Below are 288,358 nucleotides of genomic sequence, written 5' to 3'. Positions count from 1 at the left end.
CACGTTAGAGCAACAGGGTCACGTGCCGCTTTGACTCCAGGCTTGGTAGGAACGGAAAGGTTATTAAGCCTGAGATGGGTCCACATCAGACTGCTAAAAAAAGCCAGTGGTGTAGTTCAGTGTGTATGGTACAGAACGATAGCTTAATTGCAAAAATCTTATTTCTTTGCTTGAGTATATTAAGACATTTTTTAGGAGAAACATGTATTTGTGCCCAGAGTTAACTGGGTTTTCCATTGCCACATAATAAAATTCTTGCCCTTGAGAAATGCAAAGTTTACAGTTACATTAAGGCACTAATTTGGGTTAATAAATTAATAGGAATATTGCTGTGATCCTATCACTGAATGAAGTGAATCAGGAAAAGCAAAAGACACATGAGATACGGTTCCAGCACTAAAGAGCTTAGATTCTTGTGCAAATAGTGAGCATAGTTAAACAATATTCATGAAATAAAGACCAATTTTGAAGAAGACTAAAATTTTCTAGTTTTTTTCAGTTGAGAAAATGGAAAACTAACTGTAAGACCTGGAAGTATAATTGAGACTCACACATGTTTAAAGTAAAATCCATTGTTTCTGAATTTTTAAGGGTGCGCTTCATGAGCTGACAATTTGTGGGAAAAAATGAATATGTAAGAGGAAAATGAGAGATTTAGAAAAACATGTGCAGTAAGTGCTTCTTGGTTGGTGCTAAGCTGCCCTAAGGTTCTTGGATCTGTAACTTTTAGCTTTAGGATAAGTACAATTCTAGAATTGTACTGTTTCATCAAACTCTGGAGATTAATGTTTCACCAATTACATATCTAAATCACTTTAGATCTGAGTAAGTTGCCTGCTTTTGGTATTTTGTAAATACGACTTCCAGCATTCAGTAAAAAGCAAAAAATTATGGACCATGTCATAGGCCCAGACACTTCAGTGAGTTAAAAGTCAAAGACCATTATTAATAGCTGGCTTCATTTTTTTTGCAAGCAGTGAAAGCAACTCTGGCTAATTTAAGAAGAAATAGATTTATCTGAAAGGATATAGGGTGAATAAACACCAGAGCCTCCGAAAGGAATCAAACAGGGGCGGCTCAAAGGACCTACGTGACTGGCCTTTCAGGGTCTGCCCTGGAATGAGTGTGCCTAAACTGTGGTCTTTCTTCCTTCACTGCCCACAGAGAGGGTTGGATTGGCCTTTTGTTCTATAACCACCCCTAGGCCAGGAGAGGGTGAAGAGTATTAAAGGATGTTTTTACTAAGACTGAAGTAGAGATAGACAGTGGGTCCCCAAAGGAAACAGAGTTATTGTTGCAAAAGAAAAGGGAAGAGATACCATGTGGGCGGAAGCAACAGATATTTTCTACAGATGGTGATGTAGTTATTAATAGTGGAAGTGAAGAAACAATTTGGATGCAGGAATCCTCTTCCTCTCACTCTTGCCTTGCAGTTGGTGAGTTCACAGAATGACGGGGTGCGGCTTGCATGGTTATGCCACATATTACCTGTAGGATTCATTGAACAGTGTATTTGATGTAGCCACCAAATACTAGCAAGTGCCATAGAGAAGAATAATATTATGGTTCCCAACCCTTCAGTGTGGCCAGGAAAAACAAAAGATACACATAAAAAGGAAAAAAATAAAAGGCAGCATAAGAAATTTTCCAGATCCAGACAAATGAGCTTCCCCCCAAAAAACTTAAGATATGAGAAAAACAACAACAAAAAAGAAATATTCCAAATGAACATTGTGGGCAGTGTGTTTTATAGGAGTTTAAAGTGGGAGGAAAACACTTAGCAGGACAGAGTTCATGGGGAACGTAAGTCTTGGTTGGGACCTCGAAAGTTGAGTAGAATTCTGAGGAAGGTGAGAGAGGGTATTCGTGGGGCACTATAGAAAGCTCATGTAGGCTAGAAAAGAAGGTGCATGAAAGTGATGCAGTGGGAGATAAAAAGAAGTAGATTACTGCCTTATAGGCAAGGTTTCCATGGTAGCTTGGTTAAATTTTCCAGGGGTCAAGTGTTGCAGTAGCTGGGCGGTCTTTCATTCATTCAACACACATACTGAGCACCTGCTTTGTATCAGGTGTTAAATGTACAAAGAAAATAATAGAGTCCCTGTGTTTGTGAAGCACACTTTACTCTGACGATTTCAATTCTATGTGCTTAGTATTATAAGTTATAGAGATGCGTGAAATTTCAGTAGGGACTTCTGTTCCCAGCCAAGGTGAGATAACCAGGACTAGACATACCATTCTGCCTGAAACAACCAAAAAACTAGATACAATCTATGATAACGCTTTTTATGAGACTGGACATCAGGCCGTGAAGTGCAATGATCTCAGAGATAGGAAACAAACGTCGCAAGCCCTTTCGTCACCCCGGCTGCCACTTGGGGTGAGATCACAGGCTGTAATGAGGAAGGGGGAACCCAGGCAGCGTCCCGCAGGCTCTGAGTTGAGGAGATGGAGCTGAGGGTCTGGGAGACCAGAGCAAGCAGAGTTCACGGGACAGAGTGCCCAGGGAGGAGGGAGAGCTCTGCAGAGAGTCCCCGTAGGTGTTCAGAAGAGTCCTGATCAGGGAAGGAGGAAAGTCCTGGAGGCCTCAAAAAGAACCACGCAGAAGGATTAGAAGGAACAGTCCCTCCGTGCAGGGCCAGGAATAGTGCCTGTTCCCGTGTGGAAACCTCATGATTCATAGGGTATCTAGGTAGAGTTCTCAGAAGGGTGCTGCCGCAGTAGTGGGGGAATAATTAGCTCTAGACCAAACACGGTCATGGCCCCACGTAATGTCTGAAAGCTAAGACCAAAAAGATCAGACTATTTCCAAGAAACTTAATTGCATTCCACAACAAAGCTCAAGAATACAATATAGTCCAACACCGAAAGAGATAATTTGCAATGTCTGTCATCCAATCAAAAATTACCAGGCATGCAGATTAAAAAAAAAAAAAGAAAAAGAAGAAGAAAGTAAAAAGAAAGGACAGAAAGAAAGACACACAAAAATGGGTGAGACGATGGAATGTTCATTTGCTTTGCTATAGTAAGGTTTTTACTGTCTGCCTCCCATAACATCATGTTGTGTACCTAAATATCCACAATAAACTTTATTTAAAAAAGGAACTGCAACTCTAATTATTTCTCAAATATAATTAATATTAAATACATTTTACCTGGTGGTCTAGGGGTTAGATTAAAAAATAAATAAGTCAGTATCTAAGCTTTGAGGGCTTGAAGAAAATGGTTTACTTAAATCTCATTATATATTACTTTATGAGATGTAGAAATAATTGACTTAAGATTTCCTCTACCCATTTTTTTAAATTTTTTTTTATTTCAGCATATTATGGGGGTACAAAAGTTTAGGTTATGTATATGTCTTATTTAGGTTATGTATATTGCCCCATGGCCTCCTACTCCCCCCACCCATTTTAAAACCTACTTTCAGCCGGGCGCGGTGGCTCACACCTGTAATCCTAGCACTCTGGGAGGCCGAGGCGGGTGGATCGCTCGAGGTCAGGAGTTCGAGACCAGCCTGAGCAAGAGCGAGACCCCGTCTCTACTAAAAATAGAAAGAAATTATATGGACAACTAAAATATATATATAGAAAAAATTAGCCGGGCATGGTGGCGCATGCCTGTAGTCCCAGCTACTCGGGAGGCTGAGGCAGGAGGATCGCTTAAGCCCAGGAGTTTGAGGTTGCTGTGAGCTAGACTGACGCCACGGCACTCACTCTAGCCCGGGCAACAGAGTGAGACTCTGTCTCAAAAAAAAAAAAAAAAAAAAACCTACTTTCACCAAGTTTGTATACTAGTTATCTGCAGAGGATACTTTTTGAAAATTGGCTTTGAGTAGCACCTCTAAGTTGTGTAATGATTTTAAAAGCTTTCTAGTTTAGATTTGTGTTGGAAATATAATCCAGAAAGTGGTGATTGTGTCTTGCTTCCATTTCCCTGTGCCCCAGGGTTCCTTGGACCTCACCCAGAGTGTTGAGGACGACGCCCTGCTGGAAGCCCAGCTCCTCCCTCATCACTCCCTGCAAGCCCATTTTAGCCCCGGCTTCCACCCTCTTCCTACTGTCGTCACAGCAAACCTGCTCCTGCTTATACATGTAAGTTGTCCGGGCTGAGAAAGGGATCCATCCAGAGGTGATGTCTGTAAAAAATATACAAGCTCTTCAGAGGGCAATTGGGCTATAGCTATTAACATTTAAAATGTACATACTATTTTACTTACGTCTCTACATCAAAGAACTTATTGTAGATGTATTTGAACGCGTGTAGGAATATTGTTGATAGCAGCAATGTCACCTGTCACAGCAAGAAACTACAAGCCCAGCCTGAGCAAGAGCAAGACCTTGTCTCGACTAAAAAAATAGAAAGAAATTAGCTGAACAACTAAAAATATATAGAAAAAATTAGCTGGGCATGGTGGTGCATGCCTGTAGTCCCAGCTACTCGGGAGGCTGAGGCAGGAGGATCGATTGAGCCCAGGAGTGTGAGGTTGCTGTGAGCGAGGCTGACGCCACGGCACTCTAGCCCAGGTGATACAGTGAGACTCTGTCTCAAAAAAAAAAAAAAAAAAAACAACAACAACAAAGGAACTGCGAGCTCCCAGCCATGCAGAGGCACTTTACCTGTCCTGTCCACGTAGAGCAACACGGCACAGCTGTCAGAAATGAAATAGGGTGGGTGCGTGTATATTAGCATGGAATAGCCTTCATCCTTACATTGTGGAGTGGAAAAAATCAGGTTTATAACATTGTGTACAGAATGTTCCAATTTGCAGTTACAAAACCTGAGTGCAGAGGACTGGTGTGTACATGTATTTCTGTGTGTAACAGAGTTTGGGCAACATTTGCAGACCCTGTTACACTAGTTGCCTCTGAGGTGGGGACTGAGGGCCTTGGTAGAAGTGACACTAATATATTTTACTGTTTACTTTTTGTACCATTTGATATATTTTTTTTTTTTTTTTTGAGACAGAGTCTCACTCTGTTGCCCGGGCTAGAGTGCCGTGGCGTCAGCCTCGCTCACAGCAACCTCCAACTCCTGGGCTCAAGCCATCCTCCTGCCTCAGCCTCCCGTGTAGCTGGGACTACAGGCATGCGCCACCATGCCCAGCTAATTTTTTCTATATATATATTTTTTAGCTGTCCATATAATTTCTTCCTATTTTTAGTAGAGACGGGTCTCACTCTTGCTCAGGCTGGTCTTGAACTCCTGAGCTCAAACGATCTGCCCGCCTCGGCCTCCCAGAGTGCTAGGATTACAGGCGTGAGCCACGGCGCCCGGCCCATATATCACTTTTTAAAAACCTTTTTATATTAAATTGCAAGCTGGGCATAGTGGTGGTGTATGCCTGTAGTCCCAGGTACTGGGGAGAGTTTGAGCCAGGAGGCTGAGGCAGGAGGATCACTTGAGCCCAGGAGTTGAGTCCAGCCTGGGCAACATAGCAAGACCCTGTCTCTAAAACAAAAAATACTATATTAAATTGCATGCTTTTGATACTGTGGGATTGATTGCCCTAATTTTAGGTCTAAGAAAATCGTGTTAAAGAACAAGAAAAACTAATATATTTATATGCTACGCTATATAAAATGGATCAGTTGAGTTCAATGTACACTGTATTACAGCACAGAGAATATGTTGACTTTTCAACTTTTTGCTTTGTGGGGATAAGAATCTTGAGTTGCCATAGTGTTGTGGAATTTTAAATTTAGGTTTGTGTATTTGTTATGTAGTTAAAGTTAAATATTGTGATATCGGTGTTTGGAGATAGGGAAAGGCTTATTTGATTTGGTTGAAGTGATAAGGTAAAACAGTGAAATTTTTTAGATTTTTTTTTTTTTAAATGGGAAGTTTTTGTGTGGTTAAAGAATAAGCGTGGAGAATTTTAGGGAATTGAAGAGGGAAGTGTGTGGTTTTTTTTGTTGTTGTTGTTGTTTGGTTTTTTTTTTTTGAGACAGAGTCTCACTCTGTTGCCCAGGCTAGAGTGCAGTGGCGTCATCACTGCTCACAGCAACCTCAGACTCCTGGGCTCAAGCGATCCTCCTGCCTCAGCCTCCCAGGTAGCTGGGACTACAGGCATGTGCCACCAAACCCAGCTAATTTCTTCTATTTTTAGTTGTTTGGCTAATTTCTTTCTATTTATAGTAGAGATGGGGTCTCGCTCTTGCTCAGGCTGGTCTCAAACTCCTGAGCTCAAGCAATCCTCCCACCTCGGCCTCCCAGAGTGCTGGCATTATAGTCGTGACAGCTTGATTTTTTAAATTATGGAATCCTACTTCCTTATCGTAACAAGTAAAACATTACGAAAGTAAACAAAGGTCAAGTTATAATCTTCCTTTTCTCTCCTTCAGCCTTCTCCGAGTTAATAAATGGGTCGGTTTCTTCTGTCTCCTTTAGTGCCTTTTGTTAAGCTCATACAGTGTATACAAAGAGATCAGCACACGTGTGAAGGGATTTTCCCCATTTCTGTAAAACCGTGTGTTTATTGCTGTACAGCAGTGTTTCTCGAACTGCAGCGTGCATCAGATTGCCCCCAGCAGTTTCCGTACCAAGGCTTATAAGAGTTATTTAAAACTCATTTATAAAAGTAGAATAGTGAGAGCCACAGGTGTAAGAGAGTGTGCTGCGACAGTGATTATTGATTCCGAAGTCCAAATAGTGAATGTTAATCCTGCTGCTTTCCTTTTCACCAGGTTGTGTTTGTGATTTTAGCATTTTTAACGGGTGTGCTTTGTTCTTACCCTAATCCAAATGAGGACAAGTGCCCGGGAAACTACACCAACCCGTTGAAAGTTCAGACAGTCATGATCCTTGGAAAAGTTGTTTTGTGGCTTCTCCATGTGCTGCTCGAGCGCTACATCCAGTATCACCACAGCAAGGTCAGAAACCGCGGCTACGGCTCGATCTACCGATCGACCAGGCATCTGAAGAGGCTGGCGCTGATGACACACTCCACTGGTGAGTCCCGTCTTCGCTCCGTGTCTTGGTGGCTTGTTTGAGTGACAAAAATGGTGGTGGAAAGCATGTGTGCAGTTAGATTTTATGATCAAATATGTTCTCTCATTTTTGTAAGTGATGTGTATTGTAGCCACTAAAATTTGTGTCACCTTAATGTCTTAAAGCTTTTTTTTTTAATAACATGTACAGCCTTAATTTTCATTTGAAATCTATATCTGTTATGAACATGGTGTGCTTGTACCCCTGTGTGAAATGTAGTTTGCTCCTCTTTTGGTATCAGCTGGTTTATTCATCCCCAGGAGAGAGAAATACTGTTGCCATTGGATATTTTTGAGGATAGCAAGAGGGAATTTTTGGTTTTTTTTATTTTTAAAGCTCAGTGCTTTGCTTTTCTTTTTTTTTTTTTTTTTTTTCTTTTGCCCGCTTCTCCATGGGTTGGAAGTGCTTTCCTTGTAGTAGGAGATTGTGAGGGTAAATTCCTAAGAAAGAGGGACTGTTTTATAATGAGACACATTATCCAGAACAGAAAACTTGAAAAACACACAGGTCCTAATTTACGAAGGCAGGATCTCAGAAGGCCCACGCAGGACCTAGAACGCATGAGGGACCGGGCGCGGTGGTTCATGCTTGTAATCCTAGCACTTGGGGGGCCCAGGCGGGAGGATCGCTTGAGGCCAGGAGTTCAAGAATGCATAAATGCGTGCCTGCTTTTCTTTTTTGTTGCAGACATTTTTTTTTTTTTTTTTTTTTTTTTTTTTTTGTTGAGACAGAGTCTCACTTTGTTGCCCAGGCTAGAGTGAGTGCCGTGGCGTCAGCTTAGCTCACAGCAACCTCAGACTCCTTGGCTTAAGCGATCCTACTGCCTCAGCCTCCCGAGTAGCTGGGACTACAGGCATGCGCCACTATGCCCGGCTAATTTTTTCTATATAGATTTTTAGTTGTCCATATAATGTTTTTCTATTTTTAGTAGAGACGGGGTCTCGCTCAGGCTGGTCTCGAACTCCTGACCTTGAGCAATCCACCCGCCTCGGCCTCCCAGAGTGCTGGGATTACAGGCGTGAGCCACCGCGCCCGGCCTTGTTGCAGACATTTTAAAGGCTTCACGGAATTTAATTGAAATTCTTTAGGTAAAGTTGGCACTAAGTTATAAATAATTTAGTGTCAAAGATTCTGCTTTTGGCCGGACACAGTGGCTCACGCCTGTAATCCTAGCCTCTGGGAGGCCAAGGTGGGAAGATCGCTCAAGGTCAGGAGTTCGAGAGCAGCCTGAGCAAGAGCGAGACCCTGTCTCTACTAAAAATAGAAAGAAATTATATGGAAAACTAAAAATATATACAGAAAAAATTAGCCGGGCATGGTGGCGCATGCCTGTAGTCCCAGCTACTCGGGAGGCCGAGGCAGGAGGATCGCTTAAGCCCAGGAGTCTGAGGTTGCTGTGAGCGAGACTGACACCATGGCACTCACTGTAGCCTGGGCAACAGAGCAAGATCTGTCTCAAAAAAAAAAAAAAGAAAGAAAACATTTACATGCTTCACGTCTCTTCTCCTTCCTTAGTTCCAAATGCATTTTCATCATTTCTGTTTACTTTTTTTGTCCCTTTTATTATTTTTTTTTTAGGAGCTACAAGCAGAGAATATACATTTTGAACCCTACCAAATAGTATTAGTTACATATCACATTACATATTTGGGTTTTTTCCCCATCAAAATGAAAACTTGGCCCTTCACTGTAAACAGTAATTTTCGACCTGCCGGATGGGTCCAGTCCACAGGGCTCCTCTCTGGGGCTGTCGCCGCTCCCCGCACTCGGGGGAGCACTTGTGTGTCTTCACTGGTGTGTCATACAGGGTATTCCAAAGGGTACAGAGGGACAGGCCCATGAAGAGGTGCGTAGGGCCACACCCAGAAGGGTCCCCAGTGGAGGAGGAGGAGCTGTCCACAAGGAGTCGGGGGACTCCACCCTCCTGGCAGCCTGAAAGCTCATCAAATCTCTTTAAATTCTAGCCCCCTCTCTCCCTTGAGTTAGTGGGTGGGGCTGAAATTTCCAGCCTCCTAATCTCCTGGTGATTTTGGTGACCAGCCCCATCCTGAGGCTGTGTGGGGGGCCCCCGCCTAAGTCACCTGATTGGCATGAACTTGGTGTGGTGGGAAGGTTTGTTATGGATGACAACAGGCACTCTGTCACTTACAAAATTCCAAGGATTTTAGGAGCTCGGTAAATTTCTGAAAAACAATTTTTTTTTTTAAGAGACACAGTCTTGCTCTGTCACCCAGGTTGGAGTGCAGTGGTGTGATCATAGCTCATGCAGCCTCAAAATCCTGTGCTCAAGCAACCCTCCCACCTCAGCCTCCTAAGTAGATGAGACTACAAGACACACACCACCCCGCCTGACTAATTGCTTTGTTTTTTTGTAGAGATGGGGTCTTGCTATGTTACCCAGGCTGGTCTCAAACTCCTGGCCTCAAGCGATCCTCCCACCTTGACCTCCTAAAGTGTTGGGATCACAGGTGTGAGCCACCACACGGGGCCAGAAACCAAATAGTGTATCTGTTGGGACTCAGAACTCAGAAGCATGGCGCTTTGGCATGCGGAACACCTTTGACGGAAAGACTGTGAGGGCCTCAGAGCCAAGGTCTCTCTGACCTTCTCCTGCTTCCCTGTTTTTCTTTCCCCCACAGTGTCACAGGAACCAGAATTCCTCTTCCCAAAAGTGGGTCATAGAAAGTAGAACTCCTCGTCTCTGGCCGAGCGTTGCTCCCACCTATGATACTAGCACTGGAACTCTGTCCCAGGGCAACCCTTAAAGCCCAGAAAGGTCACTTTCTCTCTTCTCCCGTGAAGACCCTCACTCCAGAGGGGTCCTGCCCCATACGGGGTAGGTTGGAGGGGGATGCTACACAGAGACTAAGAAGACTCCACACAGACAGGCCTTACTGGGTTTCCCCCTCAGTCTCTTAGATCATACACTTTTGTCCAGTCCCATTTCGACTCAGCTGTCCATGCTTCCTTGAACCTAAGTGTAAAAATAGAAGGTTTTGGCCGGGCGCGGTGGCTCACGCCTGTAATCCTAGCACTCTGGGAGGCCGAGGCAGGAGGATCGCTCGAGGTCAGGAGCTTGAGACCAGCCTGAGCAAGAGCGAGACCCCGTCTCTACTAAAAATAGAAACAAATTATCTGGCCAACTAATATATATAGAAAAAATTAGCCGGGCATGGTGGCGCATGCCTGTAGTCCCAGCTACTCGGGAGGCTGAGGCAGGAGGATCGCTTGAGCCCAGGAGTTTGAGGTTGCTGTGAGCTAGGCTGACGCCACGGCACTCACTCTAGCCCGGGCAGCAGAGCGAGACTCTGTCTCAAAAAAAAAAAAAAAAAAAAAAATAGAAGGTTTTCCCGAGGTCTTGGGTCTGTCAGAATCCCGGGTTTTGGCACCAAAGGTGTCGGGGCGGAGTCTGCCCTCGGTTCTTGGTGTGCTCGTGGCCAGAGAATGACCAGGCCCACCAAAGTGTCAAGTCCAGACTGTTATCTCGGTCCTCTGACTCCTTTCTTGGAAAAATCACCGGCAAGGCCAAGACGATGGCGTCACCTCAGGCAGGGGCAGTTTCACGCGAGCAGCTCTTCACTGCAGAACAACACGGGTCGTCTCCTCGAGTGCAGAGAGACAGACCCTCCCACTGACGGACCCACGCGCGTCCTCCTGCCTTCTCCGATTGTTTCCTGTCGTTAGCCCAGTCTGGAGCAGGGCTCCTGGGAAGTGTCGGGTGTTCTCAGATGATCAACAGGTGCCCGCAAAACTCCATGTGCACGTGTTTGTACGAGCTCCCTCTACGAAAGCCCACCTGGCAGGGGAGGTAAACTGCAGTGCAGATTCAACCTAATGGTGCATTAATTACCCTTAGGTTACTCTAGGTCACTTTCTAAATCTTACAGTACCTGGCTGGGAAATTCCTAGATTGATAAGGCATCCCTTCCTTCCCCGGGTGTGGCAGCTGAGTGGGATAGGATTAAGGGTGGGGCGGCGCAAAAGCAAAACCGGAGTGCCCGCCCTTACCCTTCTTCCCGGGTGGGGCAGTTGCTTGAGACAGCACCAGAGCAGGGAGCCCTTGTCCCAGGAAGAGCCAGAGATCCTAACTATCTACCTAACAGTTCTCCCATGTCCTGTAAAATTTGGACGAAATAAACTTGTTATGCTTTTCTCTTGTTAACCTGTATGTTGTTCTAGGAGTGTCCGCCGTGCCCCGAGGATGGGGAGGAAAGGCACCACACCCCTTCCGTCCCTGCGTAACAAACACGCTGCTGTCACTCTCACCACTCGGGAAGTCACAGGGGTTGGGAGCTCCGTGTGAGGAACCAGAGGCCACATAACATATTGCGCAAAGGCCACGGATGTGTTTCTCACTGCACCCCGTGTTCTGTGTTTCTCCCCCGCAGGCAACGCCGCGCTTCTGCTCGTGCTGTGCCTGCAGCACTCCTTTCCCGGGCCCAGCAGGGTGTACCTCGACCTCATCTTGGCCATCCTGGCCCTGGAACTCATCTGTTCCCTCACCTGTCTGCTCATGTACACAGGTGAGAATTACAACTAAGCTGTTCTTACAAAAACCTTTAACCGCTTCCTTTCCTCCCAGTTTGAAGCATGACCCCATTATCTGAGTGACCAGGAAGTTTTTCCATGTACCTGAGAACATACTTAGCACCTGTATCTCTCACTACTGGCCACACCAGACTTCCTGAATTTCAAGCCAGCAGGAAGGATGCGTCCACTGCCAGTGAGTCACTCTTCTAAGAGAGAGTCATCGATAAATTTTTGTCAATTAAAATGAATCTTTTTCATTAAAACACAAACTTGTACTTCCCCAAAGTCGACAGAAATGCAAGTTTGGCATTTAAGATTAGAAATAAAGAAATACAAAATACATAAATAAGAAACTAAATTATAGATGCAAAACTGCATTTAGACCAAACTTGCTTTGGGGTAAACCATTTAAGAATACACTTTTTTCCAAGTTTAGTCTGTCTCTCTCTGAAAACCCTCAGTGGTAAAATTAAGTAGGTTTCCGGTATGTTAACATGAAAAGTAGTATGAAAGGATACTTTAACAGGAAAAAATTCTAAAAAAAACCCTGGAGAAATCTAGATTTCATTCCTGCTGCAGTATTAACATGTAGTAAAATCTGTCCATAACAGCATCTAACTTGGTGGCATGAAGCTTTTAGTTGCTTTGTGACAGTAACTACATCCATGTTGAAAGATTCATTTTTCTGGTTATCAAGGAGGAAGTCAAGTGGGCCTTAGCTCTTGTTTTGTTTTACTGATATTCTGTGGGTCTCCTTAAGGCCAAGAAAAGGGCATTTATAGTATGAATGGAAAGATGAAATGATGAGTCTGTAAATGTGAATGATGTCACATGCTTAATTAATTTGTAAGTTTGTATTTATCAGCTAACAATTAGCCAAATTAGGTACAGGATTGCAAAAAAGAAAGATGCATACTGCCAAATTTACTTTATAGAACAGAATGAGACTTTGGTTTTATTTATTTATTTTGTTATTTCAAAATATCAAGGGGGTACAAGTGTTTTTGTTACATGGATACCTTGTATAATGCCCATATATGCCTATCATTTAGTTCCCAATTATTAGTGGGTATGTGTGACATTTGTTTTTCTATTCCTGAGGTACTTCACTTAGGATAATGGTCTCCAGTTCCATACAAGTTGCTTCAAAAGACATTATTTCATTCCTTTTTATGGCTAAATAGTACTTCATGGTATACATACACCACTTTTTTTTTTTTTTTTTTTTTTGAGACAGAGTCTCACTCTGTTACCCGGGCTACAGTGCCGTGGCGTCAGCCTCGCTCACAGCAACCTCACACTCCTGGGCTCAAGCCATCCTCCTGTCTCAGCCTCCCGAGTAGCTGGGACTACAGGCATGTGCCACCATGCCCGGCTAATTTTTTATCTATATATATTTTTTTAGCTGTCCAGATCATTTCTTTCTATTTTTAGTAGAGACGGGGTCTCGCTCTTGCTCAGGCTGGTCTTGAACTCCTGACCTCGAGCGATCCTCCCGCCTTGGCCTCCCAGAGTGCTAGGATGACAGGCGTGAGCCACCGCGCCCGGCCTATCTTCTGAGTCTAAGTGACGGACGTGTGCCAGGTTTCTTTGTTTATTAGAAGACCATCATGTGGAAGATGCTTCTTAGGGAAATACGATGGGACGTGTACAGCGGGTGTCACATTCGCTGGCAGCCCTGGCCGTGACACTCAGCACAGCTGGGCACCCCTGCTCTGAAGTGATGCTGCAGATGGGTGCACAGCTCTTGGGATAAGCTGAAGCCATTCCCTGAATCGCACGCTTTGTTTTCAGACTCATTTTCAGGCGTGGAGAGGATTGTGGATGTATACTTTAAATGAGTGAATTGCATGATATGTGAATTATATCTCGATAAAGTTGTTATAAAAAAGGAAAGGTTTTGGCCGGGCGCGGTGGCTCACGCCTGTAATCCTAGCACTCTGGGAGGCTGAGATGGGTGGATCGCTCGAGGTCAGGAGTTCGAGACCAGCCTGAGCAAGAGTGAGACCCCGTCTCTACTAAAAATAGAAAGAAATTATCTGGCCAACTAAAATATATATAGAAAAAAAATTAGCCGGGCATGGTGGTGCATGCCTGTAGTCCCAGCTACTTGGGAGGCTGAGGCAGGAGGATCGCTTAAGCCCAGGAGTGTGAGGTTGCTGTGAGCGAGGTTGACACCACGGCACTCACTCTAGCCCAGGCAACAAAGCAAGACTCTGTCTCAAAAAAAAAAAAAAAAAGAAAAAGAAAAGGAAAGGAAAGATTTTTTAAATATCATATGTGGAGCTTTTAAAAATTTGTTGCCTGGGCCTAACCTGCCTCCCCTGCCCCAACCCACACGCTGGATACTCTGATTCATTCTGAGTTCCACGTAGGCAGGTGACAGGCCAGGTTGGCAGTCACTGTCTTCACTGAGCCCTGGCCCACTCCATGCTGTTTCCCCCTCTTTTCACCGTCTCTGGTGGACACTGCTCATGCCAGCCAGGTCCCAGAGTCACTATTCAGATGGGGCAGAGCCCCGCACGTAGCCGTCATCCAGAGCTGCGGAGTTCTGTGTCGTCAGGCCTGGAAGTTGGGAACAGCTTTCCTTATCTCTGCTTGTCCCTACCTCTGTGGACTGACTTGTCCCCACCTGTGTTCGCCTGCAAGGGCTGCCGTGAAAGAAGGTTGCAGACTAGGCGGCTTGAACAACAGAAATTCGTTGCCTCACTTTTCGGGGCCGGAAGTCCACGTCAGGGTGTTGGCAGGTTTCCTTTCTCCCGAGGCCTCTCTCCGTGACTTGCGGACAAGGCCTTCCTCTGTGCACGGGCATTCCTGGTGTCCCTTCCTCTTCTCATAAGGACCCCAGTCCTGTCGGATCGGGGACCGACCCTGAGGACCTCATTTAACCTCAATTTCCCCTTCAAAGGCACTGTCACGTTAAGGGTTAGCGCTTCCACGCACGGATTTTGGGGGAATGCAGTTCAGTCTGTCACACCCCTCATCCTAAAGGACTGCCAGGTTCCCGGTGGCCGCCCCCTTGCCAGATTCTCTGGCTCCCTGCGGGCCTCGTGCTTTTTGCCCCCGCCTGTTCCCGCTCCCTTGTGGCAGCTCTGCCCCTCCTTAGGGTCGCGGGCTTCAGCGTGGTCAGCGGCCCGCATCCCTCCCGCATCCCTCCCAGCCGGCTGCTTCCTCACCGTCTGCGTACCGACGGGCACCCCCGGTGAGCAGAGCTGCCCCACCCCGTGCGCCCCCTGCGCCGTCCGCACCCCCGGAGCCCAGCTCGCTTCCGTAAGTCGGAGCCCTGGAACCGGCGTCGTCCTGGGTCGTCCTTCCACCGCGCTCCGCAAGGCCTGGGCGGGACGGGGGATGAGCCAGTCCCCGGTTCTGCTTCGTTTACCCGTTTCTCAAATCTGCCTCTTGCTCTGTCCCTGCCGTCGCCTCGGGCAGGTGCTCAGCGTCCCCTTCCTGTGTGGCCGAGTCCAGGGGCCGCGTTACAGGTTCCGTCTGTGCTGACCCTGCGCCCCGACCCCCCGGCCGCGGGGCTGGCCCGTCGGTGGTCGGGAGGGACCGGGCGCAGAGCAGGTGAGCGCGGCGGGGGCTCCCCTGTGCGCGCAGCGACCCCACCGTGCGTGCGCGCGCCCGCCTCACCCCCGCCGCCCCTGGGAAACCTGTCTTCCGGGAAACCAGGCCTGGTGCCGAGAAGGTCGGGCCGCTGCTCTAATTCCTGTTCCTCGCTCCCGCCCACGTGACCGCGTTCCCAGTTCACGCCTGTCGTCAGCGCCGTGACCGGCCCCGCCAGCCTGCTCCTCGGGGCTGCCGGCCAGGTGCTCCCCGGACGACACCTGGACGTCTGGCGGGACACCCCCGCCGCGCCGGCGCGGTTCCCCGCCCACCTCTCCGGCCTCCCCTCGTGTGCACGCGCACCCCCCCCACCGTGTGCACGCGCACCCCCCACCGCGTGCGCTCCCCCCACCGTGTGCACGCGCACCCCCCACCGCGTGCGCTCCCCCCACCGTGTGCACGCGCACCCCCCACCGCGTGCGCTCCCCCCACCGTGTGCACGCGCACCCCCCACCGCGTGCGCCCCCCCCACCGTGTGCACGCGCACCCCCCACCGCGTGCGCACCCCCCACCGCGTGCACCCCCCCACCGTGCGTGCGCCCCCCCACCGTGTGCACCCCCCACCGCGTGCACGCGCACCCCCCACCGCGTGCGCCCCCCCACCGCGTGCGCCCCCCCACCGCGTGCGCCCCCCCACCGTGTGCACGCGCACCCCCACCGCGTGCGCCCCCCCACCGCGTGCACCCCCCCCACCGTGCGTGCGCCCCCCCACCGTGTGCACCCCCCGCCACGTGCACGCGCACCCCCCACCGCGTGCGCACCCCCACCGTGTGCACCCCCCCACCGTGCGTGCGCCCCCCCACCGTGTGCACCCCCCACCGCGTGCACGCGCTTTCTCAGGAGCGTGGCCTGTGTCCGGGCTCTTCCCACCCCTGAAACCCCCTCCGCCCTCCTGCTCCGTGTGGTTAGGCTCCACCCTCCTCCCCGCGGGGACTCGCCTGCGGGCCTGGGGTCTGCTTGTCCCCTGCGGGCTTGGGGTCTGCTTTCCGGGCTGCCGCAGCTTCCCATGCAAGCCTCTGTCTAAGGCACTTTCGTGCTGCCTTGCAATGTGGACACCCACGTTTTGCCGTGGACCGAGTGGGCCGGCGTGGGGTCCGAGGTCCTGCCTCCTGGGTTCGGTGCCTGGCGCTTGCCTGACTTCCCTGGACTTCCCTCTGCTCGTCGGTGGGGTGAGAGAGTGCCCGCCTCGCGGGGGTCTGAGAGCGAACGGGGCTCCCCTGTGCACGCTCCAGCTGGGCCATGTGCTGTCGGGGCGCGATGCGAGTAGCTATTGTCATCATCAGTGCTGACGTGGTGCATACGTTCCAGGGCTCGGTACAGGCCACACACAGCAGCCATTGAAATAGCTTCAGTACGTTAATAAGTATAGCTAATTAGTATGATTTGAATAAGTAGACATGTTTTCAGAATTGGATCTTACTGATCATGACTTTATTATTTTAGTGAAAATCCGAAAATTTAACAAAGCCAAACCACAGCCTGATATACTTGAAGAAGAAAAAATCTGTGCCTACCCCAGCAATATTACCTCGGAGACTGGATTCAGGTAAAGTTCAGGTGGGGAGTAAAATACTTAAGTTTTTTCCCCTAGAAGGCTAAAAAACATTTTAGTGCTTGGAGTTTATGACTGTTCATCTATGCTTTTATAATTATGTTTGATTTGTTGACTTCCTTTCAGCTGTGGTGAAACCAAGTCTAAATCATCATACATAAATTTACTAAATCGTTCACATGTTTGATGCAAAATACTTAATGAGAAACTTAAGTTCAAGATTCTGGGCCGGGCGCGGTGGCTCACGCCTGTAATCCTAGCACTCTGGGAGGCAGAGGTGGGCGGATCGTTTGAGCTCAGGAGTTCGAGACCAGCCTGAGCAAGAGCGAGACCCCATCTCTACTAAAAAAAAATAGAAAGAAATTATATGGACAGCTAAAAATATATATAGAAAAAATTAGCCGGGCATGGTGGCGCATGCCTGTAGTCCCAACTACTCGGGAGGCTGAGACAGGAGGATCTCTTGAGCTCAGGAGTTTGAGGTTGCTGTGAGCTAGGCTGACGCCATGGCACTCACTCTAGCCTGGGCAACAGAGTGAGATTCTGTCTCAAAAAAAAAAAAAAAAAAGATTCTGCATCTTGGGATGGTTATCTTGGGCCCAAAGTGTGATCTGATGATGTTTTTTTATTTTTTATTTTATTTTTTTGAGATGGGGTCTCCCTCTGTTGCCCAGACTGGACTGCAGTGGTGTGATCGTAACTCGTGATAACCCTGAACTTCTGGGCTCAAGTAATCCTCCTGCCCCAGCCTCCCAAATGGCTGCGACTAAAGGTGCACACCACCGCTAGTTTGTTTATTTTGTAGAGATAGGGTATCACCATGGCTGGTCTCGAACTCCTGGCTTCAAGCAGTCTTCCTGCCTTTGCCTCTCAGAATGCTGGATTACAGGTGTGAGCCACCACGCCTGGCTTGGATGAGTGATTTCTCAAAACGTGTGGGTTAAGGAGCGTTAAATAACACTGCAAGGCGGAACAGGCTACGTTTAGAGAACACGGGATTTATCTAGACTAACATAGGCAGGAAGAAGAAAGAAAAAAAAATAGAGAACGCGGGAAATAAGGCCAAGGAGGTAGCCGCTGGAACTCGGAAACACATAGGATGCCCTTGAGAGTGACGTGGGGCAGGGAACAAGGACATTACTTGGAAGTCAGTGCATAGAAGAGTTGAGTCTCCTCAGAGCATACACCTCCTCAGGTCCCCCAAGGTAACCTGAAAACCGCTGGGCACGGCTGTGTGCACCTGTAGTCCCAGCTTCTCGGAGACGTGAGGTGGGAATATGGATCACTGGTGCCTAGGAATTTGAGTCCAGCCTGGACCACATAGTGAGATCTCATCTATAATTAAAATATATATATATGTGTATGTATGTATATGACCTGAAGACCTTTATACAATAAACAGTATTTTTTCAGTGAGTAGCCCAGCTCAGGGAAAAAAAAGAGTAGAGAATCTCCGGGTACTTTACACATATTAAACATTTTTTACACGTTTGTTATATATTAACATGTGAAGACCAAAGAATTTAGGTGAGTTATTAAGGTCACATAGCCTGTGAGTGGAAAAGTTAGGATTGGAATTCAAATAGTCCTTTTCTGTAGCCCATGCCTGTGACCACATTATTTATAAGCATAACTATTTGTAATTATTTGTAACTATTTGTAATTATTTATAAGCATAAATCTTTTTTGTTCACATGGGATCATTCCATGCACAGTATTCGTCACCCTGAATATTTCACTTACCATCTCTTGAAATGTTTCATTTAAACACATATATAATGTGAGCAGAACACATCCGTTAATATTTTATTACTTGAATAGGCAATTTTTAGTCACAACATTAAAATTTATTTAGTACATTTTTGTCATTATTAGAATTGTCATCATCACTGTTCTTAGTTACTAATAAATTAGTGGAAGGAATATTCTGGTTTCTCTTCAGATCATATAAATTGTTTGCCTTTTAAGTTAAAAAGGAAAGGCTAGCAGGATGGTGGCCATGAAAGTCGGAATCCACCGAGGAGTGTGTAACAACTCACCTGCCTAATCAACTAGCCAAAAAGGAAAAAAAAGTAGATTTAAAAAAAAAAAGGAAAGGCTGGGTGCAGTGGCTCATGCCATTAATCCCAGCACTTTGGGTGGCCAAGATGAGAGGATTGTTCAAGACCAGCCTGGGCATTAAGTGAGACTCTCATCTCTACGAAAAGTAGAAAAATTAGCCGGGCATAGTGGCACATGCCTGTAGTCCCAGCTACTTGGGAGACTGAGGCAGGAGGATCACCTGAGCTTAAGAGTCTGAGGTTACAGTGAGCTGTGATTGGGCCACTGCACTCTAGCCTGGGCAACAGAGTGAGACCCTGTCTCAAAAAACAAAAAAGAAAAAAAATAATTTAGTAGAAGGAAATTAAAAACACTTTATAGCTATTATTTGGAGCAGGGAGACCAAAGTGAGCCGGGGCCAGATGAGGGGACTCATGCCTTTAATCCTAGCACTTTGGGAGGCCAAGGTAGGAGCATTGCTTGAGGCCAGGAGTTCAAGACCAGCCTGGCCAACATAGCCAGATCCCATCTCTACAAAAAATAAAAAAGCTGGGCATGGTGGTGAGCCTGTAGTCCCAGCTACTTGTGAGGCTGAGGCAGAAGGATCACTTAAACCTAGGAGTTCAAGGTTGCAGTGAGCTTTGATCACACCACTGCACTCCAGCCCTGGCAACAGAGTAAGACCCTGTCTCAAAAAAAAAAAGGCTAGGTGAGTGATGTAGAAAGGAGTTAGATTTGTTTTTTTATTTTATTTTAGACTCTACTATTTTTATTTGTATCAAATGCAAAAAGAAAAAAAATGCCATATATTTAAAAAAATGTTTCTCATGGTCAGAGTTGTCTATTTAATGCTTGGTCATTACTTGATTATTGAACGAGTTTTTATTTCAAGAGTGGAGGTTACTATAAGGATACATGAAAACAAAATCTCGTTTGGGAGTATTGCCCTGGCTATGATGTCGAGGAGAGGTAACAGGTACAGTATGCTGTACTGAAAACCGGTGGAGACCTGCCTGCACGGAGACCGGTGAGTGTTGGTGAGTATGTGTGACCCGTTTATACTTTGGTGTCTGCAGGACTCTCTCACGGCTGGAAGAAATCGTTGAAAAGCAAGCAGACATGATAGCGTATCTGAAACGACACAATGCCCTGCTGAGTAAGCGGTTGTTGGCGCTCACTTCCTCGGACCGGGGCTGCCCGCCAAGTAAAACGTGAGAGGCTCGCGTAGCCGAGGCTGCAGGGGACTCCAGTCCCTTGGACCGACTGACGACCTGACAAGCGGCCACAGCAAGTTGTAGCCTTGCTGAATAACATTTTATAATTTTCGTTGGAAACCTGACTTTGGTTCTCCCCTGTTTAATATATAGGGCTCGCGGGTCATTTGAAACGTGCTTTGTAGAAGCCTTGGCAACTCGAGAAGAATGTTTTGTACCTTTTGAAGTTATTTAACTGCTTGGTTTATCTTAGATAAACTATATAGTTTAAGTATGTCCATGACACATGACGTTTAAAACCCTGTAATAATTTGGCTATTTATAGAAGAAGTCAGACAAGACAGTCTATTTTAAACAGGGTTTTAATCAAGTAAGTTCTTCCACTTTCAAGCTAATGAGAGAAGTGATTATTCCTTGTGGTGGGTGTTTTTTCCTGCATTGCCTTATGTATTCCATACACTCATGTGGTGTTGGGTCACTTTATTTTTGCCCTTCTTTAAGAAGTTGACATACAATTCAGTATTGACTATACCTTCATTGGATCAGTGAGTTCACTTATAGAAAAGAAATCTTCTGTGGTTTTAAATTAGTCTAAAAAGAAGAAAAGAATCCTTTTCTACTCTTGGGTTATACTTAAAAATTATGATGGGAATAAAATGTCATATCAGTTTATTTACAGGTATTAGACTTACCTAATTCTCAAGATAAAAATGAAGTATTTTCATGAGCACTGGCATTGTTTATCCGTCTTTTCACAGTACGCCCCTTTGAGTTAACCATGTTCCTGGTCAGCACTGTTGCCTCAGGAAGACTTCTGGATGAAGGCTGAATATGAGGGGAGCGGCTATTTGTGATTGTGTAGGCTGTTAATATATTTTGGTCATTAGCTGAATATCCAATATTTGATTTGAAAAGCTATATACAACTTCCACTGAAGGGTTTCAAGCAAGGAAGTGACAATGTCAGTTTTAGTTTTAGGTGGATCAGATTATAATTCAGCACGGAGGAAATACGGGTGGCAGAAGGCTATGGCGCTGAACCAGGGCAGGTAGAGTAACATTATAAATGTATATGTGTATATGTATATAGACAGAGAAGTATATGTATCTGTATGTGTTCCAAATGACAATAGCATCATGACATATTATAAAATTAAAAGTTCATTATTTTTTAATGGCAATATTGAAAAATGCAAATAAAATATCGGAATGTATTGGAGATAACTGACATAGGCAAGGGATGTATTCATTTGGTCACATCCACAGTTGGCTGTGGAGGCAAGTGGCTGTGCCTTCTAAAGGTTTCCCGCCAAAGGAAAACTGAAGACTTTGCCTTCAGCAGTTTTACTTTTCAAAAGGAAAACAGCAGAGCGAGATGATTAACGCTTATTTTTTTTAATTCAGTTTGGATCTGCAGTCACTTTCTGAGATGGTTGGGACGAACTTTGGTTTACAGAGAAAGGAATAGAGAGTTAGGATGCCCAGGTTCTGATATAATATCTGTGTAATCACCGACATTTTTCTAAATGCAATAATGAACATTTCAAACAAATGAAAATGAAGCTAAATATCAGAACTAGCAAAACAGAAAAATGAACAAAACAAATGTTAAGTGTTCGCTTCACTTGGCTGGCGCTATGCCAGCACTGTGGACACAAAGATGGAAGACGGCTGCAGCTCACACTCTAGGAGGGAGAGGAAGAGGCTTGCTGGGCTCCGTGCTGAACGCAGTAACGGTGGTAAGCCCGAGGCACTGCCCTCCTTGGCAGAGGCTTCTCTGGGGTCGGGGTTTGGGTAGAGGGTTTAGGAATTCCAGGCAAAATAATGAGTCAAGAAGCAAGGCAAACAACTACAAAATATCACAAGCACCACATACAGCTTGAACCAAAAGCGTGAGGCAGGATGTGGGTGGAGGTGGACGGGGCCAGACAGGAGAGGCCTCCATGCTGGGCTGCGGAGCCCGCACCTGACCTTGCTGGTGGGTCCACTGAAGGGTTTGCAGCAAGTGACACCGTCAGCTGTGGTACAGGAGGATCAGATTAGGAAACATGGCAGAAAGATGCGGCTGCGAACTGGGGCGGTATGGTAACATTTTATTATACAAGTATGTATGTGTTATGTGAGTGTGTGTACAGACATAGTTGTATATGTGTGTGTGCTCCAAATCACAATAGCATCTTGACTTCTTATAAAATTAAAAGCTCATTATTTTTACATGGTAATATTGAAAAATATAAAGCAAAACAATTATTTGAAATTCCACCACAAAGGAATTGTGCTAGTTTATACTGCTCGTTGTCCCGTACGCTTACCAGTTTTGGGCGTTATCCTATTTAATCCTAGCCCTTCTGATATGTCACTGTTTCAAATTGCATTTCTTTGGATACTAACGAGGTTGAGTGGTTTTTCCCATATCCTTTGGCCTTTTATAAATCTTTTGTGACATGTGTATTCAAGTCCTTTGCTTGTTATTCTCCTGGGATACTGTTTTCCTTAAATACAACCTTCCTGTATATATTAAAGGTAGTCCTCAGTGTGCGTTTGTTAGAAACCTGCCCTAGTTTGTCTTGGGATCTTTTGCCATTTGCTATTTAAACCCTGCAGGCTGGGCTCTCCCTCCTGCAGCACCCAGAGCCCCGCGGGGCTGCCGCTCACCATGCTAGGGCCCCCAGGGGCTGGGGTGAACGTGAATATACCCGGGCTTCTGCCATGGCCCTTTATCTTCTTCCGGGAATTCAATCCAAAGCCTTATTTGAGTCAAGAAAATTCTTTCTCCTTTTTTATTTTCCCCGAATTTCCTCAGCTCAGCACTACTGACTTCTGGGTTGAATGGTTCTGTGCGTCGGGGTCTGTCCTGTGCCTGGCAGGATGTTGGCAGCATCCCGGTTGCTAAGGTGCCCATAGCGCCCCCCACTGTGACAACCAGAAATGTCTCCCCACCCATATGCACTGCACTTAATTTTACTTAACACTTGATATTTAGTTGAGAGCAGATTATGTGCCAGAGGGTGTTTCAGGTGCTGTGCTTACAGGGGTCAATAGACAGGAAAGGTTCCTGTGCTCATGAAATCTACATTTTAATGGTGGTGGGTGGGGGTGGGGTGGGGTGGAGGGAGGATGGCGGGAGCCCAATAGGCCAATAAGCCAGCTGTTGGGTTTGGTAAGTGCAGTTATTCTTCCCTCTAAATTGGACCCTATGGGACACTCTTACGTTAATACAGCTTATACCTTCTGTAACCATTCAGAAAATCAAATGGCAAATGGAATGAATTCATGTCCTCCTTTCCCCATCCTTTTTACAGAAAAAGCTAGAAAGGCACGTCCTTTAGCAAGTCTGTCCATTTCAGATAATTTAGTGGTCTCACTGCCTGATCAGAAGTGCTTTTATAAATCTTGAATACAAAATTCTCATCCAATAGGCATTTGTTTTTTGTTTTGTTTTTTTTTTTTTAGACAGGGTCCCACTCTGTCACCCAAGCTGGAGTGCAGTGGCGTCGTCATAGCTCACTGCAGCCTCCAACTCCTGGGCTCAAGCATCCTCCTGCCTCAGCCTCCTGAGTGGCTGGGACTACAGACGTGTGCCACCACACCTGGCTAATTTTTCTATTTTTTGAAGAGATAGTGCTGGCTCTTGCTCAAGCTGGGATAGGCTCTTGAATTCTTGAGGAAACAAACTGTGAATATTTGACAATCACAAACTTAAAATCTCAAAACATTCCCTAGGTTTCCTAAGGAAAAGTTTTTGTTTCATTTGTAAACCAAGGAAGCCTGTCTCTATTTTTTTTCTTCCCTCCTCTCTATCCAGTCTAGCTTTTCACCTTGTTACTCTGCTGAAAATGTTCTTGTCAAGGTTACCTATAACCTCCTTCCATATTGTTTAAATAGGGCCCTGGAAACTCTGCTCCCCGAGTCCTCACCCCACCTGCCCCACCCCCAGATCCTGTTTCTCTGCGGCAGTCACATTGTGGCTTGTGGGTTGCCGAGCACACTCGCACCTCAGGACCTTTGCACGTGCTGTTCCCACTGCCTGGAAGGACCAACTCCCTGTATCCTGTATCCCTTTCAAGCCTTCGTTCAACTGCCCCTTTCTCAGTGAGCCGCGCCCTGACCACGGTTCCCAGCTGCAGCCCTCCCCACACTCAGCCTTCCATCTCCCTGTTCTTGTTTTCTGTTGTGCTTGCCCTTCCCACACTGTGGTAGTTCCCTGTTAGCCATGGTTTGGCTTTCAATTACCTGGAGTCAACTGTGGACCAAAAGTATTAAATGGAAAATTCTAGAAATAAGCAATTCATAAGTTTAAAATTGCATTCCGTTCTGAGTAGCACGATGAAATCTCGAGCCTTCCCACACTGTCCACCCTGGACGTGAATGGTCCCTCTGTCCGGCGTACCCCCCACTGCTGGTGGTCCCCGCCCCATGGTCACTGAGCGGCCCTTTGGGTTCTCAGATCGACTTTCTCAGCTTCGCGGCGCTTGTGTTCCAGCGACCCCTATTTCACTCAGTAATGGCCCCAGGCACAACGGCAGTGTGCTGGTGATTCATACACACCACAGAGAAGCTGTGAAATGCGTGCTTTAAGTGGAAAGGCCACAGTTCTTGACTTAAGGAAAGAAAAAAAATGCTATGCTGAGGTTGCTAAGAACCTAGAGCACAATAACATATTTTGTGAGAGAGAGAGAGAGGCAGAGACCACATTCCGTAACTTTTATCACAGTATATTGTTATATTTTTCTATTTTATTATTATTGTTATTAGTAACTCTTACTGTGCCTAATATGTACGTATAGGAAAAAAACATAGTGTACGTAGAGTTCCTTACTATATGAGGGTTCAGGCGTCCACTGGGGGTTTGGAACGAATCCTTGCCCATCATGGGGGCTACTGTGTGTAATCTACCTACTGACCTTGTCTCTCTCCCCTGACTAGGATGCAGGCTCCGTCTTTGCTCGTTACTGTAGCCCCGTACCCGGAACAGTGCCTGGCACAAGGGTGCACTCAAACATTTGTTCATGAATTAATGTAACTAACTTCAGTGATTTCACCGCTGAATCTCGTAGAAAAGTGGCTCTCGCATAAGCTCAAAGGTCGTCTGTGTCCTCCAGCCCTAACCTGGGCTCAGTTTTCACTGCCTCTTTAGGAAATCCTGAACTGAGAGATTATTTTAAAGGTCTCTTTTAGAAGTTCACCTCTAGGACACAATAAAAAATAACAATATCAGAAAGAGTTAAAAGACTGATAGTTTTTATAAGACAAAAAGAGGTAAGACTGATACTTTTTATAACCAGTGGTATTTACTATGATCCTGAAGTGCTCATCAATACACTTGGGTAAAGGGGAAGATTTAATACTATGTGTATGGGACGGTTTTATATCTAGAAAAGTTAAGAATTAACTGTTAAACTATTAGAAAGCAAGAGTGGCAAACTAAAACATCCAGGTCAGGCCGGGCGCGGTGGCTCACGCCTGTTATCCTAGCACTCTGGGAGGCCGAGGTGGGCGGATCGTTTGAGCTCAGGAGTTCGAGACCAGCCTGAGCAAGAGCGAGACCCCATCTCTACTAAAAATAGAAAGAAATTATATGGACAGCTAAAAAATATATAGAGAAAAAATTAGCTGGGCATGGTGATGCATGCCTGTAGTCCCAGCTACTCGGTAGGCTGAGACAGAAGGATCGCTTGAGCTCAGGAGTTTGAGGTTGCTGTGAGCTAGGCTGACGCCACGGCACTCACTCTAGCCTGGGCAACAGAGTGAGACTCTGTCTCAAAAAAAAAAAAAAAAAAAACATCCAGGTCAGCAGCTTTCTTACCATCAAGAACGAGTTTTAAATACAGTGGGAAAAGGTACCATTGATGATCATGTACAAAAACGTATTCAGGAATATTTTTTAGCCTTTTAGAGCTCTGCTATTGTTAATAATCCGATCCCGTATTAATAAATCTTGAAGATGTTTCTGTGATTCTAGGGGAACTAGAATATGTTCGGACAGAAAGTTTAGGTGGGACACAATGGGTCACACCTGTGATCCCCACAATTTGGGAGGCTGCGGTGGGAGAATGGCTTGAGTTCAAGACCAGCCTGGACAACACAGGGAGACCCCATCTCTATGAAAAACGAAAAATTTAAAAATAAATAGAAATTTCAAATTGGGGGAAATATAAGTTGGTCAATAAAAGTTAAATTCTGCATATCACCCTCGATAATCATATCAATTTCAGATATAGCAAAGATTTAAAAGTTTAAAAATGAGACAGGCGCGGTGGCTCACGCCTGTCATCCCAGCACTGTGGGAGGCCGAGGCGGGAGGATCGCTCGAGGTCAGGAGTTCGAGACCAGCCTGAGCAAGAGCGAGACCCCGTCTCTACTAAAATAGAAAGAATTAGCCGAGCGGGTGACGGAGGGGAGGCGGGAAACAGCGGAGCGGGTCGAGGTTCCGCGATGGCGGGGAGCTCCGGGCCGGCTGTGCGCGCTGCTCCCGCGCGAGGCGAAGCCGACGGGGCGACCGGCGCGGCAGGAGCGCTGCGGGCCCCCGGGCGGCGTTCCGGGCCCACGGCGTGTCCGGGTGCGGGGCCGGCAGGCGAGGCGGGCGCGGGAGAGACGCGGCGGGGACGCTGGTGGCGCCGCGCGGGGAGCTCCGCCCCGGCCCTGCGTGGCCCGGGCGCGAACTGCGTGTGTCCCGGGTGCCGACCCCGCAGCCGACCCCCACGCGGTGTTTCCGCCGTGCCGGCGCCGGAGCACGGTCGCGGTTCACCTCCCGGGAGCGAGACGGGGAACGGAGCGGGGGCGGAGAATCGTCCCCGTCGCCCAACAACTTTGCCCCGCGACAACTCTATCCGACCGTCCTGTAACGGGCCACCATGGAGGGCAGTCAGGGAAAGTGGTCGGGACCACGGGCCGCGGGGCCGCGCTGCCCGGACTCGGGTCCCCACGCCGCGACTCACTGCGGCCTTGGGGCCCTCGTGGAAGCTGCCTGGGCCTCGGCTCGGCATTCAGTGCCCCCGTCACCCGGCCCCATCCCCCCGGAAAGCTCCAGATTCTCGCCCTGCGTGGGCTAGACGTTCCCGATCGTTCCTGCCGACCTTTCTCCCCGGCTGCTTTGCTGTTTCTTTGGGTTCTGACCACGGGAGGCGCATCCTGGGGAGTAAGGAGCTGTGGGTCTCGTCCTGCCGCTGCCGCGCAAACGCGCCCTGGACAAGAGACGTTTTGTTCACGGGACAGAAATTCATCGTCAGGGTTACGACGCCGGGGGACGGCTACGGCTCGGCCCCCACGGAGCTGGCGCGGTGGCGAGCGGGGCGGCACGGCCGCAGCCCGGTCTGGAGCCCCGTGGAGCTGAGCCCCGTCCCGAGGCAGCGACCTGGGGGCGCGGGGCGCTCCGTGGCACCGGGCGCGGACCAGTTTGCTGTGGCAGAGCCCCCGAGGGGAGGTGGCTTGGCATTGCTGGTGCAGAAAATGAGGGTGACCACACTGGCCCAGGTGGGCGGGGTCGGAGGACAAAAGGCTTTCTATGTTGTCCTGAGATGTTGACATTTACCCTGTAAGCAGTGGAAAGGCTGAAGACTTTTAAGTGAACACTGATTGGTGTGTTGGATCGTTTTGGCCACAGCGTGGAGGACGGGTTAGAAAGGGGCCAGAGCTGAGGTGTCGCACCAGTGAAGACCAGTCAGGTGTGGCGCGGTGGCTCACGCCTGTCACCCCAACACTCTGGGAGGCCAGATGAGAGGGTCGCTTGAGTCAGGAGTTCCAGACCAGCCTGAGCAAGAGTGAGACCCCGTCGCTACTAAAAATAGAAAGAAATCATCTGGCCAACTAAAATATATATAGAAAAACTTAGCCGGGCATGGTGGCACATGCCTGTCGTCCCAGCTGCTCGGGAGGCTGAGGCAGGAGGATCGCTTGAGCCCAGCAGTTTGAGGTTGCTGTGAGCGAGGCTGACGCCACGGCACTCACTCTAGCCTGGGCAACAAAGCGAGACTCTGTCCCAAAAAAAAAAAGCAAAACTTGTCAGAGATAGTTATAGGTGGCTTCATAGTTAACAATGGTCTCAGTTGCTTTTCAATTTAAAGTGATTATTTGAATCCTGTTATTCAAGGCTAAAACACCTAGCTCTCTTATTCTTGAATTCAATTTAGAATAGTTTTAGCATTTAGAGTGGTGTAAAAAGTTCTAAGCTACTGCATACATTTTATGATTTGGATCACTGGGTTTTTTTTAAGCGCCATTAAATATTCTAATACTTTTAGTTTTGTAATTTAGATTGTGAAAGGAATAATGGATGCTAAGTATCACATCTGTTTATTGGGAAGGGAACTTTGTTATGAACAACCAGGAATCTTTTATATTGGAGCACAGGTTTTTAAAAAACCATAATTTAAAAACCATTTACCCTTGAAGAGTAAAATGTGAGTGTTTACCAGGGACATTTCTAAGAATAGAATAACTTAGGCTGGGTGTGCTGGCTCACGCCTGTATTCCTAGTACTCTGGGAGGCCCAGGCGGGCAGATCTCTTGAGCTCAGGAGTTTGAGATCAGCCTTAGCAAGAGGGAGACCGTGTGTCTACTAAAAATAGAAAAAATTAGCTGAGCATGGTGGCGCACACCTGTAGTCCCAGCTACTCGGGAGGCTGATGGAGGATTGCTCGAGCCCAGGAGTCTGAGGTTGCAGTGAGCTGTGATGACGCCACTGCACTCTAGCCGGGGTGACAGAGCGAGACTCAGTCTCAAAAACAAAACAAAACAAAACAAATTTCTGCTTGGAAATGTTGAAACGGTGAAAGAAAAAATTGGAGGGATTAGATTTACAGATTTATTAATACACTGTCATAGGCACCTTCCATTAAAAACAACAACAACTAGTAAAATGGTTCAGCCTCGGGGGACTTTCATTCACAATCTGCTCCTGTACAAACCCTGAGAGGCTTTGAATCAGGCCCTACCCGGAAGTAAGGCCGAAGAGGTCCACTGAAGCTGTCACTGAACGTACAGATGCGAGATTTCTCCGCCATGTCATAGAACGAGATCTCACCCAGCTCGTAGTCCAGGAAGACGCCAATGACTCTGTCCTTCACGTCTAGCAGAGGGGCTGGGGCAGCTCCGGGGGCGTCGTAGCCGCTGTCCTGCAGCCGGAGGGCCCAGCACCCCTGCCAGGGCGATGGCGGCCTCCTGGCCTTTGTGGGCAGAGAGTCCTTGCACACCCCAAGGGCCCATTCGGACTTGTCTCCCACCTCCACTTCCCAGAAGTGCCTGCCAGAGTGAAAATACGGAAAACCGAGGACAACTGGTCTGCCTATAAATCTTCTTGGAAGAGCACGCACCTTCTGTTTTCTCTTTGTAAATCTCACGCATTTTTTATCCTCAGAGACCATCAGGTTAGGGTGTGCCGTTTCAGGGTCTAGCATCACATCTACTCTGAATCTCCTTACGATTCTCTGAAGGGCCGAGTACTGGGGAGGAAAACTGCAGCCTTCTCTCCTTAAATGAATTGAGAAGATGGATGGGCTAGCCTCATTTTCAGACCTGTAGAAAACTTTAATTTGTGATAGCATTTCCACTTCAGACAGCCCACTGAGCTCTACGACCCTACGTAGTTGACTTTTGAGTGTGGAAAGGTAGTTTGAAAATGCTGCTATGTTGGCGCTGAGTTTCTGTTCGACTTCCTTCTCTTCCTCATCTAACCTGGCGAGCACTGCGTGTTCCTCGCGGTCTAAAAACTGGTTCAGCTGCTCAAATTCAGAGGCTAATTCTTGCCTCTGGTTTTCCACCTTCTCTCTCAGTTCTAAGGGTTTTTTGCTTTGAGTGCTTATTAATCTTTGAAGGTCTGCCAGTCGCTTCTTCAGGGCCTCCACGTAACCGCGGAGCCTCTTCCTGTGATGAGAGGCAGCCTCCTCCACGGGCCTCACGTGGTGGCCCTGGTGCTCCGGGGCCTGCGTGCACAGGGGACACAGCGTCTCCAGGTCCTCCTCACAGAAGGCACTCAGGCCCTGGCTGTGCTTGTCGCACAGGGCCGTCTCTTCCTGCCCCTTTTTGTTGCCCCTGGGGCCGTGCAGCAGCCTGGCGATTTCCACCATCCTGCCCAGCTGGCCGTTGCTGCGGAAGTGACCCTCCTCGCAGCGGTGGCGGCAGACGGGACAAGGGAAGCTGTCCTGCAGGTCCGCCCAGGACTGCTGCACGCAGGAGCGGCAGAAGTTGTGCCCGCACTCGATGGTGACCGGGTCCCTCAGGTAGTCCAGACAGATGGGGCACTTGGCTTCCGCTTGGAGCCCTGCCACGGCTGCGGCCACCGCGGCCATCGCGCCCGCGTGGAGGTGGCGCTGGGTGCGCTGTCCTCGGGCGCCCGCGGCTCTCACGTCCTCCCTGGAGACGGCGATCTCGCTGGGGTCCCCCTGCTTTCTCCCGGGGGTGGCAGCTCTGCAGTCCTGGGTCCTCGGCCCGTAATTCCGGCTGCCGCGGGGCGGCCACCTGCCTGCCGCCCTGGCTGCTCGGCGGCCACGGGTGGGAAGATACTTCTTTCCCTTAAAACAGCAAACCAGACAAAGTCCTGCGTTTATTCCAGGAGGTCCTGCCCTCTGCCGCATCCCGGTTACCCGCGGGTTGCCCTCCCCTCCCCCGCTCTTCCCCTCCCATCGTCCCGGGCTTCTTTTCTCCTGCGCTCTGGCCACCCACCCGCCTGGCACCAGGACCCCCGCATGCCGCCACCTGCCACCTGCCGGTCCCCGCAGCCGGGCCCTGGGAGTGGCAGGGGCTCTGAGGCATGTCTGCCCCGTCACTGTCTCCCTAACTTGGAGAAGTTTACTTCACGTCCTGAATTCTTGCCATCAGGTAAATAAGGATAATAATCTCCCTTTAAACTTTGGTTTTGTGAGACTATAGAGGAACTTAAGGAAAGCCCTCCTCAGTTTGGGGCCTTAAAATAAGCTATGTCTTTTCTTTCTTTCTTTTTTTTGACACAGAGTCTGACTCTGTTGCCTGGGCTAGAGCGCCCTGGCATCAGCCTCGCTCACAGCAACCTCAGACTCCTGGGCTCAAGCGATCCTCCTGCCTCAGCCTCCCGAGTAGCTGGGACTACAGGCATGCACCACCATGCCCGGCTAATGTTTTTCTATATACTTTTAGCTGTCCAGCTAATTTCTTTCTATTTTTAATAGAGATGGGGTCTCGCTCTTGCTCAGGCTGGTCTCAAACTCCTGAGCTCAAACAATCCGCCCACCTCGGCCTCCCAGGGTGCTTGGATTACAGGCATGAGCCACCGCACCTGGCCAATTTCTGATGGCTCAGAATTCACATTTTCCGAATTTAGTTTGCTTTTTTCAGCCTTGCTCCTCTACATAGCTGAATATGCCACAGAAGACCAATCTATTTGTGAAAAGAAACTCAGGAGGTAACATTTAGAACATAGGAGCTGAATATAAATGGGTCAGGGCGCAGGGCGCGGTGGCTCATGGCTATAATCTCAGCACTTTGGGAGGCCAAGGTGGGAGGATTGCTTGAGGCCAGGAGTTTGAGGGCAGCCTGGACAACATGGCCAAACCCTGTCTTTACAAAATATTTAAAAATTAGCTGGGTGTGGTGGTTCGTGCCTGTAGTCCTAACTTCTCTGGAGGCTAAATAAAGCAGGAGGTTTGCTTAAGCCCAGAAGTTTGAGGCTGCAGTGAGCTATGATTGTGCTACTACATTTCAGCCTGGGCGACAGAGTGAGACCCTTCTCAAAAATAAATAAATTAGGTCTCCCCACTCCCTGGTGTCCAAAATTCTCTTCACCCCACCAAAAAATAAACATAATAAAAAATAAATAAATAAATAACTTGGAAATTATTTTCGGCATTTACTATTAAAATATCCTTATCTCTAAACAAATACCTACAAGATAGGAAAGTAAAATAAAGAGACAAAAACTGAACATACTGCCAATGGAGATAAAGGGGTATAGAAGAAACAGTTATGGGAAGGCACAGACTTTGTTAATGATCTAAGAATTACAAACTGAAAAATTAGTTTCCTCTTTTATGCCTATCCACAATACCTTGTTTTGGGTGCTAAAGAGGGAGACATGTGAAGTCGATACCTTTTTTTAAAGAAAGCAATAATGAAATAGCCATTAAAAATTGAAAAGTCTTTGATTTGCCCTTGTAATTCCACAATACTAATCCTATAAAAACACATGTAACTTGAGCAAATATTTAAAAATATGCACAGAGATGTTCTCTTCAGCCCTAGTTTGAACTTCAAAAAAGTGGAAACAGCCTGAGCAACACAGCAAGACCTTGTCTCTACAAAAAAACTTAGTTAGCCCAGCGTGGTGGCGCACCTGTAGTCTCAGCTACCCCGGAGGCTGACGCAGGAGGGTTGTGGGAGCCCAGGAGTTCCCGGTTGTCCTGAGCTATGATGAGGCCACTGCACTGCAGCCTGGGGGACAGAGTGAGACCCCGACTCTAAAGCAAACACACAAAACACAACAAAAGCAACGATTTATGGGGCACAGTGCTTGTGTATTCCTTTGGCCCCAGTGGGTCTCCACGCCATGACCTGAAGCCTCTGCAAAGCCTGGTCCTGCCACCAGTTTCCTTCCTCAGCCGTCTCCGCTCCTCTCAGATCTCCCACTCGCTGTGCCCTCATCATCCGACTGCAAGGTTCAGTTTCAGATACTTCTCCTTTGGTTTTTTGTTTGTTTGTTTGTTTGTTTTGTTTTGTTTTGGAGACAGAGTCTCCCTCTGTCACCCCGGGCTAGAGTGCCGTGGCGTCAGCCTAGCTCACAGCAACCTCAGACTCCTGGGCTCAAGCGATCCTCCTGCCTCAGCCTCCTGAGTAGCTGGGACTACAGGCCTGCGCCACTGTGCCTGGCTACGTTTTCTATTTTTAGTAGAGACGGGGGTCTCACTCTTGCTCAGGCTGGTCTCGAACTCCTGAGCTCTATCAATCCTCCCGCCTCGGCCTCCCAGAGTGCTGGGATCACAGGCGTCAGCCACCGCGCCTGGCCTCTCCTTTGTAAAATGTAATTATCTTTGAGGTCCACGGCTGTCTTCCTCACTAACTACCAAAGCGGCAGGACTGTATCCTCCTTCTTACAGCTGGGTCCCTAAGGAGCGTGCCCAGGGCCCGGGACCTAACGGGCAGTCCCTACACACCGTTAAGCCCCTGGTGCTGCCTTACAAACTGCCTGGCTTTGGGTCAGCTCCCCTGAGCACGCTCACTGCTCAGCTAGGCAAGATGAAACCCGTGAAGGGCCTGAGGACCAGGGACATTAGAGCCCCTATCAGGGCTCCGGTCCTTCCCCTCTGCCCACCTCCTCACCAAGCTGTGCCCTCACTGCCACATTCTGCCACATTCTGCCATGTGATGCCAAACAGGGCTACTGGTCACCTCCTCTCCTGACTCCTTGGGACAGGGTGGGGTCTAGCTTTATGTATTTTTAGCAAGCATGGAGGTGACTTAGGACAAGACTACTAGAGAAACCAGGAACCATAATAAATAAACAGCCTATGTTTTAAAATAAGCTGATGCTGAGTTTGGGTTCCCTGGCGAGGTGCACGGGAGGCCCCAGGCCTCATTGTGCCCCGGCCTCCCGCACCCCCAGGGTCCTGCCCCCCGCATACCTGGAGCAGGGGTTGTCTGCAGCCACCGCGGTCCTTGGTGCAGGCAGCCACACGCTGGGCCCTGGCTGTGGGGAAGGCGGCTCCACCTGGGAGTGGGAGGGGCGGGGAAGGGGGGAAGGTCGTCTCCTGTAAGTACTCAGGTGTCCTTGGCCTTCACCTGAGAACTTCGGATTTTTTTTTTTTTTTTTTTTAACAATGGAGAAGGGCAGGTTCTGCAGTAACTTGCATTTTTTAGATGAGCGAACTGAGGAACAGAAAAGTTGAAAAAGAGGAAAGGAGGTTGTAAGGTTTTTTGGATTGGCTGGCACCAGAGAAAGAAGGAGAGCAGAGTTGAAAGGGATAAGTAAAGAGGCTTTATTGGAGCCCTCCCGAGTGAGGGTAGCGGGTCCCAAGAGAGGGGGGCCCGGGCGAGGTTCCCAGGTCCTGGAGGAGAGAGAGAGAGATCCGAGAAGTCACCCCGCCCAGAAGTCTGAGTGGGTTTACATATGTTTTTTTAGGGCCAGGGGTGGGGGTTTCTTTGGCGAAAGATTTATGGCGGGGAGAGCAAGGGATTTTCCGTTGCAGTTTTAGGGCAGGTGTGGAGAAATAGGAGGGGCTGGTGGCATGGGTGGACTCCAGGAGCCGTGAGGGACTCCAGGAGCACCATCCAGGTGTGGTTATCCTTTTAGCTCAGCTGGGCCTTGTTCTCAGCAGGTCTGTGGGCTTTTTCTTTTTTTCCATTAGGGAGGGGAGGGTTGCCGGCCCCCAGCCTTACAGAGATTCCCGCCTGGTGGGAGGCCCTCCCTGCGGGACGAGCGAGCCCTGTGCGCTGAGCACTGGCCCTCACATGCGCCGAGTTCACAAGGATATGTCTGAAAAATAATCTGCCATTTCTGTCTGCTATATATAAAAAATAATTCTAAAGTGATTTTTATTCTTTTTTATTTATCTTTTTAGAGACAGCCTCTGTCCCTCACGCTGGAGTGCAGTGATGAGGTCGTAGCTCACTATAATCTGAACGCCTGGTCCAGGCTCGGACTCGGGCTTGGCCTCCCAAAGTGCTGGGATTACAGGCCTGAGCCACCGACCCAACCCTAAAGTGACATTTAAGTCGGAATATTGATAACACTGGATGTTGGTTGCAGAAAGATTAATTATCCTATTCTCTCTACTTTGTATAAGTTTTAAAATTTCCATAATAACATTTTAGAAAGAGCTGGGACTACAGGCCCACACCACGGCACCCAGCTAATTTTGCTTTTGGTTTTTGTAGAGATGGGGCCTGGCTGTGTTGTTCACGCTGGTCTCAAAGCCTGGCTCCAAGCTATCCTCCGTAAGTGTCGGGATTACAGGAGTGAGCCTCTGCGCCTGTCCCCTTCTTAGCGCCATTTAGGACACCTTTAAAATCATGGTTCCAAACTTTTCTCCAGCCTGGCTTCTTTTTGCAACGCAGCCGTCTCTGCCTGAGGCCCTGCTCGCAGGCCTGGAGGCATCTCCTCCCGCAGGGATCTTGGCTGCTCCTCAGCTCTCAGGGCCGGGACCCTGCCCTCCCCCAGTCTTCCCCGTCAGTCAGCGGAACGCCCTTCCTTTATATCGAAGGCACAAAGCCAGGAGGCACCTCTGGTTTCCTTCCTTCTTTTTCTTTTCTTTTCTTTTTTTTTTTTTTTTTGGAGACAGGGTCTTCCTCTGTCGTCCTGGGTAGACTGCAGTGGTGTCATCAAAGCTCACTGCAGCCTCCCACTTCTGGTCTCGAGGGATCCTCTTGCCGCAGTCTCCCAAGTCGTTGGGACCACAGTGTGTGCCAACCACGCCTGGCTAATTTTTAATTTTTTTGTAGAGATGGGTCTTGCTGTGCTGCCCAGGCTGGTCTCAAACTCCTGGCCTCAAGCAAGCCTCCCGTCTTCCACCTCAATCTCTCATGGCTGTGTCACTGCAAGTCCTGGTGCCCTCCCCCCACCTGTGTCCCTGGCTTCTGATACACCCTCCCTGGGACACCTGGGGACCCCTCCCCTGGGCTTCCTGTCTCCGGCCTACCCCCCTCACCCCCCACCGCTCAGAATCACAGTGTTGCCATGTGGGACGTCACTTTGGGGAGTGTGTCTGGCTTCACGTGGTTCCTGTGAAGGCAGAAGACACAGGAGAACAGATCCGCAGGAAGCAACGAGTCCCGAGGGGCAGCCAGGGGAGGGCAGCAGGCAGAGGCTGGTCAGGGCCCTGCCCTGAGGGGCCCAGACAACTGTAGAGCTGCAGAGAGTGGCCGGAGCAGCTTCAGTGGAGCGGTCGGGCTGCAGCCAGGATGCCTCTGCTGGAAGATACGACACGGAAACACTGATAATAATTCTTTTTCTTTTTTTTTTGAGATAGGGTCTCGCTGTGTCACCCTGGGTAGAGTGCTGTGGCGTCAGCCTAGCTCACAGCAACCTCAAACTCCTGGGCTCAAGTGATCCTCCTGCCTCAGCCTCCCGAGTGGCTGGGACTACAGGCATGTGCCACCATGCCCGGCTAATTTTTCTCTTTTTAGTAAAGACGGGATCTTGCTCTTGCTCAGGCTAGTCTTGAACTCTGACCTCAAGCAATCCTCCCGCCTTGACCTCCCAGAGTGCTGTTGCCCTACTAATTATAATTCTTAAAAGTCAGTAGCCCAGAGCATGAAATCAAAGTGTACGAATAGATGTTTGGGATAATTTGCATCTCTGAGGGTGGGTAATCCCTTCTCAATTCTGCCCCCTCCCTGCCAGGGCTGATTCCATCAGTCTTGGCCCCACCCAAGGTTAAAGGAAATAATCAAAGCTGCGGGGATTATTTCCCCTGATGGGGTTTCAATGACAAACTGGGCGAGGCTTCTGTTTTCAGTTTTCTCTAAACTATAATAATGTTTTAATATAGTATATTTTAAAATTGTAATATTTTCTGGGAAAAGAACAAATAAATGTAGAGGAAGGGCAAGCACTGGCCATCAGAGAACCACAGAGGGATGTATTCTGGCTGTCTGGTCACAGGGCACAGACTCCCTGGTGTCACCCACCCCAGGACTTACACCGCCATGGATGTGTGGATGATTCACAGACCTACTAACATTTTTCCCTGATTCTCAATGATTTCAGTCATGCTCTGCCATTTGTGAGCTCATCAGCCCATGACAAATAATTTATAACTTAAGTCTTGTTTTTCTAATCTGTAATATGAGGACATGTGTAAATACATGATCACTTTTATCCCAAGAATTACTTACTAGTATTTACAAAACAATACATGAATATGTAGGTCTTGTTTGGATCCTGAATTAAACAAACCAACCCTGAAAAATAGAAACTACTAGACTGCCTGGGAATTTTGAAAACAGAAGGGATATTTGATGACAAGCAAATTGCATTTAATTTTTAAGAGTGATTATGGTATTACTGCTCTTTTAAAAAAGACTCCTTGTCCTTTATATGTTGCAATACCTGCCAGGTGTGGGGACCAGATGTCGGGGCCTGTTCCCTGGTTCTGGGTCCCCGGTACTGAAGATTGGCTGCTGGTACCGAGTCGGTGGAGCACGTGAGCAGACCCAGCAGACGCGAGCAGGCACGTGCCAAAGTTCATGAAAGCCCAGCACATTCCAGAGAAGGAATGGGCCAACCCCACCCCTAGCGCTGAGTTTGACAAGATTTTCCCCTTTATGCTGATTCCCTAATTTTATGTTAAGTGAGGGGTGGGACATCCATGGTTTTTCTTGGAAAAAGGTGGAGAATTCCTGGAATGGCGAATCCTCCCCTTGTCTATCCTTGTAAGGCAATTTCCGGGGGTTGCCATGGTATTGGTAGACTGTCATGGCGCTGGTGGGTGTGATTTTTTACTCTGTTAATGACGGTAGCTCGGGCCGGGCATGGTGGCTCACGCCTGTAATCCTAGCACTCTGGGAGGCCGAGGCGGGTGGATCGCTTGAGCTCAGGAGTTCAAGACCAGCCTGAGCAAGAGCGAGACCCCGTCTCTACTAAAAATAGAAAGAAATTATATGGACAACTAAAATATATATATACAAAAAATTAGCCGGGCATGGTGGCGCATGCCTGTAGTCCCAGCTACTCGGGAGGCTGAGGCAGTAGGATCGCTTGAGCTCAGGAGTTTGAGGTTGCTGTGAGCTAGGCTGACGCCACGGCACTCACTCTAGCCCGGGCAACAGAGTGAGACTCTGTCTCAAAAAAAAAAAAAAAAAAAAAAAAAAAAAAAATGACGGTAGCTCATTTAGAGACTCTGTCACCTTACTTGTACACATGCTCCAAAGACCCTCATTGTGGCCTTGGTCCTATCTCCACTTTGTGGCCTTTCTACGTCTTTCTGGTTGGTCCTCGGAGACCCCTTTGTTCCCCTATTGTGGACTAAGCATCTCCTGGCGGCATCTGTTTCTCAGTGGAAACCCCCTAGACAAAGCGTCACCCTCGTCCTTGTCCCAACCTAACACACCTTTGGATGAAATGACATGATGTCTTCAAATGATACGATTAGCTTCCAAATAGAGCAAGTGAAGGAGGTCGGGACCAACTGGGCAGATGGAGCCAGACCGGCCACACGTTGATGGCTGTTGAAAATGACTGATCCCTCCGTGGGATCTTTGTTACTCTTTTCACTTGCGCAGATATGTTTGAAATTTCTCATGATTCGAAAAAGGCAAGTCCAGGAAAAAATAAGAATACATAGAAAATGCTTCAGAAATACACAGAAATGGTCTGGAATTACTATCTGTATCATTGTTACACGAACATCATAGTGTGAAAGTACCTAAACACACAAAATACGAAATCATAATTCCATCGCCCCCACAGGGCCTGCCCTCTGTATCCACGGTTCCGCATCTGTGGGTCCCACCAACCAAGGATGGGCCGTTCTCCATCTCCACAGGGGACCCGTGGGTGGGAGGACGACGGGGTCTAAGGACTCGGTCTCCGTAAGGGTCCCAGAACCAATCCCTGGAGGATACTCAGGGATAACTGCAATCACATTCCGAAGTGTGCATATCGAGACATTTTTTTCTACGTGGTGAGAATGGCAAAAACCCTCTGAAGGAACACTGCATTCAAACCCCTGCACTGGAGACTTGGCCAAACTGTCACATGGCTTCTAGCAGCCAAAGACCTTGTCCCTGGGACCACCCAGCCCCGTTTGGCATTTCTGTCTGAAAAAGCTCAAGACTATCATAAAAGGTCAGGGTTTGTTCCTGCCAACATCTGACCATAGGCCTCGGGCCCCGCGTCTTAGAGCATGTACTTAAGATAGTTTACAATCATACCTCCTTGTAAATGTATCTATGTATCCCCTACAACCCAGGAGTATAGGAGAAGGAAGTGCCTTTTCAAGAACCTGAAAGCCATTCCTTTGAAACGTAATTGTCAGGAAGGACCAGGCCTCCGTCTCCCAGGCTCTGTGGGAGGAGAGAACCCCGACTTCCATCGCTGGCTGCCCCCAGACACAGGTGGCCTCATCGCCTGCACACTGACCCACCACCTGCGACTTGTCACTTCCCAGATTCACATGAGCCCCCAGCTCATTGTCCCTCTAGGCTCCCTCATTTTGCCTCTAAAACGCCCGGTCACCTCTGTGCAAATTGGAATCATACTCTGCTTTCCCTACTGTCAGCAGGTACTGAATAACGTGTTTTCACACCTTAGCTCATGACTGGAGGTGTTTATCTTTGACAGTGGTGACGTCTGTATTTAGAATAGCATGATTGGCTATTATATTGCACATATTTGTTCCTCTAATATACTGAATAACGTGTTTTCACACCTTAGCTCATGACTGGAGGTGTTTATCTTTGACAGTGGTGACGTCTGTATTTAGAATAGCATGATTGGCTATTATATTGCACATATTTGTCCCTCTAATTTGTTCTTTTCTATTCTACAATCTTTATTTTTGTGAAATGGATTTATCTTAATGTTATAAAAGCCAATGCAAGGCCGGGTGCGGTGGCTCACGCCTGTAACCCTAGCACTCTGGGAGGCTGAGGTGGGCAGATTGTTTGAGCTCAGGAGTTCGAGACCACCCTGAGCAAGAGCGAGACCCCATTGTTATAGCCTAAGATGCGAGAAATGACCACCTAAAGACCGAATTGAGCCAAATTAGGAGTCTTTATTAGCTGGCCAGCGACCACCCCTTGTTCTGGGAAAGTCCAGAGACAGAGAATGGCCTGATCTTAAAGTGGGCAGGGGTTATATACCTTCACCATTAACAATACTAACAATACACATACAGCTCAGAACATGTTGATTATAATAATTCATAAGCAAGCAAACTTACAGAAGCAGATAGCAACCATTAAATCAAGGAACATTTCTTTGGGGAACATCCAAGGAACATTTTTTTAAGGGACTGCCAAGCGTAATACAATGTAACTATACACACCTAATGATTTTAAATAATCACTTACAAGTTAATCACTGTATAAATTTTTTTCTGTTATTCATGTATTCTTTTTTTAACTTCACACAACAGTGAGTCCGTACACAAGATGGCTGCACTAGCCTGCATACAAGATGGCTTCACTGTGGCTCACAGAGCTATCGTGATTACTGTGCCTCATCACATTCCCCACTGGTTTTCACGTGAAATCAAATCTTTGATTTATTTCCACACATATGGTGATAATGGGCTTGTAATATCATGAGCTTAACAATTTGTATTTTTTTTTTTTTTCATATGTGCACCAACAGGTAATTTAGAACACACGGACCCACTCACAGGGTTAGGGAAAACAAAGCTAAAGGTCCTGCTAAGGACAATAAGAGAGTCACAAATATGTTGACAGTGAGTTTGGAGGATAAGTTTGACAGCTCGAACTCTTTGTGTAGTAAAACAGACTCCTGGGTCCCGATAGCCCCCTGCTGTGGAAGACAGCCGGAAGCCCCGAGTTTTTCCTGAGGCCCAATCCTGAGTTTGCCAATGGGTGATTGTGATAGACACGGGATTATATGAATTTAAAGTGTCACATCCGGGCTGCTTACGCACCAGTTGGATGTCTGGGTCTTTATTTCCCCAAGAGGCCAGTGTCTGACAACCCCACTTGGCACCATAGTAATGGCCTCTGCTTGGCAACGTGGGGGCCCAGTGGAGGGGCAAGCATAATATTGGAGGCTTTGGATTGCCCGCCCCATCTGTAAAGAGTTACACCCAAACAGCCGACAAAGGTCAAAATGAAGAACTGGCTGTGATGTGGTAGAATCATGAGTCACCATAGTTCCATCAACCGTTCGGGTGAGCACCCAGGTATAGTTTAGAGGTTGGTGTGGTGATCCCACAGTCCCATGAATCACAAAGAACCAATAGATGTATGAGATAGTCTTATCTTTAGAGGATCTCCGGATGGCTGGATGCTCCATGTCTCAGGCTGCTGCTCTGGTGAGGCCTTCTTGACTTGGGAATGATGAATCCAATGACGCTTGCTGGCGACTTTAACAGCTGTGGGTGTAGAAAGGATTACTGGCAGTGGTCCGGTCCACCTTGCTTCCAAGGTCGCTGGTTGTAATTTCTTGATCCACACAAGGTCCCTGGGCTGCACCTGGAATATAGTTTGCTTAGGAGGAAGGTTAGAAGGCCCGGGGTGGGCTGCCTTTATCATTTTGTGGTTGTGTTTCATGCTTGACTGGAGAGCCTGTAGGGATTTAAGAAGTACCGAGTCCCCTAGTTCTGCGACTTGTTCCTCCCCTAATTTGGGGATGAGAGGGGAAGGCCGGTCAAGCATGATTTCATAGGGTGTCAGTCCTTTTACATAAGGGGTACATCTAGATCTTAGTAGGGCAAAAGGAAGGAGGCTCACCCAGTTTTCGCCAGTCTCTAACCTTAGTTTACTTAGTGTTTCCTTTAAAGTCCTATTCATTCTTTTTATCTGTCCTGAACTCTGAGGCCTATAGACACAATGTAATTTTTAATTAATTTTTAGCATCTGGGCCAACAATTGAGTTGTTCTGGCAATAAATGCAGGGCCACTGTCGGGCCCCAATGCTAATGGGAGGCCAAATGTGGGGACAATTTCAGTCACTAACTTTTTCACAACTATTTGTGCTGTCTCTGACTTGGTAGGAAAAGCTTTTGTTCATCCAGAAAAAGTGTTGATGAACACAAGCAAATATCGGTATCCATAGTTACCTGGTTTCTCTTTAGTGAAGTCCATTTTCTATTGTTCTCCTGGGGCTTGGCCCCGTAACCTCGTTCCTAGGGGAAGATTAATGCCGTTACCCGGATTTACCTGCGCACAGGTGGGGCATCTTGTCGTTACTTGCCGAACCATCTGATGAAGCTGGGGGATATAGTAGTCCTGAAGAAGCTCAGTCAGTTTCCTGCGTCCAAGGTGAGTGCTTTGATGAATCTGTTTAATTAAGTTTCGCCCCAGGCTCTCAGGGACCAAGACCCTGTTATCTGGGAGAATTTCCCAGCCTGTTGCATCAGTTTTAGTCTTTAGAGCTTTTTCAATTTTAACTTCTTTTTCCGTGTAGCTTGGAGAACGTGGTAAGAGCCATTCTGGCAAGACAGGGAGAATCTGGAGGGGCCCCACTGGTTTTTGTGCGACCTCTTTGGCTGTTGTGTCAGCAAAAGCATTTCCCCGTGCCACTGGGGAATCAGTGGTTTGATGTCCCTTACAATGAATAATAGCTACCTTTTTTGGTAACCAGATGGCTTTTAGTTGGGCCAATATTTCAAGTTTATTTTTTATCTCCTTGCCTTCTGAGTTTAAGAGGCCGCATTCTCGATAGAGTGCTCCATGCACGTGAGCAGTAGCAAAGGCATATCTACTATCTGCGTAGATATTAACAGTCTTCTCCTTTCCCCACCTCAGGGCTTGGGTTAAAGCTGTAAGTTCTGCTCTCTGGACTGAAGTCCCATGTCCCAAAGCTTGTGCCCAGATAACCCGGTCAGCAGTGACCACAGCTGTCCTTGCATACCCGACTCCTTCAGACACGTAGCTGCTTCCATCCGTGTTTAATTTTTCATCAGGGTCTGGCCAAGGCTGATCAGTGAGATCTGCTCTCAGATTGGCCAGTGACTCTGATATCTCATGGCAGTTATGCAGTGGCTCGGCCGGTTCATCGTCCGGCAGTAGAGTGGCAGGGTTAAGAGCAGTTGTCTTCAGGAAGTGAATCCTGGGGGAAACCTAGCAACAGCACTTGGTTATACGTGAGTTGGAAAGCCATTCTTCTTCAGGTGGGCTTTTTAGAGCCTCTACTGAGTGAGGGGTTATAATACACAAGTCCTGCCCCAAAGTGAGCTTAGAGGCTTCTTTTGCCAGGACGGGTGTTGCAGCAATAGCCCACAAGCAGTCTGGCCAGCCAGATACTACAGGTCTAAACTGTTAGACAAGTATGTAACTGGTCTGTTTTCTTCTGGGCAATTTTATTAACTCAGACAGCACTTTTTAATCTCTCTATTTTCTGTAGCTTTCTCTAATATCAGGGGCCGACGAAGTGGGAAAAGTCATACTAATGGCACGTCTATTTTCTGGTGCCTCTGGGTCTATGGGACTATACAGGCGGTAAGCTTTAAAAAGGCGTTCTAGAACACCGCCAGAGACTCCTTAGGTCTCTGTATGATTTTGCTTATCATAGACATGGGAATTTCCAATTAGGGTTACTAACCAGCCTTCCCTGTGATTGAAATACAATTTATAAGCACTGTATATGCTCATGTATTTTATGTGCTGCATATGGCATAATATATTTTATCATAAAGTAAGCATGAAAACATGGAGAACAAAGAAAATAAAAACTTGGGACAATTATTAATAATGGGAAACCAAAGTTGTGCAAAGAATAGAAAAGTAATCAAGGCATTTCACGTGACTCAGATTTGAATAGTGTTGAAATACAAATATAATGGCAATAGTGACATTGTTATTTATTTATTTATTTGAGACAGAGTCTCTCTCTGTTGCACGGGGCTAGAGTGAGTGCCGTGGCGTCAGCCTAGCTCACAGCAACCTCAACCTCCTGGGCTCAAGCGATCCTCCTGCCTCAGCCTCCCGAGTAGCTGGGACTACAGGCCTGTGCCACCATGCCCGGTTAATTTTTTTCTATGTATACATTTTTTAGTTGTCCGGCTCATTTCTTTCTATTTTTAGTAGAGACGGGCCTCGCTCTTGCTCAGGCTGGTCTCGAACTCCTGAGCTGGAGCGTTCCTCCCGCCTCGGCCTCCCCGAGTGTTAGGATTACCCGCGTGAGCCACCGCGCCGGGCCTGGGCAAAGCTTTAACCCAGCCTGCAATCAGCATGGCCCGGCGGCAAGGAGCTCAGGGGACTACAAACTCCGACAAGACAAGTCACTGTGACGCAGACGATGAGGGGAAGCCCACACGGCCGGGACCTTCCACCTCCGCCCGGGTCTCAGCACCGCCACGCCCCAGGGCCACTGAGCATGCGCAGGCCCGGCCCGCCCACCATCGCGCAGGCGCTGTGGGCACCACGGACGCTGGAAGGGCGCGTGAGGAGAGCCGGTCCCGTCGGGCGCGCGCGTGTTCTGTGAGTCCACCGCGGCCTCCGGCGGCACCGCGGTCCGCTTTGCCCGGTAAGCGGGGGAGGGTCCCCGAGGGCCTGCTGGGCGGCTTCGCGGGGCAGGGGCTTCCTGAACATCGGCCCAAACTCGGGGTTGCGGCCTGGCCACGTGGGCCCCGCAGGCTCTGTGGGGCCTCTTTCCTAGCCCTAACCCCAACCCCAGCGTTCACTTCGGGAGGATCCCTTGAGCCCAGGCCTTCGAGACCAGCCTGGACAACATAGCCAGACCCCGTCTCTACAAATAAAACATCTTAAAAACTGGCCAGGCATGGTTGTACACGCCTTGTCCCGCTACTCGGGAGGCCGAGGCGGGAGGATCGATTGAGCCCAGGCGTTGGAGGCTGCAGCGAGCTGTGATTGCACCACTGCACTCCAGCCTGGGAGACAGACAGAGACCCTCTAAAAAAGAAAAAAGAGAAAGAGGAAAAGTCCAGGAGCCGGGCCTCTGGAACGTGTGCCGCCATACTGAACTCTGAAGAACAGCCCGACCTCAGCGCCAGTTCAGGCCGTAGCACGGGATCTCCGGAGAGTTCCGGCGGCCTGCTAGGAGGGGCTCTGCCGGCCCCACGTGCGAGCACCTCCCTGGAGGCTTTAAGCTCCCTTTCGTGCTCAGAAGGATCTTGCAGGTGGGAAATGACCATATACTTAAGGTTTACGGATGAGACAGTTCGGGCTCAGTTATGTAAAGTATCATCTACAGCAGTGGTCCCCAACCTTTTTGACACCAGGGACCGTTTTCCTGGAAGTCAATTTTTCGAGGCCCGGAGAGGTAGGGGATGGTTTAAGGACGATTGGAGTGCATTACATTTATTATGCACTTTATTTCTCCTACTACTACATTGTAATATAATAGTTATCCAACTCACCATAGGTTGGGGACCCCTCATCTAATGTAGTAGAGGGGGCCAGGCCTGGTAACTCAAGCCTTCAATTCCAGCACTTGGGAGGCTGAGGCTGGAGGATCACGTGAGGCCAGGAAGTGTAGACCAGCCTGACCAACACAGTAAGACAAATTAGCCATGGGTCGTGGTTCGAGTTTGCAGAGGCTGAGCCAGAAGGATCTTTTATCTTTTTATTTTTATTTATTTATTTATTTATTTTGAGACAGAGTCTCGCTCTGTGTCCCAGGCTAGAGTGCCGTGACATCAGCCTCACTCACAGCAACCTCAGAGTCCTGGGCTCAAGCGATCTTCCTGCCTCAGCCTCCCGAGTAGCTGAGACTACAGGCATGCGCCACCATGCCCGGCTAATTTTTTCTATATATGTTTAGTTGTCTAGATAAGTTCTTTCTATTTTTAGTAGAGACGTGGGTCTCGCTCCTGCTCAGGCTGGTCTCGAACTCCTGACCTGGAGCGATCCTCCTGCCTCAGCCTCCCGGAGTGCTAGGATTACAGGTGTGAGCCACTGCGCCCGGCCCAGAAGGATCTGGACTCCATGAGTTGGGGGTTATTGAGAGCTGTGATTGGGCCAGCGCTCTCCAGCCTGAGCAACAGAGGGAGACCCTGTCAATAAATAAATAAATAAATAAATAAAATCATACAAGTGAATGTTGAGAGCAGGGAATCTTTATCATTGGCCTAATATTTATTGAACTCACACTAGCCTATACTATGCAGCGGCAGTAGGTGTGAACTAAAAATCTAAGGCCTACAGCCCCCACCCCACCAGCTGACTGAATGGACCCCCTCGTGGCCAGAAGAATATCCTAAAACTAAATTGCCTGCCAGGAGAAGGGAGGTCAGACAGGCCTTATCATGCCCCCTCCCTTCTTGGGGGCATCCTTTGTAGCCCGTTAACAGGCCTAAGGGTGTGCAAGACACACCTGCAGGTTTTTTTTTTTTTTCCGGTGATATAGGTAATACAATTTTGAGAAAAATAGGAAAGAATTCAGACCATGAACCTTACACTCCAGTGCCTTTAACCAAAGGCTGACAAAATAAATGTAAAATGGCAACTGTGATCTTTGTGGCATGATAAGTGCAACCAGGAAAAGAGAGTACAGTCAAGATGTTGGTTAGTTAGTAATTCTTAGTAAGAAAACGTTACTGCAAAGTTGGAAGCTAGAAGGTAATAGGATTCGATTTGTGTTTGAAAAGCCATAGAATTATGGAATTGATTAAGGGGATGGGTGTGTGAAAGATAAACAATGCCAGACACTCGGTAAAGTGATAAGGGCAGATTTTAATTAGTAATATACTGTTGCGATAGGGAAGTAAATCCAGTGAGAAGGGAACTCAACTCTGCTTTGCACAGAGGTGACTGGGTGTTTTAAAAGGGAGAATGAGGGCACAGCCGGAGTGAGTGGGAGCTCAGTAGAGTCAGGGAAGGGGAAAATTGCAAAAAATGGGAACGGGTTGGTTCTCCCATGAAAGACATTTGGGTTTGCTCACTGGCCTTTTTGAAATTAGGCTCCTGCCCTCCCACAGAGCTGGGAGACAGGGCCCGTCTTCGGATGTGGGCTGGAATAAACAGTAAATTCTTGTGGCAGGCTTGAGTTTTCTCAGGTAGGCACTTCAGGGGCGGCTGATGTCATCCTAGGGATGCAGGCTTGAGCTGATAGAAGCTACGTTACTACTTTGTTCAAGTCTTTATAGAACAAGGTTGGGTGTGGACGGAAAAATCCACACTCTGAAATATTTGAAAGAGGTTTATTCTGAGCCACATTTGAGGACCGTGGCCTGGAGCCACTCCCAGGAAGCCTTGAGCAAGTGGACTCGCTGTGGTTGGGTTACAGTTTGGTTTTATACATTTCAGAGAGACAGGGGTAGCAGGTAAAGTCATAAATCAATACGTGGGAGGCATACATTGGTTTGGCCCCAAAAGGTGGGCCATCTCCAAGCTGGGGCTTGCAGGTTATAGGTGGGTTTAAAGATTCTTTGGCTGACAATTGGCTGAGAGAGTTAGGCTTTATCTAAAAGGCCAGAAAGGAAATGCTTAATTTGAGATACAGGTGTGAGCACTCTGGGAGGTCGGGACAGGAGAGTCTTTCAAGCTAAGATAAGGATCTGCTGGGCTGCTTGAGTTAAGATTGGGGGGGGGGGGGCTTTCTATCTTTTAGGTGCTGCTAATGCTATGCCAGAATCAGGTTGGGAAGTAAAACACACTATATTTGGTTAACAAAACCTGCCCGCTGGGATTTTACCATTTGATTCATCTGGCCACCTTAGGAAGGAATTTTGAGCAAAAGAAAAGATCAGAGTTCAGTCCTCATGGGCCTAGTTGAGAAGAGGATTCAGAAGAGCCTGGCTCAAGTTTAGTAAAGAAGAAAATCATTATCAAGAGCAAGAAGATAGTTAAAATAGTGGGCTGATCTTTGTAGCTTGAACTAGGAAAAGGGCTTATGAAGCTGTTCTTTCACTTCATGGCCCAATGGCCTGAGCTTGGAAGGTGGGTGAGGGGAAGTTAGAGTATCTGAGGAAGGGAGGACACGTTAGGTACCAGCATCTGTGCAGAAATGCACCCCCATCTTTTATTTTAAATGAAATAACCCGGCTTTTTTTTTTTTTTTTTTTTAGACTAGTCAAGTGCAGTAAACCCGGTTTTTTTAAACACCAATATAGTTGTTCCTTCTGGTTTCAAGAATTCCTGCCTTTTCCATGGTGACAGTCTTCCCGTGAGAAAAAAAGAAAAGAAAAAAGAATTCCTGTCATATTTTGCAAGGTATTGGCTGTACTGCTTTGTTCAAAATTTGTAAAACTTTTCTTCATATTTAACCAGCCCAGAAGCATCCATTAGCTATCTATTTTAGAAGAAGGATTAGGAGCCCATGCCATGACGTTGTTACTTATGAGAAGTTCAATTGAAAGGTGGGAAGAGTTGAAGGACGCGTTATCATTTATTTTATATAATTGCTTATTATTGAAACAATTTTTTTTTTTTTTTTTTTTTTTTTTTTGAGACAGAGTCTCACTCTGTTGCCCAGGCTAGAGTGAGTGAGGTGGCGTCAGCCTAGCTCACAGCAACCTCAAACTCCTGGGCTGAAGCGATCCTCCTGCCTCAGCCTCCCGAGTAGCTGGGACTATAGGCATGCGCCACCATGCCCGGCTAATTTTTTCTATATATATATTTTAGCTGTCCATATAATTTCTTTCTATTTTTAGTAGAGATGGGGTCTCGCTCTTGCTCAGGCTGGTCTCGAACTCCTGAGCTCAAACGATCCGCCCACCTCGGCCTCCCAGAGAGCTAGGATTACAGGCATGAGCCACCGCGCCCGGCCTGAAAGATACAATTTTTAACTGTAATAAGACCTTACTATCTCTTCAAAATTGGAATGTACATGACTTTTTTTCTGCCCAACTACTGCCATGAGCAGTTAACACCTTTTCTGATCATTAAAGAGTTAGGAGCAATGAGAGATGCAGTGGGTTTTACTCTGAAATAGTACTGTAATGTATACTACAGTGCAACAGCCCACGACAGAATGCAAATACAGGCAGTTGGGCTAGATTTATTTATTTATTTTTGAGACAGAGTCTCACTCTGTTGCCCGGGCTAGAGTGAGTGCCGTGGCGTCAGCCTCGCTCACAGCAACCTCAAACTCTTGGGCTCAGGTGATCCTCCTGCCTCAGCCTCCCGAGTAGCTGGGACTACAGGCATGTGCCACCACACCCGGCTAATTTTATATATATATATATATATATTTTTTTTTTTTTTTTTAGTTGTCCATATAATTTCTTTCTATTTTTAGTAGAGATGGGGGTCTGGTTCTTGCTCAGGCTGGTCTCGAACTCCTGAGCTCAAACGATCCACCCGCCTCGGCCTCCCAGAGTGCTGGGATTACAGACGTGAGCCACCGAGACTGGCCTGGGCTAGATTTCTAAGTGCTCTTTTTTTTCACTTGGAAATTATATAACAATAAACTGTGTTGGGGGCCCCAAGACCACCCCCAGGTGTGGTGATTTGCTAAAGTAAACAGGATTCAGCATAAAGTGTTACTTTTGGTTATGATTCATTATAGTGAAAGCAAAGCAAAATCAGCAAAGAGGTGAAGTCTGGAGGAAAGCAAGCTAAGCTTCCAGAAGTCCTCTCAGTGAAGTCACTCAGGACTTGCTTAATTGCTCCAGTGACAAGTTGTGATAACAGGAGTGAAATGCTGCCTGACTGCAAAGCTCATGCTGCCCAAGGTTTTCGCTGGGAGCAGGTCATGCAGGCTTCTCTCCCTAATTTATATCAAAATACCAGATTCTCAGAAGGAAAGCAGCTGTTCATACATAAACCTCATTGTTTGTACAGACACTGTAGGTGCAGTCAGACATTCTTATGGGGGAGTGGCAGGACCCTTTTCCTCCTAAATTCCCGATAATCTCCGGGGATGAAAGCTGCCCGACAACAGTCAGTACTCACCTGGGAAGCAGCCTGCAGGGCGCAGTGTCAGGCTGCCAGCTCTTCTGCACGACGCCCTGCTGAGCGCCTGTTCTGGGTCAGGCACTGTAGCATCCTCACACATTTTCTCACTGAATACTGTTAACGTTCTGAAATGGAAACTAAAGCATGGAGGATTTAAGCTAGTCGGGTGCTGATACGCAGCTCGGAAAGTGTTGGTGTTGCAGTGAAACACCCATTTATTAGAGACTGCCACCTAATAATTTGGGTGCTGTCTGTGTACATCGTCATGTATGGCGGAAAACGTACAAAAATCTTAATTTTCCCCTTGTTAGATTATTTGGACATATTAACAAATGTGGAATATCCATTAATATGAGTTGAACAGAACACTTTATGAAGCACTTTAGATTTTGGAGGCTACAAACTATGTTTTCTAAATACCAAGAAAGGATAGGGTGCTTAAGAACATAGTAGCATACTAGTAGTTATACCAGTTAGTATGAGGACTTTGGATAAGCCCATCAAACTTTTGTAAATTGAAATGCCACCTTATAATTGAAGCTAATAGTGTCAAATTATCAGGGCTTGGGGTTTTGCTCTATTTGCAAGCTCATAAATTAGCCTATTAATATCTCATGGATGTTACCAGGAGATACAACACTCTTGGGTCCCACAGAACCGTGTTACTCCTGGCACTGCCAGCAGCCTGAGCGTCGCGTTGGCGCCGTTTCCCTCTGCGTTCCGGGCCCCACAGGTGATGTGGACAGACCAGACCGTATTAGCTGCTGTGCACATGGGGGTTTGCATCACAGCCAGGGAACCCTGAGCTTGGCCATCCATTTTCTCAGCAAGCCTTTTCTTTGTCCCACAGTGACACCTTACCTCCTCTTTCAAGGACACTTGATGCAAACACAGCTGTGAGAAATATCCTGGGTAGAGAGTAGTCAGAGGGCCTTGAATTTTTGGCATATCCGGGAGACCAAACAGGGATGCTCAGGGCAGGTGGCTGGTTGTGTCACAGAGTTGGAAGGGTTTAAGGAGATCAGTGCTGGGCGCAGTGGCTCAGCCTGTAATCCCAGCACTCTGGGAGGCCGAGGCGGGAGGATCGCTTGAGCTCAGGAGTTTGAGACCAGCCTGAGCAAGACCCCGTCTCTACTAAAAACAGAAAAAATTAGCCAGATGTGTGGTGTGTGCCTACAGTCTCAGCTTCTCTGGAGGCTTGGGTGGGCCCAGGATTTTGAGGTCGCAGTGACCTACGATGACGCCACTGCACTCTAGTCTCGGGGACAGGGAGACTCTGTCTCAGAAAAAAAGATGGAGGTCATTGACTGTACGGAAGACGTTTAAAACTGTGCAAAGTTTTGTCAGGACCCTAAGCTTGATACTCTATGTTCTGCCAAAGTGTTGGATTGAAATGGGTGAGGAGTTATGTTAAAAAGTGTGACAGCTACACATAACCTGTTTCATCAGTTCTAAAGTGAATGGTTTTATTCACATTTGAATAATTCTGAAATAAAGAGGTAACTTCCTCTGGGTCAAAGACAAAGTCATCATCACATGTGAAAATCACGCCAGTTCTGTTACCTTTAAGGATTGTGTTCTGTGAAAGGTGAGCAGCAGAAGCAGGTGCAGGAATGTGCCTATTAGGGTTGGGGAGAGGGGAGAATGCTGCGGTGATGGTTGAGTGATCACACGTATGAGGAACTAACTCCAGCTGGCTGGAAAGTAGTCATGAAAGGGGATATGGAAAAGATGCCAGTAGTTTTACAACTTTTTATTTTGAAATTTCCCACACCTACAATGATACTGAAAGAATAGTGTCTATACCCCTTTACTCTTGGCTAGAATCCCCAGTTGTTAACATCTGGGCTGACCCACTGTCTCTGTTTTCTCACTGTGTGTGTGCATTTCTGTATGTGGATGTATAATGTGTAAAATTATATACTTTTTATTTTGAACAGTTTAAAAATAAATTACAAACACATCCTGTCATTTCTCTGTTAAAAAGCTTGTATCTCTTCAGAACATGGACAGTTTGCTTGTCCATTATAAATCTTTATTATACCCAGTTTGTACTAATACACTATAATTATCTAATATAAGTCCATGTCTAAACATTTCTAGTGGTGTCCACAGTGTCCTTAATAACTTCGTCTTTCTAGGCCAGAGGATTTCAAATATCACACATTGCCTTTGGCTTTCCTTTCTTTCTTTCTTTTTTTCTGAGACAGAGTCTCACTCTGTCACCCAGGCTAGAGTGCCGTGGCGTCAGCCTAGCTCACAGCAACCTCAGACTCCTGGCCTCAAGTGATCCTCCTGCCTCAGCCTCCCGAGTAGCTGGGACTACAACATGCGCCACCATGCCCGGCTAATTTTTCCTATATATATTTTTAGTTGTCCAGATAGTTTCTTTCTATTTTTAGTAGAGATGGGGTCTCACTCTTGCTCAGGCTGGTCTTGAACTCTTGTCCTCGAGCGATCCTCCCACCTTGGCCTCCCAGAGTGCTAGGATTACAGGCGTGAGCCACCGCACCCAGCCTCCTTTCTCTTTAATCTCTTGATTTTGAATAGTCTCCCACCTAAATTTTATCTGCTATAACTGACATTTATTCTGTTTGTATTCTTCTAAGGTTTTATTCATTCATGTATCCATCTATTCATTATTCACTTATTTTAAAGTCTTCATTGATTTTCTGCTACTTCTCAATGGATAAGGCAGACTAAGTGTCTACTTCTAGTCTACCTCATTCACCAGTTAAAGCCAAAAGAGAACCCAGAAAACAAAAGAAATACGTGAAGAAGCCATTTCAGATTACGATTGAGTTCTATGAGTGTAAGTAGAGAGATGGGATGTGAGAGACAGGGGTGAGGGGGAGGCCGCCAAGTTGGTGAGCAGAAGATGGGATTTGTGACGTGACCTGAAGGAAAAGAGGTATTTGCAAAGGTCGTGACCCCTTCACCAGTACATAATTCAACATGTGTTTCCTAAGAAGAAGGACGTTTTCTTATGCAGCTATGGTACAATTAGTGAAATTTAGGAAGCTTAACTTTGATGTATCACTGTCATCTAATAGTCCGTATTCAAATTTTTCCCACTATCCTATATTAATCCACTTTATTGCAACTTTTCTCCCTGGTCTAGAATCCAAGCTAAGATTATGTATTATTCTTGTTACTTTAATTTAGAACAAATTGGCTACTTTTCAGTGCTGTTTTTATTGGTGCAGTCTGATGCCATTATGATGTTAGTTCTGGTATGATTTGGGTGTTCATGATTGCTGCCTATGAGTAGAAGGAGGTAAAATATTTATATTTTCTACAAACGTTTTCCACAGATGGTGATGAATTTCTTCCCATTGCAGGTCATCGCGTTGTCTCCTCATTGGTGAAGGTGGTGTTCTCTGGATCTCCACATTGTAAAGGTACTTGGTTTTTTTCTCTTATTTTATTTATTTATTTATTTATTTTTGAGACAGAGTCTCACTCTGTTGCCAGGGCTAGAGCGCCATGGCGTCAGCCTCACTCACATCAACCTCAAACTCCTGGGCTCGAGCGATCCTCCTGCCTCAGCCTCCCAAGTAGCTGGGACTACAGGCATGTACCACCATGCCTGGCTAATTTTTTCTATATATATATATTTTAGTTGTCCATATAATTTCTTTCTATTTTTTTTTTTTTTTTTGGAGACAGAGTCTCGCTTTGTTGCCCAGGCTAGAGTGAGTGCCGTGGCGTCAGCCTAGCTCACAGCAACCTCAAACTCCTGGACTTAAGCGATCCTCCTGCCTCAGCCTCCCAAGTAGCTGGGACTACAGGCATGCGCCACCATGCCTGGCTAATTTTTTGTATATATATATATTTTAGTTGTCCATATAATTTCTTTCTATTTTTAGTAGAGACGGGGTCTCGCTCTTGCTCAGGCTGGTCTTGAACTCCTGACCTTGAGCGATCCACCCGCCTCGGCCTCCCAGAGTGCTAGGATGACAGGCGTGAGCCACCGCGCCCAGCCCCATGTTTTTTTTCTCTTTATAACTAAAATATCATCCTAGGGTGATGTTTTGAGACTATGTGAATAGCTTATTGCCCCATAAAATTTTACCCAGTAGGTTTTATAGTTATTGATGCTCTTGCCCAAACCATTTATTATAGCATGATTTCAAATCCAATAGTTTTTGAAATTAAAAATCGTTTCTCACCCACAGGAATGATTGTTCCATTAGACCTGTGACTGGCTTCTCTCTTTTTTTCTGGGACAGAGTCTCACTCCGTACCCCTGACTAGAGTGCCATGGCATCAGCCTAGCTCACAGCAACCTCAGACTCCTGGGCTCAAGCGATCCTCCTGCCTCAGCTTCTGAGTAGCTGGGACTACAGGATGCCTGGCTAATCATTCTATTTTTAGTAGAGACTGGGTCTCACTCTTTCTCTGGCTGGTCTTGAACTCCTAAACTCCAGTGATCCTCCTGCCTCAGCCTCCCGAGGAGCTCAGACTACAGGTGCCCACCACCACGCCCAGCTAATTTTTCTATTTTTAGTAGAGATGGTGTCTTGCTCTTGCTCAGGCTGATCTCAAACTCCTGAGCTCAAGTGATCCTCCCTCCTCAGCCTCCCAGAGTGCTAGGATTACAGGCGTGAGCCACCGCGCCTGGCCTGTGGCTAGTTTCTTAAAGAAAGTTGTTAAACCTAGATTCAGATGGGCTAATCTCATAGAGCTACAGGCTTTGACTCGTTATTGTCCTCCAGGCTAAGGGGCAGGGGACTGAAGAAGACGCCAGTGAGTGCCCTCAGCGTGCCAGGACAGCGCAACCCCAACCTGGCTGCTCTGCGAGGTCCAGGATGGGTGTCCACGTCTCACTGGGTCTGAGCTCTGGGAGGCAGGCCTTGCCACAGGAAGCTGACCTCACCCGCTGCTTTTGTTCACAGCTCAATGGAGCTTGTGACAGCCCTGGTGGACCTCCAGGAGGAATCCAGCTGTCCCATCTGCCTGGAGTACTTGAAAGACCCGGTGACCATCAGCTGTGGGCACAACTTCTGTCACTCCTGCCTCAGTGTATCCTGGAAGGATCTAGATGATACCTTTCCCTGTCCTGTCTGCCGTTTTTGCTTTCCGTACGGGAACTTCAGGAGGAACCCTCAGCTCCGTAACTTGACTGAAATCGCTAAGCTGCTGCAGGTCAGAAGGAGCAAGAGGAAGAGGCAGAAAGAGAAGGCTGTGTGTGAAAGGCACGGGCAGGTTCTGACCCTGTTCTGTCTGAAGGACCTGGAGATGTTGTGTACGCAGTGCAGCTTCTCCCCCGAGCACCAGAAGCACTACATCAGCCCCCTTGACAAAGCCGCCTCTCACCACCGAGAAACTCTGGAGCGCAGCGTCGAGCCCTTGAAGAACAATATAGAACGAGTTGAAAAAGTGATAGCTCTGCAGGGCAGCAAGTCAGTGGAGCTTAAAAAGCAGGTAGAATATAGGAGAGAAGAAATCAGTTCTGAATTTGAGGAAATTAGACTGTTTTTACAGAAGGAGCAAGAGACTATTCTTAGGGAGATACAAGATGAAGAGACAGACATTTTAACAAAACTAAATGAAAACCTTGTAACGTTTTCAGATGATGTTTCCACATTAAAACACCTTCTGAGGGAGATAGAGGGCACGTGTGTGCAGTCAGACATGGAATTACTGGCCTGTGTTAAGAGCATCCACCGCAGGTATCAAAACCTAAAATACCCTGAAACCTTTTCATTTAGTTTAACAAATTACGGTTTCAGACTTCCTCCCCAGTATTCCGGCTTGCACAGAATCATCAAGGCCTTCCAAGTAGATGTGATTCTGGATGTGGACACGGCCCATCTTCAGCTGATTGTCTCTGAGGACAGACGAGCCGTGCGGTACGGAAGAACAAAGCAAAAAGGTGGCTGTCACGCAAGGAGGTTCGAGCTTTGCCCTGCTGTCCTGGGCTGTCAGAGGTTCAGTTCTGGCAGACACTACTGGGAGGTGGACGTGGGAAGGAAGCCCAAGTGGATCCTGGGCGTGTGCCAGGACGGGGTTGCCCGCAGCTGGCAGGATCAGCCGTCGGTGCTGGGCGGGTTCTGGGCCGTCGGGCGGTACATGCGTGGCGGCTATGTTGCCTCGGGCCCCTCGAGAGCCCACCTGCTGCCGGCAGTGAGGCCCAGTAAGGTTGGCATTTTTCTGGACTGTGAGTTGGGTGAGGTCTCCTTTTATAATATGAATGATGGGTCTGTTCTCTATACTTTTAATGATTGCTTCACAGAAGCTGTTTGGCCTTATTTCTATACTGGAACAGATTCAGAACCTCTTAAAATCTGTTCAGTATCAGATTCTGAAAGATAAAGAACCTGGTAGATGAACCTGTTTCAGTTTTTATTGGAACTTGGCCAGTGGTTTAAGTTTTACCACTGAAAACCAGAATAGATTTTTCTGCTTCATTGTTAGCAACTGTCAAACATGCTTCTCGTACCACTTTCATAGATCTGAATGTCAACTGTCAAGCGCTTTGCATTTTAAGATAAAATATTTGCTGAGAATTATATTACTTCACATGTCCAATGAAATTGTAAAATTTCCAATAAATTGTTTCCTTTAGTTAGGTCAGTCCCCTAAAGCTGTGCAGACTGTGGTTTAAGTGGCATGTTTACCACGTACTTGCCTTTCTGTGTAGTGGATTCTTCTATTTACCTCCGTATTTCTCATTATCAAATTTTCCGTTCTTTATTGTATCACTTGACACAGTTGACTTGTTTTTGTGGCCAATGAGGATTTCACTTTATTTAAATCTTTTCCCTATATACACTTACAAATACACAATGCATAGGTAATGTGTAACATTTTTCTTTCTTTCTTTTTTTTTTTTTTTGAGACAGAGTCTTGCTCTGTCACCCGGCCTAGAGTGCCGTGGCGTCAGCCTCGCTCACAGCAACCTATGACTCCTGGGCTCAAGCAATCCTCCTGCCTCAGCCTCCCGAGTAGCTGGAACTACAGGTGTGCGCCACCATGCCCGGCTAATTTTTTTCTATATATTTTTAGCTGTCCAGATCATTTCTTTCTGGTTTTAGTAGAGACGAGGGTCTCACTCTTGCTCAGGCTGGTCTCGAACTCCTGACCTCGAGCGATCCTCCTGCCTCAGCCTCAGCCTCCCAGAGTGCTAGGATTACAGGCATGAGCCACCGTGCCCGGCCTGTCTAACATTTTTCTTTCTTCCCTTCTGCCTGTCATTCTGCACATCACAGAATCTGGGCCCGAACAGCAGTCAGCCTTCCAGTGAGCACCTTTCTGGGAATTGACCTCTGCTCTTGGACTCTCTTGGTTTAATCCTATATTTTCCTATTTTTTTTAATCTGTTCATTTTGGGGTGTCATCACCCCAATTGTTGTAGCTTTGTAAAGTTTGCAAGACTTAGCAAGTTTGGAAATAATTTTATTCTGCCCATATTTAGATGACAAACCAAGAAAACATTTCTACATTGGAAATCACTTTAATTTTCAAGACTTTTTTTCTTGAGATGGAATTTAGCTCTGTTGCCCGGGCTAGAGCGCTGTGGCATCAGCCTGGCTCACAGCAACCTCAGACTCCTGGGCTCAAGTGATTCTCCTGCCTCAACCTCCCAGAGTGCTAGGATTACAGGCATGAGCCACTGCGCCCGGCCGAGACATGATGTTTTTGATAAATCTGATAATAGTCTGATTTTTGATGCTTTGGATACCACTGTTTTTTGTAATCCTTTAAGATCTTTTGTATCCCTAGTGTTTTGAACTTTATTTTACTGAGTAATCAGATATAGATTATGTCTTATCCAAAATACTTGGAACCAGAAGTGTTTGAGCTTTCAGATTTTTTCAGATTCTGCAATATTTGCATATGCATAATGAGATATTGTGGGGAGGAGTCCCAAGTCTAAACATGAAATTCATTTATATTTCATATACCTTATGACACAAAGGCTGAAGATAGTTTTATACAATATTTTTAATTTTGTGCCTGAAACAATGTATGTACATTGAACCATCAAAAAGCAAGGGAATTAGATGTGGCATTTTCCACTTGTCATTTTGGCGCTCCAAATGTTTCAGATTTCATTTCAGGTTTCATATTTTTGCATAATAGCTCAACCTGTGCCTTCAATCTGGAATTGTGCAAGGTGAGCAAAACAAAGCTTTCTATCCTCTCCCTTCTGTTTCCTAGAAGGGAGAACGTATTCCACAAAGTGATAACTAATGGCTACAGTGTGTTAGGTGCTGTGGTGACAGGGGACATTAGGTCGGTGTCACGCATGTGGGGGTGCTGTGGGTGGGCAGGGTAGGCATCGTGGGGGATGTGGAACCTGAGCAGACGCTGGAGGTGAGGGGTGGGCTTGCAGGGAGCCGGGTGGGGCCGAGGATGGGGGCGTTTCAAAGGGAACGGCCAGACCCGGTCTGCGGGAAAGCGGTTGCCAAGCTGCCACGGCGCCGAGGCTGGTGACTGGAGTAGAGCCAGCGAAGGGAAAGAATGAAAATAATTGTGGAAATTACTTATTTTACCTAACAGGCAAATTTCATTTTGTTTTAAATAAAAGAATTAGAATTCTTTATACACAACTGTCTCATCCCTCCATCCTCCAAAGAAAATATAAGCAAAAAACAAACTCATGATATGACAAAAATAAGGCAACGTTACCTGGATATAAAATTGGAAATAGATAAAGAATGCATCCAACAATGTGCCTCTCACCAGCTGTGTTTTTGGAACAGCATGAATTGTGCAGTTTGTCACAAAGTGCGTGGTGAACAGACGTCGTGTGGCATGGTGTCTCTGACTCCCAAAGGCCATGCAATGGAAGGGTCACACCGGCCAGAGGCAGGTGCAAAGCGGGGGAAGACAAGATATTTCCATGTGATTAAAGCTTTCTAAAGCCCCACCCTGAATATGGTATCACCGTTTCAGAAAAGAAACCCCCACCCTCCATCCTTCGTCCATTCACCTGGCAAGACCACCTGGGATGTGAGGCTACAGAGTCCGTTCCAACCCTCGACCCAGCACAGGAAAGCTCGTAGGTACTCACCCTGCACACTGGGCACTGCCAGGGACTACTGCCGTCTCTAAGCCTGAACTCATCAGACACTTGGAATGATACACACGAAAACACAGGTCACATATCAACACCTCTCCAGGCAAATGGCATTCAAAACAATACCAGTCATGATTTTCTATTTCCCTGTCCTACAAAGAAATGCAAAATAATTTTGTACGGCATTTTGACAGTATCTGCAATGACTAAGAACAAAATTGAAACTCAAGTCCCCAAGTTAGGCATTCTAAACAATTTCAGACATTTACTGTGGTAAAACAAGAGGGAAAATAACCTAAAAATTTACTTCTTTAAATTTTAAAATCTTTCCTGAACATATTAATATTCAGAAATAAAGTGATCTGAGAGCAAAACCAATCCACAATGAATTAAGTCCAAAGCCAATCCCAGTTCTAACATTATCTTTCATTTTTAAATATAATCTAAGGAATAATTTGTTTAGTAAACTGAGTATCCCAAACCAACCTACAGCTTAGCATTCCAAGTAAACAAACCTTTCTTTTGTTCTGCGCTTTTTTTTTTTTTTTTTTTGAGACAGAGTCTCACTCTGTTGCCCGGGCTAGAGTGCCGTGGCGTCAGCCTAGCTCACAGCAACCTCAAACTCCTGGGCTCAAGCGATCCTCCTGCCTCAGCCTCCCAAGGAGCTGGGACTATAGGCATGCGCCACCATGCCCAGCTACTTTTTTCTATATATATTTTTAGTTGTCCATATAATTTCTTTCTGTTTTTAGTAGAGATGGGGTCTCGCTCTTGCTCAGGCTGGTCTCAAACTCCTGAGCTCAAATGATCCACCCGCCTCGGCCTCCCAGAATGCTAGGATGACAAGCGTGAGCCACCACGCCCAGCCGAGATTTCTTATTCTTATGCTTTGTTTTGTTTTTTTATGGGGACAAAACCATTTCTGATTCTAGAGAAGTAGTTTTTCATACAGAGTAATATAATGAATAACATATAAATTGAGATAGAAATTATAGATTAGAAAAGCAAATAACTATATATTTTTTCTCTCTCTAGCAGCCAGAATAAAGATAAATGAAGAACTCAAAAGTAATAAAAACGAGACTTCTCCTAAGAAAATAGAACAGGTACAGTAATTGAGTTTTTTAATTACAATAAAACGCATAAAATTTTCTTGGCAAAAAGGAAGGAAATGATGAAAATAGAGGAGTCATGTGAAATAAAAATCATGACTTGATAGTTAAACCCATCGCGACCGTAAATACCCTTCACTTATTGGTGTGGCTCACCTCCTCAGTGTTACCTGCCGACCTGCACCCAAAACAGCAAGCTGTCCCGTGGAAAGGATATGGAAGTAGCCATGGTCCAAGCAAGAAACCAATCCAGAAACCCCAGAAATTCTATCTTCACCTAAGGCGAGTGAGTAAAACTAGGGAGAGTGAGTGTTGTATTAACTCAGAACTACAGAGGAAACTTCTGCTCTTTAAGCTCAACTAGGCAGTTAGATTTTTTTTTTAATTCCCATCTTGGCAATGACATAAATAGCCACAAACAGCTTCTGAACTGTTCTTGCTTGCCTGCTATATTTGCATTTTGGTCACTTGCTCTAGTTGAAGACACGCTACTGACACTAGTCTTCTGTGACTCCCTAGTCCACCCAATACACGTTCATTGAAGAAATGCGCAACGATTCTTCTGTATCATGCGTATTCTGGCATATACACATTATCTCTGTTCTGAGCTTCCTGTGTCTAACTTTGTATAAAGGAAAGGACTCTTAGGGAGAAAACAAAAAATGGAAAATTATTTGTAGGGTAGTTATGATTCTAAGAACTGATTTGGTAAAAAGGAAAATAAAAATTAGAGGAATTCTTCCATATTTGATAGAATTTCCACAAGTAAAAAAATCTGATAAAAATGCGTTTATGTTTATTTAGAGAAAAATACTATTTTTGAAATACTATATACCTGTAATAATCAAGCTAATGAGACGAAAGGAGATAGCCTAAGTATTCCATCTCTATAACAAATAAAAAAAGGGAAAGATTTTATTGAAACATGCTAGAGCAAATAGGAAATATATATATAATTTTTATTCATGGCAGAAGTTAAGATGACAGTATAATCAAGTCATGACTTGAAGAGAGGCTAAAAGATATAAGAGGAAGATTGTACTATTTGCTATTAATATTTAGTAGACTGATGAAAAACAATGTGGTAATTATTTTTAAATTTTGAAATTATGATTAAATATTTTTTGATTGAGTTCTGTTTATATCACCCAAACTGGGAAAATGAACCATACGCTCCCAAATTCATTTTACTTAGCATTAATTTAAGATTAAGCAATCAAGGAGTTAGATATTTGTTACATACAAATGTATATTTTGTTCTTTCTGCAACTCTGCAAATATTTTTAGTAGTTTTTAGATAATGACATTGTCATTATTAGAGGGTTCACAAACTCTTGGTACCAAAAGGAGTCTTAGGCATCTGCTAGTCTAGCAGTTCTCAAACTTGATGGTCTCAAGATATCTTTGCCCTTTATAAATTGAGGCCCCCAAAATGCTTTATTATATCAATATTTACCATATTAGAAATTTTAAACTTAGAAATTTAAAAATTATATATTGATTAATTCATTTTAAGATAATAAACCCATTGCATGTTAAATAATGTTTATGGAAAATAACTATTTTCAAAAAAAACTTAGTGAGAAGAGTGGCATTGGTTTACATTTTTGCAGATCTCTTCAATATCTGCTGGCTTAATAGAAGTCAGCTAAATTCTCGTATCTCCTTCATTTAATCTAGTGCAATATGTTTTTAGGTTGAAGTATATGAAAATTCAGCCTCATACAGATGTGTAGTTGGAAAAGGGTAGAAATATGTAATAGCTTTTGAGATAACTGTGAACATTCTTTGGTACTACACTTCAACATGTGGTCATTTCTTCAAGGTTAGTTGTAATGTAGAACTCTGTCGTATGTTAGAGCAATGGATTTTTTTCTGGCCCCTGGATTCATACAGACCACCTCCTGCTCATCCCCTCTGGTCTCCCTGAATCCCTTGTTCCTTGTCTAGCCCTGTTTCCAGCCTTAGATACGCGTCTCAACGCAGTTTGTGTCCCTCCAGTGGGTAAGGAGGCCCATTTTTTCTGCTTTCTCTTCCCTGCCAAGCCCCTTCCCAGGTGTCAGAAGGTGAGGCTTTGCTCTCCCACATCCTTTTCCATGTCAAGTAATGGCAGTTCCCTCCTTTGAATGCTCAGACCAAAAACCTTGGTACTTTCTAGATTGCTTTCCTCTCACAATGAGATTAATCTGTCAGCAAATCCTATTGGTTTAACCCTCAAAATATATCCAGAATTTGACCAGTTCTCAACCTCCACTTTGTTATCTCCTAGTCCAAGCCACTATCATTTTTCTCTGGACTGTTACAACAGCCTCCTAAGGGGCCTCCCTGCCTCCACCCTCACTCCCTACAGCCTGTTCTCAACACTTTTAAAGACAGAGTGAGCCTTTAAAAAAAGGCATATCTGCCTGGGCATGGTGGCTCACACCTGTAATCCTAGCACTTTGGGAGGCCAAGGCAGGAGGATCCCTTGAAGCGAGGAGTTCAAGATCCGCCTGAACAACACAAAGAGACCCCTGTCTGGAAAAAAATTTTTTAAATTAGCTGGTTATGATGGCACACACCTGTAGTCCTAGCTACTCAGGAGGCTGAGGCAGGAAGATTGCTTAAGCCCAGGAGCTTGAGGTTGCTGTGAGCTATGATTGTGCCACTGCACTCTAGCCTGGGCAAGAGAGCAAGACCCTGTCTCTTAAAGAAAGGCGTTTCCTGGCCGGGCGAGGTGGCTCACGCCTGTAATCCTAGCACTCTGGGAGGCCGAGGCGGGTGGATCGCTTGAGGTCAGGAGGTGGGGACCAGCCTGAGCAAGAGCGAGACCCCATCTCTACTAAAAATAGAAAGAAATTATATGGAAAACTAAAAATCTATATAGAAAAAATTAGCCGGGCATAGTGGCGCGTGCCTGTCGTCCCAGCTACTCGGGAGGCTGAAACAGGAGGATCGCTTAAGCCAAGGAGTCTGAGGTTGCTGTGAGCTAAACTGACGCCACGGTACTCACTCTAGCCTGGGCAACAAAGTGAGACTCTGTCTCAACAAAAAAAAAAAAAAGAAAGGCATTTCCCTTTACTCCTCTACTCACAACCCCCATGGCTTCTCATCCTATTCAAAGAAAAATCTAAAGGGCCCACCGTGGTCTACAAGGTTATGTGTCATCTGACTCCTGTTACCGCCCCCACGTGAACCATATCCCCCTTAACTCTTCCAGTCTCAGTGCTGCCTTTGAACCTCCTTGAACTTTCCAAGAGCTTTCCTGTCTCAGAGTCTTTAGGCAGTTGTCTCTCCATGGGATGTTCTCTCACATGCCCGCAAGCAGACCAGTGGATTTTCATCAACATTTCCCTTTGAATGGATTTTTCACCCATGCATGATTTTGTAACACCATGCACTGATGATTTAGAAAATACAGGTTTACTAAGTAATACAGAAATGTTGACATAGTTCATTATATAATATTTTTAAATTACATCTATTAATATCAATATCCATCTTATCAGAAAAGTATTGCAAGGCTATATTAAGCTCACCGTGATGGATACAAACTCTCCAGAATTAATGGTTTTTGCTTGAAATCTTCAATCTTATCATTGTCAGCAAATACTGTCAGTTGTTTTCATTGAAACAACACACTCTACTTTTTCAAGAAAATGTCTGCCAAGTAGCTAAGTCTGAATAATCTTGGTTTGTCAGTGGTTCTTTCCAGTAAACATGGTATTTCCATGGAGAAAGCTCTACCTACCTGCTCACAACTCAAACAATGCAGAAGGCTATAATGTTAGGAAAATAATTTTGACCTCACAGATTCCTGAGAGGGTCTCAAGGTCCCTCAGGGGTCCACAGCATTTGATTAGGTCTGAAACTCAGAGTAGGAGATTAACCCAAGGCCACACACTTAATGACAGAGACAGAGTTGGAATTCAAGTGTTCTGACTCCTAAACCAATATTCTTTCTGGTGTTCAGAACATCTAGCTCTATAAAAGAAAGATTCACCCCTGCCACCAAAAATGTACATTTTAAACACATTTTAAAATACAAATTGTAACCAAAAAATACTGTAAATCTGTTTTGGAACAAAATATGGAATGGAGAGATAAAAGTTAAAACTATACGCATGTCTAAGCTTTCTGTACCACTTGGAATGGTCATAAAAAGTTAAAAGTCGTTCGCCCTTATCCTCGGGGTGTATGTTCTCAGGCTCTGGTGGATGCCGGAAAACACTGGTAGTGCCGAGCCCTACAGATACTGTTTTTCCTGTACATCCGCACCTATGGTAAAGTTTAATTCATAAATTAAGCACAATACTCTTGTGCTTTGAGGCCATTATTAAGTAAAATAAGAGTTGCTTGAACATAAACCTCTGCAACACAGCAACAATTGATCTGGTAACTGAGACAGCTCCGAAGCGACTAAGGGGTCGGCAGCGTGCGCAGCGTGGACGCCCCAGACAAACCGTGATTCACATCCCAGGCAAGACGGAATGAGACGGCGCGAGTGTGTTACGCTATTCGGAATGGCACGCAATCGCAAACTTATAAATTGTTTATTGTTGGAATTTTCCATTTAATATTTTTGGACTGCAGTTGACCATGGATAACTGAAACCGTGGATAAGGGGGAACTGCTATGTTACCTAAAAATAAATTATAGTGAAACTATAGTTTTCAAAAACAGTACATTCATATGAATACACAAAGGATTTATTCTATTTTTTTGGTTTTCCTAACAGCTAATGAAAGTAGGTTCCGATGTTGAATTGTTGCTCAGAACATCTGTTATACAAGGTATTCACACCAACCACAATACACTGCGTAAGTAAAACTAAAGAAAAATGTTTTCTGACTGCCATGTGTTTTAAAATAGTGAACAATTACAGCAGTTTTAATGCTGGGTAATAAAACAGCTTCATTCTGCCAGACATCATGGTATATATTGTATATATTTATAAGACAACAGTTTATAATGCTGATTTATGAAACTCAGTTTTACCAGATTTTTCTAAATCAATTAACTTATTTTTTTCTTTTTTTAAATCTTAACCCCTGGTTATATTGCAAAACTGCAGTTATGAAGATGGTACAACTATGTATTTTTCTCATGTTAATTTGTGGTTCTAAATATTTCTGGCATCATTTATCACCCACCCAGACTGTCTATTTGTTTACCTTTTATTCTATAATTAGTTAATTCAGGAGATTTTGGATTTCAGGAAATGGAAATACAGTTAACAATCCTTCGTTATGCATCCAGACTCCTGGAGGGGCTTCAGCAGAATCTCCTTTCACATTGTATTTTGTTTTTATTCCGCAAAGTATCTTTGGGCACAACAACAAAAGACGACGTTTGCTAGGCCAGGCACAGTGGCTCATCCTGTAATCCTAGCGCTCCAAGTGGCTGAGGCGGGAGGTTCACTTGAGCTCAGGAGTTTAAGACCAACCTGAGCAAGAGGGAGACCCCATCTCTCCTGAAAATAAAAAAATCACCCGGGCATGGTGGTACAGGCCTGTAGTCCCAGCTACTCGGGAAGCTCAGGCAGGCTGAGGCAGGAGCATCACTGAGCCCAGGAGTTTGAGATTGCTGCTCTGCACTCTAGCTCAGGCGACAGAGCAGGACCTTGTCTCAGGAAAAAAAAAGAAAAAAAAAAAGATAACATTCAAACTGTCGAAAGGTCAGGGTTAGGGAGATGAGCAGAATGTAGAGGCTGTTACCAAAGGATGACAGTCGTCACGGTTAAAAACTGTTTCAAGATGTTTGCTGTGGCTACTTGCACATGGAAATTACTGGAAACATATTCCACACGACACCTTTCTGGCCTACATAAGCATCTAGTGGGTGTTTCTTCCAAGAAAGCCGTTGTTTTTCTGTTAAAAGGGAGTGGGCTGAGCTGGCACTCTCATTGTGCGCTTTTCCCTCCTCTCTCCTTTCTGCCTGGAGTGCGGGTGTGATGTACAGCAGCAGTGAAGATGAAACCACACACAGGAGGGTAGCAGAACAGGAAGAAAGAAGAGCCTGGGTCCTTAGTGATACTAAGGGCTTGTACTAGCTCAAGACTGCCTTAATCTGTATTTCTTAATATGTGAGGCCGGGCGCGGTGGCTCACGCCTGTAATCCTAGCACTCTGGGAGGCCGAGGTGGGCGGATCGTTTGAGCTCAGGAGTTCGAGACCAGCCTGAGCAAGAGCGAGACCCCATCTCTACTAAAAATAGAAAGAAATTATATAGACAGCTAAAAATATATATAGAAAAAATTAGCCGGGCATGGTGGTGCATGCCTGTAGTCCCAGCTACTCGGGAGGCTGAGACAGGAGGATCGCTTGAGCTCAGGAGTTTGAGGTTACTGTGAGCTAGACTAACGCCACGGCACTCACTCTAGCCTGGGCAACAGAGTGAGACTCTGTCTCAAAAAAAAAAAAAAAAAAATGTGAGAAATTTAAATTCCTTACTTATTTAAGCCATTCTTTGTTTGGCTTTCGGTTATTCAGAGCTGAACAAATTCTAAAATAATATAGGTAGATTTGGCCATTTATTCTTCCATTCTCCCATAAAAGTAGTGTATCATTTTTGTATCACATTCTATTATGCTATAATTTGATGTTTGTGTGTCTTTTCCATTGGATTACGAATTACTTGAAGCTGAAGAGACTGTTATATATTCACCTTTGTATCTTCACTTTTTGATGTAATATCTGGTATAAAATAGGCACATATGTTTGATAAGTGAAATTATTGCTATTGTTCATAAGTTAAAACCTACATTATAATTTATTCTCTGATGAAACATCCAAAGATTTGGTAAAAGCAAGTGAAATATAAACAATGGTTAAATAATATTTATTTAACTGGTTTTCATTTAGGTAAGCTAGATTTACCCTCTGGCTAACAGCATTTTTTTAGTCAGACCAGTTCTTTTTTTAAGTGAAAATTTCAGTTTTCTTTTTGGGTTAAATTTGTTTTAGTGATATCTTTTTTTAAAAAAACTTTTTTTAAGAAGTAATTCAGATTTACAGACAAGGTACAAAAGTTGAAGGGTATGAAAATTTCCTTTACCCGTATTCTACAAATGCTAAGATTTTACCACATTTGCTGTATCATCATTCCCTCATTTTTTTCCTGAACTCTGAACGCAAGTTGCAGATATAATACCTCTTTATCCCAAAATGAGCATTTTAAAAATTATGATAGTCCGTTTGGGTTTAGATCTTCTGGAGAAATACTTTCAGGTATATTTCTTTAAAAATACTTCAGTGTGTATTGCATAAATATCCAAGGACATTCCCTAATGTAACCACAGTATAATTATCAAAACCAAGACATGAACATTAGTGTAATTCTGTCATTTAAATCTTCCCATTTGTCCTAACAATGCCCTTTATGGCAGAAGAATAAAAACTTTCCCTCTGGTGCAGTACCCTCCCAGGGCTCACACGTTGCTGCCGTCCTCACGTCTCTTTAGTCCTCCTTAATCTGGAGCAGCCCCTCAGTCTGTCTCTGTCTTTCAGGACCATCACATTTTGAAGAATATAGGCAGGTTATTTTATAGAATGTTGTGTAAGCATTTTTTCATCCTGATAGCTCATCTGGATTCAGCTTTTCTGGAAAAAAGAGGCAGAAATTATGCATCCCCTCAAAAATTTGTATCTTAAGAGCTTCATCTTTTTTTCCTCTTTTTTAAAATTTTTAATAATTATGAGTACATAATGGTTGTATACCTTTATAGGGTACATGTGATGTTTTGATACAAGCATACAATGTGAATTGATGAAATCAGAGTAATAGGGGCATTTATCATTTCTTTGTGCTAGGAACATTCCACTCCTACTCTTAGTTATTTTAAAGTATACCCTGATTGTTGATTATAGTTACTTCGCTGTGCCATCAATATTGTTCATTCTGTCTAACTAACTATATTTTTGTACCCATTAACCATCCTAACTTTATCTCCCCCTCCCTCTACCCTTCCCAGTCCCTGGTAACCATCATTCTATTTTCTGTCCCCATGAGATCAATTGTTTTTAATAATTAGCTCCCACATATGAGTGAGAACATGCAAGATTTGTCTTTCTGTGCTTGGCTATTTCACCTAACATCATGCTCTCCGGTTCCGTCCGTGTTGTTTCAAATGGCAGGATTTCATTCTCTCTGTGGCTGTGTGCTATTCCATTATGTGTATACACCACAATTTCTTTGTCCACACACCCACTGCTAGATACTGAAGCTGAGTCCAGCCTTGGCTGTGGTGAGCAGTGCTGCAGTGCACATGGCTGTGTGCTATTCCATTATGTGTGCACACCACAATTTCTTTGTCCACACACCCACTGACAGATACTGAAGCTGAGTCCAGTCTTGGCTGTGGTGAGCAGTGCTGCAGTGCACATGGCTGTGTGCTATTCCATTATGTGTGCACACCACAATTTCTTTGTCCACACACCCACTGCTAGATGCTGAAGCTGAGTCCAGTCTTGGCTGTGGTGAGCAGTGCTGCAGTGCACATGGCTGTGTGCTATTCCATTATGTGTGCACACCACAATTTCTTTGTCCACACACCCACTGACAGATACTGAAGCTGAGTCCAGTCTTGGCTGTGGTGAGCAGTGCTGCAGTGCACATGGCTGTGTGCTATTCCATTATGTGTGTACACCGCAATTTCTTTGTCCACACACCCACTGACAGATACTGACGCTGAGTGCAGCCTTGGCTGTGGTGAGCAGCGCTGCAGTGCACATGGCAGTGTGCTATTCCATTATGTGTACACACCACAATTTCTTTGTCCACACACCCACTGACAGATACTGAAGCTGAGTCCAGCCTTGGCTGTGGTGAGCAGTGCTGCAGTGCACATGGCAGTGTGCTATTCCATTATGTGTACACACCACAATTTCTTTGTCCACACACCCACTGACAGATACTGAAGCTGAGTCCAGCCTTGGCTGTGGTGAGCAGCGCTGCAGTGCACATGGCTGTGCAGGGGCCTTTCTGATGCACTGAACTCCCCTGCTCTGGACCCACCCCAGCAGTGGGATTGCTGGTAGTGTGCTAGTTCTAGTTTAGTTTTTTGAGGAACCTCCATACTGTTCTCCGTAGTGGTTGCACTAATATACATTCCCACCAACAAAGTATCGGAGTTCTTTCTCCACGTTCTTGCCAGTTATTGCCTGTCTTTTTGATAAAAGCCATTTTAACTAAGGTGAGATGATATCTTGTAGTTTTGATTTACATTTCTCTGATGACTAATGATGTTGAGCATTTTTTCATATACCTGTTGGCCATTTGTATGTCTTCTTTTTAGAAATGTCTATTCAGATACTTTGCCCATTTTTTAATCAGATTTTTTATTTTTTTCCTGTCACTTGACAGTTGTTGGAGCTCCTTTTATAGTCTAGTTATTAATCTCTTGTCAGATGGGTAGTTTGCAAATATTTTCTCCCATTCTCTGGGTTATCTCTTCACTTCATTGACTATTTCCTTTGCTGTGCAGAAGCTTTTTAGTTTGATGTGATCCCATTTGTCCAATTTTGCTTTGGTTGCCTGTGCTTTGGGGGGTATTACTCAAGAAGTCTTTGCCCAGACCAATGTCCTGAAGCATTTCCCCAATGTTTTCTTTTGCAGTTTCATAGTTTCAGGTCTTAGATGTAAGTCTTTAATACGTTTAGATGGAATTGTTGTGTATGGCGAGAGATACGGGTCTAGTTTCATTCTTCCGCATATGGATCTCCGGTTTTCTCAGCATCATTTATTGAAGAGACTGTCCTTTCCCTACTGCATGTTCTTGGCACTTTTGTCAAGGATTAGTTCGCTATAGATGTGTGGATTTATTTCTGGGTTCTCTATTCTGTTTTATTGGTATGTGTGTCTGTTTTTATGCCAGTGCCATGCTGTTCTGGTTACTGCAAAGAGCTTTATCTTAGCTCCAGCAGTTGTGTTACCTGGGACTCAACAGTTTTTTCTTGTTGCTTAACGATGTTTCTCAGTGGGGCACTATTGGCATTTTGGATAGCACAGTTCTTCGCGGTGTCAAACGGTCCTACACATGCAGGAGGTTTGGCATCCCTGGCTCCTGCCCACTGAATTCCAGCAGCATTCTCCATGTGGTATGACAAGCCAAACGTCTTTGGTTAAGAACCATTATTCTATAAAGCAGCAGTCTCCAATCTTTCTGGAACCAGGGACTGGTTTCCTGGAAGACAATTTTTCCACGGTGGCGGGGGGCGGGGGGGGGGGGGCGGTAGCGTGCAGGGATGACAAGTGAGGGAGAGCGGTTATAAAAAAGCTTCCCGCCCTGCTCACCTCCCGCCCCACCTCCTGCCATGTGGCCAGGTTTGCTACCAGTCCGCAGCCTGGGGTTGGGGACCACGGCTATACAATTTGGGATCTTTAAATTAGGAGAGCATTCTTGCTTTTTCTATAATAGATTGCATAAACAAACTTTCCCATCATTTTAATTATCAGTATTTGGTAATTAGATGTCCAATAATGTAAGTTTTAGCTGAATTCTGTTCAGTTATTTAATTCGTTATATTTAATAAATAAATGATAAAGAGTTGAGTTGATCAGATGTGTTTTTATATAATAGGAAATGGGAATCCAGTCGTTTCCATTTAGAATCAAAGACTCTACTTTAGATGTCAACTGAAATAAAATATCCCTGGGAGATTCACCTTAAAACTAGATATTTTACTGTTACAAGTTTTAGAGGGAAATGAGTGTGCTTGCATTTAATCTTAATTTTAATGATATTATTTTCTCTTATTGTTTTTCTTTTAGAGTTGGTTCCTAGGAAAGACCTTCTTATAGAAAATGTGCCATATTTTGATGCACCAACTCAGAAGCAGTGAATTTTCTGTGATAAAACAAGTCTTTGTACTTTTTAACTTTAAAATATATAACTCTGGCAAAAGGTCATGGAAATGTAGACATTTTTTCTCTGAACTGGCGTGTTGAAAATGAATGAATTAGAGAATAGCTTCATATATAAATTTCACGGTAAAAGGACATTGCTGACAAGTGTAGAACATAGTTAAGTATTTCTAAAGGAAAATAGATAAGAAGACATTTCCTTTTCATTGAAAATCAAACTTTATAAAGTAAAATAAATGCTTAGAGAAATACATTCACTTCTCTTTGACCTTAATTAATATTTGGTCTTACAATAACTATGTGAGAATACAGTGTTTTGACAAGTTGGTGAGTTTTTCTCTCATGTGAAATGCAATTATTACATTTAAATTATTAGATAAAATTGATATTTAGTCCCTAAAATATTCAACTGGTCAAAAAATCAGTGTGTACCAGTTCACCACAGAAGATAGCCTTTGTTTCCTAAAGCATTGGAATTATTTCTGTAGCTAACAAATAATTGTACAGTTTCTTTTTAAAGATAGAATCTCTGTGTTCTTACAAAGATTTTTTTATCAGTCTTCTGAAAATAGAGGAATAAAATATCAAATCACCTAGGGTCACTATGGAATAAAGAAATCCCAATGTTTTTAGGAAATAGTGGCCCTTGATCAAAGTATATAATATGACCTTACTAGAATTAGCTGTATTTAGACTAAGTTAGATTTTATTGTGAAAATGTAATTTAGGACTCCATTCTCTTTGTTTTAATCAATGAAACGTACGTGGCTTCTCTTCTTCCACATGTCCCGCCCCTGATGAGATGGGCAGAAAGGGCTTGGCGTTCTACCATCTAATTCTAGGAACTATAAAATCGTATTTAATATTCTTCTTGTTTCTTTTTTATTTGTTGTCAAAGCATACTGGTATATCCTTGCTGGGTATGATATATCATGTTTGGAAGTAATTTAATTTTAGATCAAAAACTTATCAGAATTATTGATACATTAAACTACAGTCTCCCCTTAATGCCTCCTAATAATTTTGAGGAGCTCAGTGTTCTGTGTAATGAATGTATGTCAAAAGATTCACTACATAATTTTTCATCTCTTAGTTATATTTCCTTTTTTTTTTTTTTGAGACAGAGTCTCACTTTGTTGCCCGGGCTAGAGTGAGTGCCGTGGCGTCAGCCTAGCTCACAGCAACCTCAAACTCCTGGGCTTAAGCGATCCTCCTGCCTCAGCCTCCCGAGTAGCTGGGACTACAGGCACGCGCCACCATGCCCGGCTAATTTTTTCTATATATATTTTAGTTGGCCAGATAATTTCTGTTTTTAGTAGAGACAGGGGTCACCTGGTTTTAATATCTTTTTAATCCGTCATCAGGAGGAATTGCAGACAGGTGCTACGTTCCCATTCCGTGCATATGCAAACAGGACTTCAACAAGAACAGGACCAGCCGTTACCAATTTGGCAAGAGCACCGCAAATTTGCGTTCCAAGTAGGTTGTCTATCAAAGTCAGTCAGTCTGTATCTGACATCTAACGGGAGGAGATCCCGTACACCTGTGGTTTAAGGAAGTGTCAGCAGTAAGTATACTTTTATGATGCTTACATATTTTCCCTCTTGTCCTTTCTCCCAGGAGTTTGGAAGGAAGACCTTGAGGCTAAAATGTCTTGCGCTCGTTATCAGTGGGCATATGTACTTATACTTAGTTTCAGTCACCAGCAGTGAAGTGAGGTCTGAAAATAGGCGAGTACAGTACAGTAAGTTATTCTGAGAGAGAGAGAGACCACATTCACATAACTTTTGTTATAGTATTTTGTTATAATTCTTCCATTTTATTATTGTTGTAAATCTCTTATTGTGCCTAATCTATGAATTAAACTTTATCATAAACATGTATGTGTAGGAAAAAACCATAGTATAAGTAAGGTTTGATAGTATCCTGGTTTCAGGCATCCACAGGGAGCTTTGGAACCCCCACAGGTTAAGGGGGGGACCACTATACCTGAACTTTACCATCCAAGGTGGGAAACTGGGATGAAGTTGGTGGAAGAGGAAAAATGAGCCGTGTAATTAATTGCCCAGGGTTAGGCATTTTCCCCAAATATGTAGAACTCAAATGTTTGGCACTCAGGATAGGCACTCAGAAATAGTTGATGAATTAATGAGTGAGGTGAATCACAATTTTTTGTTTGTTCATTTGTATTTTGATATTAAGGTTGTACTCTGTCACCAAGGCTGGAGCGCAGTGGTGTAATCATAGCTCACGGCAGCCTCAAACTCCTGGCTCAAGTGATCCTCCTGCTTCAGCCTCCCAAGTAGCTGGGTCTACAGGCATGTGGCACCACACTCAGATGATTTTTTTCTTTTTTTAAGGCAGGGTCTCACTCTTTTGCCCAGGCTAGAGTGCAGTGGCATCATCATAGTTTACTACAACCTCGGACTACTGGGCTCAAGTGATCCTCCTGCCTCAGCTTCCTGAGTAGCTGGGACTACATGTGCCCTCCACCATGCCTGGCTAATGTTTTTTATTTTTTATAGAGATGGGGTCTCGCTCTTGCTCAGGCTGGTCTTGAACTCCTGAGCTTAAGTGGCCCTTCCTCCTCAGCCTCCCAGAGTGGTGGGATTACAGGCATGAGCCACTGCTCCCAGCCTAATTTTTTCTTATCTTTTGTAGAGACAGGGTCTTGTTATGTTGCCCAGGCTGGTCTTGAACTCCTGGCCTCAAGTGATCTTCCCACCTCAGCCTCCCAAAGCACTGGCATTACAGGTGTGAGCCACCACACCTGGCCCATCATGATTTTTTTTGTAATATCAATAAAAATCAAGTGGAAATAAGATAAAAATGCAGCAATAGAAACTATTAAGTGAAAAGGAACGTAAAACTACATATGATTTCTATTTTGTTAAATATTAGCAGGAAAATATCATGGAAGAAAATGTTTAAAATGCATATTTTGGGGTTAAGTATCTTCTTTTTAAAAATCATTGTTCATAGTCAGGAAAATGTATTAAAAATACTGGCCTAAGGGACGGGTTGTTTGTTGCAGCTACTTTTTCACTCCTGAGCTCAGTAGCAAAGGAATGAATGATTGGTCTGAGCACACAGTGTTTAGAGAGAAGGGGAGAGGCCAAAATCTGGAGGAGAAAATGGACTCCTCAGCCGAGTTCCTCCCCATATTTATTTCCAAGGACACGTGCAAAGGGTCAGGCCGCTTGTTAATTTTGTTTAACAACTTCCATACAGGTCAGCTGTTTTCGGTGGACCTTTGCACTCTGCAAACAAGCAGCTTCGGGCAGGCGTTTTCAGCTGACCCTTCATTCACCTGCTCACGCTCTGTCCATCCGTCCATCCTCCTAGGCCCAGCCCCCACAGTTGTTATCCATGTTTGGAACTACATACCACGTAGCTATACTGAATTTTAAATAATATATGGTTTTCAGAAAATTACCAGTAAACTTAAGTTGTGTAAAATCTTATTTTCCACAGATTGTTACCGTTAGTGCATAGCAAGATTTGTGGCTACAATCTATATGTAGCTCACATCCCAGGATTTATGAGAAAGCCAAAAAATATAACTATTGGGCATTTGAAGCTAATAAAAATAAATGTAAAATATACGTGGGGACTCTTCACGGAAGCAGCGCATTTGCAGATGTGCTACTTATCAATCAGAGTAAACTCTAACCCATGTAAAGGGAGTTTAAGTGGTGACCACCTTGCACTCACTGTGCTGTGAGGACAGCAAGGTAGTGAGGCCTGCGGTGGACACTCATTCTGTAAAGCAGATAAAAAGCAGACGGATGACTAGGAGGCTGTCCTAATATATATCTCAGAATTAATGTGTTTCTCGCAATTCATATCCATTCCAACAAAAACAAAGCCTTTCAGTGCTAACCTCAGTAGATCCAGAATCTAATCAGTTCCTACCTCCTCTGCTGCAGTCGCTGTGGTCCTGGCCATCACTGTCTCTTGCCTAGGTTATTACACCAGCCTCCTGACTGGTTAGATAGCCACGTGACTCTCTTCCTCCTTCAGTTTGTTCAAGTCTCGCCTTATCAGAGAAGTGTTCCTTGACTCTCTTATTTGAAGTGCAAACCTGGCTGGGCATAGTGGCTCATGCCTGTACTCCCAGCACTTTGGAAGGCCAAGGTGGGAGGATCACTTGAGACCAAGAGATTCGAGACCAGCCTGGGCAACAAAGCGAGACCCATCTCTGCAAAAAATTAGCTAGGTGTGGTGGCCTGCACCTGTAGTCCCAGCTACTTGGGAGGCTGAGCCAGGAGGATTGCTTGAGCCCAGGAGTTTGAGGTTACAATGAGCTATGAGGACGCCACTGCATTCTAGCCGGGCAACAGAGTGAGACCCTGTCTCAAATAAATAAACAAGAAAAAGTGAAAACCTCTTCTCCTTACACATAAAAATACGTACCCATGTAAATTGGTATTTCCTTCTCCTTTCAATGCTTTATTTATTTATTGTTTTAGGGTTTTTGTTTTTGTGGCAGTTTTGAACTCCTGGGCTTAGGTGAACTTCCCACCTCAGCCTCCCTAGTAGCCGGGACTACAGGCACATGCCACCTTGCCCAGCCCAATGGTTGCCTGTCACCATTTCTCTTTGTTCAAAGAAAGTTTGATAGGAATTTTTACAGGATATATCTTTAGCCTTTTCAGTTCTTTCTGTGGTTGATTCTGTGTTCACCTGTTTCTGAGTCTTGTTAAAAATTTGTTTTCCTAGAAAATTGCCTATTTTTTGTTAAGTTTTCAAGTTATCCATCAGGGGTGTATATGACAATAGTTTTTAAAAGTACTTCTTTATCCCTTGTTAAAATACTCCTTTTCTCATTACTAATTTCTGTTTTAGGCTTCTCTTAGATATGTCTGGTGTTTATCTAGTTCTATTAGTCTTTTAAAAGAATAGTTCTTGATTTTAGGTACCATTTTTACTGTTTTTAAATTGGTCACATCTGTTTTTGTCTTAACTAATGGTATTCTCAACTTTTTGGTTTATTTTTAGTTCTTTTCTATTTTCTTGAGTTGATGGCTTAATTCCAGTTTTATTTAATAAGAAGCCTCTAAATCTATGGCTTCTTTTGGTGATAACTTTGACCATGTCCCATAGGTTTTGGTAGTCTTTGTTCTTATTGTCATTAATTTTTTTCAATTATCAAAATCCACACTGCTGATGCAGTACCAAAGTCAGGATTCAAAGCTAGATGGGCTGTCTGCATGGAATGAGATCTTCTGCTTTATAATGTCTTCTCATAGTATTATAGAACAGAGTGAACTTAAATGATTTTTTTCAGGATTGTGTATTGAAATAGTTCATTGAGACTTAAAGTCAACTTTTTTTCCCAAACTCACCAGGAACCTTTCTAATAACTGATCACCAGACTTCCATTGAAGACACCTCAGCTTTCTGGAACTATGGACAGTAAAGATAAGTAGGATTGAGAGGCTCAAAATGATGTGAGTTGGCTGGACATCTTTCCTGGTGGTCTCCTTTGGGACTATTCAGGTGTCCCTTGGAGTGTCTTGGTTTTCCTTTTAGTGACTAGCTTGGGCTTTCTCATCTAAATAGCTTTATTGAGGTATGTTTTACTCATTTCAGTGATTTTTTTTTTAGTAACTTTATCAAGTGGTACAACCATCACATAAACCATAAATCAGTTTTAGAACATTTATATCACCCAAATAAGATCCCTCATGCCCATTTATAGTTAATTTCTCTACCACCCCCCTGCTCCTCCATCCCAGGCAGCCACTAATCTACTTTCTCTACAAATTTGCTTTCTCTGGACATTTTATTTAAATGGAATCATACAGTATGTAACCTCTTTTGTCTGGCTTCTTTCATTCAACATAATGTTTTTGAGATTAATATATGAGGTAATGTTTCAGTAGTTTGTTCCTTTTTATTGCTGAAAAATACTCCACTGTATGGATATATCATGTCATTGGCTTTTTTTTTTTTTTTTTTTTTTGAGACAGAGTCTCACTCTGTTGCCCAGGCTAGAGTGAGTGCCGTGGCATCAGCCTAGCTCACAGCAACCTCAAACTCCTGAGCTCGAGCGATCCTCCTGTCTCAGCCTCCCGAGTAGCTGGGACTACAGGCATGCACCACCATGCCCGGCTAATTTTTTCTATATATATTTTTAGCTGTCCATATAATTTCTTTCTATTTTTAGTAGAGATGGGGTCTCGCTCTTGCTCAGGCTGGTCTCGAACTCCTGAGCTCAAACGATCCGCCCACCTCGGCCTCCCAGAGTGCTAGGATTACAGGCGTGAGCCACCGCGCCCGGCCAGTCATTGGCTTTTAATAATTGTATAATTTGTTTTGAAAATATTTTTCATCTAGGTTTGCCATAAATAGGGTCACATTATAGTCTAAGATTCTGGAGTTTTTTTTTGTTTGTTTGTTTTTGACTTTTCTTGGTGACCTAACACATTGGTGGTTTCTTAGATGTTCCTTAGAAATTTTAAAAGAATGCCTTTGTTCTCTATGTCACTGTCAGTTCATGCTTTTTTAAAAAGTTACTCATATGTTCTACCAGTTTTATTATTTATTAGCCCTCTGCTACTAGAATCTTTGACTATAACTGCTGCTTTTTCCCATTCTTCTTGTATTTCTAATAGTTTTTTAAAAATATAATGTCCATTATAATAATAGTTCAATATTTATACCTTTTCTAGACTATATATCCTTGAGTGACGCAGGCCACTGCAGTGGTGGGGACAGCTTCTGGTAAAGGCCACCACAGGAATGGAGGAAACTTCCAAAAAGGTGAGGGTCCAGGCCAGCTGCCTTTATTCTGGGTGGGAAGGGGTGATGAAGGTAATTGTGTCAAACAGTTCCCCCTCCAATGGTGGTAGTTTTTAAGCCTTTCTCCCATGAGGTAGTAAGATTCAGTGTGTTTTTAACTGGGCAAATTCACTGAGGTGATTTTTGGTGGATATGGGCAGTCTAGACAAGACCTTTCAGGGAAATGGAAGATTTAGGGAGGGGAAGGGGAGCAGGAAGCAGGGTTTCTGTCCAGCCAGGCTTTCCAGAACTGTTGACAGGTACAGTTCCATTTGAGTAATAGGTGGAAAGTGGGCAGGTTGACTTCTGCCTAACAAGTTATATGTGTTCTTTTTCTTCCCATAAATCCAAAATTTCTTTTTGTTAATGGTAGAAAGAAAATAAGAAATGGCAGGAACATAAAAAGCAAGTGACCAAAGTTTATGTGCCCATAAATACATGTGGCTTAAACTTTTTTTTTTTTTTTTTGAGATGGTGTCTGGCTCTGTCACCCAGGCTGGAGTACAGTGGTGTGATCATAGCTCACTGCAGCTCAAGGGATCCTCCCGCCTTGGTATCTTGAGTAGTTGGGAGTGTAGGCACACACCACTATGCCTGGCTTGTGGTTTAAACTATTTAGAGAGATTCTAGGTCAAAACAAAAATCCCATCCTATATTGTTCATGAGACACATTTATAACAGAAAAGAAAGGTTTAAAATAAAAGGGTAGACAAGTTAAGAAATGAACTTAAAAAAAAATGAACTTAATGCTTAATCTTAAGTATTAATATAGTATAATTGATGCAAAATCATTATAAGAAGATAAAGAGGGCCATTTAAAAGTGATAAAGTGGCCGGGCGCGGTGGCTCACGCCTGTAATCCTAGCACTCTGGGAGGCCGAGGTGGGTGGATCGTTTGAGCTCAGGAGTTCGAGACCAGCCTGAGCAAGAGTGAGACCCCATCTCTACTAAAAATAGAAAGAAATTATATGGACAGCTAAAAATATATATAGAAAAAATTAGCCGGGCATGGTGGCGCATGCCTGTAGTCCCAGCTACTTGGGAGGCTGAGACAGGAGGATCGCTTGAGCTCAGGAGTTTGAGGTTGCTGTGAGCGAGGCTGACGCCACGGCACTCACTCTAGCCTGGGCAACAGAGTGAGACTCTGTCTCAAAAAAAAAAAAAAAAAGTGATAAAGTATTAGACAATGAATATATTACACAATGAAGACATCAGCCATGAACCCTAATGGAACAAACAGTGTACTTTCTATTCATACATTAAATGTTGGAATTAAGGAAAGGTTGCTAGAGATTGGACATGATAATGGTTCTCTCTCTTTCCCAGTAAATATCATTAGGATTTTTCATCCGATTCAAAATGTTTCCCAAAAAAATGAGTTTAAAAAATTTAATTTGGGGGAGAGACTATAAAATAAATAAAACAAAAAAGGAAGAAGCTTAACCTACCAGATATAAAAATATCCTATGATGTTATAACAATTAAAACAATATAATGCTATTACACAAAAGATAATTAATGAAACAGAATAAGTAGAAATAGACTCTTAGAAAATTATGAAACAAAAACAGATTGCAGGATATGATAAAGATGTTGTTTCAACTCAGAAGGAAAACAATGGATTATTTAGCAAATGGTGTTAGGACAATTGACTATCCATTTTGGAAGGAAATTAAGTTAGATTGCTACCTTATGCTAGAGAGAAAAATAAATTCTACATAATGTAGAAAGGCTAAGTGTTAAACATACAGAACCACATAGAATTAGAATAAATTATAGGAGAATTTGTTTATAATTATTTGGTAGGGAAGGCCAGACACAAAACCCAGAAGTCACAAAAGAAAAGGCCAAGTCATTTAACTAAATAATCTCAAAGACTTTGGTATAAAAAAGTGCTATAAAAAGTTTAAGCCAGGTGCTATGGCACTTGCCTTGTAGGGCTATCTGAGGCAAGACGATAGCTTAAGCTGAAGAGTTCAAGTCCAACCTGAGCAACATAGCAAGACCTTGTCTCTTAAAAAAAAAAAGTAAAAAATAATAAACTAGGAAAATTCACTATATTATACATTAAAAAAAAAAGAATTAGTATTTAGAATGTATAAAGAACTCCTAAACAGATCTCTTATCTCCAACCCCATATTTATAGCAGCTTACTGGACATTTACATCTGGGTGTTCTATCACTGACCTCAAAGTTCACTTGTCTGGAATTGAACTCATTATCTTCCCCCTCCTCCTCACTTTTCCTCTTTACCCTCTAAATCTGTTCTTCATAAAGTCTCTATCTCTTTAGCAATGAGTATTCCCATTGAACTATAGTACCAAGTTGCAAACCATAGTATTATCTGGGAATGATTAAGCAGGTAGCGGCCAATTGGTGAGTCATGAAATCAGTTTAGCTGATTGTGATCTGTTTTTTTTTTTTTTAATGAAATGAAATAAAATAGAAAATAACAGAACACATCGGAAATGGAGTAATTACTGTTTTGTAAAATTTTCCTTTTACTTAGATACACATATATTGTCATATGTGTGTACTGGGTCATGATATAAAATGTGTTTCAAATTATGATCTTAGTCAAAAAAATATTTGAAAACTACTGATATCTCTCTTCCTCTCACTGCCAATTCAATCAGTCACCAAGACTTGGTCAGTTGTGGAACTTTTATAGCAGTGTGTTTTTCAGCCTCACTTCTGCACTCTTTTGCTCTACCTGCCTTTACTCTCCTCCTGCAAGCCCTCATTCTTCCTGTTGCTAGTATCCCAATTCCAGTCACATGATTACCCATTGAAGGAGCTGTTGGTGGTCTTCCATTGCCTTAGAGTAAGAGCCCCTGCTCCTTAGCACATCATAAAAGGCTTCTTTCAGTTCACAGGTCTTGTCACTCCCATCAAGCTCTGTCACTCCAGACAAGCTAACTTAGAATTTCCTTTCACACGGCTAACTGTACTTGCTGTTGGATCTGCCTAAAAGGATTTTGTCTGTTTTGTTTCAAAACATTGTTTAAATAGAAAGTTTCTGTGAAATCTACTTCTTTCTTCTCAAGCATTTATCTGCTCTGTCAGCACTTTTATCTTTAGTACCTTTTTGTGTGCTTATTTGTGACTCTGACAAAATCCACAAGCATTTGAGGGCAGCACTCATGTTTTCTTTTTCTTTGTTTTTACAATGCCTAGGGCTGGCACTAGGAGCACTCAAAGATTTATTAAATAATTTTATAAGAAAAAAGTTTCTTATTAGACCTGCCTACAAACAGAGTCAACTCCTATAAATAGTCAACTCCTTGCCATTGAAAATTCAAGCAGAATCTTGGCTACTATCTTAGTCTTCTCAGGCAACCATAACAAAATACCATAGACTGAGTGGCTAAAACAACAGAAGTTCATTTTCTCATAGTTCTGGAGGCTGGAAGTCTGAGATCAAGGTGCCCCCGTGGTCAGGTTCTGGTGAGAGATCTCTTCCCGGCTTGGAGATGGCGCCTTCTTGCTGTGTCCTCACGTAAGAGGGGAAGGAAGCTCTCTCCTGTCCCGTACAAGGGTGCTAATAATCATCTAAACGTAATTACGTCCCAAAGGCCCCAGCTCCAAATACCATCACATTGTGGGTCAGGGCTTCAATATATGAAGCTGAGAATTGGGAGGGGGGGCAGAGTTCAGTCCGTAACAGCTACTATAAGGGATATTTGTCATGGATAACATACAACGTATTTGTGTACTGGGAAAAGCCCAGATGGTATCTAAGGTTTTTTAGTGTTTAAGTTACATAATGTTGCTGCTGTTAACATTTTATCCCTTTTTTTAAAATCAGATAAACCTTCTAAAACCAAGAAAGAAAATTTGTTATCTTCCAATGGTTGTAATGAAGTCAAATTGACTTTTCCTGATTATGACTGGGATTCCTTGGCACTAGAGCAAAGAGCTAATGACAAAGAAATCAGCAACATCGACAAAATAGATTTATTGGAGCCATCTTTTTCAGTGAGTCAAGATACTAACAGAGAGAGTACTCAGTCTCAGTCAAGTGAGTCTGAAGACAGTACTGACTATGCTTCCTTAAATGAAACATACTGTATTATTCAGAGTCAAAACTAAAGCATGAAAGTCTTATTCTTTTAAGTTCACAATTAGATCCTGAAATGCAGAAAAGAAAGGAACTGTTTTTTGATATTTTGGAACATCAAGGTAGTAAGACTGTTGACTTGGAAAGAATGTACAAGATTTCAGATGGTGAATATAAAGAAACTGCTGAAGATATGCAAAAGCATGATACAGATGAAGACTCACAGCAGGAATATCACAGTGCAGAAGAACAAGAATATATAAGTAACCATTTATCTTTTGATCATACAAAAACATTAAGTATATCTAATCTGAGAGTTGTTGAATTAAGAAATTCAGGTTATGAATTTAAACAAACGTGCTAGCAATCTAGAAGTTAACCATGTTAAATTGGAAAGTGATTCTATCTTTTCTTTAGGTTCACTTGATGTTTATGGAGAAGATTTACCTCATGTCTCCAAATTTCAGAATTCTGTCATGTTAAGAGACTATTATGAAAAGTGTAAGGAACAAGAGACTAATTTAATGTACCAGACAGTATTTGATGACAGTATATAACAAGCAGTTCTCTTGGAAACCAGGAATCTCAATCTAAGAGTGGTTTCTTGAACCCTCAAAAGGCATTAAAAACTAAAATTTATACTGAAAAAATGAAATCTCTAATAACTGAAAGTACAGATTTTTGTGGCAATACAATTGTTGAGAACACAATATTACAGCACCTTAAAAATTCTAGCACATTACCACAAGACAGCGCTTTGAAGACATTACCACAACCCTGTAAAGATGGTCAAACTTCCTGGACCTCTGATTTTGATGATTCAGTAATTTCTGCCTGTGAATATTCACATTATAAAAGCCTACAAAACACCCCTGACCCAGCCTTAGATTTTTCTAGTACACTACCAAGGGTGACAGTCAGAGATATTCAGGTAATAGAAGAAGGTAGCTCCCTAAAAGTTGCCAGTAGCAGTGCCACAAATAAAACATATCTTCACAATATGGAGGGGATGAATCCTAAATCAGTGACACATGCAGCAGGTTGCACAGTCACGATTAATCAGACTGTGGATGTTAGCACTGATTTTAGGGCTTGTTTCACAACCAGCAGGGCAGCAGGTGCAAGATCTTCTGTAGCATCTGCATCAAGCAACACAGAGGTTACAATGATGAATAAAAAACGGCCTGGCGCATGGCAAAGAGAGTAACAAAGAAGTGTGGCTTGTAATACAGAGTGGTCATACAGTCAAGATTGTGTAGATCCTCAGATAGCTGTGATAAAAGATCAGGAACATCTCCCTCAGTTGACAGTTTAAAACCTAATGGAAATTTTCTAAGGTAAAATCATACATGATTAATAACAAAGTTTTATTTGACTTTATAAAGAGACAGTATATGCTAGCAAATGTTTTTGGTTCATTGATTATATTGAGGCTTTTGTGAGAAAATGCTAGAAGAGGGAAAGGGTACATAGATTGTTACCAGCTCTATGCTCCCATGGCTGCTACTGCCACAAAGTGCATTAGAAGTTGAATTTTGCATTTTATTAATACTAGTTTGGAACTCCAGATAGACCATGTGTTATTTATCATATATTTATAATTTAATTTAAAAGCCTGTTTTCAGGATTCCTTGGAATTAAGAAAAACATCTGATATCACAGACTTAAACATCCTGAGAGGTACGTCAGATATATGAGCTTGCAGAGACATGTCAGGGGAAATCCAAATAGTATTTGTTTTCTGTGTAGCGTATGTAACCATACAGAATAATAGCCAAAAGGGACCCTAAGAAATCATCTGCTTTGGCCATTTGCCTTCAAACAAATAAATAAAACAATACAGAATATTAAAGCTCTTCATTTATTGAGATTTCAGTCTCAGTTTCATCAGAAACTCCTGGCATCTTACCTGTTCAACCCAAACTCATACTGATTTAATTTTCAATTTTCTTTCATTTTATTCCCCTATAGAAAAGAGCAAAAAATGTTTTTTGAAAATGTCATAAATTTAAAGAAGTAGCTACTCTCACTGGTGCATTTTAATCTTGATTTAAATTTATTATATAATTTGCTTTGCATTTATTAAGATACCCTTATAATTCAGAGCACAATGAAGAATGAGGAAGTGGGAAGGTAGAGAAACAGGGAGGTGTCTAAGAAGCCAAATTAGTTATAATATTCTGAGGTCATTTACGTTTTCCTTCCATCATTCATTCTTCTGATGAGTTTATTCTGGCATCTCAACTCTAGAAGCAGAAGTATTGAGAACAGCTGAAAGTGGCAATTGGAAAGAAGGGAAGACTTCCAATAACATTAATACTCAAAAAGATGTAGTGACTTCGGGCTTTTCAATGGATATGTTGTAATAAAACAGCAAAATATTTGCTTATGTTAAGGAAAATGTAAATTATTTTCTGTTAAAAAGATAATATATTTAAGAACAATTTCCATCCAAAGTGCTTACAACTTAAAAAAATCTTGGCCAAAGTTTGATGTAGGTTGAAAAATACATTGATGATGGATAAAGTTATTACCTTAGATTGGAATCCTTTTTTGGTAAAAGAAAGTATGAATTTAAGAAGTTTACTTCCTTGACTTCTAGAAAGAATATATTTAGTCATAATTCTTGATGTCCTTGTTTTCTGAAGCTGTTATGTGTTCCCACAGCCTCTCTATCCTGAGTAGAATCCATTTAAACTTGACAGAGAAATGCAAGAAATTTAAAATGTTTCTAGAAGCCTGTCATTGCTGTAGAAAAATGTTTGGAATGTTTACCAAATCTTTTTTTTTATTTTAAAAGGAATTTCAACTTTTTAAAGAGATGGAGAATTTGCCATCAGTGTGCTGTCAGAAAGTAATGCAGAGAGCCACGAAAGCAGAGCTGCAACTTTTAAATGTTCACTGTCAGACGTGTCATCGTCATTGTCGTGATATTTACAAACTTGTAATGGAAAATAGGGAGGGATTAAATAGGTGTTTATTGATTTTAAATCTGCATTTTTTAAGAAATGTATCACTACCTTTAAGTTTATTCTGGAAATTTTCTTTAATTTTCATTTGTGAAGGGCAGAATGAGGGGTAGATTGTAACTGGGCTTCTTAGCTGGCCTCGGGGTAACGGACTTTTCCTAGAAAAGGTAATATATTTGAACTTTCTGTAACATCCAAGTAAGAATGAAGTCAGGGGGGGTTTGCATGACATTCTACCACATTCTCTCTGCTTTATCCATTGAGAGATGTTTGTGCTGCCCTTAGAAAAGCACATTAATTGTGGTTCACTTTCTTTTACTCACCATTTAAAAGAAAAAAAAATAAGATCTAGAGAGTTAGCACTAAGCGTGTACTATATTAATATTAGCGTTCAATGGACGACTTAGGCTGAAATAATTTCGTTTTGTGGACTTACATTTTGAACAGGAATTTACAAAGTAACTCTGCTAAGAAGGAATTAGGGTCGGCACTGCTGTGTTTTTGGGAGACGTAGACGTGTGAGTTTGAAAGAAAAACCACGCGCGGGCGCAGCACTGGGAGAGCTGCCCCCCGTCAGTGGGATCAAGGTCGCCATCCGCCTGCTCTGCTTTCGCTTCCCGGGTATGTGTGTGTGTTTTAGGAGTAAAAACTTTACTTCATTTAGACAGAAAACATTTTAAACAGAGATTTTTCTTTTCTGTCTTTACAGCTGATGAAAGAAGAATCACATGTGTGAGTTGATTTCATCTAATTTAGAACTCATTACATCTTTAAAATCACTTAATCCAGTTAACTTTAAATTTTCTGTTTTGGTCCCTATTGAAAATATTGGTGGATTCTTTAATGAAGTCTTTATTATCTTTTTTACTGATATGTAATATTTGTACATATTTATAGGGTACATGCAATATTTTGTTACATGCATGGGATGTGTAATAATCAAGTTCAGGGTATTTAGGACATCCATCACTTCATATATTTAATATTATTTCTGTGTTGGGAACATTTCAAGTCCTGTCTTCTAGCTATTTTGAAATATAAAATATATTGTTAACTATAGTCTGCTATCAAATATTAGATCTTATTCCTTCTGAAGTGTTTATCTATTTAGCTTTTCAGGAGCAGATTCTGAACTAGATGATCAAAGTGCTGAGGATGTTGATGTTTCTTTGAACCTAAAAAAGACACTCTCTGAAGTAAGATTTTTTACAAAGTTCATCTGTATAAATCTTTGATTTTATGGCTTAAGTAAACTATAAATTTCAGGGACTCCAACATCCTTCTTTTCACTCAACTAGCTTACTTATATGCTTACTTCATAGCTTACTTTAATTAGGAGGAACATAATGGTGTATTTAAGCTTAATCAAACAAATCAGCAATGTATGTTGAGTAGGGTAAGCATATAGTTTATCACCAGATCAGTAGACTTCTGAGGATGAAAAAGAGTAATAGTAATGTTAATCATTCACCACAGCAGTAGGTATAAATCTGGACTGTCCCAGGCAGGTCCATGATATATGGCCACCATCATGTCGCATGAGTGCAGTTAAAACTAATATCTTGCACCTTCATGTCATGAGGTAGAATAAAGTAATGTTCTATTTGTTTTAGGCAGGGCAAAGTTTTAATTTCTCCTTTGTTGAAATGTTCCCTAAATCCCTGGGGGGACTGGCCTACAGACCAGGGCTTAACTCTGCGATATCCCAGGTTCCCTAAATCCCTGCATGGGACTGGCCTACAGACCAGGCTCATCTGTGGGACGTCCCAGATTCCCTAACTACCTGGGGAGGACAGGCCTATAAACCATGGCTCATCTGTGGGATGTCCCAGGTTCCCTAAATCCCAGGGGGGACTGGTCTACACACCAGGGCTCATCTGTGGGATGTCCCAGGTTCCCTATATCACACAGGGAGACTGGCCTACAGACCGAGGTTCAACTGTGGGAAGTCCCAGGTTCCCTAAATCCCAGGGGGGACTGGTCTACACACCAGGGCTCATCTGTGGGATGTCCCAGGTTCCCTATATCACACAGGGAGACTGGCCTACAGACCGAGGTTCAACTGTGGGAAGTCCCAGGTTCCCTAAATCCCAGGGGGGACTGGTCTACACACCAGGGCTCATCTGTGGGATGTCCCAGGTTCCCTATATCACACAGGGAGACTGGCCTACAGACCAAGGTTCAACTGTGGGATGTCCCAGGTTCCCTAAATCCCAGGGGGCACTGGTCTACACACCAGGGCTCATTTGTGGGATGTGCGAGATTCCCTAAATCCTTGAGGGGACTGGCCTACAGACCAGGGCTCATCTGTGGGCTGTGCCAGGTTCCTTAAATCCCTTGGAGGAGTGGCCTACACACAACAGATCATCTTCGGGCTCTCCCAGGAGTCCCAATGGGATGGCCGCTGTGACAGCCTCTTAGGTTACCTTAATGCATGTCTTTCTTTATTTTCTGTAAGAGATCAGGAACTCACTGGGCAGGGCATCTAAGAAGGCTTTTTCTCCCTGGCTCCTGCACATCCCACGGTGGGGACAGGACTAAGTGATGAGCAGAGGGCCGCTGGAATTCCTGGGCTGACCTGGAAGGGAGGAGCAGCCGTTACCCGTCTCTTCCTTGTTATCAGGTGTGGAGCCTGTGTGTGATGGCCGGAGCCCCTGCTGCTGCTGTGGGCCAGGAGGCGGTTCCAGCGGGAGCTGTGGGAGGCAGGAAGAAGGCGGCAGGACACCAGGGTTGGCTCTCCCTGCCCACACAGTGCGCCTCAGTCATTTCTGGACACGTCCAGGCTGCTGTCTCCCACCCTGAAGTCCCACTCCTCTGAGCTCCCCTGAGCTCGCCCGTCAATCATGTGGGTACATCTACCCTATGTGCTGTACTGAGGGAGGTGAGTTGCGTTAAAAACCTCAAAAACTGTAGGTAAAAGGGCTCCTCTCCTGTTTTGTATCCAAGCGTCTTCCCCAGACTTCACTGAATTCAGAAGAGCAACCTGCAGGCAGCCCCAGGCCCCTCCCCACCTCACACAGTCCTGTGTCGCTGCAGGGGCCCTGGGCAAGGGAGCTGCTGGGATGTGCAAGGGGTGTGCACCCCACTGGCTGAGAGTGGGGCTCCCCGCCTCCTGGTCACTCCCGCCGGGCCACGCCCGCTCCCTACCGCTTCCCCACCTTCTGTAACCCCCACCTCGGTCCCTCCCTAGAGCTCCTCCCCACCCCACACACCTGCTCCCGCCCACCCCCCTCCCTACCGCTTCCCCACCTCCTGTAACCCCCACCTCGGTCCCTCCCTAGAGCTCCTCCCCACCCCACACACCTGGTCCCGCCACCCCCTCCCTACCGCTTCCCCACCTTCCGTAACCCCCACCTCGGTCCCTCCCTAGAGCTCCTCCCCACCCCACACACCTGGTCCCGCCCACCCCCTCCCTACCGCTTCCCCACCTTCCGTAACCCCCACCTCGGACCCTCCCTAGAGCTCCTCCCCACCCCACACACCTGGTCCCGCCACCCCCTCCCTACCGCTTCCCCACCTTCCGTAACCCCCACCTCGGTCCCTCCCTAGAGCTCCTCCCCACCCCACACACCTGGTCCCGCCACCCCCTCCCTACCGCTTCCCCACCTTCTGTAACCCCCACCTCGGTCCCTCCCTAGAGCTCCTCCCCACCCCACACACCTGGTCCCGCCACCCCCCTCCCTACCGCTTCCCCACCTTCTGTAACCCCCACCTCAGTCCCTCCCTAGAGCTCCTCCCTGCCCCACACACCTGGTCCCGCCACCCCCTCCCTACCGCTTCCCCACCTTCCGTAACCCCCACCTCGGTCCCTCCCTAGAGCTCCTCCCCACCCCACACACCTGGTCCCGCCACCCCCCTCCCTACCGCTTCCCCACCTCCCGGAACCCCCACCTCCAGCTCTCCCTACAGCTGCCCCCCACCCTGCCCACCTGGTTCCCCGGGCCCCTACCCAGTCACTCCCTGCTGGCCACCTCTGCCCCGCGCAGCCACCTCCTCCGGGACCCCTTGCCGCCCCCTCCCTTCCTACCGATCTCAGGAAATCCGGGTCGCCTTGGCCCCGCGCAGTCACTCCCTCCCCGCCACCCCCCCAGCCCTCCTTACCGTCCCGCCCTCATCGCTGCCGGCCGCCCCGCTGGTCCCCTTTCGGCCCTCCGTTCTTTCCGTGCATCCTCGACCCTCGGCTGCAGCGCCCGCCGCACGTCCGCCGTCCGGCTCTCCCTCATCCCTCGGCGGTTTCTGTCCATCCTCGGCCCTCTCCGTCGTGACTCGGTCCTCCCTGAGGCCTTTCGGCTCTCTTCGCGAAACCTCTTCGGCCCTTCCCGTGGTCCCCCGGCCTTTGTCGCCAACTGTCGGCTCTTTCTGTCACCCGCAGGGTGCACAGTCCCGACCCTGGGACTTGTGCAGGCTCTGCGGTTTCTTGGCGGTCTTGGCGGCAATGGGACCTTCTGGAAGAGTCTTCCTGTTGTCCAGACTGCGGGGGGGTTTGCGTCTAGATCCAGGTGCTCCTCGCACAAAGATCCAATGATTGATAGGAGGGTTGCCAAGGAGGGAAGGAATTTTTAATTGCAGAGACCTGGAGAAAAGCAGCTGCTCAAATCCGTCTCCGGCTAGCGGAGCTCTCGGGCTCTCAGGGAGGGGGGCTCTCAGGGAGGGGCCGCGAGCCCGCGGCGGTGGGAGGGGGGTCGGCGGGGCGAGTCCCGGCAGGTTGGGGTGAGGGTGGCGAGTCCCGGGGCAGGTGGAGGTGGGGGTGGCGAGTCCCGGGGCAGGTGGGGGTGGAGGACGGTGAGCCCCGGGGCCGGTGGGGGTGGGGGTGGCGAGTCCCGGGGCAGGTGGGGGTGGGGGTGGCGAGTCCCGGGGCAGGTGGGGGTGAGGGTGGCGAGTCCCGGGGCAGGTGGAGGTGAGGGTGGCGAGTCCCGGGGCAGGTGGGGGTGGAGGACGGTGAGCCCCGGGGCCGGTGGGGGTGGGGGTGGCGAGTCCCGGGGCAGGTGGGGGTGGGGGTGGCGAGTCCCGGGGCAGGTGGGGGTGGGGGTGGCGAGTCCCGGGGCAGGTGGGGGTGGGGGGGTCGGTGAGTCCCGGGGCAGGTGGGGATGGGGGACGGGGAGCCCCGGGGCGACGGAGGTGGGGGGATGGCGAGCCCCGGGGCAGGAACTCTGACGCCTGCAGTCCCAGTTACCCGGAGGCTGAGGCGGGAGGATCGCTGGAGCCCAGGACTTCTGGGCTCTGGTGCCCTGTGCCCATCAGGTGTGCGCACTAAGTTCGGCATCAACATGGTGACCTCTCTGGAGCGGGGGACCAGGTTGGCTAAGGAGGAGTGAATCTGCTCAGGTCGGAAACGGAGCAGGTCAAAACTCCCTGGCTGGTCAGAATCTCAAATCCTTTGTCTTGCAAAAAATCTGTCTTTTCTGGGAAACTCCAAAGGTCCAAGAGTCAGTTAAGGGAGAGGATTACATTAGGGTCACCAAAATTTTTTCGGGGAGGGGCACACAGGTGTGATTTTACTGTTGGTGTCTCTGTCAACTAAACTAAAATCTTAAGTCCCCCTCCCCCACCTGCTGACCGAATGGACCCCTCCTGGCCAAGTGGATGCCCTAAAACACTCTGTGCAGAACCACCGTTGTTTTCCTGGGCCATATTTAGTCCAGAATCCTATTTCTCGGCCCACACAGCCTAGCTGGCTTCTCTGGAATCTTCTGGGCATTGGAAGTGATGAAAACTAGATGGAAGAGAGAAAGGAGATTTTATGTCTTGTTTTCCCCTGGAGCAGTAGGTGCCAGGGGACCCTGGGGTCTGAAGCCACCCTCAGAGGCCTGGCGGGCAGCTCAGAGCCCACCTGTGAGCAGGGGTCCGCGCCAGCTGAGACTCTGCCCTGTGTCCGGAGCCCCCACTCCTGTTGGGAGCTGGGTTCTTGTGCAGATGGGGGGCAGATGGAGGGACCTCCCGGCAGGTGGGGCCTTTTCCCCTTTGTTTCCTCACTGCAGTGTGTGTGGGGGGGGCTGTCACCCTCCCTGGAAACTACACCCCCCCCATTGTCATGTGGGGGCTGAGCCTAGAGACTGGCTGCCCCCCAGGTGGATGGGACGTGGGGACATCTGCATGGGACATGCACACCGGGGGTGTGACGGTGGGGTCCCACCCGGGCACTCACCCCCTCCTGGGAGGATCTCTGTGCCCCCTCCCCGCCCACTCCATGGTCAGCCTGTCGCCATTGGCAGTTTTTAGGGGCCAGAGACCTCTGCTGGGGGGCTATGGCCCCCACCCGCAGGGAGCCACTCCTGTGGTGGGTGGGGGTGGAGCTGCCCAGTGCTAAGTCCCTGGGGGCTTTTGGGGGCACCTGTGGCAGCATGAGCCCACCTCCAGCCCCCAGCCCAGAAGGACCCTCAGCCCCCAAGAGCCTCTGCTGCTTCAGGGGCTCGTCCCAACAGGCCTGGGTGACCTGAGGAGCTGGGCCCAGCATACGCTGTTGGGCTGATGGGCGCGTGTGCACCCCGGATGCAGGCATGGGGCCAGCGGGGCCATCATGGGTGGGTGCAGATGTCCAGTTGGAGCAGTGATGACCAGCGGGGGGCTGCCCAGGGCCAAGGGCGGGGGTGGATGGGCTGCAGTCAGGGAGGGCTTCCCGGAGGCGGTGTCCAAAGTGCCCTGTGAAGGTTGTGCTGAGGAAGGGCCTTACTAAGCCCCAGGGGCACAGGCACATGGGACAGCCCAAGATGTGGTCCTCCGGCCAGAACAATGAGAAATGAGGCTACGGGCACCTCCCTGGGATCAGGCAGGGCCTTGGGGAGAAAGCAGAAGAGGCGGTGCAGGCCCTCTGGGTAGGGCCTGGGGATTCCAGGTGCCCCTGGAGGAACAGCTTCCCTTTGCCCTGGGCCAGGGCTGCCCTACAAGCCCAGGGCCGCAGGGAAGCCGCAGCCCCCAGTCCTGGGCTAGTGGGGCCTCCCAGCTTGGCTCAGCACTAGAAGGGCCCATTTGCCAGTCTGTCTCCCCCCAGGGCTCTGATGGCAGCACTGGGTCCCAACTCGCTCCATGCCACCTGGCCCGGGACTCAGTGGCTGGGGGCCAGTCAGTGGGTGACAGGACAGAGCCCGTCCTGGGACAGCACTGACTGTCAGATGTTCTGGGGGCTGGACTTGCTTGGTGTGGGGGCACTGTCTGGCCACCTGTCCTGGCTGGACATCATGCTGTGGGGACACTGGAATGTGCTCCTGTTTCCACCTTGGTCAGGCCCACTGCCTGGGACCTCCCCCCGTGAGCCCTGTCTGCAGCCACAGAGCCTGAAGGATCAGTGTGACCCCGAGCTTCCGGCCAAGGCACCCCAGGCTCAGGAGGGGGTTTCTGAGAGGGCTGATAACTATTTTCATCACTGTCCCCAGTGCAGGCCCGTCCCCTGCGTCCTTCTGCCCCTGGCAAGCAAACCCACAGATGCTCCTGTGGGGCACCTTTGTCTTGCGTCACCTGCTGTGGCCCTCCCAATGGGCAGGGGCACCCTGACACCCTGGGTCCCCACAGGTTTTCCACGTGGCCTATGTGCTCATCAAGTTTGCCAACTCCCCCCCCCCCCCCCCCCCCCCCGGCCAGACCTCTGGGTGCTGGAGCAGTCCAGGGACTTCGGCCACACCTACCAGCCGTGGCAGTTCCTTGCCTGTGAGTCTTGGGAGCTGTGGGGCCTGGGGGGTGTCCCCAGCGGGGCTGCTGTGACCATGGCTTCTTGAGGTCTGGGTCACCAGCCCAGCCCTCATGCCCAACCTCTGTGCGGGTCAGGATCGTCTGTCTGAGGACCGGGAGGGAAAGGGGAATTCATCAGGTCACCCCTGACTTCCGGCACAGCTGGGCCCAGGGGCTGGTGGTGGCAGGAATCTCGGTGCCATCTCCTGGCTCCGTCTGGGCTGGCTTCATGTTTGACAGCTCCCTGTGGTGGTGACACAGGGCCCTGGCGGCTCCCAGCTGGCTTCCTACCAGCTCAGATGCATCAGGAGAGCCGAGTCCTGGCACTCACGGTGCCCGTCCAGCATGGCCAGTGGGGCGGGAGCGCCTCCCTCAGCAGGGTTCAGTGACCTCTGCCCCAAGTCCTGCTGGCGGGTGGAGCCTTGGCTGGGTGACCTTTCGAGGGCGCAGCTTTCCCACCTCAAGATGAGGTGGCCGGGCTCGGGCTCAGATGACCCGTCCCAGAGGCAGCCTTCCAGGTGGTCAGGCTCGGGGATGTCAGGGGGCCCAGGGGCCCCGCCTCTGGGCCTGCGGGCTTTTCTGGTGGCCTCAGCCGTCCCTGTCCGCCCTTTCCTGCGGCCTCCAAGAGGGACTGCCTGGAGCGATCTGGGCCGCGGACGCTGGAGCGCAACACGCGGGATGACGACGCCATCTGCCCCACTGAGCACTCGCGCTCGCGCCTCGGAGAACGGCGAGGTGGGCCGGGGACAGCGTGGTGGCCGTTCTGCCGGTCTGCTCCTGGCGGCCACCCTGGCCTCGCCGTCCACGCCGTCTGCAGACCGTGGTGTCCCTGGGGAACGGGCGCCCGGGGGCCATGACCTGCTCCCACCCGCGGCTGCGCAGCTTCACCAAAGCCACCAACGTCCGCCTGCGTTTCCTGCGCACCAACACGCTGCGGGGTCACCTCGCCGGCAGGGCGGTGTTATTGCGGCATCAGGGACGTCGGCGTCGGCGGCCGCTGCGTCTGCCACGGCCACGCGGATGACTGCGATGCCAGGGACCCCTCGGACCCTCGCAGGAGAGGCCGTTTCAGCCGAGGCCCCTTTTACACGAGGCTCCGTTCTGATGAGACCCTTAAAGGTGACCCCCCCCCCCAGGTGAGACCCCTCTTAGGTGGGGCCATTTCAGCACAGGCTGCTCCCAGGGGCCGCCCCGTTTTTCTGAAAGACACCGGACAGTGAGCCCATCTGACTTTCCATTTCCAGATCCTGGCTCCCAAGAGGCTGAACTGGGAGTCTCACTGGTTCTCCGGCAAGGCCAGGAGGGCTCCCTGGCGCCGCCGTCCCGCCCGGATGAGCAGCGAGGGCTGCAGTGCCGGCGCGGGCCACCAGAGGGCGCAGCGCCCTTCATGTCCCGCGGCGGCTTTGCCCGCGGCGTGAGAGGACGCGGTGCCGCCACGTTAGCGTCGCCCCGCAGGCGCCGCCTCCATGCCGCCCGCCGGCCTGGCCTCAGACCCGAAGCGACCGCGACCTCCTCGTCCGCCCTCAGACGCGAGGCCCCGAGGGTGAGTGCGACCTTCCCGTCCGAGCCCCGCGGGCACCGCCTTCCCGTCCGCAGCCGCCTGCTGAGGGGCGGCCGGTCCCCAGAGACCCGGGAGGGGCTCCGTGGGGACATGTGGAAACGGGGCACCCGCACTCTCCACCACACCAGGGTCCCCCACGCCCAGGACGCGGTGGCCACGGGGGTGACGTCCACGCGGTGGCCTCTCCACCCCAATGGGGTAGCGGCCTCTGAGCTGGACGTGGGTCTGGCTCAGCCTCGGTGAGGGAGGTCGCTGTCCTCTCTGTGTCACCGGCCGGGTGTTCAGGTGGTTGCTCATGAACGCAGTTTCCTTACAGCAATTCCGTCCTTCCAGGGAACGTGGCGTCGCCGCACAAGGTCCTCTGTGTCCCGCATTCAGAGTCCCCGGCGTCCTTGCCGTGTGAGGTCTGCGACGTCACGGTGAGCCCTCCCGTGTGTGTCACCGTGTGTTTCGCAGCAGCCACACGCTCCCAGGTCGTCACCGTTAACACCTTTGTCCCCGACCGTCCCACCCCCCAGGCCCGCTTCTCCGCCTTCCCCAACTGGGGGAAAATGTGTCTTTCCCTTCGGTTCCAGTTTTCTTTTCCCGGAACCGTTTCTGAGACTGTCCCTCAGTTTCCCGCCTTGGCAGATCTAAAGGGCAGAGCTGACTCCACGGCGGGTGTGGGCGGTGCCTCCTCCTGAATGCACAGGCCTGGCCAGGCTTGCAGACCCCGCGGTCCTGCCTGCCACTCTCTCCCGTGGGGTCCCCCCCAGCTGCCCGCGGACCCCGCGGTCCTGCCTGCCGCCCTCTCCCGTGGGGTCCCCCCCAGCTGCCCGCGGACCCCGCGGTCCTGCCCGCCGCCCTCTCCCGTGGGGTCCACCCCAGCTGCCCGAGGACCCCGCGGTCCTGCCTGCCGCCCTCTCCCGTGGGGTCCCCCCCAGCTGCCCTCAGACCCCGCGGCCCTGCCTGTCGCCCTCTCCCGTGGGGTCCCCCCCAGCTGCCCTCAGACCCCGCGGCCCTGCCTGTCGCCCTCTCCCGTGGGGTCCCCCCAGCTGCCCGCGAACCCCGCGGCCCTGCCTGTCGCCCTCTCCCGTGGGGTCCCCCCCAGCTGCCCACGGACCCCGCGCGTCCTGCCTGCCGCCCTCTCCCGTGGGGTCCCCCCAGCTGCCCGCGGACCCCGCGGTCCTGCCTGCCGCCCTCTCCCGTGGGGTCCCCCCCAGCTGCCCGCGGACCCCGCGCGTCCTGCCTGCCGCCCTCTCCCGTGGGGTCCCCCCCAGCTGCCCGCGGACCCCGCGGTCCTGCCTGCCGCCCTCTCCCGTGGGGTCCCCCCCAGCTGCCCGCGGACCCCGCGGTCCTGCCTGTCGCCCTCTCCCGTGGGGTCCCCCCCCAGCTGCCCTCAGACCCCGCGGCCCTGCCTGCCGCCCTCTCCCGTGGGGTCCCCCCAGCTGCCCTCAGACCCCGCGGCCCTGCCTGTCGCCCTCTCCCGTGGGGTCCACCCCAGCTGCCCACGGACCCCGCGCGTCCTGCCTGCCGCCCTCTCCCGTGGGGTCCCCCCCCAGCTGCCCTCAGACCCCGCGGCCCTGCCTGCCGCCCTCTCCCGTGGGGTCCCCCCAGCTGCCCTCAGACCCCGCGGCCCTGCCTGTCGCCCTCTCCCGTGGGGTCCCCCCCAGCTGCCCACGGACCCCGCGCGTCCTGCCTGCCGCCCTCTCCCGTGGGGTCCCCCCCCAGCTGCCCTCAGACCCCGCGGTTCTGCCTGCCGCCCTCTCCCGTGGGCTCCACCCCAGCTGCCCGCGGTCTACTCTGCTGTCATTGTCAGCTGCACAGCAGGCTGTTGGTGTCTCGGGGCTTTTATTCGGGCTCCGTCAACCTGTCCACACAGTGGACACCCTTGCAGCTTTTCTAAGGCTCTGCCCAGCTGGATACTTAAAGTCACAGCAGTTTGTCATATCTAACGGTGGAAAAAGTCGATGATGTGATTTTTCAAAAGACAAAGAATTTCTTTTTTTTTTTTTTTTTTTTGAGACAGAGTCTCACTCTGTTGCCCAGGCTAGAGTGAGTGCCGTGGCGTCAGCCTAGCTCACAGCAACCTCAAACTCCTGAGCTCAAGCGATCCTCCTGCCTCAGCCTCCCGAGTAGCTGGGACTACAGGCATGCGCCACCAAGCCCGGCTAATTTTTTCTATATATATTTTTAGCTGTCCATATAATTTCTTTCTATTTTTTTTTTTTAGTAGAGGTGGGGTCTCGCTCTTGCTCAGGCTGGTCTCGAACTCCTGAGCTCAAACGATCCGCCCACCTCGGCCTCCCAGAGTGCTAGGATTACAGGCGTGAGCCACCGCGCCCGGCCTGAATTTCTTTTTTTTTCTTTCTTTCTTTTGAGACAGAGTCTCGCTGTGTTGCCCGGGCTGGAGTGCCATTGCATCAGCCTAACTCACGGCAACCTCAAACTCCTGGGCTCAAGCCGTCCTCCTGCCTCAGCCTCCCGAGTAGCTGGGACTACAGGCATGCGCCACCATACCCGGCTAATTTTTTCTATATATTTTTGTTGTCCAGCTAGTCTCTTTCTATTTTTAGTAGAGATGGGGTCTCGCTCTTGCTCAGGCTGGTCTTGAACTCCGGAGCTCAAACAATCCACCCACCTCGGCCTCCCAGAGTGCAGGATTACAGGCGTGAGCCACCGCGCCCGGCCCCCCCCAAATTATTATCTAATATATCATGTGCAAGAATCACCTTCAATTTATACATAAACCAAGGAAATAGTAGCTAAACACAGAGTTCATATTTGGGATAATTAGTAAAGAAAAATTAAATCTCACTGCCAAATGAATGGCAAATGGCTCAATTGATCATGGAAATTTCATGAGAATTTACTGAACCACATGTTACCTTACTGTGATTCTCTAGCCATGTGTGTGCACACCAGTTGCAAGGTATCTCAGGTTTGCCCACTGATGTTTACATCACCAATCGATATAGTTAAGTGATAAAGTCCTAGTCCATATTATGACAACGTATATAAATATCTGAAAGCACCTTTTAAAATTTCACCGTTTTTACCACTTGTGAATATATAATTCAATGGAGTGTCGGACATTGTCCATGTTGTGCAACCATCTATTTATTAATAGTTCCAGATGTTTTTCTTCTTCCTCTGAAGGAAACTCGAAGCCCGTTACGAAGTCACTTTCGTTTCCCGGTCCCCCAAGTCCCCGGCAAGCACTAATCTGTATTTCACCGCTGTGGATTTGCCTGCTCTGGACATTTCATACAAATGGACTCATATATGTGGCCTTTGGTGCCTGGTTTCTTTCACTTAGGACGTTTTCAAGGTTCATCCGTGTTGTGATATACATCAGTACTTCATTCCTTTTTTTTCCTGTATGATTCAATACACACAGCATTCACCGTTCCTATGTGCCCACTGCAGTGGCTTGAACCACGTGCACATCGCTGTGTGACCATCACCACCATCCGTCTCCAGAATTGCTTTCATCTTCCCCAAGTGGAACCTGTACTCGTTAAACACCCACTTCGTATTTTCTCTTCCCCCAGCCCCTGGAAACTACTCCAGCTACCTCATAAGTAGAGCACACTCTATTTGTCGTTGTGTGCCTGGGTTGTTTATCTTAGCACGATGTTGTTACGTATGTCAGAATTTCCACACTTTTAAGGCTGAATTGTAGTTCACTGTGTGGATGGCCCACGTTTTATATATCTGCTCATCTGTCAGTGGACACTTGTGTTGCTTCCACCTTTTGGTACCGTGAATAATGCTGCTCTGTCCTCATGGGGCCTCCTCCTGGGGTGTCTGTTATAAGGACACCTGTCACTGGATTTAGGGGCCCCCATCTCAAGATCCTTAACTTAATTACTTCTACAAAGACCCTATTTTAAAATAAGTTCCTATTCTGAGGTTCCTGGTGGACGCGAATTTGGGGGGCGCTATCACACCAGCTCTACCAGTGGCACGAGCAGTTGCTGGGGGTGTTCACCGGAGGGCCAGGTCCCCAATTGCCCTGCTCAGCTCCCTGCCCAGGGTCCCTGTGCACAGCTGGGAGCTCAGAGGTCCCCGCAGGAGGCCGGCTCTCGAGGGTGCCCATTCCCCTGCCCTCTGCTCACACCTGAGCTGGCTGGGCCGTGCCCACTCCCTGCCTGTCAGGTTCTGGACTCTGCGGCTGGCCTTGCCCCTCCTGAGAGAGACAGAGACAAGAGAGTGAGGGAGACAGAGACACAGATAGACAGAGGGCAGGGGAGACAAAGAGGCGGAGATGGACACACACGCAGAGGAGGAAGGGGGTAAGTAGGAGGTGTGGCCACCTGGGTGGCACAGTGACACCACATGACATCTTGGGAGTGCCACCTGCCCTGGAGCTCCATGGATGGAACTGACTCGGTTTTACCAAAGGATGGTCACGGAGCCCCGCTGTCCTCCCCAACCATGTGAACCTGGTAGAAAGTCCCAGAGCCTTCCTGAACCAGTGGGATCTACACAGCCAGGTGTGGGGCAGGCCCTGGTGGGACCAAGCCTCCCAGGGAAGCCCAGAGAGGGGAGCTGGGGGACCTGTGTCCACACCTGTCCTACCCCTCCGCCCTCTGCAGCAGTGTGTGGGGGGCAGCTCTCCCTCCTGGAAGCCTCTCTGGCTGACCAGGCCCTGGGCTACTGCTTTGAGCCAGGAGGGTGTCAGGACGCTGACTTGGCAGCGGGGTGGGGTGTGGCTTTGGGATGCAGGAGTCTCGGGGACACAGGGCTCCTGGGCAGCTCCCTGTGCCCAATCCACAGGTATGGGACTGTGCAGGGGCTAAGGGGCTTCTGCTCACCCCCCGGGCCCTGCAGGCCTCTCTCTGTCCCTCCTGCATGGTCTGACTCCCCCCTCAGCGTTCACCCTCCTCCCCGACCGGGGGCTCCGGGGTTTGGAGTTTCATTCCAGGTGGCCTGGGGCTGCTGGCAGTGGGCGGTCGGTCATGCTCGGCCACAGCAACGCCTGGACGTCTGTTCAGCCTCTCCCTGGAGAGGCAGCACCATTCACACCCTCCCCCTCCGCAGAGTCAAGGCAGGACCAGCCCCGTCGGACACCACCCGGCCCACAGCACACCTGGACCCTGGCCCTGGGGTTTGGCTGCCCGCAGCCTCGGGCCTGCTGAGCCCCTCCCGGGGACCTGGCCCAGGGCAGGCTCTGTCCTCAAGCGGCAGTGCCAGGGCCCTCTCACTGGAGCCACGTGGGGCTCGAGCAGCTGGATGCCAGAACAGGGGCCTCTCGACCTGATTCCTGTTTTGGTCACAGAACCACCCAGCTCAGCGCCTCGCCTGCCTGGTCCCAGCCCTGCCTGTGTTCCTGGGCCTCCCCAACGTGCCCCATCATTTTGTTTGGAGTAGGCAGCTGCTGGGGGTCGGGGGGCTGAGGCAATATGGCAGTGATCAACAGCTCCTGCTTGTGAGCACCTTGCGAAGCACCTCAAAATCCACCAGGGACACAAAAGCCAAACTCAGGAGATGCTCGAGACACATGTGGGGGCCTCTGACCCTGGCAGGCGGGGACTTAGTGGGAATTGGCTGGCCGCAGGGCAGACAGCTGACCCTCGACATCAGAAGGCTCTGAGTACATGCAGTAGGCTCACAGCAGGCCAACAGCCCCCTACGTGCCGGGGCTGCGAGCTGGCCCAACGCCTGCCAGTCTCAGGATGCCCAGGCCTCTGGGAAGGACGAGGTAGATAGGTAGCTTCTGAGAGGAAGCTACCTATGCTAGAGCGCCGGCCTGGCCAAACAGGGTCCTGGCGGGAAGCAGCAGAGGTGTTGGGGAGCAAGGGGAAGTGGCCCCTGGGACGTTCCAAAGTCCAGCCAAGGACACCGGAAGGAGGCAGTGGGGAGCTGTGTGGGTTGCAGGCAGGGGCGCAACGTGGCAGAGGAAGCTGGCACAGCTGGCAGCTTTCAAGCTAGATCGCAAAAGGCCACCAGCAGCGGTCGCAGTGGGGACTCAGGGTCCCTGGTCTTGAGCAAGGATTCTCAGCTGGGGTGCGGTGGCTCCCCAGTGTCCCAGGCGGCCAGAGGATGGGCCCTTTGATGCTCGGGAGCTGGGCAGCCTCTGCCGGGCACCGCGACCATGCAGCCCACTGTGGAGCGAGAGAGGTCCGTGCCCTCGGGGCTCCAGTAGCTCCTGTGGGGCCCGGGCAAGGATGTGCTGCAGCCTGAGCAGGTCTGGGGAGGGTGCAGGGCGGGGCTGGGCGAGCCCGCAGGTATGGACAGCTGGGGGAAAGTCTGTGGGACCCACGCGTGCCGGGAACAGAAGTTCTCTAAAAAGGAGTCTGGAGGAAAGAGACTCATTCCAGAGACCCCGCCTTCCATGTGATAGAGTGGCCGTTCCAGAGAGCACAGGGAAGGCTCAGGTCACACAGCGGAAGTTCCCGCCCAGGCTCCAGTCAGGTTCATTATACAAATGAGGGATTCACTGGCTTGGTCTGATTGGTCAGTGCGGCTGAGTCCTGATAGGTCAATACAGATGAGTCTGATTGTTCAATGCAGCTGAATCTGATTGGTCACTGTGGCTTATATCTAATTGCTCAATGCAGCTGAGTCTGATTGGTCACTGTGGCTTACTTCTAATTGCTCAATGCAGCTGAGTCTGATTGTTCAATGCAGCTGAGTCTGATTGGTTAGTGTGGCTGAGTCCTCATTGGTCAATGAGCTGAGACGGATTGGACAGTGAGGCTGAATCCTGATTGGCCAGTGCAGCTGAGTTTGATTGGTCAGTGAGGCTGAGTCCTGGTTGGTCAGTGCGGCTGAGTCTGATTGGACAATTTGGCGTAGTCCTGATTGGTCAACTTGGCTGAGTCTGCTCCGTCAATGTGGCTGCGTCTGATTGGTCAGTGTGGCTGAGTCCAGATTAGTCAGTGTGGCTGAATCTGATTGGTCACTGTGGCGGAGTCCTGATTAGTGAGTGTGGCTGAATCTGATTGGTCAGTGTGGCTGAGTCCTGATTAGTGAGTGTGGCTGAATCTGATTGGTCAGTGTGGCTGAGTCCTGATTAGTGAGTGGGGCTGAATCTGATTGGTCAGTGTGGCTGAGTCCTGATTGGTCAACGTGGCTGTGTCTGACTGCTCAATGTTGCTGAATCTGATTGGTCGGTGTAGCTCAGTTCTGACTAGTCAGTGTGGCTGAATTTGATTGGTCAGTGTGGCTGAATCTGATTGGTCAGTGCGGCTGAGTTATGATTGGTCGACGTGGCTGAGTCTGATTGCTCAATGCGGCTGAGTCTGATTAGTCAGTGTGGCTGAATCTGATTGGTCAGTGTGGCTCAGTCCTGACTAGTCAGTGTGGCTGAATCTGACTGGTCATTGCGGCTGAGTCCTGATTGGCCAACGCGGCTGAGTCTGATTGCTCAATGCGGCTGAGTCTGATTAGTCAGTGTGGCTGAATCTGATTGGTCAGTGTGGCTCAGTCCTGACTAGTCAGTGTGGTTGAATCTGATTTGTCAGTGCGGCTGAATCTGATTGGTCAGTGTGGCTGAGTTCTGATTGGTCAACATGGCTGAGTCCGATTAGTCAATGTGGCGGAATCTGATTGGTCAGTGTGGCTCCGTCCTGACTAGTCAGTGTGGTTGAATCTCATTGGTCAGTGCGGCTGAGTCCTGATTGGTCAACGCGGCTGAGTCTCATTGCTCAATGCGGCTGAGTCTGATTAGTGTGCCTGAATCTGATTGGTACGGGTGGCTCAGTCCTGACTAGTGAGTGTGGCTTAATCTGATTGGTCAGTGTGGCTGAATCTGATTGGTCAGTGCGGCTGAGTCCTGATTGGTCAATGTGGATGAGTCTGAGTGCTGAATGAGGCTGAGTCTTATTGGTCAGTGAGGCGACGTCCTGATTGGTCAGTGTAGCTGAATGTGATTGGTCAGTGCAGCTGATTCCTCATTCGTCAGTGTAGCTGAGTCGGATTGGACAAGCTGGATGAGTCCTGATTGGTCAATTTGGATGAGTCTGCTTCGTCACTGTGGCTGCGTCTGATTGGTCAGTGCTGCTGAGTTCTGATTGGTCAGTGTGGCTGAGTATGATTGCACAATTTGGCTGAGTTGTGATTGGTCAAATTGGCTGAGTCAGCTTCGTAAGTGTGGCTGCGTCTGATTGGTCAGTGTAGCTCAGTCCAGATTAGTCAGTGTGGCTGAATCTGATTGGTCAGTGCTGCTGAGTCCTGATTGGCCAATGTGGATGAGGCTGATTGCTCAATGCAGCTGAGTCTGATTGGTCAGTGTGGCTGAATGTGATTGGATAGTGTGACTGAGTCCTTGTTAGTCAGTGCGGCTGAGTATGATTGGGCAATTTGGCTGAATTCTGATTGGTTAATTTGGCTGCGTCTGTTTTGAAAGTGTGGCTACGTCTGATTTGTCAGTGTGGCTGAGTCCTGACCAGTCAGTGTAGCGGAATCTGATTGGTCAGTACTGCTGAGTCCTGATTGGTCAACGTGGCTGAGTCTGATTGGTCAATTGGTCTGAGTCTTATTGGTCATTGAGGCTGTGACCTGATTGGTCAGTGTGGCTGATTCCTCTTTGGTAAGTGTAGCTGAGTCCGATTGGACAATCTGGCTGAATCCTGATTGGTCAATTTAGCTGAGTCTGCTTCGTCAATGTGGCTGCGTCTGATTGGTCAGTGATGCTGAATATTGATTGGTCAATGTGGCTGAATCCCTGATAAACCAGTGTGGCTGTGTCTGATTGGTCAGTGCGACTGAGTCCTGATTGGCTAATGTGGTTGAATCTGATTGCTCAATGTGGTGGAATCTGATTGGTCAGTGAAGCTGAGTCCTGATTGGTCAGTGTGGCTGAATGTGATTGGTCAGTGCGGCTGAGTCCTCATTGGTCAGTGTAGCTGGGTCTGATTGGACACTTTGGCTGAGTTGTGATTGGTCAATTTGGCTGAGTCTGCTTCCTAAGTGTGGCTGCGTCTCATACGTCAGTGCGGCTGAGTCCTGATTGCTCAATGTGGCTCAATCTGATTGGTCAGTGTGGCTGAGTCCTCATTAGTCAGTGTGGCTGAATCTGATTGGTCAGTGCCGCGGAGTTCTGATAGGTCAACGCCACTGAGTCTGATTGCTTAGTGCGACTCTGTCCTGATTGGTCAGTGTGGCTTAATGTCATTGGTCAGTGTGGCTGCGTCTGATTGGACAACTTGGCTGATTCCTGATTGGTCAATTTGGCAGAGTCTGATTCATCAGTGTGGCTGCATCTGTTTGGTCACTGAGGCTGAATCCTGATTGGTCAATTTGACTGAATCTGATTGGTCAGTGGACTGAGTCCTGATTGGTCAATGTGGCAGAATCTGATTGGTCAGTGTGGCTGAGTCCTAATTAGTCAGTGTGGCTGACTCTGATTGGTCAGTGTGGCTGAGTCCTCATGAGTCAGTGTGGCTGAATCTGATTGGACAATGCGTCTGAGTCCTGATTGGTCAACGTGGCTGTGTCTGGTTGCTCAATGCGGTGGAGTCTGATTGGACGGTGAGGTTGAGTCTGATTGGTCTGTGAAGCTGAGTCCTGATCAGTCAGTGAGGCTGAGTCTGATTGGTCAATGCAGCTGAGTCTGATTGGTCAGTGCAGCTGAGCTCCAGACGTGCTAAAGCTTATCCCAGGCTCAGGTTTCTGGGGAACTCCAGGGCGGTGGGGCGCGGCGCGGGCGGGGCCTCCAGTCAGCAAACGGCCTCGGGGCTCCATGTTAAAATCACACCCTGCGGCTGCTCGGGATCCGTCTTGAAGGATGGGCTTTCAGGTACACATTTGTCTGCATTCTGCCTCTGAGCCGGATCCGTCCGGGGCAGCGGCTGCAGCCAGCCCGGTCCCCCTATTCCACGCGGGCCCCCAGCGGCAGCGCAGGGCCCGGCCAGCGCCACGAGCCCTGTGCCTGGGAAACGCCCAAGCGCCTGTGAAATACGGATCGGTTCTGGGTCGTGTCGGCTGCGGGTCCGGCTGCGGAGAGTCCCCCGGCGCGGTCCGGGGCCTCCCGCGGACGCCTGTGAGAACGGCTGACGCAGGGTGGGGAGGACGCCGAGCCCAGCCCGGATGCGAGGAGGCTCATTAGGGCCCGAGGGGTGGGGCACGGACGGGATCTGGAAACAGCTGAGAACGGGAAATTGAGTCCAGTCCGTTGGGCGGAGACGGGAGACTTTCTGAAGACGCGTCTGTCAGAGCGTCGCCGCCACAAGAGCTTAGGTTTGTCACGTGACCCAGGTGCGGCGGGAGTGTGGGCAGCGGCAGCGACGCCACCTGGCGGCGGGGCTGGTCTACCGCAGGCAGCGGCTGGGCTGCGACGACCCGCGAGGGCGTCTGGGGACCGCCGCTGTGCCCTGGTGGCTGCAGCAGCTCTGTTCACGGCATGGGAAAGGTTTCTGACCACACGGTCATCCCAAGCAGAACCTCGTCCAACGCGGGACCGCAGAAACCTTCCCCATCTCGCTCCTTCACTGGGGTCGACTCCTGGGGTGAATCGCGTCCTCGGGAGTGTACACAACTGTCATCTTCACAACCTGAGGGTTTTCCTCGGTGTTGGATTGTGCCCAGACTCCCACTTAGCTCTTATGGAGCAGGGTGGGTAGTGGTGGCGAGGCTAACTGACTGGATGGGAATTTGGGTAAAAGCCATTGAGTGGCAAAGTCTCCTGGTGAAAATAACTCAAGCATTATTTCCCCTAGTTGGGAGAAGGAGGTATGGGCCTGGTAGGTTTTTAAGAAGTCCCTATCCAGGAGATGTATGGGGGCTGACGGGACAAGCAAAAGGCCAGGGCTGTCACGAGGGGTCCTAGTTGGAGGATAGGTAGAGATTTAGGAACTGTCATAGATTTGTTGGCCACTCCAACCATCTAGATGAACTCAGAACCCGAGGGAGGGCACAGAGACAGTGTGCCAGGGCTAAGGATAGACAGCGTAGCCCCAGTGTCACCCACATCTCCAATCTTAATATCTAACTCCTCTCCAATCTTAATATTTAAATCTCTTAGTTGGTTAATCTGGATAGGGGTCGTGTTCCATGAATGGCCCTGGAGTATCCCTGCTTTGCTGCTGGGAGAGGTCCCGGGGACTTTAGCAGGATTTAATTGTAGCCAAATATTGGAGGAAATCAGGGGATTTAGGATCCATTCCAGGCCACAGGTAGATAACAAGGACTCGAACACAGTGCACAGGGCTTCAATCTACTAGCAGGTGTGCTTTAGTTTTCCTTAGAAGCATGATTTTCTCTGTCCACGTGATCATATAGGAATCTCAGATTTTAGAACTTCTTGAACCATGCTTGGCTAATTTTTTTTTTTAACTTTTTGTAAAGATGGGATCTCACTGTTGCAAAGGCTAGTCTTGAACTCCCACCTGGGCTTCCCAAAGTGCTGAGATTACAGGTGTGAGCCACTGAATGCGGGAAATCAACAACTTTTTAATTAATGCCTTAGTGTTCTAGCTGAGAAATCTTTGCCCACCCCAAAATCATAAGTATATTCTCCTATGTTTTCAGAAATGTGATAGGTTTGTTTTTCACATTTAGAAACATGACTCATCTTGGTTTTATTATTGGGTGTGGTATGAGATACAGGTCTAGGCATTCATTTTCCTCTAGAAAAAAAAAAAACTACATTGTAAAATCTAGGTGTACGAGTACCATTTATTGAATATACCTTATGCTTTCTTTTCCACATTGACTTGAAATAGTGACCGTCTCAAAGACAAAGTGACCATACATATGTTGCTCTCTTTCTGGACTCATAATTTGTTCCATTAATCTTTTAATCTGACATACTATACTGTCAATAGCTATAGCTTTACAATTCTTGAAATACATGTCATCTAACTTCTAGATTGTTTTCATTATTGTAGGTTCATTGCATTTCCGTATTAACTTGCAATAAATTTGTCAACTTCTAAAAAAATTCTTCTGCAATTTTGATTCTAACTGTGTTGAATCTACAGCTCCATTTGCGGAGAACAGATCTCAGCAACGTTAAGTCTCTTGGTCTGTGAACATGGTATAGCTCTTCATTTATTTTAGTTCCTCCTTAATTTCAACAATGTTTTATAATTTTTAATATAGAAGTCTTGCACATATTTTATTACCTTTAATCACCAAATATTTTATGTTTTTATAAATGGTAGGTATTATTTTACATTTTCCTTTTACAATTGTTGCTAGAATGTAGAAATATAGTTGATTTTTTTGTATATTGACCTTTTTATCCTTCATCCTTACTAAATTGACTTATTCGTTCCAATAGTTTCTTTGTATGTCTCCGATTTTTCTCTGTACATTATAATGTGACCTGTGAATAAAGGCAGTTTTACCTCTTTTCCATTGTTGCACTGGCCAGGACCTCTGATATAATAAATATAAGGGGTAAGAGAACAAATTTATTGTTTTTGACAGAAATTATTCAGTATTTCAGTACCCAGTGTGATGTTGGCTATAGGTTTGGGGGTTTTTCTTGTAGATAGCCATCATTAGATTGAGGAAGCTTCCTACTATTCATGATTTGCTGAGAGCTTTTTGTCATGAATTGGTTTTGAGTTTTAACAAATGTTATCAAAATTCTTTTTCTCCATCTGTTGAAATGATCATGTGATTTTTTTCTCCATTATTCTTTTACTGTCGTGAATAACATCAATTGATTTACAAATTTTGGACTGCCCTCATCTTCCTGGGGTAAACTCCACTTGATCTGGACGTACTAGCCTTTTTTTGCTTTGTAAAAAAATTAGCATATTATAGTCTGTGTATAAAAGGTATTGCTTTTTTTTTTTTTTTTTTTTTTGAGTGTTCTTTTCAGGTTTTGGTATTAACATTATGCTGACCCTGTGAAACAAACATACTGAGAAGTCTTCCCTCTTCCTCACTTCACTAATGGAGTTAGTTAAGATTGAATTCCTGCTTTATTTCTACATTAATTGGTAGATGGAATTCAATGAAACCATCTATGCCTGCCATTTTCCTTGAGGGGGAAATTTTTAATTACAGATTTAATTTCCTTAAGAGACAGGACTGTTCATATGATTTATTTCTTCTTGTATCCATTTTGGAAGGTTGTGGTTTTCAATGAACTTATGTCCATCTGAGTTATAGAATTTATCAGATGAAGTTGTTTATTATACCCCTTATTTTAATGTCTATATGTTCTGTAGTAATGTTCCCTTTATTGTTCATGACATTCATAATTTGTGTTTTCTCTTTTTCTTAGATAAGTTTTGTGAAGTGTTTATAAATTTTATTAATCGTTTTAAAGAAACAACTTTTGGTTTTGTTTATTTTCATCTATTCATATACTTTTGTGTACTTCTCCTTTTTCTATTCCCATCCTACTTTTCTGGGCTTAATTTTTCTGCTTTTTCTAGTTTCTTAAGATAGAACCTAAGATCATTGATTTTTAAACCTTTCTTCTTTTCTAATATAAGCATTTAAAGCTATAAACCCTCTAAGCACTGTTTTAGCTGCAGTCTACAAATTTTGATATATAGTATTTTCATAATCATTTAGTTCAAAATAATTTCTTTCATTGTGATAATTCTTTCACCCATGGATTATCTATAAGTGTGTTGCTTAATTTCCAAATATTAGGGAAGTTATTATCTTTTTTATTCTTAATTATACTGTAGTTAGAGCACATACTCTCAAGCATAGTGAGGCTTCTGTCCATGATAGAGCAACACACCAGACAACAGGCAGTATAGGACCGTGATCTCTGAGAGAAAGGAAACATCCACCGTTAGCCCTGTGGCAGTGTGGCTTCCTGCTGGGAAGCACCCTGCAGACCGTGGAGCAAGGACAGACTTCGAGCAAAGCAGAGGTCTCCCTGAGTAAGGCAGAGATTGGAGTTCATAGAAGATAAGGCAGTTAGAAATTGTAGGGCGGTGTTCCTGAGAGAAGGGAATTATGTAGAAAAAGAGCTCCAGAAATCTGCAGGGAGACCCCCTTGATCCTTGACAGATACTAATGTGTGTATTTGTAGGTAAAACTCCATGAAGGTATTCTATGCTTTAACCTTAAAATAATGTACATTTCTTCTGCTCAGAGCGCTCTGCCCAGAAGTAGTCACCCGGCAAGGAGTTTTGAAAGTGTGGCGGGGACTATGAGGAGCAAACAAAATGTTTTGAGTCCCACCGTTGCTGCCGTAATGTCTACTTTTTAATATTTCTCAATTTTGTAAGGTTGTTAAATCATTTTCATAAATTCTCTAAAATGCCCATTTCTGTTTATAAGTGAACTTAATATTCTAAAAACAGATCATTTAAATAGTTAATCTTTAAATCAAGAGATTTTACTTGTGTCACATAGGAACTGTATTTAAATTTTCAAAAGTAAGGATAATGGCAAGTTAAGTCATTAGACCTCCTACCCATTGAAGACAATTAAAAAACCTAGAAAAAATATTTTTAAAATCTTCCTAAAAGCATCTAAGAACTGGCCAGATAAGGAGAAATTGCCAGGCCACAACCTGGGAAAGAATGGGAACCCCGAGAAGTAAGCCTAGCATTAGGAACAATTTTGCCTTGAAAAGCATAGCCTAACAGAGAGTAGGCTATGCTTTTGACAGCCTTCTGACAATAAAAGGACAAAAATCAGAGTCCTTGGTCTGTCAAAGGTGGGAGCCAGGTAAGGTACCCCTTCCAATGTGCTTATGAGGATGGGATTCCAAAGGGCTGTGCCCTAGAATTAAAGTAAACCAGCCCTTCCTCAGACTCTAGTTATCTGAGTAGCCTAGAGAAATCTCAAATTTTGGTCAGAATAAAGGGATTCTACATAACTAGTTCCCTGTGCCACCTGGCAGTAGCAAACAAAATTTCTCTCTGAGGAAAAGTGACATCATCCTTGGGTTCAAATTATTTATGTGCACAACTTATCAAATACAGTGTCTAGCACTTAATCAAAACGTAACCAGGAACCCAAAACGACATCATGAGCCAGAAAACAATAGACAATACAAACAGATCCACAGGGATTCCACTTACTGGAATTATGAAATACAGGCTGTAAAACAACTATATTTACTATCTTTTAGGAGAGAACAGCTAACGTTAAAAAATTTACCACAAACTAGGCCGGGCGCGGTGGCTCACGCCTGTAATCCTAGCACTCTGGGAGGCCGAGGCGGGTGGATCGCTCAAGGTCAGGAGTTCGAGACCAGCCTGAGCAAGAGCGAGACCCCGTCTCTACTAAAAATAGAAAGAAATTATATGGACAACTAAAAATATATATAGAAAAATTAGCCGGGCATAGTGGCACATGCCTGTAGTCCCAGCTACTCGGGAGGCTGAGGCAGTGGGATCGCTTAAGCCCAGGAGTCTGAGGTTGCTGTGAGCTAAGCTGACGCCACGGCACTCACTCTAGCCTGGGCAACAAAGTGAGACTCTGTCTCAAAAAAAAAAAAAAAAAAAAAAAAAAAAAAAATTTACCACAAACTAGACAACATTAAAAATGGCATAACAGACTTGGAAAAAACTGGGTAAAATTCTAGAATGGAAAAATTCAGGTAAACAAACTTAGCAACTTAATAGATGGATTCCACATCAGAATTAGTTAGAACTGTAGAAAGAATTTGTGAAATGGAAGGTAGGTTATAAGAAACTGTCCAGACTGAAGCATGGGGGAGACAAAAGGATGGAAAAATACAGAAGCAAAGAGATGTGATGGATATTGAAAAGATCTAACACCGGTTTAACTGAAGTCCCATGAAGGAAATTACTTCTAAAAATCCTCAGTATTTTATAAACATGTTCCATGTCAGTAAATAAAGATCTATCTCTTTTGTTTATATAAGCTGCATGATAGGTATTCCATTATACTTAAAAGGGTTGGGAAAATTTAAATTCTCATGATGTATGAATGTCCATTTCATCACCCTTAATAATACAACATAAGATCAGTCTTTGCCAATTTGATAAGTAAAAATCCATCCATTTTAATTTTGATTTTTGATAGTAATGTGTTTATACATCTTTTAAAAATATATTTGAGCTTACGAGTCTTAGAAGTTGTCCAAACACAGCTTTTATATATTTTTGGCATATTACTAGTTTGCAGGAACACTTTATGCATTAAGTCTATTACCTCCTTGTTTGAAATAATTTTCCTTAGTTTAGCATTTTGTTTAATTTTATTCTTGGTTCTAATTGTTTCAAAGAAATTTTTAAATTGTTCTTGAACTCCCTTTCACACCTCCTTATTTCTTTGTTTCCCTTTACAGCAAAAAAATTTGAATGGGTTGTGTGCACTGTCTCCAGTTCTTGTGAATCTCCTCCCAACAGGCGTTCATCCCCATCATTTGACCAAGTCAGTTTCTGTGGGTTATAAATGACTCCTGTGCTGCCAAAATCCGTGACGAGTTCCAGTCTTCATCTTGCCCCGCAATCACCATCCCCGCCTCCTTTGCACACCCTCTCCTGTTGTCCTCCACTGTTCCATGTCTGCATCTACTGGTTTTCCCTGCTACACGTATTCTTCCTTCTCAGTCTCCTTTGTTAGTTCCTTTTCATCCCTTCAACCTTTTCCGACTTTGGAGTGCCTCAGTGCTTAATCCTCGAGTCTCTTCTGTCTTTCTGCAGTCAGGAGGCAATTATATTCAATTCATAGATTTAAATCTCCATTCTAATGAATCCCAAATTTACATCACTAACTAGGTCAGTGTTATCTAGTGGAAATATAATATAAGCAATATATATGACTTTATATTTTCTAGTACCCACATCAAAAAAGGTTAAAAGATATGGGTAGAATTAATTTTAATATGTTCTGTTTAATCCAGTATATCAAATATTATTTCAACATGTAATGAAATAAAAATGAGATTTTATATTTTTTGTCATATTAAGTCTTTGAAATCTGGTGTGTGTTTTACATTTACAGCACATCTCAATTCAGATTAGCCACATTTCAAGTGCTTAATAGCCACATGTGGCTACCGGACAGTGCAGCTCTTGTTAACTTCACTGATTTTCAGACCTCTGTCTCTCCATTTGAATGTCTAATATGTATCTCAGTATTAATGTGTTTCTCGGAATTCATATCTATACCAACAGAAACAAATCCTGTAAGTTCTAACCTCAATAGATCCAGAATCTAATCAGTTCCTACCTCCTCTGCTGCAGTCGCTGTGGTCCTGGCCATCACTGTCTCTTGCCTAGGTTATTACACTAGCCTCCTGACTGGTTAGAGAGCCACGTGACTCTCTTTCTCCTTCAGTTTGTTCAAGTCTGACCTTATCAGAGAAGTGTTCCTTGACTACCTTGTTTAAAGTGCAAACCTTGCTGGGCACAGTGGCTCATGCCTGTAATTCCAGCACTTTGGAAGGCCAAGGTGGGAGGATCACTTGAGACCAAGAGATTCGAGACCAGCCTGGGCAACAAAGCGAGACCCATCTCTGCAAAAAATTAGCTAGGTGTGGTGATGTGTGCCTGTAGTCCTAGCTACTTGGGAGGCTGAGCCAGGAGGATTGCTTGAGTCGAGGAGTTTGAGGTTACAATGAGCTATGATGACGCCACTGCATTCTAGCCGAGGCAACAGAGTGAGACCCTGTCTCAAATAAATAAATAAGAAAAAGTGAAAACCTCTTCTCCTTACACATATAAATATGTACCCATGTAAATTGGTATTTCTTTCTCCCTTCAATGCTTTATTTATTTATTGTTTTAGGGTTTTTGTTTTTGTGGCAGTTTCGAACTCCTGGGCTCAAGTGATCTTCCCACCTCAGCCTCCCTGGTAGCTGGGACTACAGGCACATGCCACCCTGCCCAGTTTAGCTTTTAAGGTTGCCTGTCACGATTTCTCTTTGTTCAAAGAAAGTTTGATAGGACTTTTTACAGGATATATCTTTAGCCTTTTCAGTTCTCTCTGTGGTTGATTCTGTGTTCACCTGTTTCTGAGTCTTTTTAAAAATTTGTTTTCCTGAGCAACAAAGAAGTGTGGCTTGTAATACAGAGTGGTCATAGGGTCAAGATTGTGTAGATACTCAGGCGGCTGTGATAGAAGGATCAGGAAAATCTCCCTCAGTTGACAGTTTAAAACCTAATGGAAATTTTCTAAATAAGGTAAAATCAATATGATTAATAACAAAATTTTATTTGACTTTATAAAGAGACAGTACACGCTAGCAAATGTTTTTGGTTCATTGATTATATTGAGGCTTTTGTGAGAAAATGCTAGAAGAGGGAAAAGGGTATATAGATTGTTACCAGCTCTATCCTCTCATGGCTGCTATTGCCACAAAGTGCATTAGAAGTTGAATTTTACATTTTATTAATACTAGTTTGGAACTCCAGATAGACCATGTGTTATTTATCATATATTTATAATTTAATTTAAAATCATGTTTTCAGGATTCCCTGGAATTAAGAAAAACATCTGATATCACAGACTTAAAGAAACATCCTGAGAGGCACGTCAGATGTACGAGCTTGCAGATACCTGTCGGGGAAAATTGAAATAGTATTTGTTTTCTGTGTAGCATATGTAACCATACAGAATTATAGCTAAAAGGGACCTTAAGACATCATCTGTTTTAGCCATTTGCCTTCAAACAAATACATAAAATAATATAGAATATTAAAGCTCTTCATTTATTGAGATTTCAGTCTCGGTTTCATCAGAATCTCCTGGCATCTTACCTGTTCAACCCAAACTCATACTGATTTAATTTTCCATTTTCTTTCATTTTATTCCCCTATAGACAAAAGCAAAAAATGTTTTTTGAAAATGTCATAAATTTGAAGAAGTAGCTACTTTCACTGGTGCATTTTAATCTTGATTTTAATTTATTATATAATTTGCTTTGCATTTATTAAGATACCCTTATAATTCGGAGCACAACGAAGAATGAGGAAGTGGGAAGGTAGAGAAACAGGGAGGTGTCTAAGAAGCCAAATTAGTTATAATGTTCTGAGGTCATTTACGTTTTCCTTCCATCATTCTTTCTTCTGATGAGTTTATTCTGGCATCTCAACTCCAGAAGCAGAAGTATTGAGAACAGCTGAAAGTGGCAATTGGAAAGAAGGGAAGACTTCCAATAACATTAATACTCAAAAAGATGTAGTGACTTGGGGCTTTTCAATGGATATGTTGTAATAAAACAGCAAAATATTTGCTTATGTTAAGGAAAATGTAAATTATTTTCTGTTAAAAAGATAATATGTTTAAGAACAATTTCCATGCAAAGTGCTTACAACTTAAAAAAATCTTGGCCAAAGTTTGATGTAGGTTGAAAAATACATTGATGATGGATAAAGTTATTACCTTAGATTAGAATCCTTTTTTGGTAAAAGAAAGTATGAATTTGAGAATTGTTTACTTCCTTGACTTCTAGAAAGAATATATTTAGTCATAATTCTTGATGTCCTTGTTTTCTGAAGCTGTTATGTGTTCCCACAGCCTCTCTATCCTGAGTAGAATCCATTTAAACTTGACAGAGAAACGCAAGAAATTTAAAATGTTTCTAGAGGCCTGTCATTGCTATAGAAAAATGTTTGGAATCTTAACCTAATCCTTTTTTTTATTTTAAAGGGAATTTCAACTTTTTAAAGAGATGGAGAATTTGCCATCAGTGTGCTGTCAGAAAGTAATGCAGAGAGCCACGAAAGCAGAGCTGCACCTTTTAAATGTTCACTGTCAGACGTGTCATCGTCATTGTTGTGATATTTACAAACTTGTAATGGAAAATGGGGAGGGATTAAATAGGTGTTTATTGATTTTAAATCTGCATTTTTTAAGAAATGTGTCACTACCTTTAAGTTTATTCTGGAAATTTTTCTTAATTTTCATTTGTGAAGGGCAGAATGAGGGGTAGATTGTAACTGGGCTTCTTAGCTGGCCTAGGGGTAATGGACTTTTCCTAGAAAAAGTAATATGTTTGAACTTTATATAAAGTCCAAGTAAGAATGAAGTCGGGGGGTTTGCATGACATTCTACCACATTCTCTCTGGTTTATCCATTGAGAGATGTTTGTGCTGCCCTTAGAAAAGCACATTAATTGTGGTTCACTTTCTTTTACTCACCATTTAAAAGAAAAAAATTTAAGATCTAGAGAGTTAGAACTAAGCGTATACTATATTAATATTAGCGTTCAATAGACGACTTAGGCTGAAATAATTTCGTTTTGTGAACTTACATTTTGAACAGGAATTTACAAAGTAACTCTGCTAAGGAGGAATTAGGGTCGGCACTGCTGTCTTTTTTGGGAGACGTAGACGTGTGAGTTTGAAAGAAAAACCACGCGCGGGCGCAGCACTGGGAGAGCCGCCCCCCCGTCAGTGGGATCAAGGTCGCCATCCGCCTGCTCTGCTTTCGCTTCCCGGGTATGTGTGTGTGTTTTAGGAGTAAAAACTTCATTTAGACAGAAAACATTTTAAACAGATTTTTCTTTTCTGTCTTTACAGCTGATGAAAGAAGAATCACACGTGTGAGTTGATTTCATCTAATTTAGAACTCATTACATCTTTAAAATCACTTAATCCAGTTAACTTTTTTTTTTTTTTTTTTTTGAGACAGAGTCTCACTCTGTTGCCCAGGCTAGAGTGAGTGCCGTGGCGTCAGCCTAGCTCACAGCAACCTCAAACTCCTGAGCTCAAGCTATCCTCCTGTCTCAGCCTCCCGAGTAGCTGGGACTACAGGCATGCACCACCATGCCCGGCTAATTTTTTCTATATATATTTTTAGCTGTCCATATAATTTCTTTCTATTTTTAGTAGAGATGGGGTCTCGCTCTTGCTCAGGCTGGTCTGGAACTCCTGAGCTCAAACGATCCACCCACCTCGGCCTCCCAGAGTGCTAGGATTACAGGCGTGAGCCACCGCGCCCGGCCCAGTTAACTTTAAATTTTCTGTTTTGGTCCCTGTTGAAAACATTGGTGGATTCTTTAATGAAGTGTTTATTATCTTTTTTACTGATATGTAATATTTGTACATATTTATAGGGTACATGTAATATTTTGTTACATGCATGGGATGTGTAATAATCAAGTTCAGGGTATTTAGGACATCCATCACTTCATATATTTAATATTTATTATTTCTGTGTTGGGAACATTTCAAGTCCTGTCTTCTAGCTATTTTGAAATATAAAATATATTGTTAACTATAGTCTGCTATCAAACATTAGATCTTATTCTTTCTGAAGTGTTTATCTATTTAGCTTTTCAGGAGCAGATTCTGAACTAGATGATCAAAGTGCTCAGGATGTTGATATTTCTTTGAACCTAAAAAAGACACTCTCTGAAGTAAGATTTTTACAAAGTTCATCTGTATAAATCTTTAATTTTTTGGCTTCAGTAAATTATAATTTTCAGAGACTCCGACATCCTTCTTTTCACTCAACTAGCTTACTTTATATGCTTACTTTATAGCTTACTTTAGTTAGAAGGAACATAATGGTGTATTTAAGCCTATTCAAACAAATCAGCAATATGTGTTGAGTAGAGTAAGCATATAGTTTATCACCAGATCAGTAGACTTCTGAGGATGAAAGAGAGTAATAGTAATGTTAATCATTCACCACAGCAGTAGGTATAAATCTGGACTGTCCCAGGCAGATCCATGATATATGGCCACCATCATGTCGCGTGAGTGCAGTTAAAACTAATATCTTGCGCCTTCATGTCATGAGGTAGAATAAAGTAATGTTCTATTTGTTTTAGGCAGGGCAAAGTTTTAATTTCTCCTTTGTTGAAATGTTCCCTAAATCCCTGGGGGGACTGGCCTACAGACCAGGGCTTAACTCTGGGATATCCCAGGTTCCCTAAATCCCTGCATGGGACTGGCCTACAGACCAGGCTCATCTGTGGGACGTTCCAGATTCCCTAAATATCTGGGGAGGACAGGCCTATAAACCAGGCGTCATCTGTGGGATGTCCCAGGTTCCCTAAATCACAGGGGGGGACTGGCCTACAGACCAAGGCTCAACTGTGGGACGTCCCAGGTTCCCTAAATCCCAGAGGGGACTGGCCTACACACCAGGGCTCATCTGTGAGATGTTCCAGGTTCCCTAAATCCCTGCAAGCGACTGGCCTACAGATCAGGGCTCTTGTGTGGGATGTCCTAGGTCCCCTAAATCCCTCGGGGGACTGGACTGCAGACCAGGGTTCATCTGTGGGCTGTCCCAGGTTCCCTAAATCCCTGGGGGCGACTGGTTTACAGACCGGGGCTCATCTCCAGGCTGTCCCAAGTTCCCTAAATCACCTGGAGGGGGGACTGGCCTACAGACCAGGGCTCGTGTGTGGGATGTCCCAGGTTGCCTAAATTCCTGGCGGGGGTGGGGGCTGGCCTACAGACCACAGATCATTTGGGGACTCTTCCAGGAGTACAAATGGGTGGGCGACTGTGACAGCCACTTAGGTTACCTTAATGCATGTCTTTCTTTATTTTCTGTAAGAGATCAGGAACTCGCTGGGCAGGGCATCTAAGAAGGCATTTTCTCCCTGGCTCCTGCACATCCCAGGGTGGGGACCGGACTAAGTGATGAGCAGAGGGCCGCTGGAATTCCTGGGCTGACCTGGAAGGGAGGAGCAGCCGTTACCCGTCTCTTCCTTGTTATCAGGTGTGGAGCCTGTGTGTGATGGCCGGAGCCCCTGCTGCTGCAGTGGGCCAGGAGGCTTTTCCAGCGGGAGCTGTGGGAGACAGGAGGAAGGCGGCAGGACACCGGGGTTGGCTCTCCCTGCCCACACAGTGCGCCTCAGTCATTTCTGGACACGTCCAGGCTGCTGTCTCCCACCCTGAAGTCTCACTCCTCTGAGCTCGTTCGTCGGGAATGTGGCTACATCTACCCTATGTGCTGTAGGGAGGGAGGTGAGTTGTTCAAAACCTCAAAAACTGTAGGTAAAAAGGCTCCTCATCTGTTTTCTGTCAAAGTGTCTTCCCCAAACTTCACTTGAATTCAGAAGAGCAACCTGCAGGCAGCCCTAGGCCCCTCCCAAAGTCACACAGTCCTGGGTAGCTGCGGGAGCCCCGGGCAAGGGAGCTGCCGGGAGTTTGCAAACTGTGGGCACCCCGCTGGCTGAGAGTGGGGCTGTCTGCCTCCTGGTCACTCCCTCCGGGCCACCCCCTTCCCTATGGCTTCCCCACCTCCCGTAACCCCCACCTCCAGCCCTCCCTAGAGCTCCTCCCTGCCCCCTGCCCAGTCACTCCCTCCGGGCCACCTCCAGCTCTCCCTACAGCTTCCCCGCACCCTGCACACCTGGTCCCCAGGCCCCTACCCAGTCACTCCCTGCGGGCCACCCCCCACAACCCTGCACACCTGGGCACTCCGGCCCCGCCCAGCCACCCCCTCCGGGACCCCCTGCCGCCCCTCCCTTCCTACCGCTCCCCCCAAATCCGGGCCACCCGGCCCCGCCCTCATCACTGCTGTCGCCCGGCCACTCTCCTTTCCTCCCTCCGTTCTTTCCGTGCATCCTCGACCCTGGGCTGCAGCGCCCGCCGCACGTCCGCCGTCCGGCTCTCCCTCGTCCCTCGGCGGTTTCCGTCCATCCTCGGCCCTCTCCGTCACGACTCGGTCCTCGCTGAGGCCTTTCGGCTCTCTGCGCCAAACCTCTTCGGCCCTTCCCGTGGTCCCCCGGCCTTTGTCGCCAACTGTCGGCTGTTTCCGTCACCCGCGGGGTGCACAGTCCCGACCCTGGGACTTGTGCAGGCTCTGCGGTTTCTCGGCGGTCTTGGTGGCAGTGGCACCTTCTGGAAGAGTCTTCCTGTTGTCCAGACTGCGGGGGGTTTGCGTCTAGATCCAGGTGCTTCTCGCACAAAGATCCAGTGATTGAGACGAGGGTTGCCAAGGAGGGAAGGAATTTTTAACAGGAGAGACCTGGAGAAAAGCAGCTGCTCAAATCCGTCTCCGGCTAGGGGAGCTCTCGGGCTCTCGGGGAGGGGGGCTCTCAGGGAGGGGCCGCGAGCCCGCGGCGGTGGGAGGGGGGTCGGCGAGTCCCGCGGCAGGTGGGGGTGAGGGTGGCGAGTCCCGGGGCAGGTGGGGGTGGGGGTCGGCGAGTCCCGGGGCAGGTGGGGGTGGGGGTGGCGAGTCCCGGGGCAGGTGGGGGTGAGGGTGGCGAGTCCCGGGGCAGGTGGGGGTGGGGGTCGGCGAGTCCCGGGGCAGGTGGGGGTGGGGGTGGCGAGTCCCGGGGCAGGTGGGGGTGAGGGTGGCGAGTCCCGGGGCAGGTGGGGGTGGGAGTCGGCGAGTCCCGGCAGGTGGGGGTGGGGGTGGCGAGTCCCGGGGCAGGTGGGGGTGGGGGTGGCGAGTCCCGGGGCAGGTGGGGGTGGGGGTGGCGAGTCCCGGGGCAGGTGGGGGTGGGGGTCGGCGAGTCCCGGCAGGTGGGGGTGGGGGTGGCGAGTCCCGGGGCGATGGAGGTGGGGCGATGGCGAGCCCCGGCAGGTGTGTGGGGGGGGTCGGTGAGTCCCGCGCAGGTAGGGGTGGAGGACGGTGAGCCCTGGGGCAGGTGGGGGTGGGGGTGGGGGTGGCGAGTCCCGGCAGGTGGGGGTGGGGGTGGGGGTGGCGGTGGCGAGTCCCGGGGCAGGTGGGGGTGGGGGACGGCGAGCCCTGGGTTGACGGAGGTGGAGGGATGGCGAGCCCCAGGGCAGGAACTCTGACGCCTGCAGTCCCAGTTACCCGGAGGCTGAGGCGGGAGGATCGCTGGAGCCCAAGACTTCTGGGCTGTGGTGCGTTGTGCCCATCAGGTGTCCGCACTAAGTTCGGCATCAACATGGTGACCTCTCTGGAGCGGGGGACCAGGTTGGCTAAGGAGGAGTGAATCGGTTCAGGTCGGAAACGGAGCAAGTCAAAACTCCCTGGCTGGTCAGAATCCCAAATCCTTTGTGTTGCAAAAAATCCTTCTTTTCTGGGAAACTCCAAAGGTCCAAGAGTCAGTTAAGGGAGAGGATTACATTAGGGCCGCCAAAATTTGCTCCGTGAGGGGCAGGTACAGTCTCTGGCCACACAGCTGTGATTTTACTGTTGGTGTCTCTGTCAACTAAACTAAAATCTTAAGTCCCCCTCCCCCACCTGCTGACCGAATGGACCCCTCCTGGCCAAGTGGACGCCCTAAAACATTCTGTGCAGAACCACCGTTGTTTCCCGGGGCCATACTTAGTCCAGAATCCTATTTCTCGGCCCACACAGCCTAGTTGGCTTCTCTGGAATCTTCTGGGCATTGGAAGTGATGAAAACTACATGGAAGAAAGAAAGGAGATATTATGTCTTGTTTTCCCCTGGAGCAGTAGGTGCCAGGGGACCCTGGGGTCTGAAGTCACCCTCAGAGGCCTGGCGGGCAGCTCAGAGCCCACCTGTGATCAGGGGTCCGCGCCAGCTGAGACTGCCCTGTGTCGGGAGCCCCCCACTCCTGTTGGGAGCTGGGTTCTCGTGCAGATGGGGGGCAGATGGAGGGACCTCCCGGCAGGCCCCCGGGGCCTTTTCCCCTTTGTTTCCTGCACTGCAGTGTGTGTGGGGGGGCCTGTCACCCTCCCTGGAAACTACACCCCCTCCCCATTGTCATGTGGGGGCTGAGCCTAGAGACTGGCTGCCCCCCAGGTGGATGGGACGTGGGGACATCTGCATGGGACATGCACACCGGGGGTGTGACGGTGGGGTCCCACCCGGGCACTCACCCCCTCCTGGGAGGATCTCTGTGCCCCCCCCCGCCCACTCCACGGTCAGCCTGTCGCTGTTGGCAGTTTTTAGGGGCCAGAGACCTCTGCTGGGGGGCTATGGCCCCCACCCGCAGGGAGCCACTCCTGTGGAGGGTGGGGGTGGAGCTGCCCAGTGCTAAGTCCCTGGGGGCTTTGGGGGTCACCTGTGGCAGCATGAGCCCACCTCCAGCCCCCAGCCCAGAAGGACCCTCAGCCCCCAAGAGCCTCTGCTGCTTCAGGGGCTCGTCCCAACAGCCCTGGGTGACCTGAGGAGCTGGGCCCAGCATACGCTGTTGGGCTGATGGGCACGTGTGCACCCCGGGTGCAGGCATGGGGTCAGCAGGGCCATCATGGGTGGGTGCAGATGTCCAGTTGGAGGCAGTGTCCAAAGTGCCCTGTGAAGGCTGTGCTGAGGAAGGGCCTTACTAAGCCCCAGGGGCACAGGCACATGGGACAGCCCAAGATGTGGTCCTCCGGCCAGAACAATGAGAAATGAGGCTACGGGCAACTCCCTGGGATCAGGCAGGGCCTTGGGGAGAAAGCAGGAGAGGCGGTGCAGGCCCTCTGGGTAGGGCCTGGGGATTCCAGGTGCCCCTGGAGGAACAGCTTCCCTTTGCCCTGGGCCAGGGCTGCCCTACAAGCCCAGGACCACAGGAAGCCGAAGCCCCAGTCCTGGGCTAGTGGGGCCTCCCAGCTTGGCTCAGCACTAGAAGGGCCCATTTGCCAGTCTGTCTCCCCCCAGGGCTCTGATGGCAGCACTGGGTCCCAGCTCGCTCCATGCCACCTGGCCCGGGACTCAGTGGCTGGGGGCCAGTCAGTGGGTGACAGGACAGAGCCCGTCCTGGGACAGCACTGACTGTCAGATGTTCTGGGGGCTGGACTTGCTTGGTGGTGGGGGCACTGTCTGGCCACCTGTCCTGGCTGGACATCATGCTGTGGGGACACTGGAATGTGCTCCTGTCTCCACCTTGGTCAGGCCCGCTGCCTGGGACCTCCCCCCGTGAGCCCTGTCTGCAGCCACAGAGCCTGAAGGATCAGTGTGACCCCGAGCTTCCGGCCAAGGCACCCCAGGCTCAGGAGGGGGTTTCTGAGACGGCTGGTAACTGTCTTCATCTCTGTCCCCAGTGCAGGCCCGTCCCCTGCGTCCTTCTGCCCCTGGCAAGCAAACCCACAGATGCCCCTGTGGGGCACCTTTGTCTTGCGTCACCTGCTGTGGCCCTCCCAATGGGCAGGGGCACCCTGACACCCTGGGTCCCCACAGGTTTTCCACGTGGCCTATGTGCTCATCAAGTTTGCCAACTCCCCCCCCCCCGCCAGACCTCTGGGTGCTGGAGCAGTCCAGGGACTTCAGCCACACCTACCAGCTGTGGCAGTTCTTCGCCTGTGAGTCTCGGGAGCTGTGGGGCCTGGGAGGTGTCCCCAGCGGGGCTGCTGTGACCATGGCTTCTTGAGGTCTCGGTCACCAGCCCGGTCCTCATGCCCAACCTCTGTGCGTGTCAGGATCGTCTGTCTGAGGACCGGGAGCCAAAGGGGAATTCATCAGGTCACCCCTGACTTCCGGCACAGCTGGGCCCAGGGGCTGGTGGTGGCAGGAACCTCGGTGCCATCTCCTGGCTCCCTCTGGGCTGGCTTCATGTTTGACAGCTCCCTGTGGTGGTGACACAGGGCCCTGGGGGCTCCCAGCTCGCTTCCTACCAGCTCACATGCCTGTCAGGAGAGCCGGGTCCTGGCACTCACGGTGCACGTCCAGCGTGGCCGGCGGGGCGGGAGCGCCTCCCTCAGCAGGGTTCAGTGACCTCTGCCCCAAGTCCTGCTGGCGGGTGGAGCCTTGGCTGGGTGACCCGTGGAGGGCGCAGCTTTCCCACCTCAAGATGAGGTGGCCGGGCTCGGGCTCAGGTGACCCGTCCCAGAGGCAGCCTTCCAGGTGGTCAGGGTCAGGGGGCCCAGGGGCCCCGCCTCTGGGCCTGCGGGCTTTTCTGGTGGCCTCAGCCGTCCCTGTCCTCCCTTTCCTGCGGCCTCCAAGAGGGACTGCCTGGAGCGATCTGGGCCGCGGACGCTGGAGCGCAACACGCGGGATGACGACGCCATCTGCCCCACTGAGCACTCGCGCTCGCGCCTCGGAGAACGGCGAGGTGGGCCGGGGACAGCGTGGTGGCCGTTCTGCCGGTCTGCTCCTGGCGGTCACCCTGGCCTCACATTCCACGCCGTCTGCAGACCGTGGTGTCCCTGGGGACGGCGAGGTGGGCCGGGGACAGCGTGCTGGCGGCCACACCTGGCCTCAGCGCCCACGCCGTCTGCAGACCGTGGTGTCCCTGGGGACGGCGAGGTGGGCCGGGGACAGCGTGCTGGCGGCCACACCTGGCCTCAGCGCCCACGCCGTCTGCGGACCGTGCTGTCCCTGGGGACGGGCGCCCCGGGGCCATGAACTGCTCCCACCCGCGGCTGCTGCGCAGCTTCACCAAAGCCACCAACGTCCGCCTGCGTTTCCTGCGCACCAACACGCTGCGGGGTCACCTCACGGGCAGGGCGCTGCGGGACCCCACGGTCACGCCCGGGTGAGCCCACCCTGTCTGGCGTGCGGGGCAGCCCTGGCGGACGGGGAGGAGCCGGCTCTGGGGGCAGCCTGGCCCGAGGCCCTGGGACTGGGGGCGGGTCTGGGCCTGGCGCTCGGGCCGGCAGGGCGGTGTTATTGCGGCATCAGGGACGTCGGCGTCGGTGGCCGCTGCGTCTGCCACGGCCACGCGGATGACTGCGATGCCAGGGACCCCTCGGACCCTCGCAGGAAAGGCCCTGTCAGCTGAGGCCACTCTCAGGTGGGCTGCTCTCAGCTGGGGCCCTTGTAAGCGGAGGCCCCCCCAGGTGAGGCCCCTCTCAGGTGAGACCCTCTTACCTGAGAACACTTCCAGCCCAGGTCCCTGCCAGGTGAGTCCCCTTTAGGTGAGGCCCTTTGAGCTGAGGCCCCTTTTACACGAGGCTCCTTTCTGATGAGACCCTTAAAGGTGACCCCCCCAGGTGAGACCCCTCTTAGGTGGGGCCATTTCAGCACAGGCCCCTCCCAGGGGCCGCCCCGTTTTTCTGAAAGACACGGGACAGTGAGCCCACCTGAGTTTCCATTTCCAGATCCTGGCTGGGAAGACGCTGAACTCGGAGTTTACCTGGTTCCCCGGCAAAGCCAGGAGGGCTCCCTGGCACCGCCGTCCCCGCCCCGATGAGCATCGAGGGCTGCAGTGCCGGCGCGGGCCACCAGAGGGCGCAGCGCCCTTCATGTCCCGCGGCGGCTGTGCCCGCGGCGTGAGAGGACGCGGTGCCGCCACCTTAGCGTCGCCCCGCAGGCGCTGCAACCATGCCGTCTGCCGGCCTGGCCTCAGACCCGAAGCGACCGCGACCTCCTCGTCCGCCCTGAGACGCGAGGCCCCGAGGGTGAGTGCGACCTTCCCTTCCGAGCCCCGCGGGCACCGCCCTCCCGTGCGCAGCCGCCTGCTGAGGGGCGGCCGGTCCTCAGAGACCCGGGAGGGGCTCCGTGGGGACATGTGGAAACGGGGCACCCGCACTCTCCACCCCACCGAGGTCCCCCACGCCCAGGACGTGGTGGCCACGGGTGTGACGTCCACCCGGTGGCCTCTCCGCCCCAATGGGGTAGCGGCCTCTGAGCGGGACGTGGGTCTGGCTCAGCCTCTGTGAGGGAGTTCGCTGTCCTCTCTGTGTCACTGGCAGGGCGTTCAGGTGGTTGCTCATGAACACAGTTTCCTGACAGCAATTCCGTCCTTCCCGGGAACGTGGCGTCGCCGCGCAAGGTCCTCTGTCTCCCGCCTTCAGAGTCTCCGGCGTCCTTGCCGTGTGAGGTCTGCTGCTTCACGGTAAGTCCTCCCGTGTGTTTCACCGTGTGTTTGTCAGCAGCCACACGCTCCCAGCTCATCACCGTGAACCCCAAATCAGGGGTTCCATTTTTTTTAACAGTAGCCTTTCTAGTGTGTGTGAGAGGGTGTGTCATTGTCTTTGGAATTTGAATTTCGGACGACCTGTGACCTGGGCGTGGACTCTGAGCAGGTGCAGTTGCTTCTGTCAGGACGACCTGTGACCCTGGCGGGGACTCTGACCAGTGACAGTTGGTGGAGTCTGTGAGGACAACCTGTGACCTGTGACCTTGGTGCAGAGTCTGCACAGGCACAGTTGCTGGTGTCTGTCAGGGAGTGACAGGAGGAGGGGGCCCCACTCTCAACCATGGGGTGTGCATCCTTGCACATCCTGGGCCACTCCCCTGCCCAGGCCGCCTGTAGCGACACAGGACTGTGTGAGGTTGGCACGGGCCTGGGGCTGGGTGCAGGTTGCTCTTGTGAATTCAAGTGAAGTTTGGGGAAGACCCTTTAATACAAAACAGGAAAGGAGCCCTTCTACCTCCAGTTTCTGCGGTTTTGAACGCGACTCACCTCCCTCAGTACAGAACATAGGGTAGATGGAGCCACATTCCTGACGAACGAGCTCAAGGGAGATCAGAGGAGTGAGACTTTAGGGTGGAAGACAGGAGCCTCTATGTGTCCAGAAATGACTGAGGTACCCTGTGTGGGCAGGGAGAGCCAACCCCGGTGTCCTGCCGCCTTTCTCCTGCCTCTGACAGCTCCCGCTGGAACCGCCTCCTGGCCCACAGCAGCAGCAGGGGCTCCGGCCATCACACACAGGCTCCACACCTGATAACAAGGAAGAGACGGGTAACGGCTGCGCCTCCCTTCCAGGTCAGCCCAGGAATTCCAGCGGCCCTCTGCTCATCACTTAGTCCTGTCCCGACCCTGGGATGTGCAGGAGCCAGGGAGAAAAAGCCTTCTTAGGTGGCCTGCCCAGCGAGATCCTGATCTCTGACAGAAAAGGAAGAAAGACATGCATTAAGGTAACATAAGTGGCTGTCACAGTCTCCCACACATTGGGACTCCTGGGAGAGTCCCCAGAAGATCTGTGGTCTGTAGCCCAGGCACCCCAGGTATTTAGGCAACCTGGGATATCGCACGCATGCACCCCGGTCCGTGGGCCAGTTCTGCCAGGGTGATTTAGGAGACCTGTTACATCCCACAGATGAGCTCTGGTCTGTAGGCCAGTCCCCCCGGGGATTTAGGGAACCTGGGACAGCCCACAGAGGAGCCCTGGTCTGTAGACAGTCCCACAGTGATTTCAGCAACCTGGGCCACCCGACAGAGAAGCTCTGGTGTGTAGACAAGTCACCCCCAGGGATTTAGGGAACCTGGGACATCCCAGAGAGGTGCTCTGGTCGTAGGCCAGTCCCCCCGGGGATTTAGGGAACCTGGGACAGCCCACAGACGAGCCCTGGGGTGTAGACCAGTCCCCCCAGGGATTTAGGGAGCCTGGGACAGCCCACAGATGAACCCTGTTTTTTAATCTGGCACCCCCCCAGGGATTTAGGGAACCTCGGACAGACTAAAGATGAGCCCTGGTCTGTACACAGGTACCCCCAGGGATTTAGGGAAACTGGGACAGCCTACAGATGAACCCTGGGGTGTAGACCAGTCCCCTAAGGGATTTAGGGAGCCTGGGACATCCCACAGATGAGCTCTGGTGTGTAGGCCAGTCCCCCCAGGGATTTAGGGAACCTAGACAGCCCCACAGAGGAGCTCTGGTGTGTAGACAGTCCCACAGTGATTTCAGCAACCTGGGCCACCTGACAGAGAAGCTTTGGTGTGTAGACAAGTCACCCCCAGGGATTTAGGGAACCTGGGACATCCCACAGAGGTGCCCTGGTTGTAGGCCAGACCCCCAGGGATTGTGGGGACCTGGAATAGCTGTAGTCTGTAGGGTAGTCCCCCAGAGATTTAGGGAACCTGGGACGTCCCTCAGGTGAGTCCTGGTATGTAGCCTAGTCTTCCCCAGGGAGTTTGGGCACTGGGCCAGCCCACAGGTGAGCCCTGGTCTGTAAATTAGTCCCCAGGGTATTTGGGCAACTTGGGACATTCCACTGTTGAGCCTTTGTCTCTGTGCCATTCCCCCTGCCCCCTCCCCCGTGATTTATGGAACCTGGGACGTCCCACAAATAAGCCCTGGTTTATAGGCCTGTCCTCCCCAGATGTTTTGGGAATCTGGGACCTCCCACAGATGAGCCCTGGGCTGTAGGCCAGTCCTCTCAGCTATTTGTGGGACCTGGGTCAGCCCACAGAGGAGCCCTGGTTTTTAGGCCACTCCCCAACAGGGATTTAGGGACCCTGGGACAGGCCACAGATGATCCCTGGTCTTTAGATCAGTCCTCCCAGGTATTTAAAGACCTGGGACATCCCAAGGATGAGCCCTGGTCTGCATGCCAGTTACCCCAGGGATTTAGGGAAACTGGGACATCCCAGAGGTAAGCCCTGGTGTGTATGCCAGTACACAAGGGATTCAGGGAACCTGGACCATCCCACAGATGAGCCCTGGTCTGTTGGCCTGTGCCCTCAGTGATTTAGGGAACCTGGGACAGCTCTGGTCTGTGGGCCAGTCCCCCCAGGGATTTAGGGAACCTTGGACATTCCACAGATGAGCCCTGGTCTTTAGGCCAGTCTGCCCCAGGGATTTAGGGAGCTGGGCCAGCCCACAGGTGAACCCTGGTGTGTAAATCAGTCCTCAAGGGGTTTGTGCAAGCTGGGGCAGGCCACACCTGAGCCCTGGCCTGTAGGCCTGTCCCCCCCTTGAATTTAGGGAACCTGGGACAGCCCACCGAGGATCCCTGGTTGTAGGCCAGGCCCCCAGGGATTTTGGGAACCTGAGGCTGCCCAGAGATGAGCTCTGGTCTGTAGACCAGTCCCTTCCAGGGACTTAGGGAACCTGGGACAGCACTCAGATGAGCCCTGCTTTGTTGCCCAGTCCCCCCTGCCAGAATTTAGGAAACGTGGGACAGCCATCAGATGAGACCTGGTCTGTAGGCCAGTCCCCCAAAGGATTTAGGGAACCTGGGACAGCATACAGATGGCCCATTCCGTTGGCCAGGCCCCCTGGCATTTAGGGAACCTGGGACATCCCACAGATGAACCCTGTTCTGGAGGCCTGTGCCCCGCCCCCAGGGATTTAGGGAATCTGGGACATCCCAACAGTTGAGCTCTGGTCTGTAGGTCAGACCCCAAGGGATTTAGGGAACCTGATGTTGCCCAGAGATGAGCCCTGCCCTGTAGGCCAGTCCCTTCCAGGGACTTAGGGAACCTTTCAAACTCCAGAGATGAGCCCTGCTCTGTAGGCCAGTCCCCAACCCTGGGATTTAGAGAATGTTGGACAACGAACAGATGAGTCTTGTTGGGGCTGCCATGTCCTGCGTGAGAAGTGGGGACCCGTTCCCTGCATGAGGGGAGATGGGGCTAACGCATCCCACCCACTGTTAGAAGAGGCGGGAACACAACGCGCTGCTTGAGAGGAGGCAGGGACCCTTGCCCCGAGTGAGAGGAGGTTTAGCCAATGCACTCTCAACACCGTTAGAGCAGGCGGGGCTGCCGCGTCCTGCATGGGGGGAGGTGTGGTGGCCACGCCCTATGGGGCAGGAGCCGGGGCTCCTGAGCCATGCCTGGGAGGAATTGGGGCCCCCATGCCCGACAGGAGAGGAGCTGGTTCCCCGTACCCTGCCTGAGGATGTGGGGACCCGAATCATGTGTGAGAGGAGGGGGAGCCATGTGCCCTGCATCAGAGGAGGCGCGGCCCCTGCGAACGGGTTCATATGAGGCGGCCCTCCCTGCCCTGCGTGAGAGGAGGAGGGGCTGCTGTGTCCTGCGTGAGGAGAGGAGGGGCCAATGCGCCTGCCCACAGAAGAGGAGGGGCCCTGTGCCCTGCATCGGAGGAGGCGGTGCCGCCATGCCCTGCGTGACAGGAGGTTGGACACCTGCTCCATGCTTGACAGGAGGCGGCCCTCTGTGTCCTGCGTGAGGGGAGGAGGGGCTAATGCACCCCCGCCCCACAGAAGAGGAGGGGCCCCATGCCCTGCATCAGAGGAGACAGTGCTGCCATGCCTTGCCTGAGAGGAGGCGACCCACCTGCGCCCTGCTTAACAGGAGGCGGCCGTCTGTGCCCTGGGTGAGAGGAGCAGGGGCCAACGCGTCCCACCCACTGTTAGAAGGGGCAGGGTCACAACGCCTTGCTTGAGAGGAGGCGGGGCCCCTTGCCCAGAGTGATAGGAGGTTAAACCAAGGCACCCCTCGCCCCCGCCATTAGAGCAGGCAGGGCTGTCTTGACCTGCATGAGGGGAGGTGGGATGGCCACGCCCAATGGGGGAGGAGCCAGGACTCCTCAGCCAATCGTGGGAGGAAGTGGGGCCGCATGCCCCACAGAAGAGGAGGTGGAGTCCCCTACCAAATATGAGAGGAAGTGGGGTCCCGAATCCCAAGTGATAGGAGGTGGGGCTACCGTGCCCTGCGTGAGAGGAGGGGCCAAGCCGTCCCACGCACTGTTAGAGGAGGTGGAGCCACAACGCCCTGTTAGAGAGGGGGCAGGGCCCCTTGTCCAGAGTGACAGGAGGTTTAGCCACTGCAGCCCCCCACCGTTAGAGCAGGCGGGGCTTTTGCACCCTTCATGAATGGAGGTGGGATGGCCACGCCCTATGGGGGAGGAGTCAGGATTCCTGAGACAATCCTGCGAGGAAGTGGGGCCCCCTTGCGCCACGGAAGAGGAGGTGGGGCTACATACCCCAGATAAGAGGAGATGGGGGCCCGAATCCGGCGTGAGAGGGGTGTGCCTGCCATGCCCTGCGTGAGAGAAGGACGGGCCAATGCGTCCCCCACGCTGGTAGAGGAAGTGCGGTCACAGCGCCCTGTTTGAGAGGAGGCAGGGCCGCTTGGCCAGAGTGACAGGACGTTTAGCAATGCAATCCCACACCGTTAGACCAGGCAGGGCTGCCGTGCCCTGCGTGGGGGGAGGTGGGATGGCCACGCCCTATGGGGGAGGCGCAGGGACTCCTGAGCCAATCCTGGAAGAAAGTGGGGTACCCATGCCCCGTGGAAGAAGAGGTGGGGTGCCCTACCCTATATGAGAGGAGGTGGGGGCCAGAATCCAGCGTGAGAGGAGCAGTGGCTGCCGTGCCCTCCGTGACAGGAGGAGGGGCCGCTGCGTCCCATACACTGTGAGAGGAGTTGGAGCCACAACGCTGTGTTTGAGAGGAGGCAGGGCCGCTTGCCCAGAGGGAGGGCGGTTTAGCCAATGCACCCCCTCCACCCTTAGAGCAGGCGGGGCTGCCAGGCCCTGCATGAAGGGAGGTGGGATGGCCACGTCCTATGGGGGAGAAGCCGGGAATCCTGAGCCAATCCTGGGAGGAGGTGGCGCCTCCATGCCCAGCGAAAGAGGAGGTGGGGTCCCGTAGTGTCTTTCCCATGATTCTCAGGTAGGCCCCTGTGGACTCCTGAAACCAGGATACTATCAAACCTTACTTATACTATGATTTTTTCCTACACATACATGTTTATGATAAAGTTTAATTCATAGATAAGGCATAATAAGAGATTTACAACAATAATAATAAAATGGAAGAATTATAACAAAATACTATAACAAAAGTTATGTGAATGTGGTCTCTCTCTCTCAAAACAACTTACTGTACTGTATTTGCCTATTTTCAGACCTCACTTGACTGCTGGTGACTGAAACTAAGTATAAGTACATATGCTCACTGATAACGAGAGCAAGACATTTTAGCTGAAAGGTCTTCCTTCCAAACTCCTAGGAGAAAGGACAAGAGGGAAAATATGTGAGCATTATAAAAGTATGCTTATCGCTGATACTTCCTTAAACCACAGGTGTACGGGATCTCCTCCCGTTAGATGTCAGATACAGACTGACTGACTTTGATAGACAACCTACTTGGAACGCAGATTTGGGATGACTTTGCCAAATTGGTAACGGCTGATCCTGTTCTTGTTGCAGTCCTGTTTGCATATGCACGGAATGGGAATGTAGCACCTGTCTGCAATTCCTCTTGACCACGGATTAAAAAGATATTAAAACCAGGTGGCCAGTTTTGTTGCCTGCAGAACCAGCGGCGCTAGGACCGCGGACGCCGGCTGCCGCCTTGGCGCGTGTGGGGACGGAGGGCGCCTGCGGCTGCGCGGAACGTGCTGAGGCGGCTGCGGCAGCGGCGTGGGAGCCGGGCCGGAGCGGAGGTAGGAGCCGCGTGCCGGCTCCGGCGGGCACAGCCTATCCGGGCGGCAGGGAGGAGCGGCCCGCGGGGACGCCAACTTTCCCGGCGACAGCACCTAACTTCCCGCCGCCGCTGACGAGGACACACAGTAAGTGCGGGCGGCGGGGCCCCCGCGGCGTCCTCTGAGGCGGCGCCGCCAACATGGCGCCCCCTGGTCCCGCGCCCGCCCGTCCCCGGCTCAGGCGGCGGGAACAGGCCGCTCCGGCGGGAGGGCCGGGCGCGGGGGCGGCGGCGGAGCCGGAGAACAATGGCGGGGAAAGCCCAGGGGCGCGGGCCTGCTCGGCCGGGAAGCCGCGGAGTTGCGTGAACACGCCCGCCGGGCCCCGCGCCGCCCGCCCGGCCAGGCCTCGGGGCCGTGCGCGGTGGGGCCGCCGGCAGCGCGGGCCCGGCGTGCGGAGCGCGGAGAGGAGAGGACGCTTGGCGGGCTCCGGGCGCCATAGGCGGTGGGAGCCGCGGCGCAGGGTCGGCCGAGGCCGGGCGGGGTCCGTGCGTGTCCCGGGGGCTGCGGGCGACCCCAGGAGCGAGGCCGCTGCTGCCTCAACGGGTCCTCGCGGGTCTCCGGGACTGTCCTGCGGGGTCCGCCGCCTCCTCCCGCTGGAGCTCTGGGGAGAAGCTGCCGGGCCGCGCCGGGACGAGGGGGCTCCTTGGGGGCGGCCGGCCGCGAACTTTCCTTTGCTCTGTCCTGCCTCGCGCTTTTCTTCAGAGCCAGCTGTGGAGGCACTTGCGGGGTGTGTGTGTGTGCGTGTGTGTGCTTTGCAGGGTGTGTGTGTGTGCGTGTGTGTGCTTTGCGGGGTGTGCACAGCACCTGGTGTTTCACACGGCGCCCTGTCCGGGGTCGTATGTGGTGTGTACTCAGAGTCATGCTGTGTGGACACGGCATCCTTGTCACTTAAGCTGTGTATGCAGGACCGAGTGTCATATGCAGTATTGCACAGTACCCAATGCCATATACAGTGTGTACATAGTACCTAGTGTCATGTACTGTGTGTACACACTGTCCTTGTCACGCTGTGTACGCAAGCGCTACCTGTTGTCTCATACAGTGTATACGAAATACTTGGTGTCATAGACAACGGTGTATACATAGTACCGCATGTCATACATGGTGTGTAGGGAGTATTCTTGTCCTTAATCCCTTACCAACATTTTTACTAGGAATTTTCACAAGAAGTAAAATGTAACTGATTTGAGTTCAATGTCTACTTGTATCTCTCACGTATTAAGTTTGAGTTACTTACTTGCAGTGCCACTGTCACATTTCAAAACAAGTATGAATCTGCTTTGGCGCGGACACTCTGTGCAGAGGGTGCACTGCAGGTTGTCAGTGTTTTGCCCCCCAGTAGTCTTGGTTTTTGAAATGTTTTGGTGTCTACGATTTTATAACACAGATGAGTTACAATAATATGTATTAATATCATGTATTGTCTGTCTACTGTATATCAGCCACTGTGCAATTATTTACAAACATCTCACTTAAAACCCTTACGTATTATCTTAAAAGCATAGCAGTCCTCCTTTAAGTTATAGAAGGTTCACCTCCTTGTAGCACACCCCTCATCCCATCCCATTGCATGACAAACAGAAAAACACACACAGAAGAGAAGTGGGTGAATCAGATGTTTTGAGAGAGAATGTGATCCGTGTCACATGAAAGTTTGAGAATCCCTGGAATAAGAGGTAAATGATAGAAATGAAGATAATGGGAGAGAGATAAGACTCTAAATCTAAATCTAAATACTCAATAAAATAGTCTTTTTGAGTAATCATGGCTTAACTTTAATTTTTAAAACATATAGAGAAATGAAATATTGCTTTAAAGAAAGAGCTTATGTGTGTGTAGGTACCTGCTGTTATGTTTTTTTCTGTAGGAAATTCATAAAAAATTACTTAGTTTGTATTGTGAAAATGCTATATGAGCTTTAATATCAAAATTAGTTACAAATGGAAAGAAATAGTCTATAACATAATTATTTGGAGTTTTCTTAGTATTTGTATAATCCATTACATACTTTAGGAGGAAAACTTAGGAAATTAGATATTTAACTCAATTCAACAAATAATCTAATTAGATATTTAATCTTTCTTTTTTGTATACTTTCTATTTCAGAGTAATATTCTGATTTTTAACTTGGGTTTCTTTTAAGGGAAATTTAGCATCTTGGAATATATTTTCACAATTAAGGTGCAGGGTAAGATCTTTTAAATGTGTTTGATCAGATAGCAATAGAAATACCCTTATGTGCAAACACTGAAGCAATTTATTCACACTATTAAATCATTGTGAAGTTGCATTTGCACTGGGTATGTGGCAGATTTCACTTAAAGTTGGTAACATTAGCAATTGTCCAGACTGTTTGCTCCATAAGTGGCTAAAAGTTTGTCTACCTTTATGTAAAATTAAAAAGAGAAATGATGCAGGTAATAGAATACTGTTGCATCAGAGTTTTGAAGGAGTCACATAGACTGTTATCTATATGTTCTTCAGAAATGAGAGTGATACATTTCCAGATCACATTATCTTATATGTTAGTTGGAAAATGTGTGTTGCTGAAAACTTGTACACAAAGTTTTATTTTTTAAACTGAATAATAAGTATAGTAGGTAAGCTAGTTTTGTTTTAAATAAATGCTTTTATAGTTCAAGTTACTTCATAATTAAATCTGTTTCATAAAATCACGTTAAAATTGCATTTTTTGTACAAGTAGAATATATGCAATTTTAATGTCTTAACTTCGTTTATTAATACATTGTTATTTATTGAAACTCTGCTGTGTGCCATACACTTGCTACGTGCTGAGGTGAACAAGATAAGAGAGTTCTTGCCATTGCGGAGTTTATAGTTCAGAGTAACACAATTACTGAAGGAAGCACAATAAAGTGTAACAGAAGAGAGTAAGTCCAAGGTACTGTGGAACAGAAGCTGAATTAAGATACATTGTATTTGAGTTAAAATTACTTGTGAGGTGTTAGCACTGATGATTTAAAATTTATTCTAATTTGTAACTTTTTTACTGTATTAACCACCTGAGGGTTTTTAAAATCAACTTACTTTTTTTTTTTTTTGGCTACAGTGCCCTGGCATCAGCCTAGCTCACAGCAACCTCAAATTCCTGGCCTCAAGCAAACCTGCTGCTTTAGCCTCCTGAGTAGCTGGGACTACAGGTATGTGCCACCATGCCCAGCTAATTTTTTCTATATATTTTTAGTTGTCCAGCTAATTTCTTTCTATTTTTAGTAGAGCCAGGGTCTCGCTCTTGCTCAGCCTGGTCTCGAACTCCTGACCTCTACCAATCTGCCCATCTCAGCCTCCCAGAGTGCTAGGATTAAGGTATGAGCCACCACTCCTGGCCTACAAGCAACTTTCTTTTTTTTTTTTTTTTTTTTTTGTTGAGACAGAGTCTCACTTTGTTGCCCAGGCTAGAGTGAGTGCCGTGGCGTCAGCTTAGCTCACAGCAACCTCAGACTCCTCGGCTTAAGCGATCCTACTGCCTCAGCCTCCCGAGTAGCTGGGACTACAGGCATGCGCCACTATGCCCGGCTAATTTTTTCTATATAGATTTTTAGTTGTCCATATAATGTCTTTCTATTTTTAGTAGAGACGGGGTCTCGCTCAGGCTGGTCTCGAACTCCTGACCTTGAGCAATCCACCCGCCTCGGCCTCCCAGAGTGCTAGGATTACAGGCGTGAGCCACCGCGCCCGGCCCGCAACTTTCTTATGTTAATTTTTTACAGTACTCTATTAAAAAGTAGACCTGTATTAAATATCAAACATATATTATGTTCTCCAGATATTATCTGGGCATTTAAGTGAAAGGTAGACCCATTTAAAAGTTTTCAGTGTTGGGTTTTTTTTTTTTTTTTTTTTTCTGGTTTGGTCAGCTTGTATGTTAAGTAAATTTAAAATATAATTTAAAGACTGTAGGTTCTTAGTTTAAGCATTTATCATATGGACATAAAAGCAAGATATACAAATATTTTTCAATGGATTTCTGTTGAGAGCTTGTTACATTAATTCTCATAATTGGGATTAAAAATACTACTTAAAAAAATTTAGTTACATACTATGGTTTATAGCAAGAGAATCTGACTTACATACATTTTAATTTGACTATGCACATTAGATCACTTTGCAAGTCCACTTTGCAAGCAGTTTCTAGCAAGCTAGGATTTATCACAAACAGTGCCTGTGGCACTACCATTTTTTTTTTAAGATGTCTATCATTGAGCATCTTCCCTACTAGGCAGTGTACATTTTCCATTTAGTCTTCACAACAGCATCATGAGGGGAATGTTGTTATAATGATTTTATAATAAGGGAAGAGACACAGTTAAATGGCTGGTACCCAAGTTCACACAGACATAATCAAATTGGTTTCAATCCATGGGTATGACTACCAAACCTGTAGTATGTTATGCTATTCTGTCTCCCTAAGACCCATCAACCTCTTGGGTCTTTGTACTGATATGCCTTCATGTTCCCAGTGTACCTTTATAAGTCTCCAAAAGTATGTAATATTAACAGAATATAAAAACTATGCTCATTCTACCTACAAAAGCAGGAGGTGGAAAGGCAGGGATATTAGGAAACTCCTGGTAATCAAAACATATGTAAAGTTCTGGTTAATTCCAATTTCACTGGTGATGATAGCTGGCAATCTAAGAACAAGTGTGGATAATTGGCTCATTTTCTTGCTGTCACTATGGTAGCTCACGTTATAAAGATAACTTGAGGCAGGAGCAGTGGAGGTGGGGAGACCTATGATCTTTATTTTAATACTTATGTAATGGAGAAAAATGTTTGAAAACACTTGGAATTAACTCCAACATTAAAGCATTCTTGTCTTCAAAGGGGAAGTCATTGTCTTGAGGAATCTTTTAACATACCTTCTCCTGGATAAGTTCAATTTACATTGAAATAGCTAATTTCTTGAAAGCTGCGGTAAATGCTAAGGCTTCAGAATTCCACTAGGTGTGCACTGTCATCTAAAATAAAATACCATTTCACGAGAAGCATGTGGTGAAGAGAGTAACAGATCAAGTGAGTTATAGCATCCACAGATCCAGATCATCCTGACAGCCATCCACAGTAATGTTCCAGTAGGTTATTAAATATGATTTTCTCATATTTGATAGCTATGGAAAGATTTTAGAAAAAATTTTTTTTAAGGAAGGCTAAGTATAGAGAAGCTCTCTCAACTTGAAAGCTATTATGAATTTTTTAGTTTTCTCTTTTTGTAGATTCTTGATTTACCTGCTTATTGTTTGTGTTTCTATCTCAAAAGTGCATCTGAAAAACGCTGTTTGAGAGAGCAAGTCCTTAATTTTCAATTGAATTTTGACATGGGGCCCTTCCCCAATTAATATAAAATATGCTTATTTTAACTGCCTGGTCAAAAAATAATAATTTATTTGGGATTTCCATTGATGGCAAATTTAATAGGTTTTGGGAGGAGGTGTATTTACCATTAGAGATGTTATCTTTTTAAATTATAGACAATATAAAGTCTGAAGTAATTTTTTTCTACTGTACTTATAATTTATCATTTCTCTTATATGTTTGGAAATATCAAGTTTAATATCATTTAATATCAACATACCTGAAACGTTTCTTTTGAAATACCTACTTATTTACTACTCTTCACATATATGTTCTACACAATCTTAAGAAGCCTCTTACTTGTGATTAACATTCATGTTGGTTTGTTTCAGGCAAGAAACTGCCATTTGAATCATTTGAAAGTTTTTTTTTTTTTTTTTTTTTTTTTTTTTTGTTGAGACAGAGTCTCACTTTGTTGACCAGGCTAGAGTGAGTGCCGTGGCGTCAGCCTAGCTCACAGCAACCTCAAACTCCTGGGCTTAAGCGATCCTACTGCCTCAGCCTCCCGAGTAGCTGGGACTACAGGCATGCGCCACTATGCCCGGCTAATTTTTTCTGTATAGATTTTTAGTTGTCCATATAATTTCTTTCTATTTTTAGTAGAGACGGGGTCTCGCTCTTGCTCAGGCTGGTCTCGAACTCCTGACCTCGAGCGATCCACCCGCCTCGGCCTCCCAGAGTGCTAGGATTACAGGCGTGAGCCACCGCGCCCGGCCCATTTGAAAGTTTTTATTGTTTTTAAGGACTATTCAAATAAAACTAGTTTTAGTCCCAGTTATTCAAGTGACTTAAAAGCCAAACGACCAGCAGTCTAATATAAAGTTGGACTTTCTCTTGGTTCACCTCCATTTTTAGACAAATGCTGATGAAAAATGTACTATTGTAAGCTTTAGTTACAGTAGTATTTGTACCATATTGTTTTAAATGAATTATTTGGGATTTTAGGTGATGGTGCTACACAAGTCACATTAGAAAGAAACAATATTTAGCATGCTGGTTCTCAATCATGAGTGAGCATCTAAATTGCTTTTTAAATTTTTAAAAAACATTAAACCAGAATCTCTGGGGATGGATCTAAGCTCTAAGTTTTAAAAGTTACACTTTTTTAAATGTTTCACATTTCAAATTTTTTATTTTTCTAAGTGGTATTCATGCTTTCTTTTTAAATACTTCTTTTTGGAATAGATTATAGAAAATGGTGTACCCTGGGCCCTTTAGCTCTAAATCTCAGAAATTCTCTTTCAAGAATTAGATCAATTAAGTTTCCTGGGGAAAAAAAGATGATAATCAAAACAATCTTGCGGAAAAAAACACAACCTGAAAAATAAATGCATCCTGGAAGAAAGCCTCAAGTCTTTTCAGGTTCCTCAGAAATGCTACCGTGTTGCTAGGTAAGATGGATATCAAAGGTACCATTGGCTGATGTTCCCCGATGGGCTCAGATATAGCTATAATCACAGGTGAATATGTACCATATCTTGAGGTAGGTAATATTCAGGAGATAGGCTGACGTCCAGTTTGAATGTCTGAGCGTTCCAGTAACTGGACTGAAAAGCAGCAGCATGGTGTTCCTGCCCCTTCTGCCCTCAGAGCTCCGGATTTCTCTTAATCCTGTAGGAAAATCAGAAAAGCTTGGAAGCCTTTCCCTAGGGCAGTTGGACCAACCGTCTTGGGGTCACATCTGCAGTCCATGGTGAGACAACCTGAGAAAGTTTTCCAGGCTCTGCCCTGCTCTCTGGCTAGCGTCCTCTTTTCCCTGGCCTTTTTTTTTTTTTTTTTTTTTTTTTTGAGACAGAGTCTCACTCTGTTGCCCAGGCTAGAGTGAGTGCCGTGGCGTCAGCCTAGCTCACAGCAACCTCAAACTCCCGAGCTCAAGGGATCCTCCTGTCTCAGCCTCCCGAGTAGTTGGGACTACAGGCATGCACCACCATGCCCGGCTAATTTTTTCTATATATATTTTTAGCTGTCCATATAATTTCTTTCTATTTTTAGTAGAGATGGGGTCTCGCTCTTGCTCAGGCTGGTCTCGAACTCCTGAGCTCAAACGATCTGCCCACCTCGGCCTCCCAGAGTGCTAGGATTACAGGTGTGAGCCACCGCGCCCAGCCTTCCCTGGCCTTTATCTGGGTTTCAGATGATTCTTCCTGTTCCTTCAGGTTGGGGGTGGCATTTCCACCTACAGTTGTTCAGTGGATATGGCCATCCAGAGGAGGAGATTCAAAGTCTTTCAGATGAGTTCTAGAAGATTCTGACTTACTTCCTTTGCCCTGGGAAGAAGTCCTTGAGCTGCAAGACCCATCCACAGCAATAGATTCAAAGCCTTTGGGCTGAGTATGGGGACAGTATGACTTAATTCCTTTGTTCTGGGAAGACGTCCTTGAGCTGTAAGACTTACTGTGGCTTCAGCCACTACTGGACAATATCTGTGTTCACTCCTCGCTAACTGTATTTCCCACACAAGCATTTTGAGGCTTCATAGTGATCCTAGGACCTAGGCAGTTGTGATAATTTTCACAGGTTTCTTTAATTCCTCTGTAATATAGGTTCATAATTCTCCACCAGTTTCACAAAAGTCAAGGTGCATGGCAGATTGGTTTTAAAGGAACAGGGACATCTAGGAAGTGACAAGAAAGCCTCGCTGGGCCTGGTACTGTTGATGGGGTGTTCAGCAGAGTCTGGTCTGTGTTCTTTATTTGCTTCTCCCACTGTGTGACACGGCCCTTCCCCAGGTGGCTGGATTCCCAGTGGTGTCAGTGTTCTGTCTTCTCAGTTTACCTCGGGGGAGAACACACAAAGTTCTGTGTTTTTAAAGTGTGTTCAGTCAAATTTTCTAAATACACATAATTTTCTCAGTTTCAGATTATCCGATACAGTCAAGAATTTTATTCTTAATTGCTGCTGTTAGAATTGCATTTTAAAGAGAATATTTTTATAAAATGTGATCTTGAACAGAGTAGAAAATGTTAGGTGGTTATACTATTGTGAGTCAGTATTCTTAAGTAGGTACCATTTCATACAATTATCCTAAATATTGTAAATAATAGGAAAGGAAAAGAATCTGAAGTCTGAATCACAGAAAATAATTGCCTTTGAAAAATATGAATTATCTGAAAAAAGGCTAAACTGAAAATTGGCCACTTCAGTCTCTGGTCTCTGTCTCTGCAGCTCAGTCCTGAGGCTCCTTTTGGAGTCTCCATCCCTGCACTGTGGCCTGAGAACTGCTTCAAGGCAGTGAACTGGTGATATCTTAAACATAGAGTTTACATTTGGAAGAGCAACACACTAGTAAAGTATAACTAAATATATTGTTACCTTACATTTTAAATATCTGTACTGTACATTCTGGGTATGTTTTGGTGTATATGGGGATGGATTTTATACTTTATCAAGTCTTACACTTTAAGTAGACATTATATCACTTAGGAGAATGGCACTTTATTGTGAGAAAGGACAAAGGCTGAAACAGTCTAATGAAGTGCATTGTTTTCACTCTTCTTTCTCTTCCTTTTTTATGGAACCCTCCTCCTTAGATGATGCAATGGTCACTAGTTACCTTGCCCATCCTATCTTCAAAGATAGTGAAGGGGAAAGTTTGGGAAATGTCATTGTGAGTGAAGGAAATAGTTTGCCAGAATTCACCCAACGTTAGCCTGAAAGCATTACATGGCTGGCCCAGCACCATCCTGGCAGGTTTGAGTGATTAGCCATGCCTCAGGCTGTGGCCTGGGTCTTGGCAATTTCAGGAAAATAATTTAGATTTAAAATACATGGCACATGTTAATAAACTATTGTAGCACAAAAGGCTTATATAATTCTCTCTACTTTTGTAAGCTTGAAAAATGTCCATACAGATACTTTTAAAAGTTAATAGTAACAGTAATGATGGAAACTTTCCTAGAGGGTGGGGGAAAGTCTCAAAGGAAGAGGAAACACATGGAAAAAACAGGAATCATTGAAAATTCTTTGTAAATTGATAATTTTACATAGAAGCTACAAAAATAATCCTCTGCTGCCTCCCCACTTGAACAAAGTGACATGTAAATTGGCTCCAGTGACTTTTTTCCATAAATATGATTCTGTGGTTTCTAGTCTATTTACAAGGTTTTGCAGCTGTTACTAGTATCTGATTTTAGAACATTTTCACTGCCCCCAAAAGAAACCGCAGATGCCATATCAGTCATCTCCCATTCTCTTCTCATCCGAGCCCCTGGCACTCACTATTCTACTTTCTGTCTCTGGATTTGTCTATTCTGGACATTTCATATGTGTGAAATCATCTAAATATGTTGGCTTTTGTGTCTGGCTTCTTTTACTTATAACGTTTTCCAGGTTCATCCATGTTGTAGCATGTGTCACTACTTCATTCCTTTTTATGGCTGAATAATGTTTCATTGTGTCAATAATATTCCATTGGGTGTAACACATTTTGTTTATCCATTGATCAGTTGATGGACATTTGAGTTTTTCCCACTTTTTGGCTATTATGAATAATAATGCTGTGAATATACATGTACCTGTTTCTGTGTGGACATATATTTTCAGTTCTTTTGGGCATGTATGTAGAAGTGGAATTGCTGTGGTCATGTGGCAACTCTGTTTTCTTTTTGAGGAACTGCTGAACTGCTTTTGAAAGCAGCTGTACCATTTTACATTCCTACCAGCAATGTATGAAAATACCAGTTTCTCTGCATCTTCGTCAGCACTTGTTATTGTCCGGATTTCCTGACTATAGCTATCCTGGTGGTCGTGAAGTGGCATCTCATCGTGATTTTCATTTGCATTTCTCTAGTGACTAGTGATGTTGAGCATCCTAGTGCTTATTGGCCGTTTGTTTGTCTTCTTTGAATAAATGTCTGTTCACATCCTCTGTCCATGTTTTAGTTGGGTTGTCTTTATATTGAATTGTAAAAACCTTTTATGTGTTTTGAGTAGAAGTCTTTTATCAGATGTAGGATTTGCAGGTCTTTTTGACCATTCTGTGGCTGTCACTTTCTTGATGATGTCCTTTGAAGCATAAAAGTTTTTAATTTTGACGTAGTCCACTTTATCCATTAATATTTTTTGTTTGGTTGCCTTTTGACATGATATGATCCCTTTATTCTAATTTGTTTGCATTCCACTGTGTAGATGCCCTGCACTGCATTCCACCAGTTCCTTGCAGATTTACTACTACAAAGACTGCTATAAGACATGAATGTGTAGGTACATCATTTTTGATTTTGCCAGTGGGATTGCTGGGTCAAAGAGAAAATGCATATGTAATTTTGGTGGTTATTGCCACATTCCCCTCCATAAAGATTGAGACATTTTCTGTTCCCACCACTGCTGTATGAGAATCCCTGTTTCTGTACAGTTGTATGACAGAGTACATTGCCAGGCTTCTATAGTTTTGTGAGTCTGATAGGTATTAAATAGAAATGCTATATTAGATGTAGTTTAGAAATTGATCTTCTCTAAGAGAAATTGTCTTTCCATAACTTGACCTTTTGTGTTGTGTTTTCTGTTTGTCCATATCTTTTGCTCAGTTTTTCCATTGGGTTTTTGGGTCTTTTTCTGAAATTTTAGAGGTTTCTTTTTTTTTTTTTTTTTAACACATCAAGGATATTAACCCTTAATTCATAATTTAATTTGTAAAAATTTCTTTTACCTATCCCATTTGTCATTTATATTTTTACCTTGCTTATGGTGTACTTTGGACATGTAAAAGGTTTTAATTTTGCTTGTTTGCTTTAGGTTTTGTGGGGTCTTTTTGTGTTTTTGTGTGTATGTGGTGGTAGTCCCATTTTCCAGCCTTTCACTTGCTTTGCTTCTGGATTTTGAGTCATAGGAAAGGCTCAGGCAGGAGGATCTCTTGAGGTCAGGAGTTTAAGACCAGCTTGAGCAACATAGCAAGACCCTGTCTCTATAAAAAGTAGAAAAATTAACTGGGTGGGGTGGCATGTGCCTGTAGTCTAGGCTACTTGAGAGGCTAAGGCAGGAGGATGGCTTGAGCCCAGGAGTTTGAGGTTGCAGTGAGCTATGATGATGTCACTGCACTCTAGCTCAGGCAAGAGTGCAAGACCCTGTCTCCAAAAACAAACAAACAAACAAACAAAACCTGGAGTCTGTCTTCTCAAACCCTGCCACTGCTTTATCAATTAAATTTATTAAATCCTTTGTTGTCATTTAAATGATGTTCACTGTATCTTCACCAGGAGTAGATTCTATTTCAAGAAACCGCTTTCTTTGCTCATTCATAAGAAGCAACTTCTCATGTGTTAAAGTTTTATCCTGTGATTGTAGCAATTGAGTCCCATCTTCATCTTCCACTTCTTTTTTTTTTTTTTTTTTTTTTTAATTTAGAAGGCATTCAGCCATGATTTTCTAGCTTCCACAGTTGCTACTGAGAAATCTGATACCAGTTTGTTTTATGACCTCTCCTGTCACCCTCCTTGGGGAGCCTTTCATCTCCTCTTCTTACCACCAGTGTTTGACTTTCCAGGTGGATGTGCTTTGCGCTTCCTTCCATTCATATTCTGGGCATTTCATGGCCTTTGTCCATTTGCAGATGCCAATTTTCATTGGTAGGTACTTTTCTTGAATAATTTTTCCCCTCTGTTTTCATTCTGTAACTCTTGTTATTCAGATATTGTATCACAAAGTTTTTTTCTCTTATCTCCTATTTGTGCATTTCTTGTCTTTTGCTTCTACTTTGTGCAAGATTGCCTAAACTTTATTTTCTAGCCCTTTAATTGAATTTGTTTATCATATTTTAAAGTTTTTTGAATATTTCTATTTAGAGTATCCTATTTGTGGTTTATAGGTGCGATTCCATTCCTTACTCTTCTATGATATCAATTATATGTATTTTCTGTTTGCTCCATGTGACCTCTTTCTCTCTTTTGTGGAGAAGCCGGTCTCAAATGTCTGGTGATTCCTGGCTGTCTGTTTGTATTTATGAGTGAGACATTGGGAAGCTAATTGGACATTCTTTGTGTGGGTTTTACTGGTAGGATGTCAGGTGGTCAGATGGCTGTTTCTTTAGGTTCCTTCAGATGTCAGTGTCTGAAGGTTCTTTCTCTGGGATCATTTAATTTCTCCAGAAAGGTACAGTTTGGTCTCTTGTCTGAGCCTGAGACCAGTCATCTGGAATTTGGTGGTAGAAAGGGACTTTACCTGTTCATGATTCATTAGGTAGCTTTTCCCTTAAAAGCCCCCCCATGCACATCCCACCCACTCCAGCTTAAAATCCCCACCTTGCTTGCCTATGGAAATGGTATTGAGCCCAAGCTGCCCACAGTCTGCTTTCAATCCTGCGTGGCCTGATCTGAGTACAGCTCTCCCCCTCCTTCATACGATTCTCCTTATTCACCACACTCCCGCCACTGTCCTTTCTCAGTTATGTCTTTGCGTGTGTTTTCCCCTTGGTGTGCCTAGCTCTTTTTCATAATTTAAGTTTTACTTCATTTATGATCTCCTTAACTTTCTATGATAGGCAGGATTGGTTAGGTTGTGCTGTGAAACAAGCAACCCCAAACCTCAGTGGTTCAAAACAACGGGTCTTGCTCATGCTACCATCCATCATGGGTTAGTGGGAGCTCTGCCTCGAATGGTCCTCCTTCAGGTAGGAGGCTGACAGCAGCCACCATCGGGGCATTGCCATTGCCTGTGGTATATAGAAAAAGTGTAGCAAATCAGAGTAAGATTCTTGAATCTTCAAATGCCAGGTGTCATAAATCACATTTTTAGGGCTATGGGGAAGTGTGACAACCCAAATAGGTGGCCAGGCAAAGATCTCAATCAGTGGAGGGTTACGAAGCCAAAGTTCAAGGACAAACCACAGAAGCATCTGTGCCCTGTGCTATCTGAAGAGGGATTTGGAAACTCTGTATTTAGAGTGAGGGCATATAGAAAGAGAAAAGGGGAGAGGGTGGGCCGTGATGCAAATGGTTACATTCTTGAGAGATTTTAGTTACTGCCAGGAAATCTGCATTTTACACAAGATTAGGTAAATGTTTGAAGAGAAAAGGGAGTAAAGGAAGAATCGGTTATGCAGATGTCCCTGGGTAGCTGGAAGAAAGAATGGTCTTGTCTCTGTTCTGCACTTGGGAAGATAAACTTGTAATCCACATTATTAGTGTGGAATCAAAGTGGACTTTAGTTTTAGGAGCTAGACTTAGCCTGCAGACCCGGAAGTTACAATTTGAATGTCCTCATTGATGGGAGGCCAGCAAACAGCGTCCTTATGAATGATCTGTGGGAACTGTCCGTGTGGATGCCTGAAGCCATTTACCTTTCTGTGGCAATCTGGCCTGTAGTGTTAGTAACAGCTGTTCATTTGCAAGAGGGTGTTGCATGACTCAGCATCTGGGCTTGACCTTCCCTTTGGCATAAGGAGTTGGAGGGTCCTGAGATTTTTATTTTCCTTTACAAGTGCAATACTGCTGGTGCTTAGGACAACTAGAAGTATTTAGTGAACAACACTGATGACCACCATAGCAACCTTGACCACCCAATCTAAAGTGGCCCTCCCCATCGCCTGCTGATTTTTTCCTTTTCTTTTCTTTTTTTCACAGGACTTGTCACTATCTGAAATCATCTTTTTGTTTTCACATTTATTGTCTGTTCCCCCAATACCCTCAAATATTAACAGTAAGCCATATAAGTATAGGAATCTTTCTGAATCATTCACCACTATATCCTGAGTACCTAGAGCAGTGCTTAGCAAATAGTAGGTGCTCAAAAACATTGGATGAATGATTCTGGGTTAATTTTTGAAATAAGTAAAATTTTACAACACTTCCCACTAAAAGGAATATGTACTTTTAATAGAACTGGGCACTTTTCCTATTTTCTTTAATGTCCATTAAACAAAATTAGGTGTGCTTTTGATATGAATTGCTATAGACAACTGAGAGTAATTTTCTTTGATAGTAATAGAGTTAATTTTTTTTTTTTTTTTTTTTGTTGAGACAGAGTCTCACTTTGTTGCCCAGGCTAGAGTGAGTGCCGTGGCGTCAGCTTAGCTCACAGCAACCTCAGACTCCTCGGCTTAAGCGATCCTACTGCCTCAGCCTCCCGAGTAGCTGGGAATACAGGCATGCGCCACTATGCCCGGCTAATTTTTTCTATATAGATTTTTAGTTGTCCATATAATGTCTTTCTATTTTTAGTAGAGACGGGGTCTCACTCTTGCTCAGGCTGGTCTTGAACTCCTGACCTCGAGCGATCCACCCGCCTCGGCCTCCCAGAGTGCTAGGATTACAGGCGTGAGCCACCGCGCCCGGCCTAATAGAGTTAATTTTTAAGCATTCAAAAACATTTTAGGAAAAGTCATTAGAAATGACCATCATTAATCAATACAAACTAGAAAGTTATCACAAAAATACAATGTATTATGTTTATAATTCCATAAACTTCCAATTGCAGTATTGATTTAGATCACTGGTAAAAAACTTTGTTGGCCCAACAACGTGGAGTGCAAAATTATGCAAAATTAGTAGTGTTGTCTAACAGCAAATATTTTCAACTCTTAGCTATATTTTTATGAGAATACTTGTTTATCTTTGCTGAATAGGGAGACATTTATGTTATATTTAATCATAATTTTACATGACAAGATGTAAAAAAAAAAAACCTTTTAACCTCCTTCTAGTTCTTTCTGTCCCTGCAGAAATGAATAGTCACTAATAATAATTACTCCCTTTGGCTTGCAAATGACATTCTTCCTATGAAAGAATTTTTCCTTTCTGTGAATAAAGAATTTTTTACATTTTGAAATTTTAGCTTTATATATTTGTAGGCTGTCTTCTATTAGAAGTGTAAAATATTAGGGTTTTTAATGGAGGAAATTTGTAATTTAATATTTGTTAGGTTTGGACACATAACCCACTTTGGATAAAACCAAAATCATTTATAGCAAGTACAGAAACTAACAGCCTAGGTTTCATAATGTAGTTCTAAAATTTTTAGATCAAGTTGATATACTCATTTTTTATGTAGTAAATTGTTGATAAGCTATTACAACTCAAATCTCTTCAATAATTTATGATTTTTTGCAGACTTCCATTTTTATGGAGAAATGTGTAGACAGCAAAACTGTGCTTTAGGTCATTTTTGTATGTGATAGTGTTTTTGATATGTTCAGAATGCAAAAATTTGGCTCACACCTGTAATCTTTGCACTCTGGGAGGCTGAGGTGGGAGAATTGTTTGAGGCCAGGAGTTCAAGGCCATCCTGAGAAAGAGTGAGATCCTGTCTCTACAAAAAATAGAAAAATTAGCCAGGTGGAGTAGCACACGCCTGTAGTCCCAGCGAGTCGGGAGGCTGAGGCAGGAGAATCGCTGGAGCCCAGTAGTCTGAGGTTGCAGTGGGCTGTGATGACACCACTGTACACTGGCCCAGGCCACAGAGTGAGACTCTATTTCAAAAAAAAAAAAAGAAAAAGAAAGAAAGCAAAAATTTGAATTATGCAATCAGCACTCAAAATTTCTGTTTATATAGATTTATTTACTTCCCCAGGATACAGTGTTGTACAGTGTTTTGAATTATTAAATTCAGACTTTTCCATGTTAACCTATGGATCCCATGCTGAACAGTGTACGGTCTCTGTCCCACAGAATGTAAAGAAAGTGTCAAAACAAACTAACTCTTACAGGAACTGTGCTGTGCTCTGGCAGGTCCAGTGCAGGTTGTGTAGATACATAGGACATTTTTATGCATCAAATACTTGAGGCTAACAGAGAAGTCCTTTATAGTGCCCCACTTTTTATGATTAAGCAGGAGAAAATTGAATACTTTCTTTTCACTATTCTTTTATATTGATTTCAATAATTTTATGGCATATTGCTGAATTTCTATTTAGGAGAAGATAATTATTTTCCTTAGGATTCTTTAGATTTATAAATATTAATAAATCTTTTCAAATATGGCCGAAGTTATTAATTTACATGTGATATACTTTTTTTTGTTCTTATTAAAAACTATGTTTTCTCCAGCTTGAATTTGATCTTCTGGCTTTAGAAAAAGTTTATGTATGTCTTTTCTCTTATATAGTCAACCTCATCCTCTCAAGTGAATCTTTTTATAGAATCTCAAACATTTTGAAGTCTTTTGTATTTGAAACAAACAGTTCAAACCTGACCTTTGTTGGAACAAGATTAACTGAATGTGCATTCTTTCCTGAAACCCTATCGAAATGAACCTTGTTGTGTGTGTGTGTGTGTGTGTGTGTGTGTGTGCATGTATGTATATCCATATATAGAGACAAAAAGAATGAGGTAGACTAGAGTGTAGAAAAGATGACATTTTGGAAACTGGAAAGAAAGTGGTGGAAGTGTCTTTTGATTTAGCAGGAAAGGTAAGTGCCTGAGAGGGAAGGTCAAGGAACATGCCAGTTTGAGCCTCAAAACCATGGAAATCTCAAGAATTAGAGGCACCAGGTCCCTCTGGGGGTGGGGAAGTGAAGGGGGCTGAGAATAGGGTGATCGCTCCCAGTCTGTGGTAGTTACGTGCACACAGCCCTTCCCCAGCACCTGCAGCCAGCTCACTACACTTTTCTATACTGCAAAAGACTTGAGGTGTATTTTCTGAAAAGGGCAAATGAGAACAGTTCTCATTTAGACTGTCTTGAAAGTGGGTGATGCCCTTCTAGAAACACGGGTACTAGGAGACAGTCTAGACTTCTACTTCTGGCCAAGGCAGAGCAACTACTAATGGACTTACATTCTCACCATCCATGATGAAACTGGGTAAAATACAGGAGGCTATGCTTTCCAGCACTGGGCAATAGGCAGTATAAGACTGCAGTCGCGAGAGGAAGTAAATAGAGGAGATGAGCCCACAGTTGCCCTGCTCTGTGTCTGGGGAAATGTCTGGACTGATCTTGGGGAGCTGGAGATGTGATAAGAGGTCAGAGCAGTTGTGAGTGTCAGCACATTGTCCTGGTAATTAAAACTGAATGGTGGTTTAACTAGAAAGTGGGGTATGACTTTATTGAGAAGATAAGAGGAAGGATAGTGTATGTGCGTTTTTGTTGGGGGTGGGTGTGTGTGGAAGAGATTAATTGACTTGAGGTAGGACGTCAGTAGGTAAGGGTGGGGCTTATAAATACAGAGGTAAGTACCAAAAAACAAAACTAAAATAGAGGGCAGGGATTGCCATAGGGTAGCAGCAATAGGGGTACGGGGTTTGGGATTGTTTGATTTTTGAAAAATCATATGTACGTATTTTAATTAAAATGAGGATAAAATTTGCATAACCGTAGACCTTCATGTGCCTTCTCATCTCTTTCCAGGTCCTTTCCCATCTGCCTCCTCCCTTTATTCAGTCTGTCTTCTAGGAAGGGCTCTCTTTCTGTTTCAGTTTCTCCACCTGTCACTCACTCCTTAATCCACCCTACCCTGATCTGGTTTGGAACAATATTATTTCAACAAAATAATATTACTCTTGCTAAAGTCACCAGTGACCAACAGTTTGCTAAATCTAGTGGACTTTTCAGTTCCTTTTGCTTTTTGACTTTTCAGGGATACTCTGCACTTTTTGAAATCCTATCTTCACTGGATTTCTATAGGATAGCTCTCCTGGATTTGCTCTTAGTTCTTGGGGCCTAGGTCTCTTTCTGCCATATTCTGTCTTGGGGAAGTCAAATCTGCATTTATGGTTTTGGTTACTATTACGTGTCTCACAGATCTTCAGCATGTGCTCTCCTGAAGTCCTCAGCTGTATCTCCACATAGCTGCTTGGCATCTTCCCTTGGATTTCTAAAAGGCATCTGAACTTAGTCTGCCCCAAACCAAACTCAGTGCACACATGCACACACCACTGCCTTCTGCAAACTTAGTCTTCTTCCCACAGTCCTTACTTCAGTACCCTGTGTAAGCCAGAAAGGAAACTTTGTCCTTGAGACTTGCCTCTCCCTCATTCCCCGTCCAAAATTAAATCCTAGTGATGTTTTCTCTTCCTTTTGCACCCTGTAGCTGGAAGCAACTTAAAAAAAACTATCATTTTCCAAAACTGCAGTTAGTCTTCCATTCCTTGTCCTGCTTTTTCTCAACAATTCTCCTCCTCTTCTTCCTCCTCCTCCTCAATTCAAAATTTACTACAAAGCTACAGGAATCAAAACAGTGTGGCACTAGAATAAGGATAGACATATAGACTGATGAATTAGAATTTATTGTTCAGAAATAAACCCATAGATCTATATGGCCAGTAGATTTTTGACAAGACACTGAATCCATTCAATTGGGAAAGAATAGTCTCATCAACAGATAGTGCTGGGTTAACTTGATTTCCACATTGTAGAGAATGAAGTTGGACCTCCTACCTCACATCATATATAAAAATTAATTCAAAAGGGATCAATGACCTAAATATAAAATCCAGAACCCTAAAACTTTTAGAGGAAAACAGAAGTTAATCTTCAGACTTTTGATTTTGCAATGGATTCATAGGTATGACACCAAAAGCATGAGCAACAAGAGAAAAAATAGATGTTATAATTTATCAAAATTTAAAACTGCTATGCATCAAAGAACATTATCAAGGAAGTATAAAGACAACCTAATGTTTACCAAGCTTATGTCTGACATGGGACTAATATCCAGAATCTATGAAGAACACTTACAACTCAACAACAACCAAACAGGCAACCCAATTTGAAAATGGGCAAAGGACTTGAATAGACATTTCTCTAGAGAAGATAACAGATATCCAATAAGTACATGAAAAGATGCTCAACACCATTAGTCGTTAGGAAAATTCAGATCAAAACCACCATGTGATACTGCTTTACACTTACTAAGATGGCTGTTTTATTTTTTGGGGGGAAAAAAAGAAAAAATGGAAAATGGCAAGTGTTGGTAATGTGGGGAAATTGGAACACTTGTACAGTGCTGGTAGGATTGTGAAATGGTACAGCTGCTGTAGAAAAGTGTTTGCTGATTCCTTAAAAGGTTAATCATAGAATTACTATGTGAGCTAGCAACTCCACTTCTGGGTATATACCCAAAGGAATTAAAAGCAGACTTCAGCAGATGCCTGTGTGCCAGTGTGTCCTGCAGCGCTACTCACAGTACCCGAAAGGTAGAAGCCACCCACGTGTCCAACAGGGGAATGGGTAAGCGAGTATGATATTCCATATGGTGGAATATTATCCATCCATGAAAATAAATGAAGTTCTGACACAGGCTGCAACATGGATGAACATTAAATCATTATGCTAAGTGAAATAAGCCAGACACAAAAGGACAAATAGTGTATGTTTCCACTCATGAAGTATCTAGAGTAGGCGTATTCATAGAAACAGGAAGTAGCTTTGAGGATACCAGGGGCTGGGAAGAGGGGAGAATGAGAAATTATTGTTTAATGGTTACAGAATTTCTGTTTGGGGTGACAAAAAGGTTTTGGAAAATAGTGATGGTTGCAAAACACTGTGAATGCACAGTAATTAATGCCACCAAACTGTATACTCAAAAATGGTTAAGGTGGCAAATTTTATGATAAATATTTTACCACAATTTAAAAAAATTAAAACCGAATCCCCGTCCCCATTCTCTCTGCGGTGGACGCAGGCGGCCCACTTAGCTGTCCCCGCAGTGCCACCTGGGGGCCGCCACTGGCACAGTGACTCCGGTGTTCTGTAAGTGCCATGACCCGGGCTTAAGAAAACGTACAAGTTGTGATTCAACAAAGCTCACAATCCCTCCGCCTTAGGGATTTCTTTTTTTTCCTTCTTGAGACAGAGTCTCGCTCTGTCCCTCGGGCTCGAGTAGTGTCGTGGCGTCCTCACAGCTCGCTGCAGCCTCAGACTCCTGGGCTCCAGCGAGGCCCTGGCCTCCTGCGTCGGCCTCCGTGAGTGGCTGGGGCTGCAGGCGCCGCCGCGCCCGGCCGGCCTCGCTGACTCCAGGTAGGGACGGGGCCTTGCCCGGCTCGGGGGTCTCGAACTGCTGGCCTCGGGCGACCTCCCGCCTCCGCCTAGAGCGCCAGGGTTCCAGGCCTGAGCCGCCACGTATGGCCAGGGTTTCTTAATTTAGGACTGTGACGTACGCTTTTCCTCAAAGTTTGTGTATGAATCAACATTTTTCTGATAAGAAAGCCAAAGTCTCGGCCTGGCGCAGTGGCTCCTGTGATCCAGCACTCTGGGAGGCCGAGGCGGTGAGATTGTTTGAGCTCAGCAGTTTGAGACCGGCCTGAGCGGGACTGAGACCCTATCTCTACTAAAAAATAGAAGGAAACTTGGCCGGGCAACTAAAAATATTTTTAAAAAATCAGCAGGACATGGTGGCGCATGCCTGTAGTCCCAGCTACTCGGGAGGCTGAGGCAGGAGGATTGCTTGAGCCCAGGAGTCTGAGGTTGCTGTGAGCGAGGCTGATGCCACGGCACTCTAGCCCGGGCAAAAAACAAACCAAGAAAAAAGCCAAAGTCTTAAAAGTGCTCGTGACCCCCAGAGAAATAACTGTGTTTCAATATGTAGAGAATCTATTGCAAATAGTGGGCCAGACTTTTCTTTTGAACAACTCTCTGGATGGACTTTGCAGAGGAGAAACTTGTATTTGGCCAAAGTTTCCCTTCTCCGCAAATTACCTCAGGGCAATTTTCTAGGAGTGACTGTGGGTATTTTTATGGCCTTCTCTCCCACCCTGACAACTGAACCTAAACGTTTCTGAAGGAAGGATTCTCTTTGCCAGCAGGGAGCCTGGGGCCATCTGTCAAAAGAATGCCTTTGTGGTTTTCCCTTTGGGGGCTGGAAAACTGATAGTGATCGCTAGACAAAGGCCTTGGAATTGAAGTGCCAGGGGACAGAACACAGGAGAAGGAAGGGGATTTGGTTAAGTGTTGCTGTACACTATGTTTTATCCCTTTTTGAAAAGAAAAGAGTAGAATTTCTTTAAATTCTGGCTGTGAAACTGTGCTACTTATCCAGGCACATCTTAAAACAAGGCCAGGGAGGACCAGGCCTTGTAAGAGTTATTTTTGTGTTGCTAAAAATTTAGAAATGTGAGCTCCTGTGTCAGTCTTAGTTTGAATCCCAACTCTGCCACTTACTAATTGTGGGACTTCGGGTTGGTCACTTGGCCTTTCTGTACCTCAGTTTTCTTATCTGTAAAATAGGAATAGTAGTATCTATATCATAGGGTTGTTGGGAAGATTATGTGTGTTAATATGTGGAAAGTATCTTGAACAGTGAATGCTATATAGTATCACTCAATAAATGTTAACTCTTATTATTCAAAGAAATTTTAGAATGGAGATTTGGGGATGAAAATGGGACTTTGAGCAGTATAAGTTATAATTATTAATAGTTTACAGTACTCTACTTAATTTGAATACAAAGAGCCTTGGAAACATGAAAGAATGAGGCATCAGTCTCTACGTGCTAGAACTTTATAATCTCTTGTGGAAAATACTTAACAATTTGAGAGCAAGGCCTAGTTGGCAGTATTACACATTAAAAGCACAAATGTTAAGATTTCCCAAATAAGGTGTGATAACCAGAAAAGACTCACTGGTAGACAGAACTCAACCTGAAACTTCGATAAGGTTTTTGATATGAGAGAAAGGCATCCGAGGAAAGAAAGGCGTCCTCTGTATGGAACACAGAGTGAGAGGAGGGTGTGACCATTAACAGCTAAAGATGCATATGCTCCCGTTTGAGGCAAATAAAAACAAAGGTACAATACTCCATCGGCTGTACTGGGGTTTTAAACTCAGGATTTTCATAGTATTATGTTTATTTATGAAATTTGTATAAAAATATCCATGTCTTTTGCCTGCATCTGGTGATAATCATCGACTCAGAATGGGGTGGGGCCAGGTAAGGCTCAGCAGAGTGACATTCTTGCTTCACTTTCTCCAGCTGACTTTTTTGCAGCAATTTTTTTTGGTAACAATTTCTTTGTAGAATTGCTGTTTCTTAAATGGAATGGCAGTGGTAACAACTTACTGTTGTGGTTTTTAAAAAGTATTTATTTATTTTTTACTTTTTTACTAAATAAACTAAACTTTATTTAGTTTTTGTTTTATAACCATTGTGTTTTTCCAGAGTTAGTTTCATCCTCTGGAACTCAGAGAACTAGGTAAAATTACATGGATAAATTGAGGTGAACTTTTGTCCTAAGTGGAGCTTGAATTCAGTTAATACTTCTGATTTGGTTAAAATCACAACATTTTTCTTTTAGGCCAATGTAAGTAAGTACATTTCCTACAATTGTTTTTTGTAATAGAAGGAAAAGCGCCTCTATTTTCTTTTTCCCTACACACTTCTTAACCCATTCCAGCCTTGCTTCTATGCTCGTCACTGCTCTGAAGCAGCTTTTCCATGGATGTAGTAGTTCTCACTCATCCTCAGGGGATATGTTCTAAGACCCCCAGTGGAGGCCTGAAACTTCAGATAGTACCAAACCCTATATTATGTTTTTCCTATACATACATACCAATGATAAAGTTTAATTTATAAATTAAGTACAGTAAAAAGATTAATAACAATAACTAATAACAAAATAGAACAATTATAACAATATACTGTGCACAATTTCATGGATGAAAGATTTGTTCTTACCGTAGATCTTAGCAAACTCAGCCTACTTTTTTTTTCTTTCCTTATTAAGTTGAGAACTTTCACTTTTTCACTTAAAGGAAGCACTTTGTGGCTTTGGCATAGCTGAGTTGCCAGCATCACCACTCTTGAGCTTGGGGGCCATTATTAAGTAAAATAAGATTTACTTGAACATAAGCACTGTGACAGTGGATCTGATAACTGATGTGGCTACTTAGTCACTAATGGGCAGGTAGCATATGCAGTGCAGAGGTGTGGACAGGATGATTTCATTCTGCTCCTCAGAATGGGAAAAGATGCATAGTTGATAACCTCAAGAGCATAGATAAGAGTAAAATGTAAAAATAATTAAGAAGTGATGAGTTTTGAGTATTTATGATCTGTTTTTAATATAATTTAATTATAAGTTTACATAATTTAATGTTTACTAATGGCTATTTAAAACCTGTCTCAAAATTTCTGAAAATTAAGCTGTTGGCTCTCATGAGGCAGTGTCATCTGGCTCCAGCTTACATCACAGCATCCCATACTTCCTAACCAGCTCAGTAGTCACTTTCACAGGGAGCCTTTCTAAAACCTTCAGTGCACATCAATATCCTTATTATATGTTCTCAAGATACTATGTACCTCTTTTTTATCACAGGATAATTTTTTATTTGACTGATTGATTAATTGATTAAGCGCCATGAGAGTAGGGACAGAGATTGTTTTACTTTTTCCTCTATCTCTTCCATTATGTAGCCCAGTGCTGGAAATAGCAGATGCAATATTTGTTGAATGACTGAGTAAATGATGAAAACAGGGGGCATGTATATATTTATGGATTCCAGAATATCTGTTCCTTTGAAAAAGGTGGTTTTTTCCCTATTATAAACAAACTATGTACAATGGAGTCTCCTCATATACAAATTTAGCTTATGCGAATTCAACTATATGAGCTTAGCCCCACAAAAATAGGAGAGGGAGAAAGCAACAGTCTAAATGGTGCATTATACTGCCTAACATTCCACTCAATGAACCGTAGGGTGAGCATGAGATGAAATGTGTAAACCTGCTTTTTCTTCAGTGATCCCAGTTTCTGGGTGTCTCTGATATTATCATCTCACTAGATTAAGTGTGATTCTAAGAAGAGATACAATGTAGATTTTTCTTATGTTACCCAGTTGCTTTTCTGTTGCTCTATCTGGTACTCAACTGAAGAAACAGCAATAATTCCAATGGTAGATAGAAAATGGGTTGTATTGCAAAATTACCCTGAACATTTCTTCAATCACTATTGAACTTTCTGAGAGACAGCCCAATTTAAGGGATGTTCAGGGTAATATTACATACATGACTTTTGTTTTATGTGTTAGCTTGGCGCTGAATCTCCATGGAATATGAAACTACATTATTTTAATTTAAAAATTTGAAAATATAGAAAATTGGAAGAAAGACTACATACTTAAAGCCATAAAAAAAGAAAACCTATCTGTAAACTTGAACATACAGTGATAGAATATTTCCTTTTAGTTTCTTTTCTAAGTATGGTGTTTTGGGGTGTTAGTTTATATATTGTGGTACATATGTAATTTTGTATTCTTATTTCTCCTATTATAACTGAGAAAGAAAAAAAAAAACCCTTTTTATCTGAGAAATTCCAGCACTTTTAAACTATCAGGCCAGGAGAGGCATTTAAAATATAACAGCAGTCACTCTCACTCCCCCTTGAGCAAAATAATTGCCTCTTGAAGCCACTTGCTGTGAGGCTCTAGACTAACCTGATGCCAAGTAGCCATAAAAATGCCATACACCCTATAGTTCAACAGTCTATAGCCAATCACTAACCACTGTTGTATCTGTAAACCAATGAGAATTCCCGCTGAACAACTTTTGTAATTGTCCCCTCTCCTGATTTGTCCTTTTTTCTTTAAAATCTTGAACATTTCCTTGCTCCCTGGAAGACTCCTCAAGGCAACTTGAAAGTGTTTCCCAGGCTACTGTCCTCAACCTTGGCCCAAATAAACTCTCTATATTAATTTTTCATCAGCTTCTTACTTTTAGGTTGATATAACACAGAAATTTTTATATTATAATAAATTGAGTGTAAATATATATGTTGAATTTCCCAAAAATGTATTATAGGTGCATTGTCCTCACATCATTTTCTAAAGATGACAGTTTAATAACTATTACTCTATATAAGAGTTAAACAAGGTTTATGGGAGGCCACTGTTTTGAACTAGCCGCCTGCACTAGCCCCCAGTAGACCAGGCCAAACCAGAATGGGTTTGCTTGTGCTAAGTGCCACAATTAAATAGAACTTTGAAACAGACCAGTTTCCCAAAAAGCAGGTGAATACCAGTGAACCAACCTGAGTCGCATAGTAAGGAAGTCCCCTCTTTTTTAACCCTATAAGGAAAGTAACTTTGAAATGGGCCATCCATTTTTTTGTGTTGTTTCTGCTTTCTGCAGCATTTTTTCTGCCTATAAAGCCAGACTTCTCTGCTCAGTTCATTGGAACACTCATTTTATTTTCACAGAGTGAGGTGTTGCCCAATTCTAGAAGCACAAATAAAAGCTAATTGGATCTTTAAATTTGTTGTAATTTTGTCTTTTGACATAAGTTAAACACCCTAATAACAAACAAAGGAATGAACAGATAAAGCAGACAAGAGAAAACCGAGCCTGAATGGCTACAGACATATAAAAAGATGCCCAACCTCATTAGTAATTATAAAAATTCAAATGAAAACCACAATTCCATATTGTTGTTGTTGTTTTTTTTTGGGGGGAGGGTACAGAGTCTCACTCTGTTGCCTGGGCTAGAGTGCCGTGGCATCAGCCTAGCTCACAGCAACCTCAAACTCCTGGGCTCAAGCAATCCTCCTGCCTCAGCCTCCCGAGTACTTCTATTATTATTATTATTATTATTATTTTTTGAGACAGAGTCTCACTCTGTTGCCCAGGCTAGAGTGAGTGCCATGGCGTCAGCCTAGCTCACAGCAACCTCAAACTCCCGGGCTCAAGCGATCCTCCTGTCTCAGCCTCCCGAGTAGCTGGGACTACAGGCATGCACCACCATGCCCGGCTAATTTTTTCTATATATATTTTTAGCTGTCCATATAATTTCTTTCTATTTTTAGTAGAGATGGGGTCTCGCTCTTGCTCAGGCTGGTCTCGAACTCCTGAGCTCAAACGATCCGCCCACCTCGGCCTCCCAGAGTGCTAGGATTACAGGCGTGAGCCACCGCGCCCGGCCTTACAGTAGGATTATTAAAAATATTTCAAAGCTATTAAAGTGGAAATAATTAAACTCTTCAAAACAGTTTCAAGAATAGTACAAAGATATCCTGTGTTCCCTCAGCTTGATTTCCCAGGTGTTAGAAATTTACCACATCTGCCTTATCATTCTCTCTTTCTCTCTGTGTGGATAAAAGTCATTTTTTTCTGAACCATTTGGCAGTAAGTCGCAGACATGATGTCACAGGACCCCTCAATACTTCAATGTCTGTTTCCTAAAAAATAGACACTTTTCTACATGAATCACATTATGTCCATCAAAATCAGGAAATTAATACCATAGCAGATTCTAATCCACAAGCCTCATTAAAATTTTACTGGTTTTCTCCAATAAAGTCTTTTATAGATCCAGGATCCAACGTAGGATCACACGTTGCATTTCACTGTCATGTCTCATTAGTTTCCTTCTATCTGGAGCAGTTCCGAGTCTCTCCTTCCTTTCATGACCTTGATATTTTGGAGAGGACAGGCCAATTACTTTGCAGAATGTCCATCAGTTTGTGTTTGTCTGATGTTTCCTCATGACTGGATTTAGGACATGCGTTTTGAAAGGCAGCTGTGCTCACCACTATACCACCAATGTACTCAGGACAGGCGTTTTTGGCAGGAATACCACAGAGGTGATGCTGTGTTCTTCTCGATGCATCTATCAGAAGGCACATGATGTTGATTTGTCCCATTGCTGATGAAGTTTACTTTCATCATTTGGTAAGATGATGTCTGCCAGACTTTGCAATGGAAATTTAATGAATAAATATTGTCTGGAGATATTTTGAGACTATGTAAAAATCCTGTTCCTGATCACACTTTCACCCATTTATATTAGTATCCAGTTTTGCTCCTTGACCAAAGCAATTATTATAAGGGTTACCAAATGGTAACCATCCCTTCCATCATCCTTCTACATTTATTAGTTGACCTTCTATTGTAAGGGAAAGCTTTCCTGCCTCTGTATCCACCCCCCCCATTTGTTTATCTATTAATTGATATCAGTATGGGCTCCTGGGTTCCTGTTTTATTCAATGGTTTATAAACAATTGCTCTCATATCATTTCTTTGATGTTCAAATTGTCCCAGATTTAGCCAGTGGGAGCCCCTTGGTTGGCTCCAGTGTCATTTTGATATATCTCCATGATCTTTTGGGAATTTCCATACTTTATGGTACATGATGTTCTAGGCTTATTAAATACTTTCCCTGCCTGAGCCCTGAAATTAGCCATTTCTCTGGTTCCTTTTGAGGAGAATAGGATTTAGAAACCAAAGTCTGGATGTCTGGCATGCTCATTGCTGCTGGTATACTCATCTTTGTGTTTATGTGTGTATGCATGTATGTGTGTGCATGTATACATACATACATACATACATATACAGTTGTCCCTTGTTCCTTAGTGGGGGATTGGGTCCAGGACCTCCTACAGGTACCAAAATCCATGGATGCTCAAGTCCCTGATATAAAATGGTGTAGTATTTGCATATAACATATGCACATCCTCTTATATACTTTAAATCATATCTAGATTACTTATAAGACCTATAATACCTAATGTAATGTAAACGCTATGCAAATAGTTGTTACATGGTTTAGGGAATAATGACAAGAGAAGAAAGTCTGTACATGTCCAGTACAGATACAATTTTTTTCTCAAATATTTTTGATCTACAATTGGTTGAATCCATGGATGCAGAGCCCACAGATAGAGGCCTGAGTGTATATGTATCTATGTCTATATACAGATAGATGTTTTTCTCTCTATCATCTATCCATCAGAAACCAGGAGTTTTTACTGATAGTTCCAATTACAATCCAATCTTAGATGTTTCTAATTCTAGTCTTTCCCCCTTTTACATTTGTACCTGCCTTCCCTGAGAATGAGGGTAGGCACTCAATGTATTGACATATTTGCTTAGTCCTTTTATTTTCTGTCTTTTTTTTTTTTTTTTTGAGTCAGAGTATTGCTCTGTTGCCCAGGCTAGAGTGCCATGGTGTCAGCCTAGCTCACAGGAACCTGAAACTCCTGGGCTCAATCTATCCTCCTGTGTCAGCCTCCCAAGTAGCTGGGACTACAGGCATGTGCCACCATGCCTGGCTAATTTTTCTCTATATATTTTTAGCTGTCCATATGATTTCTTTCTATTTTTAGTAGAGGCGGGGTCTCGCTCTTGCTCAGCCTGGTCTCGAAATGCTGAGCTCAAACAATCCATTGGCCTCGGCCTCCCAGAGTGCTAGGATTACAGGTGTGAGCCACTGCACCGGGCCTGCTTAGTCCTTTTACATGTAACCAATCGCCTGAGCATATGGCCGTCTCCTCCTCTTTGGCACTGCCAACTCAACTGTGCTGGCTGAGACTTCTTCTGCAGTCCAGCTATTGTTTTTTTTGTTTTCCAATCTAGGTTTGACTTAATTGCACATAGTGACAAATATGGCAATGAACCATTATTCTCTCAATTTAACTTGCAGGCAGCTGGAAACAGAACTAACTTTTCGGAGAGGCTACAGGAATTCTCTTACTTCATTTAATTTTTTAGAAGACCCTTTTAAATTTGGTATTACTTGAGTTTACCCCAAAACAGTTAAAGATATTGTCCGAGATAACTGGTTAGGCAAGACAGTCCACTAGATGGACAAACTGCACTTCAGTGTTAGCTTTTTGGCTACTTTCTTTCTGATTGCATGAATGACAACTCCTTCCAGTGATGCAATAGGCCAGATGGGGAGGGCCTGTTTCATAAGCCACCTCCAGGAATCTGGATCAGAGAATCTGGTGGACATTGTCATGAGTGGCAACTCAGCATCTCCTTCCTTCCTTCCAATGAATACTTTTTGGGTGCTTATTTTTAATAAATAATGGTATATTAATTCTATGGAATACTATGCAGTTAAATGAGGCAGATATATTTGTAGTCAATAAAAAATATGCTGTTTTACACTTCTAAAAAAATTAAAAATGTTATATATAACAAGTACTAAATTGTGTACTTCAAATAGTTAAATTGCATGGAGTGTACATTATGCCTCAATGTAACTGTTTAAGAAATGAAAGATCAACAATTTCCCCACCCATCATTTTGTTTTATAAACTGCTATTCTGTCAAATCCAAAAGCCTGGAAACATACTTTTGCTTTACTAGTTTAACTAAAAAAATAATTAAAACATTTTATAAAACTGAATAAAGTATTCAAAATGACCTGTTTTGCTATCAGGAACCTTGATCAATAAGTTGCATAGTGTTATTTCCTGTTCTTAATCTAATGTACTTTGATGCCAAAATAAATAAATAAACAAAAACCTACCAGGAAGTTTAATTTAAGTACTCTGCTAACTCTCCACATTCAGTGTTTGCCACACTGACTGCTTGGAGGTTCTTGGGGAAATGTTATTGACAGTTACTCTTCTTAAAAAATGGCTGGTTACCGGATCTTATTGTTAAGGACTAACTTTATTTCTCCTCCCCTTATTTTTTCTTTCAGTTAGTTTTATTGTGGTAAAATACATGTAACAAAATTTATTATTTTAATTATTTGAAGTGTACAGTTGAGTGTATTTACATCATCTATAATGCGCAGTTCTCACCACCATCCATCTCAGTGGCGCTGCCGTTTGGTAACCCTGGAGCTCTGCACCCACTAAGCAGGAGCTCGCCCTCCCCTCCCCCGGCCGCCGGCAGCCACCCGCTCATTACTATCTCAGGGTTGGTTGGGGAGAGTATTCAATTGGTGAGTGTTTATTTAGTGTCTATTTAATGGTAAAAATTATTAGCGACATAAAGAATCTTGAAAGCATGGCATGCTTTAAAACACTGACAATATTGCTGGGCAGATAATACATATACAATAATTATATAGGAATGAATGAAAACATGGAATTATAATTGTAGCTTTTAAATATGTAGCTTGTATATGCAAGTTGTAATAAATTATGGGGTACTAATAAGAGACCAAACAGATCAAAGAAAGTAATGCCAGCATTGATAAGAATTTAATTATGATGCCGGGCAGTGGTGCACACCTGTAGTCCCCGTTGCTCCGAAGGATGAGGTGGGAGGACGACTTGTGAGCCTAGGAGTTCGAGTCCAGCTTGGGCAACATAGTGAGACCCTGTCTCTAAATAAAAAAGAGTTTAATATACGATTAGGAATGTGTCACATTTTGTTGGAGAAGAAGGAAATCTTTCAGTAAATCATGCTACTTCAGTTGTTGCCTCTTTGGGAAAACACTGCATATTCTCATTTAATGTCATGTAAAAAAGTAATTTTGTGGTTTCCAGTCTGGCATTTCAGGAGCTCCCAAGTCCCCACTCCATCCTAACAACAACTGAAAAGCTGAACAGTCAAGAAAACCCAACTCTTAGCTCTTTTAGAGGAGTCAGACCACAGGACAAAGTGCTCACCAAAAATGAAGAGACAGGCAGATACAAAGAATCCCAGCTCCTCACAGCAGAGGCCTGCAAGCAGAAACCTCTGTGGGAACCAGTGCTGGGGCCGGAAAACCTGAGCTGTAACTGGTGAGTTGCTGGGCATTCTACGTGGACAACTCAGAGTTACAGACTCCAGAGGGACCAAGTCACAGGGGAGGGCCTCCGTGCATTGCTGAGTTTTACCTCCAGGAGCTCAGCCAGGACCTCACAGTGAATACTGGAGAAAAACCCCTTTGTGCTTCTCACATGAGAAAGGAGAGAGGAACCGTTCTGATAGATGCTGGAGCACTCTGTTCTTCGCGAGGCCTCCCCTCTGGAAAGGTGATTCTAGCAGAGCCTAACCTACCTAGGGGAAGGGAAGTACCCAACTCCAGCCCCCTCTATCATTCTACTGGGGGAAAGGGAAGTAAACAACTTCAGCCTACTCCAGCCGTCCTGCCCCACCCAAGGGGGGACTGTGAAGCACCGGTGAAGCTCGCAGTGCAGGGCGCAGGCTCACCAAAGACTGCAGTCTGATGACAGGGCTGGGAATGCCTCCCTCCCCCACCTCACACTGCATTACTGAAGGCCTGTGTACCCTGGTTCCTTGTACCCAATACATCACGTTTGCCTTTCAACAAAGAAGTGCAAGGCCCACTGAAAGGTAAAAAACAGTTTGAAGGGACTAAACAACCACAAGAATTAGAGTGAGATATGGCAGAAATGTTGGAATAATCAGACCAGGAATGATTAAAGGCCATGATTAAAATGGTAAGGACTTTAAGGCAAAAAATAAGCAACATGCAAGGTTAGATTTGTGATCTAAGCATAGAGGTAGAAATTCTAAGAAGAAACCAAAAAGAAGTGCTAGAGATAAAAAACACTATAGCAAAATGTACACTGCCTTTCATGGGCTCACAGGACAGGGCTGAGGATAGACTCTCACAGCTTGACAGTTGGAAACTTTTAAAACTGAAAAGCAAAGAGAAAAAAGTTGGGCGTGGGGGAACCCAAACCCAGAATAGAATATTCTAGAACTGTGGGGCAGCTACAAATGGTGTAACGTATGTGTAATGGGAATGCTGGAAGTGAAGAAAGAAAGGAACAGAAGCAATATTTGAAGCACTAGTGCCTGAGAATTTCACCAAATTAATGTCGACGCCTCACCAATGATCCAGGAAGCTCAGAGAACATCAAGCAGAATAAATGCCCAAAATACCTAAGCATATGATATTCAAATGTCAGAAAATTAAAAAACCTTTCCTATAAAGGAGCAAAGTTAAGAACTATATCTTTTTCCTCAGAAACTAAGCAAGAAGAGTGGAGCGAAAATATTGAACGTATTGAAAGAAAAAAAATCCACCCACCTAGAATTCTGTATCCAGCAAAGCTATGTCTTCCATAAAACATAAAAATACAGACTTTATAAGACAGACAAAATTGAGGGAATTTCTTGCCAGTTACCTGCCTTATTAGAAATTTTAAAAGAAGTTCTTCAGAGGAAAATTATATAGATTAGAAACCTGGATCTTCCTGAAGAATGGAAGACCATTCAAGAAGGAATAAGTGGATGCAAAAAAAAAAAAATGATTCTAAAGTTTATCTGCAGAGGCAGAAGACCCAGACTAGGCCGGGCGCGGTGGCTCACGCCTGTAATCCTAGCACTCTGGGAGGCCGAGGCGGGAGGATCGCTCGAGGTCAGGAGTTCGAGACCAGCCTGAGCAAGAGTGAGACCCCGTCTCTACTAAAAATAGAAAGAAATTATATGGACAACTAAAATATATACATACAAAAAATTAGCCGGGCATGGTGGTGCATGCCTGTAGTCCCAGCTACTCGGGAGGCTGAGGCAGGAGGATCGCTTGAGCCCAGGAGTTTGAGGTTGCTGTGAGCTAGGCTGAAGCCACGGCACTCACTCTAGCCCAGGCAACAGAGTGAGACACTGTCTCAAAAAAAAAAAAAAAAAAAAAAAAAGACCCAGACTAGTCCACATAATTTTGAAGAATAACGAAGTTGGAGGACTGACAGTGCCCGACTGCAAGACTCACGGTGATAAAGGGATACATAGCTAGATTTCAGTATAATTTTATTTAATGTTTCTTAGAAGGCAAAGAGAGAAAAGTATGAGTAATGTTAATATATGAAAAATTAACACATAAATGGGAAAATGGTATGAATTGACAAGGAATGAAAAATAATTTAAAATTGCTAGTAGACTTTTGGGGAAAGTTCAGACTTACCGAAGTAACGATGAAATGTACATCCAAAACAAATGGGATTAATTTTTTAATTTTATGTAACATTTGATGCAAATGTTTGAAAATATTTTTATATTCATTTTATGCAACATAATAAAAAAGCAAAAACTTGAACTGATTGCAAGTAAAACTCAGAACCTGTTTGATGTGAATTCACATGTGGCTTCCCTGTCTCCTCCCTGTCCCCTCCCTGTCCCCTCGCTGCTCTCCTGCCTGTTGTGTTTATATTCTCTTGCATTAAAGCAATTTTCACATACATGTATATCCCCAAGCAGATTGTTCTATTTTGCCCATTTTAAAGGTTTCCTGACTTGCTTTCTCCTTTTCTCTCCTCTTTTCCCTGCTGTTTGTGTAAAGCTTGTGTGGGTGCAAAATACAACGCTGCTGTGACCCGAGGGGCTGCGGTGAGCCTGCGTTTGTAGGGTGGAGAGTGTCAGTGTCGCCTGGGGCCTCATTAAAGTTACTCACAAGTTTTCTGGTTTTTATTTTTGAGGGTCACGAGCTACTTTTACTGAAAGGAGTCTGTTGTAGTCCTCAAATGCATTTGAGCAGAAAAAAGATTGAGGACTATAGCACTGATCTCTGCAAGTCTTCCGGTCTTGGTCTTCCTTTTTGATGTCTCAGTCTTTGATAAAACAGAAATGAAGGCTTACTCTAGGATCTTGTTGTTTACATAACAGCTGAAAAAGTTGAGTTTAAAAATTTTGTATTGCAGATTTAACATGTTGAAACCTGTGCTAGGCACCTTGAAAGACATTAGATGTAAAAATAAACGACATGTCTTGTCTTAGTTGAATTAAAGGAATTCTTTTGAGGAATATGTAGTTATGTGTACAGGCAATAAATTTGTGAGTGAGATATAAACAAATTACTGTTAGAATACAAAAGACAATTGAGTTTGATTTAGTTTGGTCAGGGAAGATTGGATTAGAGTAAGTCCTAGAAAGGACAGTTTTTACTAATTAGTAATGGGGCAGGGGAGAACATTCCAGAAGAGAGAACTGCATAAACAAAGGGCTAGAGGTGTGAGGGTTGGGGGCATATTTGGGAATGTGAATAGTACAGTTTAATAGTGATAGAATACACATCCAGGTAAGGAGGGGCTGAAAAGTTGGTTTGGCCGCATCAACAAGGACCTTAAATGATCAACTGTCTACACATAGGATCTAATTTTCTTTTTATTGGTGAACACCCAAATTACAATTCTTTTCTTGTATCTAGTCACGTCATTAATCATATTTATTAGATTAGAGAGGTATTTTTGTCTCTTTGCTTATTGCTGTATCCTTAGAGCGTAGAAGAGCTCCTGGTGTTGTCACAGGCGAATGTGAATTATATGTTAAATCAAGGAATAAATTTAGATTTTGTAAGAAGAATGTCAGTGGTTATACTTTAAAGAGATCTTGTCTTAATAGGTCAAGCTGTTTTGGATACTTTTATAGTATGCCCCAAACTTCATTGGATTCACCTCACTTGGATTTGTCTTTCTCTTGCGTTCTTTGTAATGTTCTACTTGGGCTTTTTTTTTTTTTTTTTTTTAATACCTGTCATGAATTTAATGTAAATCACAATTCGGAGCCTGTCACAATCTCAAGCCTTAAAATACTGAATACGTGTACAGTGTGACAACAGTAGGTAACTTGGGGCCCCTATTCGCTGGAGCCAGTCCCACGTGGAAAGCGTGTGGCAGGAGTGAAGAACAGAGTGGCGACTGCTTGGTCCCGCTGGACCTTCGGCTCGTCTTCAGGAAGGACACTCCGGGTTGGGGAGGCCACATCCCGGGCCGGCCAGTGAAATCCGTCAGCGTCGTTCCAGTGATTTCTGCTCCTGTGTAAACCAGAGCCCTCGAGGTCTCTGTCCATCCCCGGGAGGTCCAGGTGGAAGGGGCGAACTGGGTCCCACTGCGGCCCCCGCGATGGCCCTGCTGACCACCTGCAGGAAGACGCGGGTGTCCCCGTGCCGTGATGCGGAGCTCTCGCGAGCCACGGCCAGCACGGTCGCTGCGGTCCTCCAGGGACACGGAGGCGGACCCGGGCCGCAGAGCAGCCGGCAGCCGCGGGCCTTGGTCGGCGCAGGGTGCTGGGGTCACCACGCGGCTCGACCGCGCATCGCTCGGGTCGGGCAGACGGGCTCGCGCGGGCGGCTCCTCGGCCTCGTCCCCGGGACTCGGGACTCCGGGCGGGAGAAGCCGCAGACCCGGCTGGAGCCGCAGCCTCCCTCCTCCTCCGAGGGCCGCCGGGGCCGGGAGCCGCGTCCACTGCGCGGGGGAAGCTCCGTCCGGCTCCGGTTCTGGGAAGCGAAACGCGCCTCGGGCTGCAGCTCCCGCCGCTCGGCCAGGGCCGCCCGCACCGCGCCAGGTCCCCTGTCCCCGCGCAGGTCGCAGGCGGCCGGGACCAAACCGCGTCCTTGAGAAGTTTCTGCAGCCCCCGGAGCCCAGAGGCTGCTCCCCCAGCCGGGCCGACTCCCTGCCCTCCAGAAGCTTCCATGGCCGCTCGCTCCGCGAAGGCAGCAGTGAAAAGTCGCCCTTCTCCTCCTCCACTTCCTGGCCCTGTCGCTTTTGCTTCCCTACTTGGGCTTCTAGTGCCAATGACCCTCCCCACAGGGCACCTGTACTGCAAGGTGTACCTGCTGTCTGTGTCTTGGTTCAGGCAGAGCCCACAAATCTTTGATTTTAACATTACATCTCTTTTCCTGAGGTGTGTAGCATTGCATCATTCTTTAATCTCGATTTTAATCATTTCTAGAAATATGTGACATCACTTTTAGAGTTTTTGCCACTTGGTTCCCACTGTGTTCTTCTGCTTGTTATATTCTATAAATAGTTGTGTTTCCTATTTTAATATTATTTAGAAATGTTAGCTTTGCTGCTTCATATTTGATAGTTCTGAATAAATTATTTGTAATTTTATATATGTGTATTTTGAAAAAACTTACAAGTTTCATTATATATTAGCTATACCTATTTGTATTATTCCTTAGTGTTCTAGAAATTACAATAGGCATGCTTAATGTACCATAGTCTCCCATGAATTAATATAATTCATTTACAATATATAATATATAACACTGTAACATGATACCACTTCACAAAAAATGTAAGAGATTTGCAATAGTATCATTCTGTTTATTCCCCCTTTCCCATCTGTTTGCTGTGGTTCTCATCTATTTTACTTCTACATGCATTATAAACCTAATGACACCTACAAATTATTTTAATCTTTGCTTTAAGCAGCCAATTATCTTTTAAAGAAATTAACAAAGGAAAAGATTGGCTCTTATATTTTTCCATATATTTACCATTTTGCAGAAGACATCTCTTTCTTTCTGCTTAATTTTTACTGAAGCTAGAATTAATGTCTCGCCATCCGAATTTTCATATTGTGGACAATTTATATGTCATATATTACCGTACAATTCATAGTTCCATGCATATGCCAAATTTTCTCTACTGGTCTTAGATTATTTTTTGGCAAGCATCAGTATTTTTTACTTTTTTTTTTTTTTTTTTTTTAGACAGGATCTCATTCAGTCACCTATTCTAAAGTGCAGTGGTGTCATTACAACTCAAAGCAACCTCAAATTTCTGGGCTCATGTGATCCTCCTGCCTCAGCCTCCTGAGTACCTGGGACTACAAGCATGTGCCACCATGCTTGGCTAATTTTTTTTTCCTAATTTTTATAGAGATGAGGTCTTGCTTTTGCTCGGGCTGGTCTTGAACTTCTGGCCTCAGCAATATTCCTGACTCGGCCTCCCAAAGTGCTAGGTTTTACAGGCATGAGCCACCATGCCTGGCCATTATTTATACATTTTTAAATACTTCATTATGTCTAGCACAGTGCTTTACACAAAGTGGGCAACTATGTATTTTTTTAAGTGTGTAAGAATGACTGAAATTTTGTTGTTTTGTCTGAGTCTTTGTATAATCTCACAGGGTTAAGTTGTATTATTACAGTTCACCACTAGATGTCACTTTCTAACATATGTTCTTACCACTGAATTCCTACTGTACAGCTTATCAGATCCTGAAAGTTGGCACTCCTTTATGAGTGCACTTAAACTGAGAAGTTTCTGTCTTCTTCCATCTTAAAGTGATTACTCTAAAACAGAAGTGTTTCTTAATTGTAATTTTCATTATCTTTTAGTTTTACATCTAAGTTTGTACAGAACCAACTGATTTTCCTTAAGTTTTCTTTAAATTTGAATACTGGCATTATTTTTTATTTATTTTCTTGGAGCAAAGTCTGTAACTATTATAAGTAAAAGTGTGAAGAAGTAGGATATTCAAGAATACCTTTTAAAACATGTTCAAAATGTATTCTGTCGGTAGTGTAATTCTGAAAACCATCTCATTCTAGGAGCCTCACTGACCCCAAACTAACTGGAAGTGAGTCTTCTCAGGATAAGCTTTGATAGCAGCTGTGGGGTTTACTTGGGTTTGTCAAGGAAAGGGAGAACTGAGGGGGCTGTGAAAAGAAGTGTGGAGGTGGAGAAAGAGGAGATTCACAGGGCTCAGTTGGCAATCACGCAGCACAGTGAAGTGCCGAGAATGAGCTTCCCTCGCTCATTCTCTTCCCTAACAGGACAGGAAAGGTCCGGGCAAGGAGATTTTAGGAATCCCAGAAGCTTTAACGTGTACTGTATTTTTAAGGCCTAGATTTTAAACTTAGCATTATAATCTGCAAGATTTAGAGATATGTTTCAGTTGTTGCCAAATGCTGAGATTCATGATCTAACACAAAGTTCGTGGTGAAGGTTTCATAGGCTCACTCTGTTCCTAACAGATGAGTCCCTCCAAGCTGAGTCAGGAGAGGCCTCTTTTGTAAAACCCTCAGTCACCAGACACCCAAGCTGTGGTCCCAGGGTTTTCCCCAGTCTTGCCAGGCACAGGTGGAAAATCATCTGGAGGTCGGGTGGCTATTTTCTTCAGTTACTCCAGAATACTGAAATTTGAATAAATAGCAATGTTGTTTCTTAATAATGTAATAAATACCCCTGAAATTAACATCTATTCAAGAATATGATTGTTCCTAATAATTTGTGGCCCCCTGGTATCCTGTTTGCCAGCTTTTCCCATCTTACCCCAGAAGTAACTATTAATACTTTTTGCATTTTCTGTTCATGGTTTTATTTTGTTGAAATGCTTCCATTTATCAATATATGCATACAGAATTGGACTTTTTAAGCCATGATTATAATAAACCAAAGTACAAACAATTAGGGCATTTAAATTCCATTTTATATTGATCAAATTACAAACAATGCATTATTGATAAATGAAATTTTGTCTTGTAATATTTCTGTGCATTAGAATAAAACTTAAATTTATTTAATAAAGCATGTTGGCATAAGGTAGCCACTTGTCCTCTTTGGGAAAACCTTAACCCTTTCGTTTTTAGACTCTCACTTTTTATGAAGTAATGAAGCAAATGGTAACTTGTATGAAGAAGGTGGTGAGGTGGACGGTAGGGAATGAGGCAGAAAGTTGGCCGTGCTACCTGCTACCTTGGTCTGATCAGTAGTCAGGAGGCACTGATGATGGTACTCACTTGTGTTGATAATAATTCAATTTGTAATGTGTTTTTCCCTTATGTTTTTATGTCTTACTATAGCTAAAGAAGTAAACAGGTCATGGCACGTTTAACAAAAAGATGACAGGCGGATACAAAAGCTATCCAGCATCTTTGGGCAGCCATTGAGATTATACGGAACCAGAAGCAAATTGCCAACATTGACCGTATTACAAAGTAAGTAAATTTAAACAAACAAACAAACAAATCCCTGTAAAATTTCATGTGAGACCTTGGGGGGAAAGTCCAAAAATACTTTATTATGCTAATCAACATACATTACAAAGGACTGAAGTCACTTACCTTGCAGGAGTATATAGTTGTTAGAAAAACAAATACAGAAACATACACAAGCAACTTGTGTTTATAAAATAAATATTAGATAAGTAAAATATCAGTATGTACTATTTATAATAGTTTTGCAGTTATCAGAATTTTTAACTCTTTAGGTCTTTTATTAAAATGGCTTTTAGTTAATCATTTGCTTTTATGTAGTGAAGCTGTCTAAAAATAGTATACTGTTCGTTACTCATTGTAATACAGGACAAGCATGGTATGTGCAGTAAGTAAATAACATCTTGCCTGCGTGCTCAGGCTTGTAATCCTAGCACTTTGGGAGGCTGAGGCAGGAGGATATCACATTAGCCCAGGAGTTGGAGGCTGCAGTGAGCTATGATGATGGCATTATAATCTAACTGGGGCCACAGAGCCCCTCAAAGACCCTCTTAACAAAACAAAGCAAAATTGCATTAGGTCATAGCCCACTGACAGAATTTTTAATAATTTCATTCTATATTTTAGAAATTATTAAACAAACCACTCAATTTTTAAAAAGAAAGTTCCTCCCCACCCTGGTTTCTAATGCTATTTATATTGGTAGACAAAGATTCAGGATACAAAATAAAATCAAACTAATTTATGACTCTTCTATTTACTTGTTATATACTAATTATAAGGATGTCTTAAAATAAGAACTTGGTTTTATTTTGTTTCTCTGGGTATTTTTAAAGGAATAAAGCCAAATTTATCCTAGCACTCTGGGAGGCCGAGGCGGGCAGAATGTTTGAGCTCAGGAGTTTGAGACCAGCCCAAGCAAGAGCGAGACCCGTCTCTACTAAAAATAGAAAGAAATTATATGGACACCTAAAAATATATACAGAAAAAATTAGCCGGGCATGGTGGCACATGCCTGTAGTCCCAGCTACTTTGGAGGCTGAGGCAGGAGGATTGCTTGAGCCCAGGAGTTTGAGGTTGCTGTGAGCTAGGCTGACACCATGGCACTCTAGCCCGGGCGACAGAGTGTGAGACTCTGTGTCAAAACAAAACAAAGCAAAAGCCAAATTTATCCTTTTAAATGTTTGGAGGTTGGTTTTGTTGTTGTTGTTGTTGTTATTGTTGTTAATTTAGATAAAATTTCTTTATACCTATATCTCCATATTCTTTAAATGCTATGTGTAAAAATGGAAAACAGATAATTTACAAAAGCTCACTTAAACGCTTTTTTTTTGGCCTTTGTTAATAAGTAACAAAATTGAATTACATATATTTTTGTCCCTTCCCTGTATTCTGGTGAAGAAGATCATAAAATTACCTGCAAGGGAAGGGACAGAAGATAGAGAAAGGGTTCAGGCTCTGTGTGGCTCTGACTCTACACTCACGCTCAGAATACTTTAAAGCTGACCATGCACAACTCTTATCTCCTGTAGGTTAGTGGAAGGAACAAAATAATACTGTATGAAAAATAAGAATAAAAAGTACGTTGTTTTAATTATTATATTTTTAATTAAAGCAAATAATTTGAGGTGTGGTAGCTAAATACAAATTACAGAGAGGTGATGTTGATAATACAAACATTTAAAAAATCTCGAAGACTTAAAAGTAGTATTTTCTTATGGTTGAGACTTTTAACAAAACGGTTTTTGTATATCAAAATTGCTCACAGAAGGCTGCTGAAATGCAATACTGTTCTTTGGATTCGTTTTTAAAAATTAAAATCATGTAAGCTTGACTGAACCATTTCAGTTTTTCAGACTACTCCTTTTTCTCACGTGTGGCATCTTTCTAGATCTCATGTGTAGCATCCTTCTAGAAGCTCTAGGGATGTTCCCTAGGAAGCTGTCAGACTCTCCTAGTGAATGTTGCTGTTAGGTTGTGACCACCTGCCCTGTGGGAGTCAGAGAATTAACCCCGCAGTGCCGGGTGCAGAGGTCTGTTGGATTCTCACAGCACCTGTGTGTGCGCAAGTTAACCTGTGGCAAAAGATGCAAAGGTTGTTGAACAGGATTGCACACGCCTTCTCCTGTTGTACCGCGGCTTGTCAGTAAGTGTTCCTTTCTCTCCTTGCTTCATCAGCGTAGCCTTAAATGATGCCAAGGGTTATCTTCCTTCATGTTGTGAGGTCCATAGTTCCTAAATTAAATATCAATAAATTTATTTTACCTAGTAAATAGTCTTAGTTTTATTAGTGTCATATAAAGATGGACGAAAAGAAAGGAAGAAAACCCGAGGGTAAGTGCTCACGAGGGGTTCCCCGTGTGTCCTCTGCCTCATCCCCTCTGAGAGCTGTGCAGCATTTCCTCCCATCACAGTGGCTCACGTCTGAGCTTTCTGTGCTTCTTTCCCAACATCAGTCACAGTCGTGACTATCTCCCTGCTGGACAGTTGGCTCCAGGGGGGACTGTGCAGAGAACTGCCTGACCCAGTGCCTTTGCTTCTTTTTTTTTTTTTTTTTTTTTTGTTGAGACAGAGTCTCACTTTGTTGCCCAGGCTAGAGTGAGTGCCGTGGCGTCAGCTTAGCTCACAGCAACCTCAGACTCCTCGGCTTAAGCGATCCTACTGCCTCAGCCTCCCGAGTAGCTGGGACTACAGGCATGCGCCACTATGCCCGGCTAATTTTTTCTATATAGATTTTTAGTTGTCCATATAATGTCTTTCTATTTTTAGTAGAGACGGGGTCTCGCTCAGGCTGGTCTCGAACTCCTGACCTTGAGCAATCCACCCGCCTCGGCCTCCCAGAGTGCTAGGATTACAGGCGTGAGCCACCGCGCCCGGCCCAGTGCCTTTGCTTCTTGCCTGCTGCGCTTGCCTGAGGTCAGTTAGGAAGTGGCATGGGACGAGGACAGAAGTCCGATCTTTTGCTGTAAAGCCTGATATTCCTATTCTGTACTTTCAAGCCTTGGATTCATTTTAAGTCAAGTTGTTCTGCTTATTTACAGTTAAGTCTGAACATAGAGGTGACTTTTAAACTTTAGAAATGGCTGAAGTTATAGAAGGCTGCAGAAGAATTATTGTTAGGATTGCATATGTAGTCATTAAGTTTCACTCTTTATTTTGACTGGTGACTCCATTATAAAAAAAAATTGAAAGCTACATAGTTTGAGTCGTGCATTCAAAGTTACAGGGTTTGGTGTGACCGCCTCTTAGGCAGTCCTGCATCCTGCATCCTAAACATTATCGTTTACTTTGGTATAATGGCTTCGTTCTGCTTGTTTCTGTTCTTTTGATCCGTGGATTTCTCATCCATCTTTTTTGTTGTGGCTTTCATTTGGCATTTATTGATTGGGGAAACTGGGTCATTTGGTTTCTCGCAGTCTGGCTTTTGAGGATCGCAGCACTGTGGTCCAGTTTGACCTGCTGCTCAGTCCTCTGTATTTCCTGGAAACTGATGGTTGGTCCAGGGGCTGTGGGTGGGTCGAGGCTGCTGCACAGGCTGCGGAGAGTTGTGTTTTCAGGAGGCACATGTGTCAGTCATCTCGTTTTGTGATATATGTAGCTATTGATGCTAGATCCAGTAATTCATTAAGAATTGCAAAATGGTGGTAATCTAATTTTATCTTTCCTTTGCTAACTGGAATGCTTCTGTAAGGACATAGGCTCCCCATTATCTGCTCTTTGGTCACGCTGTGGTATGGTTCACATGGGAAAAGTAGAAGTGGTTAATTCCTTCTCTTTATGTATTTATCTGTGTTCAAAATAGCATCCTCCAGTGGTAACCAGCTGGGTTTTTTCTTTTAGTTGTCATTTGCAATCCATGGACTTAAATCCACTTGAGATACTTGAGTCCGTTTTTGACAAAACCCTTACTGATGCTGAGGTTTCCCCATCTTTGACCAGCGGGAGCCTCTGTGTTGGCTCCCGAAGTTCGTTGCTGCTTTCTCGGGTGACAAGGTTTAAGGCCCATTTTGTACACATCCTAAACCACTAGTTTCTTCCAGGGGCTCTGGTTTCTTTTAGTTTGAAATTGTATTTCAACAGTACTTTCTGGCCACTCCGTGTTGCTACTGTGTTGTCTCTCTAGGCCTTGGAATGGACAGAGTTAGGAAATTGATATACTTTTAAAAGATAAAAACACCTCATTAATTCATACTGATATTTTCCATTCAAATTTATGGCTATTGGGTTTTATGTATCTCTTCTATCTAAAATTTTACCTTTCCTCTGACATGGTGAGAATCGTGGATATCATGAACAATAAAATTTTAGAGTATCATATAATTAGTCAATATTTTATTCAACATTATATACACAGATATCTGAGAATAAGAAACTTAAACTTATATATAGTTATGATTATATTACTATTATATATAGTTTTTATTATTTGAGGCCTGTCTTTTAGTGTGTTTAGTCTTCTTTTCCTGTCTTCTGTGTTTGTAATTTTCAACTGAATTCTTTTCATCTTTTTTCTTTTTGATTTTTAATTTTTTCGTTCTTTGCAACTTCTGTTTATCTGATATTATCTGCTGTATAATCACTCTTGTGTAGCTTCTAGTTTAGACTTCACTTCTGAAGTAATTTCTTTTCCATTTACTTCAAATGTTTAACTCATTCCTGAGTTTTTATAATTCTGATTTAGAGCTTTTCTATTATATCATTTTCCTAATGTCTTTTCTCATTTCTTGAAACAGTGGACCCTGGTTTTCTTCTGTTTTGCAGGCGTATCTTTCTGACACGCTTTCATCATAAGGGTGTCACTCTGTCCCGTGAGCCGCAGTCCTTCCTGTTGTCATTCTGGTGTGAAAATCTGTTTTCCCAAACCTGTAGCAGGGAGAAGTGGGTCTGAATCCTTTTACTAGATTCATGGCTCTAATGCTCTTCTTATGGCAGTTTTATGAAGTGCTAAAAATATGGCCTCATATTTCTTGAGATTTCCTAGGTTTTTCTCTATCTTTCCCCCATTTTTCCTTGAACCACCCTTTCTTATACTAAAGGTCTTTTTAACTGACTCCAGTAGTATTTGATACTTTAATTCCTCACACTTCTGTATGATATGTGGCTTTGTCCTGGAAGGGAGCTTTGCCTAACTTTGAGTGTTCAGAGGACTGTCGTGCTCGAGCTCCTCAGGACTTTACCGTGGATCCGTGCGTTACTGTGGATCGTCTCACGTGAGGGTGTCTCACCCTGTCCATTGCAGCTGCGAGTTTGGTCCTCCTGTGCTCAGCTCCCCCAGATTCCCCGCCGTGTCCCTCCTTGTCCTCTGTAGCTGTCAGTACCGATTGCAACTGTAGCTCTTGCAGATTTGTCCTGACTGCTCAAATTTTGGGATTCACAGGACTCCTTATCGCTTAATTTTTTTGGTACTGTATATGTTATCCCAGGGCCTTTTGCTTTGTTTTGTTTGCTACTCTTCCAGTAACTCTGTCTAGGAGGTTTGGGGGCGAGTTTAAAACTGTTACCTCCACCATCTTTCCAGCTGACAAAAATCTTGCGATTTTTCTTTTAAAAAAAAAAAAAAAAAGTTGTTTAGCACTCTGGGAGGCCGAGGCGGGTGGATCGCTCGAGGTCAGGAGTTCGAGACCAGCCTGAGCAAGAGTGAGACCCCATCTCTACTAAAAATAGAAAGAAATGATCTGGCCAACTAAAAATATATATAGAAAAAAAATTAGCCGGGCATGGTGGCGCATGCCTGTAGTCCCAGCTACTGGGAAGGCTGAGGCAGTAGGATTGCTTAAGCCCAGGAGTTTGAGGTTGCTGTGAGCTAGGCTGATGCCATGGCACTCACTCTAGCCCAGGCAACAGAGCAAGACTCTGTCTCAAAAAAAAAAAAAAGTTGTTGCTAAAGGCACTGGATATTTTCTGAAGTTCAAAAGCAGAGATAAAAGGAATAAAAGAAAATCCCTTTTAGCAGAAACAAACCCAAGGCATGTTCTTTATGTTTGTATATAACGCTGGACATCACAGTATCCACAGCAATATCACCATCAAATACAGGCTCCTTAATGTAGTAAGACTGACGTTGCAATTTTAAAAGAAAATTCCACGAGTAGAATTTGTGGCCTTTTAAAGCAGTTAAGCCTCAGATCCTCATAATTGATTGAACTCTTAGCAACTAATAATAATCTTCTTATCTCAATAACAAAATAGGAGAATGTATCTGTGTTCATTCTAGACGTTTATTCCACCTAAGTGTGATGATATCCAACATTCAGAGTTCATAGCAGTACCTGTCCATCACACCTCCCCAGGAAAGAGTGTTCTGAGTCCTTTTTACCACTTTCTTTTAATTTTCCTTGTTTAAAAGAACTGCTAGTGTATCCAAGAAAGTAGGAAAGGTGCTGTAAGTTACAGAATCACTGCTGAGATTTATTCAATAATTCAAATCTTTAAAAAAAATACCTAAGGGAAACTTCTTTCACAAGTTTTATTACATTGCTATGGAAAGTATTTTTACTGAAAAGATCAATCTGAGCTCAAAATACATATCTGGGATAAAGTCTGATGTTTTGATTAATGGTGAAGCTGTCCCTCTGGTTTAAAGCTCATGTTTATAAATTAATGATAACATAAAGTCTATAGATGTCTTCATTTGGGAACTAAATAAGCACGAATTTTGGCCTCTCAGTAAAAACGTTTTACATTTCTAGAAACGGAAGGATGTCTTCTAATGTTTAATCATCATAAAATTGAAACAGTTGACTCATTTTATCATTAAAAAGAAATACGGGCCGGGCGTGGTGGCTCACGCCTGTAATCCTAGCACTCTGGGAGGCCGAGGCGGGTGGATCGCTGGAGGTCAGGAGTTCGAGACTAGCCTGAGCAAGAGCGAGACCCCGTCTCTACTAAAAAAAAATAGAAAGAAATTATATGGACAACTAAAAATATATATAGAAAAAATGAGCCGGGCATGGTGGCGCATGCCTGTAGTCCCAGCTACTCGGGAGGCTGAGGCAGAAGGATTGCTTGAGCCCAGGAGTTTGAGGTTGCTGTGAGCTAGGCTGACACCATGGCACTCACTCTAGCCCGGGCAACAGAGCAAGACTCTGTCTCAAAAAAAAAAAAGGAAATACGGTAGTCAGTTGAGGGTTGTGTGAAGATACGCCTAGGTAATAGTAGTCCTCTTTTCAGTTTAAATGTCTGTAACACTATAGTTGTCACATGAATTCATCACTTTTATGTAATTTGGATACGTGTCATTAAAGCTTTGAAATATTCAGTTACTTAATATTTCTATTAAATATTTATAAAATATTTTTATGCTTAAGATTATGTTAGCCCTTGTTTTACAGATTTCTAATCAAGATATAAAGGGTGAAGAATCATATAACAAAACATCAGTAACAAGTGAAATTTAATCCTTCAATCATGCAGATTCCTGATGATTCATAACTCATTGTCATGTTATTTCCCTAAATACCATGTATAGTTTAATGTCCAATAAAATCAAGTTACATATATCACTTCCTTTTCTTCTTTAATCCAAACAAATTATGCACATCTAATTTGGGTAGTTATAACATGGCATTAGAAGTTTATAATTATTTTAAGTAATAGTTATAGTTTAAAGACATGCTTTTGAAACAGATATGGATTTTTTACTAGTCTCTACTGGCATTATTACCTAGGCAGTGTGATTGGGGAGGTTAACTTATTTTTTATTGACTACTTGGAAAAAGCAATCAAAATAGTCAACCTATATGTTTCCTTTCTGTCTTGAGTAACTTTGACTTTGTGTTTCTAGAGGTGATCACATTGTGACTAGCATGATTACACTAACAGTGGATTGGTAGACTAGTCCCATTCAAGTTAATGTTTCAGAATAAGGCATCAATTAATTACATGTATTGCTTACTTTAGGGTCAAACCCCAGTTAGAAAAATGTGACCTCTGACCTCTTGTGACATGTTTGGCATTGAAATTTCTGAGTTCTCCTGGAGTTCTTCCTGTCACTACAGATATACATAAGCCCAAACTGTAAGTCCTTTTCGTGTGTATGTTGACTTTGAAGTTGCAACTAGGTACATATTATTTTTTTATGCGTTATAATTTAACTCGTTGAAGCCCAATTTCCAGGAACAGTTTATTTAAGTTAAAGTTGGCTATGTCTCTCTGTCTTAGAATTATTAGAAAGGAGGAGAATGGCCATTCCTAAGTTACTTCTTTGTAAATAAGTTAGTTTGAAAAACTACCAGTTATTATGCTGCTTATGTAATTCCAAGGATTCTTCTTGGAATTACTCATTGTATTCTCCTTTCAATCTGCGGGGAGGTAGCTGCACTCCCCGCAAAGAGGTTTTTTTTTTTCTCTTTGTTCCGATCAGGTCTCTCAGGCAGGGGTCATCGCAAAGGATGAAAAATATAGTAGGAAACAGAAATAAAAGATAAAGTAATGGCAATAATAATACACAGAGCCAAAGATATAGTTTATAAAGTAAAGGTTTATGAAAATAAATAAAGGAATGTATCTGGATGGATATATTTTTACCCGCATCAAATATATCCCTGACTGAAACTCCACACAGGTATTTTATAGGGTACATACAGGCTCCCTGTTGCCAAGGGCAACAGAATTTGCATACTAACAGGCAGTTTGCTTTAGGGTCAAAGTCTCCTAAAAGGCTACTACAGATCCTTAAACTAACTCCAACTAGGGGAACAATGAGTTATAAAATCGTCTTGGAGCAAACTTGTAAGTTTTATGATAAGGCTATTACTTTAGCAACAAACAGGGACATCTTGGCTCTGGTGATTGTGTTCTTGGGGACAGAGATGATCCCAGAAGTCAACATGGCTGTGCTTTGTGTTAATTACTTGAACCGCATGGTACCATCTGGGCCCGGCTTGGGCATTAGCATATCTATATGATCAGCTCTCATCTCTGGGGGTCTACCTGTCAGCTCCTGCAACCTTTTGGTTCTAAGGAAAAGGCCTGCCTTGTCTTTCAAAACAGGTGAGAACCAAAGGCCCAGTTTACAGCTGTCTCTTTGAAGTGCAGCTTCTACTGATCAGCGAGATGCCCTCCTGAGACGAGGCAGCTTTTCAACTAACACATTTATTTTTTTTTTAAGGCAAAGCCTTATTTGACTTCTGAAATCAAATCTTGTCTCCAGAAATACAGGGGGCATTTCTGTAACTCAATATTCTTAGGCTCAACATCTCCCCCTTTTTTATTTTTTGAAGAAAGTTGATGGAGTTGGACAGCCATCACAGTGAGGCGTTGGTCTCCAGATTCTTGTTTTCTTTGGAGTTTTCTCCAGACTATAAATAAACACAAGCAAAGGATTAAAATAATGCCAAAAGTTACAACAGTGGAACTCTCATAGATCTTAAGATGATAAAGTGGATCAGCTGACTCTAAACCAGAAGAGATGTCATTAATAATGTCAGCTTCAGAGAGCAATTTAAGTTTGGGACTGAAGGTACTTAATATTTCTTGTTGTAAGTTTCCAATCTCTTCAGTCAGATTTGCTTGGTTAAGTAGATGTTTTCCCAAGGAAACCGAGTTTGATTATATATATGAGGTGTAACACAAAATTGAGTGATATTCCAATCGCAGTGAAATCTAAGTTGCTTTTGTAGACTTATAACCTGGTCTCCCAACAAGGTGACTGCTTGTGGTAAGTCAGCCAGTTGAATAGCTAATTTAGAATCAATTTGCTTTTAGGTAGACCATAATTGATTTAAATCGTGGTGCCAATTTTGAACAAATTCAGTGGTCTGAACGGTCTGATGCAGAGCCACACCTGCGGTGGCCACAGAAGCAGTGACAGCAATGATTCCCAAAATAGCTGCTATAAAGAGACCAATAAATCTTTTTGTACATTTAAGAATGTGGTTAAGTAGTTTGTCCAAAAGGAACATTGCTGGTATTTCTTGCCAGACTCTATTCATTTTAACAGGTAACCACAGTCCTGTTCTGGCTTTGAGAATATAAAGTGTTTCTTTATAAGGATTGAACTTCATAGAATTGTTAACACAGGTATAATGACAACAGTTGTCACAGGTCACTAGGAAAACAGCATGTCCAATCATAAATAAGTAAGGCAGTCTAACACAAACTTGAATATAATGAGTAGAATTTAAATTCAAAGTCCATTCTCGGCTATTGTTTGTATCCAGAGTGTGTGCTAATCCAGGCCTGCAAAGGGTGCAAAGCAGCTGATATTTTCCACAATTGATCATGAATAGGGCCATCTAAAATATGAGGAGCTGAAGAGCTCATACCATCATTGAGCCATGTAATATGACTTTTAAGGTCAGTGTCTTTTACAGACATCGAGGTGGCAGTTTTATTCCAATGAAGCTTTTTAAAATTGTGAGAGGAGGCAGGATGTCCATAGGGACTCCAGTCTAGGACAACACCATAAGATGTGGACCCAGCAAGAATGCGCCCCGTGTGAGCTCTACAATTGTCCCATTGTACCCAAGTTTTAGGGTCAGAAATTATTACTTTCTTACAAAGGGGTATATCTGTGGGTGCAATTTTAGAATGCTCAATAGTGATGTGTCTGGTTGCCAGACACTCTTACCACCATGCTCACTACGCAGATCATGGCAAGAAAAAGATTTACAGATGTTTTAGGTAGAGATGTCCGGTTCAATATCCCGTCTGCTTCTTCGTATGTTCTCTTCAGCTGTCCCCACGTCATGGTCTGTGCCTGACGTGTCTTCCACTTTTTCTCCTCGAGTTTCCACTCTGGGTTTGATTCTTCTGTTTGGAATCCAGACTGTTGGTCTGTCATCTGTCAAAACACAAGCAAAAACTCTCCACCATACCTTTGCACATCCTTTTTTCCATTTATTTTCTCCATCATCTTTCCACCAGATAGGCTGGTGAGGGAAAGAGTCTGATTGTGGACTCCTATTCCAATGCTTTTCTATTGCTGTTAATTTATCTTCCTTATGAATATTCAAAAAATTTTAGGTAAATAAGGCTTGATTTATTCTATTTTGCGAGACTGTGTACCTCCCCCTTTTTCTTTTAATAACATGTTTTTTTAAAATTTGATTGCACGTTCTATAATACCTTGTCCTTGAGGATTATAAGGAATGCCAGTAATGTGTTTGATGTCCCATTTAATACAAAAAGCTGTAAAGGAATGACTAGTGTAAGCAGGGCCATTGTCAGTTTTAATGGTGGCTGGGACTCCCATGTATATAAAACAGGAGTGTAAGTGTGAGAACATATGTCTAACAGTTTCTCCAGAGGATGGAGTAGCCATAATAAGACCGGAATAAGTATCTACAGTAACATGTACAACACCTAACTTGCCAAATTCAGGAATATGTGTAACATCTATTTGTCATAATTTATTTGGTGAGAGACCTCGAGGATTAACTCCTGCAGAAAATTTAGGCTGATTAATTAATTGACAAGTGGGACAATGAGAAACAATATGTTTGGCTTGATTATTGATTGTATAACTGCATTGACTTTTCTTAAATCAGTTAACATTTGTCATTTGCCAGATTTCTTTTTTAATAACAAATATAGGAGAATTTCACGGACTGGTGGACTCCTCTATATGTCCTGCTTGTAATTGTTCTTTTACTAATATTTGAAGAGCACCCAATTTTTTTTTTTGTTTGTTTTTTTGTTTTAGTGACCACTGCTCTGTCCACATAGGCTTTTGTGATATCCAATTTAAAGCCAGAGCAGAATGGTGCTTTTCAGTAGCAGTGGCCGCTATCCAAAATTTGGATAGCATAACCCATGCCGAGAAGTATGTGCCTTTGGTGTCTCGAAAGTCTTAGCCCCAAGTCTTAGCCCCTTGGCTCCTTTTACCCAAACCAAAACAAGGGTTATAATTCATATTTAGCATAATCTGTTTAGCAGATGTATTAGGTATACTGACGTACGCTCCCCACTGCTGTAACAAATCTCTTCCCCACAAATTAATAGTGATGTTAGCCATGTAAGGTTTTAAAGTGGCTGTCTGTCCATCAGAGCCTGAACAATTTAAAATTTGTCAACTTTGAAATATGTCAGTCATTGTTCCTATTCCAGTAAGAACAGTAGGAACTTGTTGTAAAGGCCAAGATTTTGGCCTAAAACTTTTAGAAATAATTGTAACATCAGCTCCAGTATCTATAAGTCTAACAAAAGATTTGCCATTTTGGCCGGGCGTGGTGGCTCACGCCTGTAATCCTAGCACTCTGGGAGGCCGAGGTGGGCGGATCGCTCAAGGTCAGGAGTTCGAGACCAGCCTGAGCAAGAGCGAGAACCCCGTCTCTACTAAAAATAGAAAGAAATTATATGGACAACTAAAAAAATATATATAGAAAAATTAGCCGGGCATAGTGGCGCATGCCTGTAGTCCCAGCTACTCGGGAGGCTGAGGCAGGAGGATCGCTTGAGCCCAGGAGTTTGAGGTTGCTGTGAGCTAGGCTGACGCCATGGCACTCGCTCTAGCCTGGGCAACAAAGTGAGACTCTGTCTCAAAAAAAAAAAAAAAAAAAAAAAGATTTGCCATTTAACTTAATTTCTAATTGAGGTCTTTGGTCATTAATAAAAGTCTGCCAATATTGAGCGGTGGATGTAAAAGCCGCTATCACTTTGAAATTAGCATTATTAAAATCAATATATGTAACATTAAATTTTTCAAGTCAGGCGGACTAACCGTTTTTTGCACAACATCTTGTAATTCATAAGTTTCATAATAAAACTTATGAAATCTGCATAAGTTTTATTAACATTTTCTTTAACATTTTACACAACAAAACACAGACTGTTTAGGAGAAGCTATTTTCTCTTATGCTCTAATATAGCACTGTTGAATTTGAGCAATAACTTGATCATCTTTTTTTAAGATCTTAGTTTGGTTTTTTTTAAGTTTTTTTTTTTTAATCAGCCTCTCTCAAGGGTGGATCATGCTTCTGGGAATCGTTTACATTAGAAAGCAGCTGGCTTGAGCGGCACAGAGAGCTCTTGCTTAAAGTGAAAGTTTACCCCCCCCTTTTTTTCTTTTTTCTTCTTTTTTAATTTTTGAACTAACACATTTATTTTTTCTTTAAGGCAAAGCCTTATTTGACTTCTGAAATCAAATCTTGTCTCCAGAAATACAGGGGGCATTTCTATAACTCAGTATTCTTAGGCTCAACACCCATCCCCCTGGCTGCAATGCTGTGAAAATGGCCCATGCCCTCCTAGCTTCCCCTCTGCAAATAATACTGGGGGGAAAGTACCCCTAAACACTGGGCATACTTTGAGACTCCTCTTTGTACCCTGATCCAGTAATTCATCATTATCTAGATAGCTCATCAGTGCCTTCAAGCAGATTTTTTTTTTTTAATATTTATTCAGGTTTTCTAGTTGTTCTCAGTGGACGGTTGGCTTGAGTCATCTACACACCTATAACTGGAAACAGAAGTCTCATCTATGTTGTAAAAAGGTATTGTATATGTTCACTGGTGGTCATTTTAAAATATATAAACAAATTCTTTGATATGCCTTTCTTTAAGAGGTGGGGTTAAATTTCCCTCCCCTCGAGTATGAGTTGCATGTAGTGACCTTCATCTAATAGAATGTGGCAAAATGATGGATTGTGACTGCTGAGGGTGGGTCAGAGCAGCTTCCCCCTTGCTCTCTTGCTCAGGGGAAGCCAGCTGCCACAATGTAAAGGGATTCAAGGAGTCCTGTGTAAAGGCCCATGCAGTAAGGCATTGAGGCCTCTTGCCAACAGCCATGTGAATGAGCCGTCTTAGGAGACCCTCCAGGCTCACTGTGGCCTCTGGGTGACTACGGTCCAGGCCAACTTCTTTACTGCAACATGAAAGACTCTGAATGCAAACTACCCAGCTAAGCCAGCCTTGAATCTTAATCTGCAAACTGTGAGATGACGAATGTTAAACCAAGCAATTTTGGGGTAAATGGTTTTATATTAATAGTAATATGTTTGTTTTTAAATTTTATATTTTATTATTTTTAATTTAATATTCATTATATGTGAAAAAAGAAACCAATAGCTTAAAATTTTAAAGTAATATTTAAATAAAAAAGAATATGTTCTATGATCTCTGCTTCCAGTTAGGAATAAAAACAAGAGTTTTTCAGAACAGATGAAGTCATTTCCACAATAGTATTAACAGATAAGCCATTCAGAAACCCTTTAGGATTTATTCTTACTTCCTGAAGAGCTTCTATAATATGGTCTCTAGGCAAAGTGAAAACATATGCGAGCATTTGTCTTTCCCAAAGTAACACAATCTGACTATAGCTAAGTTATTGAATGGAACTATGCTTTTACATAAAAAGCTTAAAACCAATTAAAATATAATTTTAGTTCTTACCTGCTGACTTCTGGATGTAGTTCAGCCAGTCACTTCATGATCTTGGTGAACGCAAGTTCAGAGTATTTGGAGGTATGAATCTAACAGGTGCATCAGGTAATAATTTAGCAGATTCAATTTGTTTACAATTCTTTACACCCTAAATAAGCATTTTAAAAGTTTTCTTAACACCATTACATAGTGATAATCCAGCTTATTCAATTAAAATAAATTTTAAAATTATAAATAAAATAAACTGCTCTGAAAATTTTACTTTAAGATTATTTATACCAAATAAATTTACTTCAGGAGTGTTCAGGGCTATGTATTAAGAAAACATGCCAACATAATTTTTTATAGTAATGATAAAGTCTATGAGAGTATGTCTAAATCAGCCTTCCTCAACTGGGATTCTTCCTCTGAACCCCAGAACACAGCAAATGGTGTAACTATTTTCTCAACCCTCCCAAAGACAGGACATAATCAGACCCATTCTAGATGCCAAGGAGAGGGGTTAACCCATTAAATAAAATGAATATTTTAGGGTTAGGGTATTAAAGCTTAATTCTTTAATCAACCCACCTGATAAAGGCTGGTCTGAAGAGTAATTATAAATATTCTATATTTTATTTACTAAGTACCATATGTAATGAACACAAACTACATGCCCAGAATTGTATCACAGGTTATGGGGGGGGGACTAGTAAGTGCAGCCTCCTTCACTTGTGAAAGATAAAATTAAAATGATCAATTAGTTACTATTAACCATGCAAGTAGACTATAAATGGTGCAAAACCACTGTAAATCCTGTAAAAATTCAACAAAGGAAGGGCTCAGACTTTAAATCCTAGATGAAAAGTCAGGGCAAAATGCATAAAATATTAGCTCTGTCACACCAGAATATTACATTTTATTTATTGCCATTATCTCTCCCACTAGATTTAAGCTTCATATAAAAGCACAGATTTTTGTCTATTTTGTTCACTGTTGCTTTCCCAGTTCCTAGAATAATGTACACAGTTGGTATGTAATAACTCTTTGTTCAGTAAATAAGTGAAAAGATTGGAATGTGATAGTTTAAAGTGATAGTTGAAACCACAGAAAAAATGAGCTCTCCAAGAAAAAGCCAAATTACTGGTATGTAACAGCAACGATAAAAGCTGTACTGACTGAGCATATCCTCAGTACATTGTACTAAGAATTTTTCCATATTAAGCTCATTTAAACTTCTAAATATTTGAGGTAAGAACTATTATCCTCATTTTAAGACAAAAAGCTCAGAGAGCGAGGTAGCTCTCCCAGAGTCACAGGATGAGCAGAAAGCAGAGCAAACCTCCATCATTTTCCACATCGTGTTTAAAACCTCAGTGAGGTACAGATGAGGGCGTAAAACAATAAAATGACTACCTTTTATGGTTTTAATAATTATGAGATAACATTAGCCATAAAAAGTCATGAAAGTATAATAATTAGTTACTTACAGAGTAGCACTATTCAAGAATAAAGAAGAAAAAAAAGACTGGAAAGCAGCAGGCCCCCACCTTTTTGGCACCATTCATTTCCTTCACAGTCATCTTTATATCACCGTTTTTTGTGGGGTTTTTTTGGAAAGCAAGAGATGCATATCTGAAATAGAAAAGCAGAAAACCAAAAGGTTTTTCATTGACTTTAAATTACCTCAAACTTAATTTTGTAACCACTGGCTCAAATATAGTTTTCACAATAATAAATGCTCTTATAAAGGTTGATATACTAAGCCGGGTGCAGTAGCTCACATCTGTGATCCTAGCACCCTGGGAGGCCAAGGCGGGTGGATCGCTCAAGGTCAGGAGTTCGAGACCAGGCTGAACAAGACCCCGTCTCTACTAAAAATAGAAAGAAATTATATGGACAGCTAAAAATATATATATAGAAAAAATTAGCCGGGCATGGTGGCGCATGCCTGTAGTCCCAGCTACTTGGGAGGCTGAGGCAGGAGGATCGCTTAAGCCCAGGAGTTGGAGGTTGCTGTGAGCTAGACTGATGCCGCGGCACTCTAGCCTGGGCAACAGAGTGAGACTCTGTCAAAAAAAAAAAAAAAGGTTGATATACTTAGTTTGAAATCAGGAAGAATGTTTATTTTGGATAACTAAATAAAAACCAAATTAAAGATGAGAAATAAAAGATACTAAGCATTTCTCATGAATTATCTCCTATTAATTTTATATTAAAATTTAATGTAAAACATTTGCAAAGCTGATATATGATAAAGTTACAGAGATTAGCAATCTGGGGACTATTTATACTAAAAAAATTAAAATTAATTCCTATGTTCAAACATAACCTCCAGATGACTCAAAGGCTTGCAATGTGAAAGTCAAAATTTAAAGCATTTACCAGAATATTTAAGAGAATATCTTTATGGCCTTGTTGTGGGGAAATATTTAGACCAAAAAACAAGAAAAGTTGAAACATCGAATCAGAACTTTAACCATATAATTGAGAAAGTCAGGCAAGAGCTATTCCTATAAAAGCACCAGACCTAGAGAGTGTCAGTGGAAGGATACATACCAAATCTGAAAAGTGGTTGTTTTCAAATGATGGGACTATGGATAATTTTTTATAACCTCCTTGTATTTTTGCATTTAATTGTATTTTCTAAATTTCCACACAGCATGTATAATACTTAAGAAAAGAAAACCCCACAGTTTGTTTTAAGGATTCAACAAGATGCTAAAAGAATCTTTCACATCAGGTAAATACTACTAGGATTATAATACTACTTTAATGAACTGTATTAATACCACATTAATGAGTAAAATTTAGAAAGCATATACTCTTAGGTGACTCCATTAAATAAAATTAAACACCTATTTTTTTAAACAAATTTCAACCCCAACTACAAACAGGATTCTCTCTTAATTGATAAAGATTTTCATATCTGAAATGAACAGCCATCATTTTTTATCAGCAGACAGCAAAGTTATTTCCATCACCACTGTGATTTGAATGATCTGACAATGTCACAAAATAGAAAGTAGCAACATACAGATTGGAAGAGATTATATACAGATGATATAGCTATCTACCTAAAAAGTATAAAAGTGTCATCTGAAAAGTAATTAAAATCAGAAATAGAATACAATTTTCTGAGCATCTACTATGTGCCAGGCTTTACTCCTAGTGCTTTACATACTTAACTCATAGTAGTTTCACAACATCGCTATGACAGTACTATCAACCTCACTTTATAGACAAAGAGGAGACTGAGGTACAAAAAGGTCAAGTAAATTGCCCAAATTTATTCATCAAGTTGCTGACAGACCTGGGAATTGAGCCAAAGTTATCTATTTCTGGAGCCCATTCTCCTTAATTAAGGCACTCTACATTCCCTGTGAAACACTGCGTAACAAGATAAAGTACACGGAAGTCAGTCAGTCTGCTACATACCACTAATAACAAGCTACAAAGTATAATCCAAGAAAGATCTGATTAAGAACAGCACGAACTAATGACTGCAGCTATTTGTCTATAATGACTGCAACTATTTGTCTGCACGGCCCCCTATACTAGCCTGGGACCCTCCTGTGGGAATGGCCTTTGACTTTATCCCCACTGTGGCTGATGTCTGGTACAGAACCTCTAGTGAGCAGCAGGCACACAGTAATGCACATTGGACTGAATTCGGGAAACACACCTGTAGTTAGTAGAAGAATCATAAATTGAAATTTCAGAAACTAGGTATTTCTGGAAATGAGACCTTCAATCAGCCTAAAAAAAGGGAAATAATATGAAGTTCAAAAAGAAATCTTGGCATACCTCAGATACTGAAGGGCAGAGACCACCAACATGTACCAAATAACCCTTATCTCTTTGTAAGGGTTCAGCATACATTTCTGCTTCTAGAAAAACAGAATATACCACAGAAATGATCATCATTGTATTGAGATGTTTCAGAGAAAATGAAAACTTGTTAAATATTTTATAGTTTCTTTTTACTATCACAAAGCTTATCATAAAGTTATCAACAAATATCAGCATGACCAGACTGAAGACCAAAAGCCTGGAGTACAGTGTTAAGATTTCTGGGCCTTAATCATATCATCTTGAAAAATAAATGGGTATGGATTAGTTGATATTAAGTCTCTCATAGCTCAAATGAATAAATTACATCTAAACGGAGTAATTAGTTACAGCTGTCCTTTGGTATCCCTGGGGGACTGGTTCTAGGACTCCCTGCAGATACCAAGATCTGAGGATGCTCAAATCCCTTATATAAAATGGCACAGTATTTGCATATAATCCACACACATCCTCCTATATACCTTAAATTACCTCTAGATTACTGATAATACCTAACACAATGTAAATTCTATGTAAATAGTTGTTATGCTACATTGTTTAGGAAATAATGACAAGAAAGTTGGTTGAATCCATGAATACAGAACCCATGGGCTGACTGTACATCATGACTAAAAAAGTCTGTCATTTGTCCTTGGTTCAGAGAAGTGCTATGAGAACACTGGATGTACACAGGATCTTAACTCCTTAGTGTTAGTGCTGGCTAGAGCTAGTGGTTTCAGAGACCTCTTTACACACATTCCTTTGTTGGGGAAATAACGTACCAAGAAAACCTTTCAATCAGACGAATATCAACATCAGGTATTATATAGCTTGTGATAATGTTAAGAGCACATAAGAAAAAAACAAATTACTTGAGTTAGACAGCATGATTTTGGAAACCACAAATACTAGGATTATAGATAATTTTTTTTCTTGCTTGACAAAAAAATTCAAAATTCTTAGGCTGTCATCTCATAGTCAATATTGTGAAGGGAACCTGGTCTGAAATCAAAGATTCACTAAATTGAGATTTGAATTACTAGCAAATCCTGTACCTGGCACAGAGGGAGTACACAAATATTGTCAAATGAATCCATGAGTACTTTTACTTATGTTTTAATAATTTTTAAATAATGGGAGATTTGTAAATTTTATTGTGTTCATTAAGTAATAATAGTAACAAGAGTAGCCTAGCATTTATTGAATGCTCTGCTCCAGGCAACATGGTAAGCACTTTGTATACACATCACCTCACATGATTCTCCCAACCACCCCGTGAGGGAGCTATTATTAATATTATTTCCATTTTACAGATGATGATACTGAGGTCATAGGAGTTTAGGTCACAAATCTGGTGCTAGAATTCAGGCAGAGTCTTTCATCTTTAGGTAATCAATACCTAACCTTCTTCATTAACTTACTTCATTTAATTTGTTAATCTCTTTGGATTATAAATGTATTCTACAGAGAAAACAGTGAAACTACCTAGCTTTACATTTTTATATTGCAGTGAAAAAGAAGTAAAGAGCTATAGTACACTAAAGGAGTCAGAAGGTATACATTACACCTATCACCTAACCCTTCACTAACTCAATACAAAATATCTACTGGATACCCCATGGGCTGCACGCTGTACTTGGCAGTGAACAAAAATGCCTGATCTTGCTGAGCTAGTATGTAAGGGTGGGAAGGCAGTGAACCAAGGAATCAATCAAGTATCAAGTAAGCAAAACACACAGTATTGTGACAAGTGATATGGTGGAAAATAATGCAAGGAAAGAAAAAAACAGTTACAATTAAATCAGATGATATAATATTTTAAGTTGTGTACATGTATTAATATATGCATAAAGAAATGCATTGAAATGCTCACTAAAATATTCATAGTGGTTACTGCAGGTTGGAGAAACTTCAGGTAATTTTAATTTTCTTATATTTTCATATTTTATTTAAAAATCTTAATAAGCCATTATTTATACAAGCAGAAAAAAATAAAACCATCGCTAATATGGAAAATTTAAAATCCCACAGAAACATACAGATAAAAATAAAGAGAGGTAGTATAACTATCACAAGAAATGACAGAATTTTCTCTAGTGCCTGTGATTATTATAAGCATTTAGGGACTATCTAAAGTTGAAAATATTCCTGAAATAGATGAAATTATTAAAGTGAGGGAAAGCAAATAGTTTCCATCACTAATACCGATTTGATAGATTAGTTCTGGTCACCTGAGGAAAACTGAGAAGTTGGTTTTGTTCACCAGGTAACCGCACCTGGAAAGTGTCCAGTGAGGGCTCAGTGGAAAAGAATGCAGCTTATCTACTTGCTAACTAAATCTTGGGTTTAAGCTTTTAGCAATTTTCTGTTTTTTAAAAAGTTGACCTCCAACTGGCCAATTTCTCATTTTGTATAAAGAAAAGCTGCAAACAGGAATAAAATATTAAAACAGCTCAGGCACCCAACACAACCCAGAAGCAGGTAAGTATTATTTTACAAATAGGTTAGGATTCCTCAGTAAATTGTTAAACCAACCTAGTGTAAACTTCAGATTCCATCTATCTTGTTCTATTTGATTTTCTTTCCTTCCTGAGAAGTCAAATCCTGTCAGGTTTTCTTTAGCATCAAACCAGTCTTCACTTATTTCTTGGTAATTTCTACAGTCTAATAAATTGAAAACAATGAGCTATGAATTACCTACAATGTTTAACCCTCTGAAAAGTTATCTAAAAATCATGATGAATCACTATGATAATTACTTGTTTTATATACAAATCTAAAGATGAATATTAAGCAAAATAAGAGAACCAAGCATAAAGCTTCTGTGAGTAAGGGATTTCAGCAGTCCCGGAATAAGAAATTCTTTTCAGTTTGAGTGATCTGCTTCCTAGTTTCCCTTTAATTAATATTGATTCCCAGTTTATTAAAACTGTTACTATTCTGATTTTTCAATTGTTATTTATTGGAAAAAAGACATTATCTTTATATACAGAATAAGAGAAAACTTCTTTAAAAGGACTAAGTAGTGCTGCAGCTCTTTATATCATTAAAATTAATGATCTTTTTGGAATGACCATAATCTCTTTTCATAGAGGAGAAAACTAAAAAAATGTACACAATTTACAGAGATACAATTAGACACAAGAAAGAAAGTTTTCAAATTGGAAACATGAAGCAGAATAAAAGTCCATATTATTATTCAGCATTATCGGATATATTAGGTGACTTTAAAGATAAGTCAAGCAAAAATAAGAACATACTTAACATTCACAATCAGAATGATGCCATTGTAGTCAATTAAAAATATTTATTTTGATTTAATGAATAAACACTGGAGATATTTTAAACCTTGACTGTTTTCTGGCAACTATGAAAGATAATATATTTTTATACTAACTTTTATCATCAACTTTCAGTTGATCAAAGTCTACATTTATATTACCATTTTTTAAACCGTCTTTCTTGGGTGACGTATTTTGTTTAGGATGACTACTGTCAGATAACAAGGATACCTGAGGATTAAGATAATAAAAACAGTAATAAGGACTAGCAATTATTGCGCTCTTACTACGTGACAGGCACTCTTCACTGGCATTATTTAGCCCATACAATAACGAAGGCTATGAGAGTAAAACCATCAACTTGACTTCACAGATGAGAAAACTGAATCTAAGAAACTCATTGCGCCAAGTCACAGTTAACAAGAATTAGGATTTGAATCCAGTCTGTGTATAGTTACTATGTGCTAACACTAGTATTTTGGAAAGTGTGGCAGATACACACTAGAAGTACTTGAGATAACTTTGGGATGTATATATAAATATTAATAACATTAACCTTTAACAGTTATGTATTTAATTTAGTGTATGCTTATGTATATCTTTTATTTATGGGAAGTAATATTTCTTTCTTATATGTAAGAGTGAATTATTCTTCACCCTTAAATTTTTGTGAAAAGGAGAATCGTTTAAAGAAAAATACAGAATAATATTACAGGTAACATAGGGCTATGGTAAATTGTGAAGATGGTACATGAATAGCTGAAATTTAGAAATACTATACTACACTATACTGGCTTTCATGCATAACTAGTTAATTTAATGAGACAGGGACTAAAACGTAATCCTAACTTAAAATAGATATTGTTTTATAGTCAAAAGTATGATTATAAAAATTGTTACATCTACATCTTGTACTTTTAAAAATAATTTATTCTTCCTAAATAAGCAGCTTATACCATTGGTACCATTGCAATGAAAATAAAGCCCTTAAGAATTATCATATAGTACTAAATGTATAAATTGTTTAAGCAAAGTATTAATACGTAAGAAATTTAAGTACATGAAAATCTAGTTATGAATCTGTTAATTCTTTGTGGATAACTGAGTTTTTTAAAAAATGAATTTAACGATAGAATAATTTGTTAAAACAATTTACTTTTTATCATTCATGTTAGTAGAAAGGAACATATATTAATCAAGTATTTCACTTTGGACTTGGGAATCCATCTTGGGGGATTACTTAAGACCACTCAAAGAATGAAACCTTAAAGTTAAGACCAAAGACAGAAAAGCAGAAATAAACTTCAGCTTTCCTATTCCATTGCCTCCTGCCTTGATAATGGAATGTAACTTAAGTTACTATAACACTTTATAATTTGCAGGGTGTTCTTATATAGATTAAACCATCTTTTCTGATTGTCATCTGACCAAGATTCCCTTGGTGGAACAAGACAGAATGAGAAAACTTATGAGAGGCATTTAAAAACTATTTTCCTCATTTCAACAAAGGAGAAATTAAAACTTTGCTCTACCTAAAATAAATGGAACATTACTTTATTCTACCTCATGACATGAAGGTGCAAGATGTTAGTTTTAACTACACACATGCTACACGATGGTGGCCATATATCATGGATTTGCCCGGGACAGTCCAGATTTATACCTATTGCTGTGGTGAATGATTAACATTACTATTACTCTGTTTCATCCTCAAAAGTCTAGTGATTTGGTGATAAACTATATGCTTACCCTACTCAACATATATTGCTGATATCTGTTTCATTAGGCTTAAATACACCATTATGTTCCTCCTAATTAAAGTAAGCTATAAAGTAAGCTAGTTGAGTGAAAAGAAGGACGTCGGAGTCTCTAAAAATTATAATTTACTTAAGCCATAAGATTTGGGGCTGGGCGCTCTAAACTTCTGACTTCTGTCATCGATGGTTTGCAGTGTGGGATATGCTCGCCTGAGGGAGGATCAAAATGATCTACTGGGAAGTTAGAGGAAAATACCAGAACTTCCTTTTTCCTTTTTTTTTTTTTTTAGACAGAGTCTCACTCTGTTGCCCGGGCTAGAGTGCCCTGGCATCAGCCTAGCTCACAGCAACCTCAAACTCCTGGGCTCGAGCGATCCTCCTGCCTCAGCCTCCCGAGTAGCTGGGACTACATGCATGTGCCACTATGCCTGGCTAATTTTTTCTCTCTATATATATTTTTTAGCTGTCCATATAATTTCTTTCTATTTTTAGTAGAGATGGGGTCTCGCTCTTGCTCAGGCTGGTCTCCAACTCCTGAGCTCAAACAATCTGCCTGCCTTGGCCTCCCAGAGTGCTAGGATTATAGGCGTGAGCCACCGAGAACTTCCATTTTTATTTTTCATCTTTTAAAAAATTAAGCTGTAATAATGATTAGTATATAGAGTGACAAAGATGCCTGGTGGCTACTATGTTATTTCTACAAGAGTTACTAGGAACAGAATAAAGAGAATGTGCCAAATTAGATTCATGCCTAACCATACTGGAAAATAAACATAAAAACAAAAGATGTTATAGTATATAATGTCTTAAATTAATCTGCTTCAATTTATCTAAATGTGCCTTTTTCTATACCTTGAAAGAACTGCTTTTATGTTATAATATAAATGGAATATGAACAAAAGTGTGGAAGACTTCAACTGGGGAATTTTAGTTTAAGAAATCTCTAATTTATGTGTATAATCTTGAGGTTCACAAGGTATTAGTCAAAAAAGTCAGGCCTACTGTTCACTCTCTCTTTTGGTTTTTCTTTTCTTTTTTTTTTTTAAGACAAGTGCAGTAGTGAGAAGAGGGGAAAGAGCAGAAGAAGGCATTCAGTCTATAACTGACTGTGAACAATTGAGATAACTGACTACCTTCAGACCAGCCTGTTCACTCTCATATTAAAATGTAAGACAATACAAGGCTAAACTTAAAGAACCGCTACTACATTCTTCCCCAATTGCTAAAGATTTTAAAGTCTGAAGATACGAAATAATGGAACACTCAAACTGCTGGTGAGAATGTCAAAGAATAACATCAACTTTGAAACAATTTGCTCTTGCATGGTCAAGGTGAACTCTTTAGACTTTAGAGCCAATAATTTCACTCCTAGGTATATACCCTAGAGCAGGGGTCCCCAACCCTTTTTGGCACCAGAGACCCAGTTCATGGAAGATAATTTTTCAGGGGGGGGTGTGGGGAGCCATGATGAATGGCTGTAAACACAGATGATGAAGTCGCTCATCTCCTGCCATGCAGCCCCCCAGTTCCTAAGTTTAATGGAAGACAATTTTTCCCACAGACTGGGTGGCGGGGGTCGCTATTCTGCCACCTGGTCGTGGGGGACCACAGCCCTAGGGATGCTCATGCACATGTTCACCAGGCTACACACACACAAATGCATAAAAGAGCAATGTTCTTAATGGTCGCATTGGGTATCAACCCAGATTATAAAAAAACTATAATGGATAAATCTATTATGGTACAGCCATACAACAAGACAATAAAGAAAAATGAACGTGAAATTTAGTGCCTACATGAATATGTATCACTCTTATAAATAAATATAATATTGAATTAAAGAAGAAAACATGAAGGATCACCTCCAGTTATGACTCCATTTAAAGTCAAAATAGGGAAGCTAAACTGTATTGTTTAGGGATACATATACAGATGGTAAAAATCATGGAAGGAAGTCATTACCATAAAAATCAGGATAGCAATTCCACCAGATGTTGGAACAGGAACGTATGTAATCGGAAAGGACCACAGGAGGCTTCTGGGGTGCTGACAATGTCCTATTTCTTACCTTGAGTAATATTTGCTTCAAATACATTTGTTTCATAATTATCATATGTACATTTATGTGTAAATAAACCCTTTTAAATTATCATTTTTTTATATCATAATGGTATTGTGGTTAAGTCTTTTTTAGGAATACATATTGAAATAATTATGGATAAACTGATATGCCTCAGATTTGCCTTCAAAATAACAGAGGAAAGGAAGAGAGTGGATAGAATAAAGTAAAGATAAGAATTGAAATTGTTGAAGCTGAGAGATGGATACGTGGGGCTCATTATACTACTGTCTACTTTTGAATATGTTTAAAAGTTTTCATTAGTACAAAGTTTTTTAAAAGCCTTTATGGAAATAACTAAACAATGAAGACATACACTAGCTTCATAAATAGGAATACTCATATCTATAGATTTAGTGCAAGTCTAATCCAAAGTCCAACAGGGCTTTTGGAAAACTTAACAAACTAATTTGAAAATTTACATGGCCATTCCGTGTAAATGTAATATATAAATATAAATATTTATATTCTGTATAAATATTTATACAGAGTGGCCAGAAAAATTTTAAGAATGGCCAAAACATTACAAAAGAAGAACAAAAAGAAAGGGACCTGCCTTCCCAAGTATCAGGACACTATAAAGCAAACTGCAGAAGACACTGTGGAGTTGGCCCGATGATGAACCAATGGGCTAATACAGTCTATAATCGAACGTATCATGTACGGGAGCCTGATACACTATTCTATACTGCACACCAGTGGTGAAAGGAAAGACTACTCAGTAAGCAGTTGTGGAACAGAGGGTTCTCCATATAGAAAATAAATGCAATTAAATCCCTTCTTCAAAAATCAATTCCAGGCTTCTATGTAAAAGGCAAGATTTTTCAACTTTTACAAGTAAATCTGGATGAAATCTTTACTACCGAGTGTAAGAAACCATTCTTAAACGCAAAAACATACGCCGAGAAGATGTTAGGTAAGTATGTTTTAACACATATAACCAACAAAGAATTTGTTTTCAGAACATAAAGGGAGGCTTATGAAAAAACAGAAAAATGTGCAAAAGACATGAACAAGCATGTCTTTCACAGAAGAAACCATACCAAGCAATTAAGCACATAAAGAAATGCCTAACCTCTTAGCAATCAGAAAAGAACAAGTCCATGAAATCCCATTTTACCCATCAGATTAGCAAAAATTTAAATGTTGGAAAAAATCAAGCATTGATGAAGATGTGAAAGTGGAACTTACACACAGTGACGTGGGAGCAATTATCACTTTGGAAAATAATGTGGCACTATCTTGTACAATTGGTCATGCCCACACCTCACAACTGAGAATTCTACTTCTAGATATATGTTAGAGAAACAAGGATACTAAAAGTCAGGGGGGTAGTAAGATATAGGTACAAGAATTTACAGCATAGTTTGTAACAGAAAAAACATTAAAAACTAGAAACTACTCAACTGTCCGCCACTAGGACATCTGTGTTGGGTGGTGGCTTATACCTGTTTATTGGTGTGCATCATTACATAAGTTTTATTTTTTTTGTATAAAAGTTTCAAAAGGAATTAAATCTTTTCTTTTAAATATTATTGATTACTTTATCTGATGTCACATTTTAAGTAACTAAAAATTGCAACAACCTCATGTTTGCTAAGAAATGACTCGCTTTGGCCGGGCGAGGTGGCTCACTCCTGTAATCCTAGCACTTTGGGAGGCCCAGGCGGGAGGACTGCTTGAGCTCAGGAGTTCGAGACCAGCCTGAGCAAGAGCGAGACCCCATCTCTACTAAAAATAGAAAGAAATTAGCCAAACAACTAAAAATAGAAAAAATTAGTCAGGCATGGTGGTGCATGTCTGTAGTCCCAGCTACCCGGGAGGCCGAGGCAGGAGGATCGCTTGAGCCCTGAAGTTGGAGGTTGCTGTGAGCTAGGCTGACACCACGGCACTCTAGCCCAGGCAACAGAGTGAGACTGTCTCAAAACAAACAAAAAAAAAGACTTGCTTCATTTTGAGGTACGTAGTTTAATAACTCCAATCTGAACTGAATAAAGATCAATTTAAGAAAAGCATTAAAGCAAAATTTCCCCTGACACTTAGAAACCTACAAAGACATTATGATTTCAAAAAATAAATGGCTTTCTACTAACTTCTTACCCCCTTCCCCATATTGAACTCACACTGAATGCTGTGGACATTAGATCACAACGGACAGCTCCGAACTGGTTAAAGACACAAACGACAGGGTGGGCACACCAAAACCTGTCTGCTCCACTGCTTTGCCAAGAGACTTTCTGGTTTGTTTTCAAGTACATATGGCCAAATTTGAACTTTCTTCACAGTTATAGTAAAGGAGCTGCAGAGGTGTAATCCACAAGGAATACCAACTGCTCCACCCGAAAGTGACTGTCTGCAACAAAACACGGTGGCCACTTCTAAGGCAGCAGAGACAGTTCCAGTATATTAAATGGCCTTTGGAACTTCTAGGTTTAACAGTACAGGTAAAACATTTCAATCGGTCCTCTAAGATGCCTTTCTAGAAAGTATGGTTCTTTTTCATTTCTCAACTGATAATTTTCTATTTTTATTAAGTGAACTCATTTATTTGTTTTGAGATGACTGGTTATAGAAGGTGGTTTTGTGTGAAATTAAACAAATCAAGAACATGCACATTTGTGTTTTCAGAAAAAGAAAAAAAGACATTTCTATTACACTCACGCCTCACTTAGGGTGTGGAACGTGGTTCCCGAAAGTGGGGGTGCTGAGCGAGCCTGCGCCGTCCGGGGCGCCTTCAGCACAGCGCTACGGAGACACAGCGCACTGACCAGCCGCTCCTCTGCTTTACACAAATCCCTGAAATCAGGGAACGGCCCCAGTTAGAGTGTCTCTGGCCACCTGTCATAGAATTGTTGGTTAATCCCCTCGGGCTGCACTAGTGGCTCTGATGTTTCCAGAATGTCTAATGGTCTTACAGCACCCCCATCTCTCTACTGATCCATCCCCCTCCGTTTCCTCAGTCACTTCCCCTGAAGAAAACTCGAGCTGTCCACACAGTAAGCACAGTGCTCTCCCTTTGCTTCACCAGGGCAGGTCCTCCACCGGCACCAGCACACATTTGCACACCCCGCTATTACATGTTAAAACTGTACAGCAGAACAATAAATGGCAGAAAGAAAAGCCACCACCAAGAATAAACAACCTTATTGCAGAACGTGCTCTACACTCCATTCCAGACAGCTGAGGGGTCCCGGGGGAGTGTGCGGAAGGAGCAAGGTGGCTCGCGTGGCCAGAGGGGACAGCGTGGCCAGTCAGTGCTGGTTCTCAGTCAGACGCATGGTGAGCCAACCACTAGAAAGACTGCATGTCCTTCCTCTTCATTTTTAGTCAAAACCATTCAATGATAAAAAGAATAAAAACCAAAGACGTTCCATGACCTGGAAGGCCACACACGAACTGCCTTTGGTCACCTCTCTGGCCTCACTCCCACCCCTGGCCCTGCGGCTCGCAGCCACTCTGCCTTCTTCAGTGTTCCTCTCCCACACACAGCTTGGCACTTCCTGATCCCTGATGAAAATGCTCCGCCCTCCGCAGCTTTGTGGCTGACGCCCTTAAACCCTTGCCTGTGTTTCCCTCACTGATGCATTCCCTGAACACCCTGTTTAAATTAACATCTCCATTTCTCCCACATGATTCTCTATCTTCCTTGTTTTTATTTCATTTCAGAATACTACAGGGGTACAGACGTTTTGGTTACATGGATTGCTTTTGTCATTCTCTATCTTATTTTTCCACAGAGCAGTTATCATCCCCTGATATCACATACACATTTGTACAGTAAATATCTTCTCCACTAGAGTGAGAGCCATGAGGGGAGAAATGATGTCTGTTTTATTATTATTTCATCAGTACCTGGCTCATTATAGAAATACCAGAGTGTTACTAATTGTACAAACGTATGGTAACTGCATATATGTCTAAAATGATACATTTCAGAGACAAACAGTATCACAAAATGTCAGTGTCATGTGGGGAAACATTAGAAGGGAAGGCAGATAATATAAACAGAAAAGTGGCATTTTTTCCCCCTGTAAATCAGTGTTCATTGTTTTTAAGCTCATCTTACAAGTTCACCAGCACTGTGATGCACAACAGTAAGTGGGTAAAGAATCCACTACAGTTCTGTAAACAGCTAACAGATCTTTCTCTTTTGTTTTAAACTAAATTGCAAGGCAGCAACCACCCAATTTAAAATCCATAACCTTTGCTGTATCTGGCAACAGCAACTCCAGCACTTACAGTCAGTTAAAAAGTTTCAGATTACCATGGCTCAAAACATTGGGACCTTATTATACTCTGTATTGTACTGTGTTAAAATGAAGGAGTAGGAAGAGAAAAATGATTCTTATGCTACTACTGAGAAAAATGCATTCTATTTTCTTCCCAATATCGGGTTGTTCCTTTTTCACACATGGAATGTGCAAGAGCAGGGTGATAAAAGAACAAGTGGGAGAATTGGCACGCAGCACTTTATTTCAGTAAATACTTTAGAAAAGATAATTTTAGAGACGACCAAGCAGCTTTCAGATAAGGCAGTCTTGCTACTGTCCAGTAGAACATTAAGGATATTTTTGCAGAATGTAAAGAGACATAAAATTATTAATGCTTTCTTTAAATCTGTTTCCTGATGCCAACAAGCAAGGTATTATCTCACTATGATGACCACAGGCCCTGCAGGCCAAAAAGGTTAAGAAATCAGATGTCCACGGAGTTTCTGTGGAATATTTCCCATAAACATGTATTTATTAAACAACACAATGCTGACATGTTAAATATTGTATGCAAAATAAACAAGTTGCAAATCCTCAGCAGAAAATGTATTTCTGATGTTTCATTCTTGCAACTCTAAGGCTTCATGTTCCTGCTACTTAAATTTCTAATCTGTGCCTTTCTACTTTAGCTATTGATAAGTATACCTTTATAACATGCCTGAATAGAAGTCACTTTACTACAATGTGAATACTGGCAATCAATCAATCAATCAATCTTTAAAAAATATGGCAATTTGACCTCTGGTTTCCGATCTGTAAGGAGCTTAGAAGCCATCATTCCCATCCACAGAATAAGAAAACGGCTGAACAAATGGAAAACCCAACATCTCAGATCCACTGGAGAAATGAGGGTACACAGAAAACTGCTGCTCCCCAAACGAGAGAGACAGGCAGGCAGACACAGAGAACCACAACTCAGCCAGAACAGAAACCCACAAGCAGAAACTCTGCAGGACCCAGTACCAGGGCAGGAAAATCTAAACTGTAATTTATGACTAGCTGGAGGCTCAGCGTAGACAAGTTTAAGAGTTAAGGACGCCAGGGGTGCCTGGTCTTAGGCAGGCCCCCACACGGCTGTGGGCTTCACCTCCAGGAACCGTCCTACCAGGTTCCCACAGTGAAGGTCAGAGAAAGTCTCCTGTGCCTCAGCAAAGGGAGGGGAAGGCAGCCATGGTGAAACACACCAGCGCATTCTGTTCTCCTAGTAAGGCTGGCCCTCGAGAGAAACTTCACCGGAGCCTAACCAACCGGGTTTCACCAAAAACTAACCAAGTTGGGGGAGGGGAATAAATATCCCACTCCAGTCTGCTCCAGCCTTTTTGTCTCACTTGAGGGTAGAAACAAAACAAAACTGAGAAGCACTTTTGTGTAGGTCACAGCCAGGGGCACAGACTCACTGAAAACCTGAGAACCAACCACAGCACTATCTAATGTCTCCCCTCCCCCCACACCTTGCCACACACCTACAGGGCTCCCACATAACAGGATGACAAAAGAAACAAGCACCTTCTTAGTCACAAACTCAAAGACAAGAGAGGACAAACATAAGGGCACAAGAGGAAACTTTATCCTCCAACACCTAAAGCTAGTAAATAGTAAAAAGTAAAAGTAAATAGTAAAACGGCCTAAACCCAACCAGATAAACATAAAACCTCACAACAAATGCCTATTTACCATGGCTCCTTTTACCCAGTATATCATCATGTTCAACAAAAAATTACAAGGCATACTTAATATGTTAATAGGACTCAAGTGTTCCACAATCTTTTAAAACGCTGTTGAAAATGTAATCTTTGATAACATGGTCAATTATAAAAAGTCAGGATAAGCAGGGATATTCAGCCAACACTAGCACTATTCAACATTATACTAGAGGTCTTAGTTAATTCAGTTAAGATTCCAAAAGGATAAACAGTTTAAATATCAGAAAACAACTAAAAAATGCCACTATTTAGAGATATTTGGAAGACAATAAGCATTTCAACTATCAAACTAACTGAAAACCAGGCCCAGCAGTGCACGCCTGTAGTCCCAGCTACTAGGGAGGCTGAGGATGGAGGATCACCTGCATCCAGGTGTTTGAAGACCAGCCTGGGCAACATAGCAAAATCCCATCACAAAAAAGAAAATGATAATAACAAAAATAAAATTTAGAAAACTAATTCAAGTGTTCAGTATGGTGTTTGGATTAAAAATTAGCATATAAAAATTATTAGGTTCCTATATATTAGTTAGGAAAATATAAAAGTAGGACTTCAAATAGAAAAAAAAAATCCATAAAATACCTAGAACAAATCTAACAAGAAATATGCAAACTTACACAATAAAATTTTACAACTTTACTAAAAGAATATGAGACTGGGCACTGTGGTTCATGCCTATAAACCTAGCACTTTGGAAGGCTAAGGCAAGAGGATTGCTTGCGCTCAGAAGTTCAAGACCAGCCTAAGCATGAGGGGAACCCTGTCTCTAGAAAAAAATGGAAAAATTAGCCGGGCATGGTGGCGCATGCCTGTAGTCCCGGCTACTAGGGAGGTGAGGCAGGAGGATCGCTTGAGCCCAGGAGTTTGAGGTTGCTGTGAGCCAGGCTGACGCCATGGCACTCTAGCCCGGGCAACAGAGTGAGACTCTGTCTCAAAAATAAATAAATAAATAAAAGAAGAAGTGCCAATACCTGCCCAAATTCCTGACCTTCAAAAATGAGAGGTAAATTATTAATAAAAGAATTGCTCGTTAAAACCACTAAGTTCTAAGATAGTTTGTTATATGGCAATAGATAACAGGAACCCGTACATGATTATTTTCATTTAGTTTGTATATACTTTGTTTGCATACACTTTTTAACTAAAGATTTTCATGTTTTTGAGGAAATCTTTGTGTAACTATCCTTATTGGCCCAAATGAGGTCATGCAATTCATATCAAGATTGCAAACTGTCACAGGCTTCTGGTCCCAACAGAATCAACCCTGGGAAGGAAAAAACATGGAAGTAAATCCAGATTCCAGGAACAGTAATAGCAGCAGCAACAACAAAAACAAACAGAAACTGCTGGAGATACCAGAAGCTGTACTGAACTTATCTGAGAGGAAACTGGTGACCAGAAGCAAAGGGCAGCAAAGGTCGGAGTTAAAAGACAGATTAGCTAAAAGCTTCTTTGAATTCTGCCCTTGCCCCTCCTTGATTGTCCCTTCACCACAGAAATTAGCAGCAACAGCCTAGATGTCTTTGGCAGCAAGATAAAATGCAGACAACACAGAAGCCCTGTGGGGGAAGCTGTGGAAACAGGTACAGCCACTCGGGGCTCACCCTTCCTGCCCCCACTTGGGCTCCCGCAGCAAGGGCCAGGGGTACGGAGCCGAGAGGGAGTTACGATCTAAGGACACTGCCTCTTCCCGATATTACTCATTCTGAGAGTGTACGAAGCAAACCCTCATCAGAAGTTGCCTGATGCAAGGCCGGGCGCGGTGGCTCACGCCTGTAATCCTAGCACTCTGGGAGGCCGAGGCGGGTGGATTGCTCAAGGTCAGGAGTTCGAGACCAGCCTGAGCGAGACCCCGTCTCTACTAAAAATAGAAAGACATTATATGGACAACTAAAAATCTATATAGAAAAAATTAGCCAGGCATAGTGGCGCATGCCTGTAGTCCCAGCTACTCGGGAGGCTGAGGCAGTAGGATCGCTTAAGCCGAGGAGTCTGAGGTTGCTGTGAGCTAAGCTGACGCCACGGCACTCACTCTAGCCTGGGCAACAAAGTGAGACTCTGTCTCAACAAAAAAAAAAAAAAAAAAGAAGTTGCCTGATGCAGCATCAGCCAAGAGGAGACTCAACAGCACTTCAGGGGGGCCAGACGGCTGGCCTGCCCTGAGACTCAGGCCCTTCCTCTCCTTAAACTCACCTGGACTGACACAAATTCCAATACACATTAGAGTAAGTAACTAATACCCCCCCCAAGGGGCATAGACAAACAGATACATCTGGAGCATAAAACTGTAAAAGAAAGACAACACACTAAACAATTTATGCCATCTGAAGTAGAATTATTGGAATGGAGGATCCAAGAATACAGCCCTGAGAAGTCAATGAGAGATGTAAGCACTACAAAATGAAAACAAGAAACAATGAAAAAGAATCCAGTAGAAATATTGAGCGTGAAAAAGAAACAATATCCAGATAATCGGAGTTTCAGGAGGGAAGAAATAAAGCATTTCAAGAAATAATGAGGGTAACTTTCCTAGAATTAAAGATAAAAGAAGTCAATATTATAAGGGCTCAAAGAGCCAAATAACAGAGGAAACTATTCCTAGAAAATTTAAGTTCACCAAAGAAAAAATTCGAAAACACTGAAAGAAAAGAATAGACCAACGCCAAAGCAAAAGAATAAGATTAATATATGTCGCAGTAAGTAACACTGGATACAAGATGGAGTAACCCAAATTCACAATCCATACTTCTTGAGGCAAGGGTTTTTTCAGAATTTAAAATCGCTATAGCTTGAATGTATCCTCCAAAAAGCATGTGTTGGAAACTCAATGTCCAATGCAACAGTATTGGGACTAAGGATCAGCCCTCACAGACGGATTCATGCTGGCCCTGCACTGAGAGTGCGTCCATCAGGAAGGGTTCATTATAAAGGGGCGAGTTCCCCCACTGCCTCGCTTTCTCTGCCCAGCGAGATACCAGCCTCTCGCTCTTGGACTTCCTATCCTCCAGAACTGTGAGCCAATAAACTTCTGATTCATTATAAACTACCCAGGCTGTGGTATTCTGTTACAGACAGACAAAACAGACTAAGACAAGAATTTTTCAGATTTTACAAAAGTAATATGGTATATATATCATATAGTATGTAACATCCAGAGCAGTGTCTAAGGCACTAACCCATAATTGAACTCATTAATATTTTGAAGCAAAATCTGTAAATACTCACACTAAATGAGCTGAATAAAAGCCATAAATACCCTCATGACAGTTCAGGTTGGGTTCTTCTGCCAAATGAGCCATAAACAGCCTCATGTCAGCTTGTTGGGTTTTGTTGCCAAATGAGTTACAAGAAGTCCTTTGGTTTTCAGATCTTTTTTTGATTTGGAATTCCAGGTAAAGGATTGTTACCTCTATTTTAAAAGTCTTAAATTAAAAGAACTTTACATTTAGGATTTTACATCCAGACAAAATATCATTCCAATATGTTAGGAAAAAAGATTCCCAAGAACACAAAGCCTCAGAATGTCATATAAAGCCCACTAAGCACAATCTTGGAGGAATATTGAAAAGAAAAAGAAAAAGGGAGAGACAAAGTAAAAGTAGTCAAATGCCTTGATATCGAAAAAAACTCTGACCTAAAATACTAGCAATACATTCACTGGGGACGGGGAGTCAGGACACACACCCAGAGAACATAAGAGTGCGCTATAGTATTTGTCATATGTGGGGGAAGAAAAAGCTGCTTTAAGTGTAATCAATATGCAGAAATAAACAGGAATGGGTCTAAAGGACAACCAGCATAAGAACAATAATAGAAAAAAAAACTCAACCTATGCAATGAAAGGCAGGAAAGGGGGAAAAGGACCAAAAGCAAGCCCAATTACAGTAATTACAACAGGGGCCGAGGCAGGAGGATCATTTCAGGCCAGGAGTTCACGACCAGCTTGAGCTAGAACGAGACCCCATCTCTACAAAAAACAGAAAAATTAGCTGGGCATGGTGGCATGAATCTATAGTCCCAGCTATTCCAGAGCCTGTGGCAGGAGGCCCACTTGAGTCCAGGAGTTGGAGGTTGCTGTGAGCTATGATGATGCCACGGCACTCTAGCCTGGGAGACAGAGCAGGACCCCGTCTCAAAAAAAAAAAAAAAAAAAAGAATTACAATCATGTAAACAAGTTGAACTTGCCAATTTAAAAACAAATTAGGCCAAAGATTTTATGGTGGGTTAAAAAATCATAAAGCAATATAGTCCCTACAAGAGACATATTTAAGAAAGGATACATCAGATGAGTATGAACCAAAATAAAGCTACGGTAGCAATCATAATAAAATTTAAGGCAAAAAATATCATAAAGGACAAATTCAGATATTATATACTGATATAACAAAAATGTATCATCATGATGAACACATCCACAGCAAACAAGAAAACTTCAATATACGTCAGGAATAAATACCACAAATATGGGTGTAAAAATTCAAGTGTAGTTGAGAATTTTAACATCAATTCATCAAGAAGAGAACAATATAAGTAGAGATATTGAAGATCCCAGCAAAAAAAAAACCCTAGAGAATCCCTATTATATTCATGAGCATACACCATATACAGACTGGTCATATAATAGAAAAGGCATGCCTCAAAACACTTGAGAGGATCAATACCAGACAGACTGTATTCTCTTACAAAAATAGGATGAAATTAATGACAAAAAGATGGTTTTTAAAATCTCATGTTTGGAAACCATATAACTAGATAATTCAAATTAAAAGGTAAAAACATGTAAACATTTTTTAAAATACTTATTAGCACTTAATGGCAATGAAAATTCAAGGCTACCCTCTAACTGGATCAACTTGGCTGACCTGTCATTCCCAAACCAATCACTGCGGCCAAAGGAATGGTAAAAACCAATGGGTTCTTTAAACCAGAAGACTAGGATTAGGCTGATTTGCCTAGGCCACAGGAATCCACAAGTGTAGCAGAAGCAGTGGGAAGAAATCTGGTATCATATCTGGAAGAGCAAAGAGGAGATACATGGAAGAGTATGGAGGCAACGATGCCTACAGAGCTTTAATTCCAGTTTGGCCACAATTCCCTAAGGTTAATTACTGATCATGTAATTTGGGATGGGATCTCAGTTTTCTTAGGTGAAAAATGAAAACACTATCTAGGAGTCCTTTTAGCTTGAGGAGTTTGTAATTACATCATGATGTTTTGTTCAAGCTATAACAGGGTCTGGCACATATTGGTATGTATGTACAGAATGAATGAGAAGTTTACCACATTCAATTTGAGAGATTCTTAGGGCTATTACCTAAAACAACTAATGGATTTCCAATAGATAAATGGGAAAAGGATGTAAAATTTACAATCCACAGAGGAGAAGCTGGTAGGCTTCTTTTAAAATGTTCCAAGTTCCTAATTAAAGAAATTAAAATTAAAAACAAAAAATGCAACTGCCATTTCACATCTATGCAATGAATTTTAAAATGTGGTAATCAATAAAGGGAAAGAAGTAGAGAAACTACTAATTGCACACACACTGTCAGAAATTATTGAAGATGTTTACATTTAATGCATTAGTAACACTTCTGGAAATACAGAAATAATCCTGAGTAATCCAAAAGAAAACAAAATACCTATATGGACAAAAATGTTTTATTGCAGTATTTCCTATTATAATAGGAGGGAAAACCCAGATGCAACATAATTGTATAAAAACCAGGTTATAATGAAATTATGCTTTAATGATAGATTATGTAGTCACTGTCATAGTATTAGGAGAATATATTTAATAAATTGTATTATTTAAGGGAATCTATGGAGTCCAATAATCATGCGACATTCACATTAAAATTGCTATGACCATTTAATTTTTAAAGTTATTAAAACCTCAAAGCTTGTGTTTAAAAATCTGACAAATTTGGTGCCTTGTGTTTTGAAAACATCTAGACTTCACCAAGAATGCGCCAGTAATCACGACATTTTAGATATAATTCACAGAAATATTAACTTCCAAGAGTTTTTTTTTTTTTTTTTTTTTTTGAGACAGAGTCTCTCTCTGTTTCCCAGGCTAGAGTGAGTGCTGTGGCGTCAGCCTAGCTCACAGCAACCTCAAACTCCTGAGCTCAAGAGATCCTCCTGTCTCAGCCTCCCGAGTAGCTGGGACTACAGGCATGCACCCCCATGCCCGGCTAATTTTTTCTATATATATATTTGTAGCTGTCCATATAATTTCTTTCTATTTTTAGTAGAGATGGGGTCTCGCTCATGCTCAGGCTGGTCTCGAACTCCTGAGCTTAAATGATCCGCCCACCTCGGCCACCCAGAGTGCTAGGATTACAGGCGTGAGCCACCACGCCCGGTCTTTTATTTTTATACTAAAAGAGAATACAATATAGCTACTCTTATTGAGTGTGCAACTTATGACAGCTTTGGACTTTTTAAATAAAACATGTGGAAAATTTTCAACTCCAGTATGCCAAAGAAAGCATTGATCTTATTTCTACTAAATGCTTTATATTTTATCTGTTTCATTGGCTCAGCTCCACATGAGACCAGGGCCTGCCTTGATTTCTGGAATGCTGCCCCAAGGCTTTTCTCCTATTCTTTGTAGCCAGGGTTGCAGCTGCACAACCAATTCTCATTAAAATGTGAGTCTATGAAATGCAGGCCTATGGAAACTGATATAAAGGATTTCATCATCTTCTCACAATTCACAATGAGGACTGAACTCCCACTCTTCCCAAGCCATACAACTACCTGAACCCTCCTCTACCAACTCACACACCAGATAGAATAAATGCAGCAGTTCAGTCTTAAATATCCAAATAAAAACAGTCATAAAGGAGAAAATGGCACAGTAACGAACCTTAAAGTCTGGTAAAAGTTATTTCAAAATGACTTCTAATACTCATGATGTAGGCATAGGTTATAGCTGGATACTCATACAGTGATGTGATTTTAGAAATAATACTTCTCAAGAATAAATACCTGCCAGAAAGAACGGACACTCTGCAATAACAGTTCCAGAATAACAATTTCAGGAACTTCAAGTCAGGAAAACAAAAACCACAAGGAATTTACTCAAAGTGCAAAATACTGCATAAGCTATTAATTTTGTTGTAGAACACTCACACCCTAAACTTTTCTTGGAAATGGAGGAAAAAAATTTAAGGACAATTTATACTTCCTTTCCCTTTTTTACTAGGATCTTAGTATTTTCAATTAAAACTAAACAGCTCAAATTCTCTCATGCCAAGTAAAAAGGACAGTCAGTTTTTTATTAAAACATAATATTTTGAATGTTGGTATACCATTGGAATTCTTATAACATGTAGAACCTTAGAATTTTAACTATATTGGAGAAAAGAATTAAGGTGAGCAAAACATCTTGGGGTTAAGTACACACAGCTGAGTCTGTTCCCCAGGCAACTCCTTTACAGCTAACTAAATAAAAGAAAAAACTGGGGGAGGGGGGAGAGTGAAGGGTATTATCCCTAGACAATCTGATTATACAACATGTACTTTAAATTACAGAAACAAAGCACACAGATAACAGTTCTAAAAAGTGACTATTAGTTGCATTATTTAGGTAATCAAACTATAAAATCTTTAAGTGTACTTCATAATTTCATAAAGCTTTTTTAAAGTATATGAGAAATACATGATTTTTCTTTTAAGAGATGTGGTCTTCCTCTGGCACCCAGGCTGAAGTGCAACGGCGCCATCATAGCTCACTGAGAAATACATCAAAATGCTTGTTAAAAATATAGATTAGGATCCCCTCATGCCCCTTAGGATGGCTATTACCAAAAAAACAAAAAATAAGTGTTGGTGAGGATGTGAAGAAATCGGAAACCCTGTGCACTGTTGGTGAGACTGTAAAATGGTGCAGGTGCTATGGAAAACATGATTACAGGTCCTCAAAAAATTAAAAATAGAAATACCATGTGATCCAGCAATCCCATTTCTGGGATAGAGCCAAAAGAATTGAAGGCAGGGTCTTGAAGAGATATCTGTACACCCATGTTAATAGCAGCACTATTCACAATAGCCAACCCAAACGTCCATCAAGGGACAAAGAGATAAACCAAATATGGTACATACACGATGGAATATAGTTCAGCCTTAAAAAGGAATGGAATTCTGCCATATGCTATAACATGAATGAGCCTTGTGGACATCATGTCAAGTGAAATAAGCCAGTCACGAATACTGCATGACTCCACTTAAATGAGGTCTCTAAAGTAGCCAAGTTCATAGAAACATAAAGTAGGTGGGTACCAGGGGATGGTGGTAGGGGGAAAAGGAAAGTTACTGTTTAATGGGTATAGAGTTTTAATTTTACAAGATAAAAAAGTTTTGGAGATCTGTTTCACAGCAATGTAAATATGCTTAACGCTACTAAACCATACACTTAGAAATGATTACCATGATAAATCTCATGTTATGTGGAGTCTTTAAAAATTTATTCTTCAACTACACCAATGTTATGTGGTTTTTACCAGTACTATGGAAAAAATTTTTCCAAAAGAGATTCAGGGTGATTTCACCCTTGGAGATTCTGATAAGTTGATAAAGATGAAAATTTGGTGGAATTTTTTTTTTGCTTTTACCAACTATCACTTTTTTTCCCCCCCAGATAGATCTTATATCACCATGGCACAAAACTCAAGATTCAAGATATTAATTATGAAAACTAAATCTCCTTCCCACCTTACTCCTAGCCACCCAGTTCTCCTCTAACACAGCCACTAATGTTAGCTTCTTCTGTAGCCTTTCACAGGTGTTCAGTATGTGTAAAAATATTTTTACATAGTATCATATATCATTGGCACCCTACCTTTTCATTTCATACTATATCTTGAAAATCAGGCAATAGCAATAATTTTTTAAAAACTACCTCCCTCAATTTTTTATTTATTTATTTATCTTTTGAGACAAAGTCTCACTCTGCTGCCTGGACTAGAGTGCCATTGTGTCAGCCTCGCTCACAGCAACCTTAAACTCCTGGGCTCAAGCGATCCTCCTGCCTCAGCCTCCCAAGTAGCTGGGACTACAGGCATGCACCACCACGCCCAGCTAATTTTTTCTATATATATTTTTAGTTGTGTGGCTAATTTCTTTCTATCTTTTAGTAGAGACAGGGTCTTGTTCTTGCTCAGGCTGGTCTCGAACTCCTGAGCTCAAACGATCCACCCGCCTTGGCCTCCCAGAGTGCTAGGATTACAGGCATGAGCCACTGCACCCGGCCCTCCCTCAGTTTTTAAAGGCTGCATTTTTATATCAGTAGAAATAGTCTCTGACAGATGGAAAAGTAAGTTGTTTCTAATATTTTACTATTGTAACAAATGCTGTGAAGAATAACCTGTATATTCACACACGTGGAAATATGATGAAGTAAATCCAAACCTAAAGGATTTATCTGCAGGATAAATACCAAGAAGTGAAAATGATTAATCAAAGGACACATACATTTAAACTTTGGTAGGCATTTTTAAATTTTGGCAGACATTTCCCAAATCTCCTAAGAGAATGTACCAACCTATACTTCCTCTAACAATGCATCCGAGTACCTGCATTTTCTATCTTTCAAAAAATATTTTCTTAAAAGGCTTCCCTAATTTCAAATATAAAAAGAGAAAAAAATCTGTATTCCTTCTCTCAAGGATCTGATTTTTCCCTGATGACTACCCAGTTATATATACTGCCCCCCCCAAAAAAAAAAAAAAAAAAAATCCTTATCTCCTTTTCACACTGAAATGTGTCTTCATTATATTCTAAATTTCCATATGAATTTGGGACTACTTTTATTCTGTACCACTAATCTATCTAATCATATACCTGAATCATGGTGTTTTGACTACTGTAACTTTAGAATATACTTTTAATACCTGGGAGAACTAGTTCCTTTTTAAAAGTTCCTTTTTTAAAGAATTTCTCTGGATAATCTTATTTTTTCCTTACAAAATTTCAGATTCAGCTGGTCTAATCCTTTAAAATCCTGCTGGTATTTTTATTGGGATCATGCTATATTATTGATTAAAGAAGAATAACATTTTTCACATATTGAATCATGATGGTGACTCTCTGTATCATCTTTTAGGTTTTAGATGATTCTGCTATAGGGGACCTGCATTCTGAGAAACAGCCCTGCCCGTCCAACTGCAGAACAGTGGTGCCTGACAAGGGGCAAGGGAAGCCACTGCACACAATGCAGGCCGCATCTAGCAGTGGGCTGCAGCCTGACAGTGCTATGTATCAGTACAAAATTATCCTTGTTAGGGAGATCAGTAGCTCTTCCCAGTAGCAGAAACTGCACTCCAAACCACTTTCTATGGCCCTAGGGTAGAGGACAACTGCAGGTGAAGTGGTTCAGAATTCCATTCTATACAGGAACTTAAAACTCAGTGGTTTATTATAGGTTTAAGAGAACCAGAATGACATGAGACCCTGGGTGTGGGGAGGAAAAATTAACACTGTGACTTGAAAAGATCATTCTCCCACCTTCCACTCCTAATTCACTTAAAAGATCAGCATTTCAGGTAAATACACTAAGTTGCATAAAATTAAAACCTATGTGACTAAGTAAGTCCAAGCTGAAAGGAATGGGCTCAAAAAGGGTTTTCTAGGCCGGGCGCTGTGGCTCAGAGCTATAATCCTAGCACTCTGGGAGGCCAAGGTGGGTGGATCGCTTGAGGTCAGGAGTTCGAGACCAGCCTGAGCAAGAGCGAGAGCCCTGTCTCTACTAAAAAGAGAGAGAAATTATCTGGCCAACTAAAAATATATAGAAAAAAAGTAGCTGAGCATGGTGGCACATGCCTGTAGTCCCAGCAACTCGGGAGGCTGAGGCAGAAGGATTGCTTGAGCCCAGGAGTCTGAGGTTGCTGTGAGCTAGGCTGACGCCACAGCACTCTAGCCTGGACAACAGAGTGAGACATTGTCTCACAAGGAAAAGAAAAAAAAATAAAGGCTTTTCTTTTTTTTAGAGACAGGGTCTTGCTCTGTTGCCCAGGCTGGACTGCAGTGGCACAATCATAGCTCACTGCAGTCTCAAACTCTTGGGTTCAAGCAATCCTCTTAACTCAGCTGGGACTATAGGCATGCGCCATGATCCCAGCTAATTTTTTTTCTTTCTTTTTTTTTTTTAAGAAACAGGGTCTTGCTGTTGTCCAGGCTGTTGTTCTCAAACTCCTGGGCTCAAGTGATCTTCCCGCCTCCACCTCCCAAAGTGCTAAGATTACATGTGTGAGCTACCATGTGTTGCCCCAAAAAGGCTTGTTGAAGTGACAGGCAGAGCCTTGGTGTACGAAAAGCGCTCACCCTAACAATGGCCAGCTAATTAATTAAGATCACCAATACTATTTACATAAGCATATCCCCTTAGATGGCAATTATTTCCAGATACTTCTAAACTGGACCATTAACTATAAAACTGGAAATTTAATATCAGTTTCCATTCCCTAAACTTTAGTATCAGACTTTAAAATATTTTCTATCTATAGGCCAGACATAGTGGCTCATGCCTATAATCCCAGCACTTTGGGAAGCCAAGGCAGGAAGATTGCTTCAAGACCAGCCTGGGCTAAATAGTGAGACCTCATGTCCACAAAAAAATTTAAAAATTAGTTGGGAATGGTGGTACATGCCTGTAGTCCTAGCTACTTGGAAGGCTGAGGTTGGAGGATAGCTTGAACCCAGGAGTTCAAAGTTACAGTGCGTTATGATTGTACCACTATACTCCAGCCTGGATGACAGAGCAAGACCTTGTCTCTTAAAAATATATATGTTTATATACATTTTTTCTAGCTATAGATGAAGATTTTCACATTGGATCAAATTCCCAAAACTGAAGAGCTAATACCAATTATTCTATTCCCTGAAAGTTTCCCAAACTCCTTCTTTATAGATATTAACATTGAGAAAGGGAGAAACTCAGAGCCATTAAGGCTGATGTGTGAAAAAAATCCCATTGTATTTCTGAGTTTTAAATTTCTACAATGTGTACATTCTCTCACATTTGGTGAACAGATTATTCTTTTTGTCTCTGTGGGGGGTGGGGGCTCAATACCTAAACCCAACAGATTGCTTCTAGTAGACTGGTACGCATAGCAAGATGCTATGAAGTCAGAAGGGGAAATCAGGATCAGAAGTCAGCCATATGACCATGAAACCAGGAAGTTTCTGAGTTTTTTCCATCTCTAAAATTGCTATATTCTTTCCCTATCACCAGTGAAAAAATAAACTATCAAGATAACTCACTAATTAGATATTACAAAAATTAACTTATTCAACAAATATTCACTGAGCTCCTACATATTAGGACCACATAGATATTTTAATAAGACATATATAAATTAAATAAGTCAACATATTATAAAACTATATTTTTAAAAGCACAAAAATAAAATAAGCACTATATTCTTGAAACTACCATAGAAGCAAAATATTTGTAGACGACCAGAGATTAACTACAGTGCAGTTTAACAAAAGTAACTTTATTTTTAGTTTGTAGCAACTGCAACACAGTGACAAACACTTTTTAAGATCATTTTAAACACATTTTAAAATCTGGCCTATACAGATGTCAAAATTGAATTGACAATATTCAACATATACTTCTGATTTTAAAAAGTCTTAACCAGCGAACCGATCTCTTTCACATTTATAAAGCACACTCAAAGGCAGACATAATGCTTAATCGTTCCTAGGACATAGGTGCATCTTAAAAAAGAAAAAAATGCTCTATGTCAAAATATTATAAACCTTCCAAAAATGTAAGCATTTAATGGAACATCAGAAGCATTAATTATTGAACAAGACAAGATGCTCCTTATAATCACAATGTTCTAGAAGTTCTAGCCAATGCAATGAACAATCTGGCTCCAGAGTCCATTCCTTTTAATTTTCTACATCTCTGTTCAAAAAGAATAATAGATTTGTGAAGACCACTTAAAATCTTTTAAAATCCTGAAGGAAAAATGAAAACAGGTAAAAAAAAAAAAAAAAAAAACACATAAAGTTAAATCTCAATACCAATTAAAGAAATAAAAATGAAGAAAATAAGAAATATTTTCTGCTCAAATGGGCAGACTTAAAAAATATAATTCTAAAGATTTCATGAGTTCAGTGACTAGTTAGTCCTAGGATTACAGACCAGAACTTCATAATTAAAGTTTAAAAGACTAAATAACGTGCCGTTATCCTTACCCCTAGAATCCCAATCCCAGGAATCAAGTTTCAGAAAATACTCACGGATGTGCCCAGACTGAACCTGGGAGTGGACACTGGGCTGCGATTACCCTCCCATGTTTCTGATAGACAACACTGACAGAATTTTATTTTAGAAAATGTGGCATCAGAGATATGTTTCAATTTTTTTAGCCCATCATGTAGCTGTCATATGTGATGGGTTAAAAGTACATTTTAAAAATTTTCTTTTTCCCTGTACAGTAAGATTTCAAGACAGTCCCTTCTGCCCCCTTCCCTTCCTCTCTCACCATGTACTCAAGAAAGTCCCTGCTGAAAAGAACAGTAACCCCGTGGGCAAGACATGACGCCTTCCGCACCGGCCCTGAGCAGCACAGCACAGTCCACAGTCTCAACAGCGGTTAAGGGCACAGACCTCAGAGCCAAAAGCTCTAGGTTACAACCTCAATTCTCCTATCTCCTAGCTGAATGAACCTTGATAAAGTCACTTAACCTCTCTAAATTTTCTCAAGTATATAAATGAATACAATTTATTAAACAGGTAAGTTAAGATAATACAGAAAAGTACTTTACACAGAGCCTGGCATTTATTTAGTAGCTCAACTAATGTTAAGATATTACTATCTGTATTAGGGAAAAAAAAAAAAAGCCACCTGTCCATTCCTTAAAAAAAAAAAAAGATTGTCTTACCTGTTCGTGTTGTTATAACAGAATACTTGAGGCTGGGTTAATTTATAAATAAAAGAAGTTTATTTGGCCCATAATTCCGGTCGCTATAAAGACCAAAAGCATGGCACCAGCATCAGCTCGGCTGCCGGTAAAGGCCTCAGCTGCACTAGCACATGGAGAAACAGAAAGGCAAGCAGGCATGTGTGAAGGGGGACCACACAGGAGAGGACCCTCACTTTACAGCACCCACTCTCGGGGAACTGATCCATTCCTTCCCACCAGGGAGAGAACATGCTCCTTGGAGAGGGCATTAGTCTCCTCAGGAGGGATCCACCTCCCTGACCAAACACCTGCCACCAGGCCTCACCTCCCAACACTGCCTCACTGATTTTTTTGGCAGGGATGAATCACATCCAAACCACAGCAGAGAAGTCACATTAAATACACAGTATGTACAGTCCACCCTCAGGATCCAGGGGTTCTGCATCCAGGGATTCAACCAAGCATGAATAGAAAACCTATCAGGGAAAAAAATTCCACAAAGTTCCAAAAAGGAAACCTTGAATTTGTCACATGAATAAAGTGATATACAGGCATCATAATGGGTATCAGAAGTAATGATTTAAAGTATATGGGAGGATGTGTGTAAGTTACATGTAATTACAATGCCATTTTATATAAGGAACTTGAGCACCTGTGGTCCTGGAACCAATTTCTCACAGATAACGAGGGACGTCTACCAAATTAAACTTTCTAAAATATAAAAAGTTCTGCAATTTAAAAACACATGTGGGCCCTAGATTTTGAACAAGTGATTGTGGTCCTGCACCTTTATAAACTCTTCTTATGAAAAAATAATTAATAATGACTTATTGTATTTATTTTTTTAAGTTAGCCAGATTCCAAGTTGCCCATAATTGTTTATTTTACAGTTCTAGAGGTGCCAAGGGTTCAGCAGGAGTCCCTGCCAAAGGGCGAATCACTGTAGATGAACACATGCTCCTTTTTTCTAGAACCCTAACTTCCATTAATAAGAATACATTCATAGGAAGACTGTTCACATAACGTCAGTCTCGTCGAGTTAACAACAAACTCCATTTGCAATGGCGTGGACTACATATTTGTTTACCACCTTAGTCCTTGTATTTGGTACTGAAAAAAAAAAAATCAGTGAGTAGATTGTATTTTTTTTTTTTTTTTTGAGACAGAGTCTCACTCTGTTGCCCAGGCTAGAGTGAGTGCCGTGGCGTCAGCCTAGCTCACAGCAACCTCAAACTCCTGAGCTCAAGGGATCCTCCTGTTTCAGCCTCCCGAGTAGCTGGGACTACAGGCATGCACCACCATGCCCGGCTAATTTTTTCTATATATATTTTTAGCTGTCCATATAATTTCTTTCTATTTTTAGTAGAGATGGGGTCTCGCTCTTGCTCAGGCTGGTCTCGAACTCCTGAGCTCAAACGATCCGCCCACCTCGGCCTCCCAGAGTGCTAGGATTACAGGCGTGAGCCACCGCGCCCGGCCATAGATTGTATTATCTGCTACCTGGCATAACTGTATTACAGGCTTACTTGCCTAACTCACAATTCAAGATTTAGCGAGTTACTTGAGCTCTTAATATAAAGGTATGGAATGAGTGATGAGAAGGATGTATCAGGACATTTTCACATACATGTAAGAGAAAAATCCAAAGCAAATTGGATTAAACAAGGTGTTTACTGACTCCTATAACTGAAAGTGTAAAGGCATAGCACCTTCACGGAAGGCTTGAGCTAGCAGCTCAACTGAGGTGACCAGGGCATGGTTTTTCTCCACTCTGTTCCTTCAGTGTTGACCTCTTATTCAATTAGATTTCCTTTGATGGTTAGAAGATAACTGCCAGGAGTTCAATGACTACGTTTTCAGGTTGAAATTCAGAAAAAAAAAAAAAAAAAAAAAAGTGCCTTCATCCCAGCATTCCTAGCAAATGTCCTAAGATTCATTCTGACTGATCAGGCTTAAGTCACATGCCTGCCGTGCTTGGTTTAGGTAAGACACACGATCCATTCCTATAAAACCATCAAAACTTATATGAAACAAAGCACATTAAAGTTGACCTTAGTGATTTAAATTTCTCATATTACTAAACAACGATATTACTGCATTTAAACTGATGGGTAAAGCACATCATATAACTTTCCCTATCTTCTTAAAAAGTTACTCTCCCAGATTTTCATCACAACCTATCAAGAAAAAGAATTAAAATTTTCCCTTAACGTAAATCACTTTTTGAAGGATTCAAAATGTACTACTAGATTACCTGGTAAAATCAAAACTACAAGTTTATGATTGTTCTTTTTTTTTTTTTTTTTTTTTTGAGACAGAGTCTCACTCTGTTGCCCAGGCTAGAGTGAGTGCCGTGGCGTCAGCCTAGCTCATAGCAACCTCAAACTCCTGAGCTCAAGCGATCCTCCTGTCTCAGCCTCCCGAGTAGCTGGGATTACAGGCATGAGCCACCAAGCCCGGCTAATTTTTTCTATATATATTTTTAGCTGTCCATATAATTTCTTTCTATTTTTAGTAGAGATGGGGTCTCGCTCTTGCTCAGGCTGGTCTCGAACTCCTGAGCTCAAACGATCCGCCCACCTCGGCCTCCCAGAGTGCTAGGATTACAGGCGTGAGCCACCACGCCCAGCCTATGATTGTTCTTAACATAACTGAAAGCAACACCATAGATTTTCAAGAAGAAAAAGAGCTCCTTACCCCATACTTTTTTGAGATTACAATAACAACTTAAAAGATAGAAGAGTACAGGAATATCTTGACTTTGGCAAAAAAGAAAGAAAGGGGAAAAAAAAAGTGGTTTGTTTCATACAGCCTTAAAATATAAGCAACTAGATAATCCATCCTATGGCTCAAGACCCCTCTTACCATACTCACCACCACACCTCTTCTCTTGCCCTGCCCAAAACACAGGGTCCTAGTAACACAGTGGGGGATGCACACGTTAGGGAATTTTACTGTGAATGCGCACTCCAAAGCCAAATACAAATCATTCCTGAACTATGTTTCCTAATGTTCACGTCCCTCGTTCTTACAATTAGCACAGAAAACACAAAGTTTATTCTCAGATTTTATAATGCAGAAGAAAGCAAAATTACATTTACTAGACTGAAAGCCAATCCTCAAACATGTATGAGTATTCTGGTTCTGATGGTAAAGTTCCACAAAAACAAAAAGCAAAATCCAAGCAATATGTTTTAGAGTAGAACTAACCACCTGAACATATATTACACACTAGTCATCTTAAATAAAAAGTCAAACTTCACTAATAATCCTAGAGGGAAGTAGTGTGGTTAAAGAAAAGGACGTGAGTTAGAAGAAAATCTCTATTCAATTCCGTGGACTGATTTTTCAAGTACTCCACCATTCAAATAATTCAGTTCAACAAATATGGACTTAGGAATTCACTAAGAATAGCGCATTAATGTCAGACACGATAGGGATATAAACATAGCCTTTGACTTCAAACATTCCTGAACAGCATAAAACATAATCAAGTAGAAATGCCTGAGACACTAAAAGATAGGGCTTTGGGTAATCAGAAAAGGAAGAAATCAAACAAATGTGGATGATTTCTATAGCAAATAACAGAAAATCTCAAGGCAAAACTATTTAAACAATAAAGCAATTCAGGTAGGGTGGCTCTAGGCACAGTAAACGGGGCTCCAGTTCTACTTTTCTGCGATCCTGTTGGTGCTGCCCTCCGTCATGGAGGCATCACCTTCGAGCTACTAGAAAAATGGCTACAGCACTCCCAGATGTCACATCCAGATAAAACCAGCCTCGGAGAGAAGAGGGACCATCTTTTTTCTTCCTTTTCTGAAATGCAAGAAAACCTTCCCCAGAAGCGTCTTGCAGAGTTCTCTTTTATCTCCCATCAGCCAAAACTGTCTCTCATATCCATTACTAGAACAATCACTTCCAGAGGGAATGAGATCCACTACAACTAAGATTACCATGGATACCGGTAACCATCACGACCATCGCTTCAGTGTTGGCTGAGTATTTCAAGAATATTTCTGGCCTCTGAATGAAGAAGAAATAAAAAAGAAAAATACATAAGCAAAGGAAGCAATGTGCCTAACTGGAAAAAGAAAGCCAAATTCTGAAATCATACATTAAATACACTGATAGGGATAAAGAATTCTCTTAAACTGCACTGTTGTCTTTCCCAGTGATACAAAAATTAACTTACTGTTCATCAGTAAATGCTAAGAATGCAGAAGTCATCCTATTTTTATGGAAAGGATTGAGGTTATTTAATTATCAGTGGGGACAATCAGACTTACCACTCCTCATCAGTGGAGCCACCCATTCAGCTACGTCTGGGCTTAGAACATTCCACATATGCATCCAGATGACGCTGCAGACTCACTGCCAGTAGTTCTTTCTTGAAGGTTTCTTCTCATCTGGGGAAGAGGTTTCACTCAAAAATCCACACACTCCAAACTGGCCCTATCTGCAAATGAAAGCATGCAATTAGGAGGCAAAAAGCTACAGGGAGCAATTCCCCCTTCCCCATCTATAATTAACAGATCCATATCAAACATCAGACTAAGCACCATGTTTAAACTAAGCAACCTACACTTCAACACTTGTAATGTGCTTATTATATGTGGTTACCACCCTTTTCCCATCATATAAATGTTGTTGCTTCCACAGTATACCAGGTACAACCCTACCAAACATTGCCAGTAAGCAGAATTCAGCAGACAGATATTTTTGTTGGACCCACACAAGGTTGGTCTCCACAGTGTGTTAAAGGATAGCTACCTACATTTGTAAATCAGAAGACTTCACGTGAAAAATCAACACTTCTAGCTCTCTTGAAAAATCAGAAAATCTGGCAATACTGCACCCATGTTCCCACATGGTAATAATCTGCTGGAGCCGATTAACAGTGAACCCTCTAGGTGGGGCATGGACTTCGCCGTTCTCCAAAGACAAGGCCACTCTTTCATGTTACAACCTGGCTCACGGTTACCTGCCTGGACTCCACAGGCAGCTGAGCTTCCACTCTGCTACGTATTTCTAGTAGCTCCCAGGGAACATTTTATTATTGCCAAAGCCAGGCATGTTTTTCTGCCTTGAGGATATAATATAGCATAAGGAAATAACAACATGGGCTTAGTCAGAGCACCCAAGACCTGAGTTCTAATTCTGTAAATGACTAGCTATGGGACCTCAGGCCTGTGTTTAACCTAAAATATATTTCTTCATTTACAAGCACCCAAATAAACCTATAAGCATTTAACACAGTAGGCAAACAGGCCTAAAATCTAAACTGTCTAAGTTAAATTGATAATGTTAAATCCACTGCTTCCTCATTTTTCCTCATCTCAATAAATCATACCATGGTCCACACAGTTCTGCTCAAGCCACAAACATGAAAGTCCTTACCATATACTCTCCTTGTCCCCCAAAGTCATCAGCAAGGTAATTGATTCGCCCTCCAAAATATATAATTTGAACAGATGGTTAGAATTCCAGCCATGAAAACAGCAATTCCTCCCTCAGAATCAAATACTTTGCTGAGATTGCCTATAAATTCAACTACTTAAATAATAGTAGCTTGAAATGTCAAGGTTCCATATTAGGAGGAATATTAATATTTCATTAAAGGGAAAATGAAGACAAATATTGGGGATGCTGCACATCACTCCTTGCAAGGTATTGATATCACAATTCATAAGCTTATGCAATTCTTCAACTCGAAGCTGACAAGGAACTCAGAGGCTATGCTAAATCTTATAATGAAATTGGGAAAACCAAAAGACTACTGTTAGCAGAACTAAAGTGATTTTAGGAACGTTGCAGGATACATGATCAATACTTAAAAACGAACTCTATTTCTACAAAACAATTGTTCAAAGAACAATCAGAAACTGACACTGTAAAAAAAAAGTTCATTTATAATATGAAAAATATGAATTATGAATCAATTATCAAATGATGTGCAAAGACAAATAGCGAGAGATACTATGTTCATAGATCAGTGCAGTCAATGGTGTTAACATGTCAATTCTCCCCAATTTAAGCAATAGAGTCAGCACAATTCTAGTTAAAATCCCAGCAGACTTTTTTGTAGAAATTGACACGTTGATTCTAAAATCACATAGAAATGCCAAAAAGATAGAATAGTGAAAATAACTTTGAAAAAGGATACCATTAGAAACCTTATACTATGTGAATTCAAGGTTTATTATAAAGCTATGAAAAGAAAGTACTGATACAACATGGATAAACCTTGAACACAGTAAGTGAAAGAAGACAGTTACAAAAGGCCACATATTACCTACTCTGCTGACAGAAATGTAAAATTGTACAGCTACTCTGGAAAACAGTCTAGCAGCTCCTCAAAATGTTAAACGTAGAATTACCATATGATCCAGCAATTCCACTCCTAGGTATATATCCAAGATAAATTAAAACATATCCACACAAAAAAACCTGTACGTGAATTTTCATAGCAGCGTTGCTCATCATAGTTGTTTGGGTTCACTCACTCACTATCTATTCATTAGTGAATAGATAAGTCAAATGTTGTATATCCTACAATGGAATAATATTTAGCCATAAAAGAGAATGATGTACCAATATACACTGTCCAGATCAAACTTGAAACATTATGCTAAATGAAGAAAGCCAGTTGGCCACACAGCATATAATTCCATTTACATTACATGTCCAAAGAGGCAAATCTAGAAAGACAAAATATGTTAGTGGTTGCCAGGGGCTGAGGAGAGGTAAGAACGGGGAATGACTGCTAATTTCTTTTTTTTGTTTGTTTTTTTTGGGGGGGGTGATGAAAATATTGTAAAATTAGATAGTGGCAAGGGCTGTATAACACTGACTTATGTACTTTAAAAAGGTGTTTATGTTATATGAATAATCTCAATAAGGCTGTTACAATAAAAAAAAATAATTTCTCCCCTCACTCCTGCAAAACAGAAAAATGAGTTATTTCCTTAGGATGTACTCTCAGAAGTACTAAGTTCCGCTCTGTGACATGTGCCAAAGTGCTTCTGAAACAGGTTCCACAGACTTGTACTCCCTCCAGCACTGCATTTAGCACCTGTGTCACTGTGCGCATGTCTGAATCAGCACCATCTCTTAAATCTGATAAAAAGTTTTTATTATTGGTTGAACACTTTCCCCTCCTATTTTCATCATATATTTCTTTCCAAAGGGTCAGTTCTTAGCCTTTAAAATTTACCATCTTTATGCATACAGCACAAATGCTTCAATTTCTCAGGAAATGTAGAAATAGTTACTTTCTTGCCATTTTGGTCAGCAATAATTAACTTATCCCAATGGGTTCCTTTTCAGCTTTTAACAATAAAACCTGCCTTGAAGTCAAATATTTTGAACAGTTATAAGAACCACTCTGCTTCTCAGACAGGGAAATTAAGAAGGTCACTACAGTACGAGTCCACCTGGGTTACGTCTATTTCCAGTTTCCTGACTGCAATTCACTTTCAAGTGAAATGTCCAAGTGGCTCCCAAGATATTTTAAAACCATAAAGTGTAGCAGAAAGGAAATGAAACATTTATTATCATTTTCTACAAGCCAAGTGCTTTACGTGTATTACTTCATTTAATCTTAATAAGCCTATTACCCTCACTTAAATGAAAAGGAAAATAAAAATCACCCAGGGTAAGAACTTGCCATGCAGCAAATATGTGCCAGAGTTAGGGATCAAACTGAGGTGTGTCTACCTCCAAAGTCCATATTCTTTCCGCCACTTTACAGTGCTTCCCAAGCTTACTGACTCTGAAAAATCAGAAAGGACTTCAAATGTGAGTTCTGCCACTTACTGTGTGACTAGTTTCTAAGCTTCTTTAGAACAGTTTACAAAAACAAAATAAATGTAAAAAGAGGAGGCTAAAAACTCACTGTGGAATGAAACTTTTTAAAAATTAACATTTTTTTAAAACAGCAAAATGTATGGAATAATTCTAAACACTTTTATCGAATTTATCTCAAGATTCACTTTACCTTCCAACAAACAGAGACACCTGCATGTCCATTCACAAACATAGAATGTGGATGAAAAACATTTTTTAGTGACTACACTACCAGTTTCTAAACAAGAAATACATCATTTCTCAGTAAAAAAGTCCACATTGACTACACTGCTTTTTATTCTTCTTTACCTTGTGAGAAGTGCTTTCCGCAACACACGCACCGTCCAGGATGTGGCATTGCGGGGTAAGAGAAATGGCCACTGAACAGAAAAAGACTACAAGAGCTTGCGAGCAAGCAGTAATACAGCACAGAAAAGGACATAGCTAAAAACAAGGCAAAACAGCAACAGCCTACCCTACCCTAGGTAACAGGTACGTTTCCTGTGGCAAAGGAAAAAACATTTAAATTATCAAACCCTTAAAGGATCTTTGATTGGCTTTAAAAATTGCTACTTTAAGGCCCAGCACAGTGGCTGGTGCCTGCAATCCTAGCACGCTGGGAGGCCGGAGGAGGAGGATGCCTTCAGCTCAGGAGTTCAAGACCAGCTTGAGCAAGAGTGAGACCCCACCTCTACCACAAACAGAAAAAATTAGCTGGGCATGGCGGCGCATCCCTGTCATCCCAGCTACTCGGGAGGCTGAGGCAGGAGGATCACTTGAGCCGAGGAGTAGGAGGTTGCAGTGAGATATGACGACTCCACCGGCACTCTAGCCCCAGCAACTGAGTAAGACCTGTCTCAAAAAAAAATTGCTACCTTAAGGCCCAGACAATTACTTGACAAGATTGGGACTGGTAATTTCCAAGGATGCAATACACCAATACATCTCAGCAATTCTTCCACAAGAATTTTCACAGTCATAAAACAAAAGTCAAATCAAACATTAACATAAGAATTCTTACATGCTAAATTTTCTTTTTCTAAGAACTCCCTCACTCTGACACATAAAAAGGGTAGAATATTTAATAAAACTGCCATACTACACATAGATGAAGGCTGTCAAAAAAACCACATTTTTCTTCTAGAAGTATTTTAATATTAAGACATCAGTAGGACTTGGGCAGTCTAAAAAATATGAACGTATTTACAGGCCCATATTTCACCATAGGGCTATTTAAAATAATTCTACTTTACATAGATAGAGTCAGGAACAGTTTTTGTTAGCTAGTATAAAACAATCAGGCTATTGTACAATGGTGAGAGAGCTCTTGAGAAAAAAATTACTGCTTAAGTAATTCTTGTCTCCAGTTGACTCTGCCACATTCTGCTCTCCATAAACACCATTGTTTTTAATCACAACTTTACTGACAGCTTTGCCCTTGTCAATCAAAATTTTCACTTTCCAAGAAGACCCTTTCAAACTGAAGTAATAAAAAGCAATGCTTATATGATCATAATATTTCCTAAGGTAAAATGTTACAGAATAGTATGTATAATAAGATCTTACTTTTGTGAAAAAGCATATATTCACTGATTTATCTGGAAGGACATTCATCAAAATATTACCAGTGGTAGGAGTAAATGTTTCTTTTTAGCTTATATGTACTTTCTGATGCTCTACATTAAACATTTTTTTTCATATGTACATAAGAGAGAGAACAATTCGAGTTAAAAGATAGCAAACATACGTGTCATATTTTATAATAATTCAATATCACCAGTTCAAATCCACTTACTCTGAATTAACATAAAGCAAATGTTGCTCCAGAAATACCAATAAATTCCCCTGAGCCAACAAAGTTCAATTTTTAAACAATAAACTTCCTCAGGCCGGGCGCGGTGGCTCACGCCTGTAATCCTAGCACTCTGGGAGGCCGAGGCGGGTGGATCGCTCGAGGTCAGGAGTTTGAGACCAGCCTGAGCAAGAGCGAGACCCCGTCTCTACTAAAAATAGAAAGAAATTATATGGACAACTAAAATATATATATACAAAAAAAAATTAGCCGGGCATGGTGGCGCATGCCTGTAGTCCCAGCTACTCGGGAGGCTGAGACAGTAGGATCGCTTGAGCTCAGGAGTTTGAGGTTGCTGTGAGCTAGGCTGACGCCACGGCACTCACTCTAGCCCGGGCAACAGAGCGAGACTGTCTCAAAAAAAAAAAAAAAACTTCCTCAGATAAGAAAATGATGCCTGTAATTTCATGTCTCTTTACTGGAGAGCTGGGGGGAGGGTAGGAAATGGGCTGGAATGTCCAGGTAACCATAGGAAAGATAATAGGAAAAACCTCGAGAAACAAGACAAAATCATTTCATTGATTTAGTGACATTTATTTGTAGAAGAAATCACGGAGTAGCAGAAGTAAATTATCAGAAAACATAAGCAAGCACTCCAAGAGTAATAATGGGCAAAAGAAGAAAAAAGGAAGAAAAAAAAAAACCAAAGAACTGAACTCAGACATATTTATGTAAATCATTCTGGGGGAAAAAAGGGTAGATAATGCTATATCACTAACTGAATCAGATCTGCTTTCTTGATGAGAAAAGGTACACCTTCCAAAAGGCTTATTTACCGCTCAGTAGCAAAACCAAGAACACTCTCAGAGGCATCTGAAGGTGCCTGCTTTGGAATAAGCTAAACTATTAGATATACAGTTAAATAATTAACATACAAACATAGGACGGGTGCGGTGGCTCGCGCCTGTAATCCTAGCACTCTGGGAGGCCGAGGTGGGCGGATTGTTTGAGCTCAGGAGTTCGAGACAAGCCTGAGCAAGAGCGAGACCCCATCTCTACTAAAAATAGAAAGAAATTATATGGACAGCTAAAAATATATATAGAAAAAATTAGCCAGGCATGGGGGTGCATGCCTGTAGTCCCAGCTACTCGGGAGGCTGAGACAGGAGGATCGCTTGAGCTCAGGAGTTTGAGGTTGCTGTGAGCTAGGCTGATGCCACGGCACTCACTCTAGCCTGGGCAACAGAGTGAGATTCTGTCTCAAAAAAAAAAACAAAAAAAAAACATACAAACATATAAATAGCAAATTTTATGCATTAATTGAATCTCAAAGTAATCATCAGATGTGAAGAGAACATAATTTTGAAAAAGAAAGAAGGTAAAGCACTGAGGTAATTTCAGTAACTCCTACGAAGAAATTACCTTTAAACCAAAACAGGTAACTCTACTAGGTTAAAACATAAGAAATTGCCAATATTCAAGCAAAAACCAGCAATTTCACATGGGCCCACCCAGTGGTCTCCTGATAAATATTGAACCATAACCTCTTTTGAAAAAAAGAGCCCTGATTGGTAGCTTTTGCCCATTCCCGTGTTGGAACTGTCCCACCATGGCCAGTTTCAAGCTGCCAGACGATGGCACCGAGCGCGGAGTCGGAGCGAGAGGCGCAGGCACCTCCCCAACTCCAGCACACCATGGCTCCACGGAACATGCTGAGGATCAGAGCAGACCCCAAACTGTCTCACCCTTTTCTAAAACCAGGCTTTTGTCTGATTGATCCAGTTTCTGTCTTCCCTAGGTTAGAAGAAATATGCTGTTGACAGTTTAAAATACTAGTACACTAAAATCATTCATAACAAAGAACAGATGAGACTAGTACCTGGTTTCATCCATTCAACACTTTACTGCACACCTGTTTGGTGCCAGATAGCGTTCTGGGCATTGTGGACAGCAGGGAACAAGACAAAAGAGGTCCCTGCTCTCATAAGAAATATATATAAAAATGCATAATTTCAAGGATTGAGAAATGCCATGAAAAAATTAAAACAGTAATTGGGAAGCTATTTTAAACTGAGTGGTGAGTTAGGTGATATTTAAGCTGAGACCTTAAAGTTAAGGGGCTAGGCTCAAGATCTGGGAAAGACCATTCAGACAAAGGAAACGACTAGCGTAAAAGTCCTAAGGGAAGACCAAGTATGGCATGTTTGAGAAACTGAACAGACTAACTTGGATAGAGTGTAATGAGCAAAGGCGAGATTGTCTGAGAGGTTGTCAGAGGCAGGAAGATCTCCTGAGCCCAAGAATTCAAGACCAGCCTGGGCAACACAGCAAGACCCCATCTCTAAAAAAAAAAAAAAAAATCTGCTCAGCTGGGCATGGTGGCACATGCCTGTAGTCCCAGCTACTCAAGAAGCAATGGCAGGAGACTGCCAATGTAAAAACCTCCAATAGAAGTCTCGTAGTTTTAGGGAGGGATTTTCATTGTACAAGAATGTATTGGTATGCCTGTCCTCTTGGGACTGTACCGCCTATTTAGTCCGCCCTTAAAAAAGGAGAGGAATATAAGTACATTTATTGTTTTGCACGGTAAACTAGCAGCTAGCTACAGCAATCCCACGGTTATGATTACACCACTACACCCCAGCCTGGGCAACAGAGCAAAACCATGTCTCTCTCTCAAGAAAAAAAAAAAAACATGACTATAGCAAATAAACTTAGTGGTAGGACTACACACCAGCTCAGAAATAAGGATCTTATTAACCCAAGATGGTTACTTCATATGTGAAATGCTAACATATGAATTCAAGTACGTCAATGTGGAATTCTAATGAAGATGACCTAATTACTCTATAAAATAGATTCACTATGTTGTTCAGGCTAGGACTATTTCAAAACCATAGGCAAACATTTCTAGTGGATCATCCAACATCATTTTATTTGGTATGTAAATACACTTTTTAAGAATTATAAAGGTCATGTTTATTTTAATGTGAAAGAAAAATATAATACCAAATCTGATTTTTCTTCAAATTAGTGCTTAGGAGTTAAAGTAAAATATCAGCGTATCAGTCTAAATTACATGTTCATATTATAAAAACTGCAAAGAAATATACACACACATACACACCCACACTCCCTATAGCCGTGAAAACCAAGTCCACATTATGGCCACATAAAAGTCCCACAAGTCAACAAAGACAAATTTTTGCATATTACACAAAAAAAGGAAACTGTGTAGACTGGTTTAAGGAGAATTTATACTTGCACATAAAATTATTTATTCATTCAGGAACTACTAAGCTACTCATTTCAACAATTTATTTAAAAGATTTTTTTTTTTTTTAATCAACCAACAGGAAAGGAGACCTACAGCTCAGGGGGAAAAGGTTAAAAGAAAAAAATCTTGTCTCAGCAGAATGAAATACTAAAAATCTGCATATCATTAACTCCCCTTGCACTCTCATTTCCCAACTAAATATCAGTTAAACTGCATTTTTAGACTATGCATTTAAGTCTGTACAAGCATTTTTCTTTTTTTTTTTCATTTAAGAGCACAAATAAGTATATGCATTTAATACTACTCAATAAACTTGTGATTATTGTAGCTAGCTGCTAGTTTACCATGCAAAACAATAAATGTACTTATATTCCTCTCCTTTTTTAAGGGGGGACTAAAATAGGCGGCACAGTCCCAAGAGGACAGGCATACCAATACATTTTTGTACACTGAAAATCCCTCCCTAAAACTATGAGACTTCTATTGGAGGTTTCTACAAAAAAAATAAAAACTGCTAAGAATACCATTAGGCTTTCTCAGTAATTTCTCCTTTTCTTTAACAAAAACAGTTGAGCAAAACACAGAAGAACAATGAAGTTTTGGCTCCTGATCTCACCTGAGCCCACATCCCTGATAAAAAGAAGGGTATAATATAGTCCAACTTGAAGTGTCTAGTCCATGAAAATCACCAACACTCAGAACTCAAAAAATGTAACTGGAAAGAAATATGGGACAAGCCCAGAATAAATTTTTTACATGTTGTCACCCTATTTCCAAACCAGATTTTCCTCTTCTATTATTTCATTTGCTTTAGTTCTCTTCATTCCTTTCCCACCTCCTCTGTTCCTTACCATTTCACTGTGTATTTTCATTTCCCATACACAAAAATTAACTTGAAACTTACTTTACATTCTTGTATCTAAATTTGTTTCTACTTAATTCTTACAGGACTATATGGTTTTAGGTGAAGTTCAAATACTTTTGTTATAGAAACATGCATATAGGCTGTAACCAGAATCAGGAGTAACAAGACAAGCAGCCATTCATTCAGGAACTGTGAGTGCCCATCATGAGCCAGCCAAGGTCCTGGGGATTCTGCAGTGAATAAAACAATGCTCTATCCCTGAGGGCACGAAAGCAAGACTGGGCTTGGCAGGTTCAAGAAACCTGGAGGATGCCTGGGGGCCAGAGTAGAGGAAGCCAAGGAGAAACCTGATTGTGTAGGACACAAAACCAGAGAGGCAGGAGGCACAGATCAATGGAGGCTCTTATTCGCACAGTAAATATTCTGGCTTTTACTCTCAAGGATATAGAAAGCCACTGAACAGTTTGAACACAGGAGTGAAATAACCAGACTTTCATGTTAAAAGGATCACCCTGGTTTCTGGGTTGAGAATAGAAAGGTGCAGAAGCAGTGGGGAGACTAGTGACTATGAAAATAACACAAGCAAGAGATTATGGTTGCTTACAGGGTGGCAGCAAATTGTGGTTCCATTTATAGTTAAGGCAGCATTTAAAGTATATAAAGAATGTACTTTCATGATAATTATTTGAATTAGACGTGGGAGTATGAGAAGGAAAGGAATCAAGACATCTATGTGGTTTGGGGCCAGAGAAACTGAAAAGAGGGAGTGGACATTTAAAAGATGAAGAATGGAACGGAAACAATTATTGGAGGGGGTGGGAGAGAAGAAAGAGGTCGAGTTGTTCAGTTGTGACATGTTAAATTTGGGATCTAGATGTCTAGTTAAATTAGACATCTAGCTGAAAATGTTGAGTACGCACATGAACATACAAGTCTGGAGATTAGGAAAGAAATTCAGACTAAAGATAAAATTTTTAGTTAGAAATATATAATTCTAGCTAGATGAGATGAGATCACAAGGGACTATATATAAATACAGAAGAGGTCTAAATGTATATCCCTGGAACACTGCCTCATTTTTTAGAAGTTGGAGTGATGAAAAGGAACAGGCAAAAGAAACTGAAAATAAACAGTAATATCCCAGAAGCAAAGAGAAGAAGGTTTCAAAGAAGAGAACATTATCAACCACATCAAATGCTGTGACTGCTGCTATATTCACTGACATTGGAATTCACCAAAGAGGTCACTAGTAACCTCAAAATAGAGCTGCCATGGTAGAATGGAAGAGAAAAAAAAACCTCACTGTAGTGGATCCAAGAGAGAGAGGGAGTCCTGAAGACCACAAATATCAACTTTTCTGGAGAGTAGTAACTAAAGAAAGATGTGGTGTTGAACAAGGTTTTTTAAAGATGGGAGATTTCAGTATCTACATGCTGCATATATATCTATATGCTGACAGGAATGATCCGGTAAAAACAGGACACTGACGCATCTCGTTGGCATGTACGAGGGGATGGACATGGAAGCAACGCAGTGTCCTTGACGGGAGGAAGGGAGAGAACCCAGGGCAGCCTTGGAGACGGGGGGGGGGGGGGGGGGGGGGGGGGGGGGGGGAAAGAACAGCAGGAAATGCAAAGAGCAGGGGCAGAGACCTGAGGGACATGGAAACGCTTTCTGATCGCTTTCATATCAGATGAAAATGGAGAAAAGGTTAGAGGTTTGAGGAGAGAGGTGTAAAATAGTCATTTAGGGGAATGCTAAAGTGATTCAACCAGGGAAATGTACTGGGATTACACCACTGTCAGCAACACAAAGGGCCTTCCTGAGGTCAGCGGTCAGGCACTGAACGGGAGACCCGGGTCAGCATGGCTGTGTTTTCCTCAGAGCACGGTCAACTGCCCAGGTGCAGGCTGAACCGGATGGAGAACTGCATGTAAACGGTGTGGGGTGGAGGGCTGGCCTGGGGAGTGCAATGGAGGAGCGCCCTACATGGAACTGAGGGCGCATGAAAGGGAGACATTATAATAGTGGACCATGGATTCAAGGCAGGGAAAATACTCAAGTAAGGATGTGCAGGAAGGGGGACAGTACAGAGGTGGCAGAAGCAATGGACTGCAGGTCCCAAACAGACAGAAGTGCTGTCAAGGGGGGTTACAGTTGTCCCACGGGGGTTTGCTTCATGGAACCCCACCATACCAAAATCCCCAGATGCTCAAGTATCGTATATAAAATGGGTAGGTATTTGCATATAACCTATACATATCCACATACTTTAAAGCATCTCTAGATTACTTATATGTAAATGCCATCTAAGTAGCTGTTATACTGTAGTTTTTAAATTTGTATTTTTTTTTTTTTAGAGACAGGGTTTAGTATTTTTGATCCACAGTTGGTTGAATCCTCACATGTGGAACCCACAGACACAGAGGGTCTACTGTATCTGACAGAAGTTGGAAATAGAGGATGTGGAGGCCCCAGTGGAATTATGCCAAATGAAATATCCTTAGTAAAGTATGGGCAGTTCTGGTTAAAATGTTATAGAACTACCTTAAACACTAAAGCAAAATGTCACCCTGGGCAAAGTGGGCCTGCAGATGAGGAAAGCTGGGAAGCGAAATTAAAGATAGAGAATTATATCACAGGAATTGTAGCTGGGGGTCCCAGACATAGAATTCTCAAGAAAACTATTTCCAGCAGTCCTAGGGCATCAGCTTTGAACAACCTGTCCAACCCAGAAGGCAAAAATGCCAGATCACAATCAGATGAGCTAAAATAAACCATACCTTTCCCCTCGATCCCTTTTCCGCACTGAGCTGGACCCTGAGCAGGCAAGGACGTCATATTGAAGAGAATCTGGCAAAGTAACAAGAGAAATCAAGTAGGAATCTTCCTCCAAAGCAGGCTTCTAGGTCTTAAACAGTGGGAACCAAAGAAGAGTTCAGAATTGTGTGAGAGTCTCAACACTGATTATACTGAACTGCACCTTCTAATGACTAAAATAAGATTATGAATGACAAGTAACCACAAGAGTTTTTATTACCTGAAAATTACTGGAAAAGCTATCTGATCTTACTAAGAGCTCATGCAGAGGTAGAGACTGAATCTATAGAGGGTCTGAAAGCACAGTGAAAACTGTTTTCTGCTTAACCTTACCAAGTCCCATCCCCTGAACATACTAGTTCCACAGATACCCATAAATTCCCACTACATGTAAGGTATAAAATATACACAATGCTAGATGTAGTAAAAATTCATTTTTGCTTTACTAAGCAAAAAGTGAAAGCAAATCATTAAGTCAAATAAAACAAAAGTCATTTTATGTTTGAGTACAAGTACAAAATTTGATCACGGAAGATGTCATAAGAAATCTTAGCATGAGTTTCTAAGTGGGCAAGCAACAAAATAGAAATATCAGGGCTCACCATTTAGTCATTTTCAAAGTCACCTCTATTTAATGCAGACTTATCTAATGCATTCTAGGAAAAGGAGTACGTGTTACTATAATTTTGACTGAAATACATTTACAGGTATTTTATAGTGTCAAGACAAAGACAATAAAGACAATTTATTACCAAGTCTTTTTGGCATTTCAATTCAGAAACCCCATCTGGATGCAGTCACAGAGCAGTCTCAACTAAATTCTAGTCCATTCATAATTTACAGTATTACAGAAAGATTCAAGCATACTTAAGCTTTGAACTGAGGCAGCAAGTCAATATTTAATATGCTAAATTCCAAGTTTTTCCAGGAAGTATGAAAAAAAATCAGAAAAAATGCTATCACCTAACTAGCAAGCAAGCATTAAGGATAAGTACATGTTTTACTCAGTTCCTCTCAAGAATACACAGGGAACCTACAATGCCCCATTCTGACACAGACCTAAAACATTACTAACATTTAACATTCAATAAAAATGTTAAAATATTTGTTTCATAAAAACTCAGATAAAAAAACATTAAAACAGGCCAGGTGGGGTGGCTAGTAACTGTAATCCCAGCAGTTTGGGATGCAGAGGCTAGGAGTTCCAGACCAGCCTCAGCAACATAGCAACACCTTGTCTCTATAAAAAATTTGAAAATTAGCCGGGCATGGCAGTGCAAGCTTGTAGTCCCAGCTACTTGGGAGGCTGAGGTAGGAGCATTGCTTGAGCCCAGGTGTCTGAGGTTGCAGTGAGTGATAGTCATGCCACTGCACTCCAGCATGGGTGACAGAGAGATACCTTGTGTCTAAAATTTAAAACACACACACACACACACACACACACACACACAAAAACACTACAATAAATCAAAACCAATAAGCATGTTTCATTGTGAGTAAAAAATCTTACAAAACCTTTAAAAAAAATCCCAGATTCATCCTAAAACAGATGAGAAACCCAAACATTTTCATGTTTTTTAAAAAGACAACAGGGAATGAAAAACATAATAGCAACCTATACTAGACAATAAACGTGAGAAATCTGTTATATAGCATTTAAATAAAAATTTTAAAATTCAAAAATGTTTTCTACAAATGCTAATTGATAAACTCTCACAATCTACACAGGCAAACATGGGCACAGCTGCAAATGCCTTGTTAGCATCATTCTTAATCACTTGATTAATTACATCTGAGAGAAAAGAAATTCCTTCTAGATCATTCTGAAGGGTCTTAACAAAAAATGAACCACCCTCCCCAGCAGACACATCTACCTCGATGAAGAAAACACCAACATTTCAAATATTCCAACAATTACAAAATACGATAATCCTGGAATTTACTCAGCCTCAAAACATTATGAACTACTCCAACACAGGAATATACTTTAAAAATATTTACAGTGTTTTCTAAAGTACAAAAAATATTCATTATGAATCCTGATTTCTTGGAAAAAATTATTTTAACATGTCTCAATGCTGTTGATTGTCAAGAAATCTGATGATGTGCTTATCCAAAAAAATGCCAGGCACTTTTTATTTAACATATCACAGCCTGCTTACATTGTTCTTTATCATCACTATTAGATTTCTTGTCGACACCAGACTGATAGTGGTAAATTGTCAAGAAATACACATTTCTTCCTCCAAGAAATACACGTTTAAAGAAAAACTATCACAACTCTCTACCACTAAAATTTGAGGGATTCCTTCCCTTATTATTCCTAGGAACAACAATCATAAAAAGCTAATAGCCAGTAAGTCTAAAATCTAACACTTCTATTTGAATGTATACATTATTTTCAACAATGTATAAACTATTATAAGCATTGACAAGTCAAAAGGGTCCACCAAAATTCAAAAGCTAACTGCAAAAAAATTAGTAATCTACATTATTTTGTAAAGATCAAGATTGGCTTTGGAGTACATTAACTCAGACTTCTGAAGAGGCCAAATATTGTTTTTAAACATTTATAAATAAGATAAAAATAGGCAATGCAACCTTACAATAAATGCAATACTAAAAATTTCATCTTCTTTTTAATAAGCACTTTTATCAGTTGTAAAACTACAGGTAAAGTCCATATATGGAACCACAAATTATTACTAATAAACCTTCCAATTTCAGCACTATCAAGTTAATACTGTATTTGTTTGTAAATAGTAAAGAAAAGGACAAAATAAAATTCCTGAAATGGTGCTTTACTTAAAAACGTTTCTTATGGAAAAGGAATCCAATGTTTACCATCAGTGATTTTTAAAAATAGAAAATATTGCTGTTGCAAAGATTATTTACAGAACATAGAACCAGAAGTCCATGACCTTTCAATAAATACACTGCACTAAAATCTTCTTGTAAGAGAGAGATAATAAAAACACCAGTCTGTTAAATCTCTTCCTCCCTTCTTTTTAAAATGTAGATAGATTTTACTAAACTGACAATATGAAAGTGGAACCCAATAATCTTAGCCTTCTTAAGTTACTTATTAACTTTTAAATACACTGTTATGAATTTACAGTTCCTGCAGTTCACCTGCCACCTTTCCCAACCTAAAGCAGGCACTAGGGGTTTAAGACAGTCTCCACTTGCAACATCGATTATAAGAAAGAACTTTATGCTCGTTTTTAAAAAGGATTATTGTGAGTTTTGTTCGTCCCCAGAAACACCACTCAACACAGATCTCAGCACATAGTAGATGTTTAATGAATATCTGTTGAGTAAATGGTAATGTTTAATTGTATTAGTGCAACATTAGTTTTTTTTCCTGCTTCAATTTACAGTTCTCCCTTGTTGAAAAGAAACTCAAGACCATAGCAGTCCCTCAAAAGCACATAAACAACTTTATTCACAATGAAAAATAAAGCTGGGTCTCAAAATACAATCCCAGCGCCTCTTTGTTCTCCATTATTTTTAAAGAAAATGAGAAATAAAGCCTGTTTTTAAGAAATAGATAATGTATACCAACTTTTCTCAAAATAAAAAATCCACATTTCAAACTTATTTTCTGTTAGTAGTATTGAGAGTAACAACTGATTGTTCCAAAATATGCATATATTGGGTAAAAATCAAAAACAAGCATATAAACAAAACTACATGTTTTTTGCCAACGTTTTTTCCTTAATCTTAGTCAAAAGGGTATGTGCCTAAATTTTACTAGATGTGAGACCAGCTTTGTCTGATGTTTCCAGATTCATTCGTTCAACAAATGTTTTAATGAGCATCTACTGTATTCCAAGCCCGTTAACGTTTGCGTTTGCAAACTGCACACCACCACCGAATTCCTCTACGAAGCCTTATCATTTAAAATAATGGCAAGGTAATAAGGAATCTCAACACCGTTTCTTGTACACATTAAGTCAGTGGATTGGGGCGCTTTTTCAGCCGTTAAAGCGGCATCAGCGAGCCGCTACCGACCACACCCGGGACCCAAAATCCCAACCGGGAGCCACAGCCGGTGAAACCACCTGTGAGAGTCGCCCGCGCTCCTCCTCCGAGGAGGCGGCCGGGACTTCCGCTCCGAGCCCAGCGAGCTCCGCTGCGGGACCGCGGGCGACAGTCGGGGCTCCGGAGCCGGGTCCCCGCCCCGCCAACCCTCACCTGGAGACCCCGGGCCGTCCCGGCCCACCCCTCGCGCCACCCTCGCGACCTCCAGACCCGCCAGTGGGGGAGGGGTCTGCGTTTCCGCTTTACCGCGGCGGGCGGTGGGCGCCTCGGTCGCCCGCCTGCCTGAATTCCGAGCTGAGCTCGGGTCCCTTCCTCAGAGGGAAGGGACGAAGCCCAAAGGGCGGGTCCTCGGGGAAGAGACCTCGCCCGAACCTGGAAACGGGGCCGCAGGCTCAGCCCGCAGCGCGCGGCTGACAGGACCGGGCCGCGCTCACCGCGGAGCCCTCGGGGACCGGGGTTCGGGGCTTCAGGCCGCCACGCAAGGGCCCGAGAGGGCGAGGCGCGGGGCCGGCGCTGCACTCACCGTCACCTCTGTCTCGGCCGCCTGCTCCAGCAGCACCGCTCTCGGCCGGCTCCGCGGCTCCTGCCGCTCCGAAGCCCGCCCAGACTCGTGCGCAGGCGCAGCCAGAGGCCTTGCGCACTCCGAGAGCGGCAGGGGGCGGGGCTTCATCGCGCAACTGCCGCGGCCCCCCGAGCCAGGGCCCGCCCCCAGCCCCGTCCCATCCAGGCCCCGCCTCAGGGCCCCGCCCCAGCCAGGCCCCGCCTCGGGATGGGCCGGCCGGTGGGCGGCGCCACCCCCACCTTGAAGCCCCGCAGGTTGGGCGGCCGCGGCTGTGGGGAACCGACCACCCACAGCAGGGGGTGGAGCCTGCGCGGGAGCGCGCGGGAGCCTCTTCCCAGCCCGGCCCGCAGGCGGCTGCGGCTCGCGCCCGCCCGGCCGTGGAGGGGCGGCGTCTGCGCGCGGTGTGGGCTGCGGCCACGCCCTGAGGAGGAAGCGGGGTGCCGAACTGGCGGGGGGCGAGGTGTCTGTCGGTCGCAGTTGCGACCTCGAGGTCCTGAAACCCTCGGACCATTGTTTTTTTCAATGTCACCGTCAGAATCGTTTGTCATTCTCTGGCTTCAGGCCCGGCACATCCAGCTGGCATTTGCAATGCGAAAACTGTTGGTGCCCCAGACCTCTGTGACTCCTACCCCGGATCGCATACGTCCCAGAAGTCGGGACACGTGACAGTGTCCCAGTCTAGCTGCCAGTACTCCACCAAAGGACCCGCCAAACTCTGCCTGTGGTCAAAGGACAGAGAGAGCCAGGTGCTGGTGTCAGGGCATCCTTCCAGCTGCTCAGGCCACAGACCTTGGCGTCATCCTTGGTCCCTCTCACACTCTCATTTTCACTTCCAATCTGCCAAGAAAGCTCGTTGGTTCCACTTCCTAAATAAATCAGACTAGTTCTCACCTGCGTTACTTCCAGCATCTCAATGATACCTCAGTGACCTACTAAACCGCAGGGCCTCCCTGCCCATCATCTACTCTGTTTACTGTCAAAACAGCCGGAATATCCTCTCACAAGGAAATGTCACTTAGCGTTGATACTTAGCCTGAGCCAGGTATTTAAAATTGCAACCGCCAGACACCAATTCTCGATCCTTCCTACCACATTCTTTTTCTTTTCTTCCCATGACACTTCACACCTGGTAGCAATCACTATGGTCAGCTTTCCGGATCTATGGTTAGGCATTCACAGATTCAACTAACCGCAGATCAAAAATATTCAGGAAAAAAAATTTAAATAACACAAAAAATACAGTATGACAACTATTTATATAGCATTTACATTGCATTTGGTATTATAAGTAATCTAGAGATCATTTAAAGTATACAGGAGAATATATATAAGTTATATGCAAATATTATGCCATTTTATATAAGGGACTTGAGCATCCACAGATTTTGGTGTTGGTGGGAATTCTGGAACCAATCCCCTAAAGATACTGAGGTATGACTGTATTTATTTTATATGTTTATCTTTTAGTGTCTTTCTGGTCTTCGCTGGTAGAAGCTGAGATTTTTGTCTGTTTTGTTCAACTGATGTACCCAAGTGCCTAGAATAAATGAAAAATTTTTAAATTCCCTGAGATAATAAAAAGTGTAAAGTAACAAAAAATGACCCGGTTTGTATTTTAAATTTCCTCTTGGTTTCAATTTCTATCAGTTAATTTGGTCAATATTATATTCATAACACTCTCTTTACATATTTAATGTAGCCTTTAAGATTTAAAACAAAACAATTTAAAGCCACAGATTATACAGTACAGTTTGGATTTTTGTTTGTTTGTTTCTTTCTTTGAGACAGGGTCTTGCTCTGTCACCTGGGCTAGAGTGCAGTGGCGTCATAATAGTTCTCTGCAACCTCCAACTCCTGGGCTCCAGGGATCCTCCTGCCTCAGCCTCCTGAGTAGCTGGGACTACAGGCACATGCCACCACACCTGGCTAATTTTTCTTTCTAGTTTTTGTTGAGACTGGGTCTCACTCTTGCTCAGGTTGGTCTCGAACTCCTGACCTCAAGCGATCCTCCTGCCTCAGCCTCCTAGAGTGCTAAGATTACAGGCCTGAGCCACCATACCATGCCCCGTCCCCGCCCCCTCCCCGTCCGTCCCCCGCCCGCCAGCCCCGCGCCGCTGCTCTGCTTGTCCCCCTGCAGCCACACGGGGGAGCAGCCGGACAGCGAGCGAGGGCGGGGCGGGGCGGGAGGACCGGGATGTGGAGAGGACGGGGAGGGGCCGGGAAGGGGGCGCCGGGGAGGCGGGGGTCTGGCTGTGTTAAGGAGCAGTTTTTCCCTAAACTGATCTACAGACTAACCAGGATCCTTACTGAACCCTGGCAGCGCCTTTTTTTAGTGGAAATGACAAGCTGACCCTAACATGTGTATGGAAATTCAGAGCATCTAGACAATATGCCAGCCAAAACAATTTTGAAAAAGAACAAAATTGAAGAACTTACACAACCAGACATCCAATTTTACTACAAAGCTATGACAATAACGACAGTGTGATGCTGACATAAAGATGGACCTACAGCCAAGTGGAACAGAACAGAGGTCCAGACTTAAACCTTTCATTTATGGTCAATAAATTTTAAACAAGGATATCAAGATAATTTGGATGGGGAGAAATGACGGCTTCAACACACGGGACTGTCTACAAAGGTCTGTTTGTATATCGTCTATAGTACCAAATTGGCTTATAAATAAATGAGTATTTGTAAATTATGCAAATAAGCCCAAATGCTATTCAAATGCACAGGACTTAGTAATCTTTTGGCAGATGAGACTGTTCTAATATTGGTTTGATGGGAATGGCCAGGTCTTCAGCTAAATATGCATATATTTAACTTTAAGTTTCTTACTTTTATGATGCTTTCTTGGCATGAAAATTTAGCCTGGGATGATGGCTATATTTGTCTGATGTCTCATGAAATTTTCCAGGCATAATTGTTAAGAATGAATAAATTGGGTAGATGTGGCTAGGAAAAAAGTTTGTAAATAAATTTTTGAAGATGGTTATATTTTGTAATATGTTTCCTTGGGGAGGTTTCTCAAATATTTTAAGTAAATATACCCTTAGAGTTTTGCTAAGTGAAGTTAAATGATGAATATTCATTGAATATATAGATGCTATCCAAATAAGATAATTCTAAAACAGTAATTGAACATTAATTGAATAAGAGTTTAGACTCATATACTTTTGACTTCTTATTTCAAAGAAACAAAAGTTATCTGAGTCTGTTAGTGACCCATGACTCTGTTTAGTGAAGTACCTCAAACCCTTTAACATCTTTGGCAGGTTTTCCTGGGATCAAAATCGTAAATTAAATCTTTTGACCTAAAATTAACTTTGGGATTTTCCAGTTGGACCCCAGGAGAGCATCAAAGAATGTATATCTCTTCTTGTGGAGATATTAAACTATTAGGCTAATTTGGTAAATCGTATAGGAAGCATTGCCAAATAAGAAATGATATTTAACTTGGTCATATTTGTGTAAATGTGTTATTAAAATGTATTCCAAAAATATGTGATTCTGAAAATTCTAATGTGTTGTGTTATGTGCTATCAGTCATCATGATTACTATGTTAAACTGTTATATGCCACAGAAATACCTACATTTTCTTGCCAATTGTAAACTCTCATCAGACTTTTGACCATGGCTGTTCTGGGTTTCCACAGTTATTATTTTAAATTCTTTGATGGAAGCATTTTCAATCAGCTATAGTCCAAAATTGTTCATCAAGATTGAGAAAAACAATCTTGATTACATGAAACTAAGTAATTGATAACAATACTGCTTTTATGCCTTTATTTAAAATGTTGGTTCTTTACCTAAATGTTTTCCAGAGTCAAGGAAATTTTCTTTCATAAGCTCTGTATAGTTTGCAACAATTTCGTAAAGTATCCTTTTGTGAACAAAGATGAAAGCATTTGCTTTTTCTCCCTACTCGATTCCTTCAAAATTCCGGAAGTATTCGTGAATATCCTTATCTTTATTTATATAAGTTCAATAAAAATATGCTCTCTTTACAAGCGGGATACAATTGGAAACACTGGCCATATTGCCAAGGATTGACTGAAGTGTCATATTTAAGAATATGCATAAAATGCCAGTGTCCCCAGCCTTACAGTGAGTGAGTAAAAATTTGTCACTTCCTGGCAGTGACAGACCTTAAGACTATAAGTAAAGAGAACTATAAGTAAAGAGACTATAAGTCCGAGAACCTTAAGACTATAAGTAACACCTAAAGCCTGCCTGGGTTTGGCTTCCTCCTCTCAAGAAGTTCTAAAATCTGAGATTCCTATATGATCAACGTGGACAGAGAAAATCATGCTTCTAAGGAAAACTAAACCACACCTGCTAGTGGATTGAAGCCCTGTGCACTGTGTTCAAGTCCTTGTTATCTACCTGTAGCCTGGAATGGATCCTAAATCCCCTGATTTCCTCCAATATTTGGCTACAACTATATCCTGCTAAAGTCCCCGGGACCTCTCCCACCAGCAAAGCAGGGATACTCCAGGGCCATTCATGGAACACGACCCCTGTCCAGATTAACCAACTAAGAGAATTAAATATTAAGATTGGAGAGGAGTTAGATATGAAGATTGGAGGTGTGGGTGACACTGGGGCTACGCTGTCTATCCTTAGCCCCGGCACAGTGTCTCTGTGCCCTCCCTGGGGTTCTGAATTCATCTAGATGGTTGCAGTGGCCAACGAATCTATGACAGTTCCTAAATCTCTACCTATCCTCCAACTAGGACCCCTCCTGACAGCCGTGGCCTTTTGCTTGTCCCGTCAGCCCCCATACATCTCCTGGACAGGGACTTCTTAAAAACCTACCAGGCCCATCCGTCCTTCTCCCAACTAGGGGAAATAACGCTTGAGTTATTTTCACCAGGAGACTTTGCCACACAACGGCTTTTACCCAAATTCCCATCCATTCGGTTAGCCTCCCCAACACTACCCACCCTGCTCCGTAAGAGCTAGGTGGGAGTCTGGGCACAATCCAACACCGATGATAACCCTCCGGTTGTGAAGATGACAGTTGTGTACACTCCCGAGGACGCGATTCACCCCAGGAGTCGACCCCAGTGAAGGAGCGAGATGGGGAAGGTTTCTGCGGTCCTGCGCTGGACGCGGTTCTGCTTGGGATGACTGTGTGGTCAGAAACCTTTCCCATGCCATGAACAGAGCTGCCGCAGCCACCAGGGGGCAGCCGCGGTCCCCAGACGCCCTCCCCGGTCGTCGCAGCCCAGCCGCTGCGTGCGTTAGACCAGTCCCGTCGCGCAGGTGGCGTCGCTGCCACTGCCCACACTCCCGCTGCACCTGGGTCGCGTGAGAAACCTAAGATCTTGTGGCAGCGACGCTCTGACAGATGCGTCTTCAGAAAGCCTCCCGACCCGGCCCAACGCACTGGACTCAATTTCCCGTTCTCAGCTGTTTCCAGGTCCAGTCCGCGCCCCACCCCTTGGGCCCTAATGAGCCTCCTCGCATCCAGGCTTGGCTGGGCGTCCTCCCCACCCTGCCTCAGCGTTCTCACAGGCCTCTGCGGGAGGCCCCGGACCGCGCCAGCTGACTCTTCGCAGCCGAGGCGACCCGGAACCGATCCGTATTTCACAGGTGCTTGGGTGTTTCCCAGGCACAGGGCTGGTGGCGCTGCCCGGCCCCTCCGCTGCCCCTGGGGTCCCGCGTGGAATAGGGGGACCAGGCCGGCTGCAGCCGCTGCCCCGGACGGGTCTGGCTCAGCGGCAGAATGCGGACAAATGTGTACCCGAAAGCCCATCCTTCAAGACGGACCCGAGCAACTGCAGGGTCTGATTTTAACATGGAGCCCAGAGGTCATTTGCTGACTGGAGGCCACGCCCGCGCCGTGCCTGCACTGCACTGGAGTTCCCCAAAAACCTGAGCCTCGGATCAGCTTTAGCACGTCTGGAGCTCAACTGCATTAAGCAAGTAGAACTCAGCCACACTGACAAATCAGACTCAGCTGCACTGACCAAGAGACTCAGCTTCACAGACCAATAAGACTCAGCCGCATTGACCAATCACACTCAACGACGTTGACCAATCAGGACTCAGTAACACTGACCAATCAGATTCAGCCACACTGACTAATCAGGATTCAGCCAAATTGACCAATCAGGATTCAGCCACAATGACCACTGAGACGCAGCCCACACTGAGAAATCAGACTTAGCCAAATTGACCAATCAGGACTCAGCCAAAATGTCCAATCAGACTCAGCCGCACTGACCAATCAGATTCAGCCACACTGACTCATGAGGACTCAGCCACACTGACCAATCAGATTCAGCCAAACTTACTAATCAGGACTCAGCCACACTGACCAATCAGAGTGAGCCAAATTGACCAATTAGGATTCAGCCACAATGACCACTCAGACGCAGCCACACTGACAAATCAGACTCAGCCAAATTGACCAATCACGACTCAGCCAAATTGTCCATTCAGACCCAACTACACAGACCAATGAGGAATCAGCCACACTGAACAATCACATTCAGCCACACTGACCAATCAGGACTCAGCCTCACTGACTAATCAGACTCAGCCATATTGAGCAATCAGACTCATCCACGTTGACCAATCAGGACTCAGCAGCAGTGACCAATCAGATTCAGACCCATTGGTGAAGCACGTTCAGCCGCACGGACCAATCAGATTCAGACCCATTGGTGAAGCACGTTCAGCCGCACGGACCAATCAGATTCAGCCACACTGACCAATCAGATTCAGCCACACTGACTAATCAGATCCAACCGCATTCAGCATTCAGATTCAGCCACGATGACCAATGACAACTGAGCAGCACTGACCAATCAGATTCAGCCACACTTACTAGTCAGGATTCAGCCACCTGACAAATCAGATTCAGCCACACTGACTAATCACAGGCAGCCTCATTGAACATTCAGACACAGCCACGTTGACCAATCAGGACTCAGCAGCAGTGACCAATCAGATTCAGCCACACTGACTAGTCAGGATTCAGCCACACTGACCAATCAGATTGAGTCACAGTGACTAACCAGAAGCAGCCACATTGAACATTCAGGTTCAGCCACTTTGACCAATGAGGACTCAGCAACACTGACCAATAAGATTCAGCCACATTGACTAGTCACGACTAAGCCACACTGACCAGATTCAGCCACACTGACAATCAGACACAGCCGAATTGAGCATTCAGACTTGACCACGTTGGCCAATGAGGAATTGGCAACAGTGACCAATCAGATTGAGCCACACTGACCAATCAAATTCAGCCACACTGACTAATCAGAAGAAGCCAGCTGGGCGCGGGTGCTCAAGCCTGTAATCCTAGCACTCTGGGAGGCCGAGGTGGGCGGATTGTTTGAGCTCAGGAGATCAAGACCAGCCTGAGCAAGAGCGAAACCCCATCTCTACTAAAAATAGAAAGAAATTATATGGACAGCTAAAAATATATATGTAGAAAAAATTAGCCGGGCATGGTGGTGCATGCCTGTAGGCCCAGCTACTCGGGAGGCTGAGACAGGAGGATCCCTTGAGCTCAGGAGTTTGAGGTTGCTGTGAGCTAGGCTGACGCCACGGCACTCACTCTAGCCTGGGCAACAAAGTGAGACTCTGTCTCAAAAAAAAAAAAAAAAAAAAAAAAGAAGAAGCCACATTGAACATTCAGGCTCAGCCACTTTGACCAATGAGGACTCAACAACACTGACCAGTAAGATTCAGCCACAGTGACTAGTCAGGACTCAGCTACACTGACCAATCAGATTCAGCCACACTGAATAGTCAGATGAAGCCGCATTAGGATTCAGACTGAGCCACGTTGACCAATGAGGAGTCAGCGGCACTGACCAATCACATTCAGCCACACTGAGTAGTCAGGACTCAGCCTCAGTGACCAATCAGCTTCAGCCACACTAACTAATCAGACTCTGCCGCATTGAGCAATCAGACTCAGCCATGTTGACCAATCAGGACTCACCCGCACTCAGGAATCAGAATCAGCCAAACTTCTAGTCAATACTCGGCACACTGGCCAATCAGATTCAGCCACACAGACTCGTAGGATCAGCCACACTGACCAATCAGATTCAGCCACACTGACTAGTGAGAACTCAGCCACACTGACGAGTCAGAACTCAGGCACACTGACCAATCAGGTTCAGCGACACTGGTTAATCAGACGCAGCTGAATTGAGCATTCACACTCAGGCACGTTGACCAATCAGGACTCAGCAGCACTGACCAATCAGTTTCAACTCCACTCACTAGTCAGGACTCAGCCACACTGACCAATCAGATTCAGCCAAACTGAACAATCAGATTGAGCCGCATTGAGCAATCATACTCAGCCAGTTGACCAATCAGGACTCAACAGCACTGACCAATCAGATTCAGCCACACTTACTAGTCAAGACTCGGCCACACTAACCAATCAGATTCAGCCACACTTTCCAATCAGACTCAGCCGCATTGAGCAATGAGACTCAGCCACGTTGACCAATCAGGACTCACCCGCACTCACCAATCAGATTCAGAAACACTCACTAGGCAGGACTCAGGCACACTGACCAATCAGATTCAGACACACTGACTCATCAGGTTGAAGCACACTCACCAATCAGATTTAGCCACATTGACTTGTCAGGACTCATCCACACTGATCAATCCTATTGAGCCACACTGACCAATCAGATTCAGCCACATTCAGCATTCAGACTCAGCCAAGTTGAACAACGAGGTCTAAGCAGCACTGGCCAATCAGACTCAGCCACATTGACCAATCAGGACTCAGCACCATGACCAATCAGATTAAACCACACTGACCAATCAAGACACAGCCACATTGAACAATCAGGACTCAGCCGTCTGGACCAATCAGATTCGGCCACTCTGACCAATCAGGATTTAGGGGCGCTGACCAGTTACAGCCACAATGACCAATCAGGATATAGCTGCACCGAGAATTCAGGATTCATCCACACTGACCAATCAGATTCAGCTGCATTGACCAATCAAGACACAGCCGCATCAACCAATCAGCTTCAGCCATATTGACCAAACAGGATTCTGCCGCACTGACCAATCAAGTTCAGCCAAATTGACCAGTCAGACTCTGCCACGTTGACCAATCTGGACTGAGCCACACTGAGCACTCAGATTCAGCTGCGTTGACCAATCAGAACTCAGCCGCCCTGACTGATAAGATTCAGCCACACTGACCTATCAGGACTCAGCCACGTTGACCAATCAGGACTCAGCCACCCTGACCAATGAGTATTCAGCAGCACTGTCCAGAATCAGCCACACTGCGCAATCAGGACTCAGCTGCACGGACAAATCAGGACTCAGCCTCAGTGACCAATCAACACTCAACCGCACTGACCAATCAGCGTCAGCCACGTTGACCAATCAGGACTCAGCCACACTGACCAGACTCAGCCACACTGACCAATCAGGATTCAGCTGCACTGACAAACAGGACATTTCGTTGAATGCCAGACCTTGTGAATTTTACCTTGTTGGGTGCCAAGTGTTCTTAGGAGGCTACGAAGACTCCTCAGTTTGCTCTGGGATGCAGCTGGGCTTCTTGGAAACAGTTGGATCCTTGGCGATATGTTAGGTGGGGCCCTCCCCTGGGGGGTTAATCGTCTCCACGCTCAGGCAGGGTCTTCTAGGCATGTCCGCAGTGCTGTGCATCACGTGTTCTCCTCTGTCTGCCTGGTGAGCCTTGGCTCGTTACTGCTAATCCTTCCGGGTGGATCTTTCGCCATCACGCCAGATGCTCAATAAATATCAGCCTAATAAATGCCAAAGAATAAAGATTAGACACCATTTTTCTGATGATCTTAAAGTCAACTTTAGTTTTTAAAATGACATTCTATCTAGAGCTTCCTCCTCCATCTGCCCTCTTTAATTTCAGGTATTTCGTCAAAATTCCTGGTCACTAAACAAAGCTGAACGTGAGCTATTTAATGACACATGAATCGCCGTGAGGTGGCCTCAGACAGCAGCGTAATGAAATGCCATCAGCGACCAGATGTGGCTCTTGCATCACCTGCATTTTAGGGACACGGAGGCATTTGTGGGACCTGTTATCTCTGCTCCCAAGCACGGGCGAGTGAGTGTGACCCCACACGCAGCGGGAGCAGGAGAGAGACCTGCCCGTGGCGGCAGCCCGGCCACGAGGCAGCCGTGCGGTGGGGATTCTTTTTCTGACTTTTGATTCTTTGTTTCTTCTTAGCTCCGTGCCTGACCAGGAGGCCAGTCAGCCCGGATGCCCCTCTTCAAAGGAGAAATCACAAGAAAAATTAGCAAATCGTTCAAATGTTAGTCAAAATACATAAAATTTGTGGCATCATGTTAAAGGAAGATTTGTCACTTGAAATACAAAAGAGACTGCAAAAAGAAAGTATACAAATGGCCGACCAGCTCAGGAACAGCTGTTCGACTCAGTGGTCACTGAGGAAACGCAGACTGAAGCTGACAGGCTCCGGCTCCGGCACCGGGTCAGTCGCAGGCGGGCAGGGGCCTCTGTGGGGAGCCAGGGTCTGGATCAGAGGGGCTTCTGCGTATTTCCTGAGCAGCTGCTTCCAGCGCAGCTCCCTGGCGGAAAACGAACACTTCTCCAGGGCAGGCTAGGATTGCGTCTTGTGTGGGCCACGCTCCCCTGCAAACGCTAAGTAGACCTTAGCAGAAATAAGGAGGCTCTCGCGGCCCTGCGGGATCCCGGGGCCCTGGGCGATCCCGGCGGCTGGAGGAGGAGGGGTCAGATCCGGGGCGGTGTGCGGAGAGGGCCAGCCGAGCTGACGGGGCCACTGGCCCCCGGCCGGGGAGAGCCCAGCGGCGGCTTGCAGCCTCCAGCAGCGGCGTCCCGGGTCCTGGAAGCAGCCCTCCTCCCACCTGCCGTCGGAGGCTGAGACCCGCAGGCCGGCAGAGCAGGGGAGCCGGGAAGCGGCACCTGCTTCCTGCCACGGCAAGGCCTGGAGAAACCCGAGCGCCACAGCTGAGGAACAGCCCACTCAGGATGGTTGTGGGACCGTGTGGGACTGGGCTGCCGGCACCACCCAGCACCCGGGACTCTGCCCCGCAGCTGGTCCCGCCTCAGCCCCCAGCCAGAAGGATCCACCTGTGCCTGCTGTGTCCAGCCTGGTCCCCTGCGGCCCAGGCGGGGGCGGGCCCAGGTGCTCTGTCCAGCCCTGTCTCCCGCCTGCCTGCCGGGACCCCCATCCTAGTGTGGAGGGCGCCCCCCTGCGCCCTGGGAGTGCAAGGGACCCGCAGTGCAGCCGGCCAGGGTGGCCTCTGCGCACCGGGCTGAGGCATCAGCACCCAGGCGGGCTCTGGGGAGGCTGAGGGAGGGTCCTGCCATACCCTGACCTTCGCCCCTATGTCAGCCAGGCTGCAAAGGAAAGGAGCAGAAACGTGACGCCAGAGGTGAACAGGCGAGTCATCCTTCCAATGGCACAGAGCACGTGATGGGGACTCCTGGGACTGCAGGACACGGTCTGCCATAAGTGTCCAGGATGACAGGGTCAGACAATCGGGGGAAGGCATCTTATTTCCAAACCCCTTTTACTTCGGGGACCAGAGACCAGGCTGTCAACAGCCTGACACATTATTAAGAATGTGTCACCCTCACCGGGAGGCTGCCAGGGCCTTGAGAAGGGGTGGCAGGTCCTCCAGGCGTGGGGAGGCGGCGTGGGTGCCCATGTTCATGGCCCATTTGCTATTTTAAATACTACCCGTGAGAGGAGCCCCCACAGCAGAGCAGCAGCCCTCCCGCCGCTCTCCTGCAGAGAGACTCGCCCAGGGCCCACGGGTGTCCGCAGGTGAGCCAGGGGCAGGGTCTGCCAGTCACCTCGCGCTGTCCTTGCAGGAACTGCTGCGGGACCCTGGTCCCCCTTCCCTGGGTGGGCTCTGGGTCTGGAAATCAGCTTGGGTTACAACTCGGTGTGAAAAAGTCATTTTCCACTTGCCCCCACCAAGGCCACCTCGGGCAGAAGAGCGGTGACGTCCTTTTGCTCTCCGATGTGGGCCCCAGGGTGCCCTCACTCTCCCCAGCACTGCACCACCTTTTCTTCCTTGTCCACGGCCGTACTACCCTGAACGCGCCCGGTCTTGGCTCATCTCGGACGCTAAGCAGGGTCAGGCCTGGTTAGCGTTGGTGACCCCAGCAACCCCAGCCTGCTGTAAAGGCTGCAGTTGCCCCACCCTGTGGGCGGAAGTCCTGTGCCAACCCCACATCCACAACCCTCGCTGCGCTCCCTGACTGCCCCTGGACACACACACGGCTGGTCCTGGGGCAGGACCCCAGGCACAGGCTCTCTGAATCACCTCTCGGTGTCTGGAATAGCTTCTCTGCTCCGACCTGGAGGGCATTCACACTCTGCTTCCCGAGGTCCTGGGTGCTCGTTGCCCACAGGACTGGCAAATAGTGGCAAAATACTAAAATTGTCACCTACAGTTACATCTGTAGTCAAGTGTAGGCGGTCAGTAGCTGCTTCTAAGTGTGTTGCAGAACATGAGGCAACAGGGGAAAGCCCCCAGTGTAGCACCAAAGGTCCCAGACAAACTGGGACAGTTGCCATAACAGATGGAGACACTCCTCCAAGACCAAGGAAGCAGGCTGGGGGCGCCCGAGTCCCAGCCCCTCTTGGTCTCCTGCACAGAGGTGCAGAGTCTCCAGGCCTCAAGCAGCCCGGGGAAGGAAATCCCTGCACCTCCGCTGCAGCCAGGCCTCTGGCCCAGGGGCTGTGGCCCTCAGTTCTCTTAGGCAAGGGACCTCCAGCCAGCCTGTGGCAGGGATCAGGCCAAAGCTCTGCCCACCCCGCTCCCCGCAAGGACTTCTTTGGCCTCTGCCCCCCTCAGCGAACACTGCAGATGGAGCAGCCCCTACCAACCAGGGTGGGCTGCACGCTCCCGGGAGGTGGGAGGCACTGTCCCAGGCCAGTGCCTGCCTCACCACCTGAATGACCACAGGGCCAGCACGGATCCCATCCCCAGGGTACAGGGGTACCAACCTGGCCCTGACTCCAGCCCTGCAACGGGCACACACGTGGGCATTTAGGGCTGCACTGGCTCTTGTCCCCAGCAGTGACAGAACCTGTGATCGAAGTTCTCGCCAGACCCGGCCAAGGCACCCAAAGCCCAGGCTCTGTCTCAAGCTCTGGGTGGACTTGGCTGATCCTGAGCAGGCTGATCCCCCGTCACTAGGAAATTTACCTAAAATCAGGCACTTGCTCACCACTTTGAGTCCCCTCAACGTTGGCTAAACTAATAGTAATTGCGTTTAAAAAAGGTGTCTGCCTTTACTCTTACCTGAGACTTTGACATTCAAAGTGTCTGTCCGTTCAGTCGTCAACAGCAGTTATTGCTGCGTCACATTTAGGTGGGTCTAACCTGACATTCAGAGCGGACGAGGGTCAGGCGAGGGCTGGGTGAGGGCTCAGGCCCAGCTTTGGTTTCTGCTGTCCATGCTTTGAGTCCCAGGCCTGCTTTGGCCTTTTCACTGGTTTCTGTGCCTCAGTTTCCCCACAAGGACGACCAGAATAGCCAGTGCGTGTTAGCGCTGTCCCCGCGGACCACGAGCACACGCTGCATGATCTGTTTCGGCCAGCGACTTTCAGCGACTCATTACAACGACCGTCACGATGCTGCTCGCGGGGAGTGTCAGGCTTCAGCCGAGTCGCCCATCGGGCGGAGAAGCCGGCAGCCCGCCCTGGACCGCGGGGTGCCCCGTCCCCGCCCGCACTTCCCTCCCGTGTCCGCCTCCGGCCCCGCCCCTGCCCCCATTGACGAATCAGATTCAGCTACGTTGACCAATCTGGACTCAGCCGCGCTGACCAATATCATTCAGGTGCACTGACCAATCAAGACTCAGCCGCACTGACTAATCCGCTTCAGCCACATTGACCAATCAGGATTCAGTCGCACTGACCAATCAGTCTCAGCTAAATTGACCAATCAGACTCAGCCTCGTTGACCGATCAGGACTGAGCCACACTGACCAATCAGACTCAGGCGTGTTGACCAGTCAGGACTCAGCCACACTGACCAAGCAGGACTCAGCCAAGTTGACCACTCAGGACTCAGCCACATTGACCACTCAGGACTCAGCCACCTTGACCAAACAGGACTCCGTCGTCCTGACTAATCAGATTCAGCCACTGACCAGATTCAGCCACACTGACCGATCAGGACTCAGCTCCACTGACCAATTAGATTAAGCTGCATTGACCAATCAGGACACAGCCGCCCTGACCAATGAGATTCAGCCACACTGACCAGTCACAACTCAGCCACATTGACCAATCAGGACACAGCTGCCCAGACCAATCAGATTCAGCCACACTACCCAATCAGGATTCAGCAGCATTGACCAGAGTCAGCCACATTGACCAATCAGGATTCAGCTCCACTGACAAATCAGGACTAAGCCGCACTGACCAATCAGATTCAGCTGCACTCACCAATCAAGACTCAACTGCCGTGAGCAATCAGCGTCAGCCACATTGACCAATCAGGATTCGGCCATACTGACCAATCAGTCTCCCCCAAATTGACCAATCAGGATGGAGCCAAAATGACCAATCAGACTCAGCCATGTTGACCAATCAGGACTCAGCCACACTGACCAATCATACTCATCTCCATTGACCAATCAGGACTCAGCCACCCTGACCAGATTCAGCCACATTGACCTATCAGGATTCAGCAGCACTGACCAGATTGAGCCACACTGACCAATCAGGATTCAGCTGCACTGACATATAAGGACACAGCCGCACTGACCAATCACATTCAGGTGCACTGACCAAGCAAGACTCAGCTGCACTGACCACTCAGCCTAAGCCACATTGACCAATCAGGATTCAGTCGCACTGACCAATCAGGCTCAGCCACATTGACCAATCAGACTCAGCCACACTGACCAATCAGACTCAGCTGAGTGGACCAGTCAGGACTCACCTGCCCTGACTAATCAGATTCAGCCACACTGACCAATCAGGATTCAGCTGCAGTGACCAATCAGGACTCAGCTGCACTGACCAATGAGGACGTAGCCTCATTGACCAATCAAACTCAGCTGCACTGGCCAATCAGTACTCAGCCTCACTGTTCAATCCGACTCAGCTGCCTTGACCAATCAGGACTCAGCCAAGCTAACCAATCAGACTCAACTGCATTGATCAGTCAGAATCAGCTGCATTGAGCAATTAGAAGTAAGCCACAGTGACCAATGAGACTCAGCTGCATTGAGCAATTAGATTCATCTGTATTGATCAATCAGGACTCAGCCGCACTGACCAATCAGACCAAGCCAGTGAATCCTTCATTTGTATAATGAACCTGACTGTAGCCTGGGCAGGAACTTACGCTGTGTCACCTGTGCCTTCCCTGTGCTCTCTGGAACGGCCACCCTATCACACGGAATGCGGGGTCTCTGGAATGACTCTCTTTCCTCCAGACTCCTTTTTAGAGAACTTCTGTTTCCGACACGCAGGGGTCCCACAGACTTTCCCCCAGCTGTCCATACCCGCAGGCCAGCCCGGCCCCGCCCTGCACCCTCCCCAGACCTCCCGCTCAGGCTGCAGCTCATCCTTGCCCGGGCCGGCCGCATGGGAGCTACTGGAGCCCCGAGCGCACGGACCTCGCCCGCTTGGCAGTGGGCTGCATGGTCGTGGTGCCTGGCAGAGGCTGCCCAGCTCCCGCACATCAAAGGGCCCATCCTCCAGCCGCCTGGGACACTGGGGAGCCACCGCACCCTGGCTGAGAATCCTTGCTCAAGGCCAGAGACCCTGAGTCCCCACTGGGACCCCTGCTGGTGGCCTTTTGCGATACAGCTTGAAAGCTGCCAGCTGTGCCAGCTTCCTCTGCCACGTGGCACCCCTGCCTGCAACCCGCACAGCTCCCCACTGCCTCCTGCCGGTGTCCTTGGCTGGACTTTGGAACGTCCCAGGGGCCACTTCCCCTTGCTCCCCAACACCTCTGCTGCTTCCCGCCAGGACCCTGCTTGGCCAGGCCGGCGCTCTAGCATAGGTAGCTTCCTCTGAGAAGCTACCTATCTACCTCTTCCTTCCCAGAGGCCTGGGCATCTTGAGGCTGGCAGGCGTCGGGCCAGCTCGCAGCCCCGGCACGTGGGGGGCTGTTGGCCTGCTGTGAGTCTACTGCTTGTACTCTGCGCCTTCCGATGTTGAGGGTCAACTGTCTACCCTGTGGCCAGCCAATTCCCACTAAGTCCCCGTCTACCAGGGTCCGAGGCCCCCACGTGTGTCTCGAGCGTCTCCTGAGTTTGGCTTTTGTGTCCCTGGTGGATTTTGAGGTGCTTCGCAAGGTGCTCACAAGCAGGAGCTTTGATCACTGCCATATTGCCTCAGCCCCCCAACCCCCAGCAGCTGCCCACTCCAAACAAAATGATGGGGCATGTTGGGGAGGCCCAGGAACACCGGCAGGGCTGGGACCAGGCAGGCGAGGCGCTGAGCTGGGTGGTTCTGTGCCCCAAACAGGAACCAGGTCGAGAGGCCCCTGTTCTGGCATCTGGCTGCTCGATCCCCATGTGGCTCCAGTGAGAGGGCCCTGGAACTGCCGCTTGAAGACAGAGCCTGCCCTGGGCCAGGACCCCGGGAGGGGCTCAGCAGGCCCGAGGCTGCGGGCAGCCAAACCCCAGGGCCAGGGTCAGGTGTGCTGTGGGCTGGGTGGTGGTGTCCGATGGGCTGGTCCTGCCTTGGCTGTGCGGAGGGGGAGGGTGAGAATGGTGCTGCTTCTCCAGGGAGAGGCTGAATAGACGTCCAGGTGTTGTTGTGGCCGAGCATGACAGACCACCGACTGCCAGCAGCCCCAGGCCACCTGGAATGAAACTCCAAACCCCGGAGCCCCCTGGCGGGGGAGGGGGTGAACGCTGAGGGGGGAGTCAGACTATGCAGGAGGGACAGAGAGGGGCCTGCAGGGCCCGGGGGGTGGGCAGGAGCCCCTTAGCCCCTGCACAGTCCCATACCTGTGGATTGGGCACAGGGAGCTGCCCAGGAGCCCTGTGTCCCTGAGACTTCTGCACCCCACAGCCACACCCCACCCCGCTGCCAAGTCAGCGTCCTGACACCCTCCTGGCCCAAAGCAGTAGCCCAGGGCCTGGTCAGCCAGAGAGGCTTCCAGGAGGGAGAGCTGCCCCCCCACACACACTGCTGCAGAGGGCGGAGGGGTAGGACAGGTGTGGACACAGGTCCCCCAGGTCCCCTCTCAGGGCTTCCCTGGGAGGCTTGGTCCCACCAGGGCCTGCCCTACACCTGGCTGTGTAGATCCTGCTGGTTCAGGAAGGCCCTGGGACTTCCTACCAGGTTCACATGGTTGGGGAGGAGAGTGGGCCTCCATGACCATCCTTTGGTAAAACTGAGTCAGTTCCATCCACGGAGCTCCAGGGCAGGTGGCACTCCCAAGATGTTACGTGGTGTCGCTGTGCCACCCAGGTGGCCACACCTCCTACTTGCCCCCTCCCTCCTCTGCCTGTGTGTCCATCTCTGCCTCTTTATCTCCCCTGCTCTCTGTCTCTCTCTGTCTCTGTCTCTCTCACTCTCCTGTCTCTGTCTCTCTCAGGAGGTGCAAGACCAGCCACAGAGTCCAGAACCTGACAGGCAGGGAGTGGGTCTGGCCCAGCCAGCTCAGGTGTGAGCAGAGGGCAGGGGAATGGGCACCCTCCAGATCCAGCCTCCTGCGGGGGCCTCTGAGCTCCCAGCTGTGCACAGGGACCCTGGGAAGGGAGCTGAGCAGGGCAATTGGGGACCTGGCCCTCTGGCAACTCCTTGTGCCGCTGGTAGAGCTGGTGTGATAGCGCCCCCCAAATTTGCGTCCACCAGGAACCTCAGAATAGGAACTTATTTTAAAATAGGGTCTTTGTAGAAGTAATTAAGTTAATGATCTTGAGATGGGGGCCCTAAATCCAGTGACAAGTGTCCTTATAACAGACACCCCAGGAGGAGGCCCCATGAGGACAGAGCAGAGGAGGAGCTGGCGGCCACAAGCCCAGGATGCAGGGAGCCACCAGACTCTGGAGACAAAGAAGAGTCCTTCCTTGGAGCCTCCAGGGGGCACATGGCCCTGATCGTCTGGCCTGCTGGCCCGAAGACAGGAAGCTCCTGTTGTTTAAGCCACCTGGTTTTACAAACACAACTTCTGTGAAGAAGTTTGTTCACTGCTGGCGAATCGGTCCTTAAAAACTGGAAGGTAAATCCTTGGAAGTTGTCCAGGTCCTGTCAATGGACCAAGAGCCCAGAGCAGGGTCAAAGGGCGCACTGGTCAGGTGGCCATGGCTGGTGAAGGGCCACTAATTCCCAAACCAGGATCTAATTTTCCTAGCTGAGCAAGACCCTATGCCACTATTTTAGGTGACTTTCTAAGTGCAGACTGAGCTGACTGCCTGCTAGGGAATGACACACCTGCCATCTAAAATCAATTCCATTCGCAGAGAGTCAGGAATGGTCTTCATGAGCTGGCTGGCTCCTGGTGTGACACCGGGGCCCTGTCCAGGAGCGGTGCCGGGCTTTCTGGTGGTGCTGCACAGCCGGCCTGGTTCTCCTCTGGGCAGGGGACTCGCTTAGCTCCCTGGACGGCGACTGCCTGCCTGCTTGTCCTGGAATAATTCTGCTCCCGAAGCCGAGGCCACCTCTAGCTGTGATTCTATTGATAACATCACTGAATTTATGTCAAGAGCATTTGTACTAGTTTTGAAAAACGGACCACTGAGTCACCTTTTGACTAAAATGGTAAAAGGAACACAACTGGGTTGATCTTTTCACTACCTGGTTTATATTGTCAGTACTAACTTCCAGAAGGCAAGTGCCCAGGGCTCCGTGGGCCATAAAGAAAGCCCAGCCAGCCACAATGGATGTAAAAAGAAACTGAGTCACAGGACTGGCCCGGTGTGACCCCACCCTCGCGCGCTCTCCTGCTCTGTGCCTTGCCTGCGCTCTGGAGGAGACTTCTCAGAACAGCAAGAGTTAGGGTCAGTCTGGGCGGCGGCTGCAGAAGCGACCCCAGAGGGGCTGAGAGGAAGCTGAGGCCCGGCTGCTGTGGTGGCCACGCTGCCCCCAGGTTCCCGAGGTGTCAGTGCTGGTCTTCGCAGGCGGCACGGCCTGTTGGACGCCAGCACCACTCACCCCTTCTCCGGTTCAGCATCCGATCGTCCTCTGCTGCCTTTGTGGGTCTCTGAGCGCGGGGCCTGGGCTGCGGTGTCACCGGCAGACAGGTCTTCGCGCTCTTTCGCCACTCCGTCCCCTCCCTGTGTCCAACTAGTGATGTTAACTGGTGCTCCTGGGCGTCCCCGGTGCCCGGGCATCTGTGGGCTGGATAACAGGCCAGTGAGGACAACCGTGGTGGGCAACTCGAGTGCTGGAACATTCCACCTTCCCATCCTGATGCTCCCACGCAGGGACACGGCATTGCCATGTGACCTGGCAGGGTCTCCTCTCGGCCCCCACAACCTGAGAAGGAGTGGCTGTCCTTGCTTTCTCACCTTAGGTCTGGGCGCAGGTGGCTCAGTGGTCACCCCTGCCGTGAGCCTGTTCTCAGCCCCAAGTGCGGTTCCTGGAGACTGAGGGCACCAGGCGGCTGGGTGCCGGGAGGCCTCTGTGGCCAGGGAAGCCCTGCGCATCCATATCTCCTTCCGAGGGGCTGGGGGTGGAAGATGCCCCCCAGCCACCCCTTCCGCAGGCCCTGCCTGCCTGCCTTCCTCAGTTTCCCTTCCTGGAAGGCTCCTTGCCCGGACTCCCCTCTCCCGCCTGTCCTGTCCCGTCCACTGCCCACCCCTGGTCTCCAAGCGGGTCTGAGGCCACACCTGGTTCTGGCGAGCAGTGGGGTCCTGGGGTGTGCTCCCTGGCGAGGGCTGTCATTGGGAGTGTGCAGACGTCTGGGGACACCAGCTCCACCCTTTTCCTCTCACTTCCTCGGGAACAGTGGAGACCTGCGGGGCTTCGTCCCTCCCAGCCTCCAGGTTGCCCGAACGAAGGGCAGGCACACCCGGCACCCTCGTGGGGCTGGGGCCTCACTGGGTCCGAGACCCCGTCCTAGCAATCTTCTGGGCAGGGAGCAGCCTGAGGTGCGTGTTAGTGTGGCTGCAGGAGGCTCCCAGGGGGACGTGCAGCTGCGAGGGGTCTGGCCCCATGGTGCTGGGACAGGCGGTGGCGTGTGGCTCAGACACGCAACGTCGGAATGAAGAAAGGGCTCCCCGAGGCCCCGCGGTGATCGTGTGGACCCTGAGTGGGGTCAGAGAGCAGCCTCCGGCTCCACGGGGCAGGGGGTCTCAATGCCAGGGGAGCCCCCCACGTGCTCCGGCCACCCCCAGCCTAGGCCTGGCCCCTCCCAGGCCACCGTGGCCTCCCCAACACCTCCATCCCTCCTGGTGGGTGTGACAGGCCGTGTGCAGGGCCACACGGCTGCAGGGACCCCCCCCCACCGGCACAGCCGCCTGGGTCCCGCCTGGCCCCTCCACGGGGCCCCTGCTCAGGCCGCACAGCCCCATGCCCAGCGGGCGCCAGGCGGGCTCCACGGGAAGCCTGTGCGGCCGTGGCTGGGCCTCGGCTGGGGCGTGGGGAGCCCAGGGTCCTCGCCCTCGGCCCGGGCAGGGCTGTGGCGGAGCCGCCCCAGGATCCTCCCTGGTCTCACCTCTCGCAGTCATCCAGCACTTTCCAGACATCTCTGATTTCCTTCCTAAGCAAGAGGGGTCACTTCAGACACCTCATTTGCCCACGCGAGGTGCCCGGTGGGGACGGCCACGCATCGGTCCTGGGCACACCCACCCTGGCGTGGCTCACTCGCCTCTCCGGCGGCCTGGCCACGGGCACTGGGGCTGGCTGCCCCCTGCCCCCTCGGAGCTGTGACTGCTCCGTGAGAGGTCCCCACGCTGCCCCGAGGCAGTAGAGGGACCGGTAGTAGCCGTGGCAGCTGCAGCCTCTTTCCTGTCACCACGCGCTGGGGGCCAAGCCCAGCCGGCGTCGCGGGGAAAGGAGCCGAGAGAGCACAGTGGGGACTGACACCGCAGGGCTGGGCCAGCACCTGGGTCCAGCGGGGGACAGGACTGGGGTGGACAGGAAGGTCACCTCGCTGCACCGCGGGCAGATGTCTCAGTTCTCAGTCTTGGTCGGTGCCTCCCCGGGAGGAGGCCGCTTTCCCAGGCGGCTGGGGGGCCGGTGGGGCCACGGGGGCATCGGGGTCTGCTCCGCTGACTGTCACTCCGGCACCAGCACACACCCGGCTCGGGTCTGCAGCAGCTTCAGCCTGCGCTTCCTCCTGCACCTCGGTTTCCCCACGTGTAAATCCGGGACCACGGCAGAGCCAGGTGCAGTGTGGGGGTGAAGCCGGCAGGTGTGGGCTCTTTGGCCCTCCCAGGACCCCCAGCTGTGGGCAGGAAACTCCACCGCTGGTCACATGGGCCGAAATGGGGGCTCCTCTTCTTCAGTGTGCCAGAGAGCACATGTGAGTAGGTGAGGGTAAGCGTGAAAGGGCGTGAGCACACGTGGGCGGTGTGCGTGTGTGAGTGAGCATGCGTAGGCTGTGTATGTGCATGTGTGAGCATGCGTGGGTGGTGTGTGTGTGTGTGTGTGAGCATGCGTGGTCGGTGTATGTGCGTGTGTGAGCACGTGTGGGCAGTGTACGTGTGTGTGAGCACGCGTGGGCGGTGTGCGTGTGAGTGAGCACGCGTGGGCAGTGTGCATGTGTGTGTGCACACGCGTGAGTGTGTCCACGAGGCAGCGTCCTTGGCGGGAGAGCAGCCACCACCACATCCTCATGCAGGGGGTTGGGATTGTGAGGCCCCGTTGCCATCACAGGAGCGCGATGGCCCTGCTGACGACTCCCGTCCCCAGGGTCCCAGCTCTGAACTTGTCCTGAACGCAGGGCAGAGGCTGGGCCCTGAGCCTGCCACGAGGACCCACTGCCTCCGGGCTGGGGTCTGCATCCAGGCCCCCGTCTGCCCCCCAGAGCAGAGCAGATGGGCCCAGGGCAGGGCACCTAAGGGTCAGGGCCCAGGTGGGCAGAGCTGGGACATGCGGGGTCGGGCCCTGCACAGCCCTCTCTGGGAGCCTGGAGCCTAGAGGGGAGGGGGAGGCTCCTGGGGAAACAGGGTTGGGGACAAGCCCCGAGCCTCAGGTCTCAGTGAAGTCGAAGGAGAGCGCCAGCCCCGAGGGCCCTGGCAGAGGGTCCGCCCATGAGGCTACCGGGCTGAGGGAAGTTGGGGGGTCTCCTTGGCTGCCCAGCCCCTCCCTCATGCTGGGCTCTGCTCCCTCTCCACCCCTCAGACGCCCCCGACAGGCCCCTCAGCTTCTCCCCCGCCCGGCTCTCGGTGCCCGAGGGGGCCACCATCACCTGCAGCTTTGCCAACACGTCCGAGAGCTTCGTGCTGAACTGGTACCGCACGAGCCCCAGCAACCAGACGACAAGCTGGCCGCCTTCCCCAAGGACCGCAGTCAGCCTGGCCAGGACCCCCCTTCCCCCTCACGCAGCTGCCCAAAGGACGCGACTTCCAGATGAGCGTGGTGGCCGCCCGGCGCAATGACAGCGGCATCTACCTCTGTGGCGCCATCTTCCTGACCCCCAAGATGCAGATCAAAGAGAGCCCCCGCGCAGAGCTCACGGTGACAGGTGCGGCCCCCGAGACAGGGCTGGGGGTGGGCAGCCCTCCCCTGCAGGAACAGGAGCTGCAGGGGTGTGGGGGGCAGGGGCTCTGACGGCCACTCAGGGCCACAGTGACTGACCCCTGATGGGGCAGGTATGCCAGGTGGGCACTCCTCTGAGGAGCAGGCCAGGTAACGGCTGTCACTGCACAGCTGAGGTCCCGCAAGGCCCCTCAGGTCAGGGAGTGCAGGGCAGGTAACCCTAGGGGAAGGGAGCCCGCCCGTGGGTGCCCCCGAGGACCCAGCCCCCGAGAACCCTGCCCCCAACCTTCATCCTTTGTGCCCTTCCAGAGAGAGCTGTGGAATCTCCCACACCGCACCCCAGCACCCGCCCAAGCCTGGGGGCCAGTTCCAAATCCTGGTGGTCAGTGTCACCAGCGTCCTGGTGGGTGTCCTGGTGCTGCTGCTACTGGCCTGGGTCCTGACCGCTGCCTGCCCCGGGGGCCACTCGAGGTAACAGCTGCCACAGCCCTGCCTGAAGCATCAGCGCACAGTGGTGGTGTAGGAGAACAGTGACGGGTGGCCCTGGAAGCAAGCACCTGCAGCCCTGTGTCCCCAGCATGGAGGGACAGACCAGGGACAGCAAGCCAGCCTGGAGGGGTGATGAGTTCACAGGGACAGATACCGTGAGATGGGAGGACCGTCAGGGACTCCACCCAGCAGGGCTCAGTGGCCGGAGGGTGAGGGTCGAGGTGAGGGTGGGCAGGCTGGCATGGGGCCTGCTCTCCCTGGAGACAGAGAACAGCCCAGTCAGGGCGGCACACATTGATGTCAGGGTGTTTGTACATCGAAGAATAGATTTCCAGGACAAAGTTGATGTATTAGTTAGTTACTGTTAGTTGCAGTAAAACTGCCCCAAAATGTAGCCGCTTAAAACTACACCTGTTCATTCCTCAGCAGTTTGCGTGGTCAGGAGTCCAGCACCGCGGAGCGGGGCCTTCCACACAGGGCCCCTCACGAGGCTTCCACCAGGTGCCGGTGCGGTCACCTTCTCACCTGCAGGCGGGGGTCTGAACCCGAGTCCCCACAAGGCGGGGGCCAGTGCAGGTCCTCGTGGGCGGCTGGCCAGGCACCACCTTCTCCTTCCACTCCGAGCTGCGTGGGCTCTCCTAGGGTGAGCGGCACCAGGGCGACAGCCCATCAGAGGGAGCGAGCGGGAGGCCAGAGAGCTCCAGCCAGGGCAGCGCGGGTCGGTCTCCTGGGCTACTCTCCCTCTAGTCCCAGCACTGCCTCTGTGTCCTGTTCCTGGGGCTGCAGTCGCTAGGCCCAGCCCCCACTCCAGGGCGTGGGGCCACAATGCCTGAGCACCCAGGGTGGGCTGTTGGGAGCCACTGAAGCTTGGGGGACAGTCACCCCAGTGAGTCCTCAACTCGGCATGGTGAGGATGCAATCCCGTGGGAAGGTGTGTGCCACCCCGGGTGTGTGCCCACCAGAGGAGAAAACCTGCTGGCCGAGTCCGGGAAACACAGGGTTTCCCAGTCGCTGGAGCTGGAGTAAGAGTCCAGTCACGCTGGGGGACAGTCGCCCAGCTCAGCAGCGCTCTGGCCTCAGGTTCCTGCTGGAAGGTCTGCAGTTTTGTGGCTGTCTCTCACCCTCTGCCTAATCAGGTCAACACACTGACCGCCATGTGAATTGCATTTAACTCAGGCTAGTTTTGAGCCCAGGTCTGTGTGAAGCAAAACCCTGCAGCTGGTTCATGAAAATCTTGATGTTCTTATTGTTACAACTAATACTGACAATGTAATTCAAAAAATGTGGGTTGAGTTGCATATAACCCATGCACAGAAAACAATAAAAAGTAAGAAATTAGAATGGATCGTTTAGTTTTAATAAAACACCACGGCCCCAGGGAAATTGTTTTTTTTTAGTGTGGCAGTCAGGTGTTAAATGTTTCACATGGAACTTACCAGGCAGAGCACAGCATCCAGGAGGTTCCAGGGCATGCTTACCATCTGGTTTTGATGGTATTTGTGCAAATCCAGGCACAAGAACGAATATTTTAAACAGAATATAAACAAGTGCAAGTTTACGTGCTCAAGCCATGACACAGGTTCTGAGGGGCTGTGGAAGAAATGAGAGTCCGGGAGTTAATCAAGACAGACAAGTCGGGCCCGAGAACAAACCTTTGCAGAAACCCTCCAGGCCCAGGCTGAGCTGCTGGCCAGGCAGGGGCAGCCCAGGGCCACCTCCATCTGCTCCCTGAGCTGCAAATAGGCTTCCGTGGGTGGCCCTCTTCACTATCTAGAAAAAATTATAAACCATCTGTTCTCACGTTCGTTGGTGTTTAGGGGAAGAAAAAGGAAAAGTTTGGCTTGTCCAAGGAAGCACATGGCTGCAATAGGCACAGACGCATTTTTACCAACATTGCTCCTTTATTGATAAACACGTCTCACACCCTGGGGTTCTGCTGCCCCCGCGGGATGCAGAGACCGAGCTGGCGGCACTTTCCAGGGTCCAGACTCACCTCACGGGCCTGCGTCTGCTCTGCCACCAAACCCAGGGGGTCGGCCTGGCCTGTGCTGTCCACACAGAGAGCCGAAGAGTGGGGCCAGGAGCACTGCTGGGGGGGAGGAAGGAAGCTTTGATGCGAGTGATGTCAGCCGGAGCCGGGAGGGGAGGGGAGGGCGAGGGCATCTGCAGCGGGCCACGATTCGTGGGGCTGGAAGGCGTGGGGTCTGCGGGCGTCCTGTTGGAGAGTGGGCTGCTGGTGACGGTGGCCAGTCGCCGGGGTCCTGTGCAGAAGTTGGTCAAGTCTGCTCTTTGGGCTGCCCCGTCTGAAAGGCTGAGGTACTGGGGAGAGAACAAAAAGTGCCTTAGGGAGGGGTCACTTTGCACGGCCGAGTGCACGAGCACCCGCAGGGGTGTGTGACCCGAGGACCCAGCGGTGTGGCCTCAGGCTGGTGGCAGCACCTATGCAGCCAGCCCCACCCACACTCCTCTGTCCGCGCATCCCCGGTGCACAGCACGGAGTGTCCAGACGTGAGGACCCCCCACCAGCTGCCCGGACCCTCAGACAGAGGGGGCCTTCCGAAGCTGCCCTCCAGTGCTGCCCCCCACACTGGCAATGCCCGTCAGGCGTGGCCCTGCGTGGGGTGGCAGGCACAGAAGAGCCCCTGCCCCAGGCCGCCCGTGTGCCCACTTGCCTACACAGATGGCAGCCAGGCAGGGACCACATGGCACTTGCACCCTGTCCTGGCCTCGGGGGGCCTCGCGGGGCCGCATGGCGGGCAGAGCTGAGCTGTCGTGTGGGTGCTGTACACACGGTTGATGACCCTGCCCCGTCCTCCTTCCCCTGTCTCGTGTCCAGGAAGTTGAGCACATTCGACTGTATCACCCAGAACAGCAGAAAAAGCAATTGGAGAGCAGCAGTGCACGTGGAGGAAGGACTTCACCAGGTGCTGCTGTCCCTCTGCCTCAAGTCTGTCAAGGGCTGGGGACCCCACAGCCACTGTCCTTTGCTTCCCTCCTGGTATGGCCCTAGGACTCTGTGATGTGTGTGCACCTGTCTCTGTGTGAGGCTGCGTGTGTGTCTGTGTGGTGTGTGTGGTGTGTGAGGTTACGTGTGTGGCTACAGCAGTTTGCTGTGTGCTCACAGGGAAGACTGAACGCTTCTCCTGGGACTGGGGACAGCGAGAGTGTGCCCTCCCACCACTTTTGATGTTGCACTAACGTTCCAGCCAGCACAACAGAGCAGGAAAAATGAAGGCATACAGAACACAAAGTAAAACTATGTTTATTTTCAGGCAATAAAATCCTGAAAAATAAATTTGAAAACTACTTGAAATAACAAATTAGCTTAACAAGGTGCAGGGCATAATATCATGACGCAACACTTAGTCATTTCTATACACTGGCAATGAAAAATCTAAGTTCTATCTGAAAGCTATTCTATTCATAATATTACCAAAAGAATCACTTTAACAGAATTGGTGGAAATATATACCCTGAAAGCTGTAAACCATGGCTAAGAGAAGTTGAAGACAGTCTATTAAATGGAAAGATCTACAGTATTCACAGATGGCAAAAAAATATTGTTAAGGAGCAGTTTTCCCCTAAACTGATCTACACACTAACCAGGATCCTTACTGAACCCTGGCAGCGCCTTTCCTTAGTGGAAATGACAAGCTGACCCTAACATGTGTACGGAAATTCAGAGCATCTAGACAATATGCCAGCCAAAACAATTTTGAAAAAGAACAAAATTGAAGAACTTACACAACCAGACATCCAATTTTACTACAAAGCTACGGCATAAAGACAGTGTGATACTGGCCGGGCGCGGTGGCTCACGCCTGTAATCCTAGCACTCTGGGAGGCCGAGGCGGGTGGATTGCTCAAGGTCAGGAGTTCGAGACCAGCCTGAGCGAGACCCCGTCTCTACTAAAAATAGAAAGACATTATATGGACAACTAAAAATCTATATAGAAAAAATTAGCCGGGCATAGTGGCGCATGCCTGTAGTCCCAGCTACTCGGGAAGCTGAGGCAGTAGGATCGCTTAAGCCGAGGAGTTTGAGGTTGCTGTGAGCTAAGCTGACGCCACGGCACTCACTCTAGCCTGGGCAACAAAGTGAGACTCTGTCTCAACAAAAAAAAAAAAAAAAAAAGACAGTGTGATACTGACATAAAGATGGACCCACAGCCAAGTGGAACAGAATAGAGGTCCAGACTTCAACCTTTCACTTATGGTCAATCAATTTTAAACAAGGATATCAAGATAATTGGATGGGGAGAAATGACAGCTTCAACACACGGGACTGTCTACAAAGGTCTGTTTGTATATCGTCTATAGTACCAAATTGGCTTATAAATAAATGAGTATTCATAAGTTATGCAAATAAGCCCAGGTGCTTTTCAAATGCACAGGACTTAGTAATCTTTCGGCAGATGAGACTGGTCTAATATTGGTTTGATGGGAATGACCAGGTCTTCAGCTAGATGCATATATTTAACTTTAAAGTTCTTACTTTTATGATGCTTTCTTGGCATGAAAATTTAGCCTGGGATGATGGCTATATTTGTCTGATGTCTCATAAAATTTTCCAGGCATAATTGTTAAGAATGAATAAATTGGGTAGATGTGGCTAGGAAAAAAGTTTGTAAATAAATTTTTGATAATGGTTATATTTTTTAATATGTTTACTTGGGGAGGTTTCTCAAATATTTTAAGTAAATATACCCTTAGAGTTTTACTAAGTGAAGTTAAATGATGAATATTCATTGAATATATAGATATTACCCAATTAAGATAATTCTAAAACAGTAATTGAACATTAATTGAATAAGAGTTTAGAGTCATATACTTTTGACTTCTTATTTCAAAGAAACAAAAGTTATCTGAGTCTGTGAGTGACCCATGACTCTGTTTAGTGAAGTACCTCAAACTCTTTAACATCTTTGGCAGGTTTTCCTGGGGTCAAAATCCTAAATTAAATCTTTTTGACCTAAAATTAACTTTGGGATTTTCCAGTTGGACCCCAAGAGAGCATCAAAGAATGTATATCTCTTCATCTGGAGATATTAAATTATTAGGCTAATTTGGTAAATTGTACAGGAAGCATTGCCAAATAAAAATGATATGTAACTTAGTCATATTTGTGTAAATGTGTTATTAAAATGTATTCCAAAAATATGTGATTCTGAAAATTCTAATGTGTTATGTGCTATCAGTCATTATGATTACTATGTTAAACTGTTATATGCCACAGAAACACCTACATTTTCTTGCCAATTGTAAACTCTCATCAGACTTTTGACCCTGGCTGTTCTGGGTTTCCACAGTTATTATTTTAAATTCTTTGATGGAAGCATTTTCAATCAGTTATAGTCCAAAATTGTTAATCAAGATTGAGAAAAACAATCTTGATTACATGAAACTAAGTAATTGATAACAATACTGCTTTTATGCCTTTATTTAAAATGTTGGTTCTTTACCTAAATGTTTTCCAGAGCCAAGGAAATTTTCTTTCATAAGCTCTGTATAGTTTGCAACAATTTCGTAAAGTATCCTATTGTGAACAAAGATGAAAGCATTTGCTTTTTCTCCCTACTCGATTCCTTCAAAATTCCAGAAGTATTCGTGAATATCCTTATCTTTATTTATATAAGTTTAATAAAAATATGCTGTCTCTTTACAAGCAGGATACAATTGGAAACACTGGCCATATTGCCAAGGATTTGACTGAAGTGTCATATTTAAGACTATGCATAAAATGCCAGTGTTCCCAGCCTTACAGTGAATGAGTAAAAATTTGTCACTTCCTGGCAGTGACAAACCTTAAGACTATAAGTAAAGGGAACTATAAGTAAAGAGACTATAAGTCCGAGAACCTTAAGACTATAAGTAACACCTAAAGCCTGCCTTGGTTTGGCTTCCTCCTCTCAAGAAGTTCTAAAATCTGAGATTCCTATATGATCAACGTGGACAGAGAAAACCATGCTTCTAAGGAAAACTAAAGCACACCTGCTAGTAGATTGAAGCCCTGTGCACTGTGTTCAAGTCCTTGTTATCTACCTGTAGCCTGGAATGGATCCTAAATCCCCTGATTTCCTCCAATATTTGGCTACAACTAAATCCTGCTAAAGTCCCCGGGACCTCTCCCAGCAGCAAAGCAGGGATACTCCACGGCCATTCGTGGAACACGACCCCTATCCAGATTAACCAACTAAGAGAATTAAATATTAAGATTGGAGAGGAGTTAGATATGAAGATTGGAGGTGTGGGTGACACTGGGGCTACGCTGTCTATCCTTAGCCCTGGCACACTGTCTCTGTGCCCTCCCTGGGGTTCTGAGTTCATCTAGATGGTTGCAGTGGCCAACGAATCTATGACAGTTCCTCAATCTCTACCTATCCTCCAACTAGGACCCCTTGTGACAGCCCTGGCCTTTTGCTTGTCCCGTCAGCCCCCATACATCTCCTGGACAGGGACTTCTTAAAAACCTACCAGGCCCATACGTCCTTCTCCCAACTAGGGGAAATAATGCTTGAGTTATTTTCACCAGGAGACTTTGCCACACAACAGCTTTTACCCAAGTTCCCATCCATTCAGTTAGCCTCGCCACCACTACCCACCCTGCTCCGTAAGAGCTACGTGGGAGTCTGGGCACAATCTAACACCGAGGAAAACCCTCAGGTTGTGAAGATGACAGTTGTGTACACTCCCGAGGATGCGATTCACCCCAGGAGTTGACCCCAGTGAAGGAGCGAGATGGGGAAGGTTTCTGCGGTCCTGCGTTGGACAAGGTTCTGCTTGGGATGACTGTGTGATCAGAAACCTTTCCCATGCTGTGAACAAAGCTGCCGAAGCCACCAGGGCACAGCGGGTGTCCCCAGACGCCCTGGCCAGTCATTGCAGCCCAGCCGCTGCATGCGTTAGACCAGCCCCGCCCTGTCGCCGCCCACACTCCCGCAGCACCTGGGTCACGTGACAAACCTAAGATCTTGCGGCAGTGACGCTCTGATCGACGCCTCTTCAGAAAGCCCCTGGTCCTGGGCCGATGCACTGGACTCAATTTCCCTTTCTAAGCTGTTTCCAGGTCCCGTCGGGGCGCCCCACCCCTCGTGCCCTAATGAGCCTCCTCGCATCCGGCCTGGGCTTGGCGTCCTCCCCACCCTGCCTCAGCCATTCTCACAGGCCTTTGCGGGAGGTCCCGGACCATGCCAGCCGACTCTCCGCAGCCAACCGGACCCGGAACCGATCCGTATTTCACAGGCGCATAGGCGTTTCCCAGGCACACGGCCTGTGGTGCTGCCCGGCCCCTCCACTGCCGCTGGGGTCCCCCGTGGACTAGGGGGACCAGGCCGGCTGCAGCTGCTGCCCCGGACGGGTCCGGCTCAGAGGCAGAATGCGGACAAATGAGTACCTGAAAGCCCATCCTTCAAGACGGACCCGAGCAGCAGCAGGGTCTGATTTTAACATGGAGCTCAGGGGCCATTTGCTGACTGGAGGCCGCGCCCGCACCGCACTGGAGTTCACCAGAAACCTGAGCCTGGGATCAGCTTTAGCATGTCTGCAGCTCAGCTGCATTAAGGAATTAGAACTCAGCTGCACTGACCAATCAGACTCAGCCACACTGACCAATCACATTCAACTGCATTAACCAATCAGATTCAGCTGCATTGCCCAAACAGGACTAAGCCACAATGACCAATCAGACTCAGCTGCATTGAGCAATTAGAAGTAAGCCACACTGACCAATCAGATTCAGCCACAACGACCAATCAGGACTCAGCCAAACTGACCAATCACACTCAGCAGAATTGACCAATCATACTCAGCCGCACTGACCAATCAGGACTCAGCCAAATAGACCAATCAGCCTCAGCTGCAGTGGCCAATCAGAACTCAGCTACACTGACCAGTCAGACTCAGCTGCACTGACCAATCAGACTCAGCCTCAGAGATCAATTAATACTCAGCCGTATTGACCAATCAGATTTACCACACTGACCAATCAGATTCAGCCACACTGACAAATCAGATGCAGCCACATTGAGCATTTGGACTCAGTCACGATGACCAATGAGGACTCAGCAGCACTGACCAATCAGTTTGAGCCACACTGAGTAGTCAGGACGCAGCCACACTAACCAATCAGATTCAGCCACACTGACTAATCAGACTCAACCACATGGACCAATCAGACTCAGCCACGTTGACCAATCAGGACTCACCTGCACTCATCTATTATATTCAGCCACACTGATTAGTCAGGAATCAGCGACACTGACCAATCAGATTCAGCCACACTGACGGAGCAGACTCAGCCATATTGACCAATCAGGAGTAAGCCAAATTGTCCAATCAGACTCAGCCACGCTGCTCAATCAGGACTCAACAGCACTGACCAATCAGATTCAGCCACACTGACTAATCAGACTCAACCACATGGAGCTATCAGACTCAGCCACTCTGACCAATCAGATTCAGCCACACTCACTAATCGGACTCATCGATACTGACGGAGCAGACTCAGCCAAATAGAGCAATCAGGACTGAGCCAAATTGTCCAATCAGACTCAGCCAGGTTGATCAATCAGGACTCAGCAACACTGACCAATCAGAGTCAGCCGCATTGACCAATCAGATTCAGCCACACTGACTAGTCAGACGCAGCCAATTTGACCATTGAGACTCTACCACGCTGACCAATGAGGACTCAGCAGCACTGACCAATCAGATTCAGACCCAGGGAGTAGTCAGGACTCAGCCACACCTACCGATCAGATTCAGCCACAGTAACTAGTCAGGACTCAGCTACACCTACCAATCAGATTCAGCCACATTGACTAATCACACACAGCTGCATTGAGCATTCAGACTCAGCCACGTTGACCAATGAGGACTCCGCAGCACTGACCAATCAGGTTCAGCCTCACTGACTAGTCAGGACTCATCAACACTGACCAATCAGATTCAGCCACACTGACTAATCAGAGGCAGCTGCATTGAGCATTCAGACTCAGCCAGGTTGACCAATGAGAACTCAGCAGCACTGACCAATCAGATTCAGCCACACTGACTAGTCAGGACTCAGGCACAATGACCAATCAGATTCAGCGACACTCACTAATCAGACGAGCCACGTTGACCAATCAGGACTCTGCAGCCGTGACCAATCAGATTCAGCAACACTGACTAATCAGACGCAGCCGCATTGAGCCTTCAGATTCACCCACGTTGACCAATGAGGACTGAGCAGCACTGACTAATCAGATTCAGCCGCACTGACTAGTCAGGACTCAACCACACTGACCAATCAGATTCAGCCACACTGACTAATCAGATTCAGACGCATTCACCAATCAGACTCAGCCTCATTGACCAATCAGAACTCAGCAGCACTCATCAATCAGACTCGGCCAAATTGACCAATCAGATTCAGCTTAACTGGCCAATCAGGACTCAGCCGAATAGACCAATCAGACTCAGCTGCACTGGAGAATCAGACTCAGCCGCATTGAGCATTCAGACTCAGCCACTTTGACCAATGAGGACTCACTCTCACAGACCAATTAGGACTTAGCCGCAGTGACCAATCAGATTCAGCCACACTGACTAATAAGATTCAGCCACACTGATTAATCAGAGGCAGCCACATTAAGCATTCATACTAAGCCACGTTGACCAATGAGGACTCCGCAGCACTGACCAATCAGATTAAGCCACAAAGACTAATCACACGCAGCCACATTAAGCATTCAGACTCAGCCACTTTGGCCAATGAGGAGTCAGCAGCACTGACCAATCAGATTCAGCCACAATGACTACTCAGGACTCGGCCCCACTGACCAATCAGATTCAGTGACACTCACTAATCAGATGAGCCATGTTGACCAATCAGGACTCTGCAGCCGTGGCCAATCACATTCAGCAACACTGACTAATCAGTCGCAGCCGCATTGAGCATTGAGATTCACCCACGTTGACCAATGAGGACTGAGCAGCACTGACCAATCAGATTCAGACACACTCACTAGTCAGAACTCAGCCACAATGACCAATCAGGTTCAGTCACAGTGACTAATCATACGCAACCGCATTGTGCATTCAGACTCAGCCACGTTGACCAATGAGGACTCAGCAGCACTGACCAATCAGATTCAGACAGACAGAGTAGTCAAGACTCTGCCACACCTACCGATCAGATTCAGCCAGACTAACTAGTCAGCACTCAGCTACACCTATCAATCAGATTCAGCCACATTGACTAATCAGACGCTGCCGCATTGAGCATTCAGACTCAGTCATGTTGACCAATGAGGACTTGGCAGCACTGACCAATCAGATACAGCCACAGAGACTAATCTGACATAGCCGCATTGAGCATTGAGATTCAGCCACGTTGACCAATGAGGACTCAGCAGCACTGAACAATCAGATTCAGCCACACTGACGAGTCAGGACTCAGCCGCACTGACCAATCATATTCAGCCACACTGAATAGTGAGGACCACACTGACCAATCAGGATTCAGCCACACTGACCAATGAGACTCAGCCGCACTGACCTATCAGACGCAGCCGCACTGACTAATGAGTACGCAGCCGCACTGACCAATCAGACGCAGCCACATTGAGCAATCATACTCAGCAACGTTGCCCAATCAGGACTCAGCCACACTGACCAATCAGAATCAGCCACACTTACTAGTCAGGACTCAGCCTCACTGACCAATCAGATTCAGCCACACTTACTAGTCAGGACTCAGCCACATTGACCAATAGGATTCAGCCATACTGACCATCAGACTCAGCCACCCTGACCAATCTGACTCAGCCACAGTGACTAGTCAGGATTCAGCCACACTGACCAATCAGCTTCAGCCACATTGATTAATCAGGATTCAGCCACACTGACCAATCAGACTTAGCCGCAGTGACCGATCAGACGCAGCCACACTGACTAATGAGTACTCAGCCGCACTGACCAATCAGACGCAGCCACATGAACAAAGTCGACTCAACCAAATTGACCAATCAGAACTAAGCCAAATAGTCCAATCAGACTCAGCCACACTGACATATCAGGTCTCAGCCGCACTGACCAATGAGATTCAGCCACACTGACCAATCAGGACTATGCTGCACTTACCAATCAGCTTCAGCCACACTGACCAATCAGGACTCAGCCTCACTGACCATTCAGGACTCAGCCACACTGACCAATCAGATTCAGCCACACTGACCAGTCTGGCCTCAGCCTCACTGACCAATCAGACTCAGCCACATTCAGCAATCATACTCAGCAACGTTGCCCAATCAGGACTCAGCCTCACTGACGAATCAGATTCAGCCACATTTACTAGTCAGGACTCAGCCACATTGACCAATCAGCATTCAGCCATACTGACCAATCAGACTCAGCCACCCTGACCAATCTGACTCAGCCACAGTGACTAGTCAGGATTCAGCCACACTGACCAATCAGCATCAGCCACATTGATTAATCAGGATTCAGCCACACTGACCAATCAGACTCAGCCGCACTGACCAATCAGGTTCAACCACATTGACCAATCAGCTTCAGCCAACTGACGAATCTGGATTCAGCCTCACTGACCACTAAGGACTCAGCCTCATTTACTAATCAAACTCAGATGCACTGGCCAATCAGGACTCAGCCTCACTGTCCAATCTGACTCAGCTCATTGACCCATCAGGACTCAGCCACAGTAACCAATCAGACTCAGCTGCATTGACCAATCAGACTCAGCTGCATTCAGCAATTAGCAATAAGCCACACTAACCAATCAGACTCAGCTGCATTGACCAGACTCGTCTGTATTGACCAATCAGGACTCAGTCGCACTAGTCAATCAGACCAAGCCAGTGAATCCCTCATTTGTATAATGAACCTGACTGGAGCCTGGGCGGGAACTTACGCTGTGTCACCTGAGCCTTCCCTGTGCTCTCTGGAACGGCCACCCTATCACACGGAATGCAGGGTCTCTGGAATGACTCTCTTTCCTCCAGACTCCTTTTTAGAGAACTTCTGTTTCCGACACGCAGGGGTCCCACAGACTTTCCCCCAGCTGTCCATACCCGCAGGCCAGCCTGGCCCCGCCCTGCACCCTCCCCAGACCTCCCGCTCAGGCTGCAGCTCATCCTTGCCCGGGCCGGCCACATGGGAGCTACTGGAGCCCCGAGGGCACGGACCTCACCCGCTTGGCAGTGGGCTGCATGGTCGCGGTGCCTGGCAGAGGCTGCCCAGCTCCCGCACATCAAAGGGCCCATCCTCCGGCCGCCTGGGACACTGGGGAGCCACCGCACCCCAACTGACAATCCTTGCTCAAGGCCAGGGACCCTGAGTCCCCACTGGGACCCCTGCTGGTGGCCTTTTGCGATACAGCTTGAAAGCTGCCAGCTGTGCCAGCTTCCTCTGCCACGTGGGGCACCTGCCTGCAACCGGCACAGCTCCTCACTGCCTCCTGCTGGTGTCCTTGGCTGGACTTTGGAACGTCCCAGGGGCCACTTCCCCTTGCTCCCCAGCACCTCTGCTACTTCCCGCCAGGACCCTGCTTGGCCAGGCCGGCGCTCTAGCATAGGTAGCTTCCTCTCCAGGGGCCTGGGCCTCTTGAGACTGGCAGGCGTCAGGCCAGCTCGCAGCCCCGGCACGTGGGGGGCTGTTGGCCTGCTGTGTCTACTGCATGTACTCAGCGCCTTCCGATGTCAAGGGTCAGCTGTCTGCCCTGCGGCCAGCCAATTCCCACTAAGTCCCCGCCTGCCAGGGTCTGAGGCCCCCACGTGTGTCTCGAGCGTCTCCTGAGTTTGGCTTTTGTGTCCCTGGTGGATTTTGAGGTGCTTCGCAAGGTGCTCACAAGCAGGAGCTGTTGATCGCTGCCATATTGCCTCAGCCCCCCGACCCCCAGCAGCTGCCCACTCCAAACAAAATGATGGGGCACGTTGGGGAGGCCCAGGAACACAGGCAGGGCTGGGACCAGGCAGGCGAGGCGCTGAGCTGGGTGGTTCTGTGCCCAAAACAGGAACCAGGTCGAGAGGCCCCTGTTCTGGCATCTGGCTGCTTAAGCCCCACGTGGCTCCAGTGAGAGGGCCCTGGAACTGCCGCTTGAGGACAGAGCCTGCCCTGTGGGGCCCTCTAGTGGCCGCCGGCGGCAGGGCAGGCGACCGCGGCTTCTGCAGAGTGGAGGCCCGTGGGCGCGATGGCTGCGCGGGCAGGTCTGTGGCAAGGTCTGGGCTGGTGGCCCCCTGGCCTTGCAGTGAAGGCTCCTGGGAACCTGCGAGGGTTCGCTGGGGCAGGGTTGGCAATGCTCCGTGCTGCAGTCCGGGGACAGTTCCCGCTCCCTGTCGCTAGCCTGGCCGCAGGGCGCCCAGGTGTGTAAGAGGATGACCTTCCGCAACAGCCAGCGTCTGCCTGGACGACCTCAGGCATCGGCCCGCAGCGCACCCCGGGCCAGGGCAGCGGCGGGGGCACGAGGCCGGGCCCTGACGCACCGGCACGAGACCCCCCTGGCCTCCAGCCCGGGTCCTGCTGACGGCCACAGGCGAGCGACCACACAGAGGCACTAGGCAACGCGAAGTTAGGAGGAGCCGTAAGGGCGGCCGCTGCCCACCCGCAGGGAAGTAACTGGACGCTGTGGGCAGAGACCGCGGGGCAGGTCCGGGCTCGGGCGGTGGAGCCGGGGCAGCCAGGCGGCTGTGCCTGGGCGGCCAGAGCAGGAGGAAGGTTGTTGGCTTCCCGGTCAGCCCCGGAGCTGAGCTGTCTGTTCAGTGGGCGTCTCCCGCCATCAGCTGAGCCCACAGGGGCTTCAGGAAGGGGCTCTGGTCTCCTGCGATGAGGACAGAAGCCCTCACAGGTGGCCGATGTCCAGGCCCTTCCAGGCTCCGTGTGGGCAGAGGCCACCTCCCCAGCCCCCGAGGGGTTTCTGGGATCGCCGGGAGCTGGAAGGGCGGGGGGGGGGGGCAGTGGCTGCTCGGGGTTCTCAGAGTGGGCGTCTGGTCCTGCTGGGGCCTGGGGGACGCAGGGCGGCCAGCGTGCACGGGACAGCCCTGGGCAGGAGGAAGCTGCAGTGCGACAGTGCCGGGAACCACTGCGTCCTCCTCCATCCGGGACAAGGCGGAGCTGCCGGTCCAGGTGAGTGGCCAGCCTGGGGCCGCCTCCGCCCTGGAGGCACAGGCCTGTCCTCAGAGCGCTGTGCTCCTGGACAGCCCTGGCCAGGCCCCGAGTCCCCCAGAGACTCAGCGGGGTCCCCTGCCGGCCCTGGGTTCTGCCCTGAGGCCTGGAGGACACTGGGCCTGGGAAGCAGACCCCTCTCCCGGGCACTGTGTGCGTGAGCAGTGGCCACATCTGCCGGGCTGGGTTTGGGGAGAACCGCATCTTCTGAGCAGCATGTGCTCCCAGGACGCCCCCTGCCCTGTGGGCTCCAGAGAACAGGCCAACTCTGTCCCGGGAGCCACGGAGCAGGGCTGGGTGTCTCAGGGAAGAGACGGGCATTGTCTTTCCAGCACTCACTGGGGACTGCTCTGGCGGAAGGCGCCTGGCTCCCCCAGGGAGAGCTCCTGTGGGCTCAGGGCAGAGACCAGGGCTCCCTCTCCCCAAGATCACAGGGACCCTTGGGGACATGGGCCTGGCCAGTGGCTCTTGGCACAGGCATCCACCCCAGTCTGAATGTGATCTCTGATAGGGAGCCCCTCAGCCACCCGCTCCCCAGACCGAGGGGCTGGCACTGGTGGTGCCTGGAGCCGAGGCCGCCCAGAGGGGGCTGCATGCCCCAGCGCCGGTCACCAGGCTGGCGGTCAGGCCTGGCGTCCGCATGTCAGCCTGACCAAGGTGGAGACAGGAGCACATTCCAGTGTCCCCACAGCATGATGTCCAGCCAGGACAGGTGGCCAGACAGTGCCCCCACCACCAAGCAAGTCCAGCCCCCAGAACATCTGACAGTCAGTGCTGTCCCAGGACAGGCTCTGTCCTGTCACCCACTGACTGGCCCCCAGCCACTGAGTCCCGGGCCAGGTGGCAGGGAGCGAGTTGGGACCCAGTGCTGCCATCAGAGCCCTGGGGGGAGACAGACTGGCAAATGGGCCCTTCTAGTGCTGAGCCAAGCTGGGAGGCCCCACTAGCCCAGGACTGGGGGCTGCAGCTTCCTGTGGCCCTGGGCTTGTAGGGCAGCCCTGGCCCAGGGCAAAGGGAAGCTGTTCCTCCAGGGGCACCTGGAACCCCCAGGCCCTGCCCAGAGGGCCTGCACTGCCTCTTCTGCTTTCTCCCCACGTCAGCCCTGCCTGATCCCAGGGAGGTGCCCGTAGCCTCATTTCTCATTGTTCTGGCCGGGGGACCACATCTTGGGCTGTCCCATGTGCCTGTGCCCCTGGGGCTTAGTAAGGCCCTTCCTCAGCACAGCCTTCACAGGGCACTTTGGACACTGCCTCCCAGAAGCCCTCCCTGACTGCAGCCCATCCACCCCACCCTTGGCCCTGGGCAGCCCCCCACTGGTCATCACTGCCCCAACTAGACATCTGCACCCACCCATGATGGCCCTGCTGACCCCATGCCTGCATCTGGGGTGCACACGCGCCCATCAGCCCAACAGCGTATGCTGGGCCCAGCTCCTCATGTCACCCAGGCCTGTTGGGACGAGCCCCTGAAGCAGCAGAGGCTCTTGGGGGCTGAGGGTCCTTCTGGGCTGGGGGCTGGAGGTGGGCTCATGCTGCCACAGGTGACCCCCAAAGCCCCCAGGGACTTAGCACTGGGCAGCTCCACCCCCACCCTCCACAGGAGTGGCTCCCTGCGGGTGGGGGCCATAGCCCCCCAGCAGAGGTCTCTGGCCCCTAAAAACTGCCAACGGCGGCAGGCCGACCGTGGAGTGGGTGGGGGGGGTGTGGGCACAGAGATTCTCCCAGGAGAGGGCGAGTGCCCGGGTGGGACCCCACCGTCACACCCCCGGTGTGCATGTCCCATGCAGATGTCCCCACGTCCCATCCACCTGGGGGGCAGCCGGTCTCTAGGCTCAGCCCCCACATGACAATGGGGGGGGTGTAGTTTCCAGGGAGGGTGACAGGCCCCCCCCCACACTGCAGTGCAGGAAACAAAGGGGAAAAGGCCCCGGGGGCCTGCCGGGAGGTCCCTCCATCTGCCCCCCATCTGCACGAGAACCCAGCTCCCAACAGGAGTGGGGGGGAGGCTCCCGACACAGGGCAGAGTCTCAGCTGGCGCGGACCCCTGCTCACAGGTGGGCTCTGAGCTGCCCGCCAGGCCTCTGAGGGTGGCTTCAGACCCCAGGGCCCCCTGGCACCTACTGCTCCAGGGGAAAACAAGACATAATATTTCCTTTCTTTCTTCCATGTAGTTTTCATCACTTCCAATGCCCAGAAGATTCCAGAGAAGCCAGCTGGGCTGTGTGGGTCTAGAAAAGAGGATTCTGGACTAAATATGGCCCCGGGAAACAGTAGTGGTTCTGCACAGAATGTTTTAGGGCATCCACTTGGCCAGGAGGGGTCCATTCGGTCAGCAGGTGGGGGGGGGACTTAAGATTTTAGTTTAGTTGACAGAGACACCAACAGTAAAATCACAGCTGTGTGGCCAGAGACTGTACCTGCCCCTCACGGAGCAAATTTTGGCGACCCTAATGTAATCCTCTCCCTTAACTAACTCCTGGACCTTTGGAGTTTCCCAGAAAAGAAGGATTTTTTGCAAGACAAAGGATTTGAGATTCTGATCAGCCAGGGAGTTTTGACTTGCTCCGTTTCCGACCTGAACCGATTCACTCCTCCTTAGCCAACCTGGTGGTCGCCCGCTCCGGAGAGGTCACCATGTTGATGCCGAACTTAGTGCGCACACCTGATGGGCACAGGGCACCAGAGCCCAGAAGTCCTGGGCTCCAGCGATCCTCCCGCCTCAGCCTCCGGGTAACTGGGACTGCAGGGGTCAGAGTTCCTGCCCCGGGGCTCGCCATACCCCCACCTCCGTCGCCCCGGGGCTCACCGTCCTCCACCCTCACCCCCACCTGCCGCGGGACTCGCCACCCCCACCCCCACCTGCCGCGGGACTCGCCACCCCCACCCCCACCTGCCCCGGGACTCGCCGACCCCCCTCCCACACACCTGCCCCGGGACTCGCCACCCCCACCCCAACCTGCCCCGGGACTCACCGGCCTCCCCCCACTTGACCCCCCTCCCACGTGCCGGGGCTCCCTCCCCTCCCTGAGAGCCCGAGAGCTCCGCTAGCCGGAGACGGATTTGAGCAGCTGCTTTTCTCCAGGTCTGTCCAGTTAAAAATTCCTTCCTTCCTTGGCAGCCCTCGTCTCAATCATTGGATCTTTGTACCAGGAGCAACTGGATCTGGACGCAAACCCCCTGCAGTCTGGACAACAGGAAGACTCTTCCAGAAGGTCCCATTGCCGCCAAGACCGCCAAGAAACCGCAGAGCCTGCACAAGTCCCAGGGTCGGGACTGTGCACCCCGCGGGTGACGGAAAGAGCCGAAAGTTGGCGACAAAGGCCGGGGGACCACGGGAAGGGCCGAAGGTTTGGCGAAGAGAGCCGAAAGGCCTCAGCGAGGACCAAGTCATGGTCCCCCACGGAGAGGGCCGAGGATGGACGGAAACCACCGACGGATGAGGGAGAGCCGGACGGCGGACGTGCGGCGGGCGCTGCAGCCCAGGATGCACGGAAAGAACGGAGGGCCGAAAGGGGACCAGCGGGGCGGCCGGCAGCGATGAGGGCGGGACGGTAAGGAGGGCTGGGGGGGGTGTGGCGGGGAGGGAGTGACTGGGCGGGGCCAAGGTGACCCGGATTTCCGGAGATCGGTAAGAAGGGAGGGGGCGACAAGGGGTCCCGGAGGAGGTGGCTGCGCGGGGCAGAGGTGGCCAGCAGGGAGTGACTGGGTAGGGACCCGGGGAACCAGGTGGGCAGGGTGGGGGGCAGCTGGAGGGAGAGCTGGAGGTGGGGGTTCCGGGAGGTGGGGAAGCGGTAGGGAGGGGGGTGGCGGGACCAGGTGTGTGGGGTGGGGAGGAGCTCTAGGGAGGGACCGAGGTGGGGGTTACAGAAGGTGGGGAAGCGGTAGGGAGGGGTGGCGGGACCAGGTGTGTGGGGTGGGGAGGAGCTCTAGGGAGGGACCGAGGTGGGGGTTACAGAAGGTGGGGAAGCGGTAGGGAGGGGGTGGGCGGGACCAGGTGTGTGGGGTGGGGAGGAGCTCTAGGGAGGGACCGAGGTGGGGGTTACAGAAGGTGGGGAAGCGGTAGGGAGGGGGTGGCGGGACCAGGTGTGTGGGGCAGGGAGGAGCTCTAGGGAGGGACCGAGGTGGGGGTTACAGAAGGTGGGGAAGCGGTAGGGAGGGGGTGGCGGGACCAGGTGTGTGGGGCGGGGAGGAGCTCTAGGGAGGGACCGAGGTGGGGGTTACAGGAGGTGGGGAAGCGGTAGGGAGGGGGTGGCGGGACCAGGTGTGTGGGGTGGGGAGGAGCTCTAGGGAGGGACCGAGGTGGGGGTTACAGGAGGTGGGGAAGCGGTAGGGAGGGGGGTGGCGGGACCAGGTGTGTGGGGTGGGGAGGAGCTCTAGGGAGGGACCGAGGTGGGGGTTCCGGGAGGTGGGGAAGCGGTAGGGAGGGGGGTGGCGGGACCAGGTGTGTGGGGTGGGGAGGAGCTCTAGGGAGGGTCCGAGGTGGGGGTTACAGAAGGTGGGGAAGGGGTAGGGAGGGGTGGCGGGACCAGGTGTGTGGGGCGGGGAGGAGCTCTAGGGAGGGTCCGAGGTGGGGGTTACAGAAGGTGGGGAAGCGGTAGGGAGGGGTGGGCGGGACCAGGTGTGTGGGGTGGGGAGGAGCTCTAGGGAGGGTCCGAGGTGGGGGTTACAGAAGGTGGGGAAGCGGTAGGGAGGGGGGTGGTGGGGACCAGGTGTGTGGGGTGGGGAGGAGCTCTAGGGAGGGTCCGAGGTGGGGGTTACAGAAGGTGGGGAAGCTGTAGGGAGGGGGGTGGTGGGGACCAGGTGTGTGGGGTGGGGAGGAGCTCTAGGGAGGGTCCGAGGTGGGGGTTACGGAAGGTGGGGAAGCGGTAGGGAGGGGGTGGCGGGACCAGGTGTGTGGGGTGGGGAGGAGCTCTAGGGAGGGACCGAGGTGGGGGTTACAGAAGGTGGGGAAGCGGTAGGGAGGGGGTGGGCGGGACCAGGTGTGTGGGGCAGGGAGGAGCTCTAGGGAGGGACCGAGGTGGGGGTTCCCGGAGGTGGGGAAGCGGTAGGGAGGGGGTGGGCGGGACCAGGTGTGTGGGGTGGGGAGGAGCTCAAGGGAGGGACCGAGGTGGGGGTTCCGGGAGGTGGGGAAGCGGTAGGGAGGGGGGTGGCGGGACCAGGTGTGTGGGGCGGGGAGGAGCTCTAGGGAGGGACTGAGGTGGGGGTTCCGGGAGGTGGGGAAGCGGTAGGGGGCGGGTGTGGCCCAGAGGGAGTGACCAGGAGGCGGGGAGCCCCACTCTCAGCCAGGGGGGTGCACACCCCTTGCACATCCCAGCGGCTCCCTTGCCCAGGGCCCCTGCAGCGACACAGGACTGTGTGAGGTGGGGAGGGGCCTGGGGCTGCCTGCAGGTTGCTCTTCTGAATTCAGTGAAGTTTGGGGAAGACGCTTGGATACAAAACAGGAGAGGAGCCCTTTTACCTACAGTTTTTGAGGTTTTTAACGCAACTCACCCCCCTCAGTACAGCACATAGGGTAGATGTAGCCACATTACTGACGGGCGGGCTCAGGGGAGCTCAGAGGAGTGAGACTTCAGGGTGGGAGACAAGAGCCTCTATGTGTCCAGAAATGACTGAGGCGCACCGTGTGGGCAGGGAGAGCCAACCCCGGTGTCCTGCCGCCTTCCTCCTGCCTCCCACAGCTCCCGCGGGAACCGCCTCCTGGCCCACAGCAGCAGCAGGGGCTCCGGCCATCACACACAGGCTCCACACCTGATCACAAGGAAGAGACGGGAAACGGCTGCTCCTCCCTTCCAGGTCAGCCCAGGAATTCCAGCGGCCCTCTGCTCATCACTTAGTCCTGTCCCCACCCTGGGATGTGCAGGAGCCAGGGAGAAAAAGCCTTCTTAGATGCCCTGCCCAGCGAGATCCTGATCTCTTACAGAAAATAAAGAAAGACATGCATTAAGGTAACCTAAGAGGCTGTCACAGTGGCCATCCCATTGGGACTCCTGGGAGAGCCCCAAGATGATCTGTTGTGTATAGGCCACACCCCCAAGGGATTTAAGGAACCTGGCACAGCCCACAGATGAGCCCTGGTCTGTAGGCCAGTCCCCTCAAGGATTTAGGGAATCTCGCACATCCCACAAATGAGCCCTGGTGTGTAGACCAGTCCCCCCTGGGATTTAGGGAACCTGGGACATCCCACAGTTGAACCTTGGTCTGTAGGCCAGTCCCCCCCTGGGATTTAGGGAACCTGGGACATCCCACAGATGAGCCATGGTTTATAGGCCTGTCCTCCCCAGGTAGTTAGGGAATCTGAGACGTCCCATAGATGAGCCTGGTCTGTAGGCCAGTCCCACGCAGGGATTTAGGGAACCTGGGATATCCCAGAGTTAAGCCCTGGTCTGTAGGCCAGTCCCCCCAGGGATTTAGGGAACATTTCAACAAAGGAGAAATTAAAACTTTGCCCTGCCTAAAACAAATAGAGCATTACTTTATTCTACCTCATGAGATGAAGGTGCAAGATATTAGTTTTAACTGCACTCATGCGACATGATGGTGGCTATATATCATGGATCTGCCTGGGACAGTCCAGATTTATACCTACTGCTGTGGTGAATGATTAACATTACTCTCTTTATCCTCAGAAGTCTACTGATCTGGTGATAAACTATATGCTTACCCTACTCAACATATATTGCTGATTTGTTTGATTAAGCTTAAATACACCATTATGTTCCTCCTAACTAAAGTAAGCTAGTTGAGTGAAAAGAAGGATGTTGGAGTCCCTGAAATTTATAGTTTACTTAAGCCATAAAATCAAAGATTTATACAGATGAACTTTCTAAAAATCTTACTTCAGAGAGTGTCTTTTTTAGGTTCAAAGAAACATCAACATCCTCAGCACTTTGATCATCTAGTTCAGAATCTGCTCCTGAAAAGCTAAACAGATAAACACTTCAGAAGGAATAAGATCTAAGATTTGATAGCAGACTATGGTTAACAATATATTTTATATTTCAAAATAGCTAGAAGAGAGGACTTGAAATGTTCCCAACACAGAAATAATAAATATTAAATATATGAAGTGATGGATATCCTAAATACCCTGAACTTGATTATTACACATCCTATGCATGTAACAAAATATTACATGTACCCTATAAATATGTACAAATATTACATATCAGTAAAAAAGATAATAAAGACTTCATTAAAGAATCCACCAATGTTTTCAATAGGGACCAAAACAGAAAATTTAAAGTTAACTGGATTAAGTGATTTTAAAGATGTAATGAGTTCTAAATTAGATGAAATCAACTCACACGTGTGATTCTTCTTTCATCAGCTGTAAAGACAGAAAAGAAAAATCTCTGTTTAAAATGTTTTCTGTCTAAATGAAGTAAAGTTTTTACTCCTAAAACACACACACATACCCGGGAAGCGAAAGCAGAGCAGGCGGACGGCAACCTTGATCCCACTGACGGTGGGCAGCTCTCCCAGTGCTGCGCCCGCGCGTGGTTTTTCTTTCAAACTCACATGTCTGCGTCTCCCAAAAAAGACAGCAGTGCCGACCCTAATTCCTCCTTAGCAGAGTTACTTTGTAAATTCCTGTTCAAAATGTAAGTCCACAAAACGAAATTATTTCGGCCTAAGTCATCCATTGAACACTAATATTAATATAGTATACGCTTAGTGCTAACTCTCTAGATCTTAAATTTTTTTCTTTTAAATGGTGAGTAAAAGAAAGTGAACCACAATTAATGTGCTTTTCTAAGGGCAGTACAAACATCTCTCAATGGATAAACCAGAGAGAATGTGGTAGAATGTCATGCAAACCCCCCGACTTCATTCTTACTTGGACCTTATGGAAAGTTCAAACATATTACTTTTTCTAGGAAAAGTCCATTACCCCTAGGCCAGCTAAGAAGCCCAGTTACAATCTGCCCCTCATTCTGCCCTTCACAAATGAAAATTAAGAAAAATTTCCAGAATAAACTTAAAGGTAGTGACACATTTCTTAAAAAATGCAGATTTAAAATCAATAAACACCTATTTAATCCCTCCCCATTTTCCATTACAAGTTTGTAAATATCACAACAATGACGATGACACGTCTGACAGTGAACATTTAAAAGGTGCAGCTCTGCTTTCGTGGCTCTCTGCATTACTTTCTGACAGCACACTGATGGCAAATTCTCCATCTCTTTAAAAAGTTGAAATTCCCTTTAAAATAAAAAAAAGGATTAGGTTAAGATTCCAAACATTTTTCTATAGCAATGACAGGCCTCTAGAAACATTTTAAATTTCTTGCGTTTCTCTGTCAAGTTTAAATGGATTCTACTCAGGATAGAGAGGCTGTGGGAACACATAACAGCTTCAGAAAACAAGGACATCAAGAATTATGACTAAATATATTCTTTCTAGAAGTCAAGGAAGTAAACAATTCTCAAATTCATACTTTCTTTTACCAAAAAAGGATTCCAATATAAAGTAATAACTTTATCCAGAATCAATGTATTTTTCAACCTAAATCAAACTTTGGCCAAGATTTTTTTAAGTTGTAAACACTTTGCATGGAAATTGTTCTTAAACATATTATCTTTTTAACAGAAAATAATTTACATTTTCCTTAACATAAGCAAATATTTTGCTGTGCTATTACAATATATCCATCGAAAAGCCCCAAGTCACTACATCTTTTTGAGTATTACTGTTATTGGAAGTCTTCCCTTCTTTTCAATTGCCACTTTCAGCTGTTCTCAATACTTCTGCTTCTGGAGTTGAGATGCCAGAATAAACTCATCAGAAGAATGAATGATGGAAGGAAAACGTAAATGACCTCAGAATATTATAACTAATTTGGCTTCTTAGACACCTCCCTGTTTCTCTACCTTCCCACTTCCTCATTCTTCGTTGTGCTCTGAATTATAAGGGTATCTTAATAAATGCAAAGCAAATTATATAATAAATTTAAATCAAGATTAAAATGCACCAGTGAAAGTAGCTACTTCTTCAAATTTATGACATTTTCAAAAAACATTTTTTGCTTTTGTCTATAGGGGAATAAAATGAAAGAAAATGGAAAATTAAATCAGTATGAGTTTGGGTTGAACAGGTAAGATGCCAGGAGTTTCTGATGAAACCGAGACTGAAATCTCAATAAATGAAGAGCTTAATATTCTATATTTTTTATGTATTTGTTTGAAGGCAAATGGCTACAGCAGATGATTTCTTAAGGTCCCTTTTAGCTATTATTCTGTTTGGTTACATATGCTACACAGAAAACAAATACTATTTCAATTTCCCCCGACAGGTATCTGCAAGCTCATACATCTGACGTGCCTCTCAGGATGTTTCTTTAAGTCTGTGATATCAGATGTTTTTCTTAATTCCAGGGAATCCTGAAAACATGATTTTAAATTAAATTATAAATATATGATAAATAACACATGGTCTATCTGGAGTTCCAAACTAGTATTAATAAAATGTAAAATTCAACTTTTAATGCACTTTGTGGCAATAGCAGCCATGAGAGGATAGAGCTGGTAACAATCTATATACCCTTTTCCCTCTTCTAGCATTTTCTCACAAAAGCCTCAATATAATCAATGAACCAGAAACATTTGCTAGCGTATACTGTCTCTTTATAAAGTCAAATAAAATTTTGTTATTAATCATATTGATTTTACCTTATTTAGAAAATTTCCATTAGGTTTTAAACTGTCAACTGAGGGAGATTTTCCTGATCCTTCTATCACAGCCGCCTGAGTATCTACACAATCTTGACCCTATGACCACTCTGTATTACAAGCCACACTTCTTTGTTGCTCAGGAAAACAAATTTTTAAAAAGACTCAGAAACAGGTGAACACAGAATCAACCACAGAGAGAACTGAAAAGGCTAAAGATATATCCTGTAAAAAGTCCTATCAAACTTTCTTTGAACAAAGAGAAATGGTGACAGGCAACCTTAAAAACTAAGCTGGGCAGGGTGGCATGTGCCTGTAGTCCCAGCTACCAGGGAGGCTGAGGTGGGAAGATCACTTGAGCCCAGGAGTTCGAAACTGCCACAAAAACAAAAACCCTAAAACAATAAATAAATAAAGCATTGAAGGGAGAAGGAAATACCAATTTACATGGGTACGTATTTATATGTGTAAGGAGAAGAGGTTTTCACTTTTTCTTATTTATTTATTTGAGACAGGGTCTCACTCTGTTGCCTCGGCTAGAATGCAGTGGCGTCATCATAGCTCATTGTAACCTCAAACTCCTCGACTCAAGCAATCCTCCTGGCTCAGCCTCCCAAGTAGCTAGGACTACAGGCACACATCACCACACCTAGCTAATTTTTTGCAGAGATGGGTCTCGCTTTGTTGCCCAGGCTGGTCTCGAATCTCTTGGTCTCAAGTGATCCTCCCACCTTGGCCTTCCAAAGTGCTGGAATTACAGGCATGAGCCACTGTGCCCAGCGAGGTTTGCACTTTAAAGAAGGGAGTCAAGGAACACTTCTCTGATAAGGTCAGACTTGAACAAACTGAAGGAGAAAGAGAGTCACGTGGCTCTCTAACCAGTCAGGAGGCTAGTGTAATAACCTAGGCAAGAGACAGTGATGGCCAGGACCACAGCGACTGCAGCAGAGGAGGTAGGAACTGATTAGATTCTGGATCTATTGAGGTTAGAACTTACAGGATTTGTTTCTGTTGGTATAGATATGAATTCCGAGAAACACATTAATACTGAGATACATATTAGACATTCAAATGGAGAGACAGAGGTCTGGAAATCAGTGAAGTTAACAAGAGCTGCACTGTCTGGTAGCCACATGTGGCTATTAAGCACTTGAAATGTGGCTAATCTGAATTGAGATGTGCTGTAAATGTAAAACACACCAGATTTCAAAGACTTAATACGACAAAAAATATAAAATCTCATTTTTATTTCATTACATGTTGAAATAATATTTGATATACTGGATTAAACAGAACATATTAAAATTAATTCTACCCATATCTTTTTTTTTTTTTTTTTTTTTTTTTTTGAGACAGAGTCTCACTCTGTTGCCCAGGCTAGAGTGAGTGCCGTGGCGTCAGCCTAGCTCACAGCAACCTCAAACTCCTGGGCTCAAGCGATCCTCCTGTCTCAGCCTCCCAAGTAGCTGGGACTACAGGCATGCACCACCATGCCCGGCTAATTTTTTCTATATATATTTTTAGCTGTCCATATAATTTCTTTCTATTTTTAGTAGAGATGGGGTCTCGCTCTTGCTCAGGCTGGTCTCGAACTCCTGAGCTCAAACGATCCGCCCACCTCGGCCTCCCAGAGTGCTAGGATTACAGGCGTGAGCCACCGCGCCCGGCCCTACCCATATCTTTTAACCTTTTTTGATGTGGGTACTAGAAAATATAAAGTCATATATATTGCTTATATTATATTTCCACTAGATAACACTGACCTAGTTAGTGATGTAAATTTGGGATTCATTAGAATGGAGATTTAAATCTATGAATTGAATATAATTGCCTCCTGACTGCAGAAAGACAGAAGAGACTCAAGGATTAAGCACTGAGGCACTCCAAAGTCGGAAAAGGTTGAAGGGATGAAAAGGAACTAACAAAGGAGACTGAGAAGGAAGAATATGTGTAGTAAGAGCAACACCAGTAGATGCAGACATGGAACAGTGGAGGACAACAGAAGAGTGTGTGCAAAGGAGGAGGGGATAGTGATTGCGGGGCAAGATGAAGACTGGAACTCGTCACGGATTTTGGCAGCACAGGAGTCATTTATAACCCACAGAAACTGACTTGGTCAAATGATGGGAATGAACGCCTGTTGGGAGGAGATTCACAAGAACTGGAGACAGTGAGTGCACACAACCCATTCAAAATTTTTTGCTGTAAAGGGAAACAAAGAAATAAGGAGGTGTGAAAGGGAGTTCAAGAACAATTTAAAAATTTCTTTGAAACAATTAGAACCAAGAATAAAATTAAACAAAATGCTAAACTAAGGAAAATTATTTCAAACAAGGAGGTAATAGACTTAATGCAGAAAGTGTTCCTGCAAACTAGTAATATGCCAAAAATATATAAAAGCTGTGTTTGGACAACTTCTAAGACTCGTAAGCTCAAATATATTTTTAAAAGATGTATAAACACATTACTGTCAAAAATGCAAATTAAAATGGATGGATTTTTACTTATCAAATTGGCAAAGACTGATCTTATGTTGTATTATTAAGGGTGATGAAATGGACATTCATACATCATGAGAATTTAAATTTTCCCAACCCTTTTAAGTATAATGGAATACCTATCATGCAGCTTATATAAACAAAAGAGATAGATCTTTATTTACTGACATGGAACATGTTTATAAAATACTGAGGATTTTTAGAAGTAATTTCCTTCATGGGACTTCAGTTAAACCGGTGTTAGATCTTTTCAATATCCATCACATCTCTTTGCTTCTGTATTTTTCCATCCTTTTGTCTCCCCCATGCTTCAGTCTGGACAGTTTCTTATAACCTACCTTCCATTTCACAAATTCGTTCTACAGTTCTAACTAATTCTGATGTGGAATCCATCTATTAAGTTGCTAAGTTTGTTTACCTGAATTTTTCCATTCTAGAATTTTACCCAGTTTTTTCCAAGTTTGTTATGCCATTTTTAATGTTGTCTAGTTTGTGGTAAATTTTTTAACGTTAGCTGTTCTCTCCTAAAAGATAGTAAATATAGTTGTTTTACAGCCTGTATTTCATAATTCCAGTAAGTGGAATCCCTGTGGATCTGTTTGTATTGTCTATTGTTTTCTGGCTCATGATGTCGTTTTGGGTTCCTGGTTACGTTTTGATTAAGTGCTAGACACTGTATTTTATAAGTTGTGCACATAAATAATTTGAACCCAAGGATGATGTCACTTTTCCTCAGAGAGAAATTTTGTTTGCTACTGCCAGGTGGCACAGGGAACTAGTTATGTAGAATCCCTTTATTCTGACCAAAATTTGAGATTTCTCTAGGCTACTCAGATAACTAGAGTCTGAGGAAGGGCTGGTTTACTTTAATTCTAGGGCACAGCCCTTTGGGATCCCATCCTCATAAGCACATTGGAAGGGGTACCTTACCTGGCTCCCACCTTTGACAGACCAAGGACTCTGATTTTTGTCCTTTTATTGTCAGAAGGCTGTCAAAAGCATAGCCTACTCTCTGTTAGGCTATGCTTTTCAAGGCAAAATTGTTCCTAATGCTAGGCTTACTTCTCGGGGTTCCCATTCTTTCCCAGGTTGTGGCCTGGCAATTTCTCCTTATCTGGCCAGTTCTTAGATGCTTTTAGGAAGATTTTAAAAATATTTTTTCTAGGTTTTTTAATTGTCTTCAATGGGTAGGAGGTCTAATGACTTAACTTGCCATTATCCTTACTTTTGAAAATTTAAATACAGTTCCTATGTGACACAAGTAAAATCTCTTGATTTAAAGATTAACTATTTAAATGATCTGTTTTTAGAATATTAAGTTCACTTATAAACAGAAATGGGCATTTTAGAGAATTTATGAAAATGATTTAACAACCTTACAAAATTGAGAAATATTAAAAAGTAGACATTACGGCAGCAACACTGGGACTCAAAACATTTTGTTTGCTCCTCATAGTCCCCGCCACACTTTTAAAACTCCTTGCCGGGTGACTACTTCTGGGCAGAGCGCTCTGAGCAGAAGAAATGTACATTATTTTAAGGTTAAAGCATAGAATACCTTCATGGAGTTTTACCTACAAATACACACATTAGTATCTGTCAAGGATCAAGGGGGTCTCCCTGCAGATTTCTGGAGCTCTTTTTCTACATAATTCCCTTCTCTCAGGAACACCGCCCTACAATTTCTAACTGCCTTATCTTCTATGAACTCCAATCTCTGCCTTACTCAGGGAGACCTCTGCTTTGCTCGAAGTCTGTCCTTGCTCCACGGTCTGCAGGGTGCTTCCAGGCAGGAAACCACACTGCCACAGGGCTAACGGTGGATGTTTCCTTTCTCTCAGAGATCACGGTCCTATACTGCCTGTTGTCTGGTGTGTTGCTCTATCATGGACAGAAGCCTCACTATGCTTGAGAGTATGTGCTCTAACTACAGTATAATTAAGAATAAAAAAGATAATAACTTCCCTAATATTTGGAAATTAAGCAACACACTTATAAATAATCCATGGGAGAAAGAATTATCACAATGAAAGAAATTATTTTGAACTAAATGATTATGAAAATACTATATATCAAAATTTGTAGACTGCAGCTAAAACAGTGCTTAGAGGGTTTATAGCTTTAAATGCTTATATTAGAAAAGAAGAAAGGTTTAAAAATCAATGATCTTAGGTTCTATCTTAAGAAACTAGAAAAAGCAGAAAAATTAAGCCCAGAAAAGTAGGATGGGAATAGAAAAAGAAGTACACAAAAGTATATGAATAGATGAAAATAAACAAAACCAAAAGTTGTTTCTTTAAAACGATTAATAAAATTTATAAACACTTCACAAAACTTATCTAAGAAAAAGAGAAAACACAAATTATGAATGTCATGAACAATAAAGGGAACATTACTACAGAACATATAGACATTAAAATAAGGGGTATAATAAACAACTTCATCTGATAAATTCTATAACTCAGATGGACATAAGTTCATTGAAAACCACAACCTTCCAAAATGGATACAAGAAGAAATAAATCATATGAACAGTCCTGTCTCTTAAGGAAATTAAATCTGTAATTAAAAATTTCCCCCTCAAGGAAAATGGCAGGCATAGATGGTTTCATTGAATTCCATCTACCAATTAATGTAGAAATAAAGCAGGAATTCAATCTTAACTAACTCCATTAGTGAAGTGAGGAAGAGGGAAGACTTCTCAGTATGTTTGTTTCACAGGGTCAGCATAATGTTAATACCAAAACCTGAAAAGAACACTCAAAAAAAAAAAAAAAAAAGCAATACCTTTTATACACAGACTATAATATGCTAATTTTTTTACAAAGCAAAAAAAGGCCAGTACGTCCAGATCAAGTGGAGTTTACCCCAGGAAGATGAGGGCAGTCCAAAATTTGTAAATCAATTGATGTTATTCACGACAGTAAAAGAATAATGGAGAAAAAATCACATGATCATTTCAACAGATGGAGAAAAAGAATTTTGATAACATTTGTTAAAACTCAAAACCAATTCATGACAAAAAGCTCTCAGCAAATCATGAATAGTAGGAAGCTTCCTCAATCTAATGATGGCTATCTACAAGAAAAACCCCCAAACCTATAGCCAACATCACACTGGGTACTGAAATACTGAATAATTTCTGTCAAAAACAATAAATTTGTTCTCTTACCCCTTATATTTATTATATCAGAGGTCCTGACCAGTGCAACAATGGAAAAGAGGTAAAACTGCCTTTATTCACAGGTCACATTATAATGTACAGAGAAAAATCGGAGACATACAAAGAAACTATTGGAAGGAATAAGTCAATTTAGTAAGGATGAAGGATACAAAGGTCAATATACAAAAAAATCAACTATATTTCTACATTCTAGCAACAATTGTAAAAGGAAAATGTAAAATAATACCTACCATTTGTAAAAACATAAAATATTTGGTGATTAAAGGTAATAAAATATGTGCAAGACTTCTATATTAAAAATTATAAAACATTGATGAAATTAAGGAGGAACTAAAATAAATGAAGAGCTATACCATGTTCACAGACCAAGAGACTTAACGTTGCTGAGATCTGTTCTCCGCAAATGGAGCTGTAGATTCAACACAGTTAGAATCGAAATTGCAGAAGAATTTTTTTAGAAGTTGACAAATTTATTGCAAGTTAATACGGAAATGCAATGAACCTACAATAATGAAAACAATCTAGAAGTTAGATGACATATATTTCAAGAATTGTAAAGCTATAGCTATTGACAGTATAGTATGTCAGATTAAAAGATTAATGGAACAAATTATGAGTCCAGAAAGAGAGCAACATATGTATGGTCACTTTGTCTTTGAGACGGTCACTATTTCAAGTCAATGTGGAAAAGAAAGCATAAGGTATATTCAATAAATGGTACTGGCACACCTAGATTTTACAATGTAGTTTTTTTTTTCCTAGAGGAAAATAAATGCCTAGACCTGTATCTCATACCACACCCAATAATAAAAGCAAGATGAGTCATGTTTCTAAATGTGAAAAACAAACCTATCACATTTCTGAAAACTTAGGAGAATATACTTATGATTTTGGGGTGGGCAAAGATTTCTCAGCTAGAACACTAAGGCATTAATTAAAAAGTTGTTGATTTCCCGCATTCAGTGGCTCACACCTGTAATCTCAGCACTTTGGGAAGCCCAGGTGGGAGTTCAAGACTAGCCTTTGCAACAGTGAGATCCCATCTTTACAAAAAGTTAAAAAAAAAAATTAGCCAAGCACGGTTCAAGAAGTTCTAAAATCTGAGATTCCTATATGATCACGTGGACAGAGAAAATCATGCTTCTAAGGAAAACTAAAGCACACCTGCTAGTAGATTGAAGCCCTGTGCACTGTGTTCGAGTCCTTGTTATCTACCTGTGGCCTGGAATGGATCCTAAATCCCCTGATTTCCTCCAATATTTGGCTACAATTAAATCCTGCTAAAGTCCCCGGGACCTCTCCCAGCAGCAAAGCAGGGATACTCCAGGGCCATTCATGGAACACGACCCCTATCCAGATTAACCAACTAAGAGATTTAAATATTAAGATTGGAGAGGAGTTAGATATTAAGATTGGAGATGTGGGTGACACTGGGGCTACGCTGTCTATCCTTAGCCCTGGCACACTGTCTCTGTGCCCTCCCTGGGGTTCTGAGTTCACCTAGATGGTTGCAGTGGCCAACGAATCTATGACAGTTCCTCAATCTCTACCTATCCTCCAACTAGGACCCCTCGTGACAGCCGTGGCCTTTTGCTTGTCCCGTCAGCCCCCATACATCTCCTGGATAGGGACTTCTTAAAAACCTACCAGGCCCATAC

The 288,358-nt window shown here is 45.4% G+C and overlaps 3 protein-coding genes, 5 long non-coding RNA genes and 2 pseudogenes across 14 annotated transcripts in view; 7 read left to right on the top strand and 3 right to left on the bottom strand.

Moving 5' to 3' along the window:
- Nucleotides 1-21,214, top strand: part of TMEM192 (transmembrane protein 192) — a 21,952-nt gene extending 738 nt beyond the window's left edge. For both annotated transcript variants that reach the window (XM_069493467.1, XM_069493466.1), the window contains exons 2-6: nucleotides 3,948-4,094; nucleotides 6,687-6,951; nucleotides 11,379-11,513; nucleotides 16,567-16,669; nucleotides 19,792-21,214. In XM_069493467.1, the coding sequence (XP_069349568.1) occupies nucleotides 3,948-4,094; nucleotides 6,687-6,951; nucleotides 11,379-11,513; nucleotides 16,567-16,669; nucleotides 19,792-19,930 (789 nt within the window). In that variant the 3' untranslated portion in view covers nucleotides 19,931-21,214. The remainder of the gene's footprint in view (nucleotides 1-3,947; nucleotides 4,095-6,686; nucleotides 6,952-11,378; nucleotides 11,514-16,566; nucleotides 16,670-19,791) is intronic.
- A 7,593-nt stretch (nucleotides 21,215-28,807) lies between these two features.
- TRIM75 (tripartite motif containing 75) lies at nucleotides 28,808-30,499 on the bottom strand. The gene has a single exon (XM_069493666.1). It carries the CDS (start codon nucleotides 30,497-30,499, stop codon nucleotides 28,808-28,810), a length of 1,692 nt encoding a protein of 563 aa, XP_069349767.1.
- A 23,761-nt stretch (nucleotides 30,500-54,260) lies between these two features.
- On the top strand, nucleotides 54,261-55,676 carry LOC138398959 (tripartite motif-containing protein 60-like). Its single transcript, XM_069493404.1, has one exon. The coding sequence runs from the start codon at nucleotides 54,261-54,263 to the stop codon at nucleotides 55,674-55,676; it is 1,416 nt and encodes a 471-aa protein (XP_069349505.1).
- A 20,074-nt stretch (nucleotides 55,677-75,750) lies between these two features.
- On the top strand, nucleotides 75,751-117,089 carry LOC138399132 (RNA-binding protein 44-like; annotated as a pseudogene).
- Nucleotides 93,024-96,594, top strand: LOC138398919 (uncharacterized). The gene is made up of 3 exons (XR_011236068.1): nucleotides 93,024-93,359; nucleotides 93,711-93,796; nucleotides 96,516-96,594. It is a non-coding gene; the product is annotated as an uncharacterized lncRNA (long non-coding RNA).
- Nucleotides 117,090-122,213: 5,124 nt separating the features above from the next.
- On the top strand, nucleotides 122,214-129,045 carry LOC138398920 (uncharacterized). Its single transcript, XR_011236069.1, has 3 exons — nucleotides 122,214-122,368; nucleotides 122,703-122,805; nucleotides 128,923-129,045. It is a non-coding gene; the product is annotated as an uncharacterized lncRNA (long non-coding RNA).
- Nucleotides 129,046-132,164: 3,119 nt separating this feature from the next.
- LOC138398917 (uncharacterized) lies at nucleotides 132,165-192,275 on the top strand. The gene is made up of 4 exons (XR_011236066.1): nucleotides 132,165-132,251; nucleotides 167,545-167,679; nucleotides 181,021-181,108; nucleotides 191,893-192,275. It is a non-coding gene; the product is annotated as an uncharacterized lncRNA (long non-coding RNA).
- Nucleotides 176,293-217,209, bottom strand: LOC138398913 (uncharacterized). Of its 6 annotated transcripts, none has more exons than XR_011236056.1 (6): nucleotides 217,149-217,209; nucleotides 185,784-185,866; nucleotides 183,527-183,611; nucleotides 182,007-182,145; nucleotides 178,247-178,459; nucleotides 176,293-176,975 (listed from the first exon to the last, which is right to left on the bottom strand). It is a non-coding gene; the product is annotated as an uncharacterized lncRNA (long non-coding RNA). The 6 variants fall into 6 exon arrangements; XR_011236057.1 differs by having other exon boundaries at nucleotides 178,259-178,459; XR_011236054.1 differs by lacking the exon at nucleotides 176,293-176,975 and having other exon boundaries at nucleotides 177,844-178,459.
- A 2-nt stretch (nucleotides 217,210-217,211) lies between these two features.
- On the bottom strand, nucleotides 217,212-234,089 carry LOC138398918 (uncharacterized). The gene is made up of 3 exons (XR_011236067.1): nucleotides 234,029-234,089; nucleotides 229,425-229,552; nucleotides 217,212-217,318 (listed from the first exon to the last, which is right to left on the bottom strand). It is a non-coding gene; the product is annotated as an uncharacterized lncRNA (long non-coding RNA).
- Nucleotides 234,090-254,206: 20,117 nt separating this feature from the next.
- On the top strand, nucleotides 254,207-257,171 carry LOC138399131 (programmed cell death protein 1-like; annotated as a pseudogene).
- The last annotated feature ends 31,187 nt before the right edge of the window (nucleotides 257,172-288,358 follow it).

The sequence above is a fragment of the Eulemur rufifrons genome, chromosome 18 (genome assembly GCF_041146395.1).
Source record: "Eulemur rufifrons isolate Redbay chromosome 18, OSU_ERuf_1, whole genome shotgun sequence".
Lineage (NCBI taxonomy): Eukaryota > Metazoa > Chordata > Mammalia > Primates > Lemuridae > Eulemur > Eulemur rufifrons.
The sequence above is the reverse complement of the archived record's forward strand: the minus strand, read 5'-3'. Positions and strand labels throughout refer to the sequence as shown.

What these genes read in the sequence shown, in the direction of transcription:
- TRIM75 (XM_069493666.1), bottom strand. Translation starts at nt 30,499, where the DNA reads ATGCGGCAGAGGGCAGGACCTCCTGGAATAAACGCAGGACTTTGTCTG.
- LOC138398959 (XM_069493404.1), top strand. Translation starts at nt 54,261, where the DNA reads ATGGAGCTTGTGACAGCCCTGGTGGACCTCCAGGAGGAATCCAGCTGT.